The sequence below is a fragment of the Corvus hawaiiensis genome, chromosome 22 (assembly GCF_020740725.1).
Source record: "Corvus hawaiiensis isolate bCorHaw1 chromosome 22, bCorHaw1.pri.cur, whole genome shotgun sequence".
NCBI classification, from domain to species: domain Eukaryota; kingdom Metazoa; phylum Chordata; class Aves; order Passeriformes; family Corvidae; genus Corvus; species Corvus hawaiiensis.
The window spans coordinates 1,124,359-1,360,000 of NC_063234.1; the positions used below are offsets into that span (position 1 = coordinate 1,124,359).

Genomic DNA, 235,642 nt, shown 5'->3' on the forward strand with positions numbered 1-235,642 from the left:
CTGGGCTGCTGTGCTTGTGTGCAGCCACATCAGCGTGGGGGGAAACCAGGCTGGGCTCCTGCTCTGTTCAGATCAATGGTTCAGTCCCAGCTCTGACAAAAGCCCCTTCCACTTGTGCTGGTTAACACTGCAAATGGAGCCGGGCATGAATTCATTATCGTTCACACCTTGTCAGATCGAGGTGGAGAGAACAGTTACAGGTCAATTACCAGGTGTGTGTGCCTTAAAATAAGCAGGAAATGGCAGGGTTAGAACATTGCTGGGGCTGTACAGCCCAAAGCTGCAGTCAGCTGCTGTTGAACCGTGTGTTCCTCCCTGCACCGGCGAATCAATCCCGCCGTGTCAGATGCTGTGCTCACCTGTCCCATCAAACCCCTTACATAAAGCTTTCAAGTTAGATCGCAGAGAGTATTTGGGCCAGATCAGCGAGGTGCTTCCAGCTGCAGAGGATTCAGGCTCTGCCTAATGAGGCTGCAGCGTTGAAAGGAGTCACTTGCAAAGGAAGAAAAGAGCCCCGAGTGGGGAAGTGCTGGAACGTGGGGCTGGGGTTTGTAGATAAGAATTTTAAGCGTGTTAGAGAAAAGTGAATGATTGGTAACGCTGTGTGTGTTTGGAGTGAGGGGAATAAGTGAATAGGGAACAAGATTTGATTGCTGAAAATCAAGCCCTAAGCCTGCAGTGCTGGAGAGGGGGAGAGCTGTGTCTGCTCCTTAATCAGGGCTCAGCTCCCGCTGCACAGCTCCTCACCTTTCTGCGCTGTCCCCACGGAGTTGGACTCGAAAGGCTGTGCTTTATCACAGAGAGCAAATGTGGCACAGCCAGTGGCTTTATTACTGCAATAATTTGCAGGGATGGCACTCCTTGGAGCAGAGGAGGCATCAGCTTAGCAAACATGAGCTGGGAGGCTGCTCTGAGAATAGCAGCCAGGCTTAAAAGCAGAGCTGTGGTGAGTGATGAGCAGAGGGGAGAGGCAGGTGGTGCTTTTGGGAGCTGTTCCGGTAACAGGATTTATAATGGAGTGATGCAAAGGAGTGGAGTGGGAAAGATCTCCCATTACCCCAGCTCTGTTTCTGGGTGTGTAGAGGTGGCTCTGCTCTGCAGCCCAGCCTACTCTTAGCAAGGATTTCCTCTGTTGGTTTCCAGGTATCGCACGGGCCCCGTCTCAGTGGGTTTGCTCTGGGTAGGGAGGAACGTTGCCATCCCTCAGTGATCTTGAGAAACCAGATGATTCAACATTTGGCCTTCCTGGTGGCAGTGAGGACATCACTCCCAGCCTCCCTCTCAGCAGCTGAGGCTGGGGCAGAGCTCTGCAGCCTGCCAGGACACCGAGGGTGGCCGTGACACTGGGACAGGGCTCGGAGCCAGCCCTGCCTGCCCCCAGCAGCTCTGGGGCTGTGGCCTCACGCTCCCTTTCACAGCAGGATTGAAAGGGCTGTGCCAGGCACCAGCTCAGGCCCACCACTCCCTTGGAAAGCTTTTATTGCTGTTCATTTGTATTGCAGGGTGAAATGATTTCCCTGTAGATAGGAGCTGTGGGTGGGTGTGAGAACGCAGGAACCCGGCTCTCTGAGCAGCTGGGAACGCCGCCTCTCCCTGCAGCTGCCTCCTGGGTCACCAGGATGGTGCTGGAGCTTTGGTCTGGTCCTTTCTGCAGGGAGAGAGACCCATTTGTGCTCCCTCTGCCAGTCCCCAAGAGGGAACCAGGTACCATCAGATCTGGAGCATTTTGCATGCACTGTGTGCTCCATGGATAGACCCTCTCAGAGACTGGAAGTGCAGGGTGTGGAGAAGGGGAACAAGAGGAAGAAATAAAGCCAAACCAGCTGCAGGCCTCAGTTCTGCTCGGAAAACCTGGAGATTAAAAAAAAAAAAAAAAAAAAAAAAAAAAAAAAAGGAAGGAAAAACCCCACCAAAAAACCAAGGAAGAGAACTGAGGAATGGAGGAAGAAAAGGGATTGAATAAAGAACTCAGATGATAAAAATGAGAGATACAAAATAAACTGTAAGGAAGAAAATAATCACAAGGCCCAGATGACTTCCTTGTGCCATGCTTGAAGTGAGTGTGTGGTGAAATCTCAGGCCTAAAGCACGAGGCACAGACTCAGCTCTGTCTGGAAACACGTTTAATCATCCAGGTGCCAGTTACAGGCTTAAGTTACAGGAGAGAGGAGGAATACGGGCTAATTCTGCAAAATAAAACCCTTGGACCAAGGCCAGGCAAGCTGACACCTTGCTGACAGCGGGGTCTGCAGGAGCAGCCCGGGGCCAGCCCCGGTTCAGCGTTCCCGGCCGATGGGGGCTGTCAGTGGCCACGGGGGGCCTGGGGGGGCCTGTGACGGGCACAGGGCATAGAGTTCCCTTGGAAAATGAGCTGGGAAAGCACCTGGGCTGGAGCAGTCCCAGAGCAGGATGCACGGTCCCAGCAAAACCCAAAGGGCAGATTTCCAGGTCTGAGCCTGTCCTCAGCCTCTCAACAGGAGAGGTGAACGGCTTTAGCAGGGCAGGCAGGCTTCTCTGTTACTGGACAAACCTTGAAATGCTCTTGCCCAGCAGTTTGGGGTGAGGGATATTAAGAACAAACCTCTCCAGTGGAGAGAGGCCCCACAGAGGAGCCGGAGGTTTGAGCCCTGCTCAGCCCCGGACACGCTCGGAGAGCTCGGCTCTGTTGTGTCCTTTCCCTGCTCCTCACTAGCCTCACCTGTCCCCAGGGATGGGTGACACTTTCCAGGGCAGTGGGGAGGATTCCTCAGTCGGTTTTGTACAGTGCTTTGAAGGCAACGAGTGCTGAGGGGAAAAAAGAGATGGTGCTTGAAATGGAAATGTTCCCACTGCTGTCGCTCTGTTTTCTCCCCTTTAGAAAAGTCCATTCACAGATGCCATCAAAGGCAGCAGTGTTGCAACACCAGGCAAACAGCAGCTACAAGGGGGAGGTGGGAGCCAGGCACCTCCTCCTGGAGGAGTAATGTGCAGTGCGAAGGACAAAAACGCAAATCTGAAATCAATCCATCTCTCCCTTGAATGCTTTGGTCATTTATAACAGCTCAAAGAGAATTCGGTCACTTAGGACAAGAAAGAGGATTGTAAATCCATTTACTGCTTCCTGCACTGGAGGAGAAGGGGTGGATCTACAGTGGGAATGCAGCAAGTGCCCAGCTGAGGTGTTCCACGTCAGCAATGTCAGAGCAAACCTCTCAACAGTCAGAAAGCACCAGGCCAGACCTGTCCAACAGCCCCTGCTTTGGGCTACTCTTCCCTCCCCCGGATGTCAGATTCAACTGGTTTTACATCTGCTTCTATTATGAGCACTCAGTCGATAATTGATTATGAGCAATCAATTGATATTAACTGTAAGAAATGTAGAAATGAGGCAGCTCTGTGCGTGTGCCTGGGGCTGACAGTGAATCCCCTCTACCAAAGCCCAGGGGTTTAGAAGGCATTGAAAACAGCCCCTCCTTGAGCGGTGTGAGATCCCCACCAGACCTTGCACAAGGCACCTTGTCCTTGTCCATGTGCCTCTGCAGGGCACGGCCTGATGGAAAACTGCTGTCGGAGAGGAGATTGAAAAGCCTCGAGATTTTGTGCGTGTGGCCACAGAGCTGGATGTGAACGTGCCCCTGTGTTTGTGTGGGTGAACGTGCGTGAACTCAGTGTCCAGTGGCTGCTCAGACACGAGGCTGGGAGGCTTGAAAGTGAAAAGGTACCTAAACCACACCAAAACCTCACCCCAAATCCCCTGGTGCTTGGATCCCTTTTCCATTTCCCTGCTTCAAAGGGCTGCTGTCAGTTTGTGATGTTGGTACAACCCGGCAGCTGTTTGGGATTGAAAGCCAGTTAGTTATATTTAATTCGTTTACCAGGTTTTATCGGGCATGTAAATCCCAGAACGGGTTCCTGGGTCTGTCCCTAGGTGTAAGCAGGACACAGAGCTGAGCACCAAGGAGTGATGCAATTAATCCCACTCATGAGGAAAGACTCATTAGTCATTTGCAGCTTCAGCACCGGTGCCTTTCAAGGTGCACAAATCTCTCGTTAGACACGTTTCATGTTCTGCAGATGCCATTTTGTCCCCTCTCCACATGCACTGGAACATGCCCAAGTATACAAAAATGAGAGGAGCGATTGTTAGGGCTGAAATTTTTTTGTTCCCTTTCAATGGGATTTTTTTTCCCTTTGCACGGCGCACATCCTGGGCTTTGATAAATGAGTCTCACCAGACACTGTGGTAAGCCAACCTCTGCTAATATTCATTATGCAGAACCCACTAGGAAATGGTCTGAGTCAGGGAAATGGAAAACCTTTAAAAGATAAAAAGGTTTTAAATTTTTTTTTAATTTAATGAGGAAACTAATTTATAACATTTTACATTTCTGGGATGTTTTAAAATATTCAAAATGTTAAACCCAGAAATTTCAGGGTTGCCTGTGCCGTGTGTTAGAAACCTGAGAATGGTCACACAGGAAATAGAGCTTTCCCCCCAAATTCCTGGGGTATTTGGGAGGTGTGTAGGGACATGGTTTGGTGGTGCACTGGGCAGGGTTAATGGCTGGACTGGATGATCTCAGAGGGCTTTTCCACCTAAATCATTCTGTGACCCATGTGTTCAAAACTTCCTAGCAGAATAGAATGGCTGAGCCAATACAGAGACCAGACACGTTGAGATGACAGCAAATGGACTCGAAGGTCACTGAGGATGTTCAAGGATCTGCAAGAAGCCCCCGAGGTGGGGCTGGGTGTGAAGGGGTCCCACGGACTCCCTGATCTCATTTCCATCCCAGGACAATCACCAGGAACTTCTCCCTCTCCCAGAGCCCCCTCGGGACACCAGGAGTGTCTGTGCCATGGTCACCTGCCAGCTCAGCCTGTCCTGCTGGGAACTTGCTCCTCCAGCCTCGGGGAAGTTGCATCAGACCAAGGAATAGCACAGGGCTTTCCATGGGCTCTGCTGAGCCCGTGTCATCTGCTGCTCCCTCGGGTGTGTGTGAATATGCCCAGACTGATTTAAATCTCATTTCCATTACTTCTGCTTTCATTGCAACCCATGCAGCCACTTTTAGACAGAGCTGTCTGTGTCCAGGAGGAGTTCACACACATGCAGAGCATTGGCCTTCCAGTGGGATGAGCCTTCCAAAAAATTCTCTGGTAATATCTGTGGAAATGAGATTTTAAATTCCTGAGATTTCTACGGTAAACAAAACAAAGCAGAAAACCCCCCCGAGCAAACAGTTTTCAGCTAAAGGGCTGGTATTCAGATATGACAAAGGGAAAGAAAGAATTTAATCCTTTTTTGTGAGTGGAGTTAGGTCATCTGTAAAAGCCTCTCAGAATATTATCTCCCGAGCTAATCGCTGTATTGACATTTGCCTGTTTCATTAGAGCTGAGTTTTTACTGCATTGCTGAGGTTACAACCTGACTCATCTGTCATGGTCAAGGACTGGTTTGTAATTTCATGACTGGAGAATTAAAAAAAACCCAAAACCTCCCTTATTTTAACCAGCTGCGTTGAAATAGTGTTCACAAAATTCTCAGTATTGGTGTTTTTTGACTTCATAGTTCCTAGTTAGGTTTTTTCCTCATAGATTTTTGTTTCAATTAGTTGGCAAAGTGACAATTATTAAAAAAAGAGCCAGGTTAAAACAGATTTGTAAAGAGATAATTAAAAACAGTTAAATACACCATATACACTGGCATATGGATGTCAGATAAAATAGGTGCAAGGGTTGACAAAGGGAGAAAGAACCACCCAGTGGAATTTTGCCACTGTTTGGTTTTGTTCCCCTGAAATGAAGACGGTGGAATGGTAACAGGTGGAACGCGGTGTGATTTTTCCATGACAACAACAACAACAACATCACAGTAATGATTTAAAGTTCCTGACGTGTCTTTGCCTCGGTGGATCCGGGGGTGTGCCCAGCAGAACTGAGCTCTGTGACTGAGCGCCGAGAGGGACAAACCAGGGCAGAACCCCCTGGGAGGGTGTGGGAGATGGGGGAGCAGCAGGAGGGGCAGGAGCAGGATGGGGAGCCAGGAGCATTCCCAGCTGGCAGCAGCAGCGCTTCAGAGCCAGAACACTCAGCAGCAACTCTGCTGCTCAGATCTTCAGAAATATCCAGGGGTAAGGAAAAGGAATGTGAGGATTAGCATTCTGTGTGGATACCCCGTGTGGCACGCTGGAATTCAGGTGTCTGTGTGGATTTGGCCAATTAGGCTCTCCCTGTGTCAGCAGTTTGACGCCTCCCGGGAGCGCTGGGAGACAGAGGCACAAAACATTCGGAGATTCAGACTCTGCCTTGCCAGAGACCTGCCAGGATCTCACAGGGACAATCTGCATGTACATCAAATGTTTTACATGTAGAATATAGGACGTGCCCACTCATCCACCATCAACCTCTCTCCACTTGGATGTGAACCACGAAAATCTGCAGTGACCACACAGAGGAACAAAGGTCTCTCTCAGCAGCATTTGGGTGTTCCTTGACCTTCCTTGTGTTAACTAAACCCCGTGGCTTTAGCTGGGAGAAGATTACAGGACAAGCTCTGTGGCTTTGTTTATTATTGTCCACAGGGAGAGCTGCATCTTTGCCAAAAAAAAGACAACCCAAAAAAAGCAGCAGCTTCAAGTGCTATTCCTGCAGCAATCCCCTGGCTGAGAACCAGACTCATAATTGGATCACTTGCTCGTGGTATGAGGATGTGGGTTTGCCTGCTAGGGCTGGCTGGGAATAATTTTGGGGGGTACACAGATGTTTATTATACAACAGAATTCCAGAATCCCAGACTGGTTTGGGTTCAAAAGGACCTTAAAGCCCATCCAGTGCCACCCCTGCCATGGGCAGGGACACCTTCCACTGTCCCAGGCTGCTCCAGCCCCAGTGTCCAGCCTGGCCTTGGGCACTGCCAGGGATCCAGGGGCAGCCACAGCTGCTCTGGGCACCCTGTGCCAGGGCCTGCCCACCCTCACAGCCAGGAATTCCTTCCCAATATCCAATCCAAACCTCCTGTCTGTCAGTGGGAAGCCATTGCCCCTTGTCCTGTCACTCCATCCCTTGTAAATCCTCTCTTTCCACCTTTCCTGTAGCTCCTTCAGGTCCTGGAAGGCCACAATTAGGTCACCCCAGAGGTTCTCTTTTCCAGGGTGTACAATCCCAATTCTCCCAGCCTTTCCTTGTGCCCCATCCTTCTAATCAAGGTGGTGGCCTCCTCTGGACTAGGATACACACATACATGCATACATTTATGAGGCTATGCCTCCCAAGAGTGCTGGGGTTTGTTTAACAACAAAATCTGGAATCAAAATGTTGTTTCTAATCCTTGTGTGGGGACTCCATCACCAGGGCAGAGGAGAGGAAAGAGGAAGAGAAAGGGAGAGAGGCTGCTGTGGAGAACTTTCCCATCACGGAGAGAGTGACTGGAAAAAGCTGAAGGCAAACCTGCCATCGTGGCAATTCGTGGAGATTTTAATGCAGACATCCAGAGGCCAAGGAACATGAAATTGTAATTAGTGCAGAAAATAGGAGAGATGGAATCAGGCTCTATCAAGGACAGCTTAAGTGTAGCTCCGAAATGGCTGCGTCAGACACTGAACTGATGGGCGTTTTTAGACGCTTATCTAAATTAGTTATTAGAACACAATCAGCTCTGTGTCTCACCCTCTGGTGGAAATGTCCCCGAAGTTATGCTGGGGATAAATTTGTCCTGCATGTTCAGGGCAAAGAACTGAATTCCTCTGATGTGCAGACCTCAGATCTCCTTGTGTGTTCCTTTCTCCTCAGTGAGAGCAGTTCCCACTTCCCCCTGCTAAAGGCAATAACAGCCTCAAACTTATCTCTGCAGCACCGCTGGAATCGACCACGAAGACAGTTTACAGAGACAGCAAACAGTTGGGGTTACACGAGTGTAATTGAGGGCAAAATCTGCCCTGACATATCCGAGAGCCTTTTCAGAAAGAAGATATAATTCCACATGAAAATGCTCAGATCCCTGGGAAGAATGTGTGACTTCCTGTACAGACATGTGATTTATTTTGCTGGCCTGTGGAGGAGAGGTGAGGTTAATGTTAAATAACAAGTTTGCTCTGTTTTCAGCTCTGGTACCTTCACATTATCTTGTCTAAATTGTGATAGCTCAGAGATGAAGAAGCCTGAAAAATCTCCTGAGTGACCAAGTGTTTTATTAATTGCTACTCGGTAATTTGGAATTCTGCTGTTGTGTCAACTTCCTCACTGCACAGAGCAGCAAGAAGCAGCATCAGCTGCTTATCCAGCAAAGCACTTATGCATAATCTTAACATTCAGTGCAAGGCCAGTAACAGCAGCTTAATGTGACTAACACAGAGCGTGAACCTACGAGGGCTGATGGACTGGAGCCACGGCACAGCCAAAAGCTTCTGACAGAGCCATAAAATTTTGTACCTTGCCTCCCAGTGAAGACATTTCAAACACATTTACTCGTAAGGTCGATAACTGTTCACTTATTCATGAGAACAACCCGGAGCAAACGCCTGCAGCCGGACACGTCCTGGACAGAGGGACACGGCTCCCACGGAGCAGCACCACAGCAGGGCTGCTCCACCCTGGCACCGGCCTCGGGCATCGGGATCGCCCTCACTGGGGCTGCCCCATCCCTGAGAACGTCCCAGGCCAGCTTGGACGGGCTGGGAGCAGCCTGGGACAGTGGGAAGGTGTGGGACAGGATATTCTTTAAAGTCCCTCTGAGCCAAGCCATTCAGCGGCTCTGTGAATTTCAGTCTTAAACTGCACCAGGCAAGGCTCAGGTTGGACCTTTGGGAGGCATTTGTTGTCCGGTTGGACCTTTGGAAAGTATTTGTTGTCAGGTTTGGAAATTCGGGAAGAATGTTTTCACGTAAAGGGTGATCAGACACCAGCAGGGGCTGCCCAGGGAGGTTTGGACTCCTCATGCCTGGAGGTGTCCAAGGAAGGCCTGGACGCGGCACTCGGTGCTCTGGGCTGGGGACAAGGCGGGGATAGCTCGTAAGCTGGACTTGACCCCGGAGGGTCTTTTCCAACCTCAACGACGCTGTGACTCCATGTCCGATGCCGGGGCAGGCACGGGCTGGGCTGGGAGCAGCGGGGCACAAAGACACCCCAAAACAACCCCTGTGATGCTCGGGACACAGAATCGTGACACCCACCCGCAGAAAGACGGGGGGAAACGGAGGAAGGGGGGGCGGAGAGGACGGCGGGGCCGGGGCGAAGCCGAGGGGAGCGGGGCCGGGCCGCGTCCCGCCCCTGCCGCGCCGCCGCCTTTGTGCCGGCGCAGCCTCCGCCTCCCTGCGCGTTTAAATCCCCTCCATCCCGCGCTGCCATTGGCCGGCCCCGCCCGCCGCGTCACGTGGCGCGGCGCGGCGGCCAATGGCGCGCGGCGATACTGGCGGGGCCCGCGGCCGGCGGCGTTGCTGGGTGCCCGCGGTGCGTGCGTGCGCGAGGGCAGGGGCGGGCGGGGGCAGCGCGGGACCGGACCTGCTCCTCCTCCTCCTCCTCCTCCTCCTCCTCCTCCTCCTCCTCCTCCTCCATCCCCTCCTTGTTCCCCGGGAAGATGCCCCTGGGCTGCCGCTGCTGAGGCACCGCGCGGGGTCCCCGCCGCTCGCTCCCCCCTCGCCGCCGCCGCCGCCGCTTTGTCCCGGCAGCGCCCCGGAGCCGCCGCGGATGGTGTAGAGCCCGCCGAGGTGGGTGGGCGGCGGGCGCGCCGCGGGGCTGTTGTGGCGGGGAGAGGCCGCGGGTGCCCGCGGGGAGGGAGCGAACTCCGGCGGGGATGCGGGGGGATGCTCGGGGGAGTCCCTCGGCGGAGTTCTGCCGGCTGGGGCTGGGCTGTGTGCCCTCGGGCTCTGTGTGCGTCTGGGGGTTATTTATTTATTTCCTTCGGGTTTCTTTATTTATTTCTTGATTTTTTTTTTTATCGCTCGTGTGTCGTGTCTGCCTGATGCTCCATAGAAATAATGTGCTCGGGAAAAGGCTTAACTTGTTAACCGTCTAAATAAAGGGGATGTAGATATGATTTAAATGCGCACACACAGGAGATAGACTTGGCTGTTTAAAAGGCACACTTGTTTTCGTGTGTGTAGGTATGGAATCCTGAAATGAAGATTTTATGCAAATTGATTTAATCATAACATTTTCAGTAGCATAGAAAGGGGTGGGGTTTTTCTTCTTTCCTTTTTTTTTTTTGTTTGTTTTGTTTTGTTTTGTTCCCATTTCTCTTTCCAAAGCGTGAAAAGAAGATGCTCAGAATCAGAAAAGTAGTAGGAGGTAGACAACATTGGAGGCTTCATTGCTGAAACTGACTGCTCAAGAAATTGCTGGGAAGAAAACAATATGATTCATTGTTGAGGTGTCTCTGCCCTTAGATTTATTTTTACAGGCTGCTTGCAGTTATTTTGGTTTGCTGAGTTCTTATGCTGAGTTTTTCCTCGAAGCAGCAGCATTCTTGGAGATGAGGAGCTCAGGAGGTTTTTATGCAGTCAGCAGGCTGCTGTCTGATGGCTGTTTACTCCTGGCTTACATTGGCCAATTATTGAAATCAAAGGTGTTATTTTGCTTGTGCACCAGTGCAGCTGAATTGAGGAGCTTCAGCCACTACTGCATCCTGTTAAAATTCAGTAAAAATGCTTTCTCAGAACAGATCTGAAGTGGCAATTCAGATAGTGTGCCTCTTCTAAAATGTGGGGTTTAACCAGATAAAAATGAACACTGTGTCAAAAGAAGTAGTTCTTGGTTGTGAAAGGCACATGCTGAATTTTTGAATAATGTGCAATGTACAACATTTTTGTTCTTGTATTGCCAGGCAAACATTTTGGGGTTTTCTTTTTTGTTGTTTGGGTGTTTTTTTTTTTTTTTTTTTTTTTTTTTTTTGTGCCCAGCTCCCTTAGAATTGAGAAATCCATGGTGGTTAAGAGGCGTGGAAACGTTTCTATGATAATAAAAGCACTTCTGGTAAAGACGTCTCATCCTGGTTTTCCTGCTCGAGTCTGTCCCATAAATGATGGAGGGGGTTGTCTCCGTGCCCGGTGTGGCCGAGGAGCGATTTTGGGTGTTTGTGGCCGAGGTCTGGAGGGAAGAGCAGGAGGTGGATGCACACAATGCCCGGGCTGGGAGCTCATTGTTCTTCTCTGCGCTGGCTGCCTTCGGGACTCTGCTCTCGCTCTCACGGCGCCTTTTTCTGCGGAGCAGTGGCAGACAGAGACCCAGAAGCGTTTCCTGCCCTTCCCTCCTTCCCCAGGATGGCCTTTCGGTCCCTCGGAGAAAGAAAACAGTAAATTAGAAGCTGAAGGGCGCCCAAACATTGTGTGCGTGCTGTGCTGGCGCTGCCGGCTCCGCGGCGTGAATGGAGCGGGAGCACACGAGGTGAGGCTGGGAAGTGCACTCCACTGAACCCGCGCAACTTTCCTTCGCTTCCTCCTCCTCCTGCCCCCCGCACGGACACCCCACCCGCTGGAAATAAAAGCTGCTGCTCTTCACACTCGTGTGTCACCTTTGGGTTTGGTCCGGAGGCGTGTGCTCGAGGGAAAATGCTGCCAGGGGAGGACACGCCAGATAAAAGCCTCGGGATGACAAAAGCAAGAGGAAGTGCAGAGGTTGACTTCAGTGTATGCACGGTCTCCCTTCCTGGTGGCTGTTTCAGGCTTTTGTTTTTCCAGCAGCATCTGTAAAAAGGCCCAAACCAGCTGCAGAATTGTAGGGTATCTGGAGCTGGAGTGGACCCATAGGATCACTGAGTGCAGCCCCTTCCTCCTCGCAGGGCTGTGGTTGTGCTGAGGGTGTAAAAGAGCAACTGCTGCACAAGGGGTTGAGATTTTGGGTTATTAGGCTGTTGAGGTATGGTAAAATCTCAGCTGGCTCACTGGTGACATCAGCTAGATGGTGATGCTGAGGTATGCAGAAGGGAGTGAAAAATAACATGGTTGTTGAGGAAAAGTTGCCAGTGTGCTGGATCCTCTGCAAAACAGGAAACAGTGACTGTCACAGTTGAATCATGAGGTCTCCAAGTTTTGGTTTTGACTCTTTAGCTGACTTCAGTGTGTAAGTGGGGTGAATGACTTCATTTTCCTTACCTGAGTAAAATGTGGTGGCTGCCTCTGGGTTGAGGACACTTTTTGGGTATTATTTCTCCTACTCCCAGCTCTGGTGTGGCCAGAGACTGTGGGCTGTTGTCTGCATGAGTGCTGTGGTGTGAGTTCAGAGGGGTACAGTGAGATACTTGTGCTGCCTCTCTGTGCCATGTGAATTTGTACTGTGCAGGGACTGAGGTGGGTAACTCTCCACCTGAACAAAGCTCCTGATACTCCTGTGTGAAATAGGGAGCATTTCTTGGGCAGAAAAGGTGAGTGGGGCTAGGAGAGACAGACCTGCCTTCCCCAGTCATTACTGGTGGATTAGCAAATGGTGATTTGTCTGCATCCAAGGATTTGTTGTACCTTAGTGGGGGTTGTTTGCATGCTGGGTCCTTCCTGTGGAGTTGTGGGTGCAGATTCAGGGCTGCCACAGCAAAAGGTGAGTAAGCAACAACATTCATGGGTTTGAAGAGATGTGGTGTTTGTAATTTTTGAAGCTGTGAACTTACGGAGCTATGTCAGGGGAGGTTTAGGTTGGATCTCAGGGAAAGGTTCTTCTCCCAGAGGGTGCTGGGCACTGCCCAGGCTCCCCAGGGAATGGGCACGGCCCCGAGGCTGCCAGAGCTCCAGGAGCCTTTGGACAGCGCTGCCAGGGATGCCCAGGGTGGGATTATTGGGGTGTCTGGGCAGGGCCAGGAGCTGGACTCTGATCCTTGTGGGACCCTTCCAGCTCAGGAGATTCTGTGATACTCTAATTGTTAACACTGGTTGCAGCTTAGGTGAGAACAAGGGCATTTTGATGCTGTACTTTAATAACTGACTTTTTAAAGTAACACTCAATCTGTGTAAATTTATTCTCACAGCTCCAAAATGCATCTCTCTGTTGCAGCCACGCTGGGTGGTTGTTTTGCCCATAAAGAACTTATTTCACTTTTGGGAGAGGAAGGGGAAACAGGTGTGCCAGGAGGGGTAATGGCCCTGCAGAAGGTGTGTTGTCCTCTCAGCAGCGCTGCTCATACCCTGGGATTGCCTGAGGGGAGCTCTGACTTCATTAGGAGCTGTGCTGAAGGACCCTGTAAGCCTCAGTGCCATGTTACACTCTGTGCTCTTGGTGTGTGAACACAGTACTTGAATTGTGCTTAATTTCTAGATGGAAAAATAATGACAATTGGAAAACAATTAGTTATTATGTGATCCTGAAATGAGATGAGGGAGCAAGTACGTAAATTAAGAAGGGGTGGCTGGGGTTGGAATTAACCATTAAAAAACCCAAACAAACTCAAAACAACCAACTCTCTAAGTTTCTAATGAGCTGGTGTTTGGGTTTTTTAGGTGGTGTCCTGGCTAGACTAACTATTTTTAATGTTCAGCTATTTTTCACTCTGGTTTCGCTATATATTGCAGTTGTCTCAGTTGCAGGAAGTCTAAACAAATCATCCTGCTTGACTTAAAGGGATGCATACTCTCTGATTTTAGCTCAGAGCTTAAATTTAAATCAATAGGCTTAAAATATGGCATACTTTTAAGTGAAACCTATCTTGGAACCATAACAGAACAAACCCGCTATTGATTGGAGACCTGTTTATTTCATGTGTAAAGCTGCCTGAAATGAAGTTTGCAGGTTACTGATGTGGAGCTGGTTTGTTGGAACAGGGAGATGGGGAGGTGTGCGAGACTGGCACGGGCACTGTGGAGGGTGGCAGAAGGAGGTGAGTGTGATTAGCTGCAGTTTGGGAATGGCTTTTCCAGCAAGCTGCTGGGAAGAAAATTTGTGCCCTCCTTGGAGTGATAGGAGGTGTTGGGGAGCAGGATCCACAAGGCAGCATTGTGCTCTGGCTGTGGGTTTTGCCAGCAGCGTTTTACACAAGCTTTGCTAATGTTGGTGGCTGTGCCCAACTGCTCCTTTCAGAGAGGCTGATGGGGGAACAAAGGAGCAAACAAGATATGAATGCTGCACTGGCTCCTTCTGCCTTCAGAGCCCACAGGGGCAAGGGCTTGCTGGAAGGGACTGAAAAGCACAAACAGATCGAAGTATTAGCCTGGCTGTGCCTGCCTCAATAGGTGTTGTGTGCTTCGGCTTTGGGTTTGTTTTTTAATGCAAATGTTTTTTTAGTTCACTGAGCATCCAGAATTGTACACTGACCTAGGGAAAAGTGAAACCAGCGTGGATACAAACATCACTTTTCCCTCTGTGCCCAGCAGGGATAATGATCACCTTTTTTTTTTTTTTTTTTTTTTTTTTGTGGAATTCTAAGAAACGAGTGTTTGGAATGCACTGTTGGAGCTGCTGGTGTTTCTCTGGATTCGAGACAGAAAGGGTTCTATTTGCATTTGGCATCTTGCTTCTATTAAAAGCATGATTCTGAAAATGTAGATCACTTTAGGTATTGCATAAATTTGATAGATTAAAAAGTAAGTTGTGGTGATTGAGTTATTGAAAAACGGGCGATTCTATGAATATGTAGGTTGTCTTTTGTTCTTCCTACAGAACACAGATGAGAGGCCAGTTCACATTATAAGATTCAGGATAAGTGGAAGAAAATGAGTGCTCGTTAATTTTGAGGTCTTAGTTAATCTATGTATTTAATCTACTTGTCTGTAATAAAAAAAAGTTACCGTGGTATTATTAATCCCTGGTACTGTGAGTCAATTTTGGCCTGTTTCAAATATGTAACAGGATTTCTCTTTTGTGATGATGGGTGTCCGTGGTCTTTTCTGGTACAGGCAGTGAGGGCTGGAGTGTAAATTTATTTTCCTGATCAGCAGAACTAATGAAGGTCCTGTTTTAATGTTGCTGCCGAGGAGACAGGAGCTTGTAAGTCCTGAAGTTTTCTCCCTCCATCCCTGTTGCCAGTGAAATCCTCTTTTTTCCACTGTCCTTCATAACAGTTGAGTGGGCAATAACGTGGCTGTGCCTACGGGCTCCTGGCTGCCAAGCAAAACTCCAAATGCTGCTTTCTGTCTGGCCAGGCCTTACTGGGGATGTAATTAATTAGAGAGTTTTTTCCTATCCATCTGCTGGCTTGCACAAAACTTTCAGGAATGTTGGTTATTGCTGAGATGACTGTCGTGGCAGGCTGGTTGGAAATTCATTATGCACTACAAGTTACTGGCATGAAATAAGAGAATCAGGGAGTTGGGGAGGGGGAAAGGGGGAAGTGAGGTGAATTGGGGAAGTTTGTTTTCTCTGAGGAAAAGGGATAAAGAAAGAGAAAGGAAGTTGTGTCATCCAGTGCTAATAAATATTTCTGTCTGGGTGATGAGCAGTGTCTCCTTTATGTTGGTCCTTTTCATGTGGCCAACTGGTTTGGGGTGGAAGCAGACAAGTTATTGGGCACTGGGCCCATCGTCCTGCAGATTTTCCTTCTTTTTTTTGGAGGTCTTTGTAAGTATTGTCGGTGTCAGCTGCTCCGGGAGCGGCCATAACTGTTGGTAAAATACATAGGAGAAACATTCTTGTCATATGTTATACTGAAAATGAATAAAACCAGTAAGGAGCAGAATTTCTTACCAGTGGGAAGTCACTGTTAAAACTTTCAGAAAACCAAGCCTTTTGGTTTGATATCAATGTGTGTTTGTACCATTTTCCCCACAAATGTCAGCGTTAGACACACAGCAGGTGTTCACTGCTCTGACAGCACGTGGAAGGTGCCAGTTTCCCTTCCCTGCAGGACAGGTGAGCTCCAGCAGCCCTTTCGTGTCTGTCCTGTAGGAAATGGCTCTGGACACGACACTTGGAGTGCCTGTGACTCCTGGGATCTCAGCCCTGCATTCAGAGCTTGGCTCAGCAGACTTTAGCACTGCTTGTTCCGTAGCCACCCATGTATAGCATAAACTGACACATGGTCTCATTCTAACTAATATCTTTAAAATTTTAACAGAAAATGAACCAGAGGGGCCTTTTCTTTATTGCTGCTGAGATCACAGTGGTCTGGAGGGGGCTGGCAGGACTGCACCGTGTTTTAAACCTGAGCACCTACAGTAATTGTGTGGTTGCACTGCAGTGTAAAGCAGGGTGATCTAGACTTGAGTGTTTAGGTGTGGTGAAATAGAGCTTTAAGCCAGAATATGATGGTTTCTGTCAAAACTTACTATTTTGGCAACCAGTTTATTCCCTGGTTTAAAGAAAATGGCAAATTCAGTTAGTAATTAACTATGTGTTATAGGGTGTTAGGGGATCAGCAGCTTTGTGCTAAATATCAAAGCTATTAAATATATGCATTTAAGGATTATAAGTCTTCTTAAACAAGGGCATATATGGCAGTAGTCTGCTGATGCCAACATCCACAAGGGACTGGAATACATGGTGCTGATGCTAAAATTCCTCTTTATCTTTTCCTTGATTTAGGAGTCTTCGTTCATGCATGTTAACATGAAAAGTGTCATGAATATGAAAGACGAAAGTGCCCTAGATCATGGAACTCTAGTGCTTTAAGGGTTGTATTTCCCTGAGAAATACCCAGTAAAAAATGGTGGCGTCAGACAATTGGGACCTTCAGGTGGGCTTTGAATGAAGAAAGAACACTTGGCATACGGGGAGGTTCATCAGAGCAGTTGCTTCCTGCTTTGGGTGAATGAAACACACAATTTAACAGTGGTTGTGTCCTTTGGTACCTGGTGCTGCCGTGCCAGGGAGGTACGGCTTGGGTAAGAAGGAATGCAGTGTCTCCATTAAAGAGCTTCTGATGAGGTCGGTGCAGGAGACTTAAACACTTAATCCTCATTTCTACAAACTGGGAGTGAGATGCAGGAAATCTAATTTATGTCTCTAAGGTCATTCATTTTCATGAAACTTAATAGACCTGGCTCTGACTGCTCCTTAAACCACTGAATTATGTTACTCGCCTTCCAGTGTTAACCCTGAATATGAGAATCTTTACTCAATGATTCAACAAACCTATTTACCTATACACTTAGATTCCTGAGAGTCAAATGCCCAGCTAGTGACTCATCAGGAAATAACTGGTTTACCCCCTTGATTTGCCCCTTGTGTCTGTGGCTGGTCAGGGAAACCTTGCTCTCGGAAGAAAACTTAGGCAGAATCCAGGTTCTCTTCTGCTCTGCTGAAACAGTCCTGGCTGCTGTTTGAATGCTTCATCAGAGTTCTGAGATACTGGAGGGCAGCAGGTGAAAAGGCAGTGGTGCACATAGTCTGGTAATCTGAAGGTTATTTTTTAATTGTACTAATACCTAGGGAGGTTCTTGATTTATCAGTGACACGTTCCTGTATCTCACATGCCCTTTAGTAGGTCACTAGAAATGTAACATGTTTATTTTATACCTCTACGTAGATTTTTTCATAATTCTGCCCAATTTCCCCACTGTAGACTTTGAGATTCTCCCTGTTCTGCTTTTTGGTGATTCATGTGAGTGTTTGAGGATGTTTCTTTTTCCCTGAGTCTCAGTCCCTGTCTCAGCTCACCTTCCGGGGCTGGCTTTGTTAAACAGCCTGTAAACAGCATATCTGCTCATTCTTCTGGCTGGAAAAAGTCATTTGATTCTTATTTCCTGCTTGTCTTCATGCTGAATAGCCCCAGTCCTTCATTGTTGGGTTTTATTGTGTAACTGCTTCTCTTTGCATGGCTGCGATGTGTGAGCAGTGGAACTGCTGCGCTCGTGTTCTCCGGGCCCGTCACCGCTCTCTGCAGCCCTGCCTCAATTAACGCGCTCTTCCCTGCGCTAATTAGTCATCAAATAACTCCTTCCGCAGCTTTTGTCCCAAAGTACGAGTTTAGCAAGATGTGGAAAGTAATTACTTTTGTGTATGTTTAGTCAAGTCTTCGGAGTCCCCAGAAGTTACAGCCGCGCTTTTCCTTGCTGGGCCTGTTCTGATGCACAGGTTGGATATTCCTGGGGAGAAGCGAAGGCTGGGAGGGGTTCTTAGTGACTCTCTTGTTTATGCCATTGTTTGAAATTGAGCATGTTTCCTGTATTAAATCCCGGTGATAGTATAATTAGGTAATATGTTTAATTCCTGGAGATGATAAAGAGTCAGGGTACAAGCAGACAACAGGAGAGACTGGGACGATTACAGGTGGTTAATTCCTGACAAGAATTTAGATGTTGGTATCACAATATTTGGGTTGTGCTCCAGACACTCAAAAACCTCACAAAACTCATTTCATGACCTTGAGCTGAGTAACTCGTTGCAGTTGTGTTCTTCTGCTTACGAAACAAGGTGTGAGGGTACTTTGTTATCAGCGAGTTTTATAGTTGTTAGGCAATAAGAAAGTGCCAATTTTCTGTGTCTGTTTACTCTGCTAATCTAAAAGTGTATGTTTAACCTAGTTAAACAGGACGTTTCCTTTTCGCAGTGATCATGAAACAGGTAGTTAATGCTTTAAAAATATAAATATATATATATAAAATGGTATATTTCATCAAAACATCACTGAGCTCTCTTCCATGTCACTACAGATCACCACGTTCTCACTGTACCTTTTGGGTTTAAGACATAGTTCTTTTACTTAAAAGCCTAATTCTGATGGCAACTGCATGTTGTATCTTTGCATTTGCTATTTTGTGTCCTGATGTATCTATTTGGTATTACTTGTCCATAGCAAAGTCGTTTAGGATCTTGCCATAGCAGCAGCTGTAGAGAATATCTAATTCCTTGGTATTGAATGGAAATTATTCTTATTGTTTTTTAAATGCCTCTTCTGTTAGATGCCAAATTTGCGCTATATTAATTTTTTTTTTCCTTAAAAGTTTTAGAATAAATTTCTGGTTTGCTGTTTTCCGTGGCTTTCAGGAAATGTAAATTTCTGAAAAGATAAAAATCTTTTAGGCTGTAATTCTTGTCCTGAATGGAGTTGGCCTTTAAAATAAGCTTTGTAGGAATAACTGTAACTTCTTGCCCTTGGTTTATGTATTTGTGCTTTCAGTGGAGAAGAAAGATGAGGCAGGACAGCTCTGAGCATTCCTGATGCAGAGCCCTGCCCTTGGTGCCCCTCTGGATCCTGATGGGCTCTTGGCTCCTGCAGAGAGCATTTCCCAATCACTGCTGGAAACACTCTCTGAGGAACCTTCTCTCTGCCTCCTGAAAGCGAATGGAGCTGGGATTTCACTTTCAGGTGCACAGAGGTGAAGTTATGAATGCTGAATGAGCCTTCCAAGATGGGAAGAGGTGGAGTCACCTGTGAGGAAGCTGAGGAAAGCCCGAGGGGTATTTCCTATGTATGTGTTTGGTTTTAATAAAAATATGTTCTGTAGAATCCAGTTCAGTAGGAACATAATTTGCACCTCATTTAAATAAGGTTCTTTAAATCAGTCTGTGGTCCAGTGGGTGTATGAAGAATCAAATCTGTGTTCTCTCTTCCCTGGGGAGAGGAAGGGCGGGCTTCGGGGAGGAAAATTAGGCAAAAGAGATTAATACTTGCAGTGCAGGAAACACTGATCCCTCTGTGATCTTAAGTTTCTGTTTGAAGTCCAACCAGGTCTATTCTCTGTGTGCCTGGATGTGTTTTTGAGCTGCCTTTCTGTCTGGTCTGTGATTAGGGGAGAGGTGGTGGCTGTAGCGAGCTGGTGTCACAAGTAAAACCAAAATACTCCTTAGACTTTAAAATAAAACAGACATCACACAAACAATTATCAGGGAGCATGGCTGGGGGGAGGAGGGTTTCCTTCTGTTGTGGGTGTACTTAGGCATGTGCATGAGTTTGCCTGATTTCTTGAATGTGACTTATTTTTTTCCTCCAAGCTGGTTTTTTTTTTTTTTTGGTTTTTTTTTTGAGAGACAATAAAGACAAGGTTCACTGTGTTCATTTTCCACATTATGATGATACAGAAAGACACCAGACTTAAAAGGTACCTTAAAAGTACCTCCTGGCAGCAGCAAAGCCCTTGTCTCCAGTGCTCAGGCAAATGCCTCCATGACAAAAAATACTTTAAATTTTGAAAGGAGTGGATTTTTGTGTGGGCAGAACCTATTTGGGTAGCATCAGGCATCCCTCGGAGATTGCTGCCTGCTTAGTTCCTTGATGTTCGCAGTTCTCAGGTCATCAGTTCCTACTTGCAGAAATAGGACTTCAGGGGCCAGTCATCCATAGCACAGTTTGACTTCTGCAGCTGTGGAAAAATGTCTCGTGTTTCAAAAGACTGCAGATGTTAAGTGTTTGTCAGGGGGAGCTTGCCGAGCGTGGCACGTGCCTGATGTGCTTGCTCTGGTGACTTGATTAGCTATGAATTTGGACTGCAGATAAATTGGCTGTCAGGGAGGGCTGCAAGTGTTGTCTCTATAGCACTGTGCAATTTGTATGGTGGTTTTATTTAAGCCACTGGTATCAAAACAAACCTTGAGTGCTCTGGGGACCGAACACTGCCTGAATCGGGAGCTTTCACATTAGTGAGAAACTGCTTAGGGATGGAGGGTGCACTGGGAGCCCCACATTTGGGGGTGTAGCCCTGGGTAGTGAAATGCATCAAACCATTTAAGAGGAGGGAGCTGGTAAATGCTGTTAGAGTGCAACATTTAAAGGGGTTGCCTTCCACATGTGAAAGACCTTCCTCTGAGCAGCAGCACCCTCCCCATGCCTCCAGGAGCTGGAAATCTATCGGAATTGCATTTGTCTGCTACGATTAGTGGAGTGTATTCCTGAAAGGATAAAGCCTTTGTACAGTCTGGCTTTTTTTGATGATCCCGAGCTTGAGGAAACCTACATTTCTCTGGAGTGGTAACTCATTCAGCTGTGTCTAAAATTTGATTCTCTCTTGTAGGAGGCAAAAATATTTGCTATGCCTTTAGCTCTCAGTGAAGTGTCAGAGCTGAAACATGTTTAAAGGAATCTGTGTTAGATCACAAGGTTTAATTTTGCTTGCTTGTGCACTTTTTTTCCTCCAGCATGGGATTTCTTGTTATTTTCTTGGTGTGAGAAAGAGCTCTTACAGTGCCTTTCACCATGGCACAGTCTCATCCAAAAGAAAAATGGGGAAAAAAAAAATTGAAAACTTATGGGTTTGGGGAATGTGCTCCTCTCACAGCTCACCTACACATCACTTCATTCATGTGTGTCAGGAGAGTTCATCAGAGATATTTTTGCTCATCTGTGTTAAAGAGAATTCCTTTTGTGACTCTGAGTAAAAGCTCAGAGTTACACAGCTGGTGTTTGAGGTAAGAAAGTGATTCAGGTTTGGGACACAGGTAGGTGCCACTTGTGTGTTTGTGGTAGTTTGACTGTTAGCACCACATGGTGGAGTAAAATTTTGGACTTCATTATTCTCAGAGCAGTGAGGAGTTGGATACACCCGTAACCACTGAGCGTCCATCGAGTGGCCAGTGTTGGCCTGCCTCGACTGGTTGTTGCTTGCCACAGGTATGAGGCAGTGACTGTGGTCAAAGTAAGCAGAAAAAGCTTTCTGGAGGCTCTCAGGCAGCTTAAAATATTTCTGACTGGGTTTAGGAGAAGGGGAAAGAGCTGTGGAGATGGTTATTAGGGGAGCTTGGGAGTGCAAGTTGTATTTATTGGACACAAGCCAACTCTTAAACAGAACTGTAAAGACCTGTGCTCTGATCAGCTTTTGAATGTGGAAAGAGCTCCCCGGTCTGAATTACAGGGCTCTGGTTAAATGATTACATGAGGTATGTTTAAAAATAGCAAATGTCTTTTATGTCCAGTCAAATAAGGTTCTTGGCAGTCAAATGAAATCTGTGTTGACTTCCATCTGACAGCCAAGTGACTCAAATTCTATGTTTCCTAAAGGAAAATGGCTTTTTTTTTTTTTTTCAGTTTCCGATTAATTCCATTGTAGCCTGTAACAAGAAATGATCTTGTACTGGATTTTCTGTATAAAAGTAGGATCCATAACTCTGGAAGCAGGCTTTAGTTCAGCTATTTAGAACAGGGGGGTTTTAAATGCTGTGCTAAGGCAAGTTAGAATTTGCAAGGGCTCTTTTTGCAGTGGGAAATGGTCTGTTGAATGCTTCTCCAGTGTGTTCCTGTGCACTTCAGTTTGCCAGATTAACAGAGCTATTAATAATAGCCACTCCTGCTCCTTCAGCGTGAAAGAGTTGGTAAGCATGGAGCTCTATGTAGTTTGTATTTTTAATTAAACTTGTACTGGGATTATCTTGTATTACCAGCTACCTTCTAGAAGATTATGTTCATAAAAGGTTCATGAGTTGTTAAGTGGAAGAGATTAAAGTGATTGTTGGCGTGTTAGTAGAATTATTTGTTGCCTACACAGCATTTGTTCATAGCTTTAATTTGCCAGTAATGGCAGACAAGTAAAATGCAAGCATCTGACTTCTAAAATCTACACTAGCTGACAAAACCAGGCCGTATTTCAGAGTGATTGTCTTTTTTATTATTATTCTTTTAATGTGATGTTTGGTTGTTTAGAAATATTGAGTGGAAGAATATTGTTTTCAGTGTTTTCGGCGCTCTTACATTCTGGTGATGCTCTTAATGGTGTGACCAGAAATGTATTTTATTAAAAAATGGAAAACCACTTAAAGTGTGGAGGGGATAAAGGAGCACAAAGAACTGATGAGCAGATGCCGAAGAAGATGGTTTCTATTATAGTGGACTTGTAAATCCTTGCTGTGTTGGTCATTTAATCAATATAGGAGAGGTGTTGTAGGGATCCTGTGCTTAGGGAGATAATGGCTTTAAATGCAGTGCTTAGGATGATTTTATGCATCCAAATCTGTTTAGAATGAACTGTGAAATAGGTCGCAGCAGTAATGAAGAATACAGTGGGTGTCTCTGCTGTTATCAAAACCCATTAGCAAGTTGTGCTGTGCCTGAATGCCTCTCATTGTAGTGCTCTGGATTCATCCCGGCGCAGGGAGTGCCTGCCCTCATTCTGGGCAGGATGAACAGTGCCTGTGTGCTTTAGCAACAATGACGGTACAGTGTGAACAAACATCTGCTGGGCTTTAATAATGGATACCGGGCAGGTTGGGGAACTCCGGGCTGCAGTTGCGTGTGTTTTAGCCCCAGCAAGTTCAAACAAACAGGGCAAGCTTACACTGTGTGATTCTGCACAGATATTCTGTGGAAATGTGACTTCTTATTTTGAAAGATGATCTGTGGGTTGAATTTTTGTGTGCAGTGTGTTCATGGATAGAGTAAACCCAGTTTCCAGTGCCTTCAATGGTGCTGCAGGAACGTATTGCACTGTTCTGCTCTGGATGTGTTGCAAAAAAGACATTTTCCCCTCTCCTTTCTAACAAGAAGTTCCCCTGTAGTTTGGATCTGTGTGGCTGGGGACAGGAGCAGGCTGGGCTGCTGCCTCCTGGCAGGCTTGTGCCAGAGCTGCAATGCCAGCGCTGCTCCCAGCTCCACGTCACCCCTGGCTCTGTCACAGGCTGGTCCCCCGCTCTCCAGCGTGGAGATGCTCAAGATGATTAAGGATTCTGATGTTAATTGCTCTTCGGTTGCCAAAAACGTATTCTGTTAACAATATGTCCGGTTCCTGTTCCTGCAGCTCTGCCTGTGCCTGGGGTGAGGCTGCTCTGTGCTGGCACTGCAAAGGTGCCTGCCTTGTGCTCAGGGGTCGTGTCCAGGGTGTGGCTTGAACTGGAAAGCTCACACACCACTGACCATTCCCGGGCTGCTCTTTGGAGCTGGGAAAACACAGCTCCTGTCTGGAGCAACCTGCAAACCCAGATTTTCATGGCCAAGCTTGTGAGAAATGCATCACTGTGTTTTGAAACATAACCCCTTGGTTTCTTAATGCTCCTCCAGCTAGGCAGTATATTCAGGGTAGTATCTGGTATATAGGCCAGTCACCACATGGTGGCAATTTTCTCAGGAAAGGAACTCGTGTGGGTAGAAAGCCTGAACTTCCCTTGCTCAAACACGAAGAATGCAAGTGTGCTTTAAGTTAGGATGTGAACTACATTGATGGCTCTGTTCTCCATATGTGGTGAGTTTGAGAAGGTCTGTAGATCACAGGAGACTGTCAAGAAACTAACACTAGCTCTGTCCTTGAATTCAGTATTTCATGCATGTCTAGCTGGTAAAATGGTAATGCAATTTTTTCAATTATAAAGGCTTAGCAAGGCTTAGAGATGATTTTCTGAGATTCTAAAATATGTACTATTTAATACATAATGCAAAAGGAAAAGCTGGTTTCTTAATGTAAGAACACGAAAATGGAACCAGCTGCAACGTTATGCCACCCTGATGCAGCTTTGATGCTACACTTTTAGCAGGGGATTAAATATTGATACCTCTTTCTGCCCCCTCACCTCCCAGTACACTTAAAGCTTTTGCAGTTGTTTTTTAAGTGTTTATAGAAGAGCTGGTCAAATTTCTGTAGCTTTTCCCACTAGATTTTTGTGAAGTATTAAGAGTTTGTTTGTAGTTTAGGGGGAAGAATGTATGAGCAATTCTCTTCTATAAATACATGAATCTGTTGGTGAGCAAGAGAACTGCAGGCCTTTGTAAGCTCCACTGAAACACATTTGTATGGGTAAGAAGGAGCATGATGTCCCTTGGCTGCAGCAACATCAGACCCCAGATCAAGTAAACAGTATATGAAATTAAACTATAAAATGGAAAATAAATGTGTAATTATATCACAAATGAAAGACAGATGTGAGGAACCCAGGGATTACACGGGCTGGTATGAAAACCATGCAACAGTCTGATGTTTGTTTGAACCATATGTTAGCTCTCAAGTGTGAGTTACATCCCACTGAAACTGTTCAGGATGCTGGGGAAAAGTTCCTGTACTGCCAGGGATTAGGAAAGTGGGGAGGTTAAGAGGAGATTTATAAGGCTGTTGGAATATTCTGCTAGGAGTGGAAACACTAAGTTCAGCAGGGCAAGGAGCTGCCTGCCAGGGTTACGGGGCTGGCTCCCAGCAGCAGCCGGCTCAGGGACAGTTCTCACTGTGGTTCTGTTGGCCTCTGAGGCTGAGCAGCTCCATGTAGCCCTCGGACTTAGCTTAGTCCATCCCCAAACATCTCAACATCCATAAGGTAACTTGTATTTCTGGCACGGATTCACTAAAGGATCCTTCCCTGCTACCAGAGCAGCTGAAATTTCACCATAGTTAATAGAATCATTTTAGTGAGCTAAAGGTGGCATGCTGCAGCATTATAACTGGAGTTGGATCAGGATCACTGGAAGCGTTCCTAGGTCTTTCTGTAAAGTACTTGGTGTGCTAAATTCTTATGTCTTTATGTAGTCCTTATTGTGGTGGCAGTGAATTCAGTGGCAGATGTTGCAGAACTGGTCCATACTGACCCAAATATCAGTAAGCTCCATTTATTCTTTTTTTTTCAATTTCTGTGTATTGTATTGCCTTGCTTTTTCTACACTGGAAATGGAAATTGTGCCTGACTTCACCTGTGGGATCAGATCACTGACATGCCAGGGACGGAATGCAGTCGATATTCCCTGGTCCTAATAAAATGTGGCAGCTTTGCAGTGACAGCCCAGGATCAGCCAGGAGACTTTCACATTTACAGCACTGCCAGAAATAAGCCTTCTGACCTTGTTTTTCTAAAAACCATAAGCACTTGTGTGATGCTGTGGGTGATTCCTGTAAGACAGGTGGTTCCTCTCCACCTGGCTCCCAGACTCTTGGATGTTCCTGCTGGAATAGTGGGAAGCAGTCAGCGTGAACAGCCAGTGCAGAGAGTTTGGGTGTTCCCCACAGTCTGGCTGCTTCTTTGCATTAAGTCTCCTGTGTGTTGGGGTGTGTGAGGTAGATTTATCTGTACCTCGCCTGCTGAAAGCTCTGCTGGGATGGAAAAGGGTGGTGGTGTGAGAAACCACTGCTCCAGAGCTGCTGTGGGAGACAGGCAAGGCAATAAAGGCACAGCTCCACGGCAGAATGCCCTGTTCTGAAAAGCAGCGTGAGGAGAGAATAGTCATATTCTGTGACAGCAGAATCAATAGGGCCTCTGTGGAAACAAATGAGAGTTTTATCTCTCCAGGCTATTGTTGAGGGCAGACTGAGGCAAATGTCTAATGGGTTCATGCTTTTGAAATCATTCTGTAACTGTAAGGGAGAGGAACATGCTTTTAAAAATGGAGTGAGCAATTATGAAAAGGAGGTTACTCTGCACTCCTGGAAATGGTGTTTTGTCAGTGCTGGGTGCTGGGCGTTTGAACCAGCACTGGGGAGGCAGCAGGCAGGGCTACCCCAGAATGGGTTTGTGTGTTCACACTCGTGTGGGTTGATTTGTGTGCCTGTAAAACGTGGATGTCTGTCCTGAGGAAAGCTGAGCCTGTGTAGAGGGATGGAACACCTGGTTTCCCAGGGAATCCCTCTGCAATTATAACCTCAGAGAAATAGGGTTATTTGCCAGCATCCCTGTCATCCTTGAATGCTGGCATTTAGCTTCTGCCCCAGGATGCCTCTGAGGAGTCTGTGATTCTCAGGGTGCTGATCAGCACTGAACGTGCTGTTCTGCAGCTCAGCAATCAAGCCCATTACTGACGGCAGAGGTGTCCATAAATATTTGGGAACAGGAATGGTAACATGGATTACTCGGCAGGAACGCAGTGGTACATGGGAGCAGTGAGGAATGGGCTGTTCTGAGCTTTTCCTGCTGCAAAGCAGCTGAGAGGAACAAATGACTTGAGAATATAACATTCACATGCACAAAGTGTTACCATAAGCTGCACTTGGATACTGGAAAACTGTGATACTTCTGCCAGCTCATGAAGTTCTTGGGTTGTGGGGTTTTTGATACAAAACCTGGGAATGAGGGGATGCTCTGTGTTTGGTTTTGATAAAATAACTGGATAAGGTGGTGTTTTGGCCGGGCACACGGCTCACTTGAACTTCGGAAGGAAGAGTGAGAAATTCCAGCTGGAATTTCTTGTTTATACAACACATGTGTTGAAGCTCTTGCCTCCTCCTTACATGTATGTGTATATATATAGAGAGAGAGAGAGTTGTGGTACTGATTATGCAAACAGGGAGAGATGAGTACTCACTGGATTGCCAGGGCTGTTTGAGCTTCAGCAATTTATTCAAACTTAGTAATTTCATGTAAGGTGGGAGGTGTTTACTTTGGTCACTTGCCAAGTTTGAAACTTGCTTGTTATGTTTTTAAAACACTTGGAGCACCAAAAGCCTTTGTTACATCCTCACTTCAGTTACTGGAGTGGGAAAGAAAAATGCCTTTTTTTTTTCTTTCTTTTAAATGAAAGAATAGCCTGAGTTTCAGAAATACTAAGCTGAAGTGATTCTTTTCTCCCCCTTTTACCTTGTCAAATTAACATGATTGCATGTTTCACTTTTTATGCTAAGAAGTTTCTGATCTTCAAAGACAATTTTCAAAAAGACATGCTGGTTCAGCCAAGGAGACTAATATTTTAGAAGGAATATTACCAGTAATAAAAAGACAGAGTTATGATAGTTTGCATTAATTTTAATAACTTTTTGTGCAGCTCTTGAGTCAAGATGTGAGAAATGAAAGGGAGACAGTTCTTGCTTGGCCTGCAGTGCATTTGTTCCTGCAGTCTGGCATTATCTCGTGCAGACATGGAAAAAGGCTGCAGGGAGCTGGTGGGGCTCCAGAGGGGTCACTTCAGGTTCTGATCCCTGGGCAGCAGTGGCACCATCCTATATCCAGACTGCCCCTCCTTGTGATCTCTGCCCTTCAAATGGGACAACACAAAAATTCTCTTGGGTTTCAGGAGCATTTGGTTTAGTAGAGGGTAAAAAAACGATGTGGTGTGTGCTGCTTAAATTCTCAGTATTAGTAATTAGCTGTGCAAGTTGATCCCTTTACAACAGTGGGGTCAAAAATACCAGTTCGATATCCACACAATGCGTGTTTTCCAAAGAGATGTAAAATCAGAAACACTTTAAGTGTGGGGTGTAAGTAGAATATCTAATGAGTTCCTGTGAAATGTCAAATCTCATTTATCATGGTAACCATCAATAATGCACCAGATGTTTTGACTGCATTTAGTTTTGTATTAAATTAAACATAGGCAGGGGTGCATGAAGTTCATCATTAATGCTGCCAAGGCTGGTGCTGTGACAACCACTTTGTGTTCTGGGGGGGTGTTTGATGTTGCTGGTAACTGTGTGTGTGACTTGTGTGTTTGTAGGTGTCTGGCTTGTTGTAAAGAATTGCTCTGGAATTGGTTGTCTTCATTCAGCTGGGCTTATACTCAAGTTAAAACTGCTTTGAACGGATTTTTTTCTTCCATCCTGTCAATCAGGTCTTACATTATTAGTTTAGTGAGTAATTACATTCACTGTTTGCATTTTACTCGCTGAGATGGAGGCAAGGTTCTAAATGGTAATAATTAGATATAATACCTCTGTTGTAAGGTAAGCAGGAAACTTCAAATGCCTCGTATCTTGCAGTTAACAACACCTCTGTCTGGGATGCAGCCCCCTGGGATTTGTTAGTGTGGAGTACTCAGCCTCTGTAGGTGGTAAGTGATGCACTTGGCATTTCTGCTGCTCAGAGCTGGTACCAGCCCTGCCCTGGCTGCTGAGGGGAGCAGGACATCTGTACTGAGTCTGAGCAACGTGTGGGAGCAGCAGGGTAATTAAGATGGCAAACCTTGGAGATCTAACATTCCCTCCCTCTCTCCTTAGAAAATCAGCTACATCATTGAAACAAGACTTGAAAAGCGTGCTCTGAAGCCAGAATAAACACCCTGAAATTTTTATCATAATGTTGCTTTTAAAAGTCCTAAATGTCCTCTATTTAAAATGAAATTCTTTTGTATTAACCCGCTTTCATATGCTAGCTTTCACCAGACTGCAGAATTGCCTGATTTGACTTTCTAATGTAACTGTAATGAATCTTCTGGGAAATGGAGCGATTGAGTGCATACACTGTGCAACTCCATTGTGAAATATTCTGTTAGATCTGCTATATTCCTGATTTTATTTTTTTTTAAGGGGTGGGGTGTCCCTGTCAGGTATTAAAATCTAAACCAAATGTATTCTCTAGGGGACTTGGGGAGCTCAGGCACTACAGTGGGTAATATTGCCTTGATTAAATATGTTTGCAGCATCACACACATAAATACGCTGGGTGATGGTGGCACAGTTAGATTAAATTCAAAGGCGTGCATTTGGAGAGAAAAGAATAAAGATGAAATTTATTGGCAGATACCTGTGTAGCTCCTTTGAATAGCTACAGGACAGATTATTTTAAAAAATGTATCAAAGTGCACACAAAACTCTACATAGGGAGTGTATTTTTGTGTTAAAATGCCGCCTTACTCTGCAGCTGTACTTGCACAGTGTCTGCCTTGTGAACAAAACGCCCCTTTGAAGAATATTGCATATATGATATGTGAGAGGGAGGGGAGAATCCAAGTATCCAATGCTCAGCTTGGCACCCAACAGCCATTCCTTTCATACTTTGATTTCAGGGCTGAAATGCCCATTATTTGCACTCTTTGCAATCTACTCCTAGGGAAGTCCATACCCAAATTCTCTCATGTCTTGCCTGTCTTGATACCTTTTAAAGTGGTGTATGTAGTCTTGGTTTTTTTAGTTCCTGTATCTTTGGGCTTTCCGTTTCTTTTTGCTGTTTCTCCATAGATTTTCAAGTTTACAAAACACTGGGAGTACCACTCACCTTAGATCTGGTACTTGAAAAGGCCATAATTGAGAAAAGAATTGCCCGGCCCACTTGGGCTTGTTGGGTGTTTCAGAGGTGACATGGAAATCCAGAGCAGTGGTTGGAGGAATCACCAGATCTCCTGTGCATCTCCCTGTGGTGTCTTTGGGAATGGGGTCATGATACATCCTGAAGCAGAGGACAGGAAATGTTGGCAGTTGGAACTTAAGGCAGCAAAATAATTGAAGAAAATTATCTCTAAGTGCCAACTTCCAGCTTGGTGGGTGATACAGCTTCTCCTGGGAGGCCAGTGCTGCTTAAAGGGGGGTTTCCCCAACAGCATATTCACCTGATAAGGGCTGATCTGTTCATTCAGAGCAGTTCTGTACAGTGCCCTTTTCCTGAAAGTAATGAAAGTTGCTGTGAATGAAACTAGACACAGTTTATATATCTGTGGGGGGAAAAAAAAATCAGTATTTTCTTTGGGATCTGATGTTGAGTCCACTTAAATCTGTTTAACTTTAAAATGGAGGTAGTATACTGTAAGATGAAGACAGGTAAGTACAAAGGAGGTTCTCAAGCCTCGGAGGATGTTAACATTTCTCTGTTTTTCCTGTAGATAATCTCTTTCTTCTGTCGGTTGAGTTGGGCAATCGAAATAAAGGCTGGTGTTGCACAGAAAAGATGTTCCGTGGGCTTATCTCCGAATTGTGTCAGCGTTTTCTGCTCCTCCCTCTCTCTCCCCTGTCTGGTTTCCTTCCATATCAAATTTAATTCCTTAAATCCACTGTAGTAGGTGGACTCGCATGTCCCTGTGTGCAGAAGGAGTTATGGACACGCCAGCCTTTGCTCAGGGCCTTAGGGCAGCGCGGGGCACATCTGGAGCCAGGGGCTGTCCTGGGTGGCGAACGCGCCTCGCGTGTCGCTGGCGGTGAAATTTCCCTGCCAGCTGTTGCCATTTTGCATTCTGTTTTTGTAATCACCCTTTATAAAATGGCTTTATTGTTCGCTGATCAGGTGTATCCTGACATAAATAAAACATTGGCAGTAATTGGCTGTGACAGCTCCGCGGCGCTGCCGCCCCTCCCGGCTCCGGCAGCTGCGGGAGCCCCGGCCCCTCTCCCCGGGGTAATTGGCTTTGACGGCTACTGGTTGCTGCAATAATACTGATCCATGAGCCTGTGTGAGCTGCATAATGCCTCAAGGATTTTGTACCCATCAATATGTCCTCAGCTTGAATCATTTTTTTCATACTTTTTCTGTGGCAGTTTATTAAAAGAAACGCTTGCTGCATTTATGGTGTATTTGGTATCTACACAGCCTCAGCTGTCATGGCAGATGAAAACACCATCCTGCAATTCCAAACACTCCTGTGTGCCTGCTGCTGATACAAAGAAAATCCCCCTGCAATTGCCCAAAGACACTTGCAGTTCAAGTCTCTTATTTATGTAGGTACATTGATGTTTTAGAACGATCCGTGATAATAAAATGCGATAATCTGTTGGCAAGAGCGCAACTGCTTTTGTTTGCAAAACTTAATAAGCTGTGAGACAAACACAAAAATATGCAAAGGCAGAGCTGTACGTGCTAAGTGAGGCCTGACAGTTTCGGTTCTAACCACAGCTGAAGGCGTACTGACTTGTTTGCTACCTTAGGTAATAACTCGGATTTCTTTTGTGGTGTCTGGTGGGGAAAAAAAAAAAAAAAAAATCTTGTATTTGCTGGTATTGGATCACACTTGATCGTATTAGGACGTTCTGAGAAATGTAAATGGTGGCAAATCCAACTTGGTTGGATCCTAATCAACTGCAACACCAAAGTTATTGGGTTCTTAACCAGAATTGGCACATAGAGTTGAAATTCATTAAAAGTAGTTCTTAAAGTGGGATTGGTTTTTCTCAGTTACAATTACTGCTGGCTCATCACTGAAAGCAGAATTTCTGTGGGTGAAGCGTGGCCAGAGTAATTCACTATCTCAACAGGAATCGTGACTCTTTTGGGAAGGAAGTTTGTATAAATACCCCTGTAAACTTCACTCCCTGACAAGCTTAAAGCTCTCTGCTTAGGGAATAATTTCTAAAGGATTCTAGCAGTGGTTCAGGAGCCACTACAGACTAGACCAAGTGTGCAATGGATGAGAAGTACCTGCTCTTGAGGAAGATATTACTCCTTGCTTGAGCTCAGATGCTTTTGGCACCCACCAAGCCAGCTTGCTGTGTGGCAGAGGCTGGATGAGTGATGCATCCTTAGGAATGGCAGTGACTCAGGGAAGGGGCAGGGATTTCATTTGCTTGTGATTCAGTGCCAAACTCCACTAATTCACTAAAACTACCCTTTATTATTTTTTTTTTAAACTTAAGTGTGCTGATTCTGACATGGTTTATGGGTTTGTAGTTGTGCAATACCACAGTGCTGATGAGTCTTGCGGGGAAGCAGCAGATAACTCGTAGTGGGATAATCTGCATCTTTATTTTTAGAAACAAAACCCTTCCCAGAGAAACAAACCCTCTGCTTTAGTTATGTCATTGTGGGGATGTCTGGCAAAGTTTTAGCTCCTTGTGTCATGGACTCAGCTGTGTCTTGATACTGGAAATAAAAGTTACCTGTTTAATTATGTGCTACAGAGAGGAGGTTGATGATCCGTGCCTGGCTGCCTGTTTGCTTTTGGGTTCCAGCTTTCCGTGACAACAAAAAATGTTTCCTACTCAGCTCATACTTTGAGTTTGTTTCTATAATTGTTTGTCTTGAACCTTTAGGCAAAACCCTGAAGCAAAGTATTCCTCGCTGTGTGTTCGTCCTACTGGTGTTTTGGAGGAAAAGGTACTGAAATGTCGTTCTTTCCACTAGATGAGCTCACAGTGCAAAGAAAATTTCAGAATGGGGTTTACCTTACTTTTGGTAGATTATCTCCCCTGAAAATTACAGCAATCACTTGGGTACAAGCCTTTCAGAGGCAGAAAAAACAGTTTCAGGAGCTCGTTTCAGAAGTACCTAGAAACCAGAATGTGGCAGGGTAGTATTTGCATCCCTTTTCAGCTTGTGTACACTGTGAGCAGTCGTTCTGTCCCACTGGACACTGCAGATCATGTTCTGTTTTCCAGGTAAACCTGAATTTGAAAACATAAGGATATTTCAAACCATTCAGCCTTTTTTGTAGACTGGCATTTTTACCCACCCCATCCCAGGAACCAAACCCAGGGAGTATCAGTTTGGCAAATATACCCAGCAAAGTCTTAGGAATTAAAAATAGCAAAATGCAATTACAGGCTAATTGATGAATGTAATTAGATGTAGATTTGACCAAAACTAGGTTCTGCAACATTAGCAATTTAATTACAAAATGCCTTGTGATTGTAAAACTAGCAAAAAATATTTTGCTGGTAGCTGTAGCTGCTCTTTCACATCCTGTTTTTCACAAAATCAGTTTTAGGAGCCATTGTATGAACAAGTGAAATATTCGAATTTGCATCAGAGCCAATCTTGCTCTGGAAACTTAAGCACAATTCAAAATTGCTTGCAAAATTTAAACTTAAGGAAAGCAACATCAACTCTTACAGCTTGAGACTGTTGCGTGCAGATTGGATTTTAACCATCCTGTCATGTGCCAGCCAGGGAGTTCTCTTGGTTGGAGTCAGTTGGGAATGTGGAATCCAAGCACCTTGCCCAGGATGTGTCTCCTCGCTCATCCCCCTTCCCCTCTGGGCTTAGGTCTCCTCCTTTGCCCAGGGTAGCAGTGTGTGTTTGTTCAGGAGGTGACCCTGCCCAGGTAATTTTTTAAAAGCTGTTTTTAAGCTCATCTTTATTGGCTTAACTAAACCCCTTGGCTTGGAACTTGGATTTCAGCATTGAAGAGCTTTGTACGTGAGGAGAGGAGGATTGTGTGTGGTGGGTACAGAGCAGCTCCTGGGCTGTGCTGGCTCTGCCCTGTGCTGCTTTGGGTTTTTATTTCTTTTATTTATTACCAGTATTTTGGAAAGGCCTGGTGAAGCCCCTCTTGGCTCTAAGTGAAGGCTGGCACACCAGAGACTGCCAGAGGTGGGTTTTTGTGGAGCAGCCTGTGCTCTGCTGCCCTGGCACAGGGAGCCCTCCTGGCCTGATCCGTGCGTTTTGGTGCAGGCAAGACATGGGGATGGTGGTGGGAGCTGATCCAGTGGTGCCCAGGTGGGAGAGCACAAATGGGGAGATGCTGCTCTGGCCAGGTCTGGCATTAATATTGGAATAGCTGTCAGGAAAGGGCACAGCCCTGCTGAGCCAATGTGAAAGCTGCACAATCTCGTTAGCAGACACTGTGCCACCCCAAAGAGGATTACGCAGCAATAATAGTTCAGAGGGTATCTTCTCATTGCTCTCCAAAGGAGATTGATTTATTTGTCAGGTGTATGAATAACAAACCACAAAACTTGAGTTAACTTATGTTCTTAATGAGATGTACGCTTCGTGTAACACTTGAGATGTGCTCTTCTAAATAACCTCATAATGGTCTACAAGCTTGCCTTGCCTTAAGAAGATTAAGGAATTAATGTCAAATTACAGACATAACTGCAAATAGTATTTACTGTGTTCAGTGTGCAAGGGGGGTACACAGTTGGTAAACATTAAATGTATTTTTTAAATTCTTCTTTTCTTAGAGGAAGAATCTCAAGTGTTACGATAATTTAATGTTGTGAGTGTGTGAGGGGAAAAGATGCCTTGGCCAGTGAGACTGTCGTGTTTTGAGAGGGTTTGGCTGAGGATACAGGCAGAGCTGCTCAGCAGCTGAAGGTGTCAGTTCAGCTCTGCATCAGACGGTTCCTGTATATGTCAGCAGAGTCTGGGAGATCACAGTTCCACAGTCAGTGTTCGTGTGTGCGGGGGGTGAGTTTTGGGTGAGACAATGATAAAATGCCTAAGAAGATTGTCTGTGTTACATAATGCTAATGGAATTATGGTTGGATAAACACATTAATATAAGGGAGGGAGAAGATGCCCAGACTTTAACTGTGGGAGGCATAAATGTTGCTGCTGAAAGCCATGGCATAATTTCTGGAAATGGTATTAAATTCACTGTAGCTGGTTAAAAATAACACGTAATAAGTTTTCGTTTTCCAAGCTGTAAATGGCTTACCTTAATCTTTCTATTTTGGTCAAGTGAAAGGGAAATGAGGTCTGAAGAAATGCTCTTAAGCAAAAGATGTGAGAGCTACCAATATTGCTGATCTGTCAGTGGAATTGCAGGTAATATTTTTTAGGGGCACGGCAGTTTGGTCATTTTCAGAATCAGAGCAGGGCTGGGTTTACAGAAAGAATGGGTTCTGCTAAAACAGGGTGGGCCATTGATCCTTTTTGAGAAGAGTCTGTATTGAGGTTTGTAGCTATCAAAGGCTCTAGGTTTGCCCTTCAATAGATGCTATTTTTACCTACTGTTCTTAATTATTTATTGATGTTCAAAGGTAAATAAACATGTAAGAAGGGATGAGCTTAAAACTTCATGTTGCTTCTTGCACAGCCAAGTGTTAGAGAACTCTGTGTGTGCAGTGGGGCAGAGCTGTGAGCAGGAAGTCTGGGAGATACCTTGGCTGGATGTGGCTCTTAATTTTGGCCTTAAAAGCTATGATTCTCTTGCAGCAAGTATCTCTGAGGAAGACAATTTGTGAGGGAAGTGTGTTACATCCTTGTTGTAGATCAGTGTTTCCGTCTGCTGGTATTGCCAAAATTTTTTCTGACCTTTTCCAAATCTTTATTTTCCTGGCAATGACTTTGTGTTGAAGAGACAGATTATTTTCTTCTGCCTCTTTGGCTTTATGTTGATCTTATTTAAATATATAAAAATCACTTTAGCTCCTCATTTCCCTTATGATTTACTTTAAAGGAAAGGTTTGTTTGGAAGTAGCCCTGAGTTCTTACAGCCCTCAGAGTTCTGCCTGTGTCCAAAGGAAGGTCCTCAGGAGATCTCTCTGAATCCCTTTAGATGAAGGATGAATGTCCTCGTCAAGGCAGATTAGAAGGATAATCAGAGATTTTCTGAAACACAAGACAGGTTTGCAGTATGAGATGTGTGAGTGAAGCTCCAGAGCGTGACCTTGTGTGTTCCCCTGCCGTTTTGGGCTAGAACCTGTGGCCCTGGGCCTGAGAGTGAAGATGAGGGTGGTGGGATGAAGGAAAAGCCTTCCCCCTTATCTTGGGATTGCCTGCACAGCTCCCTGGCAAATGCTGGTGTTGTGTAACTTGTTCTGTGTCCTCAGTCATTGCATGTGGGTCTGCCTAATTTGGAGGATAAAGCCAAAAAGACATCATTAAATTCTGCAGTCTGGTTTTCCTGTGGTTCTTCTCCTCCTAAGGGTTTGGATTTGGAAGAAATGAATCCCTAATAATTGAATTGATTAATAGTTCCTGATTAGAGGCTCTCTGCACAGCTCCTTCTTGTGTCACTGTTATCTTTTGCATGTACCTGCTTTAAGCAAAAAGTTTACAATCAGTGAGTGAGAATTTAATGATACATTTGCAGATGGCAGTTACCCTCATTTGAGGTTGAAATGGGGTTTTTAGTCGTAGTTTGGTAACTAAATGGATTTTAATTAACTGAAATCCTATGCCTTAACATCTTTCACTTACAAATAATAATTAAAAACTCCAGTTCAAGGATGGCTCCTGCAATCCGTACTCGGGCTGATATTAAAAATCTGGGAAACAGCAGCTTCTTTATTCACTTCAGTGAAAGGTGCATGTGAAGTCTTGGAAAACAAAGCTTGGTCTTTATTCAGGATGAGATGGTTAATTCTCCTCCAGTCGAGAAACAGTGCCTTACTTTTAATAGTTTTGTACTTCAATCAGAGGTAGTGTCTAATTTTGTTATCAGCACATGGATAGGACTTGAGGGAGAACAGAGGTGAATGTATGCTGGGCGCAGATTTAGAAAATACATTTATTCCCTGGTGTGTGCAAAGCGCTGCTGAGTTTCCCCGTATATAAAGGTAAAATACTGCTGATTTCAGAGCTCTGCAGGGAGCAGGGGCCTGCGCTGGAGTGGAAGGGGACCCGGCTGTGATGTCAGGGATGAGGAGCTGGCTCTAGAGGGTGCTCTGAACCAAGGCAGCCGCGTCTCCTTCCCCTCTTTAACAGCCACTGATGACGTTTTGCTGAAGAAAAACAATAAAAATCGCTCTGCCTCCCTTCTGCCCTTCTCCCCAACCGCATGGGCTCTCGCTTTATTGGAAACCTGAATATTAGTTTGGCCTGGAGAATTTCTCTGGAAGATGCTGCTTAATTATTTAGCTCTGGGGGGATTCCTGCACTGAGCTCTAACATCCTTCCGTGTGTTTTCATGCTGATTTAAATAATCTGGATGTTTAAGTATCTTTGGAGGTCCTTATAGAGCATAAATAAAAGGATGAATGGTTCAAACTTGATGGCTTTTTCTCCCTTTCTTGGACAAGACGTAAATCACTGCATTTTTGCCTCAATATATTAATAGAGAAAGAAGCAGTGTCTTGACCTGCTGTGATTTTTAATATCCCTTTCCAGCAGCTAGTAATAACTGGTAGTAAAACACGTAATAATAGACAAGTTCCACAGTGAGATTTCACACAGGGGTTGTTTTCCTGTTGGCTGTAACTGTCTGTGTGACACTTCCATCTTTTCCTTTCATTTACCAGTCCTGTGACCCTTCCCCAAACGTCCTTGGGAGGGGATTTCTGTGGTCACTGTAAAGCCTCAAAGTGCTGATGGTTCTTAGGTGCTTGGGACTGGGCTGCAGCACAGGGTGACTCCCAGATCTCTTTAATTCAGGTACATTTTCAATAGATTTTTTTTTCTCTAAGCGTGGGAATAGTTTCCTTGATGCCAAAAAAAGTTTAAGGTCTCATCTAAAGCTCGAGTTTTTGGCCAGGGAATATTTGCATTTGCAAGTGTCATGTCTGGTCAGATCTCTTGTCTCTTTGCTGGTTTTTTTGGCAGGGCTGTTGCATTTCTTTTCTAGTTTAAAGGAAAGTCATGAGTGCCTGGAGTGCTTGGCCATTCTGGCACATGCAAAATTAGGGACTGTGATTGTTTGGGTTCCTCCTTTTTGTTCCACTGACGGTACTTTGACTTTTTCCTCTGGAAAAATGTAACTGTTTCTCCTTGAATATGCAATCAGGTAATAGAAATCTCATAATTTTTACCTCTGACTTGAGTGGTTATGAGGATAGTAATTGTTTCAGCCTGATGGAGATTAAAACTTGTCTCCCATGTCAGTTATTAAATGTGGAAATAGCTGCAGGGTATGGAATAAAATATTTGATTTACAGTGCAACTCTGTGAAAGGCTATAATGCAAGAACTGTATGGATTTGTTTGGTACAAAAGCTTCATTTGAGAGGAGAAGCAGCAGCCTGCTGGACCATTTCTGGTTGTGATTTTTGTTTTAGTGGGTGGAAGCCCAGTGTGGTGATTTGTGTGGTATAATGATGGTAATTCTGAGCTGGAAGATGAGTTGTCTGTAATTCTGAGCCTCTCTCAGTGCCACAGCTTCTTATCAGCAGAGTTAACTGGAGCTGAACTGTCTGTAATTCATGGAGTTTTCCTCCTTTTCTCGAGTTAAAGGTTAAAGTTATTACAAGCATGTGTGTGAGCTTTTGTTGGCATTGCAGAGTGCTCTGGATGCTTGCACATTATTGCTGTGGACATATTTTTCTACTTAACGTGGTGAGCAGTTGTTTAATTGGAAAAGCTGTTACTTGTCTTGATCCTGAGTATAGTAAAAATCAATGTCTTCTCTGCAGCCTGAACTGATAGGAATCAAACTCATTGAAGGATGAAAATGGTTTAATCAACAGAGCGATGTCCTAAAGGTTATTTAAAAAAAAAAAAAAAAAAGCAACCAACAAGCCCACAAACAAACAAACCAAACAGCCCAGCCCAGGTCTGGAACTAATGAGGAAAACATGGTGGTTCCTACCTTCAGCTGGACTAAGGAAGGGAAGGGAGGAAAGTTTCCATCAGCCATGGATGGAGGGATATTCTTGGGAGCCATTTGATTTCAAAGGCTTTTCTTTTAAACACCACTTGTCTGTATCTTCAGCCTTTGTATGAACTGACAAAAATGAGGTCTAATGATGGGTTTCTTTGTAGAGGAAGCCATGAAAGGGACTTTGTCTTTTCATTCCAAGAACTGAATCTAACGCAATTGTCAGCCTTGTTCTTGACCTCATTTGTCCAGTGAGCTCAGCTTGTTTCAGATACATTTCCAATACATTTTCCTGGCTGGTTACTGGTACCCCAAAGGGGAGATTTCCTTGAGAAAGGAGTAGCAAGAGGAGTGACAGCTGCGTGTTTACCTGAATGTGAAGTTACACAGGTGTGTGCTACAGCAGATAAGTGATTTCAGAGTTTCCCTTCTGAAACTTGGTGGCTGAAGGTAATAAAGAATGAAATGGATAACCTGGTGTGTGTTCTGTGACTGCTTAACGACGATTCTATGAAACTGGAACAAAGTGTAACCTGTAAATTATGTTTTCACCTCTTGATGTGCCACCCCAGCACGTTCAGATCCTAAAAAGCAAAGCAGCAGATCGCATTTCATGAGGAAGTTGCCTGCCAAGCTTTAATGCAAGTCTTAGGAATGGATTGTTAATGAGCTCATGATGTGACATGGATACTTCTTCCTGATAAAACATTAGCATGAAAATTGAGCAGTTCCTGTCATTCACCTCTCAAAACCCAGACAGAGTGCTCAGAAAGGGAGGGAGCAGCACTCAGAACCGGGAAGGTGCTCGTGCTTTGCTCTGGGAATCGCCCGTCGGGATCTGCCTGTGCCCCTCTCTGGGCTCCTGTGCCCCTCTCTGGGTTCCTGTGCCCCTCTCTGGGCTCCTGTGCCCCACTCTGGGCTCCTGTGCCCCTCTCTGGGCTCCACTCTGGGCTCCTGTGCCCCTCTCTGAGCCCCTCTCTGGGTTCCTGTGCCCCTCTCTGGGTTCCTGTGCCCCTCTCTGGGTTCCTGTGCCCCTCTCTGGGTTCCTGTGCCCCCCTCTGGGTTCCTGTGCCCCCCTCTGGGTTCCTGTGCCCCTCTCTGGGTTCCTGTGCCCCCCTCTGGGTTCCTGTGCCCCTCTCTGGGCTCCTGTGCCATTTGCACGCTGGTTTTGTTGTTCCTTGGTTCGTGGCTTGGTTAATGAGAGGATTGGCAGCTGCAGGGGGAGCCGGGCACATTAAGGAGCTTCCCGGGATGCTGCTGAGCTTTGTGCTTTATGCATTTCCCTCAGTGCTCTCGCTGGGGCTGTTGGCAGCACCCGAGGGCAGAACTGAAAACGCCCAATTTTCGATTGCGACCTCAAGGCTCTCCCCTTGGATCTGCAGCGTTTGGGTGGGTTTTCCACTCTCTTTGGAGGCTGGCACTAGATGGCAATGCTGCAGCTGGGCCCTGTCCCCTCACTGCAGGCTGGGCACGCTTTGGAGCCCTTTTTGTTCCAGGGGGTTTTGCTGGTTCTGTGTTGGCTGGAAAGCTGTTTGTTGCCACATGGGAAATGTGCCTCACATCCTCTGCACCTCCCGCGCTCCTTCTGTCCAGGAGTGTTTGTTTTCCTGTGAATTCCGTGTAGGACATGTGACGACTTCCTTAAATGAATGTTTGTTTTATGGCATTGACTCTCTCTGTCCGTGTGTTTCAGGGCTTGATTTGCAATCTGCAGGTGATTATTTCATCCCAGATGTAATGCCTGGGACACAGCTTAGGGTGGCAGGGAATGGGACTCTGGAATTTTACAGTTTTCTGCAAGGACTTCCAAGAAATTCCATAAATCCCTCTCACACATCCTTGCTGCTAGGATGCATTGGAATTATTTGGTTGCCTAATTCTGGTGGGGGTTATGTATTTGAAGTTTTTGCTGTTTTCTCTCCATATCACAAGAAGAGTCAGCTAAACAGAAGACCTGGGATGCCTTTTTTGTTGAATTCTTTAATAGGCCACTGAAGGAACAGTGTAAGGGACAAACTGATGTGTTGCAGGTTTAGCCTTCCTAAAAATACTGAGTTTGAAAGTTCCTGTAGTAGCTGCAGTACACATGAAACCAACACGAATGGAGTTAAGACTGTTGTGTGTTTTACTTGAGAATTTGAAGGAAGTTCAGAGTCAGAACACAGCCATGAGAATGGGAGTTTTAAGCCTTTAGTGTGATTTTGTTTTATGTTGAATACTGACAGGAGAACGTGCATTGTGTTGACAAGCAGCATGAAGCTGATTTATGTTAAAATATACAGCAGGATCTATTGCTTTTGAGAGAGTGTTTTCTAAGATGGTGTAAGCCCTGCTTAACTATTGCCACCTCCTCATCTCCAGCATGAGCAACATTGTGAAACCAATTTTGAGAAGCTTTTTTGGCTGTTAATTGGTTGATAGCAGCTATCAAAAATCTGCTGCTTCCTTTCAGTTGACTAAAAGTTCCTGTGTAGGTGGCTGCAGACGGAGTGCTGTGTGAAACACAGCTCTGCACCAGTAAATCCCCGTCTGCTGGAGAAAAAACAAATCAAAATGAGTCCAGCAAACTGCTAAAATAATAATGCTTCCTGTGGGAGTGAAGCTGTCTTGTTTGCTTATTCTTAGAAGCTGTGGAGGGAAAAGAGGAGAGATAAACTGAGAATCTTCACATTATTCAGTGTTTTAGGGGATTCTGGGGACGTGTGGTGGAGCAATACCTGAATTAGTTGCATCCACTGAGTATCTTGTCCTGTAATTTTGAGAAGTGAAGAGTTTCTTCCTCGTGTAACTGAACTGGAGTTGTGTGGTTTCAGACTGTTGATATTTTTTCAAGATTATAGTAGAAACTTCCTGTTTTTAGAGCTTATCTCCCTGTCTGGAGGGAGAGGTTATTATAGGTACGGTCACATCCTGTGGTTGTTGTCACTTGAAAAAAAAATCTATTGAATTTTCAGAGGCCTTTGAATGTGCGAGTGATTACTGCCCCAAAAACCGAGCTGCAGCCCCAGCTCCCATCTCCTCTGTGATCTCAATAAAAGGCTGTAAATCCATTGCAAATTTTACATCTCTGGTAGTTCAATTTCTGTGTTGAGAAAATCCCTTGGTAAAGGATCTGTCTGGCTCTGGGAGGAGGATTGCAGAGGAAGCACTTGGGAGTCATTTCCTTCAGCGTGAGTATGAGCATGCTTTATGTTATAATAGTTTAAACATTCCACAGGCTCTTGATGGAGGTATCAAGTTTTCCATTCCCAGAGTTACTTTTAGTTTAAACTGGAGGCAAGAGCAGGCAAACTCCCATTGTTTTACAGCTGCTTTGATAGAGCTGAAAAAGATGCATTTGCTTAGTTCTTCCTTCCCTCCTTTGGCTTTACCCCTCCCACACACACTTAACTAGTGAGGATTTTATTTTGTTTGCTTTTTTTATATTCATCTGAGAACAAAGAGCTTCTTGTTTGTTTTAATCCATTTGTTACATTCTCAAGTATGTAAATTTTTCCTTTTAAATGACTTTTCTTGACAAATATTTGGATTTTTTTTGTTCTGTGTAAAATAATACCTTCTAAAATGAGTTGTGTGCATTCCTTTGTGTTAAATTCAAGAAGCTGCTGAACAGGTTGGTGTCTTGCCGTAAGTACCACAAAATCTGGCAGACACACTGGATTTTGTTTCAATATTTGTGGCTTACAGTTTACCATTCTGTCATTTGGAGTTTCCCAGGGCAGGGATTTTGTACAAAAACATTTTTGAATTTAAGTGTTGGTCCCTACAGAGAAGAGAAAACAAACCAGAGGAGAAATACCAGGAAAAAAGTGATTTCTTTTCCCCGCTTCTCTCTTCCCCAAAAAAGCATCCTGTATTTCTGGCTGAATTTTGCCCTCTTTGAGGTGCAGCTATCTTAGATCATTGCCCTCGAATTGGGTTTTAACCCTGCTGTGTCCCTTTCTCTGCCCCAGGTTTGCTTCTCCTTGGCCTTTTGTAGAGCACAGCCCCTGGCTCTGGGCTCAGGGGTTTCTGTCCTGGCAGAGTTGGGTGTTCAGGAGGGGAGAACAGGGAGCAGGGCCGGGCTGGCACTGCTGGGAGCACTCATTTCACCCTATGGGCATTTGAGAGTGAGCTCTGACAGGGCTGGGCTCTTTCTTTTTGGGTTGTGGTTGGTTGGTTGGAGTTTTTCTGGTATTTTTGGTTGGTTTGTTTCCCCAATGCTTCCTAAGCCAGGCCTTCCTGTAAAGCCTGCTTTTCTCACGTGTTAGCATGTGAATTGTCTTCACAGCTCCCTGGAGGAGCAGCCACTGTTGCTTTTTCATTCCTACTGTGACAGAAGTGCAGCGTGCATCCAGGATGCTGTGCAGAAACAACCCAGGGGATTTCTCCCAAGCAGAATGGAGTTAAGCAGCGCCTTTGTATCCTTGGGGTCCCTGTCCCCGTTCTTCTGAGGGATGCTCTGCCTGTGGCAGTTTTGGGCTGTCACAGGTTCCAGGCTGAGGGGGAATCCAAGGCAGCTTTTACCTCCTAACAAGCAATTGTATTAACAAGCAGGAAAGGCCTCAGGTCCTGGGAATGATCTGGTTTTTCTTTCTTTGGGAGACTTTGGTTTGCGTTTCTGTGTGGCTCGAGGTGCGTGCCTGTGTGGTGGGCTGGGGTTTGGCTCCAGTGACCCTGCAGGGCTGCCCGGGCAGTTGGTGGCAGTTGCTGGTGACGGTTACAGAAGAGCATCGCCTGCAATTCTTGCGCCCAGGGCTCGTTAAGAACAGGCTGAAGTTCCTCAGACTGTTCTGTGCTTGGGAGGCTCCTCTGTCCCCGAGTGTTGATGTGGTGCTAGAGTTTAATAGTGACCTGAGAGGACTTAGAGCTTGGCCAGAGGTCACCTGGAATATCCTGAGCCCCACGTAAGTACAGGGAAGGAGTCACAGTTGTTGTAATTCGGTTTAACAGGGCAACCTTATCCTGACAAAACAAAACAAAATCTACCCCAGCAAAAAAAGCCAAACCTCTTAAGGTCCATGGTCTGTAAAGGGTACAGGTTCCTTTTGGGGGTTTGAGAGAGGCAAGGAAATGGCTCATGGCAATTTCAGCAGTTACACTGTAAATAAAACAACTCTTGGCACGCCGGTTTGTAAGAACTGCTGTGTATGTAAATGTGGCGCAGCAGAAGTGGCCGTGGCTGTTAAACTCTGTGCAGGGTTTACAGCCTCCTTAGGCTGGGATTGCAGCACCAAATGGCTTTTTGGTTGTGTTGGGGCAGTAACAACAGGGCAGTTGCCCTGAGTTTCCTCTCACAGACTGCCTTTCAGCAGTGTGGAGAAGCACCCTGGTGTAACTGTGGAGCTGAGCTGGAGCTGTGGCTGCTGAAGCTCAGAGCAGGTTTCCTGTGGGTGCTCACAGATCTGCAAGTGCAGACACGACTTTTCCTGCTGCGAGCGGATTTGAAGAAATTTGTGTCAAGAGCTGGGTATCAGTTCCTCTCGCCGTGTTTGTGCCAAGAAAACAGCGCATGATGTGCACAGGAACAGAGCCTCACCTCTCGCCTGACCAAAGGTTTTGTGTTCAGATAGAGCTGGGGTGCTTTGATGTCCGAGTGCAAACAGTCAGAACTGGGTTACAGACACTCAGCGCTGCTGCTGGGAGCAGTGGGAGGTGACCTTTCCTGCTGACAGCCCGGCCAGTGCTTCCTCTCCTCTGCTGAGAGATCTCCAGGTGGCTGCTGGCCCCGTGGAGTTCTCCAGCTCACTTTCAGTTTAAGCTGCCTCTGGTCAGGTTTTTGTTTTACTGGAGGTACCGCCGGGGTTTTGGCTGGGATTGCACACACTGACAGAGACAGGGAAACTTGTGACGAGCGCTGCAATTGCTGACACACAAGGAAAACAGTGTTGGGACAATATTAAGCTGTTAGTTTGTTCTCCATGAACCTACTCCCTTCCTCTTTCCCCTTGTGCAAGGCCAGATCCGAGGGGAGAGCTTGATTTCCATGGAGCTCTGAAGACAGTGTTAAGTCCCCTTTTAAAAATAGGTTCAGCTTAGCAGGGGGTTGGTGTGTTAGACTCACTGCTTGCCTAAGCTGGGAAGTTGTGTTGGATTGGCTTTTAGGAAACACTTGTCATGTTCACATCTCCACGTGTTCTTAAAAGGAGTTTAAGGCTTCTTTGTGTTCAATCCGTGCGAGCCGCCAGTGTTCTCCAACCTGCTTTAAAAGCCGACTTGGATGGGTGAACTCAGAGTCAGAGAGAGCTGCTTCCAAGTGTTTGTGGCACCTCTTGGTCGTGAGTGTCTCTTGAAAAAACAACTTAATGTACCCATTTAATCTGTATAATCTCATTAAGCCTGTTTACGGTTAGTTTGTGTTCCAAGTGTGTGGATACCTGGGAGAGCCGGAATTGCTCCTTTGGAGCGGTTTTTCCAGCAGGTGAAATGTTTATGTGTGCTCAATGGCTAATGCTGTCAGAAGTGGGGAATGCTGCTGATTGATAGGTCTTGTGTCTTGGAGGGATTACATCTTTATTTAATATTTCTCAGATTTGTGTGTCTGTGTTTAGTATTCTTCCAATAGGGTCGGACTCATGCGAAGTTATGAATTATTCGCGTTTGTTATGAGTCGTGTGTCTCGAAAGCAGCACATTTTCCAGCCCTTTGAAGATACGCTGTCTGTCACTTCTCAGTGCTCAATCTTTCATGAGCTGAAGTGCGTGGGTACAGGATACAAAGTGTTACAGGATTCAGGGGAAGCGCTGAAAGCCGAAAACTGCAAGTTAACAGGTGCTTCCCAGATTTTAGCTGCGAGAAGAGGTGTGCAGGGGTGGATGTGCACATGCCTTTGAGCAGTGTCAGGAATTACTGACAGCAAGTCAAAGCCGTATTTCTTCAGATTTCCAGCTTCTGTTGTTTATTGTCACGACCTTAATGTTTCTTCAGCTAGGTGTTCTATTTAATTATGATGTTTATAGTAAATATCAGCTCCCTTGGCTGTGTGCTCAGGCCTGTAGCATGCGGAGTGCTTTGCTTGTAACTGCATCCCTTGTCTCAGTTCATTATCTGTTAATGGTACTCGACATGACAGGCTTGTTTTGATAAATGGAGCCTGCCAAGAAAGCTGGGATGGATTTTGCAGGCGGAGGAGTCGAGCTTTATTTCATTGTGCAACACCAGAGGACTGATGCCCGCTGGACCAAACACCACAAAGAGCTCTCTGAGAGTGAGAGGTCTCTGGGCAGTGGTTCCAACCCTGTCCATTCAGGGAATCTCCACTCAAGGTCTCCTCTTTCCAGTGTATTTTCCTGACCCATGTGAACAAAGATTTTGCCTAGTCTTGATGGGCTTTGTGAATGTGTAACTCGCATTTCCCTCCCTTTTTCAGATATCCAGCTTTCAGAAGGGATACTAAAAGAAATGCTGTTGTAAGGTTTATAATGCTGTGACTAGTAAAGGTGTATTTCATGACCAGGAAAATATCTTTTATAGTCCATTTTCAAAAGACAAGATAAAAAGTCCCTATTGCAAAATGGAGCTTGAGGCTGTACTCTGTGCATGTTTTTCATTTTAGTCTCTGAAATGGGGGCAGATCTCCATATCTCCTAGGAAAGCCAATTAGTGAAAGTTGAGTTGTCTCTGATGTCAGTGATTGAGTGCTGTGGCTGTTCTGCTCATTCAAGGATCTCCAGTATGCTGTATACAAACAGATGGGACTTGAGATGATTTCTCTGCCATCTCCCACACTGCTGAATTCGGAAGTTGGTTTGTGTTGGATTTGCAAGACGGTGTCTGAGATTCAAGAATAGTCTCCAGTTCTGTTGCTGTGCTTAGGCTGCCAGATGCTGTGCTCTGCACTGTTTGAACAACTTTCATCCTGATGGGATACAAAAAAATCCATGCGTTTTAAAGTTGTTATTATTATCTGAGTGCGTTTTTCCAATATATACTGACTTTAGGGATTTGTGATCCAAGCTGGCTGGGTCACCTGCCCTAAAGGGATAAGGTGTTTTTGAACGAGAAGCATCAAACAGGGTGTTTTTCAAATGATGAAACCTGGCCTGAATTAACTTCCTGCTGGAAAGCTCTTTTGGAAGTCATTAGGAGTAAACGCTGATTTAAATACACTCTGGAGCAGTCAGTTCCCTTCTATGATCTGCCAGGTGTTGGGCCACATTTGATTAGAAAATTGAGGAGTGAGGATAAACACGATGTGGTTGCTTTGTGCTGACTTGAGGATTGAGTTTCAGCTCTGGCAGGTTTGGAGCTATCACACGGCTACTTGGTTACAAAGCTTGTTTTGCACCAGGTCTGGTGAAGACAGGCTCCAGTTCAGGAGGTGTTGTACGATGAATATTGCAGGAGTGCAGCTCGTGCCTACACCACCCTCAGTTTGTATTGATCACAGCAGTCCCGCGACGCGGCAAGGGCGTGTTGGAATTAATCAGCTGCTTTGCCTGGGTGGGTGGTTTTAGGAAGCTATTTCTAGAAAGTACAGAATAAATTTCAAACTTGTATCTTTGTCTCCTGAAGGACTCCTGGGCTCTAGTATGAAAGTGGTATAAATGTGTTTGGATAAATAGGGGGAAGATACACAACTACAAATAATTAGCAGCCTCTGGAAGGATGAAGTTGGCAGGCAGTACTTGAGGGTGTTGCTCTAATTAACCGGGTCTGTGAACCTTAATGATTATCATTTTTTCGAATTTTTTTTTTTTTAACTTGGCTTTGTAAAACCAGCTCTGAGGTGGTGTACTCCCATATTTATTTTATAGGTAAAATATTACTGTACGGCTAGGAAATGGATTTGCTTGGCAGGGATAAAGTGTGCGTTGCCCCGAGGTAATGGATTACATAGATGACTTGTTTTGCATGTTATTCTGCAAGGGAAATAGCAGAGCTTTGCTCTAAAATTAAGTCGGCACTAACAACTGAAAGGTCATGGTTGTGGTGTTGAGGAACAACACAAGCCATTGGGAGATGAGTTACAGGTTTGCGTGGAGATGCACAGTAAGATAAATATTCATTCTTTTAAAAAAAGCCAATTACATACAATTAAAAGGAACATGTTTGGCTGAGCAGATGAATTCCTGCCTCTAATGGGGGGAAGGAAGGCGTCGTAGGAAAGATTTTGAACAAAATGGCTCACTAATTGAATGCGCTGCAGCCAAATCCCTGTGCAAAGGGTCTCTGAACGTGGCCCTGGCCAGGCATCCCTTCCTCGCCCATGCCGGGGCTGAATGCCGCGCGTGGAGGGCTCCTCCGGCCCCCGATTTATCTGCATTTCCCCACCCCCTGTGTTATGCTCGGCGGCGAGGGGCCGTGCATTGATATTCGTGCTGCACCGCGGGCTGGGAGCGCCGGGCGCCCGGGGGATGCTTCGCCTCCGCGCTCCGCCGCTCGCAGATGCATTTTCTCGCTGACCACGCTCTTCAAGCGCTGCCATCAATCACGGGGCTCCCGGTTCCGGCGGGGCCGAGCGAGGAGGCGGAGCGGGGCCGCGGCGGGTGCCGGTGCCGAGCCGCCCCCGGTGCCGAGCCGCCCCCGCCGCAGGAGCGGCCCGGTGCCGGTGCGTGGGGCCGGGCGGGGCGGGGGGCGGCGGGCCCGGGACGCTCCGCTCCGGGCGCAGCTGCTCGGCGGCGGCGGAGGGGCCTCCTTTTGTTCACCGGCTGCGCCTCCCGGCCCCGCTTCCTCCGTGCCTGCCCTTCCCGGAGCCCTCCTCCTCCTGCCGCTGCTCCTCCCGCCGGGCTCCGCCGCCGGCAGCGCCGGGCCGCGGCTGTGCGGGGCCGGAGCGGGGCAGGGGCTCGGGGCTCGGGGCTCGCCCGCAGCCGGAGCCGCGGTGAGTGCCCCCCGTGCCCGCCGGGGGTCCGGAGCGGGGCCCGCAGCCGATGGACTGGGTGACTCGGTGCCTTACAAGTTGTATTCCCACGAGGAGAATTAAGGCTGCTCTTCAAGTTGACTAATTGTTACCTGGCCAACGATAACTGCCTGGATGGAGGAAAGGCTTGACTTAATTCTCTTTTCCGCTCTGGGTTACTCCAGTTTTTTTTTTGTTGGGTTTGTTTTTTTTGTTTTTTTTTTTTCAGAAAAAGTTGGATCGACTTGGTAGGTGAGGCGTGGGTAGGTTGTTACTGTCCTGGGAAGTTCAGAACGCTCTAAAGGCTGCACGGGGGGTTTTTTTTCCATAACAAATGCTTTACCTCCCTGTTCTAAATATAAACAGTTCGGGTAACCGGACTGCTGTGTTTAATTCTCTTTTTTAAAAGCAAATGAGATAAGGAGATAAGGATTGCATTTTCCTTATCCTGGAAGAAAGTACTTTCTCATTACGCTTGGTACAATGGAATGCCTTTGAAGTACTAATTGGGACAGTGTGTGGTGTAACTTTTTTAACGGTGTTTAATGGTGTTTTAAGATAGTGACAGGAGACCTGCTCGGCCACTTTGTTTCCTGAGGAAGAAACCAGCTCTGCTTTGTTTTGCAATTGGTTTTAAGCTGGTCTGAGTCCATGTGGCTTTGCCGTGCACGGGGCATTGTGTGGCTGGATGGCTCCTTACAGCCATATGGGGCTGCTTTAATTGTCGGGGAGTGGAAATGGCGGGTGACAAGGCCACTTAATTTCTTTCTTTGCTGTTTTAAACTTAACATTAATGTTGGGCCTGAAGTAGACGGAAGTGGAGAATAGAAACCTAGCGAAGTGTAGTTTCAGATGCTCCACAGATACGTTTCTTCTGGGAACTCAGTTTAAAGTCAGCTGGATTTCAGACCCTACAGACAGCACTGTTGCAATGTAAAGCCGTTAATCTGCAGGCAATTAGTTCCAGACGTGCAACCGACTCCACATTTTTCTCAGTTTTTGTTCTTACAGGCAGTCGCGTTTTTGAATCCTTGTGCCCAGTGACTATCACAAGACAGACGTCTGAGATGCCTGACAGCAAGTTGAGAATGGTGTAGGAGCAGCATTTAAAAGCTTTTATTTGTTTTTCCAACCATGTAATTTAGTAGTGTTTAAACTATTTTATAAAGATCTCTGGGACCAGTGAAAGGTGGTTTTGAGTCCCGAGCACTTGAGTGCTCATTGTGCTCTGGCAGGCTGGGTGCTTGGCAGGCACTTCTCGAAATGTTATTTGATCTGGCAGCAGGATAGAATTGACTTGGATTACACAATTTTTTTTCACCCCCCGGTTGCTGTTTGAAAGTGATGCATCAGCGAGTGTTGTTCGAGAGCGTATTTTAAGACCTAAACTGCGTGTATTGGCTTTAAACAGGATTCCAGAGAGAGGCAGTTCAGAATTTGTCTTGTTTTGTGGTTAGAATTTATGAATTGAGGCAACGGCTGACGTAATCTATCCGACCACTTCCTTTGTGTGTGTTTTAGAGTTGATAGTGCTTTGTTTTGCTTAAAATAGCCAGGACTGTTTCTTGAATACTTTTCTATCTCCTTTCTGCTGTGGCCTTCAGTGTAAAGCAGACAACTTGTTCCAGTTGTGTGTGATTATGTCCCTTTGAGGAAATGGTTCTTTCCTTTTGTCACTAAGGTTCAGTGAATTGCTTGTATGCTAAGTAGATGAGACTTAATTTTAATTAACATAATGATGTGTACAGCTGTTCTGTCAGAACGCATCGCCTGTCTTTGCAATTTTACTACAGGTTGTAGAGAATCCCTTGATGTGCCTCTCAAATCCTCTTTTGCTTATTTTTGTTTGTGTAAAGGTGACAAAGATGAGGCTTTTGTCTCCTGATGTGAGTGGTTAACAGCTCCCTGCCCGAGAGCCTGCGTTTGATTTTTGTGTGTGGGGAAGGAAATAAGCTGTTTATCACTGAACTAATCCTAAACCTCCTTGTCTTTGGGTGGAGGGGGGTTTATGCCACCTATTGTTTTGCTTCAGAACAGCCAGAAGTAACCTGTTGGTTTCTAATTTTTTAATTCTTTAACGGCTGTATAGCTTTATAGAGCCGGCTCTGAGTGTTAGGTCAGTGTGCATATGTTAACTGTTCCTTGTTCTGGGACTTCTTCAGGAGGTACTGAGAGGTCGTGCTGATAACGGTGTATGTTGGATTAGAAGGAGCACACTGTTTAGTTTGTAAAACAGTGCAGAGCAGCATTTTTGTAACTTGTTGATATCTGTGGCTGACAGGATATTTCACCTGAGATCCAGTAAAAAAAGCAGCTGCGAAGGCAGGGTGCAGAAATAGGTACAGGGCGTTGAGGTTGTCATGAAATGCTGTTTTGGCCAAGTGATTTTCAAATGAAGGCTGTGTCTTTGGAGCACTGGGCTGAGCTCTGACAGATGGGTGGGTTAGAAGGTGCTGGCTGGAGCTGTTGGAGTCCCCAGCTGTTGGCTGTGTCCCTCTGCTCGGTGGCCACTGCTACCCCAGAGCGTGCAAACCCTGCCTGGAACTGGGGTTTGAGCTGCTGCTGCTCCCAGCCAGGCACAGTCACTTAAACAAGTTCTGATTCTGCTGTACAGGGATGCACCAGGCAGGAAACAAAAGCAGTTCAGGAGCTGAGCTGAGAGTTGGCTCTCAGGGGTGTGACTTGTTGGGGACTTGGCTCCATCGCTGAGAGTCAGAGTTGGACAGGACCAGCAGCATTTTCTAGGCATTGGGGGCAGGAATTCCATGCAGCCTGCGGTGCTTGAGGCAGTGCTCTGTACCTTCAGCTGTCTGGAGGCTACAGAGTAGCTCTGACTGCTTTCCTGGGGGTGGCTCACTCGTGGGACTGGGTCAACAAGCTGCAGATCAGTTTTATTAGTTCTTGTGAGCTGTAATGTTTTGGCCAAGATAGCTATTCCTGCTTTAGAATAACTTTTATTTTCATTTGAACCTTGTGTATTTAAAGTGCCAGACTCAGTAAATGACACACGAGAGCACTGAGTAGTTCTAGTCTGTGTTTTAAAGGTAAACAGAATGAGAAGTGGTTTCTAAAGCACTGCAGTGTCCTGGAAGGCGCCCCGGTGCTCTGATGGGAGTCTCTAATACCGGCAGGCGATGGTGTGAGGGGAAGGTTTTCACCCTTGCGTGCAGGGTTGCTGTAGGAATAGGCTGACCTGGTGTGGGAGGGGAGGCTCCTGCAGTTTCTGATCCTGCTGCAGCCCTGAGCTGCGTGTGCTGTGCATGGGAACACTCAGTGCAGTGGGAAGGCCTTTACCTGGAGCAAGCACCAGCCACTAACGTGCAAATCTTTATTAATATGTATAAAACCATGTCAAGAAGGGGCATTTGGGGACGGAGGGCTGTGTCAGGGCAGCTGGAGTCGCAGCTGGCATGGTTCAGACTCGTGTCAACTGGACCTTGCTTAGCCTTGCTCCTTGTTTGGCTGATTCTCCAGTATTTCAGAACACAGGACAAATTTCTCTATTACTAAAGACTGGAAAAGCCTGTAATGACGTAACACTCCCAGTTAAATAATAAAGAGGACCCATAGAGAAAACACTCTCAGATAACTTAATGAGAAATACTGTCAGGCATCTTGAAATGAATCAGAGGGAAATTTGGTTTTTATACTTCAGCTTTCTTAGCAGAAGTGAAACTCTTTCCAGAAGAGTGGACAAAAATAGTAGTTATTCCAAAGTTTGCCTGGGGTAGTGCTTTGAGTTCTGACCTTTGGATACAAAGTGAGAACAAATAGTGTTGAAAAATGTAAATGATTAAAACAGGCTGGCCTTCCTTAGGAAACATTTGTGTCAAGTTTAGCCAAGAAAAGGGCTTGGTAATTGGATAAATGTTTTACTACTGGAAGAGACAGTATTTGATTGTGATGTGTAGATTTTTTCACTATGTTGTTTTGTGTAATTGGTGCATTTGGAATTCAGGCTTTTTCTAATGTTAGCAAAAGTAAAGAAGAAGTGGAGGCTGTAAATTCAGCATTAACGATGTAGCTGTGCTCTTCTCTTGGGAGGGAATGGCAAATTTTGAAAGGAAACTTGGTTTAATTAGTCTGTGAAAATGGATGGCACTTTCATTTTCATAAGATGACAATACAGTGTGAAATAAACCTGGAAAGTGTTGGTATTGGGGCCTAAAAGTTTGATACTTGCAGGTTTTTAATTCCTTATTTTTCCCTTTTTAAAAATGAACTGACTGCAAAAAGCTGTGATAGGTAAACCTTTTACTGAAAGCAACCAAATTTGGTATAGATAATTGCTGCTTCTGTAACACCAGTTTTGTACATGCAATATATTTTGTCTTAAGTGTTGATTTGAATTTTCTTGAGACTAGCAAGAAAAAATGCCTTTATTTTGGCAGTGTTTCCTTTGTGAATTTGCTTATTTGTGGAGATCAAAATTACTTGTTTTTTGAAATAAAACTGAAATTTTGTTAAGAGGCAGTCAGTGTTCCAGCAGCGTCTGCAGTCTGATAACTATTCTATTTAGATGCTTAAAGTTTAAACTGCTTTGTAGTTTGAACGTTCTGGTCAGGTTTTGTGTGCTGATGTTGTTTGGGAAGATCAAGGCCTGATTTTGGGCATTGCTGGGAACTGGAGAAAATGCAGAGTTTTGCCATTGCATTTGATACTTTAATCCATAGATCTGGCACAGTTTAGTCTCCATACAGGTTCATCTAGTTAGTAAAATAAAGGCAATAAAACGTTCTAACACTGCAAAATGAAGTGGCTTTAGGTTCTTTGTGGAGGAGGTTTCAGCATCCTAATCTGATCAGTGCACAGACCCAACATTTACCTGTGCCAGGACCAAGGTGTTACATCCTGTGACTGTGGGAAGTTCACTGTGTTTCTGTTCTTGCTCAGAGCAGGTGTTTTAACCCAAGCACAAATTGAACCTGGGAACTCAGTTGTTTGTGGTCTCTGCTGTTGTGAGATTTCCTGGATTTGCTCAGTGCTGATGAGCACAAGCAGCCCCAGTGAGCAGTGAAATCACGAGACAGTGTGGAAATGACTGAGCCATAATATGAGTCAATACAATTCAAGCACTTAAGGTTGGGGACTTTTTTTTCAGAGTTTGACATGGTAACAGATCCCTACAGAATTTATTCTTCCAAGCAGTCAAAACACACTGTATTTTGCTCCATTTCCTATTGAAATCTAACAAAGAAGCCAAAAATCAGGTTTCCATTTCCTGGTAATAAAGCTATTCCTTTGAGATTAGAGCTGGGAATGGATTTTTTTATATATGTATGGCAGTTCCTGCTTAATAATTGAATGCTCTTTGGTGTCTTGTGTGCTGATGTGTGAGAGTATGTGAGGCAGACTCATCTTCCCTGTGTGTTTAATATCAGACTGCTGTAACTGGCTTAAAGTTGGAACCCCAGTCCAGGCTTGTAGTTAAAACAGATATTAAAGAGTTAAGAGCAGCCCAAGGTTATGAGATTGTTGGGAAAGCAATTGCCCTTTCCCAGTGCAATAAAGTAATTATGACTGGTGTATGAAAATGGGGTGCAGTCTGTTTGAACATTCTGGCTGCCTGTCTTTACCAGAAATTGCATTGTCCCCTTTTGTGTTGATCTCATCATTTGCATATTCAGAGCATGTTCGATATTTGCCACTTGCAGCTGGAAATGCTAAGCAGCATTTAAAACCCAAATTATGCCATCTGTTTGTGTGGGGTTTCGGTGAGGTTTTTCAGATCTTGGCAGTGTTTCACCTTGGGTCTGCTCTCTCCACGCTGGAACGTATCACTGAGGGAATGAAGGTGTGTTCTGGGTCAGACTGGAGGGATTCTTTCATGAAGGGATGGAGGAGCTGCAGCTGAGCAGGGCTCTCACAACTTCATCTCTGGTGGGGTGTTCCTGTGCTGCCCTTGCCTAAGCAAAGGTGCTGTTTGCAACAACCAGTCATGATGTTCTGGTTTTGACTCAAGTACCATGAGATCAAATGCTCCCGGGAAGTTTTTAACATTAAAAAAACTGAGTTTTAGTCCTTGTGCAAAAATGAGAGCTGTGATTTGAATTATTGTCGTTTGTGACTACAGTAGTGTGAAAGATAAGTAGAGCTGTGACTTTAAGTCAAACTGGGCCTGATCTACCTTGGGATTGGTAGTTGCACTGGGATTTAGCAGCATGGCCTGGTCACAGGCACCATGGGGTGATAGCGAGGGACCTCGTGTGTCATGTCAGGTTTGTCCGCTGGTACCTGGGAGCCAGAGGCTGTAGTTTGCTCTAGGAAGATGTACAACCTCCATGGAACTGGTAAAAGCAGTTCTCGTGGGTTTTTAAAAGCAAGGAGTCAGCAATGTAAATGGGAATGCAGCTAAACATGTACATGCTGAACTTTAGGGTTCGGCTTTTTTTAACAAACACTGCAGTATAAAGTTCTATTTTGGCACAAAGCTTGATTGAATCCGTGCTTTTGGCTGGGTTCTTCTCTTCTGAGGACTTTCTGTGGCATCTGAGATGCCAAAGGTAAATATAACTCTTGTTCTGTTCACTCGTGGGGGAGCTCACAGTGGTTTAGGGTTTCAGGAGCATGACAGAGTTCCTGACAGGGAAATCTTTTCTCAGTGCACATCTCAGCTCTGTGTGAGTGTAGAGAGTTGTTGGGGATGTATTATAAGCACTGTGTGTTTGTTAATAAAATTCTGAGGGCTTTATCCACTCTGTGGAACCCACTCTGGGATGTGCAGTGTGGAGTTGCTGTGGCTCTCACAGCAGAGCTCTTCCATGGAAGTTTAAAGTGTTCTAACTGTTCTGCTTGGGCAGATAAACAAGTGCTTTAGTCCAAGAGATGATGAATAATAAAAACTTCCTCATGGTTATCTTTAGGAGAGAGTTGAAACTTTTCCTGCCTCTTTCAGCCTAAATGGTGCTCGTGACAACTTCAATTTATTTTTGTTTTGAAGCATAATGTGTGAGGAAGGTAGTGGTTATGTTAGGGGTTTTTTTTTGCCTAGATTTATATTGGGATTTTTTTCTTAGAACTCTTGCTGTGGTTTTTGCTTTGTTTGGGGTTTTTGCTTTGCTTTGATGTGTTGTTTTCTGGAGGTTTTGGTTTGGTGGGGATTTTTTTGTCCCCTCTCCAAAAAGGCTGTTCGTTTGTGGGAAGTTTTTTTTTTTTAAACTCCGAGCAGCATGTGTGGAGTTATCCCTGTCTGGGAAGCAATGGACAAAGAAATAATACACACAGCACTAGTGGGAAATAATGAAAAGTTTCTCACTTGGCTGTTGGGCTGAGAGCTTGAGAAATACCCTTCTAAGAGTTTCTTTTTTCTTGGTCTTATCAATACCATTAGATACTAAAGTGCTCTATGTAACTTTTTATTTCATATTTTGAATAAAAAATAGTACATAACTTTGAAAACAGTTTTTAAATGTCACTTCCAGCAAAGTTCATTCTGATTCAAAGGCCAGATCAGCATATGTGAGAAGCAGTCAGCAAGTAATAAATCTCAGCATAGCTGTGTGTGTTATCTCAGGGGAGAGGCTGGAGGACTGGAGGAGAAAACAGCCTAATCCCTCAAGTGCTGGGTAGATTTAATTAGGTCCCAGTTGCTTGGACAACTGGCACCTAGTGAATTTTCTTGTGTAGTATTTTGAAAGTAGCTCTTAAGTCAGCTCCTGATTAGGTTAGTGTTTCAGGAAAACACTGTGTGACAGGACATCCTTCTCACTCCTGCTTGTTCAGCTGCTGAATGCTCACGTGCGGTAAATGATGGAAACTTCACAGTCAAGAGTCTTCAAAGCTGAGCTTTCACAAGGAAAACTTCAGTGCATCAGATCCCTAATAAATCATGTAATTTGTTTTGCTGTCTTTGGTTGCTGAGGGATCACAGGTTTTCATTTGAAAGAACAAGGAGATACGGTAACCCCAGTTTGTTATTGTGGGAATAAAGAAGGTCTTAAAAGACTTTCCTTGGTCAGAGTGGATCAAACACTGCTCTGAACAGTTTATGGTGCTCTGCCTAGTCTGGTGTCTCGTCCACTATAGACTGCAAGTTGCTTTATTAAATATTTAATGTTGTTTCAGAGCTGTTATTGGTGTCTAGCCTTAAAGCTTCACCTTGAAAGTAGAGTCAGGAGGTTCATATTGCTTCATTTCAGGAAAACAACCTCCATTTGGAAGTGTGATCTTCATTTGCATGTCATGGAGTACTAGCATGTCATTATGAAAGCTGGGGAAGGTTTTTTTTTTCATTTCGTGCATACAAGGCCACAAACCCAAACTGCTGCCCACAGTACCTCTGCCGTGTCCTGGTTTCTGCTGGTGGCAAGTGATGAGCTGTGGTGGTACCACAGTGTGAACGAGGCCACCACATTTCATGTGTAGCTTAGTGGTTATCTGCATTGGTTATTCTGTGCTTAATGGCTTAAGGTCTTACTCTGCAGCCTTGTTCTCTGCAGCTTACAAGATCAGACCTAAATACAGGGATCCAGCTCATGCTGCCACAGCAGATCCTGCTTGAGTCACACACGAGTTCAGAGCCTCTGCTGAGAGCCCTGTGAGTAGAAATTATATTAATGTCTGAAGCATGACCAAAGCCAGAAGTTATTTTGTGCAGTGTTAAAGTATTTCCTCTTGATGTAGATTAGAAGCAGATTAATCACTTGGAGCATTTCTTAATATTTTTTTCCTCTTCTCATGGAAGATGCAGCCAGTGGTGAAGTCCCTTGTTCAATTGGGCTCATTAGCAGTGGGCAGCTGGGCACTGATGGGGTCATTCCTGTAGCAGAAAGATTGCTGTTTGAACATAATATTATAGGGTTGGAGCACCCCATGTGTGAGAGCTGAGACTGGTCCTTTTTTAAAAAAAATAGTGCTTGAAATCTACTCAGGAACTCAACTGGTTGTTGCCCAGGAGCAGCAGCAGCAGCATGGGGGACATTTCAGTTGTCTGTTTTTTAAAGGAACCTCTCTGACTTCCAGAAGAGTGAACCAGACTTAAGGGAAAAAGCCTGTGGAAGCTTTTGTGCAGTGAGAAGTCATTGGATGGCCTTGAGCCACTGAGAAATGTGGCATCTGTGGAGTTTGGGAAGTGGGCAGTGTGGGGGCTCTTTGGGAAGTTCACTTCGGGCAGGGGGATGTGTGAGGGACACCGAGATGCAGTTCTGGGGTGAAAATATGTTGGAAGTCGAAGGCTGACATTGACAGCTTTGGTTTCTCTCACTTAAGGTCATGCAAGAGCTCATATGATCCCTTGAAACACAGACCCTCTTTGCAAATACCTTTTAACACGTGTTTGGAGCTCTTCAGCAAGAACCCAGAGGGATAACGAGCTGCTGCGTGGGACTGCTGTAGGCAAACTTATTTTTAAGCAGTACATCTCACAACTCTGTGCTTATTCTTTCTTGCACAGGATTGTGTCTGTTTGCTTTTCAAATCATTTTCCTGCTGCCTCGTGGCAGAACCTGCTCGTGCAGGCGGAGATTAAAGATCAAAGGTCACGCTTGCACTAGCGAGGTTTTACTACTTTAAATACTGAGTATTTATTAGTGTTTTCTGCGAGTGCAATAAAGGAAGTGAGGTGTAATTGAATCCATCTCAGTTGTTGAGCATTCTGAGCTGATGAGGAATAGGCTGCAGCCAGGCTCTAATGTGAGACAGGGCTCAGGCCTGCATTTCACACATGAATAAGCACACTTAATCTCCTGATTACAACAGCGCTGCTGTGCCGGGCAGGAGGTTGGAGGGAAGGAAACTCTGACGTCTGCTCTGTCATTAACCGAAATAAGCTGCTCCTCAGAGAAAATGAGACCAATGTCTGAAATTAAAGGCAGTTTCTCCAGACAGAAATATCATCTGTCTTCATGCTTATGCATAAAGTGTTTTAAAACAGTGGACAAGAAAAAGTGTCCTCTTAAATATCTCTTGCTCATCCTGATAACCTTGCACCATCCTCCACCCTTTGACTGAAAGAGCAGGATTTCTTTGTTTCCACTGTTACGGAATTTTATGGAGCACTTAAATGGCACAGCTTTAGTTAGTCTTACAGATAGTCTCTAAATCTCAGGATGCTGCTTTCTTTAGAGAGAAATTGCTTTAATTATAGGCACGTTTCCCTGGGAATGTCTGGTCAGGCAGCTCATGGTGGGAGCCCCCCCTGCAGTTACTCCTCCCTTTTGAGAAGCTCAGATGCACAACTGTGTCTGGAGTTAAATAAAACAGCTCATGTGGCTGAAGACCAGAGGTTTTGCCTTTCCTGCTCAAAGGGGTTTTCCAAAAATAACCTGATCTACTTCTCTTTTGGGTGATTTAAATAACTATAGTTTGAAGCTTTCTGGAGGATGAAAGGCTTGCGAGGGGACAGCTGAGTGTTCAGCCATTTAAAAATGAAACATCCAGTGGAGAAGAGCACAGCTAAATACATACAGGGAGGGACAGTTTGGTAGATATTTGTAGATGTGTTCCAGAGATGGAAGCACCAAAATAAAATTTAGAATGGAAACTGGAATTAGTTGAGAGTTTGAGATTAGTTACAGGTGCCTGCAAAGCAGCAATGGGCTTGTTCTATAAACATGCACAAATGAACGTGTTCAGTATTGTGCAGGATTCATTTTTGTCTTAAAATAAGTGACCTAGAGACAGGCACAGGGATGTGGTGTACTGGTAACTTTGATAGTCAGGCATCCCATAAAACCAGGGCTGTTGTAAGAGGGACACGTGGTTCTGTTCCATGCGAGGATTCTTTCCTGTTACCATTAGCTCGGCTGTTACTGTGTGCCAGGAATTTCTCTTTATGCTTTGATTTCTTTGTTGGTATTTCCCAGGTCTGAATTTACAGCACTTTGGAATGGTTTTATTTCACCTATTTTTGTAAAAATACTACAGACTTCTCTTTTTTTGCCACAGGCTTGCCAGTTAAGAAATCCATATGCATGCTTTCAGGGTTTATCCTTTTTGCTTCCCAAAGTCTGTCTATCTGTTCAAAATAAACTGCTGTGTATAACAACAAGTTTTTGTTCAACTTTTAAAAAAAATTTTTATTTTCTGTTTTAAATGTTGTTAAGCAGCCTCATAATGCAGATGTTTTTGTGGCTCCAAATTACTTCAGGTTCCCCAGATAATTGTTCTTGTTTTAACAGCAGCTTCTGCAGGTCCTGTGGGCCTGTTCTCCCCTAACAGGGGAGTTATCCTACATTATAGGAGGGAGTTATCCTACATTATATGGTCATTTTTTAAAGTTCTGTTTTTTAATGGTGTGGTGGGATGACTGCTTTACATTACTCAGCCCTATATTGTGGTAATCATTTACATTAAGCCTGAATGACTTCAGAGAAGGGTAAATACATGGCTTCATATTTATTGTCTGTTTGCTCCCATGTGTTATGACTACAGAGGCCATTAAAGCAGCTTTTGGAATGACAAGAGGAGCTCTGAGCATCCCCTTAATGGCACGGATGGGTGCAGTGGGCTGGGATCTGAAGGGCTGTACTCCACTCCTGGCTCTGCAGCTTGGTTGCTCTCTGCTTCTGAGGTCACCCCACCAAACCACCCAGCCCTGAAGCTGCTTGGGGAGTGTGATGGGATTTGGGAGAGGCTGCCCTCAGTGTTCTGTGTATCACAGCGAGGTAAATGAGGGCTGAACAGTTCAGGTGGTGACCAGAGCAGCAGCCCTGTCACAGCGAGTGTGCAGGCAGCCCCTACTCTTTCCTTCCTTCCTCGCCAAACTGTAATAAAATAGGAAGCGTAGCTAATTTATCTGCTAATTTTGGTGGTGCAGAAACTTTCTGAGACTGTATTGATTTTATGTTGCTGCTCTTGAACTAGTGTGGGGAGAAAATGTGGCTTATTTGGAATGACATGACTTTTGTGGGAGCCTGTGTGTAAAACTGTCTAAAAGCAGGTGTTCTCACATCACTGTTGTGAACGTGGTGCATAAATTGCCCATCCATTTCTGGAGGAGGTAGGACCTGATATGTTCACTCCAAATCTTATCCCCAGTCCTTCAGTCTGCTCTGTGGTCAAAGCTGACTCTTGTATAGCCCTTACTGAACTTCTGACATCTCACAAATAGAAAGTTGTTCTCCTTGTCCTCCCTCTGCCCATTAGAATAACACAAAGGGAGATGTTACTTTGCTGTCTTGGGTCCTTACCATGCCAATCCTTAAAGATCCTCATGATTGCCTGATTTCCCTGGCAATTTCCTCTTGAAAATGTGACTCCGAGCCAAATAACCTGTCACTTTCCTCTTGATAAATGCAGGGATGTTTTGGCCTTGTGAAATCTTGCTTTGCAGCTCTTCCCCCGTTCCTTTGAGTTGTGTGGCATCGAGGTTGTGTTGAAGAGAGGGATTTATGATCTTAGCTGAGCTGTCAGCCTGCATGGCTCGTGTGCCCGGATTTCGGAGCGATGCCACAGCATCCCTGGCCAGGCTGCGTCGGCGTGGGTGGAATGTGCAGGGGCACTGCCCGGCTGGGAGCTGCAATCTGGCTCAGAAATGTGAGATCTGCTGTTTGCTTTGCTCAGGTCAAGTTGGGTAAATAGCAGGGGGGAAGAAAAGGTCACTGTCTGTCATGGGAAACACCTTGAATTGTCTGCCTGGACTTGTGACCTCCCAGCTCGGAGGGGCTGATGGAGCCAGGGCCTGTCTGGGGCTTCCTCTTCCCCCTGCCCTGGATCCACTGGGGGTGATTGGCACAGAGCAGTTCAAAAGGAACAAACACACTTTAATTTCGTGTACTTAGAGGGCTTACAAGGGCTGTGGGCTGTAAAAATGTAACTCACAGTGACCACTGCCAGCCACAGTGTTCCAGGGCTGTGTTTGTGTTGTAAACTCGAAACGCCAGGGAAGGAGATAAAGAAGACAACTGATAAGAGGCACATAAATCACTGGAGAGATTCCTAAGAGCTTTTTAAAACTTCCAGCAAATCTTCTTCCAGGAGGGTCTCACACTTGTCCCCTGAGCATTCAAAGAATAGGCAGTGGGACCCCTTCAGCACCCACTGGGTACCAGCAGGACTGGCACAGAACAGAGGAGGAAAATTAGCATTTTTGCTGACTGGGGCATTAATGTTGTGAGGAACAAGTTCTCTGTGTGTCTGTGTACTACTGGCAGGGAGAGATCTGTGTTCTGGCTCTGTGTGTGGTGGTTGGTTGGGAAATTCTGTTGGTAAACCCAGCAGGATCTGGATTTTCAAAGTTGAGGTGAGTGTCTTTAGTAAAATCTCACCCCAACAGTGAAATACTGTCCAAGAGTAATGGGGTAAAACACTTGCTGTATCCTTTTTTCCCTTTTCTTTTCGTATTTCGCCCCTCCTCTGCTGATCTCTCACTGACTTTGCCCTCAGTCTGCAGCTGCTGGGTGTGTGTTGCCATGAGCACAGTGCCTGGCAGTTTGAGATGATGAATGGACCCTGGGAGTGGGGAATATTCTGAGGGATGTCCTGCATGAGCTCTTAAAATACTTGGTCCCTCTGAATATCTGCAGCTCTTATTTTCCATGGCAAACAGGCAATAGGGAAAGAATGTGGGAGAAAGTTGATAACAGATGTTCCCAGTCTTTTCTGAAAGCTGAAGGTTAAAGGTGTGTGGCTCCCCTGCAGTTAATGAGCTTTATCGTGGACCTGGGATCGCAGCGAGTGTGGGCTGTGTGGAAACTCCCCTGCTTGGAGCAGGCGTGTGAGGGTTTGAGCACAGCTTTTGGATTCCTGGAGTTCAGCTCTTCATTCTCTCTGTGGCAGCTGAGATTTCCTTTCCTTCATGTTTGACTTACTGGTGTTATTTTTCACAAATGAAGCTTTTCTTAAAGCAGCTCTTAAAACCTTATAAATATACGGAGAAACCTTTATGGGCTGTTTTCTCTTTTCCTTTTTTTCTGAGTTTTAATCCCTTGCACTTAAACTGAGTTAAAATTCTTCCTTGACATCAAAATCAGGAAAGCTCCATGTCAGGAACTCTAGCAGTGGCAGCACATAGTTCCTTTAATCTGGCATTTGCTGAAAACAGTGCCTTTTTATCTGCCAATATGAGACTAAAAGCTTACAGAAGAATGGTCCTGTTGTGTTTATTAAGACTGGTAACACATGACCAAACAAATCTTGTTAAAAGATTTATCTGTCTAGCTTAAATAAGAGAAAGGAGCTCTTCTCCATATTTTTAGTTGCCCTGCGTTCTTAGATGCCTTCCTGTTACAGTCTCGTAGCATTTCTGGTGGACTTGCTTTCACATTATCTTTAAAACCTGACTCTTTAATTCTGGTTAAGAGGTTTAAGTACTTAATGTGCAGAGAGGTGCTGTATGTGCCTTTTGCTCTGACAGGGGTTTCCAGGTGTACAGCTGAAATAACTGTGTGGAACAGGTAACTTGGAGTAGCAATATCCTCCTCTCCAGGCTGGGATTGGAGTGTGAGAAGGGTTTTGTGGCTGTAAAAAAGGTTGAAACTTTAATTTAAACTAGGTTTAAAATGCTGGGGGGAAAAAAACCACCCTGAACCAGGTCAATATGGGGTAACAATCAATTGAAAATAATGATTATGAACTTCTGCACTTCAGATTATTAGATGAAGTTAAAGGTTAAATCATGCCTGCTGGATTTCTCCAAAATCCTGGTGGGAGATTCTCGTTTCCTCAGTTTCTTCATCACTGGAGACCTGAGCATTTTAACAGGAACACCAGCAGTTGGATACGATGGGAAGTTGTCAGTATCTGCGTTTTCTGCTATAAAGCAGAGAACAGGAGACTTTAGTGAGTAACTCTGCAAACACGTTTTTGGTTCGTGTTTGATCTCTAAACAATTTAAGATAAAAAAGACTTTGCAAGTCTGATAGCAGAGTGGGTGGAGATAAAGAAAGTTATCCTAGAGTGGACATAATAAACTTACTTGGAGAAATGGCCATATCCTGAGGCTCTAGTTAAAAAATAACAACAGAAATGTCTTAGAGTGTGATTGCAGTGAAGTTATCATTTTTCCTGGGTTTTTCAACTTGCATTGAGCAAATAATGGATGGGGGCTATTCTGCCACTCCTTTGTATGCCACACTCGACCATTACAAAGTGATTGTTCCCCTTTCAGCTTAAATGACTTCTTCCCGAGATGAATTCCCTGTGGAAGGAGCAGTAAACCAGTATCAGAGGCAGTTAATGCCCTTCAGCCTGTGGTGCTGTGACCTGAATGTCTTTGCTGTAGCAGAATGACAGAAGCAGCTGCTTTGGTGGGGTTTGGTACAGAGAGAATGAGCAACTGCCAGTGAAAAATGACTGGAAAACCCAAGGCACAGAGCTTGCCAAAACCCACCCCAGAGTTTCAGTGCATTTGCCTCTGCTGCCCTAATCCCGAGTTGAACATCTGTGGGATTGCTGCACATGTGACGTGCTAGCCCGGTTTACTTCAGGGAGCAGAAAAAAAGGCTCACAGTGCTTCTGTAGTTTCTGGGATGGTGGTTTTTTGGGTTCCATGCTCATTCATAATTACACAGAGAGTGGCACAAGTGCTGAGCCCACTCAGCAGCTGTAACTGGTGAGTGGTATTGAGTCAGCAGATGAGTTTTCACAGTGCTCACATCTTGGTAAAGAGTGATCAGGCAACACGTTGAGTTTGCAGCATCTTCCTGTTCCAGGGTGGTTGGTGGGTGAAGAAAGAATGTGTGAGATGTGTTCTTTTCCTGTTACAGCTACTCTGAAGGTTATGGAGCTGCTGTATTCTTAGACAGAAGTAGTCAGTGCTTCATGGTGATGTTGGTTTAATCCTGAAAATCTTTGAAACTGAGTATTTGGAGTGAAATAGTCTTGGAAATGTGATATATTTATGTAAGAAAGCAATGGCTATGAAAATTACTTTTTATGGGATCCCCTGAAATGGGAGCTGGGAGGAAAGTGGCTGTTTGAGTGGAAATTTCACAGATGAACAGACTGAGCAAAGTGTGGTACACACAGATTCTTGCACAGCCCTCCAGTAAATGAAATAATCTGAACATGGTCGTTTGTTTATTCACTGCTATTCCTCTATGCAGAACTGTGTTGTGCAAAGAAAAGAAACCCAGGGAAAAAAATCTGCACAATAATTGGACTTGTAATAAAAACACTGAAGTACTTTGAATCTCATCTGAGGGAACAGCAAGGACGTAACCCTGCAGCTCTGTGGGCAGTTCTGGTGGGTGCTGCAGGGCTGCTCCCTGGTTGCTCATGGGCAGAACTGGGGTCCAGCAGTGTTGCCACCACAGTGTCACCCCTGGTGTTTGGAGGCTTCTCCTGGCAGGATGGAAATGGCAAAGCAGGGCCAGGGGAGGTGATGTGGGGTGGGACTTTTGTAGAGTGCTTTACCCACCAGGCACCTGGAGGTCACTGGGTTTGATGTGGTGTCGACCTCAGGATGGACTCCAGTGGTGTAAAATGGTTCACTTGAGCTTGACTTTCAAATTAAAGTTGAGCAAGGAGCAGCCTGCACTGGAATTGTGGCTTTCTCAGAATTGTTTGCACAGCTCTGGCTCCTCTAGACCCAGATAATACTGAGGTGGAGCTCAAAATGTTTCAGATGTAGGTAAAATAAATATGGATGCATTATCTGTCAGTCACTAATCAACGTTTTTGTTTGTCGTTAAGACAGGAACTTTAAAATCGTTTTTCCTTTATGTTTAGAGGTGTGGGGTGGTTGGCACCTTCTTAGCTTTTCACCCTGAGGCTTCAAGGAAAAGCCCTGTAGCTGGCCAGGTTTCAAACCTGCTCTTTCCCCAATAATGAAATATTGTGGTGACTGATGGGGTTTTTTTAAAATTGGAAACGATTTAAAGAAAAAAAAAAGTGGACATTTTGCACTTGCCACAAAGGAAGGTGCTTGTGCTGCAGTTGGCTGTGCCAGAAGAGGGGTGTGATCGTTTCACTGATCTTTGTATGAACAGCAATAGAAAAAACCCTGAGCTTTGCTGCTGGGGAATTCCCTCACCTCTGGAAATTTAAGACCTTTCTTATTGAATCCCTGGAGGCTCTTGCTATCACCATTCCCTGCAACTTCCCTGGCAGCTGACAGGTTCATTGTGGTGTTCTCCACTGGAGTCTCATCGGATCCCCCTGTGAGTTATCAGAGCGATGGCAGCTGCTCTGAGGAGCAAAGAAAACAGCATCATTTCCTACCTGGCTGATGGGTTCATTCAGGAAATGCCTGAGAGGTCCCAGGCACAGCCTCAATTGCAGCAGCAAAAGCAATTTGTCTCTTTTGCTGTTCCCTCTGCTGCGAGGAGCAGTCGACAGGGACAGGAATATTGAGGTCTGAGATTTGTGTAGGACTGAAGGAATTTCCAATGCATGGGATCAGTGACTCCTCAGCTGACTTCTCAAAAATCAAACCAGCCTTTTTCCTTCTCTGATGTGGTTTCAAAAACTTAATGCATGAACAATCAATGTTCTCGGGTCCCTGCCTTTCAGACTGTACATTCTACACCGTGGGCTAATTTCATGTTGCACCACGTAGCAGCTTCCTGGAAATGCAGGAACTGGATGTGGGCAAATTCAGCTTTATTGGTGAATTAGGGAAAAAAGGGATCATTTACCTTCGTGAGTTGAGTGCCTAGTTTTTGAAATATCCTTCTTTCATGAAAGGTCCTGTTTTTATCTATGGAAAGGCAGAGTTCATTAGTGCAGTTGTAACTACTGTGGTTTGGTTTGAATTAATTAATTCCTGTAATCTGTGGATTACAGGTTAGCTCTATTTTTGGAAAAGCAGGGTAGAGGCAGGACTTGCTGACAGATTGCCCTGGAAGTGGCAGATGGCATCCCTTACCCTGTACCAGCTTTGTAGGGCATCGGCTGTGAGTGGTGGTGAGATGTAAAACAATACAGCCATTTGCTGAACTCGGTCATTTGCTTCCAGATAAAAGCTGGAGGCTGCTCCTTCTTTGCACTTGTCCCTTCCTAAATGTTTTGTGGGTTTTGTTTTTTTGCATTTGTAGGCTCCCTCTTAGCTCCAGGTATAAACTGGTAGCTGTTCTCCATGAGCACTCCCCATCCGAGAAGTTATTAAGTGTCTGCAGTGAACAGAGGAATTTTTTAAGGAGTTGAGGGATCTTTTTTGAGGATGGAGGTAGCTTCAAACATTTACAGACACTGAGGTTACCATTTCTATGAAGTCTCCAAAAGGCTGCTTTGTATTTTACTGTTTGTGCTTTCCATGCTGAATTGCTTTAGGAGGTGGGGTTTTATTTGGTTTTAATTTTTATCTTCAGGAATTGAAAGAATTTTGAATACTAACATGGCTTTTTTCCCTCTTTCTCTCCCCTCACCTCTTCAAGAACCTTTTTAAAACGCTGGGGTTGTTGGAGTGGTTGAATTTTTCCTGGCTTTGAGTGAGAAATTCAGAAGACTGAAGCCCAGGCTCACTGTCTACCTTTCACGGAGGCCCAGCCGTGAGAGGACAGAAGAAGGCACGTGGCGAATCATGACAGCAGACAAGGAGAAAGACAAAGACAAAGAGAAGGACAGGGACAGGGACCGGGACAAAGAGCGGGACAAGAGGGACAAGGCGAGGGAGAGCGAGAACTCCCGGCCCCGGCGCAGCTGCACCTTGGAGGGAGGTGCCAAGAACTACGCGGAGAGCGACCACAGCGAGGACGAGGACAATGACAACAACAGTGCCACCACGGAGGAGTCCACCAAGAAGAGCAAAAAGAAACCCCCCAAGAAGAAGTCCCGCTACGAGAGAACCGACAACGGCGAGATAACGTCCTTCATCACCGAGGATGATGTCGTGTACAGGCCTGGAGGTAACAAAGCCTTGTTTTGTGTTGCCTCTGACAGTCCTCGTGCCCCAGAGCTGCCAGGCAGGGGCTGCAGCCAGCACAGTGTGCTCCCTGGTGATTGGGATTACCCCTGTCCTGGGGGAGGCTGCAGCTTTGCCCTTGCAGACAGATGTGGGTGCGCATGGGAAGCTTCTGGCTGTATCTTGTGGTATCTGATTTGTGGGAATGAACTTAGCTCCCCTTTGGAGAAGAGCCACCCTTTTTGCTTTCTACTGCGTTAATGATCTGTGTATGGTATGGAGTCTCTGTCCCTGGGAGTTTGGAAACCAAATTAGATAATGCGTTAAATGCTTCTCTCCCACTTAGGAAGCAGACCCGCTCGGAGCTAGAGCTCTGACTCGGGGGATGTGGAGACAACTTCCAACCTTCCTGGCAAGCTTTTCTGGGAATCTGTGATTGCTTTGTAGGGCTCTGCTCCTGTGCTCTGTGAAATATAAACCAGCTGACTGAGGATCTCATACCTGCTATTCCACTGGTTTCACCCCTCGTTAATGGCTGTGGCTGTGCCCAGCTGTTGGGCAGAACAGTGTTGGCATCAGGGATGTTTGGGGACAGCACCAGGAGCTTGCAGTGTGCTCTGGATGTCTTGGATGTGCCTCTTATTTACTGCCAAGTTCATGTGAAGTTTCAAGGTCTAACCCATGGCTGCTGCCAGGGAATGTTTTCCTCTAACTGCACTTGAAATGAGATTACTCAGCTCCCATTTTTGAGTATAAACTTCCCTGTCCATCTGCACAGCACTGTAAACGTGCTGCTTGCAGTTTGTTCCCCATAGCTGTGGTTATGTTTGGCTGCACTGTTGGCAGCCCTGCCTTTAGAGTCCTGGTAGCTTTATACTCCTGTAGTACAGAGCTGGAGTGACACTGCTGGGGCAAAACAGAGACGGATTCAACCTGAAAACAGGGGAGCCAGTGAGGTCAGATCCTGTCTGATTTCCCATGAGGTGCTGCACAGCTCAGCTGCAGGAATCTCCCGAGGTCAGATGTAAATGCTTCAAGTGCTGTGTCCAGTTTTAGTGGCTGTGAGTGCTCCAAAGTGCTTGTGGTGTGTGTGGGGGCACGACCAGCTGCACATCCAGGTGGGAGGTGCTGCATTCCATCCTCCTCCTTCCATGGGAGAGTTGAGCAGTCTGTTTTTCACTTAGCTCTACCAAGATTAGTCAGAACAGCTTCTCTCTTGAAATGCTTCAGCTTCAGTTTAGACTCATTTCATCAATCGTTGCAAAGGAGCTGTTTTTGCTGTGGTGTCAGGGCTTGTGGCTGAGTAATATTTGTTTTTGAGCAGTGGCAACTGGGAGCCTGCGGAAGCGTCAGCTTTGGTGGCAATCTTATTTTCAGTGTCAGAGGATGAAAAATAATTCAGAATCTGTTGAGAACAGCTGTTGTGTGGGCCCAGGAGTACAATGTGATACACTGGCTTTATTGCAAAAAGAGTTTGCTTAAAATGAAGATGGGAAATCAGTTTGTGGTCTCAATTTTATCCTGCAGTGGGATGGAGCAGTGGCTGATCTGGGTCCAGTGAAAGAGCAAGGAAAGCCATAGTACTCGTGATAATTGGGCTATTTTATAACTGTTCTGCAATTTAAACCCCTGCTTATTAAATTTTACAATTTTTTAATAGTAATCAGCAGAAGAGACGTACCCTGGCATTGAAACTTTTCTGTTCTGTTGGCTCTTTGTGCTGTTGTAAAACTTGTCTTGGAAACTGCTGAGAGTGATGAGAACAAACATTAGCTCAGCTCTGGAGGGACCTGAGAACGGCTGAAACCTTAACTGAATATTCCCATTTTTAAATTTGATTTTAAAGGTAATTTCTTATCAGGAGCAAGATCTTGAATACACATTCCTGTGCTGGAGGTATTCGAAACCAATGTTAGCATCCACTACAGAAGGAGCTCTTACAGCTCCTTACATACAGGGAGGTGTATTTGTAGCTAAGGGTGCAAATTACATAAATTTTAAGAGGGATTAGAGAGTTTAAATTAATGAGACACAGCAAGGATTAGAAAGATGAAAATTAAAGGTGTGTGCAGAAGGGATAGCTGACTTCATCTTATGTCTTCCAGGCTTTAAGGAAGGAAATCCTTTCCAATAATTTGATTCTTTCTCTTAAATGCTCTCATCTGATGTGGATTAAAGTTCAAGGTCTGCATTTCCCTTCTGCGAGCTCCTTGGTTAAAATCTCATTCTGTGTTTACCCCATTGCTGCAGAGTACTTAATCCAGCACTTAATTCTGCTTTTTTTCCTGTGCTGAGCTCAGCAGCTGTATTGCAGTAATAGCAAATAAACTGTAAATAAACAGATAATCAAGATCATTGAAATTTTTCAAGTGAAAGGTTGCACTATATTGTTACCACGTAAATACTGCTCTTACTAATTTGCATAGATCTAATGAATGCGTGCACAGCTTTAAATAATGTATTAAAAAGAATTGAGTGGGGCTTAGACAACACTATGCAATTAATCTTCTCTACTTTGCTGGAAATCACACAGGCCTATCCTAAAAGCTTGCTGGCCCAGTTCCCCATCTGTCCTCGCAGTTTCCACAACCTCCCTCCCATTTCTTTCCAAATCTAATCTGTGGGGTTTTCCTTCTTTTTTTCTCTCTCGCAGTTCTCACCTTGTTGTTGTAGCAACAGTAATTTTTGTGCACAGTGTGTGTTCAAATTTGCTTTAGGCTTCCTTAGCACAGGGTGATGATAATGTAAGAGGGTTAAGACTGAGAGTTATTTTTTTTTCTCCTCTTGGATTTCAGTTAGATTATTTAATGCTGATTTTCCTTCCATTTCCCTTCTATGCCACTGGGTTTTGCCAAAATCCACCTCAGGAAGGGCTATTACTGTATTGAAGCCACAGAACTTGGTGCTGAGGATATTGGTGCTGCTGTGGTGTCATTGTGCTGGCACCTTGAGTGCTGGGCTGGAAAACCTTTACTGGGTGAAAGTCTGAGTTGGTTTGGAGCCTGGGGAGAACAGGTGACTGTCACCTGGAGATGGGGACAATATTGTTTGCCTTGCCTACGTAGAAACATTTAAAAGGATCTGCAGGAATTAAAAGGATTTATGAGGATCTGTTTCTGCAGTGACATCAGTAGCTATATAAACAGCACATCAGCAGGAGGTAACACAAGGTGAAATGCTGTAATGCACTGCTCTGCCTGCATGGGAATCAACCAGCAAAATCCTGTGCAACAGCTTACAGCAGGAGAGTTCCTTTGTTCTGTGGGGTTCAGGGTGTCAGATATGGAGAGTGCAGTTTGTCACAGGACAGAGCAAAGGGAGATCTTACAGTTTGCACTTGGATGTGCTCTGGTTTAGAGGATGTGCTCATTTTTCAAATGAGCACTTGATAAGCTGGGGAGCAGCTCCAGGTGTGCAGGGCTGAGATGTGGGACCTGCAGGGGCTGGGGAGCAGTTCTGGTGTGCAGGGCTGAGATGTGGGACCTGCAGGGGCTGGGGAGCAGCTCCAGGTGTGCAGGGCTGAGATGTGGGACCTGCAGGGGCTGGGGAGCAGCTCCAGGTGTGCAGGGCTGAGATGTGGGACCTGCAGGGGCTGGGGAGCAGTTCTGGTGTGCAGGGCTGAGATGTGAGACCTGCAGGGGCTGGGGAGCAGTTCTGGTGTGCAGGGCTGAGATGTGGGACCTGCAGGGGCTGGGGAGCAGTTCTGGTGTGCAGGGCTGAGATGTGGGACCTGCAGGGGCTGGGGAGCAGCTCCAGGTGTGCAAGGCTGAGATGTGGGACCTGCAGGGGCTGGGGAGCAGCTCCAGGTGTGCAGGGCTGAGATGTGGGACCTGCAGGGGCTGGGGAGCAGCTCCAGGTGTGCAAGGCTGAGATGTGGGACCTGCAGGGGCTGGGGAGCAGCTCCAGGTGTGCAAGGCTGAGATGTGGGACCTGCAGGGGCTGGGGAGCAGCTCCAGGTGTGCAGGGCTGAGATGTGGGACCTGCAGGGGCTGGGGAGCAGTTCTGGTGTGCAGGGCTGAGATGTGGGACCTGCAGGGGCTGGGGAGCAGCTCCAGGTGTGCAGGGCTGAGATGTGGGACCTGCAGGGGCTGGGGAGCAGCTCCAGGTGTGCAGGGCTGAGATGTGGGACCTGCAGGGGCTGGGGAGCAGCTCCAGGTGTGCAGGGCTGAGATGTGGGACCTGCAGGGGCTGGGGAGCAGCTCCAGGTGTGCAGGGCTGAGATGTGGGACCTGCAGGGGCTGGGTCACTGCTCTGTCACAGTGGGGAAACAGCAGAAGATGCTGGCTCATGTTGAGTGTGAGTCTGCAGGTCTTAAAATCCACTGTCAGGCTACTTAGCAAGCAAGGACTTACAAAGTCTAAGCTTTAGTTTTGGTTGGTGTAATTAATTGTTAATGTTCCCTTTATTGAAACTGCTGCTGTCTTGTATTGTTGTGAGCGAGGAAATTGCTGAAATGGTTGTTTTCATCCAGAAGCCTTCAGGAACTCTGTGAAAACAAGAACCAAACCTAAGTGCTTCCTCCCTATTTATTGGTTATCTTTGGATCTGGGTTGGACACTGGTGAAACTGAAGTGCACAAACCGAAATTCTCTGACAGGGCTTGGCTTGTGTTTGACACTGCCCCATGTGTTTGTTGTTCTTCTGGATGCTTCTATTCGTTCTGACAGCTTTATCAGCTGAGAAAAGTGGCCATGCCAGAATTCAATATAAAAATACACATAATACAAACAGGAATTTTTTCTATAAGCTTTGAAGTTCTGGCAAGTGTATTGGAAGGAGAGAAGTTGATTATTTTCTGGGAAGTTTTAATTTTAATTCTCTGCTTGGGCAGAAGGAAGAAATGCAAGGAAATGATTCTTTCAGCTGTACATTGTAATTTTAGGAGGTCTTTGGCCAGACTGTTGTGTTCTGTGCATGTTGTGTGGGTTGACCGAGTTTGCGATGGAGATGTGTGTTTTTGCATGTGTGGTCTTCTCTTCCCTCAGAAGCTCCATAGTTGATATGAGCATGTGTTCTCGAACGGTGCAATCTGTATTTTCCTCTTCTTTTGAAAGTCTGTTACCATTGTGATAGTAGATTGTTGAAATAATTCAGTGACAGACTTTCAGCTGCTGTAAATAGGAATAACCTTAGGAGCTATGCTGCTTAATGTGGTTGTGAAAGTTCCCTTATTTTTCACACTTCCACCACTGTTTTCAACTGTTCTGCATATGTGAGTAGTGGTGAGGAAAACTTAGCAATCTTTTTTTAGAAAATATTATCTTCAAAACTTTTGTTTCAATGGAAACAAATGCATTCTTTGTCCATTCCTCCTTTAGTAATTAAAAGAAGGAAAAACATTAGAGAAAAGGGCTGGATTAGTAGGTGGGTCTTAAAACATGTCAGGAGGGTTAACAAGATGCATGAAAACATCACAGGAGGGTTTACTTCGAAGCTGATTGAAGTGTGCAGAGAACAGAGTGCAGGAACAGCCTGTTCCAGTCTGCAGCTGAGGCCTTTGCTGGTTCTGTTCTGTACTGGGGACATCCCAGGGCCTGTAATTAGTGATTGAGATGGGGAGAGGAGTGGCCTTTAACGAGCAGGTGAATAAAATTGAGCGTGGAAAATAATTCAGGCTACCCAAGAGCCCAGATCAGCTCCTGCTGCACAGAGGTAACTTTTGTCCCTGCTGTCAGTACAAACAGTGAGCAGGAGCCAGACTGGATAAAAAAAGACATTTACTGAGTTCACATTTCCTTTTAGCAGGGGAGGGACTGCTGAGTCCAGGGCAGCTGCTGGGGCCTGACAGATGGAGCCTTAAGTGCAGATCAAGGTTGAGCTGGCAAATGGATTCCCCTGGCTTTGTTTGGCTCTGTGGATAAATCACAAGAGAGCAGCTCTGAGGGGCTGGGTGTGCCCAGGGCTGTGTGTCTGGCTCTGGGGACGTGGCTGCACCATTAGTTTTCCATGCTAACCTCATCATTAGGCTTTAAAATGGAGAAAAAACGTGCCACACCAGTGCTGAAACAAAGTAAATGCACTGCTGCTGTAAGCTCAGCTTCACCTGCTGCACTGATTTGTTCTCTGGGAAGGGCTTCTCAGGGCCATTTACAAATTGAAGCAATAGGAAGATATTCTTCCTTTCAGAAAATACATATTGACTTTGAAACACGAAGATAGTTTTTCAGTGGCTGTTTGCAGGCAGGCAGGTCTCAGGTTGGCAGGCACCAGGGAGACACACAGGAGCTCCCTCAGGAGTGCCAGGGTTGGCATCTCCACAGGCTCTGCACTACTGGAAGCACAGCGTTCTGTGGAAATCCTCCTCACTCAAGGGACACATTTGATTTTCCTCTTCTGGACATGTCTCTGTTCAGGGCTGCACCACCAGCTGGGCTGCTCTCTGTCTGATCAGGAGGATGAAGTAATGGGTCAGTTAGTAGGGAAATAGGAATGGCTGAAATGTTTTTCTACTTGAGGGCTGCACAAATAAAGCCCATCTATATTTTGGTGAGGCACTGTGGTGTGTTACACTTTAATTCTCAGAAGGACAGCAAAGGGAGAGGAGTTAAGCAGAGTTTTCCAAGCTGTCTTGAGGCTGTGTAAATCAAGTGAGGTCAGATAGCGCTGTGGTGCATTTTTGGTGCTGTTTCTTTTGTGTCTCCCACCTTTAGAAATGAGTGTCCATGAAGAGCTTTTGGTGGTCGCATGGGGGTTTGTGAAATATCAGTGAGAAGCACTGGGGGCAAATGGGGCACCTCCAGCAAAAGTTTTCTGTGGCCTTAAAAGGCCAGAAAAAGATTGTTAGAAGTGGCATGTGTGCAGCAAAGCTTATCTGGTGCTAAAGGAGGAGTTTTAGACTACCTGGTTATTTAATTAATTCCTTTTATCATCCTGGATTCTTATTCCCACCCCTCCTCCCCTTTCATGTGTTTAATTGAAAAAACAATTCCAAGCCAGGAGGAGCCCCTGGCACGAGGTAGTGGCTGAGCATCCATGGTGTCCTTGCTTGCAGTGTGGCATTTTTGGTGACGCAACTTTCTGTAAAAAGGTGTTTGCTTTGTATCGGATCTGTTAACGAAGGATGTGTGAATGCTCCTTACAAGGAGAACTGTGCAGTGTTGTGGACATGCTTGAAAAGTGCAGGAAAATAATTGGTGTGGGAAATGATGTAGCTGGGGGCCTGAGCTGCAGAACAGTTGCTTTTATGAAATTGGGAACTGCAGAGTACAATTAGCTGTCATTAATTTTGTTGAATAGAAATATGTTCCATTTATTGTACAATCAGGAGCCAGGCTTGAATGAGTTTAAATAGATGAAATCTAAATTATACTGACAGTCCATTAAACAGCAGCAAAACCCCTTAAAGAAAATGGATTCACTATGATACCGGTTTATAATAAAATCATTTGCCAAATAAGAACTATAGTCCAGGCACTGGGAATACTCCTGTGAGCTTCAAATGAACACAGTAAATTGGTTGAACCATTTATTGCAGAGCAGGGCTCGAGCTCGTCGTTCCCTGACAAGGAGCCAGCAGTGTTGCTTGAAATCTGCTCAGCAGGAAGTGACACTAAAAGATCAGACTGGCAATTTGTTTGTTGTCAGCCATATGGGGGAAGAGAGGCAAGTGCACAGCTCCCTACCTGTCAGTGGGAATATTGTTCGAGTCCAAAGCACGTGTTTGGCGTTCCCAGGGCCCTCCTCGCTGCGTTTCTGTGTTTGTCACTGAGCCGTGGTGCCAAATGTATTGCTGCTGTTGGAGGTTTGTCTCCATTACTGACCTTTGTTTTCAAGGGTTTGGCAATTTTCCTGTGCTTGGAATGCAGGCGAGTTCGGGTTTCAGCGTTTAGAGCTCTCTGAATGCTGCAGACATTGATTCTGCTCCTTTGAAAGGTGCTGCTTGCTCGCTCGTTAATGATCTGTAGCTGCTGGTACCCTGCTCCTGATCACACTGAGCTGTTCGGGGGGCAGTGAGGGGTGCTGGCATTTAACTTGGAGCACCTGAGACACTGGGAGGCTCCTAGGCTTCCCACTGCCTTTGGCTCAGGCAGAGCAGTTTCTGGAGAAGGATCCAGGATTGCCTGCTCAGGCTTCCTCAGGGGCTGGCACAGGGCACTGGGACCACTGAGCCTTTTAATTTTAGGCACTGGGATGGAGGAATGTAAATATTCCTTAATTCTGGAGTGTAAATATCCTTCAATTGCCGGTCCCACAGTTTGAATTCAGGGTTCGTACACGTCTGTACACACATGCAAAGAGCGAGCCTGTGGCTGGTGAAATCTGATGGGGAGGGATTGTAGATAATTCCTTGACAAAGGCTTTCAAGGAATATCTTCCCTGTGGAAGTGTGGCGCTGTGCAGAGAGCCTGCGGCTTTGTTTCTTGGATGATGCAAGACTCATTAGGTTGACTCATTAGGTAAAACATAAAAGGATTCTAATTGTGAAGAGGGTTCTACAGAAACTGCAGCATTTAAGCTGCTAAAGGTTCAGAAAATGGAGGTGGTTGGGGTGTTTTTCCAAAAGATTTTTTTTTATGTCCATGCATTGAAGCTCTAATTTTAAAAGCAGCTTTTAGTGTGGGAATATTAATGTAACCCTTCAGAACTAGGGCACATCTGGTGAATATCACAAGCCCAAAGGCAGAATGACTCTGTACCATGTGTTGGGGAAATGCTTCATCTCCAGTGGGACGCTGTACACGGAATAGGGAAGTGAGCAATGCGCTCATGGCTGGAGACAGGCAGGGAATCCAGCGTGCAGGGAGCTCAACATTTCCTTACTCTGTTTTGCAAAGGTTATGGAAAGCCCCTTTTATTTTCATTTTTATTTTTTGTTCGTGAATTTTCTTTTCTGTCGGAGCATTTGCTGGTTTGTCACTGCTAAACTCTGTGGTTGAACACATCAGATGTTGGACTTGGCCGAGGTGGTCCTTGGAAGCTGACCCAGGGATGTTACCTGTGGAGAAAGCCAGAGGGGGAGTTGTTGCCTGCCCATTTCCCTTGTGCTTGCTGGCTTCATCCTTGCTCCTGTTTCCTGGTAAATGAGGAACATGTGAGGATGGCTGGCCTTCAGTAAAACAAATTGAATTACACTTGACTGAAGTTGTGTAAGCCTGTGCAGAAGCTCTGTGCAGCCAGAGAGAGCTGAAATTGTTCCAGAAGTGTGTGGTCAGTGGAAAAAAGGGTGCAGTGGCAAATTCCAGTGTGTTGAGGATGAGGAAGGGGCTGTTCTGCAGTTTTCAGTGGCATAAATCTTATCCATGCAGGTTTGTTACATATTAGAAAAATGATAATGCAGTTTTCCTTTTCTTGGGCTCCCATGGAAGCTGTTTGGATTTCTGGTAAATGGAAGGAATTGCTCTTTATGGTGAGTTTTGAGTGGCTGATGTGAGTGCATCCATAAATATTCTCCTTTTCTGGGCGCCATCTTTCCGGCTGCTATCATCCATAACATTGCTGTGCACCTGGATAAACTTGTTTTCTTATCTGTGTGGCCTCTCTTGCTTTGGGGACTCGTAACTGGATGTCATCATTGTTTTAGGGCTTGGCAGGCAGCCAGCAGTGCCTCCCTTAAATGCAATCCAGAGCCAGTCAGCTCCGTTTGCTTTATCCATAGGAGATGCCACATCCTCTCACTCTGTGTGCCAGCCATTTCACAGGGATGCTCGGCTGTTTGTTCTGCCTGCTGCCTGATAAACTCTGGAAAATGAGGCTTGCACAAGCGAGATACCGAGGAAAAAAAAAAAAAAAGATCTTGCAAGTTGTGGTGTTTTCTGTCTCTGAAATCTCGCAGCTTCTCACACACATTCCCCAGTGAATCTGAAAGAGTTCCTGCAGCTGAGTGCTGGATGATTCAGCTGGGACCCTGAGCAGCTGATGGAGTGAGTGCAGGCCTGTCTAAGTGGAATGATTAGCCAGGGAAATCTGGGATAACCAGGGGTGCAGGAATACTTGGATGTGCTGAAATTGCTGGAGCTTCCAAATGAACTGGATTGAATCAAACTGTGCTTTGAAATGTGTCTTACAAAACTCTGAGATTTTAGAGGGTTTTTGGTAGAAATACAAAAAAGGTCATGGAAAGTCCCTCCTAGGACAGTGGTGTTTTTGTGTCTCTCCTGTGTTTTCAACAGCAGCTCCTTATCTGTGTGTGAGAGGGGACACAAGGACTGTCCTTTAAATATTTGCTTGGCTTTGGGGCTGGCATCTTTCTGTTTAGCAAGCTGTGTGTGAGTTTGCCGAGTTCCAAGGTCAGGATCATTAATCAGGCACTTCTCTCCCATCCTTGCAGTGTTTTCATTCCGAGGGCACCGCTTTTGTTGTAGTTATTGCCAAGACTGTTTTGAATACAACAGACCTTATGTTACAGCAGCCTTGGAGAGCCCAGTTGTCAAAAGCAAACAAAAATAATTACTGGTTTCTGTCTTGTCAAATGTAATTCGAGAAAGCCCAGGCCTTCCCTGAGGTAAATCTAATTTAAGTTTGCTGTGTTTCATCTATGATGGGTTGCCTTGGTTTTCTTCACAATTAGAAGAGAAAGTATGTTAGTGCTCGGTTCTTAATGGCAAGCTGACCACGAAAAATCTGATTACTTTCCTCTCTTATTTTGGTCTGGTTCATAGGCTGTGACCTGGTCATTGTCATTAACTCAATCCAGGGTGGTCTTTAAATTGCTTTCTTTTTGTTTTTCTAGCAAAATGTCTATTCAAATCAAAGTTAATTTTTATGCAGTTAATTCCCTTATTTATCATCATAAACAGTTCCTATTTTTAGATCACACTCAGAATAAATTACACGCTATGCAAATGAAATGGTGGTTCTTTCAAAGTTTAAGCTGTATTTGAATTTATCCTGTTTTTATGTTCTTTCTTGGAGGCACAGAAGTTAATGCCCGTTATTTTAAAATCTTGTGTTTTAAAGATTGCGTTTATATCGAAAGTCGCCGGCCGAACACGCCCTATTTCATCTGCAGCATTCAAGACTTCAAACTGGTAAGGAACATTTTCACATCTCCTCCTTTCCCCTGCCCCAGTCTCTAGAGGGGGTGATATTTCTTAGCCTGGAACCTTTCCTGTAGCTCCTTGTGGGTGAATCTTCACCCTCTGAAACAGGAGCTGGTTTTTATTAAACCACAGCTCTGTCTTTGGTGCAGCCTCAGTTCACTGGGGGAGTTCAAATTGTGATCCCTGTCATTTTTAGCTGAACAGAAACATGAACTTTGAGTTGAGTGTTTTCGGGAAATTGTGGCTCAGGAAGTTAAATTTTTCCTGGGGAGTTAAATTTGGCTGTGCCTCTGGCCTTCTCCAGCACAGCTCTGGGATGAGGGCTGGCTTGTGGCAGCCTCTTCATCTCAGCTGACACCAGACCAAGATGACCAGTTGAATCAGGAGAAATAGCAAATAATGTTTAAGAACCCCTTAGCACTTTGTTCTTTAACAATGAAAAGTCAGGGACCTGTGTGCGAGCAGATCCGAGCTGTGCTTTGCACCTTCCTGTCTGCCTCTGCACTCTCAGCAGGGCTCCCTCTGTTCCTCCCACCTGCTGGAGCAGGAGCTGCTCCTGGGCAGGGCTCAGGGGCTGCTTTGGGACCTGGCAGGGCTCTGTGAGCAGGAGATGTGGCAACTCCTGGCAGTTTGTTACTGCTGCTGGTCCTGCTGTTTGTTATTGCTTTATCGAAGTCCTGAGTGCATAATAAACTCCCCTTATCAATGTATTGTCTACAGACACAGATCAGCACAGGCTGCTGCTGTCAGAGCAAACCTTCCTTCCCAGCTTTTCCAGGTATTCTGTGAGCTACAGGAGAACACAGCGATTTTCCTCAGTGTTCATGTCCCTGGTGGTGCTTGGCACTTGTGGGCTGCTTCTCTCTTTCCTTCTCTTCTTCCTCCCCCCTTTTTTTTAGGGGGTCATTGGATTTGTAGTTGGCAGGTTCTGGCAATGGGTTAAGCCCCAGCTGGGCCACTCCTGCCCATGAGCAGGTGCTTTTGGGTCCCACTGGAGTTACAGTGGGATGGTTCTGGGCAGTAAGTTCCTGCTGAGTTGCATGAATTGCTCGGGAGATGAACAAAAGCTGAAGCCTCTTGTCAGCTTGGACTGGACCACACGTTTAAGCTCTTTGCAAGATGTGGGAAGTGTATTGCAGCTTTAGTACCTTTAGATGTTTTTGGAGTGGTTTTTCTTCACTCATGTTTTCAACAGCAAAGGACTTAGCACGAGGGCTGCTGGCAATTTTGCATCATTTTTGACATGGAAACAGTGTTTCTGTTCTATGTTTACTTTCGCCTGCTCAGAGTTCTCGAATTTCTCTGTTAATTTCATTTTTCTTACTGACTTAAGGCATAAAAGGAACTTGTACAAACGACAAAACCAAAAACCTCTTGATGCTGATTATACCAGCAAAAATTAATCCCCAGTGTATGCATGGCTGTTGATTTTCCTGTTGGGGGAAAGGGAGGATGAGCAGTGGAAAGGACACTTGATTTCACTTCTAGTGCGAGATACCAACAGGAAAACAGCCTTGTTTTGCCTTCAGCTAAATATATCAAGTGAAGCAGGGAAGTTAAAGTCAACAGCTTTGAAATGTCGCCTACTAATTAAATACATTTTCATGTTGGCTGTCACAAAATAAAAGTTTTTGGCTGAGTGTGTGTGCCTTACCTTATGCTTCCCCTGGTTCTAGGTGCAGTCTGGGTACAGGAGTTGATGGGGGTGTTTTACTGATAAAAACTAGAACATAACTTATATTTTTAAAAAATGAGAGGGAGTTAAACATGACACAGCCAATGCTGTGATCCACACGTGCATCATCCTGCAGGGTGAGAGGTGCTGAGGGTCATTCTGGGGTGGGACTAAAGTCCCACTCAGTTTCATTCTTACAGTAAACTGGGGTTTATCTTGCTTTTTGCAATAAGATCTGAAAGCACAATTGGATGATTTTACATTTATTGCTGAGCTAGAAACTGGTTCTAAGAAGTCTGGCAGTTTGTCTGGTTTAGCATTCCAGATCACTCACAGCCTGATGAAGGCCCACTGCTGCAGAAGCAGGTGTTAAATACCATTTCAGAGCAGCTTTGTGCTTCGGTGTCTCAACATTGAGACTTGGAGAAAGCAGCAATTGTTTTCCTCTGCCTGCTTTCTGTAGCTCAGCAGTTCTGGCAGGTGAAGTGCTGTACTGTGATGAATTAGTTTATCCTTCCATCACAACTTTCTCTTGACATTAAGATGAATCAGTCCTATTAAAAATCATATGAGAGGAGCAGCTCTTTTCCTTTCCTGAAGACCAACTGCACTTCGCCCACGGCCATCAGGTCCTCGTGAGGAAGCTTTGCTCGCTGCTGATTTCTCTGTGAAATGTCTCTGTTGCCATCCTGCACTTTGCTGCTGTGTGGCCTCACGTGAGGCAGAGATTGGTCCTTCCCTCTGGGCTGTGATTGTTGCTGGGATGAGCTGAGCAGGGCAGGTGGAGCAGCAGATGTGGCTCCCAAGCACCAAGGGCAGCTGGAGGAGCTCTCTGAGTGCATTTCCTCAGTCAGAAAACCAAATGGTGCCTTTAGGGAGGCCATGTGAAGAGCTGTTCAATGATTTGATCAATCCAGGTTAACTGTGTTGGAAACTGCCTGGATAACGTTTTATCTTCTTGTCTTTATCATTTTTGTGGTCCCAGATCCCTTCAAGCTTTCAGGGATTCATGGCAGTACCTTTGTGGAATTGAGAAGTGAAATATGATTGATATTTTAGGGAAGCTGTCAGCAAGAGGGGCACTTTAATTGTTGTGTCCTTTCTGCTCTGCTGTTGCTCCAGAACTCCTGGACGTGGCTTTCACTGCAGGATCAATGACATCCCTTAAAATCACTTCCAACAAGGTGCTGATGGTCTCAGGTGTTTTTGGGGAGGGAGCGAAAGAACAGCAGCACTCAGGGTGTGACAGGAGAACTGCTCTGCCATGTGGGTTGAGAAATGCACTGGCTGTTCCTGGAGCTGGAAAACCACTTGGAAAAAGCTGGTTTTCAGACCTGTGTGAGCCTCCCAGAACACTGCTGCTGTCCCCATACCTGCAGAGTAACCCGTCTGTGCTGAAGGGGAGCAGCAGCAATCGGTGGGAAAGGGCTGAGAGATGGTGATGGAGACTGATTCCTGTGCATCCTGTCGTGCTCAGAGAAGGATAATTTTTTTCCCCCAGCTGCCTACAGAGACAAGTTGCTTAAATAAAAATGACACGGCGGGAGAGCAGACGTGTTCTCCAAAGGGAGAAGGATGTGTGGTGCTGGAAGGGAACATCACTTTTCTCTGCAGTGGAATGTTGAGCTGCCTGCCCTGTGCAGCGTGGGCTCGTTCAGCCCCTGGCTTTGTTCCACCTGAGTTTGCTCCCACCAGAAAAGCAGGATGTCCTTGCTGGACCTGGATCACTGTGGGGACCTGTTCCTCCCCAGTGCTTCAGGTGCTCCCTCAGGGCAGCTCTGTTGGGAAGGGAGGAATCAAAGATGTAAAAACACAGAATAATGTTCCAGTAGCTCTCGTGCTGTTTTGTCGGTGTTGGTGGTTTGGGTTTTGTTTGGAATTTTGCAGAACTTTGAGGAGTTCTTTGGGAATCCACTAGTTTGTTTTTGCCCTCAAATACTGAAATGTTTGTGAATGTTGGCTGTTAAAAGTGCAGCTTCTTTTCCTTCTCCTCATGGAAGATGATGGGGTGGCAGGTCAGGTGAGAAGGTGTGATATCCATAAATGCTTTTCTTTGTTTGCTTCACTTCACCAGTTTGAATTACTGAACTTAAAACATTTTAAAAGTGAAGTTGCTGTTGTTTCTCAGAAGAGTATGAGATAGTTGTCTGTATGTACAAAAAAAAGGTACTAGATGATTTTTTCCCTACTGATTGGGTTATTTTGTGCTGTCTGTGTCCCTGAACATTTTATTAATCTCTTTTTGGTGCTAATTCATTTTCTCTGGATTAATGCTATCCTCTTTCAGGATTCAAGACCAGATTATTCTTAAGGACTTTGATTAGGAACAAACTGTGGTGAAGCAATGATTAAATCTGAGTTTGCTTTATTGCCTTACATGTTTTTATTGGTTATCAGCTCCTTTTCCTTCATTGCTGATACTCAATATTTACTCTCCCTCCCGTGTCGGGGCAGCTGAGCCAGTGCTTGGGTTCAAGTAATCTGGAAATCTGGATTATGCAAGGTCATGATTGGCTTTAAAGAAACTTTTCTAACCTTGTTTTTCCCTTGGGGAGCACTTCCTTCCCCAGTTTAAGCCTGTGCTGTCCAGCTTGCAATGTCAGTTCCTTTAAAAACGTTGTTTTTAAAAAAAGGCAACAGCAAAATACAATTGGGAGGCTGGAAGGTGGATGGAGCCTGTAAAGGGCAGAGTAATGTGGCTTTAATACTTTCTTGGCATTGACTGCTGAACAGCTTTAAGAAGGAGGAAAATGGTGTTTCACAGAACGGCAAAAGTGGGATCATTAACGTGGGATTCAGGGTTTGCTTACTGTGGGTTTTTTTGTTCCAGAACAATCTTACAGCTTGGGGTTTAAATTACACAGTCAAGTCAATAAAATGGAAGCAGTTAATGCTTCGGTGCATTAAAAAAACATAAGTTTCTCTGATTATTTTTTTTCTGTGAGAAAACGTTCAGGTTGTTTACATCAGGAGTTGTCTCCTGGATGTCAATCTGCTGCTTTTCCCTTCATTCTGCAATAGCACCAGTGCATTTTTAACAACGCAGTTGTTCCCACAGCAGCCTGCTGCTGTCAGAAATACACATTTCCTATTCATCAGGAAGTTAGGGAAGCATACTTCTCGTTCATTTTAATTTGGCACGAGTCAAACATTTTAAAAATCTCCAGGCTTGACGAAGTATTCCTTAAATACTCTTTGGTGCTACAAATACCTTGATCAAAGCACAGCCAGCAGAGCAGGGATGACTGAGCCATGTTTGGGTTGGCAGAGGAGGGGAAGGGAACTGGGAATTGTCTGCAGCCCTGCAGTTCTGAACCTCCACAGCTCTGAAACGAGGAGCTGGGAATCAAATGTTGCTTCACCCTTCACCCCCCTCAGTGTTAATTTTTCCAGAATTGATCCTATCTTCACTCATTTCATGTCCTTCAGCAGCGAGCCTGGCTGCAGTTGCTTATCCTGTTATTGTGGGCTCTGAGCTGCAGCCTGAGCTCTGCTAAGAATTAATCAAACCTGGCCAAAATCACTTTGATCTCCTGAGTTCCTGGCACAAGAATGGTATCTGGAATTTCTGGAGGAAATAGCAAAGGATCTGCCCAGCCAGTCCTGTTTATCATTCACACACCAGCACTTTCTGCTGCTTCGTTCCACCCACTGCCCCCAGAAAGGAAACAACTCCTTTTTAAAAAAATCCTCTTTTAATTGAAGAGGGCTGTGTTTTGAAAGTGGAAATTCTCACTGAATTTCTTTTCAGATCAGGCCATTTGAAGAAACAGATTTGTATTTTCTTCTGACTGAGGGTATGGCTTCATAGCTAAAGGGTTTTTTAATTAAATAGTAGTATTTAATGGTTTTCTTTTGTAGTTTAAGCCTTACACTGATTGTAATAAAAAGAATTATAAACAGTGAAATTTCCTTTTATCTCTTTGTTTATGGTTAAAAAGTCCTAAAATTCCATCCATTCTCTTTATCTTAATTAAAATGTTGATTGTGATTACTTCTGGCCGATGAAAACACACGATTAAAACTTAGCTGAGTGACTTGTGTGAGAAAATCCAACAAATGTGCAGAAATTCAGTTCCTGTGTGCACCCAGTGGGTTAAGGGACATTTTATAACCCCACACCTCCCAGTCAGATAAATTAAACCTGCTTTAGGGAGATCTGTGACGTGATGTGAGGGGAAATCCAACAGGAATACCCTTGTGAATCCATCAGAATCTCAGCAAAGCTCTCTCTGCAGAGAGCTCAGACAGGGGAACTTCGTCCCAAGCTCTTGGGGTGTCCCTGGTGAAGCTGCCTCCTTGGGAGTGGTTGTGAGCAAAAAAACCCTGCAGTGTTGGTGACAAGATTGTTTTATCCCAATAAAAGCGTGTTCCTCACCTTAAATAGCCAGCTGTTGGCTTAAATGTATGATGCAACAGTAGTAATTACATTTCAGATAGGAATATATTAATTATGTAGTGCATCTAAACCCCTGCGTATCCAGCTTTGATTAAGGCTCAATTTAAATATCAAAAGTAGTGCAGAGCTGTCTGTGGGAAAGGGTTTATCTGCACGCAGAGATCAGAAGTGGAAGAAGTTGACTGAAGATTGGTGTTTGGGAGAAAGGCACAGAGCACGAGGTGGGACTCACCTGAGTCCTGAGCTCATCCCAGGGAAGATGGTGCTGGTTTGAAAATGTGATCCTGGAACATCACACCTGAGTTCTGGTAAATCTGCTGAAACCCAGGCAGCTCCAGCTCAGCTCCTGACTGACGGGGAAAGAAGACACTTGGCAGAAGGAGAGCAACAGTGGAACTCTCACCCAAGAAGGTGATCTGCATTTTCTCTGGGACAGCAAGTGGAGGTGAAGGGAGAAGGGGAACAAAGAAGAAAGCAGAGCCACGGGGTGAGCAGTGACAGCCAGAGGAAACCCAGCTGCTGAAGGCAGGCTCTGTGTGAGCGTGAGACCGGCTCATGGACACAAACACAAAGAGCCTGCAAACCTGCCCTCTGATACTGGCATTGGGACCTTCCCTGTACCAATCTCCGGCTTGGATAAATAAGTCCAAATTGCCTTTTTAAGGTTTTCCTGTGCTCCAGAAGGACCCAGAACCCAACCAGCAGATGGATTTCAGCAGCATGTTTGTGCTTTCTCATAGCCTGACTTAATTTGATGTCACATTTAAAATGCTAATGGCCACACTCTGAATCGGAGCATCAGAGGGAAACTTTAAACCAGAAAAACGCTGAATTTGCCATACAAAAGAAAACATTATTAATTGTGATGCAGTTGCCCTTTGTGCCTGTGTGTTTACTTGATTGAAGCATCTTGACTGTGGAGCTTTCTCCTTGAAGCCTGATTTGAATGGAGTGTACAGCTGGATTGCCCCAGGGCCTTGTAACAATTTATAGTCTGGATGGAAAGGCAGAAGTGCATAAAAAGACAGTTGTGAAATGCTGCTAGTGTCCTGTAATAGAAAATCTGTGTATGATGACCTTGGCTGCGTGGGCCTCTGGGATCGCTTTACTCTGATCCAGAGGAGTAGAAAATGGAAAGTATTGCATCTCACCTGGAATAAAGGAGGAAAAAATCAAAAGAAATTTGTTTTTCTAAACTGTGCAGTTCATGCTTCCTCTCCTTTGCATTCCTCCTGCATATGGCCTTGCATTTTAGCAAACATGTTAAATTTACATCTGTTATTCTCTGCACTGTTACAGGAGCTGGGGTTTTTGCATGCAAATATCTGGGTGAGGTTTCTGTAGCCACAAGCATTTATGTATTTAAAAGCCTCATTCTGTTTGCAGATGAATTGATGTTCTGTTCCTGAACTGCAGCTGAATTAATTTGTGGCAGATTTTTCCTGGCCAGTTCCGAGGCAGCGTGACCTTTCCTTTTTGGTGTGGAAAAAATGCTGATTAATATAGATTTTTTTTTCCCCTGCTTCTCCAGATTCATCTCTCTTTCTACAGCCAAGAAAAGGCAAAAAGATTTTCTTCTTCCTCCAAATCATCGCTAACCCTTTTCAAGGCCAGGTTGGACAGAGTCTGGAGCAGCCTGGAGTAGTGGAAGGTTCCTTCCCATGGCAGGGGTGGAACTGGATGGGCTTTAAGGTCCTTCCAACCCAAGCCAGGCTGATTCCATGGTTGTGGAAGTGCTGGCTTGTGGCTGCTCAGTTCTGCCTCAGCACAGCTCAGTTTGCCATTAAGGGACAGAGCAGCCTTGCTAATAAGAGCCAGATGAATGAGACGTTTGAAGGAGCACTGAATTATTTAAAATAAAAAATTTAGCCTGCAAATGAGATTGGCTTTTATGTCTAATGTGCAGCAGATTGAAGGGCTGCTGTGATTACAGTGGGGCACGTGTGGGGTGGGAGATTAGTATGAAAATGTGGGTGCAGGGCTTTGAAGGAAGTGGCAGCAATGATGGAGAATCAGAGGTGACAGTTTAAGGATTGCATGGCAGGAGCTGCACAGTGATTAAATCCACTGATGCTGTCACTGAGCCGTAAGGCTGCAGATAACATTCTCTCCCTGTGCTGAAAACAAGAATCAATACAAACTCCTTGACAGGGGCTAAATTATTAAATAGAGCCTTCCTTACAATGTTTCATTATCTGGGATTTACCTCAGCTGGTGATTTGTCAGCAGCGAGGGAGATTTGCTGGGCATTTTGTATTAAAATAATTCCAGATGCATATGAATCCATTTTGATAATTCCCCTCCTTTTTACAATGCTTCTCTGTGTATATTTTTTTTTTGGTTGCTATTACCCAGATGCCACTTTGAATTCTCACACAGATACTAAGCTGTGCTGCTCGCTGAGGTTTGGGCTTGTCACATCTGTGTAAAAATAAATTCTTTCTGTATGGCAGACTGTTCTCTAAGTGCTGCTTTCAGGCTGTTAATAGCAGGGGATTTGCAGTGTCTCTCAGGTGAGGGCTCAGAATTGAGGGAAGAGGCATGAGGCTGCTCTGTTGGATTTATGGGTACTGGAGTTTCACTGGACTCGGCTGAAATATAGAGCAACATTCTTTTTATTTTGTTGTACATCTCCTGAAGGAAGGCAGGAGCAGGAGCCATCCATTCTGAGGCAGCCAAACCAGCATATTTTGCATTCCCACAGTGCTCAGGGCTGTGTGGAGATGCTGTATTCAGACCTGGCTGAGATCTGTCATTTCATCAGTGCCATTATTTTTAACGATTAACGAATGTTTAACATTTTTGTGGGATTTTGAGTTTGTTTTTCTGAGTAGCCTTGATCGTGTAGTGCACCAATGCAACTGAATTAATTTCTACAGAGGTGCAGTGTTACGTCACCATTACATCACGGTCTTGTGGAGAGGGTGAGAGTGTTCATATTGGGAGGTTTGAAGCAGATGGCAGCATTGTTCAGAGTGAGGATTAAACAGCTGGAAGTTAAGGCTATGTGTATGTTGTGTGTGTTTTTTAGGGCCTGAATCCAGCTCTGCCTCCATTTCTTCCATATGGCCTGGATCTTTGCAATTGGAATCCAGGCCTTACAACTTAGGGGCTACGTAAAAAAAATCCCAAACAAACAAAACACCAGAACAAAGGAACCCCCCTACAGAATAGTCCACCGGGGGTTTATTTGGATTTTTGTTTTCTTTTTAATGTGATTGCCCTGTTTGTTTTTGCCCCACTTGGCATTCAGCAGTTGGGATGTTTGTGGCTGGCTTGTTGGCACAGGAGCACTGGAGGCTGCTGGGGTTTATTCTCCCCCAGGAAAGGCTCCTGGGCTCTTTGCCTGGGCTGCAGGGCTGTGGAGCATCCCCTGCTGCCCCGAGTGCACCCTGCATGGAGAGGGCACAGCAGCAGCCCTGATCCGAGCTGACGCTGCCTGTCAGCCCCTGTCACATCAGCAGCTGCTGCCATTCAGAGCAGAGCTGCTTCCTCTGCCCAGCCAGCTCTGGGTAAAGCAGCAAAGAGCATTTGAGGAGTCGCAGGGGGACGGGAACGGGGCTGGGTGGGAAATCCCACGCTCCTTTGGCAGAATTGCTGGTTTTGTGGTGTTTTTCCTAATTTTATGAGGAAGAGGGCAGGAAGCACAATTGGTACAAATTTGATCCCCAGAACAGCCAGCCCCACTGTGAGTGTGAGTCAGGTACTGGGCAAACGGGGGAAAACAGGAATACACTGGGAGCTGTGGAGTGGGATCTGGACTGCTTCCCCCATGCTGTGTTACCTGCAGAGACCGTGGCTGATAAGGGCTAGATAAGAACATCTTCAGTGGCAATGGATTGAATGTAGATTCAGGAGCCATAGGATTCGTTAACACCCCCTGTATATTTGACTTGCCCATACTTATAATTTTGTTAAGCCGCTTGTCCTTGGCACCATGGTGTTCACCACCTTTGGCTTTTTATTTTACCTTTCTCCTGCCTTGTTTCCTCCTCCTTACCCCAAGTAAACCTGTTTCCTACACCTGTGCTGAGATAATTGAGTGCTAAATAAATCATTATGTGCCAGCTGGAAAATATGGAGAAAAAAAATGTTATCTCTAGCTTTTAGGGAAAAAAAGTATCAAATTGTACATTAGCTGCGTTTTATGTAGCAAGAGAAAATGGAGTTAGAATAAATTTAGCCATGTCCTCTGGTGTTGAATAGTGAGAGCATCTGTCATGTTTAATAATGCTTCTGACCTTTAGGATTATTGAAGTCGAAATTTTCTCTCTGGTCATTTGGGGGTACTTGAGCACTGTCAGATTTCTTGTGTCTGCTCGGCCTCCAAAGACACATTGTTATGCTTCGTGAGCTGCTGAAGATAATTCATTAAAGAAATTTGTTTTCCTGCTTTCGGAAGGGTTTCCTTGAGGAATGTGAAATGTCACTGTGGCCACTGAATTCCAGTGTGTGTCCCATCCCCTCAGTGATGTGCTTGGAATTGCTCTTTAAGGTGGAGGAGATGCTTTTAATGCTTTTGTGGCAGTGAAGTGCTCAGTGAAGGCTTTGGGGCTGTGGGACGCCCTAAACATCCCAGTGCCAGCTGGCCCTGGCCTTGCAGCATGAGCTGTGCAGAGCAGGGCTGTCCTGGCAGGTGAGGGATTCACTGTGGGTGGATCTGAGGTTTGTGACCACGCTGTGCCAGGAGGGCTTGATTTGTGTAGGGATTAAAAAGTGCTGGGAAAGGTGTGTGTTCCAGCAGGCTGAGAGGGACAGAGGAGCTGGCACGGGGAAGGGAGGATGGTGGGGATGCTCTCGGAATACCTGTTGTGTGCCTGAGTGGCAGGAAAGGCGGAATCCCCTTTTTTGAATACCTGTTGTGTGCCTGAGTGGCAGGAAAGGCAGAATCCCCTTTTCTGAATACCTGTTGTGTGCCTGAGTGGCAGGAAAGGCAGAATCCCCTTTTCTGAATACCTGTTGTGTGCCTGAGTGGCAGGAAAGGCAGAACCCCCTTTTTTGAATACCTGTTGTGTGCCTGAGTGGCAGGAAAGGCAGAACCCCCTTTTTTGAATACCTGTCTATGCCCGAGTGGCAAGAAAGGCAGAATCCCCTTTTTTGAATACCTGTCTATGCCCGAGTGGCAAGAAAGGCAGAATCCCCTTTTTTGAATATGTGTTCTGTGCCCGAGTGGCAAGAAAGGCAGAATCCCCTTTTTTGAATACCTGTCTATGCCCGAGTGGCAAGAAAGGCAGAACCCCCTTTTTTGAATACCTGTCTATGCCCGAGTGGCAGGAAAGGCAGAACCCCCTTTTTTGAATACCTGTCTATGCCCGAGTGGCAAGAAAGGCAGAATCCCCTTTTTTGAATATGTGTTCTGTGCCCGAGTGGCAGGAAAGGCAGAACCCCCTTTTTTGAATACCTGTCTATGCCCGAGTGGCAGGAAAGGCAGAACCCCCTTTTTTGAATACCTGTCTATGCCCGAGTGGCAGGAAAGGCAGAACCCCCTTTTTTGAATACCTGTCTATGCCCGAGTGGCAGGAAAGGCAGAATCCCCTTTTTTGAATACCTGTCTATGCCCGAGTGGCAAGAAAGGCAGAATCCCCTCTTTTGAATATGTGTTCTGTGCCCGAGTGGCAGGAAAGGCAGAACCCCCTTTTTTGAATACCTGTCTATGCCCGAGTGGCAGGAAAGGCAGAACCCCCTTTTTTGAATACCTGTCTATGCCCGAGCGGCAGGAAAGGCAGAACCCCCTTTTATTCAGCGGGGACTGATGGAGCCACTTAGGAAAACGCTTCAAGTCAGCTCCACCTTGTGCCTGTCTGACAGAGCTTCAGAGGCTTTCTCAGTGGGTTTGGTTTCCCCTGGCTGGGGCTGCTCCCTGCAGGACCTGGCATCACCCCCGGGGACGGAGCCGTGCCGGTCCCTGCCCGGCTCTCAAAGCCAGGGATGTGATGGATGTGCATTTTTGACACTGTAGTCACTGAACACTAATCCATGGAGAATTTGAACTTGTAATTTTGATTAAAGTGATTGATTTTAAAGCAGCCTCAGTTCGTTTTGGGCCATTAGAGGGTATTTAAAAGGAAAAGAAGTCTTTAATTAAATTAGTAGTGCGTAAGCATCCTGCTCTGCTTTCTAAGCAGAACTTCTGGGGGTTTTTAAATCAAATTCCCTTCAGTTGTTTGTTGGCACATTTTAAGGTTAAAAGTGATGCAAAATTATTAAAACCAACAAACTTGTGCTAAGCAACTTCAAACTTCAAATAAAGTTTTTCCTTTGGGAAAATATCCAAGTTATGTTGTTGTGTAAAGCAATTCTTGTCCATCCACCTGCGTGTGATATTAATATATCTCATGGAAGGCACACTGTGTAAACAACAAAGTGCTTCCCTTTTATTTGTAAAACATCATTTTTAAGACTACAAACACATCTGAAACATTTAGTTTACAGAGAGAATCAAATAAGTAAGATAAAAGAATATATATATTTCACTGCTGTGGAATAGAAAGACATAATTTATGCTCTGTGTCTCCCGTCGTTGTGATTAGTGACCTGAGGCTGTTGAACTTCCTCTTTATGGATTGGGAAAATGCTGTGACAGTTTTCAAGGGAATTGCTCTCTTTTGAGTTTAAAGAGATGAAAATGGGTCTGCTAACAAGGACCAGCTTCAGTGTGTGCTTTCATATTCCTCGTGGTTTAAAAAAAAGAAGGCAAAAAAGAAAAGGCAATTGGGTGCTTTGATATGTGTGAACCCCAGGACCCTGTGAAGCACAAGCTGCAGAATGTGGAATATCAGACAGGGCTGCAGAGGATGGCAGGGAATCTGCAGGAAGGTATTCCCTGGGATGCTTTCTGCAGTGTCTGTGGCTGAAAAGCTTGAGGAAGGTGTTTTCCAGAAGGGGAGCTGCCATGTGGTGTCAGTTTTCCTGTTCTGATGTGTTGTAGTGCTTCGCATGTTGGCATTCCAGAGCAGTTCACAGACCCAGGAATTCCCACTCCCTGTGCTGGGCTCTTGATCCCAGCCTGCACTGGGGATTAGAGCTGCCCTCCCTCAGCTGGGGCAGATCTGTGAGGAAATACCTGGAAATTGCATCCTGATTTCAGGTGTGGCTTCATGGCTTTGCTGTGCCCTCAGAACATGAACTGTTGGAGTTTTGAGCTGGTTTGGGCCTTTAAGCTGAAAACTTCACACTCTCAAGTGCAAAGTTCCATTAACTGTGGTGAAATATAATCATAAATCTCTGATCTGGAGACTGGAGGTGATTAAACCAAGGGGCTGTTTGTTACCAAAGACATTGGGCCAGGAAATCAAACAGCTGGGAGCACATCTGGAGCATGGCTGCTTTTGAAACAGGCACGGTAAATATTGAAATTCGAGCTAATACTGCGTAATATTACAGATTAATTTATTATGTGCTCATTGGGAAGCACTTGTAGGACAAGTGCTGCAGTTTACACCAGTTCAAGTGCCGGGAAATGGCTTTGGATTTGTCAGCGTTGCCTGTGCCAGTGCGTGAATATTTGATTTCACTTTTCCAAGGTACTGAGCACTCAGTGAGCTCCAGGCCTTTTTGGGTCAGGTTCCCAGGGAGATGGCACAGCCAGAAGTGCAGACAAGTGCACAGGCAGCTGAAATATGGGCTTCAATATTGATCTAAACAGGCTTCTCCCTTCAACTCCTGTGTCACAGAGAGGCAGAGCTCCTCATTTTATTGCATAATCTGTAACACTTCCATTTTCCCGAAGGCAGACTCCTGCTCAGCAGTTTGAAGAACCAAGTTCATGGAAATGTTAAAAACAATTTCCTGAGAAGATTGTCTTTGGTGAAAGGAAGCTGATCTAAATCATGAGCTCTCTCTAAACCGGTCAAACCAAGTTTTGTGCAAATTCCCTGAATAACCTTTAGTAATTTTTCTTTTTTGTAAGGTTCCCTGCCAGTTTCTGCATTTATGGTGATGGTAGCACACAGAATCCTCCTTTTTTCGGTGAGTCTGTACAGGACTGGCTGTGATGATTTGCTTGGGGTAAAGCCTTGTGCCCAGGACAAGGGGAGAGGCACCAACCCTCATTCCCATTGCAGGAGGATTTCTGAGTCAGAGCCTTTGGATCTGGCACTGATGGGTTCCATCCAGTGCCTCCAGTAATAGAGGAAATGAATTTGAGTTCTGCATGAGGTTTATGGAACTGCTGGTTGCTCTCAAAGCTTTCTGCTGCTGGACCTGGGAGTGAATTAACACCTTGACTTCTTTAATAGATGTTATTAGTGGCTTCATTTGTTAAAGTTGTAATGCTGTGGTGATTATATGGCCCAAGACAAATGATTAACTTTGGAATTGTGTGTTAGCTTGGCTGGCTGTGTTCACTGTAATTCAAACCAGAGTGTCCATGGTGTGCGCTAGAGGTTTAAAAACCACATTTCTTGATTTCAGAACTGCTTTTCTTGTGGACCATCTCAGCTGTCTGTATGTTCACACTTTCAGCACCTGAGAAAAGGGTTTTTTTGTTTGTATCTCTCTCCCAACTTTTCCTTTGAGATTTTTTTTCTCTTCTAGCAGGTAAATGCATCCCTTTTATTCTCAGTGTAGTTATTTCTGATTTTAGTGTTTTCAATATCTGGCTATTTCCAGATGAATGGAGACCATCTTTCCAATCTTTGCCTTTAGATTAGATTGCAGCCTGTGGAGCTGCTTTGGGGTATGTTTATTTAGTACTGATTTACATATAAATACAAAGAAAAAATCTAAAGCCCGGTGTTGCTAATTTCGCTATTGATATCAGGGCAGACAGCACCAATCTGTATTAGAAATTCCCTGTGTGGTGAGATACAGTCGTGTCTTCTGCAAATTGACGTTTTTTAAACATTGCTGCTTTGTTTTCTTGATGAGCTGCTCTGGGTGTTGCACATTAATTACTGGCAGGGTTTTTTGCTGAGGCTGTGTCATGGCCCTGTTTGTCAGGCAGTGCCTCAGCCCCCTCGTGTGAAGCCTGTGTGAAAAGCTGATTTTGCTCTGGTGTGAAGCATCAGCTCGGTCAATAACACACGTTGGGGCAATTTCTGAAAGGATGTAAACATTTCACTAACTGACCATTTTGTAAGAAAATTACATCCTCTGGGGAGCTGCACAAGGAAACATTCACTTTCCAGGCATTTATTTTCTAAACACACTTTGTGTCCTCATAGGAACAGCATTTGCTTTTGTGGTGAAACAGCCACGTCACAGGGGCTGGCTGGTCAGTGCATTTTCTTTCCTTTTCTTTTTATAGTTTCAAACCCCAGCCGGTTGGCAAAGGTGCTTTAATTTTTCCTGTTATAAAATTCCCCTGCCCATGAGGCGATATTTTAACAGGTGGAGACTGTTCAAACTCCGGGCTGGGTTTGCAGAGCAAACTGTCTCCTGATTGTTTTATCCTTCAGCTCTTGGTGTGTCTTTGTTCAAAGGTAAACCCCTCAGTGAGATGGTAAAGAAAATCTGGCCTCTTGATATTTAAAAGGTGAGAAATCTATTTAAACTGTGTATGATGGCTTTGAATAGCCCCACTGCTGAGTGCTGCTTGTTTTAATAGAAGTGATAAATACTATGGCTGGTGCTGCTCTGCAATTAGATCTGAGCTATGTGCTATAAATGACATTTAATGGCAAATGTCAGGCGGGGCCCGAATGGTATCTTCATTTCAGTGTTGCACTTCTTCGGCATAATGCTAAAAAAACCTTAATGGAATTTAATTACCAGAGTATCTATTCAATGATTAGTTAAATGCATTTGTGATACCATTAGTTGGTGGTGGCTGCTGGCTCCTGGTGCCTGTGCTGAGCCCGGGCGGTGTGAGCACAGCAGGAGGTGCTCAGGAGGGTCCCTGTCAGTTTTGGGTCAGCAGCTCCCTCCCAGTCTGCTTCTGTGGAAGGGCAAAATCTGCAATCAGAGCGGGGCTGGGAGAGGCAGCAAACGTGAGCAGGGATGCTCTGATCAAAAATAGTGCTTATTGCCTTCTCTCACAGTGATTTTAATTACAGCCCATTAATGACACCTCCCCCTGCGTGTGTGTGTGTGTCTCGTTTTGGGATATTTGTGCAATACCAGCAGAGATGTGGCACCTCCACGGCCTCACCTGGGGTTTGTGCCCAGCTGGGTGCAGTGTAATACCCTCAAGAGGTGCTGATGGAGGGGCAGCAGCTTTGTGTGCTGGCAGGACCTTCAACACGAGCAACATTCCCTGGAATACCATGGAGATGTGGGTGGGAAAACAAGCCCAGGGAAGGTGGATGGGCCCAGCTGGGTGTGCCCAGCTGCCGTGGGCATCCCTGCTCTGCCCCATTTTACCTGCCCAGGGAAGGTGGATGGGCCCAGCTGGGTGTGCCCAGCTGCCATGAGCATCCCTGCTCTGCCCCATTTTACCTGCCCAGGGAAGGTGGATGTGCCCAGCTGCCATGAGCATCCCTGCTCTGCCCCATTTTACCTGCCCAGGGAAGGTGGATGTGCCCAGCTGCCATGAGCATCCCTGCTCTGCCCCATTTTACCTGCCCAGGGAAGGTGGATGTGCCCAGCTGCCATGAGCATCCCTGCTCTGCCCCATTTTACCTGCCCAGGGTTCTCAGAGGCAGAGCCCGGAGCTGGTCGGGATCCTGGGCTGCCACAGCTGCTGGTGCTCCCGGGAAGGGACGGGCACTGGGGAACCTTCTGTGCCACAGGGTCCTGGAGGGGGAGCAGAGGGGGGACACGCCGGCCCTGAGCCCTGGCAGCTGTAATTGTAATTAAACAGCCTTGTCCTGGTGCTGTACACGGGTCTGCCCTGGTGACTTTGTACCTCACCCACACCGAGAACCACAGCTGGGATTCAGGGAACATAAAAGGGAAACGGAGCAGAAAGAGACCACAAAGGGATTAAATGAGGTAGTAAGCAATGACCCATAACCTTCATGGAAGATCTTATCATAGTTTTATTTTAAGCCAGTCAGTTTTTAAGCATAACTGCTTTTTTTTTTTAACAAGATGAAATTGTCTTTTGTCATTTAGGACCGCACTGAAATTTTAAGGGTATTTTGTACTTAAGTGTATGTCACTTAAATGAAAACAGGTGACTTGCTGGTTCTCAGCACAGTGAGCAGCTTTGTTTCTGGTAAAGCTGGAAAGTTGATGGAATAAATACTACAGTTTATTTTAAATACAGACATCTCTTATGGTCATTACCTGAAATGAATAATGTTCTTTTTCTCCTTTAAAACCCTGGATGAGGCTGTGTTCAAGGTGAGACGTATCGGTGACACTAAATAAAATTAAGGGCTGTTAGGTGACACTTGTTCCATCTTAGTCAGTTTTTGTCAAAACATGCTGGATTTGTTGAACTTTGCCTTAGAAGTGCAATGAAATTCAGTGCTGACTCCTGGTGAGGGGGATTTCACTGCTGAATTCACTGAGGCTCAGGCAGCCTTTTAGTGCTGTTTATTGCCGGGTCTCTCCCCGTTCTCAGCTGCCATAATTATTCTTTGTCTGTCTCATGTGCAGTCCCTGCCTCGTGGGCTCGCCCTGGTCCCAGCAGAACGTCCCGTGCTCGCGGAGCGCCAGCGAAGCGAGCTGTGCTGGAGCAGCTCTGCTGAGCTGACTGAGGGCTGTGTTGTTGAGGCAGTCTGGCAGCTCCAATGCCAAACCACCCACACTGGGAGACAGCATATGGCAGCTCCTCGGCATTAACATGCGGATAAGTCGGGTACCACCTTCGTGTTTTTGAGAAGGCTCGAGCCTTGATAGCTGGGATTTGGGGCTGGGGCTGCCTGGCCACCTCTTCACATGCACAAACAACTTTGCAGATGATGTGCCGTGATGTAAAACTGATTTTGGCCACGTTTTGCAGTTTGTAAAGGTGTAGGCAGGCAGATGGCTGTTTTATGCTTTGGTGTGGGTATCAGTGTGTGCCCGTGGGCTGAGGTTTGCAGGTGTGTTCATGGGCTCCAGTGCCTTCCCCTGTCCATCTGTAAGAAACAAGGCCACAAATGACCTGTTTGTGATGTTTGATGCTTCAAATTTTGTAGAAACTACAGTAGAGATCTCGAGCAAACACTGTTCTGAACGGAGAGTGCCTCCGAGCAGAAGGACTGTGCATCCCGTGGGGTCTGGGGCCAGGTGTGTCCCTGCAGGTGTGCAGTGTCTGTGCACCTGTGAGAGGCAGAAATTCAGGGCAAGGTGAGTGTGAGGAGTGTTTGACATCTCAGAGTTACTCCTATGCGAGGCTGAATTAATTTCCAGCATGCTGAGGTGACTTGATGAATTCCAAAAGGAGTTATATTTGTGAATAAAAAGGACACAAGAAAAATTCTTGCTGTAAACAGTCAGAAAATGTCAGGCGCAAGCCATTGTGAAAAAATCCGATATTGTTTTGTCAATAAATTATGCTCTCCCCTGCATAGATCACAGAAATGGGCCTTTACCCTGGAAACAGCAATATTTGATACCCCAGGCAGCTTATTCCCTGCTCAGCTCACACTTGAGTGAATCCACTGATCGATTATCCGCGGCTTTCCCAAGGCTTCTCATTTCCTGCCTCCCATTACTGCGCTCAATCAGCCCTGCTTTGTGCCCTGCCTTGTGTGCCCAGATAAGCCATCAAGGCATGTTTCTATTAGAAAAGCTCTTGTAGATGGAGCAGTCATTAGATAACAGTAACAGGTTTAAAGGTTGCAGGCTTTGTGTTGGCTCAGGGTAAGAGGACAGCCCTGCCCGGGCTGCTCTGGGCAGGGGCACAGAGGATTAATCTGCATGTGGCCACATTATTGCTTTTATTTCACATTTGTATTTCTTGCTGAACACTGACAATGCTTCTCTGTTTGCAAGGAGTAATTATGTGTTGCTATGCAGGCGTCTGAATTAAATAATCAAGCTGCAAAAATAACATTCATTTGTAGTAATAACCTCTGCATTTCCAGGCTGGGTTTGCTTGGCTTGCAAACAGCTGATCAGTTTTCTTAATTAATTAGCAAACAGCCTACAAAAAGATACCCTGAGAACGTGAAATTACACGTGCTGTTGTGGAGAGGGAAGAGAAATAATCCTTGCTGTATCTCTTTAGCTCCTGATTTCCAGATTGGTTCATTTGTGTCCCCACTCTGCTTTTTTCTTGTCCCCACAACACTGATATGAGTGGTCTTTATTTTTCCTTTTCTCTCCTTTGACTATTAGTAAATGTCAGAATTGACTGAGTGTGAAAAACAGTTCTACAGCAGGAGTGAGATTTCATGGTGGAAAACCCGTTGGAAAGGGAAGATGTTCTTTTCCTTGTGCCTGTTTTGCTGTTTGTTTCTCTGGAATTGCTGCTATTCCCTGACTCCAGCGTGCCCATCTGTCATCTCCAGCATTTGGCACATTGTTTCCAGAGCTAGTTGTGATTTAACATGGACCTAAATAGGGCAAGTAGTGAAGTACAGTGATTAAATCCCTCTGGGAGAATCTGCAGGACATCTGTGGTCGTTTGCACAGTTTGGTTCATCACAGTGCTGGAGAGAGAACATGGAATTTCTGAAGATCTGGTTTGGGGTGTGCAGTAACTGTTCTGAAGCGTGTTCTAGGGAAAACAGGCACCTTGGAACTGTCACAAATGCTGTGGAAATCAGGACATCCCTGCTTTTAGAGAGAAGGTGTAACATTATTTTTTTCCCCTGTAAGGCAGAGGCTCATTTGAAATAGAGGTTGACCAGATGCTTGTGAACTGAGATGCTTTGATCCATTTACAGATTCCATCTAATTCTTGTTCAACGTCCAAAACTGATTCATGCTGTTTAAAAGGAACAAAACCCAAAATGTCAGCAAGAACAAAACCCCCAAATGAGCACTTTGTGAGTGCTGCAGCAAAAGACAATATTTTCATTAAAGGGGAGAATGTGGTTTTGTAGCACAGGGAATCATTTTGAGCTGACAGAAGGACACTTGAAATTTAAAGCTCTTGCCATGGCTGCAATTTCTGCAAGCCTGGATTTGGCATGTGACTGACTGCAGCTTTTCAGATGTAAAGGTGTAAAAAAGGAAAAAAAAGTCACACTTTAGGAAGTAGGGGACACTTCTTTTGTGTGCACATGGTTTGAAAATAAATAGTCTGCCACAGAAGTTGGCGCCTTGACACCTCTGAGTATAGTCTGCTTTAGAAATGACATACGTATTTAGAAAGTTGGCTGACAAAATAGCATGTCTAGGAATTTCTGTGCCATGAGGGATGTAAATGTGAAAAGGGAGACTCTGACAGACGTTTTGTATTTTTAGCAAGATTGAAGCTTCAGGTTAAACCCCACAAAATCATCCATGTTGGAGAGTGGGTACAGAAAGGAGTTGTCAGGCTGAAGCTTTGAAATGAATTGGACAAAAATGACCAATGGTGGTAAAAAGAGGTATTTGGGAGGGAGATCAGCTCACAACTCCCAAAGAAAACCCCAGAGAAACCCAGAACCCACAACCCAACTAACCCAACCCCAAATACATCGTCACAGACTTTTCTGTAAAGGTTCCTTGCACATCTCAATGATATTTTTGTTGCTGCTTTGCCCTGTGTATGGAGGCACGGAGCCATTCCATAGGCAGCATTCCATGATTCAAATGGGGAGCTGTCAGCAGCGTGCAGCACGAGTCTGATAATTGTTCAAGATATTTACACTGGCCCCTTTACCTTCTCATTTCTAAAGCACTTAAAATGCTTCTCTAATAGAATTTAGGCTTGAGGAGTGGAAAGCCTGGGAAGTGGATGCAGACCATGGCTTCTCCTCTGTGCTCAGCCACACATTTGGGTTGGTTGTGTTTTAGTTTTATCACCTGTTTGCTTCTAATTCTAACGTTGTGTTTTTTCTCCATAGCTTTAAAGGACACATTATTTTTGTTTTCTGAGGTGTAGTGAAAGAAGAGCCACTTCTGGGTGTTAGGATTCCCCTGTAATTTCCTTTGCTTTGCAGTCTTGCCCTGTGAGTGCCATCAGTCCCACCCTGATGGCACCCTTGGCAATTCATCACTTTCCTGGAAACTCCTTCGATCCAGCCCCGCCTCCTGAAATCCAATCTTCCCCCGTGCCTCCGGATTGTGAATCTGATTTCAGGGGAGGAGTTGTTGTTGTTCTCTTTTATGTGCAGAGTGGCTGGAACAAAGCACAGTGAGGCAACAGCCGATGTGTGCTGAGAAGTTCCCATTCCCAGTGGGAATCACTGTCTCCCCATCAAAGTCAAACGCTTGAACTGGCAGAGAGCTCCAGCCTGCATGGAGAGGTTGTGCTTTCCTGAAGTGTGGGATTTCTCAGTGATGAGCTGATAAAATCCTGCACAACACAGTAAATACTTTGCCTGCCTGCATTGTGTTCACTGTGAATATTCCTGATAAGCTCTTGTGTAATCCCTGCTATTCCAGTTTTTAGTGCTTATTGGGTGTTCGCAGTGGGGCTTCCAGGAGTTGTGGCAATCAGCAGAAACTTTTCTTTGCTTTGACTGAAGGACCAAAAAGGGTGTTTTGGGAGGTGGGAGAGTGGTGGTCCCTTATGGCAGCAGGGGAGAAACCTCACTTTGAGCCACTGATTTCTTCCCTCCAGTGTCAGAATGCTTTGTAAGTGCTGCCCTTGGCCTTGTCCCCGCTGCTGAGAGCCTGTGCTGTTCTGTGACAGAAATGAGAGGGAAGTGGGCTGGTGGCATCACCACATCCCCTCAGCCTTGGCCTAAAGCTGCGGCTCCCAGCTCTGTGTGATGCCAGGGCAGTGAAACACTGGCAGTGCTGATCCCTCCCTTTCTGTGGGATCACCTCAGTGGATGCAGATGTCAAGGATCGCCTGCACACAGAATTTGGGCACTCCCAGAGCTCCTCCTGCAAACCTGTCCCCTCCTGGCAGCGTCTCTGTGAGGTTACACAGGAGGCTGCAGCCATTCCTTCACATCGCCTGCCTTTCTCCTCCTCTTTTTCCGAGGTGCCGCAAGTCCCTCTCTTTTCTCGGATCTCCCCTTGTCTGTGGGTGCTTGTTCATGCTTGGGATGATTTGGTTTGTAGGGAACCCTTTGGCAGCACCTTCCCCGGCAGAGCACAGTGTGGATTTCCAGTCCTTCTCCCCCTGGTGTCATTTGCTATTCCAAACCACCACCACCAAATTCCACGCTGTATTTTGTAGTCCTCCCTCGTGGTTCCATGCACAGATGTGCCTGTGCTTCCTTTGCAGTGCTCCTTGGAGTTGTATTTTTTGAAAGATACCTGATTCCAGAGGCACAAACCCTGAAAATCAGAGCATTGATGCTTGTTGTAAACTGTCCTTATGTATGTGAATGGTTTTCGTGCCGGAGTGAAGCTTTCTGAGCATCCCCCCAGGGTTTGTGTAACAAAAGAGTGGGGTTTTTGTCCTCTCAGCTGAGAAATACAAAGAGAATTTGCAGAGAAATGCTGGGTTGATGTTTCCCATCATTGCTGCAAGCTCCACTAATAGAATTTATGAACTCTTAGCGAGAGGGTAACAGATTATTTACTTGGACTTTTTTGTCTTCAGAATTCAGAGAGACTGTTCATAAAAGCTGTGATGCACAGAGCATTATTTCAGGAGAACAGACAAGTCTGCAACCCCAATTTTTGAACAGCAGGCAGCAGAAATCAGAGCCGCCTCTCATTCGTTGTCCTTTTGATTTTTTTCATGCATTAGACAAGCTTGTTGGCTTTGATTGCAAATGTGTTATTTAAAAAGCCACCACAGCAGGCTCGGGTTCCTCCTGCACAGCCCAGGGATGCTCAGTGAGCGGGTTTGGGGATTGGGGATGTGGAAGTGGTGGCTCAGTCCCAGCTTTCCTGGCACAATGCTGCCACTGGCAGTGGTTTGCTGGTATTACACGGGCTCTGCTCAGGAAACGCTTTTTACTGGGAAGCTTTGGATGTTGTTTATTCAGCAGAAAAGCTGCAACACGCAGGCTGGTGCAGGGGAGAGACAATAGAACCTCCCAGCCCAGTAACCTGCGATTTAACTCGGAACTGGAAATGTTTTAGGAGCAGTCTTCGAAGGGTCTAGAGGATTGCAGTCCAGAGGAAAACAAGCCTGCGGTTGCCTCATGCCAAAAGAATGTTACTTTCCCTTCAGGCCTTTGTTTCTTCAAGTGTTTTGGAGCAGCAGGAAGAATTGCAGACCAAGGGGTTCAGAGACAAACTGAGCAGAGTCTGTAGTGACTTGATCTAAAAATTCTCTGTTTAAGTGGTGTTTATGCTCCAGTTTCCTTCTAAGAAGGAACAAATTGGCGGCTGGAGCCTCGATGAAAAAAGAGCATTTGGGGAAGACAGTTTTGTGTAAATTTTGCTGTGAGGTTGATGAGCAGTCAGAGCCTGTAATTATTGTGATTGAAGTGCAGTATCCTATTCTTTTGTGTAATAAAGAAGGTCTATGATTATGTCTGGATCCATCTGTCCTTGGGGGAAGAAAATCTATTATCTCTTGGTTTCTGCTGTTAAGAATGGCTGCACTGAATGGTGTTACTGTGGGTATTCTTTCTTGCATGTTTGGCTATAAATACTTCTTATTTGTGGAAATTAGCAGTGTAAGACCATGCTGCATGAGGCCAAAAGTTGCAGTCCTTTTCTGATCCCTGCCTCTTTCCTTGGGTTAGTTAATGGGAGTCAGTGGATTGGGGTTTGCTGGTCACATGCACACAGAGATACAACTGCACGGTGAGCAGGAGGTTCTCCTTGCCTTTGTCTGGGCTGAAAATCAATCTGTCACCAGAAATGCCTTCCTCCCTTAGAGTCTGACCTCAGGGGTTTTTCCCAGCGAGGACTGAGTGGGCTCTGGTCTGGTTTCCCTGTCAGTAATGCTCCAGGGTTGTTTTTCAGAGCAAGAGGGACCATCTGCTGATGAACGTGAAGTGGTACTACCGCCAGTCCGAGGTGCCCGACTCCGTGTACCAGCACCTGGTGCAGGACAGGCACAACGAGAACGGTGAGTGGGCTCTGCAGAGCCAGCCCTGCTCTGCTTCTGCCCTCAATCCGAGGTTTAACAAAGCCACAACAATTCTGCACAGGGCTATGGAACCAGGACGTGGTGAGAACAATGTATTAGAAAAGGGCTGATGGTTTCTTACCTGCCTGGTGTCACTGGTGTGTGTCCTGTCCCTGTAATCAGGGGCATTGCAGGTGTGGTGGAAGTGCTGGGCTGTATTGTTACTAATAATTTATAATAATAACGACAATATTAATAATAGTGTATTAATAATAATAATTATAATTCCCTCTTTGAGAGAGGAGAGAAAAGCAAAATAAGCCTGGGTCCTTGGTGGTCCTCTTGGACACTGTACTGATAACTAACTGAGCACCAGATTATCTGCAGAAATTGTGGATCTCTTCTGTTTTTTGTGGTTCTGCCACAGTGCCATGAGAACTGTGTCTTTTACAGCCATGCTCTCTTACACACATGAATATTCACTGTGATTAATATTGCAGTGAGGGATGGAGCTGAAGCACTTGGAGCTGAGTTTCTCCTTTTCTCTTTGCAAAAACAAGTGTAATCTTGGGTTTAATAGAAGCAGAAGAAACTTTAGTATCATATACCAGTGCCATTTATCTCTTGCCTCCAGGGAAGACATAACATTTGCTTCTGTTCTTACCAGGAAATTTCCTTGAGGCAACTGTTAAAAATTCTGAAGATACTCCAAGGTGAACCATGATGATAAAAGTTGATGATTGAAATATGGAATGCAGCAACTTTCTGGTGCCTGACAGAACAAAGTTGAGCACACGTTCCCCTTTTTAAGGATATTTTACGTGTGTGCTTTTAGCAAAAGCTCCACAAATCTAACATTTCTCTTACTAATTTATTTGAAACTTCCAACAATGAGATTACAGGCACAGTGTCAAAAAGTATTTTTGATAGCATGGCTGTTTTTTTATGCAGTCTCATGTGAGTGGAAGAGTATCTTTGTGTCTTCCTCAAAGGTATTAGAAAGAAGTCATGGAAAAAGTTGTCTTCCAGTTCTTTGTTAACACTCAGAATTTTTTGTGTTTGAACGTGAATATCAATATTTACCAGAGCACTGCGCAGTTCCTACTGTCAGGATTTTGTTGAAGGTCTGACATTAAATATGCACAACAACCAAAACCTTATCCTGGAAACCAGAACAAATTAATTTCCTTGGTTCCTTTCAGCTGGGAGTGAGTGCTCCTGGTGGTCCAGATGTGTCACCCAGTGCCCCTGAGAACTCTTTCCCTTCAGAAGCTCTGGGAGAATTGATGTGTAAGAATGGATATGATGTTCCTGCACATTAATTCTTACATCCCCTACTTTCCTGGCCACGTGAACAGCGTGTTTGTCACCTCAGAATGGGTATCTGAGGAACTCCTCGAGCTGTGACCTGCCAGGGATGCTGCACAGGGGCAGTGGTGGCCCAGCTGGTGTGTCAGGGGTTGTTTGTGTTTGCTCCCTGCAGACTCGGGGCGGGAGCTGGTGATCACAGACCCGGTGATCAAGAACCGAGAGCTCTTCATCTCTGACTACGTGGACACCTACCACGCTGCTGCCCTCAGGTCAGTCATGGGCTGGGGACAGCCTGCCTGGGACAGAGGTTCCTGGGGCTGGGGATCATTAACACCCAGCTCAGCTTTGTCCTCCTCTCCTGCAGTGAGTGACTGTGCTCTCTGCTCTGCTTCAACAGGGAGCTGCAATTCTGCAGCCTCCGTTCAGTGGTGCTCAGCAGATGCTGGTTCCCATCGCTGCCAGTTCAGGTCTTTGCTGGTTGCTGCAGAAGCACTGCCCTTCCCTCAGTGCCTGATTTCCCCCCTGACAGTGGCATCTCCTGCAGCACTGACTCTCGGGGTGTTGCCCTGGGTAAACTGCATTAAAGGCTTTTTCTGAGTGCTTTCCATGGTCACAGCTTGGCCCAGAGGAAATCTGCCTGCCAGGAGGGAATCTGCCTCCCAGGTGTGTGCCCTGCACTCTGCCCTTCCCCGGGGCTGCTTCTCTTCCTCTCTCCGGGCTTTTGGCTGAACTGCCCAACCTTGACAGGGCTGAGGGAGACACCCTCACTTCAAATGTTTTCAGATCCCAACAGCAAGGCATTATTTTTCAGCTGATTTTCAGCATGCCAAACATGCATGGATATTGTCAAAATGCAAATTGAATAATCTCCCTGATAATAGTGCTCAGATGGTGCTTCACCAGAGCCATCTGGAGACATTTTTTTGTTCAGAGTCACTTTGCTGAAGCCACTTACTTCAAGACAAACTGGCTTCTCCTCTGGTGCGGGGAGAAGTCTTTGATTTACATATGAGACTTTTTTAATAAGCTCAGAGCATTCCAGTGGTGTGCTAGGAGCCCATGGAATTCCACAGTGCCTCTGCTGAGTCGCCTTCCAATTTTAAATCAGCGTTCCTGCAGCCCAGCTCACAGGAGCTGGGCTGTCCTGATGGAACCAGGCTGGAAATGTGCTCAGACACAGAGAAACTCAACTGTGTGTCTGGAATTTTCCCTGGGAGTGTTTTAGCTTCCCTTTTACATCCTTTCAGCTCTTTTTCCCTTTAAAGAAAGACAGAAATGGGAAGATAAAAATGGAATATACGTGTGTGCCAAACAAACTTGAAAAATACCCTCTGAGTGTACAAGATGAGCATAAGGATAATTGCACATGGTGTTCTTGCAGAGAACATGGAGGAGGCAGAATGTGTCGTGATGCATGAAAGGTTAACACGAAATTCTAATTTATTATAATATGAGATTATTTCTCTGCCCTCTGCAAACAAATGGCTCTGGACACACAATGAATTGATGACAAACTGGGTAATAAAACCAGTGATTGTAACTACCAATCTTCTGCTCTAACCAGTGGAAAAATTTAACTAGAGGGTAGTTGTAGATCTCTGTGGAAGTGTGTAATAAAAGTTATGTGCTTTTTCCCTCTCTGGTAAATCTTCCTGGTGAAATGCAGAACTCCTGGTCTGAAATGCTGTGAACGGGATGTGCTGCTGCCATCGATAGAGATAATGCAGCTTATCTGGAAAATACTTACTAGCTGGCAGGTGAATTATTGAAAGGAAGCTAAAACCCTTTCCCCAGAATACTTTAAAATGTGAATTTAATGTGAAATATCAAAACAAATCCCCCTGCTCATTTTGTGTCTTTCTAAATGACTAAACTTGGAAACCAGCATCAGCCTCCAGTGAGAAAATCACTGTTAGTGAGTGATTTTCACAGACCTGCTGCTGGTCCTTTGCAACCTGCCAGGCCCTGGGCAGTGTCCAGGGCTGCTTTTGGTCTGCCAGGAGGGGCATGGGCTGGGCACTGGGCAGGCCCAGGGGCAGCTCTGCAGCCTCCACTCCCAGGAGCAATTTTGCCTCAAAACAGCCCTGACTTTATTCATCCCTCATCCTCCTGGGGCATTCCTGTGCCCTGCAGCAGCTGTTTATTCAGAGCTCCAGGTCCAGGGCAGAGCTCTGAGAGGCTGCTGGCTGCTGAAGCCTTTCTGAAGTGTTCTACCCTGAAAAGATGAGGAAGGGGAACGAGCTGAGCGTTTTGGCCTCCCCAGTGCTCTTGTTCAGGGATGCCTTTGCTGAGGGATGCCAGCTCTGCATCTCTGTGCCCACGCTGCTCAGCAGGATCACTGCAGGAAAACAATGATTCCTCTGGGTGTGCTGGTGGCTACAGCACTTTTTATTCCTTTTTAACCAGAACTGGCAAACCTTTACCATGTTCAATAAGCCCCTTAGCAGCCCATTTATAACGGTGAGCACTGTTCAGGAGATACCAGTGAGGAGAGATGAGATCTGTGTTAGAGCCTGACAGTCTGAGGAAAAGAAGTATCTTGTGTTTGTGTTCATTGCACTGACTCAGGTTTAGATAAAAAGGCCCAGGCCTGTCTGCCTGGCCCATTTCTCTGCCTGCTTCTGATGTGATTTACCCCGGGGCAGCAAACTGGGCTGTGTGACTGGCAGAGCACGAGCAGCTGTGCAACATCAGCAGCCCAACAAACCATCCAGGAAATAGGAAGCAACTTCTTATAGTCGGTCTTAATGCTCATCTTAAGGATAATGACTTCATCAGCAAGCTGTATCAAAAAAATTATTAGCAATCTGGGCTAGAACAAGCTAATAAATCCTCAAGAATCCATTTTTCCTCTTCTTTTTTTAATAAGTCTTTGTATGTTTTACTCTCTCAGGAATGAAAATAGAAGGAAGAAACTTCTGCTTGCTTGGAATTTGGATTGCAGACTTGCTAAAAGCACCACAGCTCTGCTTTTTATTTGGAGTTTTTGTTAAACTGAAGTTTTATTCAGCCTCTTAAATAGAAAGAAAGCTGACTTCAACAATGTGGACAGTAGAATTTTGGAAAATGTAACTGTAACAGAACTGTAGAAACTTTGCAAATTAGACATTGTCAGGATTGCATTTCTAGCTATTGTTTGTTGGGCTGATTAAATTTGGGCTCCTCGGGACTGTGCTGGCTGGAGGAGAATTAATGAATGTTTGTGGAGCACCATCTGAGCTGCTGTAACTGCATTTCCTTCCCTTCCCACCGTGGGAAGAACCCACGTGGATTTTTCTTACAACAGCCTTGTATTTATGATGTTTTGGACATTTATGAGAGCAAGGATGCCTGTGGCTTCTACCCAGATTGCAGTGGCACTTAATTAAAGTAGCTGTTATTCAAGCTAGAATTCTAATGCTGTTTTCTCCTCTTTCTTTCTTTCAGAGGGAAGTGCAACATCTCCCATTTCTCTGACATATTTGCTGCTAGAGAGTTCAAGGCACGAGTGGATTCATTTTTCTACATCCTGGGCTATAATCCAGAGACAAGGTATGTGAAAATGGCTTTTAAACTCCACTGCTGACCTGAGCTGGTGTTCACTCAAAAGTTGGACTTGATGATCTTGGAGGTCTTTTTCAACCTTAATTCTATGAAAATTACTCAAGGGAAGAAAGGTCAAAATCCAGCTGGTAGGAAGGTGGGGTGGAAGGGATGCAAGGGAGAAGCTGCACCTTTCTGAGCGTGTGTTTATACAAGAGAAAAATCAGAGTACGAAACAAAATTGTGCAGTGAGTCCTGACATCCGGATGCATCTCTGGTAAATAATGTGCTGCTTCTAAACAGCTTCTTGGAAATGTGGAAGCTTTTTACATGTTGCAGATTTTATCAGGAATTCTTGGCTGTCTTGTTGGTTGAATGTACACCCCTGAAAATACTTCTAAAAATCATTTGCATCTTCTAGTCAGCAAAGTTGCAATTTAGACACTTCTAAGAAATTACATTGAAAGTTTTGTAAGTGTGGAAATTCCTGCTTTCGTATGAAAATAGTCATTCCAGAGTCCCATAGCAGGAATTCCTGGTTTATGCTTTGCTGGCCTAGAACAAATGAGAGGTACAGAAAGAACTTTTTTGGGAATCAGTTCGTATTTGAGGAAGGTGTGTCCAGCACGCTCTTCAATCTGCCTGGGGTTTGTTCAGCCAGCCTTGGACAGCTGTGTTTGGAAAGCACAGCTCAGGCCAGGCTGTAGCTTTGTTATTTTCTGGGTCCAAACACAACACTTTCTCCATGTATGGGATTTTCTGAACACAGAAAATGCCTCACAAGTGCCAGCCTTGAGGAGTTTGTGGTTCAGGGGGGATATTCCCATGAGCACTCCAGTGAAAGGTGAATAAATTGGCCCAGGGCTGTGCCCACTGGAAGGTGATTGTTCCTTTCAGTGCAGAACACAATCAGCTGTGGACCTTGATTTCCAGAGATATTGTGGAGAAAAGTCTCATTTGAAGCGGGGATTAGATAAGCATATAAATAATAAATATTTGAATTGTTACATGGTAGATTTACTGTTTCTAATGCAGATCTGAATCTTTGTGCTTCAGGGCATTGCCAGCCACTAACTGCTTGCAGTTAGGAAGGAACTCCCTGTGTGGGTATTTATTATGTAATTGCCTATTTATGAGGCTTCCTGTACCTTATTCTGAAGTGTCTTAATCTGTCTTTGTGGCTGAGAGGGAACTGGACTGGTGAAACTCCCTCACTCGGGCATTTCCCCTTCACTGTGAGTCTCTGGGAGCCAATCTTGCTGTGCTGAGCCCTGGGAATATCCCGAAGTTGAACATATAACAATATGTTAGAATGCTTTTGGAACATTACTGGTGTATTTTCTTTTGAGCAGTCCACCAAGGCAAGGCATTTATGAGGTTTTTATGGTGCCCCTCTCTGATACTCAGCACCCTCCGTGACCCCTGTGTTTGTCACTGTACTTCAATGCATTTTGGGTTTGAGTGTTTGTATTGGTGGCTAATGGATGATTTCTCCTGTGAAATGCCATTTTTGTTGCTGTCAGTGGGGTTTTAAACCCACTTTCTGTGTAGAAGTAGCTGTTAATTCTTCCAGCTATTAGAGAATGACTGAGCCTGAAGAGATCGATGAAATGACAGAGCAGAGCACTCACTGATCAGCTAATTACTCAGACTGGCCAGCTCTCAAAAGTAGGTTTTCCTTCATTTGGTTGCAGCCAGGCTTTTTTCCTAATTCCAGCTCTTCAAGCCTGTATTTTGTCTTGGAATGGGGAAGGTTCAGAGAGAGGAGCTAAGTGAAGGCTGACACTGACACCTCTGAGTATACATAGATTAAAAAGCTGCTGAATTTTTGCTTGGAACTAAGAAATAACCAGGTACTATTCTAAAGAGTTTCATGGCCATGGATCAAAATCCTTCCTCCCAAACATTGTTTAGTGTTGTAGAAAAAAATAATGCCAAACATTCAAGGCTTGGATGAATTTCGGAGTGGAGGTTTTGGGAAGCGTTTGTGTTTTAGTTGCACAACATTTGCTTTTCCTTTATTTTTAATCTTCTGGAGTGTTCTTGCTGGGGGATGTTGTGAGCTATGTGATTTTTGGGGTGTCCTGTATCTTAGGGAATGGCTTTAGATCGTTTCAGCAGAGCCACAGGAGCTGAAACACTCAGTTTACTGAACAATTAAATTATTACGGTAGTTCATTGAAGGAGCCAGGCTCTTGGTGAAGGTTCCCAAGCAGGGGGTGGGAGGTAACAGAGAATAATCAACAAGGAAATTGTGTATCCACCTATGCTACAATGAAAATTTCTCACTGGAGTATTGTAGGACAAGATCAAGGTTTGTTTTGTGGCCTGATCTGCTTTGCTTACTCTGTCTTCCAGACTTGAAAATTTGGGAAACTTTTTCTCCTTCTTTAGCCTCATGGTAGATTGAGGCATCTCAGAAAAAAGAGGGAAATAGAGGGAAATCCTCTGGAAAATGCAGAGGGATGTATCCTAATTAAAGCCTTGCGTGCTGCAGGGGAAGGGATGTTACCTTCATGTAAATGGTACCTAAGAGCATGTTTGAGAATTAAGTAATAAAAATAGGGAGGTCAGGGATGAAGGCTGGTGCGGGAAGCTCAGGCAGTGAGTCAGGCCTGGCTCCTCGGGGGTTCACGCTGTGTTCACACGTGCTGGTTGTGAGAATTAATATTCCCTAAATGCTCTGTACGCTGCAGCACTGACAGGAGAACGCGAGTGTTCCGTGACTAAGCTTCGTGCTCCGCTTTCCAGCACATGAACTGTGCGTTCAAACGTGGAGCTTCAGCACCTGAAGCCCTCAGAGCCTTGGAATGAAGGCGATTTTCAGCAGCGGGAGTAGCAAGGCTTTGGGGCTGGTGCTTGGATCGCACCTGGAGCAGCGCAGGGGCCGGGCTGGGCTCGCCGCGTTGGCCGTGTGGGATCCCCCAGCCAAGGCCCCTCATCCCTCATCCCTCCCTGCCTCCATCCCCTCCCGCGGCCGGGGAGGGCTCGGCTGCTCCCGGCTGCATTTGCGGAGCCCGGGCCGCGGCTGATTGCTGTTATTTACAGAGCAGGGATTGCCTGGGGAGCCCGGCTGCATCTCCGGAATCCCGGCTGGGGTTGATGGCGTGGGGAGCCCGGCTGTACTGGCGGATGCCCGGTCGGGGTTGATCGCTGTATTTATTCGCGGATCCCTGGCTGTATTTATTCGCGGATCCCTGGCTGTATTTATTCGCGGATCCCTGGCTGTATTTATTCGCGGATCCCCGCTGTATTTACTCGCGGAGCGGGGCTGGCGCGGGCAGCCCGCGGAGCCGTTCCGGAGGCAGGGCTGAGGGAGGCAGGGCTGAGGGAGGGAGGGAGGGAGGGTCACAGCACATGCTCAGTGCCGCCGGTCCGAGGGCGAAGTTTCTGCGTTCTGCGTGCGGGCTTAGGTCACAGCACAAGCTCAGTGCAGGCTCGGCGAGGTCTCCCAGCCCGCATGTGCCTCCATTTTGAGTTGGTAGAGTGGAAAAGGCAGAGTTTGAGCTGGTAATAGAGGGCTCAGCAATCCATCCCAACCCACAAGCGCCTGTCATAGTCATGGATGATCCATTCAGCCCCTGCAGGTAGGCTACATCACTCCGGCCTCCCCGAAACCATGGTGATTTTTGCTGTTGTTCGTCACTTCTGCAATGTTTATGAGATCATTTCATTGCTGTTGCATGTTCCTCAGAGCCTTGCCAGCACGGCAGCAGCTGCTCCCGGAGCAGGAGGGCACTGCCAGGGGCTCTGCCTGCCGAGGGGGGCACGGGGAGAAACGCTGCAGCGGGGTGGGTTTGGGGGGGTTTTTGGGATTTCAGTGGAGCTGTGTGCATGCAGGTCTGGGCAGCTGCAGAGCCTCCCTGCCGGCGCTGCAGGAGTGCAATCAGGGGACGTTTGGGCCTGTTTGGGTGATGCGAGAGGAGGGTCGTGCATCTGCAGCCATTGGTTGCTCCGAGGATGGGTCGTTCTCCCGGTGATGGAGGGCACTGATCCCGCTGACACTTGCCCAGGTGTGAAGGAGAAGAAGCTGCTGTGGCTGTGTTTGCTGTCAGCCACACGCAGATAACGCTGGTGCATCTGAACCGCAGCAGTGCTGCCTTGTGCAGGAGAGCAGCTCAGGGAGAGCTGTGCAGGCAGCACCTCAGAGGCTCGCCAGGCTGGCAAACACGGGGTTGGGCTGGTGGAGTAAAGTGCAGGGCTTGGGCTCTGAGGTCCTTGTGGGACAGCCAGCGGTGTCACTGCTAAGTATAAATGGGTCCGAGAGGACTCGGGTGTGCTGGTGGAGCAAACACGGTTGTGCAGCCTGTTCTCATTCACAGGGCTCTGTCCTTGTGCAGAGCGGGGCTGTCCTGCCCTGGTCCTGCAGAGCTCACCCCTCACCCTGGGCTCTGGGGCTGGGGAGATGCTTCAGTCAGGGGAACTTGTTTGGGAGTTCCTGCAGTGTTTGGGTTGAAAGGGGACAGGACTGTGTGTGCTGCTCCCAGTGACATCTCTGGAACTCTGTAGCAGGAGGTTGGCCCTTAGCCCTGCACACATTGTCACTCACCTGGCAGGGGCTGTGTCACTGGGGAGAGACAGCGACTTCTCACATGGGCACAGAGTGACAGGACAAGGGGGAGCAGCTTTAGACTAACAGAGCACAGAATGAGATGAGAAATTAAGAAATCCTTTATTGTGAGGGTGGTGAGGCCCTGGTACAGGGTGCCCAGAGCACCCTGTGGCTGCCCCATCCCTGGCAGTGTCCAAGGCCAGGTTGGACGGGGCTTGGAGCAACCTGGGATAGTAGAAGGTGTCCCTGCCCATGGCAGGGGGTGGAACAAGATGGTCTTTAAGGTCCCTTTGAACCCAACCTAGCCTGTGATTCTTGTCAGAAGCTGAGGAATGAGTGATGAATAAACCTGCAGAATTCTGCCTGTGTCAGTGCCATGTCCATGTCTGTATCCTACCCCAAGTGTCATTCCCTTACCCATTTCCTTTTATACCTCCAGAGCATAAAAAAAATCAAAACCACCTATTTCATGTGAATCACTGGTCACTTTTGCCATTGGCTGAAGCAAGTCCTGCTAATGATGACAGAGCTCAGTTCCCTTGAGCTTCAGTCTGGCTGGATCACCTCTTAGTTTAGAGAGGAGTCTCCGTGGGCCTGAGCTTTGGACACATTCTTATTCCTAATAAAGGAGCTACTTGAATATGTGCAGGAATCCATCAGTGCTCTGCAGGAATACAGGGATATGGCAGCTTAACTCGTGTCTTTAACATTGATTTTAAATGTTCACTTCTAGGCTGAAGAGAAGGGGTTGGGCAGCCAGTTTATAACCAAGCAGCTCCTCAGGTTTCTGTGCTCCTCAGGTGCACAGGGCTGTATACTTGGGTTTGAAAAAAAAAAGCAACAACACAAATAGAAACCCAGCCTCCCTGCTCCCCCCAGCCAGAGAAAACCCCTAAAACCCACAGCCCTCCCCCAGAAAAAGCAACCCAAGGAAAGCCTGGCTGGCAGTCGGATGAGGCTGTGAGGTGTCTTGGTGCTGGCAGTGCTCTGAACTGCCCCATCCTCCTTGGTCAGCCTGGAGCTGTGCTCCTGCAGTTGTTCCTAACGGAGAGTTTTGTCCTGGCTGGGTGCCCAGCAGATTCTCCCAGTTCAGGCAGTGCTGGTAGGTGGTCTGGTGAGTTAATGCCACTCCAAACAGCTGTTAGAAATTGCAGATATATCATGGGAAGTGCTTGAATATTGTCCTTCGGATGAAGAGCAGTCTCTTCCCTTTGTTCTGCCTTCATTTCAGCTTTTTTTTCCAGGCATAAATCAGTAAGATTACCTCTTTCCCCTTCCTTCCAATTCTTTAGGATGTAATTTGTTTTAATTAGAGCTTGTTTCCAGGTGTATGGTGGAACTAGGGATACCTTCCAGCTCCTTTCATGCTTCCCATTCTTCATGCTTATCACCTCTAACACGAGCTGTTGCTTCTCCTCGTGTTTGCTATTCAGGAAGCTGGAGACTTGTGTTGTCAAGCAAGTTCAGAGCCCCAGAGGTTGATTATTGTCTCTGATCTGATGAAGCTTTATGGAAGAGTTCCCTGCTGTGCTGCTGCCCAGTTCCACTGTCCTGCACAGGAACTGGGGCTGTGCTGGAGCAGTGGTGCTGCTGTGGTGTTCAGTCTGGTTTGGCAGTGAATATTTGCTCTGGGAAGTGCAAAGGCACTGCCTGGCCATTTTAGAAACTGTACAGGACAAACACTTAAACAGCATTATTCCATGCTGGATTCATTTGCACATTTACTCACCAGTGTAAATGCTGCTTGTAAACAACACTCCAGTTCTGTTAAAATCGTGTGTAACCAGATAAAAACCTTTGCATTTTGCAATGGTTCCCAGCAATTCATTTTTCTGAACTTATGATCAAAATGCTGGTGTCTTCCTTAGCTGGAGGTAAACAAGTGTTAGAGAGGTGCTCCATGGCACCTGCCAGCAAAATGTTCCCCACACAGGTAATTCCTGCGTGGAGAGAGCACTTCCTTCCTTTGCAGTAACCTGGCTGAATGATTGTCACCTCCATCCCACCTTCTGGGACACACTGAGAACTCTCTATAGGTTGTTTTATTCCTCCTCTATAAACACGATGAAAAAGTAACGTTATCTTGAAAAAGCTTTTCCTGTCTGACTCGAACTTGTGCAAGCACTTCCTTCTGCAGACAGCAGCAGGGCAGCCTCCACGTCCTTCCCGTGGTGCCCCTGCAGTCAGGAGCAGGCTGGAGCTTGCTCTGGAGGTACAGGAGTTGGTACATGTTTATTCATTCCTGCTTTGGAGTGAGCAAGTGCTGAGAACCTTCCCTCACAAGTTCGTTTGCCTGAAATACAGGTTGGATTTTTCGCCCGGAACACAAAATTACTTCAGCTTTTTTTAAAAATCATAACACACTGTTAAAATGGGTTTTAAATGAAGCTTATAGTTACGAGGGGAAAGAATATTTTCTGAGCATTAGATACTATTTCTATAAAATTAATTTAAAAATCTTGCTTAAAGAATGAAGGTTTAAGACACAGGTGAAGTCAGGGAACTTGTTCCTCTGAGGTATTTAACTCAGGTTTGTGGTAGTTGTGCGATTTTTTTTTGGTTAAAGGTTGAGTAGCCTGAACGTGCTTGTCCCTTTTACATTTTGAAGTGTGCAGTGTATGAACATGACATGCACAAGATAATTTTGGGTTAAAATTAAGGATGCACTTGGCTCAATATCCTGCCTTCCAACAGTGACCATAAGCAGATGCTCTTGGCTGCAGTGCCAGTCACTTTCAGGCCCTGATAAACTGGTTTTTAATCTGCTGAAGTTGGAGTGATTTTGTTCTCTCCTGTTTTGTCCCTCTAGAAATGGAACAAAATGATCCTTGCCAGATGTTTTTAGAACTGCCTCTGAAGAGCAGGGGTCTTTCATCTTGGATATTGGACTATTTGAATTAAAGGACTTTTTTAAAAAACCCTTTTCTTGAGACTTTCTTGGGAGTTTCTGTTAATTTTACAGAAGTCACAAGTATCTAAGAATTGCTTTACTGTGTGACACTCTCAGTGGATGTAGCTGATTATCTGGCCATTAATAATGGCTGGTAATCAGTGTAAAGTGTATGACTGCAGTTTATTCTACAATGCATGTGTCTAACATGGGCTTGGTTTTATTTAGTAAAGCCGTTGATGTTGATACCAGGCTTCATAAATAACCCCAAATCTTGTAAGATTCCTTGTTCAGTGCTACAGCTTGTTATTGCTTATTAAAAACAAACCTACAACCCAAACCCCTCCATATCCTGGCTTTAAGATGTCTTTCCTCTTTTAATCTTTGGTTGTATAGAAATAATGACCTTCTCCAGCTGTTTTTGGGCACTTCCTTAGCCAATGGCCTGTCCTCACACAGGCATGGCTGAAAGCCCAGGGGCCCCTGTCCTGGTGCCATCTCTGGTGCCAGTTCCACAGCCCTGACCCTGCTCCAGCTGCATTCCAGGCTGCTGGGAGCTGGTCAGGCTGAGGGCACTTCAGTGTGATGGTTGAAACTTCCTCTGCACGTGAAGTTTGTGTCACTGATGTGCCCATGCCACACCAGGCCATGGGTTTTAGCAAGTTGGCTTTGAAAACCCTTTCTGGAGAGCTCTGAAGAGAATCAGAAACACAGTTTGAGAGGAGGTTTGTGGCTGAGTGAACTGGTTGGTTTGAAAACCTTCTTCTGTTGAAGCATCCGTCTCATTTAATTAGGGATCACCTCAATCTGCAGAATCAGGGATGATGATGCCCGGGGTGGTTACGTGGGTAGCACAGAATGTTGTCCTGTGTGTGATGTTTGGGTTCTGGTTTTGTTTTTGGGGTTTTGTTGTGGGCTGGTTTTTTAAACTTAATGGTAGCACTGTGTTATTTCCATGGGTTTTGAGCTGTTGCTGGCTGGCAGAAGCTGTCTGAGAGCCAGTGGGAGCGCAGCATGTGGGGAGAGCATTGAGGGCACGGTGACCACAGCAGGACAAATAAACCCTGGCTGCTGCTGGGTGCAAGGAGCTGCACAAGAGCAGAGCTGGTTCCATGGTGCTGCAGCAGTGCCACCTCCCTCAGCCCCGTGCCAGCCCGTGTGAAAAATGTGCTGCTACTGCAGAGCAAGTCTCTTGCTGAACTCCGGCAGTAAAAAGGGAAACATGAAAGGAGCAATTGCATCATTTCTGAGATCCCACCTTGTCAGGTGATCCCTGACCCCGAAGGGCCACTGGGGCATCCAGCCCGTGTGCTCCCATCAGAAGCCTGCCAGCCTCCCGGCAAAGACCTTCCCTGGACGTGCTGGGCAAGAACGGGCTGGGATTCACAGCAAGGACAGGGCAGGGCTGTGCAGAAATCCCCAAATGCCTTTTGCCATTGCCTCCAGCCTCAGGAGAGTTCTGCTGCGAATTCCCAACCTTGGATCCTGCCTGGCTCTGGGCATTGTGTACCAGCGAGTCCTGAGCCCAGGTTATCCCCAGAGCCGTTCTGCTGTGCTGTGGGGCAGCTCTGGTTGCCACGTTCCAGTCCTTCCTGCACTGTGTCTGTGGACAAAGCTGCCAGCTGTGCCAGCCTTGGTGTAACCTGGTGAGTGGTGTGAACATGAGGGCAGGTGACAAACAGAGGGCGAAGCTCGTTTCTGTACTGGAAGTCATGGAGGAGCTGCTGTGCCAGCCTTCCTCCCTCTCTCCTTCTTCCTAGAGCTGGGAAATGAGAGCTCTGCACCAGCCTGTGCTGCCTCAGCCCCTGCTCGTCCTCACCTCTGAACTGTTTTGTCTCAGTGGTGCTGCCTTTGGCCTTGAACCTCCAACCTCCCTTGTTGCTTCAGAGCGGAGAGGACAAAGCTGCATTGAGCTGAACATCCTCTCTCCTCTCCTGGAGCTGTGTGGAACAAGGCTCTGTGGATCAGAGCGTGCTGCTTTGCCCTGCTCTGCCACAGAAGCCTCCTGCCTTTTTGATATTCCGGCGCTGGCTCCCAGCTCCTTTCTGACCAGCCCCTGTTTACTTTGCAGAACACAACGTTGCCATGGCAACAGGTTACTTTTCAAAGGGAACATCTTGTCATTATATTTAATCCACTGCAGCTGAGGAGGACTGAAATATTAAGTTGTTGTTGCTATGGATACTGCTTTGTTACAGCAGTTTCTTTTGTGTCACATTTCATATACAGTGTTGGCTCCTTTTTTCCCTTTCCCATCGAATAAACACAGGATGCCATTCCATTCTTATTGTAATTGCTCTCACCAATATGATTTAGCTTCAAATCTGCAGTGCATTTTATTTTCCATAGCAAGAATTTTTTTTTCCATTTGAAACCCATTCCTGGGGATGTGGAAACAGTAAAATTATGGAGCAGATCGTGTGCCCTTGAGGAGCCAGGGGCTTTGTGCCCTTTTAAAATCCCAGTGGGATGTTGAGCAGCCTGCCAGAGCTTCCTGCACGGCAGCTCAACTCAGCCCTCACCTTCTGGGCAGGGAGCACCTTGAGGTGTGAATATGCTCAGGAAATGGTGATGGGGTGATGGAAAGGCACAGAAATATTTCTGCCCATGCTTAATGAGGAATGGTTGGAGAGCCCCACTGAGTTCCCACAGAAAGTGTTGGGAGCAGAAGTCCCATCCCAAACTTTGCTTTTAACTTTGCAATTACAGGGTGCTCCTTAAATGGCTTATTTATCATATTCAGTGTGGTGCAGCTGAAGAAATTGGGGGATATTTGGTTCTTCCCATCTGAGCTGAAACCAGCCCAGTGTTCAGTGTGGGTGCAGACCCTGCTGGTGCAGCCTCCGCTGGTGCAGGGCTGGGTGCAGCTGCAGACGCTGCACAGGAATGTTGTGAGCTTCACTTACACTGATGAGTAGGGATGTGCATGGCCTTAAAATGAATTCTGGGAGGAAAGGAAGAGCATCAGCATTTTCTGTTGTCAGGTTTCCCTTTGCTCCTCACAGGGAAGAATTCTGACACCTTGTAGCTGAAAAAATGTAACCTGGTATTTAATGTATGACTTTGTAAATAGAAAATTGATTTCCTAGTTCAGTCATTTCCTTGCATAACCTGAAAACAAGAAAACAGTGTCAGGTTGTCTTGCAAAAATATGCATTGGGGGAAAACATTTTGATGTGTTCTCATTGTTTTCTGGAGGCTTTTGGCTCATATTTGGAGTGGATTTGTTTCCTAGGAGAGTAGCACTGTCCCAGCCCTTGCCAAGGGGTACCTTCCACAGACCAGGTTACTCGACACACCTGAGTATCCCCTCTTGTTTTCTTAATAGTGTGTTTTTTTTGCTTCTGTGCCATTTGCATTGGAAATGCAGTGACAAAAAAGAATATGACCCTGAATTTCATTAATTGCAGTTCTTTCTCATTGCTGTTTTTTCTTTGTATCTTAGGAGGCTAAACAGTACCCAAGGTGAAATCAGAGTTGGACCCAGCCACCAGGTAAGGAGTTTTGTTCGCATTCCAATATCCAGAGATGCTTTTGCCTCTTGGTCTGTTCGGATGACAGTTGCTTGAAGTTGCATGTGTTCAGATACAGTGGGGTTTTTTAGAATCATCTTTAGATAACTCACTTTAGAGAGTTCTCACTTACTGAGATTTTTCTGTGTCAGATGTTGATATGTCAATGATTTTTAGTAGCAGAAGTGCTATTGGGTTAATTCTTGAATAAGATTGGAGGAATATGAGTAACTGCTGGAAGTTAAAAAAGTGCTTTAAGTCATTTGGATTGTTAAAATAGAAATTGAGAAAGCTGCTGAATACACTGGGAAGCAGAATAAGGTTAAGACTCTAGATGTTCCTGGTATGTTAATTCTAATTTGAGAGAAATCCTTCATAAGCATTGGAAATAATCTGTTCTTACAGGGTATTAACATACAGCTTGCTCTGGTTCATAGGGCCAGATCTGTCACTGGGAACTGAGGCCTCTCCTTTTCCTGAGGAATTGGCTTTGTAGTGTCCAAGTGCTGGATTTTTGCATCCAAGTGATGAATATTCATTCAGACCCTCTTCAAAATCTTGTTTAAGAACTAGTGAAAGTAAATATTTATGGAACCCGATGTCACATTCTTAAGGATGTTTTGCCTTCAGAGGAAAAAAGTCCTTGGCAATTAAACCTGTAGTGTTCTTTTCAGTAGTCATAACAAGAGTGCTGTAAATGATACCTTCAAAACAACTTTCATCTCAAATTGTCATCTAATATTTTGGCAGGCATTAGTCACCCTGCTCTAAGGTATAATTACCACATGCATTTATGGATGGGGAGAAAAAGGAGGAAGAAGGTCCATTGATTTAGAATACTGTTAATTCTTGCTTGCTTCATGCTTTAGATTTCCATTGTTCTCTCACTCTACCTTGTTTCTGACAAATGTCATCACCGAGAGGATTTTCCCAGCCTGTTCATTAGTGTGAGGTGTTGTGTTTGGGCACAGGAGGGCTTGGTTGTAGCTGTGCAGGAGTCAGACTGAGGCTGGTGTTTGCTGCTCCCTGCTCTGTCTGACCCACCCTGGGGAAGGTGTGAGAGGGGTCTCTGCCTGCGGGGCTGTGCTGGTCAGGGGACAGATGTGGGCACTCCTCACCCCCCTCAGTGAGCACAAGGTGAAAGCAGCAGAATGCAGAGGTCCCAGCAGTGGTTTCTGACGACTCAGGTCAGCTGTGCACGGTACAGGTGGCAGAGGCTGCTGGCTGGGGTTTTCCTCAGTGCGCAGATCCGCCGCGCTTCTGCCTGTGGCACCACAGCACGAGGGACACGAGTGGGCACAGACCCTCTGCAGGACTGCAGAATTCTCAGAATTCACCTTGCAGGGGGAGAACACTGGGTCTCTGCTGAACGTTCTCCTGGGACAACTTCTGGCTACAAATAACAACCAGGGAGGTTTGGAGTCCCCACCCCTGGACGTGGCACTCAGTGCTCTGGGCTGGGGACAGGGTGGGGATGAGTCACAGCTTGGACTTGAGCATCTTGGAGATCTTCTCCAGCCTCAGTGATTCTGCGATGAAGAGGAAGCTGCTCATGGGAGTAGTTGCAGTAATTAAGCATTTTCCAAAGGTACAGGAGGCTGAACATGGCCTTGTGCAGCCCCCTGGTTGCTGGAGTGCCTTGCTCTCACAGAAATCCCAGTGCTGGCTTATCCCTTTCCAGAAGAGAAGTTTAATGACATATCCATTTTCCCAGGCAAGAAGTAAAATAAAGTACAGATTAAAGAGCAGAACATGAAAGACATCTGAACCTGTGACTTGTAATTACTGGTTATGTATAAATGTTGCCTCTCAAATACGTTTAGCGTTGTAAGTATAGGAGGTAATTATAGGGCTTAAAAGCTGTTTCTGAAGAGGCTCTCAGCTATCTCATCTCAGAGCAGTAGATGACTAAAGATGCTAATTGGGTCTCTGGATAGTGTAATACTTATTTAGAGGCAGGGTTCATTTCGCTGAGCTATCTCCCCTTTCAGGAAATGTCTTTGTTTCTCTTTACAGTTCTAATGATTTACTGAGCATTTAATTTTAAACTTGGTGTCAAATGTGTAGGGTTTCTTGCTGATTTAAAATAGCACACGTATGGTAACTACCTTCTTGCCTTCCTTCATATGAGAGTGTCCTGTGAGGGTTTCAGCCTGGCAGGCAGCAGTTAGATCAGCACCCTTGTGACAAATGCTGTGTCTGAGGGGGAATTGTCCATCAGCTCTGGACTTCCAAACCATGCGGGCTGTGCAGTATGAAATGCTTTCCTTTCAAGCTCTGCTGTTTCTGTGTACAGAAAGGCTTCACAGGCATTGGGCTGAGGTGGTGTTAGCCCTGAATAATTGTCAGGAAAATCGCTGTCCTTCTGAAGAAGGAGTGCTGGATAAAGGGAATGGGTTGGGGCTTGATGCCTCAGTGTCCTCAGAGTTCTGAAACTTGTAACAAATCCCTTCACCACCTGTTGCCTGAACATCTTCCATCTACCAGATCATACTATTCCAGAGAATTTATGAACCTGTGTATCCTCCTGACATTAAGAACAACTGCCATGTCTGTATGAACTCTTTTCCAGGCCAAGCTCCCTGACCTGCAGCCGTTCCCTTCCCCGGACGGGGACACGGTGACACAGCACGAGGAACTCGTGTGGATGCCAGGAGTCAACGACTGTGACTTGCTGATGTACCTCAGGGCAGCCAGGTGAGTTCAGCCACCATCCTGCTGTGCCTGTGGCCTGCTGGGGTGGGAATGTGCAGGGTTGTGGGTGCCAGTGGCATCAGCTGAGATGTTCAGTTTGAGACAAGAACGCTCAGATTTGGGCCAGCACAGCATCTTCCCATCAGCTGTGGCTCTGGAGTTAAAATGCAAAGCCAGCAGAGTGTGCTGGCATGGAGTGCTGTGGGATGGGTGACAAAGGAGGAACTGCTCCAGGTGGAGCAGCTGGTTCAGCAGAGGATCCCTTCAGGGAATCCCATTGGGAGCTCCAGTTTGCATTTCAGTTCCTCCCTGATTTGCCTGGTGGGTTCAGCAAACTGAAGTTGGTGGGCTTCACAGTAATTCAGAGTTTCAGTAAATTACTTGTAGCTTGCAAGAATTCAGAGGCTGGGGAATCTGCAATTTCAGTCAGTTTTCTGACATAATAAAACCAAGACGACAGCACAGAGTTTGCTGTCTCTGCTGAGACTCTCTTCTCCTGTCTGCAGGTTTCATCTTCTGTAATCCTGATCAGGCTCTGCTCCTATGGCAGTGCAGACTTTTAACTGATGAAAGCAAATTAGATTGGATTTTAATGCTGGATTTGTTCCATGTGCTGAGGGGACTCAGCTCTGCAGTTTTGTGCTGCTTTGCTGTCCTTGTTCCATAGTGTTGCAAGGCCCTAAAATTCATGATTTAAGGTGTAAATGCAGTATTTGAGTGTTGCACGATGTGTGCATCCAGCAGCAGCTGAGGAATTGACCCCTTTCCCCTCCCCTGCAGGAGCATGGCAGCCTTTGCGGGGATGTGTGACGGGGGATCCACCGAGGATGGATGTGTGGCTGCCTCCCGGGACGACACCACCCTCAATGCCCTCAACACAGTAAGTGATCCCCGTGGGCAAGAGCAGCCTTCCTGCCATCCCTGGGCCACCTAAAGCAGGGAGTGCCTCAGATGTTTAGCATGTAAGCCAGATTTTGGGGTCACATTTTTTGGTAGTACCTTCCTTTCAAATCCCAACTGATTTTCCTAACTCTGAGCTGCAGAAGTTCAGTGATGACCTCGTGGGTGGTGCCTTGAAGGTGACCCCAGTGAGTGTTTTTGGGAAGCTGCTCAGTTCAGAGCCACCAGCTGGAATTGTGATTTGCTCAGCTTCCCCTGGCCTGGCTCTTGGGCCTTCCATTCAGCCCAGCTAGTCTGGAGTTCTAACTGGAGTTAAAATGCCTGCATTCTTCACAGGGAAAATGTTCCTTGTGTTCCTTTCCCTTGGGATGGAGGCCACCTGACGCTGGTGCTGCACCACTCTGCAGTTGGCTGATTTGTTCCCTGACATCCTTCTCAGAGACTCAAATTTCTGTTAAGGTCAATAATGACTAAAGAGGTTTTGGAATTGGAATTTCTCTCCCCTTATCTATAATAAAAGCCTAATGCAGAAAATTCATTTAACTTCACTGCTTCTCTATCTACTTTAATTACTCCCTTTAATCGCTTGGCAGCCTGAGGAATCTGCAGTTGCACTTGTAGAGTTCTTGCTTCTGAAATTAGATTAGTCCCAAAATACTTGGGTTTGTTCTTCTGATTCTTTTCTCTTTGTGTTTCTAGTGCATGTCTATTTTAGAAAATGCTTTCCTTGTCCACTTTGAATTTTTCTAGATAAGAGTTTCCTTATAAATAATAGTTCTGTCAGGGATATTTTAAGAAACTTTGACTTATTTCTGGAAACCTGCTTGTTTAACTTTAAACAGTTTAGATAGGTCACTTGTTGTCCTGACAAAATGGTACCTTTTTTATCTTTCAGTTCACCACCTATTTAAAACAGATCAGATTTATCTGATAAATGATTTGTGAGCCTCTTAACCTGCACTAAGTTGTGTCTTTGTTTAGAAATTATCATATGCAACCCAGAAGATTAATGTAAAAGAAAATGGTGTGGTATGATTTCTTATTATGGAAATCCAATAAACTTTGGAGGAGCACTTCACATAAATCAGTCTTGACAAGCTCCTTTGCTGCTGTTTTATTTATGTAATAACAGGTGCTGTAAGCCCCCAGAACGATTTATTGTTAATTATGCCAGATAGAAATGAAGATCATGGAGGCACAATGCAACATACAGACATCACATACATGTATTTATTTATATCTCAGCTCAATGAAAGGATTATTCACTCAGCATTCCAGGTGAATTCCAGCTCCTGTTCCTTTGTTTGGCTGTTGGGGTTTGCTGCCACATTTGTCACTGTAACCCTTAGGAAGGAAATAAGGTTTTCATTTGGAGTTTGCTGCCCTCCTGATGGGTGCTGGTGTCAGACTGGGAGGGCTGGAGGAGGGCATAGCAGCTCCTGCAAGTCTTTCACCACAATAATGGTGAAAAAATTATCCCAGAAAGCTCATCCTGCTCTGTGGGGGGAAGGTGATGCCAGATCTGACAATCCAGGGAAGGATGGAACAAGGTGAATATTCAACACGAACCTTGTAGCTGCTGCTGGCAGTGCTGAGGAGGGAGAGCTGGGGGAAATCCTGGAGTAGTTCCTTCCCTTCCCTCCTTCCCTCCTCTTTGCCCTCCAGACTCTGATTTAGCATCAGATGTGGTTTAAGATCCTTTCTGTGTCCATACCAATGCAAAGCCAGAAACTCATGACCTTTTTTATCCTTTTGACCTGTGCCTGCTGGTCAGAGGTTCTGCAGTGCTGTTCCCAGAGATCCCAGGTCAAGCAGGAGTTAATTTCCTCCTTTGTGCTCAGATTTGACGGAGTTGCAGAGGAATCATTCATTCCCAGTGGTCAGCCTTGCCTGGTGTTCTGCGAAACAGCAAACCCTGGAACAGACACTGAGGCTGGCAGGGTGCAAACTCAGTGTGGAACACGAATCTCTGAGGTTTTGGTCATGGTTTTGCTGGGGAAATCAGAGCCAGCCACTCTATTTATCCTCATAAGGTGAAAAAATAGCACCACTTAAACTGGTGTAGTACTACATGGAGGAGAGACCAAACAATGATATGCTAATATTGTGTAAATCTCTCTTTACTAATAGTGTTGTTGTGCCTTCTGATAACTCTGCTGCATGGGAACGTGTCGTTATGAGTGACAAACATGACAGTGTAATCTCAGTGCAAGGAAATTCAGTTCTAACTAAGATGTCACCCAGACAAATTACTCCCTGTTTTAACTTGCCCTTAGACCAGATTTTCTTGTTCATTAACTACAGACAAGGTTGAAAGCATAAAAAAATTATTTAAATATATGTTAGCATTTCTTCTTATTACTAGTTTTGCTTCTGGATGAGTGTTAATGAGCAGCTGCTCTGCTGGTTCACACGAGGTAGGGCAGCACTGCAGGCCAGGCTCCCTGCCCGGGCCTGTCAGGGGCTGGAGCCACCTCTGTGCAGGAGACAATTCTGCCACTTGGGATTTCCACTCATCCTCATCCTCGCTCTCAGGGGAGAAACTTCAGCACTTTATTTGTAAGATGAGTCAGGAAGTCTTTTTTACAGAAACTATTGAAACAGGCAGATAAAAAAGGGCCAAAACCGACTGCCGTGATTGCTTCTAAAATTTTTGGGGAATATGGAAAATACTCCTGTTTCTTGAAAGGTTTTTTTTAAAGTGCTGTTGTAAGTTTTGCAGGTAATTGGCAAGTTCTGGTCCTGGCTGTGTGTGGAGCACTGGCCATGCCTGCATTACCCCACAGCTGTTCTGCAGCTGCATTTTGGGCTGTTTGGCAGCTCCCTGGCAGTGCCAGTGCAAAGTGGCTGCATCACAAATATCAGGCTTCTTAATCTTCATCAGCAGCATCGCTATATAGGTGCTTAAAATAGATTAGAACTGGGGGGGGAAGAGATGGAAGTTGGAGGTTTTTTTATTTGATTTTGTCTGATACCCAAGTAATACCCTAAAGGGCACTTGGGGCTCTTGTCTTGCTGGGTTTTAGAAATGGTTGATAAAAATTAAAAGGAGCATTTTCCATTTTCATAGCAGGGCAAGGATGTCCGTAGCTATAAAGAATATCCACAGCCCACTGAAATTTGTCAGCTCTGCTACTGAAAGAAGTGGCCTGAATTACATTTTGTATTAAATTGGGTGTTGGGTTGGAGTTATTACACCCAAAGATGGAGCTGCTCAGGCCACATGGCAGCAATCCCCCATCCTGCTTCTCATTTTCCTTGTCTTTGTCCTTCTCCCTCATCTTGGGATGTGATTTGTCCAGGACAAGTCATCATCCCATGGAAGAGCCAGCTCTGGAACCTGGAGAACTCTGGAATTCCAGTGATGTCCTACCGGTGCTGGACATGCTGCAGCCCCATAAAAGTGGGTTTGGCTGAATGATCCCTTCTGCTTTAAGGTCCAACCCAAACCAGGCTGGGATTCGGTGATTTTGAAGCGGTTCAGTAAAACTCTCATGAGATGGCAGCAATTTTGCCTTGGAGAAAAAGGCTCTGGGATCTCACTGTTCTTAATGGATTGCAATTATTTTATCCTGAGTCCTGGATGCAACCTCACTGAGCTGGGCTTTTCAAGGGAGGTCATAATGGCTGTAATTGCCAACGGAAGCCTTGCTGGAGCAGGAGCTGCCAGATGCAATGCCACTCTGCTCTAAAAAGGTCACAGGAAAGGGACATTTAAATTAAGTTATAAATTACAATTGAAGAACAATATTTTGATGAGCAAGCCCAGAGATGTCAGAGCTGCAAGATGTAATTCATGGGTTCATTACAGACTGGAGGTGCCTGACAGCTGAGCCATGCCAAAAGAGAATTTATTTGCAGCATCACCCAGACAGAAATGGCATCTCTGCTCAGGGGCTGGAGTAGGAACTGGGAACCTTGTGGGAATGGGCAGACTTGATCGTAAAATCCCTTCCCTGGGACCTGGCTTTCTTTAATAGCAATATAAAGGAGGCTTTTGGACATGTGCACATTCAGACTTTTTCTTTAGTCCTGTCCAGTGATGCAGAAGTTGCTGTATTTTCTGTTTTAAGGTGCATTTGTGGTGGTTCCCTTTGTTGCAGTTGTTCATAGATAAAATGTCACGGTGGTGCCAAATTTGGATGGCAGAGTTAATGCTAAAAATGGAGATTCTGTGGCTGACTGGACAATGATCCAGTGTTGTAGAAATACCTGGAGAAGTTAAAGCAGAAGTTAATGAAACCAGAGGCAGTCATCATTAGCTGTTATTTATATATTTGAATCTTGCCAATAAAGCGCTCAGATATATTAAATGACTGAAAGTGAAAAGCAGAGAATGAGCCAGACTGGAACATGTAAATTTAACTCCAGCACTCAGAGAAAATATTTTTCCTTTCTGCTGCATTATCCTACTCCTGGCATTTATGAAACATATTTTTCCCCTCCCACCTGCTAAAAGTAACGTTTTTCAGGAGACTCTAAGCCTGTAGCATGTTCTCACATGGCTCTTCTCTGTTCCATGGCTCTTCTGTCACGTCTGTGCTGATGGGGTTTGGGATTGGTATTAATGTAATTGCTTGGTCAAAAGTTAATGCTCGTATTTTCTGTTGCTGATGTGAGACACCCTTGCTGGCCTGTAAACTTTTATTTTTCTGGAGTAGTTGCCTGTCAGACCAGGCTGTTCTTTCTGGGTTTGTCTGGGGTTTTTTTTGTGGGTGTTTTTTTGGTTTTTTTTGTTTTTTGTTTTTTTTTTTCAGATTGAGCTGCTTGGGCAGTGGAGCTGCCAGGGAAAAACACGTGTTGTCCTTGAGGCAAAATAAAGATGCCCTCCAAGTTACAATGAGGCTTTGGCATTCCTCATGTTTTGGGAGGGAGCAGAGGGGGAGGGAAACAGAAGCACCATTCTCCTCAGCACTGTCACATTTCCTAAGTGAAAAATCTTATAGGTAGTGGCACGCACAGAAAAGAACCATTTGCAAGGTGAGCTGGCAAAACAAACAGTGCTTTTTTCTTTGAGATGGATTTGTTCCCAGTGCTGGAGTGCAAACAAGGAGGAGAATTAATGTGTACCCAGCAGAAAAGGCAACATCTTATTTTCATGCCTGTAAGTAGGCACTGCATACCACAGGAGCCTTAGAACTAATTTTTTTGTTGTAGGTTTTATTTCAGGCAGTTTTGGTGTTTGAGCAGAGCAGTCAGGGCTGGCACTGCAGGCTGGGCTCTGAGCAGGGCTCAGGTGAGGGGGGCTGAGGTCCCTGTTCCCCTTCAGGCCAGGTTTACACCCATGCCCTGGTGTCCCCAGGGAATTCCAGGGCTGGAAGCAGGAGCTGTGCCCAGGGGATGCTCCCGTGCCAGGCAGGGACAGGCAGGGCTGCTGGTGGCTCTGCTGTGCTGGCACCTCCCAGAGCCAGGGCTGGAAGGGGGACCAGGGAAATGAATTTTTGGAATTTGGAGCATTGTTGGTTTTGGTTACCCTGCGTTGCTGCAGGGAATTAATGACTGCACCCAGTGCTTGTAACCTCCCCAGAGGTGCCAAATAAAAGCTGGAAATTAACAGAAAACCACTCTTAGTTTTCTTTCTTTTCCACTCTCTATTCTTCAAGCACTCGTCTCACTGCAGAAACGTCTCACTGCAGAAACAAATACCCTGTTTGTATTGTTGTTTTAGTTTGTTGGTGAGGAAAAAAAAGAGTTCAGGCTGCCAGTTAAGGAACATTTGTGTTTGTTCTAAAAACACACTGCAAGTAACAGCAGAGCTCTGTGCCCAGGAGTGACCTTTTCTTTTTAGAAGTACTTTTTTTTTTCCTTTAAAATTCCCCTAAGTATTCAAAACTAATGAATGCCCCAGTAACTTGGTGGAGGGGGAAGAGCACCTTCAGCAGTTCAGATCTGTTCCTGCTGACGACAGGAGATTTCAGCCAATTTGTGTGAAGTATAACCCCATAATGTATTAATTTTTATTTTATCATGGCTGACATCACATTGAGCCCCGTGAGTAGAAGGGAGCAGTGTGACTTTGGCTTCAACATTACCTGGGACAGGTTGAGGAAGGAAGGCGAATGCCTGCTTGGTTTAATGCTGCTTCTTCTACTGATAAAACCTCAGTTACCCTTCAGGTTGGTTAAATTTCACTTCATACATCAACAGTAAAAATAATTAGGCAGAGAACATCTCATGTGGCTCCTTGTAGTGGTTTTTTTCCCTCCAATATCAGATCACTGCTAATTCCTTTGAATGATCTATTTGTCTTCTTTATTTTTCAGCTACATGAAAGTAACTACGATGCTGGAAAAGCCCTGCAGCGCTTGGTGAAGAAACCTGTGCCAAAGCTGATTGAGAAGTGTTGGACTGAAGATGAAGTGGTAGGAAATGATTTATCTCCTCCAGCCTTTAGAGTTCACGTTGCTTCTCTTGCTTTTTTATGGTTTGTTTTTTTCCTAAAGAGGTTATCTTTATGAGCAAGAAGAGGGCGGGTGTGTAAATAAAAATGCACATACATGGGTATATAAATGAAAATACATGGGTATGTAAATGAAAAAATCTGTTCCAGTGCAAGACAGAATTGCTCATGGAAAAGTGACAGGAGAAAAGTTTCATTGATCTTTTTTTTTTTTTGCCTTGAGTGGGTCAATTTTTCAGCTGGTTAATTGGTGAAGTGTTTAAAGAAGTAAACAAAAATAAAAATGTGATCTTGTTAAGCTACTAATAAAGCTGGCATTGGTGTTAGAAAATAGAACTGATTAATGGAGGAAACTTTCACTGTCTCTTAGTGGTTTTAATTATTTAAGCAATGGCTGGAGAGATTTTTTGAGCTGGAGGTTCTCTGCAAGGCTTTCAGGGAGTTCTTGCAGTGACTGATGTGTGCTCTGCTCTCTCCTCATTTAAACCTTCCCTGCAGGAGCTCGAGGAGGGCTGGGCCAGCCTAGAGCCCCTCTTCGGGGCTGGTCCCAGGCCCAACAAAGAACCTTTGTGGCTGCCTGGAGCCAGGGAGGGAGGGAGGAGGGAGGATCCTGTGCTGGCCTGGCAGCGATGCCAGGGCGGGAGCACAGAGCCTGGGACACGCTCTCCTGATAAGTTCTGCACTTACTTATCTTGTCACAAAAGGGAGGTTTGTGTTGGGAACTGACTGCTGGAACAAATCCTTGGAGTGCTCTGCCCTGTGTTTGGTAAGTTTGGGTTGAGATTGCTTCAGCCTGTGCTCTCTGCATACATCCAGGGCTAAATTGTGCCAGCATGCCTCTTTTTTTCCCTGTGTAGCTTTTTTACCCTCTCTTCATTTTTTTCCATCAGCTGCCCTGAGCTGTGAGTGCTGGAGCTGCTGCACTCGGGGGTTTTGATGATCAACCCACGTTAAATGAGAGAGAGTCGAGCCTTACCAATGGCAAAACCAAAGTTTATTGAAAAGTGAAGCATTACTGCAAAAGTGCAGCCTGTGAGCACAGAGTAATGATCACTGACTCTATAAATCATTGTCAGCCCCAGCTCATTTTATCATATTTGTTCTTGGTCTGCTCCATCCAAGTTTCCAGAAACATTTGGCAGCCCTCCAGCCTGGGCAGAGCCAAAGATCAAACTGTGCTCTTATTTATAGACAGCAAAGCTCCACCTGCACAGCCTCAGAGCCTGTTGGTCCCTGCAGCTTGCAGACAGCTTCAGCCTAAAGCAGCTGTGCTGCATTTTGGAGACTTGAAAGGGAAGTTTCCTTATTGCTGGCTCTGTGAAATTCAGGAGAACTCTGCGTGATCCACAGGGTGCTAAAGCTGCCACAGGAATTCTGCAATGAAGTATTTGTCAGAAAATTTTGACGTGTCAAACCCTAAGTCTGGCCAAAACAATTAAATTGTGGTGACAGCCTTAACTCTGTGTGTCCCCTTCATCTCAGGGTGGCAAGTGATGGAGCCTCCAGTGATGTGGTGGGCTGAGAATCCCAGAGAGACAGTTCTGAGGGAAATGAAGACCCAGGTCCAATCCCTGGCCTTATTTGGGCTAGACTTGTAATTAATCTCTTCTTGCAGCCCAGCAAATGTTTACTTAAGTTTTGCAATTGGATAAATAAGCAGATCCCACACCAGATACAGAGCTTTGGTCAGTTAACCTGAATAATAATAATAATAATAATAATAGTAGTAGGAGTAGTAGTACCATGTTTTAAACTTCTTTTGTGGACTCTCAGCTGCCCAAAGACAAAGCCTTTGTTTTTCATTAGAACAGCTCTGCTGCCTCTGACCAAACTGTGAGGTAGGAGCTGCTTGGCAGCATCAGACCTGATTAAAACAAAGGATGGGAGTTGTGTTATTTTTACTGCTGCTGATGTGGTTGCAGATGTTTGGATGGAATTAAATAGAGAGTAAAATTGGCCACTGATTGAATTACATGAGGGCTGTGTAAATATGAAGACAGAGGTTTGTTGTCTCCCTCGTGTCTCTGAACCTGTGGCTATTTTTAAACCTTTTTTTATCCCAGTATGTAAATTCAGCGGCACAGAGTGAGAGCCAGTCTTGCACACTGCCTGTGAGAGTGGCTGAAGAACCTCCTGCGCTGGTGTGTGCACGGGCAGCTCTGAGCAGCTGTTTCCTGTTTGTAAAGGCTCCTTCCCCACCTGACAACATCAATTTCCAGCAGAGATTTGATGGGCAGGGCTTGGCTTCTCTTGTAATGCTCATGAATTCACTTCTGTGGGCAAGCTGGAGCAATTGTCACATTTAATGCCTGATTGAGGCCCATTCTGAGCACACACCAACCTCCAGCAGCATCACCTGGTGCTGAGGGGCTGCAGCTTCCATGGAAAGCAGGGTGGAGGAGAGGGATTATTTGGGGAGAAGCCAGGAGCAAAGTTGTCTTGTTTTGATACAACTGGTGCCTCTTACAGGTTTAAATCTCCACTCAAACCCAGCACAGGATGTCAGAGCAGTGAGAGCGCTCTGCACCTTGTGGTCACCTCAAAAAATGTCCCTTTGCCAGGTGTGGCATTTCGGATGCAGGCAGGCAGAGACCCCCCCAGGGATGGAATGGTGCTGCTCTGTTCTTTTCCACCTGGAAATGCTTCAGAACTGCCGTGGGAGTGGCGTTTGGAACCGTGAGCTGAATTTGACAGTGCCTCTGTTTCCTCTGGGGCTTGCCCTCATGGTAGAGTTGGGTCCTTCCCGCAGATCCCACATCTGGAACCAGGAACATGAACTTCTTCAGCTGAGGTTAACCTGAACATCCACATTCCCTGCTGTGGTTTCTGTGGGAACATCTCCCAAGACAAATTGTCCTTACAAAATTTCCACATCTTGGGACAAAATCTTCTCTGCAAAATTGCTTTTATACTTCAGTGATGTTCAGTACAATTCTGACCCTGCGCTTGCTCCAGCTCCAAAAATGAGCTCCCATTTCAGATCAATAACCTATCAAAGAGCTGTAATTTATGCAGGGTACAGTGGGCATCGTTAGTTCTGGTAACCTAATGGAAAGGTTTTCTGTCTGGGGTGCTTCACGTACTGGAAATGTGGAAGGAGAGCAGCTGGTTCTGACTGTTCCTCACCCAACAGCCCTGATTCTGCCTCACCTTTTTATCTCTTCATTCAGAATGTGCTTTTTTCTCTCTCTTTATCCAAAGTTCTAGCGAAATCAATAGGGCTTACAGGAGAGAGAAATGCGCATCAGAACTAAAGGAACCTGCAGTTTATTAGGTTTTTTAATTAAACATGATGAACACATTTTAAATACCACAAAGGCCTGGGGCTGAGCTGCATCTAATCGAAACAGATTAAGTCACCCATCCACACTTGGGTAGTTATTAATTCTGTTTACTTATGCATGCTTGCTACAGGCAGAGTTTGGTGCTGCTCTGCTGCAGTTTATTGCACAGGGATGCTCTCCTGCATGGAACTGTGCTCCTGATTAGCATTCAGATGTTGATTATGAACAACACTGTTGAGGCTTAATTGAAGCACCTTTGGAGCTCGGGGCTGTGTCTTCCAAAGTTAAAGAAGATCTGGGTGAAGCAGTACTTAAACATTCTTTATTGGGCAATTCCTCCCTTTTCCTCTACACTTTGTTCCATCCATGTTAAATTCTCTAAAGGAAGTTGCCAAGTGTTCCTTAGGAAGGTTTTTTCACCGTGTGCATCTCTGTGCAGAACTGTCAATGCCACCCCGTGACATCCCTGATAACTGCCTTTTATCTTGAAATATTCTGCCTTTTAAATATTTTACATTGCTCTTGATGTCAAGTAGTTGAGGTAAACAACCTCCATTCAAACAACCTCCTCAATTTATGTGCAGGGGTAGTTAATCCTTGCTGGTGCTAAATCTTAATTGGCCATGTACATCAATTTACAAGTTCATAAATTTTAAAATATCCACACCTGGCTTCAGCTTAAACTCATTTATCATAAAATACAGGTGGAGATTCTTCTGCCAGAAATGATAAGATACAGCAAACTACTTTCCTAATATGTTTGTAAGTGTTTGTAATCCAGTGTGGCAGGTCAAGGAATTACTTATGCAAAACCCACAGACTTATTTGCTTGGCTTCTTTGCCTGGAATCATCCTCAAATGTCTCCCATCCGCCCTTTTTGGAGTGTGTGCTCATGAAAACATTGCTCTCATGGCTCCCTCCTGTGAAGCCAAGGCTCTTCAGATATGCTGGGAGACAGAGCTGCTGCTTACTGGGGCAAAAATACCATGAATTTTATTTACTGATTATGTGGCAGCTATAGAAAATCAAATTCAGAGCCAGATTGAAACAGAGCCTCTGGAATAGTCGAGTGGAAAAAAATCATCAAGGGATACTGGAAAAGCTGAGCAGCTTTGCAGGAGTGGGCTTGGAAGGTTAAGACACCAGTTACTGCTTAGTTTTATTGTTTTACCCACAAAAAATAAACATTGCAGCTTCCCAGTGGAGTGACAGTCCCACTAAATGAACTTTTTCTGGAATTTAGCAATCCAGCCACATTTGCAAGTCCGTTAATCAGTAACAGTTGAAACTTAGCTGAGCACTAGAGATAAAAAAACTCCAAACTCAAATTGCCGTGGCCTTGTAGGACCTGTGTTTTAAGAATAAGTAAGATTTTCGTTTAAGCACGTGTGGGAAGGTCTTGTTTGTGTCTTATTCTAAGAACTCAGAGTGGAAAAGAGCCATCAGCCCTCACAGTCAAAAGTGACCAATGAAGGATGAAATTATTCTGCTTGGGGGAAAAAGTTGTTATTTAAAAGTTGCATAAAATTATAGTTACTGAGCAGCTGGCAGGTTTACAAAATGCTAAGGTGCAGTACAGCTAGAAAAGACAGGGTGTATTACAGCTCAAAAAGGGGAATTTAGTTTAAACACAGGTTCCTAGATGAAAGATAACAATCTTTTGTTTGTGATTAACTTGCATCAGTCTTTGATCCAAGCCCTCGTTGAAAGGGATCAATACTGCACATACAGCACCGAGTTTATTGTCAAGTCCTTTTGGAAATAAGGCAGTGAATTAAAAATCAATTATACGTGCAGAAAAGTTTGTGTAGGGCAATCAATTCTGTCCTTTTAGTTTGCCAAAAGATTCCATTGTTTAACCAGCTGTGAAAAGGAATGAATTTTAAAAGCCTCCAGCAAATGAGGGAGCCCAAAGGGGCGGGGGGAGAGATTAAAAAAAAATTATTTCAGCATTTCATGTTCAGCAAAGGCTCTTCAGGGATAAATCTATAAATCCCGTCAGTGACCTTGGCTTCAGAATGGGTGATTTCACTGCTTTCCCTGATGCCGATCTCTGCCCAGCTGCCAGAGCAGTTGCTGTTGCCTTTACAATATCATTTTGGGGTTTGTTGAATTGCCATATGCCTCTTGATTCGCTGTCTCTCTGCCTTCCATGTGGAATATTTTAACTATTAAGCACTTACCGTGTTGCTGATCCCAAAAAATAACACACCAGCTCTGCCCTGGCCGGGAGCCACGGCTCCGGAGCTGTTTCTGTGTGGGACGGAAGCGAAACTCCAGCTGCAGCTCCAGCACACACCAAACCATCCCTCCGTAGGTGCTGGTGTGTTTTCCAGAGCCAGGTCTGCAATCCAGCAGCACATCCCCTCAGCTCCCTGTTGCCAAGGGGAAGGGATCTGCTGCTTGGAAGATTAATAAATACGCCAGTGGTTGATTGTCGGAACCGTGTTTTTCATCTCATTTTCAAGGGCATCTTAAAAATGGAGCTCACTTGCACTTCCTGGCGCTCTCCATCATCTCTGTGTGTTCATTCAAACATGGGAACGGGCGCTGGGGGATGTCAGGGATTGCATTTGTCCTCCCAGAGGGCAGAGTGGTGGTTTTATAAATGGAGAGGGCCAAAGGAGCTGTCCCTCGATGTTCCTTAGCAGCAGGAGTCAGTTCAGTGTCCGTGGGTCTCTGCCAGCGCCGTGGACAGAGCAGGAGCTGTGCAGCTGGAACAGAGCCGGGGCCCTGTGCTGGGGACAGAACAACCCCAGGTTCCTGCCTGGACCCTCTGGGTGATGTCCTGTCACTGGCACAGCTCCTGCCCACAACGCCCTGACCTTTTATCCAGATTTTATCTGCTCAGGGATCCGGAATCTGGGTTAAATATAACCTCCTGCTGTATCCTGTTCTTCTCCAAAAGGAAACTGAGTCATGACATTCTAAAGAGCAGCTGGGAGTACAGGGATCATCAAAAGTCAGGATTTTCTGAGCTTAATGCTTTTGTCATAGCAAGAGAACAGAGGGAGGGATTGTAATTCACCTCTGGTGGTTGTGGTGAAACCTCTTTGCCCTGTGTCTGAATTTTGGGGGTGGGAGGTTACATCTTGGTTTAATTGTAAAACTGATTTATTTACTCCCCATTTCTTTGTACATAACTTAATTTCCAAATTCTAAATTGAATTTGTTAAGATAATCTACACTCATTAATGCTGTGGTCGGCTTTTAAAAGGCTGCTGGTGTCCATGAGATACATTTCACAGTTTGCTGCCCATTCTGAATCAAATACAGTAAATTACCTGAGAGGGATTTCTGCCTGATGCTCGTTGGTGTGCATTACCCCAACTTCTAGGATTGTATGAGTTTCTTCATGCTTTTGGAAATGGTTTTATAATTTAAATAGAAGAAATGCTGGATACCTACCCGTTTTCAGGTATTTTTTGTTGGTGGTGTTTTGGAAGTGCTATAAATAGTGTGATTTAAAGTTCACTTTTTCTAATAGTTAATGAGGGGTGACTGGTTTGTTGGCTTTTATTAATGGCACCATCCAAAGCTCTTGGGTTGATTTAAGGCTACTTCAGTGCTGTCATTTCGGTAGTTTGCTTGAGTTTATCTGTCTTGCAGGTGTTAAGAAATTTAATATATGTACAGGATCCTCACCTCCTCAACACCTAAAAGTGCAATTGGAATATAGTAACAAATAATTAAGTGCTTTGATATTTTTCTGTGTTACGGGTATGATAGAAATCTGCAGCTGCCTTCCAAGTGATTTTGGCTTAGTCCAAGTTGATACAGGTAGAAGTGTTTCTTTTTCAAATGCTTATGTTGGAATTACACGTTATTAAACTCACTGAGCCTGGGAATGGATTACTTGACGTGGCAAATGTCTGTTTTATTTTGGAGGAGTTGTTTGCTGTCTGAATGGCAAGTTGCTGTTCCTAACAAGATTGCTTTACAAACACAAAAACTCCAACCCCTAAAACAAAGCAAGTGCAGACAGATGACAGCGTTGTCTGCAACTTGACAAGATGATATTTGATTTTTCAGTTTTTTTTTTCCCTGGTAGTTTGGGTCTCTGTCTGAGTCTTGACTTTGATTTTTTGTTTGAACACAGAGGCTGACAGCCCCAAACCCCCAAACTTTCTGAATGTCACTGCATTCTCTGTGTTCTGCCCAACAGCTTAGCTGAGAACTATTTAGTCTGGCCCAGTGGCCATTGCAGCAGCAAATGACAAAATGCTCTTCAAATGAGTGTAGTGACATAATTCCTATTGAAGAAATGTTGATTACTGTCACAATGTGGATGCTCTGTGTGCTTTAGTGCTCAGGGCTTATCTTTCTTGCACAACATAAGCAGTATGAATGCCAAAATACACCTCATTTGCAAGTGCTGTTTGCATGACAAATTCTATTTTTCTAATCTTCCCTATCAACAGAACCAATTTTTTTTTTAAATCTTTCCGATGACATAAAAATGCATTTTAATGAAGCAAATTATCAAGCTTTGTCTCTTCTGTGTACGAGCAGGGTGGCCACATTCAATTAGGCTGAAAAATGATCATTTGTTCTATTACAGGCTGTAACAGAGCGCATGGAAAACCGTGATCCATCACCAGTTGCTCAGCTTTATGTTACTTAAATCACTTGCCATCCTGTCAGGGGCTCAGAATCCTCCATGGGAGCCATTATTTAATTTAAGTTTGTAAAGGTGTCACTTGTTTGATAATAGGCTGCTTCTGTAGTAGATGAATAGGGACTAAATATTCATCATTTTCTGCATCCATCCCGGATCCCTAATGAGTTACAAGGACAGCAGTGCCAGTAGAGCTAATGATTATAGTGCCATGAAAGGAATTTGACAGCAATAAGGACTTGATCCGGAGGGAAGCTCCACACCTTGCAGTGGGAAAAGGTTCTCCCCCAGAGGGTGGTGGGCACTGCCCAGGCTCCCCAGGGAATGGGCAAGGCCCGAGGCTGCCAGAGCTCCAGGAGGCACGGGGTGGGATTGCTGGGGTGTTCTGGGCAGGGATCAGAGTTGGATCAGTGCTCCTGAGGGTCCCTTCCAGCTCGGGACATTCCAGGATTCTGTGAATTCCGCTGGAGCTGGAAAGGCTTCCTGGCCGAGCCTGGCCCCATGCTGCTCGCAGAGCCAGCGTGAGGGGTTTTGTATGAGCTGCAAGGAGACTCAGATGTGGCTGTGGGAGAAAGCTGGGGTCTGTTCCTTGGCCACTGAGGAGCTCCACTCTGAGCCCTTCACAGACGGCCCCGGTTGGCCCCGCTGAGCCCCGAGCAGCTCCTGGGAGCCCAGAGTGCCGTGGGTGCCGTGCCCAGCCCTCCCTGCCCGTGGGGAGCTTCCCTCTCCTTTCCCCGTGTTCAGAGCTGTGTCACGGTGCTGATCTCTGCCCAGGAGGCTGCACTTAAAAACTGCTGCTCGCTGCTCCTGCTCAGCGTTGGTTTTGTACTTTGTGCCTCGTGGTCTTGACTGTTTTGTGGTGAGGGCTCGCAGAGCTTTTGGCTTTGTGGTTGTGCTTCAGCTTTTACGGCCTCTTGACACCTCCCCTGCTACCCCTGTGCTTGTTCCACCGTGGGTTTCCCTATCCTTTTGTTCTTCCCTCCTCCCCCCAGCCCTCTCACAGCATCCCTCAGATTTATATGGCTTTTAGGCTGCGTGGGGAGATTGATCAGCCAGGCTTTATGCATTTAGAGGAGCTGATAAATGACATGGCAGCACATTCCCCTCCACTGCTCTGGAATAACTTCAGCGCTCAAATCAAACATCCCATTTGCCACAAATTGGGGAAGGCAAAGAGGGCACCTCTGGTTTATTAGGGTGTATATTTCATTTATCTGTTATGGGAGGTATTGTCCAGTTCTACGTGTCTGGGGAGGTAATCCCAGTCTCAACACCACTTCCCCCTTGCCTCCCTTCCCCAATATCCACCTTCAAGGTTTCCTTTCCAGTGTTCACCTTTGTTGCAGCTGCATTTCTGGTCCTTCATTTTCAAATCTTTAATCATTTCCTCTCTTATTTGTGGTCCCTTTTCCACAACTGGCCCCATTCTCTCCCTCACTGAGGATGCGTCCCTCAGCCTGGAATTTGATTTTGCCATCACCAGTATTTTTTCTTTGCACACTCAGGTGTCTCTTCACTCCACTGCAGCCAGTGGCAGACTTACTCTGAGAGGAATTTAGGGAGTTTCCAGAGGTTGCCTGGTGTCATTTTGGCGAGGGTCAAAAACTGGAATTTGTATCTGAGTGCCTGAATTCCATCCTGGGCATCGCTGCAGTCACAGCCCCTCTGTTAATGATTTACCTGGGAAGGCACCTACAGAAATACCTGCCTCTCTAGAGGGATAATTTGCATTTTGTCTCATTATTCTTGGATTTGTTCATTGCTCCAAAGTCTGGGGGCTCTTGAAGTGCTTTTATTTGTTTCCTTCTGCCATTTGCATTAAAATCCGTGTTTGAGCAGAAACTGCCTCCAGAGTAATTGACAATAATGGTTGAAATCCCAAGGGAACAGCATTTCTGCAGTAAGGAACTTCCCCTGGAAACGCTGTGTTTGAGCCTTGAAGGATCACACAGGATATTTCCGGTGGTCTGAGTGGTGCTTTTTTGTGCTTGGTGTTTCAAATGGACCAAAAGGACCAAAAATGTCCCAGTTAGAGTCAACTCCAGCCTTGCATAACAGTGGATGTGCATTTGCTGCACTTTGTATGGTCTGTGTAACAGAAAGAGGATTTTCTGCTGGAAGAGATGGAGAAAAAGGCAATGTTCTGATGTTTAAGGAGAAAGCCTGAGTGGGAGTGTATTTCTGGGATTCAGAGTATGTGAGGAAAGAAAAAGGTCAGTATTCCCAGCTGATGGATGAGAACCATTGCTCAGGAGGAGAGGGGGCCTGGGAGGACAGTGCTGTGCTCTCTTTCTCACTGCTTGGATGTATCTTTATCCCTGCTTTTGGATCCTGTACCGTGACTGGTTCCATCATGTTCAAAAAACCCAACAATTGGAACTGTGAATTATCGCTTTAGAAAATGCACTTGTACCAAGTCTGGGTGAACAGAAGTTTAAGAAATGAAAGCAAATAGCTTTTTTCTTCTTCTATTTAGCTTGAAGTTTGCAGGTTGAGTGCTGAATTTCTTCTACTTACCTGTTTTAAAGGGAGGTACTTTGAGATGCCATGGGGGAAAGGAAGCATGTCCTTGAAAAGGAACATATCCAGCTCTTGCTTTTTAGTTGCTCTTTCGTTTTGATGTACAAGAAGGCTTTTTGTATATTAGCATTTTAACAGCAGTTTAAAATAACAATCAGAAATTAATCTCTTTGTGTACAGAAAAGGCAATCTGAAGTATAATCAAAAGCTTTCTGTTGTCTCTTGTCAGCAGCACATTGTTTTGCTTTTCTGGGTCACGAATGTGCCAGACCTTTGTTCTGTTTAACTCTTAGAAGGCACCTTTAAAAAATCCTTTATGTAAAAACACACTCAAATCACTTTAGCTTTGTTTTCAACACTGAAAAACTGTTGATTGCAGGAGACAGAGAACGTTTGATAGACTGAAAGCTCTTTTTTAAAGTCAGTGAGGGCAGTCTCTAGTTTGGGGGGGCTTAAGGTTGGTGCCCACCCGAGGGGTGAGCCTGGGACTCGCTGTATGAAAGCTGCTTCACTTGCCACAGCTTCGTGAAGATGAGGGCAGGGCAGCTGCCCGGGGAGAGCAGCTGGATGCTGCCAGACCTGGATCCGCCTGTCCCACCTGCACAGGTGGATCTGTCTGTCAGCACAAGCTCTGTCCTGGGCATTTCAATATGAGCCTGGGTTGGCCAACTGGATTTCTTGCTGGTGGAAGTGATTTTGATGAATGGAATGAGGAGCTGCCTGTCCGGGCTGCTGTTGGAGGACAGTCCCGAGGGAGGCCCAGCACTTGTTGCTCCCTTTGGAAGGTCCTCCTGCCACTCGCCCCTCTGTGCGGTGCCGTTGGTTTGGAAAAGGGAATGCCTCCTCTTCCCGCTCTTCTGTTAGTGGAAAAGAGGAAATTGCAAACGGAGCAGGTCTCAAGCAAGAGGGTTCATCTCTGCCTGCCTCTTCAGCCCCTGCTGAAATGTGGGACCATCGGCAGTGACATCACTGATAATGCCTGGAATAACCCAGGAATTGTTCTTCCAGGAGTCGAGGCTATTTATCCACCACCCCTTCCAGAGCTGCCGAAAAGGAAAGTCAGGTTTCCTTTTTTCCTGCTGTTGCTTTAATGCCCAGGCAGGGTTTGATCCGAGCATCAGCTGCTGCCGTGGCACTGCGGGCTGGGCTCGGGTCGGGTTTCTGACTTTATCTCGTTTAGGGGATCACATTTCTGCTGCCATACGCTGGGTGATCGCTGCCGGGTGATCGCTGCTGGGTGATCGCTGCCTCCCGGTAACAGCCGGCAGTGGAATGGAGCAGGGAGCGCGTGTTCCTCACAAAAGCCTTTGGAGTTGGATTGTGCAGTCGCGCCCGGAGCAGGGGCGGGGAGGCACCGGGACCAGGCTGTCGGTGCAGCCCTCGGACATTTGTCAGCAGCTCCCATCCCTCCATCCCTCCGTCCCTGCATCCATCCCTGCATCCCTGCTGCACAAGGTTGCCTGGCAACCCGGGCCGAAGCCGGCGGGGCCGCTGCCTCTCGGAGCAGGTCGGGGATGATTTATCGCGGGGCCGGACAGGGACCCGGGGGCAGCGCCGGGGCTTTTAACGGGAGCCGCCTGGAATGGAGGGCTTGGGAGCATTTTATCCGGGATGCACAGCCCGGAGCCGATAATCAGGGTGCAATTAGAGCAAACAGAAAGCTCCTCGTTTAGACATAATTGATTTTTTTTTTCCTTTTCCTGTTTTGTTTTCTCTTTCCCATCGAGACTCCCTCACAGACACAGGTACAGTGCAGAACGGGAATTGAAGCTTTGCCTGGTGCTTTGGGTGAACCTGAAATCTCTCTCTTTATAAAAATAGCTCTGGTAAAATCCTGATGGGAAAATACAGCTGGGGTCAGCACAAAAGGTTAGCAACACCCTGACAGCTCCAGGCCTGGGGTGAAGGAATAGCTGAATTCTCCTGCAGCTCTGGAAACGTCTGAGAGCTGTTGTGTCACCTTCAATATCATGTTGCCTTTCATGCAGACTCTTGCATTGATCCCTGGCGTTAAACAGAGGAGGGAGAGAGGAGTTTTGTAAACTGGCATTTGGGTAGTAGTTCGTGCTGTGGTCACATGGAGAACTCTCACCCCCTTGAAACATCATCTTCAATAAAGTAAACGGGGGGAAACTGGGGCAGCCTTTAGGTTGAGGACCTCAGTTCAGCTCCTTCTGCTGGCTGGAGTCCTTTTCCCAGCCTAGTTGTGAAGAGGGATGGGCAATCCGTGCAAAGCATGTTGACAAGAGCATTTGTGTGTGTCTGAGAAGGCAAAGAGGAGAAAAAGGATGATGAATCCACTCTGACCTCCTGAATGGCAATATAAATACTTTATTGAAAATTCTAAATAAATGTGTTTGTAACCAGTAATCCTGCTCTGCATGCAATCTCATTTAGCCAACTGGGTATGCAAATGTGCTATTAATGTGTTTGCATCCAGTATAAATACACAAATCTAATCTGTTTATATATGTCATTTACACACAGCTGTGCTCACGCTCACTTAATACCAATATTTCCAGCCAGCGAGAGGTACCATGGGAGCTCCATTGTTCCCAACAAAAGCAGCTCCATGGAAGGGGGGTCATTATCATTGCAGGATCTTTTGGCATTCCCTCGAGGGAGGCTGTTAATGACTCTGGCTGTTGTGGGTACTCAGAGCACAGGCTGGGAGGTGCCTCTGCCGCCAAGCTTTGGGTTGAATCCCCCACACTTCGAGGCAGGCTCTCGTTTTTCAGTATAATTTTTCAGGAAGACAAAGCGATCCAGTTGGGAGGGGGGAGAGCAAATTGTTGGGCACCTTGGAGGCTTTCAGCTGATCTATTCCTTGTCAGTTTGTTTATAGAGGACACTTGATCTCAGGGGCAGATGGCCTGGGGAGTGTAAGGTTTTTGTCATGTGTGGGTGACCAGGGGTGCAGTCTGGAGAGGGGCTGTGAATTTCCAGTGGGAACATTCATGCCTTGCCATACAGAGTGGTATCTAATGAATACCGTCAAAATATTTTGGTTTTCCGTGTCTTTGAGTGAGAGAACTTGGTGAAAACATAATTTTATTTTCAAAATACCACAAAAGTTAAAGGATAATTTTGTCTTGACACAATAGAATTATTTCATTTTAAAAAAACGGAGCAAATAAACAGAGCAGTGTCTCTGATCTATCTGGTGTAGTGGAAGGTGCCCCTGCTCATGGCAGGGGGTTGTTTCTGCATGATCTTTAAGGGCCCTTCCAACCCAAACCGTTCTGTGATTCTGTTAAAAGAAAGCTAAATTTGGGGTTAGGATGTGTTTTGCACTATTTTTCACAATCTGCAGTTGAGAGGAGGTGGAAGCAGCCCCGTTCTCCCAGCAGCAGGGCCTGAGTGAAGATCTAACACAGGTCTGTGTAAGAGCCACCTGATATCTTTAGGTTGGGTCTTCATAATGAAACTCTCAGGATACCTCTGTTTCCTCTGTTTGCTGTTAACTATGAAAACCCCATTAATTTTCCTACCATATTCATTATAACACTTAAAAAGGCATATTAAATATGGAAGGTGGTGACAACTTCCATTGACATCTGCCTAGAAAACCTTGGGCCTTTCCAGACATGCACTAAACCTATTGCTTTCAAAATAGCAAAATCTTCCATTTTATTTGCTTAGAAGTAAGGAAAAGGTTGAGAGAAGAACTTGCTGTTCTTGGATGTAAGCTAAAGAGGGCGATTATTTTTAATTTTTTTTTTTTTAGAAAGATTGAGAAATAAAATCCTTATTTCCTGGATTGAGAAAGATCAGAAAAGGCCCTGTGTGTTTGTAAATGTTTTGCATTACACAATGTTCTTCACTCATTTCCCAGGTGGAAGTCATAGGAGGGGAATGAAACAGCACATGGAATTTCGTAGAGAAAATCCATTTGGTCTAAACTCGACTGAAGCACCACCTCAGAAGAGACACGTTAGTAGCAGTGATGAATTTGCAGGTTCATCAGAGTTGTGCTGCCTTTCTGCAGGTTTCAGTTGGAAATCCTAGCATTGATTAAACAGGTTGTCTTTGCAGTGGATGTTACGGGTCCATGCTTTCAGCACCAGCTTTATTTGGGGTTTTGGAGGTCGAGGAGCACACTAGGAGCTCAGTTCCCAGTGACAGCCAGAGTGCAGGATTTGCAGCAGCCAGTTCCTCCTGCCAGGCTGTAATCTCGGGATAATGGAAACCCTGACGCACGAGCTCAGCCCCAGCTCTGCACTGGCACTGCCAGCCCCGTGACAAATGTGCCAGCTGAGCTCTGTCAGGCACAGCATAATGGCTTTGTGTATCTTGTCAGGAGATTTGTTCCTCGGGATAAAATACGGGACCTGCAAGTAACACACAGGCAAACATTAACACGCTTGTTCCTTGTTCTCCCTGGGTTATTTATAGCTCCCTGTTTACACGCAGGATGCTGCAGCATCTAATGCATTTCATCAAATTATCAAATGGTATTAGGAGGCCTCGTGTTGGGGCTGGTCAATAGCCATGGAAACCACTCCATAAAACAGAACTGCGTCTGTCAGCACCGACCGCCCCACAAGCCATGGGATTTCCTAAAGCTGCTTCACAGCACTCGTTATCCACAGCGCTTTTTTAATTGTGGCACAGTTTGTCTTCAGTGAGCAGCACAGACAATAATGCTGACAGAATCCTGTCATAAGCAATCTTTTAAAGTTCAACAGAAGTGGTAAAATTGAAATGTTTGTCCTAAAAATCCAAATGATGTACTTGTAAAAATGAAACCATTGTGCTCCAAAGCCACTTCCACTTCTCATCCAAACTTATCCATAGGTCTGAGCCTCGTTGCTCCCCCAACCCTGTGTTGTGAGGCTATTTTAGCTTGGCAGCTGTCGCTCCCAGATGCCTCCTGTGAGCAGTGCAGCATCTCCTGCAGCATTAACACACGGACGTGGAATTCGGTGCATGTCATTTGTGCAGAGGAGAGCAAATTCAATCAGTGTCAGGCAGTCTGTTTTGTGAGACACTGGAGAGCAACAGGTCACCTCTGATTTGGTGTGCAACTATTTAGTTCTTTTATATTTAAAACCATTTTGAGGTCTGTGTTGGGCTTGACTTGGAGAAAAGGAGTAGCTGTTCTTGGTGCAGTGAGAATGGGACATGATGAATTAATGGAAGACTAGACTAGGAAGGAAAATCTGAAAATGTTTTTAAAAATTAATTGTTAAGCTTTAGGATTTCTGTCTGAGTGTCTGAAATTATTTTTGTGTGCTTTGTTATTTGTATATTAAGAAGGGTCCCTCTCCTGCCTTTCCAAGAGGCACAAAGCTCCTTTATAGTTGGATACCTCACAGTGCCTCAATGGCCCAGGGATAATGCTGCACTACATCAGTAAAGGTGACAGCAGAACTGCCCAGAAGGATTGACTTCTTCATTCCTACTTGGAAATTTGGAACAGCATTCCAAGGTTCCTCCAATTCTGTTATTTAGATGGGCTCTATGCTAGGCTTGCATTCCCAGTAGTGATTTTTGACATCCCAGGGGGTCAAAGGAAAACAGTTTGTCACAGGCTTTATTAATAGAGTTGAATCACAACACAAACCAAATATAAGATAGTTTGGTTAAAAGGAATCTTAAAAAATAAACTAAATGGTCCCCTAAGAATTCAAGTGCATCTTGGGCAAAATAAGGAATAGGCAGTTGGGTGTTCTCATTTTATGCCAGACTGTGTTCTCTCTCCTGTTTCCCTGAGCTGTTCCATCATTGATTGGAATGTTCCAGCTCTGGTTTCTCCTTATTCCCTACAGCTTTTTCTGTCACCTTCTCCTGTGTGTGCTGTGAAGTGGTGCTGCAGGGGCACCGTCCCTCTGTTCCAGCCCAGGAGGCAGCGATGGCAGAGCCAGGGACTGAGAGCACCCCACAGTTCCCTTTGGAGTGCCTGCCTTTAGGTGTTTCTCCATTCAGCTGGTTTCCATCCTTTGTGAATTCCTGCAGACAGGGATTGCACTGCTCTTTGGGATGTGGGGAGAGGTGTTGGGGTGTGTTTGTCACTGCTGCTGCCACCTTCCTTTGCCCAGAGCACCAGCCAGAGGGTTGTGGTGCCAGGGCAGTGGTCCACCCACCCCAGCATAATGAGAATTCCTCGGGAAAATTCACATGGTAAAAATGAGTATATGAGTGCTTTAGGGACCAGCTTTTCTCTGTGGGCACTCAATGTCCTGCTCTGTAGGTACCTGCGTGACTTCTGCCTGTGTCTGCAGGCTGGTACCTTGCTATCAGTAAAATTTTCTGTGTTTGGGAGCTCCGGCACCCCTTAAACGCTTCAATTCCGGGTGCTGCGTTGGCTGCTTTGAAGGAGCAGGTGGGTATGAGTAAATCACACACTGGAAGGGAGTGTAATCTCCAAGCCTTTACAACTGGTGGTTAATTCTCGTCTCCGTGCCCCTGGGCACGTTCTTGGCAAATTCTGCAGTCTTGTAGGTTTTGAGGGTCAGGGTTAGGTGAGGATAGATCCCTGTGGGAGCAAACCTGCAGAATCCTGAGCAGGAGGTTCTGGAGAGCCTCTTCCCTCGCATCCAGGGTTGTGGTGGGGGTTGCTGAGGTGCTGAGAGCGCTGTTTGAGCAGTGAATTAACCTTTCTGGGATTCCTGATGCCCTTCACAACATGGAAGCCTCTGATCACTGCCTACCTCCTTCAAGCAGGTGTTTGCAAAAAGATGTGATCCAAATTACATGAAGCCAGTTTGAGGCTCGTTTCTCTTTAGGGAATTATAAAATCTCATCTCCCTCCCTTCCCTGGAATAGTAGGGCCCATGTACTCAACATCCATTATCTTTTTTTGCAGGCAGAATTTGTTATTTACTCGTTGTTTATACCTGTGCTCAGTGTTTACAGGAATAGAAAAGGCCTTCTATTTTTTTGCTTGTTTCTTTATAGGGAATTATGAATTCTCATTTCCCTCCTTTCCCTAGAATACTAGGGCCCACATACTCAACATCCCTTACCGGTTTTGCAGGCAGAATTTGTTATTTGCTTGTTGTTTATACCCGTGTACGGTGTTTATAGGAAAGGAAAAAAGCCTTTTTATTTTGGTGTTCATAGGAAAGGATGAAGTCCTTCTCTAGAAAGATTGTCCCTTCCAGAGAAAGGCACTTTGTTTAGTCTTAAATCTCCTGGTACCGGTTCATGCTGGGGGTCGTGAGGGGGTCGTGGCCGTGCCCCCCGGCTGGTGCCCCCCGGCCGTGGCTGTAGCGAGGGAAGGTGCTGGGGAGAGGACGAGCAGGAGCAGAGGAGGAGGGAGCGCTGCTGGCGGCCGGGGGCCGCTCGGGGCTGGCGAGCCGCTGAGAGGCAGCGCCGGGGGCCGGGGCCGGGCGGCGGCTGCTGCCGGGGCTGCCGGGGGCGGTGTCGGGGCCGAGCCCGGCGGGCGGAGGAGGCGGCGGCGGGGCCGGGGCCGGGGCCGGGCCCGGGCCCGCGGCTGAGGGGGGCCGGCGATCCAGGCCGCCTTTTGCGGCGCGCCCCGCGGAGCCGCCCGCCCAGCCCCGCCGCCATCACACGCTGGGCGCCGCCGCCTCCGCCCGGCCCTGCGCGGCTGCTCCGCGGGCTCGGCTCCGGCTCGGCCCCGCTCCCGCTGCCTGCCCGGCCCCGGCCCGCTGCGAGCCCCGCCGGAGGAACGCGGGGGCTGCGAACCTTTAACCCCTGCGGCACCTGCTCGGCGCCCCGAGCCCGGCGCTGCGCATTTCCCTGCGCTGCCCGGCCGCCGAGCCGGCCCGGAGCGGCTCCGGCAGCGCCGATTGTGGCACCGACTTTGGTGAAGCTCCGAACGCTGGAAGTTGGACGTGGAAGGGGGATGCGGTTGGGATTTTTCGGTGTCTTTGCTAAGCCTTTCTCCCGTTCGCAGCCGTGTAGGTGCGTTCGCTTCCCCGACAGACCTTGGGCTCCGAGCGCCGCTCGGCTCCTCTGCCGATTCACAGCAGCCGTTTGGGGGATTTTTAAATCTTTTTAAAATAATTTTTTCTTGCTGCTGTTGACACGCTGTTTTTGTTATCTTTTATCACAGAAGCGGTTTATTAAGGGGTTGAGGCAGTACGGCAAGAACTTCTTCAGAATCCGAAAGGAGTTGCTTCCCAATAAGGAGACCGTAAGTACATTTGGACTTTATGTAATTCGCTTTTTCTCTCGCTGCTTCGCTGTTTGATCTTGCGAAACTCTTTCCTTTTTACCCCGAATTCTCCTCAGATAAACGGAAGAGAAATCCACAGCCAGCCAAGGCAGCTGCTGATTTTTAGTGCAGATTTTAGGTCGTGGGGTATGCAAGATGTTACATAAAATAATCGTCATGGCTGGACGGAGCCACTGAGCCTGGGTGAAGTGTATTTATGGAGACCAAATCTAATTTTAAATTCTGACATTATGACGGGATAATACATTCTGTGTCACCCGGTCGGACTCGAGTGGCATCGGGTAATTAAAGAAAACCTAAACCAAAACAACACCCGGTGGGACCGGGCAGCCCGAGGTCTGCGCTGCGCCTGCGACCCGCACGGTTCCGGGCTGTGTTTAACTCTTCCCGTTCCCTGGAACTCGTGTGCGGGGATGGATCCGTGCTTCTGCGAACTTCTCAGGGTTATGTAACCCTATCACTGCACCCAAAATCCCGGCAGGGCTCCGGGGACACGGGCAGGGACTGGTGGGGTGCTCCTGCAGAGGAGACGGTCTGGGAAGTCTTGGGAACCCAGTCGCTTTTCCATTTGTCCTAAAAGAGCTTCGGTTTCTGTTGTGGAGGTGTCCTTTACCTGCGGGGAGGGTTTGGGAAAGTGGTTTCGGTTTTGTTCTGGATTTAGAAGGGAGGTAGCTTCTTGGAAATGGAGTTGGACTATTTTCTAGCAGTATGTTAGCAATCTGGAAAACGCTGATTTAAAGCATCACTGATTGTTTAGACTTCTGTATGTGGTGTGGACCGGGGAAGAGTATTGCTGTAAAAATATTTTAAAACCTCTCAGTTTCTGTAGGATGTTTCCATTCTCCTCTAGGAGGTTCTTGTGAGACAGTGCTGTGATAGCACAAATCTTTGGGTGGTAAATAGTAACACTGTGTGAGTTAAAAAGGAAGGGGAGGATGAGGCAATTACAAGTTCACTCATTTTGGTGAGAAAGAAAACTTAAATTGCAGACCAGGTGTTGGTGGACTTGAGCATTCTGTTGGATTTTGAGGCATGGAGGCCCAGTGCTGGAAAGGTGGCAGCTGGGAAGGAAAGCTGGAATAGTATGGATCTTATCAGCATCTGACAAACCCAGCACATACCATGCCTTTCCTCTTTTCTTCAGAATATCTCCCAGAATGGATTTAGAACAAATCAGTGTTTGCTTTTAGAAATGAATTCTGCTGATGGTAAAGTTACTGAGGGGCAAAAGTCCTCTTCCGAGTTTGAATTACAGCAACTGTGGATTATATTGTGTTTTTACAAATTTAAATTTATACTTTAAATATGAAATGTGGGGGGTTTTTTGTGATGGAGAAAAACATTTTGCAGGGGAAGGAAAAGGAAAACAGAAAAATGGAGAGTTGGGGGCAGGTGCCTGCCCCTGTTTGTGCTACTTAACTTCTTACATTGGAGCTTGGAGAGCAGGCTTAGGGTTTTTGTAAAAGTTTTGCAAGTGGTGTTAAACCTCACACAAGCTCTCATTTTTCAAGTGTTATATTTTTGTTTCATTAGGTCTAATTTTTTACTACAGAGAAGACTAAATATTAAGTCTGAGCTGTGGGAAGTATCATGTTGATGGGTTTGGGCTCAGGGATTTTTTTAGCCCCTGTGGTAACTGATCTACAAATAACCTTTGACCTACAACAGGTTGTTTATAATCTCTGCTTCCTATTTTTGCCCACAGGCCTCACTTCTGCTTTCTGTAATTCCCAGTCTTTTTCAGCCAAAATGTACAGCAGTTTTGCTATAGGAAGACATTGCAGAATAAAGGCTGCAGTAAATATTTGGCTGTCCAGTTTTGCTTGTGTACCTTAAAGTGGAATAGTGAATAATGCAAATGACAAGGCTGTGGGATTAATTTGTCTGCATTTTTTCATCACCAGAATAATTTCAGATACTTTGCCTGCCATTTTTCTGTTGCAGTGTGAAGTAATCCTGTAGCAATTCCAGAAATACCAGAAAAAGGCTTTATTCTCCTGTTTAGCCTCCTTATTAACATGAGATGAAACTCTGAAAAGTTACTATATTGATGCAAAAGCACTAAAGCAACTTCCAGGTACTTAAAGATGGGTCACGGGCACTCTTGGAGTGTCTTGCCCTGGTGGCTCAGTATGTCTGATTTATTAAGAGTTTTCCTTCCTGGTCACTGAAGGCTGTGGGGAGGGGAGCCAGGGGGTTTTGCCTGTGCAAACCCCACTAAAAGTTAGATCTCCTCATTATCATGATTTTGATAAAATGTGTCCTTTCCTAGACCCTTCACTGGGGGAAAATGCTCCACTAATACCACCCTAAACCCCTTGGCTGGAATATAGAAACAGTGGAAGGAAAGGAATGCAACAGAAGCACAGAATTCTTGTAGAGACCAGGCCTATTTTATGTTAGCTCAAGCTGAGGCTGCTGTGCACAAAGTCAGGATATAGAGGTGAACATGACATTGTATTTCTTTTCTACTTTGGGAAGGTGTAAAGTGGCTTTGGTGAGAGATGAGAATTAGGCCATCCTGTACTGAGCTTTCACAAGTGTGTTAAGGAATGCCCTATTTGAGTTGTGCCTTGGCTTTTTTTTTTCCTCCATAGTTAAGGTGCAATATCTTCTAAGAAAACCCTGTATTTGTCAGTGTGTGTTTTACCTAGTTTAACATAGTTTTCCAGCGTTTTTTAAATTATTTCTTCTAAATGAATAATCCTCAAGAAAAAAGCTTTGTGAAGGAGAATGTCTGTTCCATATCAAAGGTGTGTTTGTTTGGGTCTTCACTCCGCTGGTTTATGTCACATTTCCAGTTTATTTCCATGTTTATGTCCAGGAGGGGTTCTCAGTGTAAATAACTGCAATGGATCAAGAAAGGTGGTGCTTTAATGTTGGATCAGTGTTAACCTTCTCACACTCTGGAGAAAAAGTGCCTCCATGTAGAGGAGCCGTGAGATTTTTAAATGAAACTTGTGAAACTTCCTTGGGTTTGCACTGAACTGTCTGAAATACACCTTCTCTATTTCCATGTATCCTCCTTCCTTTATCTTCCCCTGAGTAGCTTCCCCGTAGTTGCAGCTGTGGTTGCCTGACCCAGGTGATGAACGGTGCTGCTCTCCTCTGGTTCCTGCTTAGCAGCACTTCTGATTCCTCTTCATGGGAAGAAGGAAATTTTGGAGGCTTTTCTGTGACATGAACAGTTTTCAATAATTACTTTCATTTAAATTCCCATCTTGTGAGATTGGAAGGTGCACAGCTGGCAACAGTTTTCTTAACTATCTGCTTTGGCTTTAAATGTGGTTTTATTCCCCTCCTACCCACCCATTTTGGGATAATTTGCTAAAACTTTGTGATAATACAGGATTTTCCGAGTATTTAACATTCTCCTCTGAATTCTTTAGATGATTACACTGAGCTACTTGAATTTGAGAGTTTTAGAAGCACCAGCATTGTGATAGGCCTGAGATAAAGGTACTTAAATGCCTCCAAGGTTGGGGATTGCCTTTCTGTGTTCATGGAAACAGCTTAACTCTGTGTTGGCTACGCGGGAGGTAAACAGAAACATGGGATGGACGGGAGCTTGTGCAGAGCAGAGACTCCACCAGAGCAGGAGCAGGAAGGTGCCAAGTCCTGGTGTCACCTTGCTGGGATCCAGAGCTGGGTCCTGCTCCTCAGCCTGTCCTCGTGCTGCTCTCTCAGAAACGCCTCTGGAAGCCTCAGGGTGCACTTTCAGTTTGTTTGAACTGTTCAAGGCCACAGTCCCAGCAGAAACAAATTGTTTCCCTGTGGCTGAGGTTCCTGCAGCCTGCTTTGGGGCAGGAGTGGTGTCTGACCAGTGGAACTCCCACCTCGTGCCCCCAGAAACGGGGGATGTGTGTGACTGTTGCTTTGGCGGCCCTTCCTAGGTTCAAAAGTGATATCCTGTTATCCTGCCAGACTGTCATGGCCTTTGCTGCAGCTGAGTTGAGATTCTGGAGCCACCTTGTCTTTCTTGGGGATGGGCCTGAGCACCGTGGGTCCTTCTGTACCTTCTGAGAGCTGGGGTGGCAGCGCTGTGGATGTTCTGAGGCTCTCCAAAGGCTGCTGTGTTCTCCAAGGACAGTTCATGGTGCAGTGCTGTGGGCATGGTCGCTGTGCCCGTCTCTCTTCCTGGCAGGCTCAGCTCCTCCCTGGGCCCTGCTTGGCTTAGCGGGAAGCCCAGGAGGAGGACAGTGGATCTTTGTGCAGGCACGCAGACTCTGGGCTAATTCTGGTTTGAATTTCCCTGTTGGGCACGTAGGTATCTGTGGTGTGGGTGATTCTTGGTTTGGCTGCTGAGCGAGAGATGACAGAGTGCAATCGAAAGATCTTGCCTCTGGGTGGATGCTCCTTTATGTAGCTCTAAAGCACAGTGTAAACAGGAGTTATGGATATTGGCTGTTTCCTGAGATTGAAATACCTGCAACGTGCTGTATTTATGCACATAAGAACTAAATATGCATCATTTCTTTAGGAAAAATGGTCTCTCTTCTGATAGTAAAATCTTTCTCCTCAAATTAAATGCTGCTGGGACTTAGCTCAGAGACTAAATAAGCTGTGCTCTGTTAATGTTAGGAGACAAAACGAGTGCAGTGTGAGCTTTCAGCATAAACTTCTGTTTAATTTTAGATTGGGGTTTAGATAAACAATTTTATTCTTGCCTCATTAATGCTTAATCTTGTGTTACATAATACACAATATTGGCTTCCTGAGTAGCTCTTAAATATAGTGCAAATGTGTAGTAGCTGAAAGGTCAGTGCAGTTGCCATATGTGCGGGCTGGCAAGGTGTCTGTCCCCTCTGAGGACAGACGGAGCCCTCCTCATGTCACTCCTCATGGCAGCCAGCAGCCTCAGGAATATTTGTGCAAGACTCTCCCGAGCATCTGAGAGGTACAGCTTCTCCCTCGACACAATTGTTCAAATAGCAGTGTGCCTTTGATCAAAAGAGGAGGATAATTAGATGAATATCTCTTGGTCTGTTGGTATAAAGTGATTACTTAGCCCTACATTGGCTTTTTAATATTTGCATTTAGTGGTGAGCCTTGTTTGTAGCAGGAGCTGCGTTGTGGCTGTGGCGTGGGCTTTATCCCTGCTCTGCTTTCCCCGAGGAAATCTGGTTTATTTGAGGCCATATTCTCCTAATGATGGAATATTAATACAGTGCAGTCAAGGCTTATTATTTCCTGCCTTGTCTTTGCTGAGGGAGCATTCAGAGAGGGACAAGCGATGGAAGCCTTTTCTGTTTGAAAGCTGAACCTTTTTCTGTAATAACTTGTTCTAGCCTGGTTGCAGTCAGAGCTGAAATTTTCCATTAGAGTTTGAAGCGACTGCCAACATAAACAGCCACTGCTTCTTTTCATTTCATCCTGCTCGCTGCTGCTGCTGCTTCCAGAGCGTGGCCATTGCAGGCAGAGGGGTTTGCTCTTGTTCAGACAGGGGCTTGTGGGCTTCACATTTCTCAAATGATTTCAAATGATAGGCTGAGACTTTTTTCTTTAGTCACAGCAAATATCCTACTGGGCTTCAGTCCGGTTAGAAAAAGGGGCAGAGGCAGCAGTTGCTTTTCCTGTGTAAGTGAAACCACTGAATCATTTGCATAACAAACTCTTCTGGAGGGAACGTGCTGCTGGTTTGGTTTTTTTTTTCCTGTTTTTGTGAGGTGGCTGGCTCAGCTGGTGGAGGAAGAGCATTGCATTAATGTCTGACTCCAAGGTGAGGCAGTGTGCTGCGGCAGCTCCCAGCCGGGCGCTTGGTGCTGCTCACCAGGAGCAGGATAAGGAAAGCCAAGGAATGTAATGAAATGCTGAGCTCATAGGAGCTGAGCTCAGATGGAGATACTCCTGAGTTTAAGTGGCTCTGAGCTGAAAGCTGTTTGCAGAGGGATGTTCAGTGTATGTGTTCACTGTGATCTGGTTTGTTTTCAAAAGTTTAACTGTTAAACCTATTGCAAATGTCATAACTTTATTGGATAATAAACCAGGAGGTTTGGAAAGGTCTTTAAAGAGACATAAAGGTTTAACTCACACACGCCGTGGTGTCTTTCTTCATCTCTAAAACTGATTCCAGGTGTTGAGGTGAGTACAGCTCCTGGCAGACTTGGGCCACAGCTCCATGGTTTACCCACGTGTGTTCCTTTTGTTTCAGTTCCCCGAGTGTATCCTTTGAATTCCCATGTCCTGGAGGTGCATCTTGCCTGGCTCTGAGCAGCCCTTTCACCTGGCCTGTGCTTCGTGTGTGTGCTCATTGATTAATGATTCATTAATGACTGGCTCCAGCTCCCAAAGACCAAAATACCCTTTCTCAAACCTGCCGGTCTCAATTCCAGCTGAAGCAAGTAAAACCAGAGAAAGAAAGTACCTAATGTGCTTTGTTTTTATTTGTTTCAAATCTCTTAAGCATTCTCTTAAGAGAATAAGAGGATTAATTTTCAATTGTATCGTTTTACTTTTGTATTCCAAAGGTAATTTACAGCGTCATCAGCTCAACAAATGAGCTGCTTATTTGACTTTCTTCCTAAGAAACCCCCATCGATGAAGAGCATAAAAGGAGAAGGTGTGTTCACTGTGCCAGCTGGACTCTAGAATTGAGTTTAGCATGGGCAATAAATCAGCTCTGCACTCGAGTGGCTTTTTTTTATTATTTTACATTACAAGATTGGATCTCATTGTTTATTTTTCTCTGAAGGTTTAGAGGTAGGTAGGAGTAAAATATTGTTGCAAGTAAAAGAGGGCCATTAGGCAATTGCATTGAGTTCTGTCAGGGAGCCAGGAAGGACAATTCCTGCTTTGTAGGGAAAAGTCTGTAGTCAAAGATACAAGCCAAGATTATTTGGGTAATTGATACAATATTGTCTGAGTCTTCTTCAGCAACTGAGAGAACACAATGCTGCTCCTCAGAGTTCTGTTCCATTGCATTTTCCTTACTTTCTGTTTATAGTTCACTATCCTAAGGAATTTGGGTTTGTTTATTTTCCTGTTGTGAATTCTCTTTTGCATCTGTGCTGAAGGGTATATGTGACTCTGGTTTAAATGCTTTTGTTCATCAACAGCTGTATATTTATTCTGTATTTTCTTTTCCCTGTGAGAAAAACCAGCAGCTTTTCTTCTTCCCAGGCAGTTGTCAGATTGTATCAAATACTCAGACATCAACCCTGAGGTCCTATGAATTGCAGGTACATAAAATAGGTGTCTGGTGAAGGATTTGTGCAGTTTATTTTCATGGTTGAGTGTCCCAGCCTGGCAAGACTCTTTTCCACAGCTGCCATGCATCAAACCCTTCCTGTTGTTTGTTCCCCATCCAGTCGGTGACTGAAGGTGTGCTTTAAAACTTGAAAATGGCTTTTAGAAAGGCAAAAATAAGGCATGTAAGCAGCAGTGCTGTTGGTGGGACATCCTGTCCTAGAACAGTGCTAATGTTATAAAATGTGGGTAACTCCTTGAAGAAATGAATCTGTATAATCCTGCCTGGGGACTTACTTTTGAAATGGCTTAATAGAGAAATGCTCTCCAGGTAATCCTCTGTGTGCTACTCACTGTGTGTATTTACAGCGTGTGACACAGAGATTACAGTTTCAAAAGCTATTGCAGCAGTTTGCTTTGAATTTTGGAGTTCAAGGAGTAAATAAATACAAACAGCTTGGACTCCTTGTGAGTCGTGTTCCAGGGGAGTCAGAGGAGTTCTGCAAAGCAGAGTTTGGTTCCTTAGCACACACAGGCAGGAATTGCCCCTGGCTTGTGTGGGGTTCACAGGGCAGCCACTTGGGGCAAAGGATTGTGCACTGGGAAAAAAATTCTCTGTTGGCAGAGAATAAAATGAACTTTGAGTGTGTCTTGCCTGCCACAGAGCATGGAATGAACTTTATTCTTACACGGAGATCACCAGGCTCAGTCATCACCTCCAACCCCAGATGGCCCTGTAAGGACAGCACCCAGTGCCTTCCCCTGGCACCAAACCAGGCCCAAACACATCAGTCACTCCTAAATACCCTGTAATGTGCTGCTGGAACTGCACTGGGGGAAAAGACAATAACAACTCCAGGAGACAGATGCACTCATTTTGTCAGTTTTGTTTCCAACCAGCTGTAAAAAAGAAGCAGTGCTTGATTACTGGGGGTTTTTTGCTGCTTGTTTTTTTTTTCATGCCAAGGAAGACTCCCAGGAATTACAGAGATGGTGGAATGAAGTGAGAGTGGGGAGTTAGAATAGAGGCTGTGCCATAGGGGAGGTAAAGCAGTTTGTGGATAGAACTGGCTCTGCAAGCACAAGAAACGTTTAACATCACACGTTGAAATCTGCTGCATTTGCTTTTGCTTTGTTTTTCCTTTCCATTCTGTATGTGAAGGAAAAATGCTTAGGAGTGTGATAGAATTCAGATTGTCAGCACATAAAAGTGCTGGTGATAACTTCTAGGTGAGGATGATGTTCCTTTAGATGAACGTGAACCTCTCCTGTTCCCTCCCAGCAGCTGGGAAGGGAGGATTCCTGTTCTGCAGGGGCTGGGGTGGCTGTAAGTCTCAGCCTGCACACCTGCACGATGGTGGATTTATGGATATGTGGGATATGGAGGGGTTCCTTTCCCTGCGAAAAGGTGCATTAATGTCTCCTGGTGTGTGGAAAGCAAAACTATGAAGCTGTGAAATGCTCAGGCTCTGGGTTTCCCACTCCTGCTCATGAGAAGAAAGGATCTGGCAAGGCTGGGATCCCCCATATGTGGTGGTTTTGCCTTTTCCTTGGAGTCAGGAGGGACTGCATCCTGCTGCTGCAGCACCACAGTCCTGCAGGAAAGAGATCCAGCCCTCCTTCGCTTCTGCTTTAGCTGGTTAAGAGGGTACAGGTGATGTCAGAGCAAACACTGAGTGAGGTTCCACAGAAAACCTTATGCTTTTTGCATCTCTTTTTTTAAATCCTAGACTGTTGACAGGCGTTTCCTTCTGATTCAGCTCTTTCAAGGTTAAATTTGTCGTTTTCCCTTCTCATTGCAAACTCCGTGAGCTTAGGAGCTGGGGAGGTGGAAGGGAAGGAGCTGCTTTCAGAGTAATTGCTGTGTTTAGGAACTTGGAGTCTTAAGAAACAAGACACAGTGTTACAAGAATGATGACAAAATCCCAGCTGCTGACGGTCCTGGTGGTTGGGAAATCCTTCCTGACTCTGGTCGTCAGGGATGAGGAACATTGGCAGGGAATATTGTTTGTTTTAACGCTACCAAACTCCTGTACAGCAGGAAGAGATCTGGCATGAAAAAGGTGCTGATAAGTGCTTTTATTGCCATGGTGAAATAGTTTGTTCTTGGGTGGAACAGTTGAGCTGATCCTCCCCCTCCCCCAGACACTTTCTGGGCTCCCTTTTCCCTTGCAGTGCCCCTGACACAAACGGGAGTTATTTTGTAGGATGCCTCCAGACCCTTCAAAGAGAGGAGAGCACATTCCAGGTTATAAACCAGCTCTCTCCTCCTGCAATCTGAGAAGTCCTCCCTGTTGTTTAACCCGGAGCCTGCTTTGTGCCTCTTGTGTAAAGCACCAGGACATCCCTCAGGAACTCTTGATTTATTTTGCTAACTCTGCCCTTCTCTGTGGTTCACAAACCTCTAATGGGCTGTGAAGCTCCAGCATTTCTGAGTTGAACAGTAGAAGTTTTAAGAACCTCCTCTACTACATGAAAGACTTAACACTTTCCACATGCTGGGTTTTTGGATCACGAAAAGCTGATCTCCTACAAATAAGAGTTTGTAAAGCTGAGGCATCCTGGGCCGGGCTGGTTAATGCTGTTGTGAAACTGGGGGCAAGGAAAAAAATGCAGTGAAAACTCCGGGCTTTGGGCCAGCAAGGAAGATCTGATACAGTGAATGTGTTTCTGTTGCCCTTTGTTACTGTTGAGTTTGATTAGCTTTGTTTCTGGTAAGTTTAATTACAGTTCTTTTTTATTTTTATGGCTAAGGAGGGGATCCTTGCCAAAGCTCGAGCCTTTCATTACCTCAATTGCAATGAGAAGGAACTGGAGAAATAAATCATGCCACCTCCCCAACAAACAAGCCAAAGTAAAACCAAAAGAAACCCCAGTAAGCTATAAACCCAGCCCTTTCCTCTCTCCTTGCCCTGTTCCTGCAGTTTTCTACTTTCCATCTGTTATTTTCCCTTCCCTGAAGTTTCTTTTAGGCTTTTGGGGTTGAGGGTGAATTTACTTTGTGCCGTAAGTTGTTGTTTTGCCTGGGCAGGGTTCTTCACCTTTGGTTGTTGTGCGTCACTGGAGCTTGTCTGGCTCCTCTGCAGTTTTCTGTCACACACACAACACTTCCTACATGGATTCCTTCAGTGCATTGCAGGAACACAGCTGGGATGGAAAATGGCTTAAACTGGGGGAACAGAATGGACAGAAATGGGAGGCGTTTGGTTTGGACCCTGATTTTGTTCTGCAAAACCTTGTCCGTTGAGATGTGATTAAAACTATTTGCCATAAACCTTGCACATCTGGGCTCTAAAAGAGCATATGGAAAAATGCATTTCTCCTGATCCCACTGCCAAACTGTAGAACAACTCTGGGTTGTTTAACTGGACCTTCACCTTGCTGTGGAGAAGTGACAGGGACAAAGGCCTCCCTCCCTCAGTGCTGTGCTGAAGTTGTATTGATTTAACAATTCCAGCTCATGTTCTTACTCTGTGCTATTTGATGGGATAAATTTTTTTTCTTGTTGTTGTTGCCTGGCTTTATAAAAACATTGCTTTTTTGTGAGCATGAGAGCTTCTGAAAAGAAATTGTCTACTCACTGTGGGCATAAAACTCCCCTTCCTATCTGCCACTTATTTATTCTATATTAAGGTTCATAGTGGTTTTGTTTCAGACAAATCTGTGTGCCTTAAACTTGAAAGACTTTAAAAATGGTGGAAGTGATTTTCAGCTAAAGGATGAAGAGGAGAGAAGTCTTGATGGATTTGAGTAACCAGAGAGTTATAACCCAGCACTGCCCAGGAGATATTTGGAAATCCTGCATTTACTTTGAGAAGGTTTTATTTAACAGGAATGTAGCTGCTGTAGAGAAACATGGATATTGTGAGCTGCTGGTTGTGAATGATCCCACTTGCCCCTCTCTCCTGACTGTTCTTCCACGGAGCACATTAATAGGGCTGCTGAAGCAGACCCACGGGGCTGTTCCGTGTGTCAGTGAAAATCCCCCTCCCATGTCCCACCTCCTCCAGGCAGTCCTTTACAGCCCTCATCCTCTGTTTGCACAGTCCTGAGTCACAGCTCTGCCGTGCTGGCATTTACAGACTGCAACTGCACACATTTTCATTGCTTCAGCAATTAAGTAATACATAACAAATCCTGTGAATCAGCTCTCAATCGCTGGGTTTAGGTCTTTATGTCTGAGCCAAACCGGCATTAAGGGTTTGGATTTCTTTGAGCTGCCGAAGTTCTGCTTTGACCTTTTCAAGGGAACTTACATAGCAAAGATATGGGAAATGTTCAAAACTTGAGTTTGGCATTATGTTTGACTGCTTTAGTTGTCATCTCTGAGCTGAAATTGTGGATGGAATCCTGCAGGCTGTAGATAAACAGCATTTCTGGTGCACTGCTCAGTCTGGGTTTGTCATTCCATAAAGGTCGTGTCAAAATGAGGGGAAAACCCCAAAACAAATCAACAACAACAAAAAAAACCCCAACCCAAACCCAGACTAGCAGGGACATAGTATTTTAGGAATTAGAAGTTCTGATTTTTCAGATATTTTTGCTTCAGTCTCTCTGCAGCAATACGTCCTCTCCTTCAGTGGTGAGAAGAGCCCAGTGTGTAACCTACTTCCCAAACACTCTGTTCAATCAGTCTCCAGCTGTAGTTGGAGTGTAGTTGTAAAGTTGCTCTGCTGGCAGCAGGACAGCTCCTGAGGAGGGGCATTTTCTGGAATGGGGATAATTCTGCAGATGGAGCAGGGAAGCACAGCTCGTGGAAATCAGTGGATGGACATTGATGGATCTGCTTTGCCTGACCCTCAATGATGCCTGCAGGGTGTGAATGGGTGTCCCCAGCTAGGACAGGGCTGGGGGCACCTGGACAGGCAGCTCCCTGAGGTCATTCCCCCCGACTTCCCAAGGTCACCTTGATCTGCAGGAGAGAGTGGGGATTTCCACTTCATGTCATGAGCAGAGTTTGGAAAGGGCAGCAGGGAAGTGAGGAATTAAGTCAGTGAGCTGCTGCCAACGCTTTGTTGCCTCTGTGCTGTTTTGCCCTGTCTCCATCATAATTAATGTTGACGTGGCTCGCTCCAAGGCTGCTGGGCTCCTGGCAGCTCTGCTTGCCTGCTCCCCAGGGATCTCTTGGCCATGGGATATTTGCCCTTGGAGATGCAGGGAAAAAAAGTTGCAGGTACCTGCAGCTTTGAACAGAGCCGACGTGCACCCAGTAATGAGTTCCTGTGACGGGTTCAGAGCCCTTCTGCAGGAGGAGCTGTGTGGGGCTGTGCTCACCTCGCAGCCCCACACCTGCTCGGGGCCCTGCTGCCTCTCTGGGCTCATGGGCTGCAGATTTTTCTAAGCCTGGTGAGGAACCAAACCACAGCAAAACCCGGCCAGTGAACCACAGCCAGAGAGCTTTGTTGGTGTGTTTGACAGCTGGAGTGGTTTCAATTATGAGCCCACTTTGCAGTAGCGGGTGTGTGATGGATTAGGGAAACACGAGTAACACAAACCTGTCCTGCTGCTTTGGGCCCTCCTGGAGGGGAAGCTTGTGCAGGTCAGGGGAGCTCAGCAAGGACCCCAGGGTTTGAAGTATAAAATGTACCAAAATAAATACAGCCACTCTTAAGAGCTTAGCTGTTTTAATTCAGTTATGTGTGGTACTCACTTATGGAGCTTTTCCCACTTCTAATGTGTTTTTGAAAACTTGAATTTTCGTGGGTGCTGTGGGAACTTCTGCCTGTTTGCGCTCTGGTTATTGGGTGTTTCCCTTCTCAGGGTAACTGCTGTGATTGACTGTAAGGAAATCATTTGTGTTAGTTGCAGTTTTGTTGGGGTTTTTTGTTTGGCTTCGTTTGTTTTTTATTTGCAAGGGCTGTTTCTTTGCTGCTTCTCTCTCATCTCCTACTCTTTTTAAAATATTTTAGTATTTGTCTGGCTTCAGGTTTAGATCACAGCATCCCCATTTCACTGAAGTTTGAGGGTTTGCAGTGTTGCCCTCCTGTATCCCCGAGGCAGCCTCATTAGGATTTACACAAACTTCACGAGGGTTGCTCGCCCAAAGATGCCGTGTTTTGTCCTGTTTGCTCGGTAGCAGTTGCTGACAGCAGTGTATAGACATGGGGAATCCTGGTTTATCCTAACATCCTGTGGGAATGGGCTGAATTCCAGACTGATTGCACGTTTGAGGCCTGAGCAACAGAAATTATTAGAGAAATTACTTATTTCCCTTACAAACAACACCTGCAAGGATGGACCAAAAATAGATTCAGTACACTAGCTAGCAGTGTTCCTGTGATGAGTTTAATGAGGGGGAAAAGCAGGAGAGTTAGAATTAGTTATGGAATGGTACATGAGATACTCAGAACATCCCCTGTGCTTACATGTGGGCAGATCCAGCATAGTAAAGTGGGTTTTTTTAAGGAGAAAATAGCTTTTGTGGTGTGTCTTTCACATGCCACAGGGTTTCTTTTCCAGAGCTGTGTAATGTCTCAGATGCCTGTGATTGCAGGATCTGTGCCTTGGTTGTGTCAGCTGCTTGGGTCGTTGGATGTGTTTGTAATTAGTCAGGAACTGGCACCTTGAGTTTGTGGCTTTTCCTAAAGCTGTGAAATGCGAGGTTTGTGGAGGGTAGAACCAGCTTTGGAGAAGATCAGGATGGATGAGGAAAGGCAGAGACAGGAGCTGGGGTTTCCAGGGAGGTTTGTCACGGTGTCACCGTGGCCTTTTGAGGCTGACTGTTTCTCCAGGATTGATGTGATGGGGCAGCAACAGAGAAACCCTTCACAGAAGTTACAAGTGTTCATGTCTGCAGGAAGTGTTCCTCGTGCCCTGCCTGTGGTTGTTTGCTGAGCTTGGCCCCGAGCCCAAGCACCATGTCAAACACTGCTCTTGTTTCACAAGCGGAAATCTTCCACAGTCAGAAGGGAAAATCAGAATGTGTCCCCCCAAATACACTTCTGGCACTCCAGTTTCCATACATACACATGGCAGCCAAACCAGCACTCTGAACATCCATTTCAGGCCTTTTTCCAGCACTGAGTTGTGCCTCTGGGTCTCTGCATCTTTCTGAAGAATGTATTTAGAGTGTGATACTTTGCTGTAATCCATGAAATCCAGATCTAACTGAAACTTTCTAATAGATGGAAGCTCTTGTGCTTAGTCTAGGACCACAGACGGTTGGTTTGCTTGCAGAGGAAGTAAACCTGTTTCAGAAAAACAAAGTTTAAAGAGAAAAATGCAGTGGGGAATTTTGGCTATCGGGGATGAAGCAAAGAGCAGAATGTTTTCTGTGTGTAGTTTTGTTTGCAGACAGTGCACAGGTTGGAGATTATTATTCCAACACTTCCAGAAACTCTGTGGCTGCAGCTTATCAGCTAATAACAGTTTGTCCTTCCAAGAGCCGCACAAGTAGAAATATCAACCAGGCAGCTTCGCTTTCTCCTGGAGGAGGAGGCCAGCAAGTACTGATGTAACATCTCCTTTGCTGTTGATTTGAAGTTCCCTGTTCTAAGGGCTTCCCTCCTGATTTCTGACACCTTGGTGCTGTGATGAATTGAAGCTCTAATTAAACTGATCCCTCCCTGCCTGCGGGGTGGCACTGCCACGCTGGGCCGAGAGACGAGGGCAGGGGATCGGTGGTGTCACCTCCTGCCTGTGGAACACCAGGGCAGTCGCCGTCCCTGTTCCCAAAGCTGCTGGCACTGTCTGGCTGGCACAGGAGAGACTTCCTGAGCTCACACTGGTGCAGCTGGGTGAGGTTCGTGTGAGGAACGGGGCTGTGCCATGGAGGGGAGGGCGAGCAGGGGCCTGGGCTGAGCTGCAGTTTGAGTCAGAGCCCCAAGTCATGCCCCAAATTACTGCTGCCTTTTTCCCTTACCCCTGATTGTAGGGATCAAACTCACGTTCTGAGGGAGCAGCTCGGATTAATGTTTGCTGGAGACACCAGGGCGGAACAGAACGGGAAAGAATTGGTAATTCCTTTCACTTCTGAGCTCACTGTATAGGTATTATAGAGAGCTACAATGAATTGCTCTTTCTAATGCTGCTTTACAACTCTTAGCTTTGTCTTCTAGTTAAATTTTGCTTGCTAAGGATTTTTTGTGACAGAAAGAATTTGAGACGGGAGGGAAGCAACAATAACTGAGGGATAAGCAGCTTACGTGGCAGTTCTTTGTGGTTTGGGGGTGGGGGGTTGCTTGATGTCCTGCTTCAATATTCCTCTTCATATATTGCTCTGATAAACAGGAAAACACTGAAATACCCCTCAACCTTCCACTTAATCTAGAAAATCTACTGGTTTAGGGAGCTGTTCTTGGAGAGCAGTAAAAGGAAAACAGCTGTTCAGGGACCAGATCTGAGAGGAACAGAGTCTGTTTAAAATCAGGGCTCAATGACAAGGACTCTGCTGAGAGGTTTTATTTGCTTTGTCCATAACTCAGGGCAGGAGCCCATCCTCCCTCACCCTCTGTGGCGTGGGTGAGTTTTCAGTGATAAGCTGGTGGTTTGTCTGAGTTCACTTGATATTTGCCAGCTGTAAAGTGGACAGGATTCTTCCTCCATCTGGCCTATTCAGATGCTGGTCATCCTGTGCTAGTGATTTTTATTAAGAGGTCACATTCTGTCTGTCTTCAGCATGGAATCGGGGTTGATAGCTTTCATCGTGAAATAACCAGGTGTGAGGACTTCTTAAATTGTTGTTTCCAGGGGATTACATCTTCCCATTGCTGTGAGCAGAGAGGATGATTTTACAGTGTTTGTCTCCTGCATAATTTTCCATATTTTCTGATTGCTGCTGTTTTTTTAATAAACTCTTAAACCCCAGCAGCTCCCCCGCGGGTCACGAGCTCGGAAGGAGGAAGCTGTGTCAGGGAGGGGAGTGTGAATGTTTGACAAGCCAGGCTTTGTGTGATTCAGCACAGATGCGTTTGGAAAACCTAAAACATCTGGTCCATGGGAGTGTGGAATGCAGGTCAGTGGTCAGACACATCAGGAGTTCAAACAGTGCTGCTGCTGGCCAAGCTGCATTGCTGGTGGTTGTCACAGGACGGAGTGGACCTTCAATTCTGATTTCTGTATTTAAACAAAAGCAATTACAGAATGTCACATTTGAGAAACAAGTGGCTAGTTCTTCCTCACCTCTCAGCTCTCCTTTCCCTATTGAAAATGGAAAATCAGATCAAAATTTCAGAATCTGTATTTGTTTATTTGAGTGGGTTTGTTTCCTTGGTGCTGTGGTATGTTGTCTTCTCAGTGCCCAGTACCTGGTAATGTAAAACCTGCTAATACATTATGTTCTAACTTAACCTGGGGGGAGGCCAGGAGGCAGCTTCATACAAGGAAGCAAACAGAAGCACCAGCTCTAATTAACAGGAGGACAGTCCTTGGTGGCCCATAAAATGCTGTAGGATTTACGTTCGGCTGTTACAGAGAGGCAGCAGCAGCCTGGGGATTGGAACATTTTTCCAGCCCATCCAAAGTGCCCCAGAGGTGTTGAGTGATGAGGGTGTTTGGCCTGCTTTGCCCACGCTGGGACCAGTTGGTGACATAAACTGGGGCTTGGAAGACAACTGGAGACTGTTCAGTGTGAGAGGCCCCAGGGGCTGCTCAGGTGAGCGGGGCCAGGAATGTGCTTTGCACAGTGAGAGCACTTCCCCATTGGAAATCCTCTTTTTTGCATCAGCAAGATGTCATCCACCTTATCTGGGGGAATTTCCAGCTGGACAGGAGGGGAATTCCCTGAGCTTTGGAATGCTGGTGTAGCTCTGGGGGGTGTAAATGTGGGGGTTATTGTATCACCCCTCCCCAGTATTGCAGTGGGAGAAACCCACCGTGATTCTGAGCTCCAGGTCAGTGTTTTCCAGCAGCCCTCCAGTGTCCGTCACCCCAGTGAGCCCAGGGCAGGGCTGCAGTGATGAGAGTATTGATCCCAAGTGACAGTTCCCTGGGCATGGTTTGGTTGAAATACCAACTGGAATTACTGCTGAGAAGTTGTCACCTAGCAGAAAAAAAACCAGCTAACAGTTACAGCTCAGGAAAGGTTTAGGTAAATACAGTGTGATTCTATTTGTAAAACTGGCATGATGAAATAATGAAAATATTTTTGAAGTGGTAAAACTTCCTTAATAATTACAAGCCTAATTTCAATTGTTAGGAAACAAATGAGCATCTGTACACCTTCCTGAGATGCAGGGGGATTAAGTTCCCTGCTGAATAGCAGAATTAAATTTTTAATACTTTGTTTAAACAGAAATTATGAAAGTAGACAGTGCTCTGTCCTTGTGTTTGGAGTGTCCCTTTTTCATGCACATACACAAATCGGCCTTTCACTTAAATTAATTAAAGCTGACATGCAAACCACAACAACAGGCAGTCTGGGTGGCAGATGAAATGACCAAAATCTGTCGATATTTTTTTATTGGCTCGAGTAGCTGATTGTACTCGATCTGGTTCTCAGCCCCTGTGTAAAATCCATGGAGCAGAGGAGCTGCTGTGGCTGGAGGGGCCGTTCCCATTTCCTGGCAGCCATTACGTGCTGCCAGCACAAAACCAGTTCTTTCTTAACAGTCCTTTCTGAGGCTCAAAAATGGATTTTCCTCCCAGCCAGTGTCATTCAATTATCACCTCAGGAAATGCACAGATATAACTGATGATCCCTTTCAAACATCCTGCGGTTTTCCACTCCTCCCATCCTTCATTTCCCTGCCTGCTCCAGTCATTAGATGTAACATTGCCCATGTATATTTTATAGGGTGACCCTGACGGCTGTCGCTTTGAGGATGTGCAGAGATAATAAGATTGTGCATGTAATGAAGGGCAGATAAATAGAAAAATGTTTACAGGATGGAGTGTGGTAGTTGGAAGTGCTTTATGGCTTCATGGCTCGCTTCTCCCTGACACACCCCCACAGGAACCACGGGTACCTTGGCTTTAGAGAGTGAAAATGGGATGTGTTTTAGGCTCTGGGAAAGGTGTCCTCGGGATGTAGCCAGCAGCAGGGAAACAGGGTTTTGTTCCACAACCTGAACTCCAGCAATAGGCAATCAAGAAACTTAATTATTGAGCTGGTGCAAAAAGAAAATGCAGTTAAAGGGATAATTGGCACCTCCATTGAGAAAATCCTGTTCTGGGTATTGTGCTGCTAAATTCTCATTGTCACAGTATTGATGGAGAGGTGGAAGTGGAGTGGGAAAGACACGATCCAGTGCAGACAATGCCCTGAAAGCTTTCCTCAATAACTGGCATTAATTTGTCTGGGTATTTATCCCACTCTCCTTTTGTCCTGGTGTGTGAGTTCAGATACTGAGAGCTTGCCCTTAACAGGAGGCTGGCAGGGAGAGATGCTGCCTGGGCTGGCTGTGAACCCCAGGACTTCGACGTGGGCTGTAAAACAGAACAGAACTGCTGCCTCAAGGAAACAGCACCTTGGGCATTTCAGCTCTGTTCCTCAGAACCACGCTGTGCCTCATTTGCCTGGCCCTGTGTGTGTGCTCAAGGGTGAGAGCATCCCAGCAGTGCTGCAGCTGGGCAGAGGCTGAGAGGTGTGTGCAGGGTAAAGTTAAATTATTGGAGGTAAAAGTGGTCGAGCAAAACAGGATTTCTAACCCCAGAAATGCTGATAATGCAAGTTGCAAAGGGAAAGCTGAGTAGAAAATAAATACTCAACAAATGTATATAAGGGATTGAGGTCCTTAACTCCCCTGTTTTGGTAACCCCAGCGTTGCTGCAGCCCCAGAGATGCCTCTGGGATGTACCTGGTGACCCTGGCAGTGCTGCCAGGCCTGGGGAGCCACCACTGCCACTGCTGAAGCCAGGCTCTAATAATTAATAATGGATGCAGCCAACAGTGTGTGAGTTCCTGTGGGGATTGGGAACTCTGTTGATTAACAAAGAGGAGTCTCTGGAGGAAGAAGCCTTAATTACAAAAGCTTTCTTTTCGTTCTGGCCCCAAGTACAGCTGCAGAGAGGGGCGGCATCTTTTAACTAGAGCTGAGCCTTAAAACAATGCCCCAGTGCACTGTGCATTTGTTTTGCAGAACTGTTAAAGCTGGTGCTTAAATCCCTAAAAATGGGGGAAAAAAAGAATTGTTTGCATAGAGCCGATAGCGAGGGTAAATTCCATAAAATGTTAATTATCTTATTTCCTGCCAGTTTGTGCAACCTTAATTACAAACACTGGAAAAGATGAACAAATGAACTACATGAAAGTGGTGAGTTAGATGTGGCACGGAGAGATATTACTGGTGTTTTTTCAGGATAATTCAGATTTCTCTGTGGCTTGCTAAAGCCATGCAGTCAGGAGGAGGGATTGAAACAGGAATACCCAGCTGTAAGAAAGAGCAGCTTGTGTTGAGGGCAAAAGGAAAGTGAATGTTGAACACTCAGCCAGTCCTGTGCTTAATAAGGATGGATAAGCCTGTCCAGTAGGCCTGGGTTGGAATTATGAAGGAATTTCAGAGGCTGTCAGTGTTGGAGCTGCTCACAGAACTGGAGGTTAATCGGCACAATTGTCCTTCCCACTCAGGATTGATCTCAGCCAATTTATAAATCTTCTGTCTCTTTGTTTCCCCACACCATAAAACTTCAAAAGGATGTGCCGAGACTTAATTTGTAAAACTTCATTGACTTTGTCATCAAATGGAAGATGCTGTACAGTGGTCGAGTGTTGCTGTGTTACTGCAGATAAAGTTTGTTTTGAAGGAGAGATTATTTACATCCAGCTCATGTATTCCTTTCCTTTTTTTCCCTTGACTTTGCAGTCCCTGCACTGACTCTCTTCTCTAATAGTGATATTACTCACTCATTATGTGGAAGAATTAGTAGGAGTTGAGAAGGGCAAATCTATTCTCCTGGGGCAATTACAGCAGTGACCTGTGTGTTTAGGTAACGTGCACAATGAAATTACTGTAGTCTCTTCACTGCTTGAGGAACTCGGGAGTGAAATCTTCAGGTTCCAAGCTTATTTTAGCACTGCCCAGTTCTCTCAGGACCTGTGGCAGCTCTTCAGACAAAATCTTACATTTGCAGGAGAGAGAAGCTCCCTCTTTCCCTGGTGTTGGAGGGGCTAAGCAGGGTACCAGTACTCATTTAGCAAAAACAATTAGAAAGCATAAAGCTGTATCTGATTGGAGGTTTTTTCCACAACAAAATGAAATGCAGAAGATGCAGATGGAGCCTCGGCTGGGTTCCCAGGAAATTCTGTGACTGTTCCTGTGTTGGGAGTAAATTGACAGCATAAAACCCAAGGAGTCAGCCTGGGTTTGTTACACACCTGCCTCCTCTTTGGATTCCCACTTGCCCAGCCTGTTTGCCAGGAGTTTCAAATAAAAAAATGAAAACAGGGAGCTTAACCTTGCTGCATGCAGAGCAAGGAAACAGTGGGGGGCAGCCAATCTCCCAAAACCAGAGGTGGAGTTCATAGCAGGGGCCATGGAGACGGCTGTGCTGCCATCCAGGAGATAACAAGTGGCCAGGGGAGCTGCAAGGTAAAATGCCTTTTACTTTTAAAATCTGCCAGAGAGCTGAGACCTGCAGGGGATTCCTTAGAGAGCATCCACGATTTTTAATGGGTTTTTTGTAGTGTTAAGTAAAATATTGCTTGATTTTTAAAAGCCTCTCTTAAAATCTCAGTAATGTGTTGGAATATGCAGGATTCCTGTGCACCCAAGGTGGACATTAATCAGTGCTACTGAACAAGCTGCTGAGACTTACTGCTTAATTAGAGCATGTGCAAACCTATTTGTCATGGTTGGCAGAGACACCGAGCCCGAGCTTCGCTCTGTAAAAGTGGCCAAGTTCAACTCCTGGAGCTGCACACAGCTGCTCCTCTCGGCCCTGCTGCGTGCTTTCAGTCCTTCAGCTTGTTTGGACCAAGGCAGGAGTTCCACGTTTTCTCTCCCTGAGTGTGGATTCGTAAGAAGAACCAGAACCACAGAATCATTAAGGCTGGAAAAGCCCTCCAAGATCATTGAGTGCAAGCTTTAACCTAGCCACAGTCACCCCTGACCCGTGTCCCCAAGTGCCACATGCACCTGTTTTGGGAACACCTGCAGGGATGGTGGTTCCACCCCTGCTCTGGGCAGCCCCTTCTGTTTGCAGCTTTGGGGTGTGAGATGTGTGATGGGAGGGATGGATATTTTCAGTTTTGTCTCCTTGGAGTGCATGGCAATATCCTGGGTTATTCTGTAAAGCTTTAGGAGCCAGACTGACCCACTGGTCAGTACTGGTGGTGTGTTCCACACACTCCCATGATCCAAACCCGTGTTCCTGACCCTGCTCTGGAGCAGATGCTGTGAACCCAGCCTGTGCCAGGGGATCCAGTGGAGGAGGGAAGCACCGGAGACTGTTTTTACTGCAGGACTTTACAGCAGCATTAGCTAAATTGAGTTGACTTAATAAAATCTTGAAGCGTTCCAGAAAGATTGTGAATTCATTAAGGCCACAGCTGGACAATCTGTTCCCCTCTGCACTGCCATGGCTGGTTACAGGCATTGAGGAGTGCTGTCATTTACCTTTTCTCTTTCATTACTGTAAAGCTATTCCCCTCCCCCATGGTTTTTTTTTTTTTCTCTGGCAGAGCTCGGCTCTGGGGAAATTAAACAGCAATTATTGTGTTTGCTCACTGTGTTATACCCTAACAGATACTTGAAGGGAAGTTGATGTGTGTGTGTGATTGGCTTCCACAGGAGCTGTGCTGCTGCAGGGCTGTCAGAACCTTCCCGTCCAGGGATGCACACCCAGCCTTAATCCTTTGTTTACCCAAGGCAAGACTAAACACAAACACGGGGCACAGCTTGGGCTGTGGATTTTACATTTGAAAACTACTGATAAGAAGGAGGAAACAGGGCATGCTGAGGGCATGGGGGTGGAGGGGCTGCTCTGGTGGGGGTGATGTGGCTGAGGGAAGGGTTGAGCTGGAAGAGCACACAGGGGAGAGTGGTGGGTGAAAATAGTGGGAGAGGTGCCCCATGGCAAGGACAGTCCCCTGCTCGTGCAGCAGGGCTGGCTTGGGCAGGGTGAGGGCTGGGAGCACTCCAGGTGTCAGCTCGGAATTGCAGAGAAACCTCCCCGCTGTGGGCTCCTGCAAGAGGGATCTGAGCCACATCTTCCTCTGCAAAAATAATCCCCAGAGCTGAGCTAAAAGGAGATGAAGTGTGACTTTTTTATATTCACCTACAACATGGGGTGAAATGGCCTTGGCAGGAGGAGGCAGGAGACTTGAGTCGTGAGCTCGGAATGTATTTCAGAACTGGTGAAAGCTGAGCTGGTGTTTTTAGTGAGGAACATAATCCCCTCTGCCTTGTGAAACTTGGGAATGTAGGTGTTCTCAAAGAAATGTGGCGTTAAAAGCCGGAATAATTTTGCTTTATATGTGTTTGGGACAGTTACTCAGATGTTGACATGGAAACATGGAGTTGCGTGTGCAGGAAAAAAAGAGGCGGTGGTGTATCAAGTGCTATGAACAGGAAGGGAGCCATGAATCTGGAAGGGAAGGGAATCTTCTCCCCACGCCGGTGGAAAAGAAAAAGCTGGTTCTTGGTGGAGTTGGTCTGGGGGCACTCACAGCATCTTCCATGGATGCAGCACAGTACAGTCACCCTAGAGTAGAGGGCTCACCCTTCCTAATTAAGGAATAAATTACATCTCGTTAGCGGGGTGTCACTCCCCTATAAGCTGAGCCAGTCCAGTGGTGACACGAGGGATGGCTCGGGCTGCTTTAACTTGTGCTTTAGCATATGTTGTAGCAATACCCAGCCTGCACAGGATGCTCAGAGGAGAAGGACAGTGTGTGTGTTCGCAGGCTGGCAGGGCAGGGCTGGCCCCGGATGATGACCTGGTACCCACAAAAGGAGCTTTGGAGCAGCTGCCCCAGCCCTCCCCAGCCTGGCGCTGCAGGCAGCCGCAGCTCAGGAATGTGGGATGTGCTGACTGCGAGACCTTGTGGTGAGGTGAGGTGAGATCACCGGGAACAAAATGATCATTACAGGCCATTCATGTCAGAGCTTCATGCTTCTCTGTTTGCTTGCAAGCAAAACCAGCAGCTAATTTGCAAGGCAGCCTTTTGTCCCAGGGCCTTTGATCAATGCTGGCCTGTGTTAATGTTTCAGGAGGCTATTGATTTCTGCAGCAGCTTTTGTTCCTGGATTTATGTGCCCTGGCTTTCAGCAGCACGCACTGTGCATGTTTGATTAAAGCTCATTTGACTTCCTTGCAGTGAGGCTGGAAGCTGTTTTTGCTCCCTGTTTGGAGAACCAAAGCTTGCCTGACTTAGTCCTTTGTGCTGCAGCTTGTGCCACCCATGCAGCCACCAGGATGGTGGGGCTGATCCTGCCGGGCCAAACCCATCCAGCAGTTAATCCCTCGGGCAGACAGTGGCATCCTGGAGAGCCAGGTGGCTGCTGAGATCTCGCATGGAATTCTTTCAGTGGGATACCCGTGTGTAACGTGTCGTTCTGTGTGTGCTCCCCCCGACTTCTCTCTTTCTCCCAGAGTCCTTGGCTGAGTGCTGTACTTGTGCAGTCTGACCATGAATTGGAAGTACAGAATATAGTAGTATAGAATATTTAGTCCTTTAATCTGTCCAGATTCCATAGCTGGGCTGAAACTGGTTGTTGAATAAATAGACTTTGACTTCATCTTTATCTGTGTGCAATTGTGACTGCACTTCTGAGTGAGTCTCGGCGGAAAAAAGCCTTATGGTCATGAGGTTGGCATTTGCTATAAATATACACCACTTCTTTTTTAAAGTTTGGTTTATGATACACTGCATGTAGAAGTTGTTAAACTTCCCTTGGGACCTGATGGCTTTGCAGTGTGTAAGTGGAGCTCTAATAGGTTCCCATTCCCTATTTTATGATGGGAGGAGAACAGATTGGTTTGTACTCTGCTGTTGCTGTGTGTCAGAGGACACATTAATTCACTGACATAAAGACATGGGATTTACTGGCTTGCTCCTTGGTGCTGACACCTCAGATTTGATACAAATGAATTTATAGGTAAAAAATGACTGGTTTCATTTGCAAGAGACTTTCTGCCTGTGCAGAGCAAAAGCCTCCCTGCAGAGCCCAGCCTGGCTCCTGGCACAGGCATATCCCCAGGTGGACAAACAGTTGGGCTGGGTGGACTTTGAGCCCACTTAATGGGCTCAGGGAAATGGTATTTCTAAAGCAAACACGTGCAGGGAACAGGCAGGAGCAGAGCAGGGTGCCGGGCTCAGAACTCCCTGTTCTGCCCAGTCTGCCGTGGCTTGGCTGCTCATCACCAGCCAGTTTCAGATTCTCTTCAGGAAACACATTTTAGATATTTTTAGTAGGGCTTTTGTCCTTCCGAATCAAGAATTGTAGGTAATGTTTTGCCCACTTGCTCCTCCTCACCAACCATCACTCTGAATAGATGTTATTTTAATGTATAATACACAGACATAGTTCAGGTCCACGGTGGGGATCAGTAGCATCATCCCAGTCTGTGGCAGCACAGATTAAAAATGGTCTGTTCTGCCTGTTGCCAGAAATCACCCTTGCGGTTGTGGTTGTGTTCTTTCTTCTGGGGTTTCTATTTTTAAATTAGGCACTGGTAAAATTCTTAAGTGTCTTAAATGTCAGCAGTTAATGTCTAGAACAACATCCTCCCTTTGTCTTTGGAGTGTTTCAGTGGAGCAGGTATTGGTTGTGGCTGTAATTGCTTGTTTGGGGCCCTGGGGAGGGTTTGGATTCAGGCAGGGTCGTAATTGGAGTTAACTCCTGCTCTGCCTGGAGCAGGGGCTGAAGGATTTCCCCACGGAGGCAGCAGGCTGAGGTTATTTGATCACATAAAACACAGTTCAAAGAAACTCTTTTTGTGGGCAATTCAGGTATGTTTGTTCTGATGTTGATTTTTTTCAAGGGGCTGGTTAGAACTTCTCCATTTTTCTCTTGCAACTTGAAAGCAACAACACCTTTTACCTTAGAGGCAGACAAGTCGCCAGGAAATGATGGGGTTTCAAAGTAAGAGAAGAGATTAAAACCACATGCTGTTCTTTGGTTCAGCATCGCATCCGCAGGTTTGAATGGCAGCTGCTCCACTTCTTGAATGTAAGCCAGATTCATTATGCTGTGAAATGATCACTCATTTCTCTAGGTGTGCTCTTTTAACTGCTTAATTAATTTAGATGTGGGTATATATATTCAAATTAAAACACGATTTAGTATGGTAGGGTTGTGTTACAGTTATAGACTTGTTGTTGAACATGTTTTTACTCAAACTTTCAGCTCCTTACACAGGAATATTGAAAAATACCTGTCTGTGGAATGTAGGTTGACAAAATGGCAGAGTCTGTTTGGGTTGAGCCTTGTTCTCTCCGTGAACAGCAGGAGTTGTGGCAGGTTTGGGGTGGTTGTTCCCAGAGCTCAGCAGAGCTGAGGAGCAGAGGTGTCACAGGATGCTGACAGTGACACAAGGGCACCCTCTTCCGAAGCACTGGCACCAGCAGCATCCAGGTGGAGGCTGGCTACTGGTGCTTCCCAACCTCTTTCCTTTCCTAGGGGAGGAGTGAAAAAGCTTTTATTTACTTCTTTCCCTCCTCTGCAAAAGCGAGCAAAACATAACGAGGGATTTTTGTGTGTCTTACCTAAATCATTCTTTTTTCTGGCTGAAATACGTCACGATTCTTCCTAGAAAGATCCAAGTGTGCATACAGAGAGACAGGGGAAGGCAGAAAGCTGACGAGTCAGATTTGCATGTCCCTCTAACATGCTCCTTCTGTGTTTGCAGGGAGAACTGATCACCTTCTATTACTACTGGAAGAAAACCCCCGAGGCCGCGAGCTCGCGCGCGCACCGGCGGCACCGGCGGCAGGCCGTGTTCCGCAGGATCAAAACCCGCACCGCCTCCACCCCGGTCAACACTCCCTCCAGGCCCCCCTCCAGTGAATTCTGTGAGTGCAGGCTGAAAGCAGAGCATTTATCTTGGTTCAGATGCAGGGAGCAGCAGTGATGGAATGGTGCTGCACCTCCGAGGGGACAGCAAGGAAATGGAGTTCAGGCAGCTGCCCTCTCCTGGTCCTGCACCGTCTGCTGGAACGTGGAAGGTGGCTTTGATCACCTTTGTGCGGTCCTTAAACGTAAAAGCATCCTGTAAGGATGGAAATACAGCCCTGGGATTGGATTTCCCTACTCTTTTCTTGGTGTTGTGTTATATTTTCTCCAGGCTTGTTACAGTAATGGGAAATAAAAAACACGGAAAGAAGGAAGTCCTCCATCCCTTTGGAAGGAAGTCCCTTCCATCCTTCTGGGTGACCCCTACCTTCTGCTGGACCTCAGACTGTGCTGCAGCCTTAGGGACTCTTGGAAGAGCACTGGCTTTGCCTGGAGCAGAAGTGTCTAAACCAAGAGCAATTCCCCAAACCAGTGCCTTGCTGCATTGCACAGGGTCCATATGGAGATAGAAACCTTTGTCCATATGAGAAAGGTTTGTTACTTTGTGTGAGGTTTAAGGCTTTTAAGTCTTTCTAAACCCACGTGCCTCATAAAGAAAAGGGGCTGTGGAAGGCAGAGATTGGCAGATGTAAAAATGAACGTGGGCAGGTGGAGGATGTGGTGAGCAGGCAGGACACACAGTTCTGGCCAGGGGAGAAGGGAGGGCGTAGGAAAGGCCTTGGAGCTTTTCCCTGCTGAACTGGTAGGATTTAGTGCTCATCTCTGTGTGCACAAGGAGCGAGGATCTGGACTCCACAGCTCAACCCAAGATACTCAGCTTGTGAGAGCTTGTGGCTGGGAGGACCCATCCTTATGGATCCGACTGCAGGATGAGAATAAAAACCCATTTAGCAAAAGAAAGCAAGTGCTAGCCTGGGGTCGGTTCTGCAGTCAGGGTTTGAACACCTACAAGTATTAATGTAGGAATTATGGCAGTGGTAGCTATTAAATGTAACCCTGTGTTAATTTGAAGGGTAACGAGTTGCTGACAAAGGCTGATGGCAAGTACTGTGGAATCTGTAAGCTTTAATCATAAACTATAACCTGCATGTACAAAACATCCTCGTGGAGCCTTTAGAAAAACAGTATTCCTGCATCAAGGACTTCTCTTCTAATTAAAGATTCGAACAGAAGAAGCCAGAGGGCTTCCTGCTTGTGACAAATTATAGCCCTGTTACGTTGTGAATTTATAGTGGTGGGACTAGAAAAATGCTGTGCCTCTCAGAGGGGAAGTATTTACTCCTGAGGTGTTTAGAAGATAAGATACAGTTTTTGTGATGGCTGCGTATTTTCAGTGGTTTAGATGCTGCTTTTTGAGCTCACAGATGTGTAATCAGATGTGTAATTTGCCACAAAGGAAGGGGACCCTTTGCATATCCTCTTCTTCTTCAAAACATGACATTTTTGCAATGTGTGTTTGCCATGGGTAAAACTTGGAGCCCTGCAGTAAGGATTGGGAAGCTGGTGTTATCCTGCAGTGCCTCTCATCCAAAAGAATCACAGCGTGTTTTTCAAACAGGCCCATTGTATGTGAGCATTGATTCCTCCACCCACAAACACCTCTGCTGCTGGGTAACAAAATAAAAACCAAAAACTACAGGACCTGTTCATGGAATCTTGCAGAGTAGGTTTTGAATATAGAATATTTGGTTTTAAATTTGATCAGGTTCTAGAGATAAACCTCTTTTCTCTTGAAGATTGTGGGTTGGGAACACAGCCTGTTGAACTCACCGTGGATAGTATTTGAGTGGCAGCTTACCTGGAAAATGTACCATGTGCTGAATCAGACATTCCAGGAGTTGTATCCCATGGCACATTCCTGGAATCCTCCTTTAACCTGCAGAGTGATGAGGTCTGGTCTTGCTCAGTTTGAAAAATCAGAAATAATGGCCATGCGAGGCAGGGTGGGTGTAGGGAGTCACAATCTATTTGACTTAATGGTTGTTTTAGCCAAGTAGGAGGAAATAGGAAATTCTGCTGAGTGTTTATTTTCCATTTTCCTCTTTCTCTGTTGTCCTTCCCACCCTCAGTGGACCTGAGCTCGGCCAGCGAAGATGACTTTGACAGCGAGGACAGCGAGCAGGAGCTGAAGGGCTACGCCTGCCGCCACTGCTTCACCACCAGTATGTCCCAGTCCCTGCTGGCTTCTCCCCTCTGCTGCTGCCTGGGGGGCTGAGTTCAGCCAGCAGGAGCAGCTCCTGTGCTGGTACAGCTGTTCACAGCAGTGTGGGGGTGAATCAGCTAAAATATGCAGCGTTCCTAACAGAGTTAATCAGGCTTTGCCATTGCAAATTAATACTGCAGCGACAAAGGAGAGCCCTGAGGTAGACATTTATACAGGAATAAATCTGCATAATCCATAATCTATGTAATCAATTTGTGACATAATGGATCGGCGTTGGGCTGCGACTGTCACACACAAAACTTCCTTATGCTGCACCAAACCTGCTGTGCATCAGCCCTGTTCCTGTGGCTGTTCCTGAAGGTTCTCTGATGTTTGGGCATGTGCACAGATGGAAATGGGAGCCCCAGAATGGGGAAGGAAGTAAGAGGTTCAGAGCTCAGTTCTCTTGCAGAAACCACAGCTTTGGAGAACAACAGCTGCCTGTTAGCTCCCCAGTAGAGCAGATAAGGCTTCTTTCTGTGCCTCAAAACTGTAGTTTCTTAAGCAAACAACCACAGTTTGCAAATTGAACATTGAGGATGTGCACTGGAACAGGACAAAGTTTTCCAGAAACATCTCCAACTTTGTTACCCGTAGAAAAGCAGCTGCTTTTGTAGCTGTACCTTTTTTAATAATTCAGTGTGTTTGTGCTGGGGTACTCTGTGAGTTGCTGAGCTGTTGCTTTCCCTGCCCCAAGCCTCCAAGGACTGGCACCACGGCGGCCGAGAGAACATTTTGCTGTGCACGGATTGTCGGATTCACTTCAAGAAATACGGGGAGCTGCCGCCCATCGAGAAGCCCGTGGACCCCCCACCCTTTATGTTCAAGCCCGTGAAAGAGGAAGACGATGGACTCAGTGGGAAGCATAGCATGAGGACACGGCGGAGTCGAGGCTCGGTGGGTTTAACCGTCTTTAATGCAGAGGGGGAAAGGAGCCAGACCCCTAAAGTGGCTGGTTTGCCATGGGCTGTGCCTGCTCCTGCTGCATTTGTGTGTGCCAGGGTGAGCTTTGCTGAGGCTTTCTCTGGAGAAAGGAGATGGAATGTCTCTGTAAACTGTGTTACTTCTCTGTAGTGACTGGCAGCGGACTATCAGCATAAGGGGGCACTGACAGTGCGTGACACATCCTGTGCTGGTGCGTGCCCTCCTTGCAGCTGCGTCCTGTCAGAGTTAACGCCCTTGGGAAGAGTTCTAAAAAATTAGATGCTGTTCATGTGGTCTCCTCATGTTACTGGAGTTAAAGCCTCTTCCCTACAGAGAGCTCTGTTTTGCCTTTGTGGTCGGTGTGCTCTGTCTCACTGCATTCTTGCTCGGGTGAGGCACCGGGAGCCTTCCTGGGAGCGCAGCACTTGTGAGGGCTCTGACAGCAGCTCTGGGTGATTTATCTTTGAGTTGGGTTTAGCTGATAGAACACAGCAGATAGATTTCTTTCCTTGCCCTTCCCGCTCTTATCTTTCTGATCATGATGATGTGACCATTGATTCTGAATATCTCGTGAGGCTCCACTCCTGGGGAGTGTTGGGTCCATTGCTTTTTTTGGTACCCAGTCGTCAAAAAAACTGCCAAAATGGCAGGGAAACAGCATTAATTTTTGAAATGCACTTTACTGATCCCTTATTGCATAGGAGGAGCACAGTGGAGCTGGGGGTTTAGACCCTGGCCTTGGCTGCTTGAATGCCAACAGCTGGACTGTTTCTGATGGAACATGGGGGTCCTCCTGCCTCATGCACTCTTGTGTGTGTGCTGTGTATTGGAACATCTTCCTAATGCCATTTCTAACAGACACTGCTAATTAATGTTTTTGAGTAGACGGATTACGGGTTTGCCTCCTTTCACATTTGAGTCCAGTTGAGCTTTGAAGGAAGAAGTGCAACAACGTGAAATGCTCCAGGTTTTTGCTGTCAGGCTCTTCCAGGGGTGCGTTATCTGTGCCCCTGCCAAGGCAGAGCACTCGGGGAGGCTGGGCAGTGCTGACCCGGCTGTGCTTTCCCCGCAGATGTCGACCCTACGCAGTGGCAGGAAGAAGCAGGCAGCCAGCCCCGATGGCCGCGCCTCCCCCATCGCCGAGGACGTTCGCTCCAGCGGCCGCAACTCGCCCAGCGCCGCCAGCACCTCCAGCAACGACAGCAAGGCCGAGTCCGTGAAGAAATCCACCAAGGTAACGCCTTCCCACCGGGCTCTCCTGGTCGGGGCTGCACACCCGAGGCCTCTCGGGCAGGTCAGGAAATGCAGATCACAGGAGGCCGGGGAATCTCTCCGTGACCTGGAGAGTCCTTTGTGTGTGGATAAGGCAGGAGTGGAGTGGTGGTGCAGCCGAGTGCTGCTTTGTGCCTGGCCAGGGAGGGGTGTGAGTGATCAAACCTCTCACGCAGCCCCACATAACCTTACTGCTCTCACGAGAAAGTAATCCCTCCATTTCGGATGCAAATGCAAGCGTTAAGCTCAGGGGAGTAGTGCAGATCAGAAATGCTGTGTTTGAGACAAGTAGACAGTTTTGGGGATTTTTTTTAAAGTAGTACTTAATCTTTGTTTACAAAGGAGTATGAACATTTAGTAATTGAGTCTACTTCTGCTACTGTTTTTCTGGAGGTGTATTTGCTTGATTGTTCAGAGCAAGCTGACAGTTGAGTCTGTTTAAATGAATTAAATGCCTTTCCAAGAGAGCTCTAAAGAAGCAAAGCCACATGAAGCAGGAAGGCTTACCATTAAGCAGTGTGAATTGAAAAGTTGCAAGTTAAAAATAAATATTTTTTTTAAAAATGTCAAAACTGGAGTATGGAGCAAGTTTTCACATTATAGAACTGAAAACTTGGCAGAATTTGAAGTTAGGTAATTATGTGACGCACTGAGCTGTTCCAGGCCATGGGAGAAGGTAGTAATCTCAGAATAGCTATTCCCTGTTAGCCCAGTATCTGAGGGGATCTAAAAATATTCCTCTCAAAATATCAAGAGTAGAGCAAGACTTTAATGTAGCAGAAAGAGTCTTATCCTGTCTCCTGCAGAAATTCTTGCTCCGTCCTGCACCAGTTAATAACTGGTGTTGGTCTCTGTTAGAAGGGTTACCTGACCCAGTTGATCTGCTGTGAGTTCCTGATGGGGTTTGGTCCTGCACAGCTCTGTTTAAAATATCCCTTGAGATGAGGAATGCTTTATTCACTCTTTCTTTTTCCTACTAGTTTGATGTGTATTTGATTGCTTTTAAATACTATGTCAACTCCAGAGTTCTCCTGCTCCTTAATTTGTGTTAAATACAGTGGCACTGGCATACACTCAATTTTCTTTTGCATTTACACTACTGGCAACTGTTGTGTTCTGTGTCCTTTGTGGCAGAAGATAAAAGAAGAGGTGTCTTCTCCTCTCAAGAACTCCAAGAGGCAGCGGGAAAAGGCAGCATCCGACACGGAAGAACCTGACAGGTCCAATGCCAAAAAATCCAAAACTCAAGTGAGTCCCACGGAGGAGTATTTCCTCTTAGGAGAATGGCTTGAGATGGGGAGGGGGTAACAAACCAAAAACACGAAATCAATATAAGCCACAGCAAATTGTAACTTAATCTGTGGCTGGAAAGCGACCAATGTTATAATGTGTTCCTTCTGCTGAAAACAGTGGAGTGATACACGGGGTAAGTCCAGAAGTTGGTTTTCTTCCTTTTGCTATCAATACCAACCGTATAGGAGTACACTTGGATTATTTTCCACCTCCTTCCTCCACGTTTTTTTTAAATTTAAATTTGGGTTTTTGTCTTCTGTGACAAGTTAGAAGACCACCACTGGAATTGTCGCAGGACAAATCTTTTCCATTGCTGGTGACCCTCATAGTGAAGAAGTGTTTTGCTGTGTTCAGCAGGACTCTGTATTTCAGTTTGTTCCTGTTGCCCCTGGGCACGTTGGAAAGGATCCTGGCTCTGCTGTCTGTGCACCTCCCTTGGATATTTGTGTTCCTGTGCTTGTAGAGGCCCTGTGGGGTTCAAAGAGTGCCTGCAGCTGCGTCTGCACAGCACGTGTGATTGATCCCATCCGTGGCACACTGGGAATGTCTTGCAGCGCTTTTCCTGGGCGCAGTGGTCACTGTTGCTTCTCCCCACAGGAAATCAGCAGGCCGAACTCCCCCTCGGAGGGAGAGGGCGAAGGCGAGAGCTCCGACAGCCGCAGCGTCAACGACGAGGGGAGCAGTGACCCCAAGGACATCGACCAGGACAACCGGAGCACGTCCCCCAGCATCCCCAGCCCCCAGGACAATGAGAGCGACTCGGATTCCTCGGCTCAGCAGCAAGTGCTGCAGGCGCAGCCCCAGGTGCTGCAGGCCCCGAGCGGCTCTGCCCAGGCCGCCGCTCCCACGCCGCCGGTGCCGGCCCCGCTGCCGGCGCTGCCGCCCGCGTCCAGCGCTGCCCCAGCCCCCGCACAGGTGTCACCGCCAGCGCCCCAGCCCTCGGGCCAGCCCCAGCCCCCCGCCCCCGCCGCCCCTCACTCGCACATCCAGCAGGCCCCTGCTCTGCACCCGCAGAGGCTCCCGTCACCCCACCCACCCCTGCAGCCCCTGAGCGTGTCCCAGAGCCAGCCGCCGCCGGCCCCGGCGCAGCCCCACGCGCAGCCCCCGCTGCACGGCCAGGCCCAGCCTGCCCCTCACAGCCTGCAGGCGCAGCCCCTGCTGCCCCATCCCGGCCCTGCCCAGCCCTTCTCCCTGCCCGCTCAGTCAGCTCAGTCTCAGGTGCCCCTCCAGACACAAGCCCCGTCTCACTCGCACTCGGCTCTGCAGGTGACGCAGCCCGTCCTGCCCACCACGACCTCGCTGCAGCAGGCGCAGCCTCCGCGGGAGCAGCCGCTGCCCCCCGCCCCCATGGCCATGCCTCACATCAAACCTCCCCCTACCACCCCCATCCCGCAGCTCCCCACTGCTCCGGCCCACAAGCACCCTCCCCATCTCTCTGGCCCGTCTCCATTCTCCATGAACTCCAACTTGCCTCCACCGCCCGCTCTGAAGCCTCTAAGCTCCCTCTCGACTCACCATCCTCCATCTGCACACCCTCCTCCCCTGCAGCTGATGCCTCAAAGCCAACCACTGCAGTCCTCGCAAGCCCAGCCTCCTGTTCTGACCCAGAGCCAGAGCCTTCCCCCTCCTGCTAGCCACCCCCCTTCTGGACTCCATCAGGTATCCTCCCAGCCCCCCTTCTCTCAGCACCCCTTTGTGCCCGGGGGCCCCCCTTCCATCACGCCTCCTTCGTGCCCCTCCACTTCCACGCCGCCCACCGTGCCTGGCATCCCTCTTCAGACTCCCATCTCCACATCAGCAGCTTCTAGTGGGACAGTGCCCGTGGTGACAGCCTGCACGCTGCCACCCATCCAGATCAAGGAGGAGGTCCCAGATGAAGCTGAGGAGCCGGAGAGCCCTCCACCTCCACCCCGGAGTCCATCCCCAGAGCCCACGGTGGTGGATGTCCCGAGTCACGCCAGTCAGTCAGCCAGGTATGGAGCTTTCATCGGTGCTCTGCTTTCCCTGTTTTTATACTCCACTATCTGTGGACCAGTATGGTACAATTAACGTTCTCCTGGCTTTCAGGGAAGCTGGTAGTGTTTGGTCTAAGGGTAGAGTGGTATTTTTTATTTTGGACATACAGCTCCCAAATCCCCAGACTCTTGCATCTTTCCCAGGGCTGAGTTCTTTCTCTCGTGTTCCTTTCAGGTTCTACAAGCACCTGGACCGTGGCTACAATTCGTGCTCCAGGGCAGACCTGTACTTCATGCCTCTGGCAGGATCCAAACTGGCCAAGAAGAGAGAAGAGGCCATCGAAAAGGCCAAAAGGGAAGCAGAGCAGAAAGCCAGGGAAGAGAGGGAAAGAGAAAAAGAAAAGGAGAAGGAAAGAGAGAGGGAGCGTGAGCGTGAGAGAGAAGCAGAAAGAGCTGCGGTAAGTTCGGTTCTGGTTCAGAGCTGGGTAAGGGAATTGATGGCTGGATCTGACCTGGATGGTGACTGCAGGATGCAGATCCCCAGGAGCACTTCAATCCTGTCCAGTCAGGGGTCTCTGAGCATGGAGCTGTGTGTGTGTTCTGAGCACCTCCCAACCATCCTGGGGCTGTCTTCTCTTAAAAGGAAATGCAGAGTTTCTGCCCCTGGTCTGGTTGTGTGGGAAGCCAGAGCAGCTGGGGAGAACTAGGCCAAGTGTTGACATTTAACTTGCAGTAGGAGAACACTGTGCAGATACAATGAATGCCCTTGTGTCCCTTGCACTACGGTGCAGGCCCACGAGTGCTGTCTCCTGAAGAGGGGCTGAGACAGAGGGGAGGTGTGTGTGTGTCTGAGGTGCTCTAAGCCGAGTGTGCTGAACGGAGATCTCTCCCTGTTGTGTGCAGCAGAAGGTGTCCAGCTCCTCCCACGAGGGCCGTCTCGGCGAGTCCCAGCTCAGCGGGCCAGCCCACATGAGGCCTTCCTTCGAGCCCCCTCCGACCACCATCGCGGCGGTGCCCCCCTACATCGGGCCGGACACGCCGGCGCTACGGACGCTGAGCGAGTACGCGCGGCCCCACGTCATGTCCCCGACCAACCGCAACCACCCCTTCTTCGTGCCCCTCAACCCCACGGATCCGCTGCTGGCCTACCACATGCCCGGCCTCTACAACGTGGATCCCGCCATCCGCGAGCGGGAGCTGCGCGAGCGCGAGATCCGCGAGCGCGAGATCCGCGAGCGGGAGCTGAGGGAGAGGATGAAGCCCGGCTTTGAGGTGAAGCCCCCGGAGCTGGACGCGCTGCACCCGGCCACCAACCCCATGGAGCATTTCGCCAGGCACGGGGCACTGACTATCCCACCCACGGCGGGGCCTCACCCCTTCGCCTCCTTCCACCCGGGGCTGAACCCCCTGGAGAGAGAGAGACTGGCGCTGGCGGGGCCGCAGCTGCGGCCGGAGATGAGCTACCCGGACAGGCTGGCGGCCGAGCGCATCCACGCCGAGCGCATGGCCTCGCTCACCAACGACCCCCTGGCGCGGCTGCAGATGTTCAACGTCACCCCCCACCACCACCAACACTCACACATACACTCGCATCTACACCTACACCAGCAGGACCCCCTACACCAAGGTGAGCCCCGGCAGGTGGGCACTTCCCTAGGGAGCATCCCCCTGTTTAGTCTGCCCGGAACAGGCCCACTCTGACCGTGGAACTCAGATTGCTAAAGCCCTGTTTTCATGTCCATGTTGTGGTTGTGTGGTAACTGAAATGCAGGTGCTTTTTGTGGGTGTGATGCAGGATGGTAACACCACAGTGGTCTTCGTTCAGACTCTCACTGTGAAAGGTTTGCTGGTTTGTTGTGGGTTGGTTTTTTTCAGTGCTGCTGTCCTAGGGCAGCACCTTACAGTGGTAATAATTCATAGTCTCAGAAATGAGTCTGTGCCTGCTCATTTCTAAAGCAAGATACATGGTTACTCCTCTAGAGGTCTGGAGTCCTGGAGATGAGGCACTTAGCAGAAATTTTCAGATTTTCTGGTGACAGGCAGGAGAGAACATGGCAAGCCAGGCACCAGGTGCTGCACCTGCCAAGTAAGGGGGGGGAAAAAAGTCAGAGTGTCTGGCTACTAATGCAGTTTGTGCAAGCTAATGTAGCATACTTTGCCCTGGAGCAGTGTGCATTAAATGTGCTGGGATGCCTTCTCTCTTGGAGTTGGAGGGAATGTGAGTGCTGTTGCAGAAGCCAGATTGCAACAGCAAGGAAATCAGCAGGGTGCTGTGAGATTCTTAAGGGCTGGGGGGTTGCAGGTAGGAGATGGTAGTGCTGGGTATCAGCATTCCTGAAGCTCTTGGCTGTGGACAGGGGCTGAGGCTCACTGCAGAAGTCACAGGTGGGCTCAGTTGGAGGCAGGTTTGCAAACCTTCCCTGACAGCAGAGGAAATGTGACACAGGCCGGGTCTGTCCAAGGATTCTGTTGCCAGGTAAGTCAGCCACTGAGCACCTCTGTGCAGGTAAGTCTAGGTGCTTCCCTGGTACTCGTTCTGGACAAAAACATGGCTTGTACATTGTCCCAGTCCAGAGAGAGGCTGGTGCAGACACAGCCAGCTCAGTTCACTGCCAAGTCTCTGTGTGTATTTGAGAAGTAATTTGGCTTTGTGCTTTGCCAGGTTCAAATACAGTGAGGGGCTCTTGGGTGTCTCCAAGTGGCTCCTCTGGTGCTCAAGGCTGTTAAAACCTGTGTGTCTCTGGGGAAGAATAGAGGCTAGAATGACCCCACATTTCTGCTGTGCAGCAGCTGAGGAAGTTGTTTGGCTTTGTATTCCTTTCCCTGGCGCTTACTCTGCAGTCTGAGGCAGCTGATGGATGCTTTCTCTCCTTCTCTCTCAGGCTCAGCAGGACCTGTTCATCCACTGGTGGATCCTTTAGCAGCTGGACCCCACTTGGCACGTTTTCCCTACCCACCCGGGACCATCCCCAACCCATTGCTAGGGCAGCCACCTCACGAGCATGAAATGCTCCGACATCCAGTCTTTGGTGAGAGCATTTTATGGTCCTTTGCAGGGGTTGGCTTTGATCTGAAATGTCATCTTTTCCTGTGGGGTTTAGCATTTCTTGGTGGGGGGAGCTGAGCTGTGACTTCAGGTGGTTGTGGTGGTTTGTTGGGACAAACAAGAGTGTGAACGTGGTCCCTGTCTCCCAGGTACTCCCTACCCTCGGGATCTGCCTGGTGCCATTCCACCTCCCATGTCAGCAGCCCACCAGCTGCAGGCCATGCACGCCCAGTCTGCAGAGCTGCAAAGACTGGCAATGGAGCAGCAGTGGTTGCACGGGCACCCTCACATGCACGGTGGGCACCTACCCAGTCAGGAAGATTATTACAGGTGAGAGTGCAATGAGGGCTTTTGGGGACCTGGGAATTCCATCGTATTTCTCCACATTCCTTCTTTTTTCCTCCAAATTTTCACCTTTCTTGCTGTGTGCTGAGCCCTGATGCAGTTACAGGTGAAGCTGTGCTGAGACCTGATTTGGGCAGGTGGGAAGCGAGGTCCAAATTCCTGGCACAAGATGAGAGTGGTTGAGTCTCCTCTTGCAGAATCCCCTCTGATTGGGGTTTTTATTGGGATACTTGCTGCAACTGCTGCTTCCACATCTCTGCCTCTTCCATGAGAACAGTGGAGGAGGGTGGGCAGAGCTTTATGGAGGAGAACGGGAGGAGTTCAGTGACCGTGCTCACATATGGGGGTACCCTGTGCTGGGACAGTGCCTGGGGCTGGTGCTTAGAGCTCACAACCTGCAGCCCCTGTTCCTGCAGAGGCGAGCAGGAGGGCAGAGCTGTTTCCCAAGTGTCTGACACCTCTTTTGTTGTGTTAAAATGAGTTTTCTTTCTCTTGCAGTCGACTGAAAAAAGAAGGCGACAAACAGTTGTAATAAATTATTTATTTGTAACGCTGGCTATGGAAACCCCAGTCCTTGGGAAGGAGTGGAACATTTTTACATACAAGAAGAGCTACAAAAGGAAAAGAATATCTTATAAAGATTTCTTTATATATTTAAAACAGAAGCAACCACCCAACAAGTAGAGACTTATCAGCATAGTGTTCATTTGTAGAGAAGATTTCTCAAGACTGGTGTGGGTCTCCCTGCATGAAAACGTATTCAGAAGCCTATTGGAAATACAGGACTGTGTGGAATATTCAGAGAACTTCCTGCAATCTTGGTTTTTTTTTTTTTTCCTTTTCTTATCTTACTAGTTTGTTTTCAGTAGGTGCTAGAATCAGGTTCACAACACAAGTCACTGTGCGTGAAGGGACACTCAATGCATCTATAGGTAATTAAAAAAAAAAAACAAGGATTGCAAGTAGGTGACATAACAAGCTCTGAATCCAAGTGCTATAATAATAAAAAATCTACTTTTATTTTAATACATTGTAGGAAATCTTCATAATTTTAAAGAGAGCTCAGTTCTGCAGCATGGCTTTTTAAGTCTGTAAATAACTTTTTTTGGGTAGAGGGGAGAAACAAAACAAAACAAACTCCAGAAACGTTTATCTTGATTTTCAGTAACATCACAAATTGTGAATTCCTACCTGGTATTGACAGAATACAGAGTTGATTTTTTAATAAAAAATATATATATAATTATCCCTTTAATTAAAGGGAATGATGGGTATCAATAATTTCAAATGGGTAAAAGCTTGAAATTTGGTTTGATATCAACAATAAGCATTAAAGGGATTTGCAGGGATAATGTTGCAAATGACTGTTTCTGTTCTTGGTTTTTTGGTTGGTTTGGTTGTTCAGGGGTTTTTGTTTGTGTTCCATCTCTCTGTTCTGCAGCTGATTTTGTTGAGTTGGGTTTCTCAGCAGCACAGATGTCCCTTGGACCCCGCTGACCCTTTTGATGCCGCCTTCAACGGTTCATTTTCAGTGTGGCCATAAAACGCTTCTTTCCTGTGACCTTTTGAAACTTAATCCAGCTACACTGGGCTTAGACTTTGGGCAGAAAGTTCAGAGAAATAATCTCTTCTACAAATCTCTTTTTAAAGATGTTCCATGGCTCAGACTAGTGCAGCCAGAGCTTTGTATGCATGTGCATACTTTTGGAGGACGTGCTTTTCCTGGCCTGCTGTTTGATAAGTTCTTAAGAAAGGTGTACTTGGCAACTCAGTGTTCTTAAAGTTGTGTTGCAAAAACCAGTCTGTTTTTCTCTTTGACTGTTTAAGTTTGGGTTTTATAAGCAAAAACTGTTTAACTGCCACCAGTGTTCTGTACCTCAGGAACTGACTGCTCTGGGATGAACGGGATCCAGGGACAGTAACATTTACTGTCTCCCAGCACCACGGTCCCTGCAGGGTAACTCCCTGGATGGGGAGAGGAGAGGAATACGCAGTGAGCCAGTGAGCATTAATGGAGACAGCTCTGCTTACTAGGAAGGTTTTTTTACATTTTTTCCCCCAGTTTTGCCACGGTTTTTCTTTGCTGGAGCAGAGGGTGACGCGACCAATGGACATCTGAATCTGCTGGTCATTTATTTCTGCTGGTGCACAACTCCCCCCATCCTCTCTCTCCACTCACGAGTGCTCTCTGCTGTTGTAGCCTGTTCAGTGTGATGGTTGTGTCCTAGGACTGTACTGAGCCACGTCTGATAAAGTTGTAGTTAATCAGCTACAGGCACAGTGCTCGTCCACCTCCTGCTGCTCAGCCCAGAGCTGCTGTCAGACAATTCACCAGTTAAAAATGTGTGTTCCAGGCCCACTAAGGCAAGAGTAGAGGGGAGAGCAGGGGATTTTTAAGCTGATCTTCCCTTGTTGCTGCCCTCCATTGTAGATTTCTCAGTGCTAAAGCCCTGCTGTGGTGTTGAATCAGTCCAGCTGCTTTGTTTAACTCTGGGTGAAGGTGTTGGGAGGGACAGGTTGGGTTTCTGAGGTGGGGAACCATGAGGTCAGTCCAGAATTGAGGGAGGTGAAGCCCTTGTCTGTGGCTGTGGGCAGTGATGGGGTGAAAGGTTTCCTTATGGGAGGAACAGGGTTTGTTTTTGCTCCCAGCTGAGCAGCCAGGAGGATGGGCCTGCTCAGCAGAGTGCCTCAGTTTGCTTTAAAGGTCTCATTAGGCACATTTCAGTTCAATCTCTCCCCTCCTTTTTTTTTTTTACCATGTGGAATTGGGGAGTTTGGAGAAGTTCAGCCACTTTGGCAGTTTCTTCTGATCCTTCTCTTGCTGTTTTTTAGCCATAGTTCTTCAGAAAAAGTAAAAGCTAATTCCCTCCAGTGGTCCTCTCTGTATTCCTTATTTTTCAGCTGAAGTTGCAGTCTGTTCTAAAGCTGTTCATTCAGATATATATTTTTTTTTTCCCAGAAGAGCATTCTAATAATTTATGGGAGGTTTTTTTGTTCACATCATTCAGCAAATAAGCAGTGAAATTCTTCCATTTTAGCCCAATGATTAACTACAACTTTACCTGCAGTGGCTCTTGAAGCCATCTCGGTGTTCGATGCCCCGTTAAAAAACAACCCAGACCTTCTGATTTTCTTTCAAGAAATCTCTCTTAATTTTTCCTCTGTTCCGAAAGTTAATTTTTGAATTTTGCTTTAGTGTTTTTGAAACGTCTCTCTTGTTCTATGTCGTCATGGTTGAGCTTGTTTCACTGCACCGTTAAAGCAGAGTGTACATTCTGACTGCTACATTTATATATATCTTGAAGCTTAATGTATATATGAGTAGTTTGCCATGGGATAACACAGTGTAAACAGAGTAGAAACCCAGAAATCGTGACTTCTGTGTTCTCTCCATTTGAGTATTTTGTAATTTTTTTGAAATATTTGTGGACATAAATAAAACCAAGCTACACTACAGCAGCCAGGTTTTGCCTGCAAGTGGAATGTGTCTCTTGATTGTTGTTAGTGGGAGAGGAGTTACTTTTATCTGGGATAGTGTGGGATGCTGGCATGGCCACCTTGTCTGGTTCAAACATGTCTTTTCTTGGCTTTATTTTTTCCCTCTCTGAGATAATTTTGGTTTTAATACACAAACACCAGCATCATGTCCAGTTCCAGTTCTGCATCCTTGAGGCACATTGCTGCTCTACTGCCTCATTTTCAGTATAACACACTGTGTATACCCCAGCAGCTGCATTTTTGGGAATTGTTTTTCCTAAGAGATGTTGTTTGTGCCAGTAGAATCATGTTGAACACAACTGATCCAGACCTGGCAAGAGGCGCCTTCCAAAGGGATAATTGCAGAGAGGGAGATGCACAGTAACTCATTGTCTGTTCATTGTCTTCTGGAAAGCTAAAATTTGCCTTTGAATTCCATCAAGTTGTGTTTGTGTCCACTGTGGCGGCTCCACCAGGGATTGCAGCATGACTGGTGAGTGCTCAGGACTTTGAGCTGGTGATAATCAGCATCTCCAGAACTCGGGGAGGTGTTGGGAGGGCACAGAGAGCAGAATAAATGTTTCTCAGAAGGGAGGTGGGAAGGTTCGTTCTTGGGTCTGGTTCTGCTTGGGTTTTGCTGTGTGATTTTTCAGAAATAGGTGCTTTGGCTCCAGTTCAGGGTAATTGGTGCTCTCGGCACAGTGAGAGGAGGGTCCTGGTGTTGGAGTGTGCTTGGGGCAGGCCGATAAGGAGGCTTCATGACAAATGGCATGAGAGGCTGCTCTATTTATACCCCGTGGCATTTTATGAGGGGAAGGTCAGCTCTTGTCTACTGGAAATAGCTTCTGAAAGTGCTTTTTTTGAGCCTGGCTTGAACGTGTGCTATTTATTTTGACATTTCTTTTTTAATTCCTTGTACTTAATGTAGAACTTGAGTGGGCTCAAGCTGCCCTGTCCTGCTTAACAGGTTCTAAGTTTCCAGACTTAAAATGATGCATTCCGCAGGGACGGGGCTGCAGAGGATTTTTACTACTGGATGAATTGAACAATGCAGTTCTTCCACTATGGCTCTGTGTTAATGGGGTCGTGCCACGGCAGGGTGGGAGCTGGAAGCCATCGGTTGTGTGGCTTTGTCGCCTGCACACTGCCCGAGTTCCTGTGAGGCCGTGTCGGCTCCGGCAGCACGGATGGGATTTGATCCTTCCCAGGCCGTGGATCCCCTTCAGAATGCCATGGAATGGGTTGGGTTGGAAGGGACCTTAGAGACCATCTCATTCCAGTCCCCACCATGGGCAGGGAACCTGCTTTTCCCACCTGGATTGGTTCAGGGATTTAACGAGGAGACGAGGGAAAGTCAGGTGGTGTGAGGGGTTGCAGTGCCAGGTGAGGAGGAGAGGCCACTCAGGTGGTGTTCGTTGGGAGATTTTGGCACTTTTGAAGCCCTAAAGCTGCTTGGGGGAGCTGGGAGTGCTCTGAGGCCCCTGAGGGGAGGGCAGGGTGGGGCGGGGCGGGGCCTAGCACCTGAGGGATTCCAGAAGGTTCTGGAAGAGCCGAGTGAAGGCTTCAGGTGGAGACTTTTTCCTGCTGTGCCCGGAGAAGGTGAGAGGAGGGCGGTGGAGGGGTTTGGGGGTGGCTGAAGAGAACCTTGGGGTTCCTTGTCCCTCAGTGCTCCTCAGTCCCACCTCCCCGGTGGTGCCCCTGTGTCCCCAGGTCAGCCCAGGCCCTCACCCAGGGGCTTTCTGTCCTCTGGCTGTGTGGCTGCACGGGTGCTCATCCCTGTGTCCCAGGCATGATCCTGCATGAAAATCCTGGGTTGTGTTCCTGTGAGCCTGAAAAAGCCCTGCTGGGTTTGTGTTGGGTCCATCCTGAGGGTGGGATCTGAAGGAGGGAAGAGCCTTTGAGGGGGCCCTGCATGTCCAAGTCAGCCTTTGCAATCTGCTGTGCTGCTCGTGTGCTTCTTTAATTCAACCTGATTTTTCTCGTGGTGTTGACTTTGCAAAACCAAACTGGAGCAAAACATAACAGCAACATAATGCAAACTACAGATCCCACGTGGACAATTTAGCCAGGTTATTTTTTTGTTCTTGGCAAATGCTGATCTCTGTAGAAGTGGTAACTTGGCCCTTGCAAATTCAGCTGCTTTTTCCCTCTTTCTCCCTAGACAAATACCCAGTGAAGGAATCTGGCAAAACAATAATCTGCATGAACTCTCAGGTGTTTTTACAAAACTGAATTCTAGAATGGTCACCTGTGACGCCTGAATGTTGATGCAGTGCAGGTTTCTGATACAATATGAGCATGTCTTCCTTGGGCCTCACAAATGAGAGAAATGAGTCTTCACAATAAATATTGATCATATCCATTTTCTGGTCAGATGAGTAATGGGAAAGGCTAGGGAAAAGACACCATAAGACAGCACTTAATGAGTGGAGGACACTTGGCAGGTAGGAGTCACATCCAGGACAGGGTTTGATTGTTGTTTTCTGCATCTCAGGTTTTTAAAGTCAGAGTATGTAAATTTTTGGACATTAACTCAAGCCCGGCTTCATGGTAAGCACAAATAACTTTCCTGTTAATTAATATTAATGCAGTAGTGTGCTTTCCCAAGCACCAGAGCACCCTTGGGTAGCTCAGGAGTTGTCAAAGACATGGAAAGATTGAAGTGATTGGTCCTGTTGCCCGTTCTGTTACTCTGGGTGACTTTGTTGTGTCTTTCCAGTTTCTGAATCCTGTTGCAATTCCATTTCACCATTTGTTAGCTCTTTAAATACTTGTCCAGTGTCCTTACCCGTGGCAATGTTGCCCAGAAGGGACATCCTCCACAGAGGTGCTGCTTGTGAGTGCTCCTGTGTCTCGCTGTGGCTGTGAGGTTCAGTTCCCTGCACCAGGGAACGTGTGTTAGGGAGAGAAATCACGGGATAAATTGATGGGCTGGCCTTGGAAAACAGCTCGGTGTGATGTCAGGGGAGTTGTATTTCACTTTGCCTGGGGTCTTGGTTCTGCTTATAACAGTCTATTAGTCAAATCTGGAGGATGGAAATTTCTCTGGCCTTGCAGCTTGTTGGGATGAACCCTAATTACAAAGTCAGGGCACTTGTGAGGAATCTGCTGTTCTTGCCCTGGTAACGTGGCTGAATTTGAGCTTTCAAAATGCCCTGGGGGGTTTTTCCTTCCTCTAAGTTGGATTGTTTTAGTGTCATCCAGCTGTCACTTTTATCCTTCTCTCTAGTTCATTCCTTCACAGCTTAATGCTTTTTATAGAGTGGCAAATAAAATGGACATCAGTAGCAGTGTTTTGAGAAGTGCAAGAGGATGCTCAGTAGCAAAGGAGTAAAGGAACACACCACCCAATTTCCCTGCAAAGCTCCAGCCCCTGATAATCCTGAGGGTTTGCCACAGAGGGAGTGTCCGTGACAATTAATGGAAGCTGAGGTTTAACAGAGGGAGTGTGATGGTCAAAGTGTCCATTTTGAAATACATTCATTCCCTGGGTGCTGCTAATTTTCGCCATGAGAGGGCTCACACAGTCCTCAATTTCACACTGACCATGCTGTGATTTTGTCCACGGTCAGTACTGAAGCAAAGAACTGAGCTTTTCGTTCCCCAGGTGTTTCACAGGCTCAGAATGTAACGAAGTGAGCAAGGGCTGGAGGCAGAGCCCGCGCTGTCTGTGCTGGTGTCTCAGTGTTTCACGGCAGCGCTGAGTGCAGTGCAGGGCCGGGGTGTGAGGGATGGAGCCCTGCACAGCTGGGATGGAGCCTCCGGAGCTGTTTGGTGCACACAGAACACGGCACTCCGCACTGGAGAAACAGCTGCTTTCCAGCCCAGCTCCTCGCAGGTTCTCCCTGATGTGATGTCTCTGCTTCCACATTCCTTTGCTGTGCATTGTGTGATTCCAGACTACAGCATTCAGGAGGATTGTAGAAACAAATTCTCCCTTTTCCTTTTTTGTTATTTAAAGCAAAGCTCCTTGGCTTCGCTGGTTTCTTCTGGAGACAGTACCTGGGGCCAGAAACCGTCGGCAGGTGTTGTGACAGAAATGCCTTCATCTAAATGTAAATGTTGCTGCCCTGCCTCAGGCTGCCTTTAAGAGGCTTTTTCTGTGGGAAGCAGCTACTGAAGTAATGGTCCCAATCAATTTATTCATGTCAATAAAAGGTCTTTTATATGCTTATTTGAAATGTATTGTTCTGGGCTGATAGGACCACGTTTGTTTTTTAAGCGGGTGTGTCAGATGGAGTGAGAAATAGGGAGCGTGAAGGAGAAGAAATCGTGTAGGCCTGGTTCCAGCTGGGGGGAGTCACAGCCTGGGGTCTGGAGCGAAAAGGGTGGAAAGAACGAAGGTGCCTCAGTAGGGGGACACAAGGAAATAGCAGAGAACTCCCAGTGCTCCTCCCAGAGCCTGGGACAGACTTAGATTGGGTTGGGGTTGAGTAAAGGGGTTCAACACAACATAGAGGGAGAGATTTTCTGAGTCACCCGAGTGCAGAAACATCTGCTTGTACACCTTGGACAGAGCTTGACATTCTCTAACCCCACCCCTCCTGTCTGCTTAAAAGGGAAAGCGGGTAAGAGCAGCCACACCAAACTGCAAAATACAACTTTTTTTACATCTTTTGTACTCCACATTGAAGTGTGAATTCTGTCTGAGCATCTCCTGGCAGCACCACCCATGAGCGGGGCTTTATATGTCTGTATATAATTTCCTTTTGACTTGGGCTTCAGTTTGGGGTAAGCTGAGTGTGTGTTCTAACAGCCAGAGGCTAATGGGCACAGGCAGGTGTTGATGGCAATTTTCACTGCTCTGCCCATGGAGCTCGGTTGTGTAATCCTGCCTGCAACTCCAGGCTTTTATTTCTCTCCAGTAGCAGTTTGGCATTGGTGACAAATTACTTAATGGCCCATTGAAGGATAAATCTGTCCCCCGATGGGCGATGCCTCTGCCAATCTGTCCAGGTGCAGTTTGGTTCTGCCACCAGTCCCGGGGCTGCTGGTGCTCTACCTTGTCTTCCCCGTGTACTGAACAGAGGTAAAGGTTCTTACTGGCTCTAAATTACAGCTTTGTTCTTTCAAAAGAGCTTTGAACAGATGGATTTCCACTATTTGTGTTTGTGCAATAGAGATGGAAGAGAACTTAGTAAAGGGTTTTGAGAGTCTTGAATCCTAATGGCTCCAGGATTTGTAACTGCAGTGCCATAATTTCAGTGTGATTTGAACCTGGGCTGCTGGGGCTATTTACGCCTTCTGTTCTGTCCTGTAGTTCCGTGCTGTGGAGCCTTGGAGGAGGCAGTGAGAGAATGCTGGAGTCCCTCCAGTGCTGTTCTCCACTGCTCCTGACCTGTGCCAGGTGGGAGCACGAGCCCCACCAAGGAGGAGACGCTGCCGGGGTCAGCTGGATTTACCTGGAGTGATGGAGAGCAACGCTCACAGCATCCTGAAGGTGAGAGCTCGGTGAGACAAGAGCTTGTTTGCACAGGCTGTGGCACGGCCACAGTCCTGTTCTCTGGGACACCCCAGAGGAGGAGCTGAGCCTGGGCTGCGACATTTGGAAAGCGACATTTGGCCTCGTCCTTCTTCCATTATTGCTTGTTCTGTCCAAGCCTTTGTAATGGATCAGGTCTCTTACAAAGACGTCTCCTATCGGCTGAGGAATGTTAAACAGGCATCTCAGCTCTGTCCTCAGAGCCCTGGGTGTGGGATTCCTCCTTTTTAATCAGCAGTCTAACGCACTGCCCGGTGGATTTTCACCCGTGCCAGACCCAGCTCTGGGTACTGTAGAACAGACACTCTGTGTCTGGCTGAGCCTCCAGGGCTTGTCTGGCTGATTTTTATTTACAAGAGTGCAAATAAGTAAACATGAACTGTTGGCTGATGGCCCTGGCGTGCATTCCTGTGCCCAGCGGGACTGCAGGGACTTGGCAAAGCCGCCTTTAGGATGCCTCTGGCTACTGGAGTGCCGGCCCTGGGCAGGGAAACTCCCTCATCCCCCCTGGGGGTGAGGGGCGGGAGGGGAAGGACAGTGGCATGACAGGAGCCATCGTCCCCAGGAGGACCAGGGGATGTGAGTAGGCTTGAGCTAAACAATTGTCCCGACTGCAGCTCTTGGTGTGATGGGAGAGTGGGGCACTGACCGGGGCACTGACCGGGGCACTGACCCGGGCACGGACCCGCTCCCTCTCACCCCAGGGGTGGCCGGGGCTGTCCCTGTGCCCCGGGAGCGCCCGGGTGCCGCTGCAGGATTTGCCACAGGATGGCAGCAGATTCTCGGGAAAAAGGAATCCAACCCTCGCGCATCCCTGCTTGAGGAGCTCGCGGAAAGCAGAGACTTCCCCAAGCAGGGAAGCCGAGGCGTCCTCATAGGGGGAGAGCCCGGTGGGATCCGGGGCACCTGCTCCCACCCAGCACTGCAGGGCTGTGGCTTTCCTTGGGTTTCTTTCGGTTTGCAAATATAAATTCCTGTGCCAAAACTTTCCAGCTGCTGCTTCCCCCTCTTTCCCCCTCCTGGGTGGGCACCTTTTGGCTTTATCCGGCCGCGCAGAGTGGCACCAACTCTGTTTTACTTTCCTTGTTCCACGTTAGGGGCTGGGAGACCCCGACCTTTGGAGGGAGCTGCTCCGTGCGTGTGTGCACTTTTCTGTCCCGGGGGAATGCGGGCCGGGAATTCCTGTCCGGGCTGCTGGCAGCTGTGTGGCCGTGTGTGACTGCACCGCTCCTGCTGCCGCCGTGCCCCTCCCTCCGAGCGCTGCCTGGGATGCCTTCTATGGACACGGGGATATAAACACAAGGCAGCTGTGCTGGGAGTATTTGTTTCTTTTAGATGGCCTCCACTCCTGAACTTGAAAAATACACAAGCCATGCAATAATATTTAGTATAACCACCCAGCTCTCAGCAGCCCTCTTCTTCCACACAGCGGCTGGGAGGTGGCACAAGGAGTTTTCTTCTGGATTGCTTGGCTTCCTCGGTTGGGCTGTGCCAGGCTCTGAGAGGGAGCCTTTGGGGGGTGCCAGATTGGCTGTCAGGGCTTGTCCTGGAGATGTCATTTATCAGGCAGATGTGCCGAGGTGATCAATGGCCTTGTCAGACAGTGTTGGGCAGCCAGGGCTGGGCTCTGCTGCACTGGCAGAGCACGGGGTGCACAGAATGGGAGAGTTCAGAGAGAGGTGTGGGGGCTTCCTGCTGCTCCAGACCTGCTCTAGCAGGAGCTGCGCTGCCCCAAACGTGTCGTGGTTATCACACTGTGGGGATGTGACCTGGTCACTAACACCATGAACCTCCCTGCTGAGATGTTTCAGTCCAAATCACAGCCTGGATCTTGGCACAACAAAGATCATTGCAAATCAGAACCTCCTCTGTGCTCAGCAGTGAGGGCAGGTTCAGGTGGCAGCTCAGCCTGACAGTGGCAGCCAAGTTCCCTGGCCGTGTCAGGAGCTGCTGTGTGCATTGGTAAAGTCTGTGGTGATCAAATGAATCCCAGCCAAGCTGAAATCAATCAGGAGGAGCCCAAATCAAACCACCTGAAATGCTTCACAAATGGATGTGGAATGGGGCAGCATTGCTAAGGGAGCCTCCTTTGGATTTCATGTCCTCGCAGCCAGGTGTTAAACCTCTCCCTGGCGGCCCTGCCAAGAATGCAGGACAGTTCCAGCCATGCCCTTTGATATTTAGCATCTCCTGTGCTACAGGCCGTGTTTGTAAAGTGAGAAAGAGCAAGACCGTTGGCCTTCTGCCCAGCATGTGCATGGCAGGCAGCTTTTATTCTCAGTGCAGCCTTTGGTGAGGAGATAAAGGGCAGCCCCCAGGTGCCAGGGGGAGCAGAGCTCCTCACCCAGCACCGGGCCTGTGCCTTCCTGCTCTTAACCTGCCAGGGCTCTCCTGCCAAAAGGGGTTTGGCTCCAATCACTCCTGTGTTTTTTCCTGGGAAGAACTGCTCTGTGGGCTCACTTGAGTCCATCCTGCACCTCAGCTGCTCAGCTCCTCATCTTTTGCTGGTGGGGAACAACTCACTTGTGTCTCTCTGGATGCTTGAGGAGGAATGAAGGGATTTATAACCTTCTCCCCTACTCCCCATCCACCTCTACTGTTTTCCTCCCCCCTCACCACTGCCTTCCCAGAACTGGAAGGTCAGAAGTTTAAATCCTATTTTGAGCAACTCCTGAGTTGCTACCAGCTTCTATACGTAGCTTCTTCTGGTTAAATTTTATTTATTGCCCTGGAAATGAGCCTATTTTAATACCTTCTTCATGTATCCATATGTAAAACATCTATAGAATGGCCTCCTTTAAGTTGCCCTGCCTGTATTGACATGTAGGGATGGCCAAGCTATTCTTGTCTTTTTTAATAGCTGAGAAACGGCTGCTGTTAATTCTGTGTGATGACTGAGTTCACTGGCTGAAGTGCAGCTCTCTGCTCACGTGTCTGAGCTCTCCTGTACTGTAAATACTTTTTTCAGTATGAAAGTCCTTTCTGCCGTTTCTGATGTCCCTGGTCCAATGGCAATATTGATTTCTTACATGCAGTGAACAAGATTTACTGCTTATCTTCTGGAGACATTTCCTTGGACTGCGCTCTATTGTTCTTGCTTCCAGAACTGCCCTTTCATTTAACTTTTCGTGCAAGGCCCCCAACCACTATTTAGCTCCCCCTTCTCCAATCACAGCTTCACCTCATCTCCACTCTTGTTCAAAGATGCAAAAGAGAGAACCAACCATGAATTCCCCCTGAAATGGAAACCCAAAAGTCTGCAATTTCAGCTGGGTAAACTTCTTCCCAGTTTCAAAGGCAGAGAGATGACTTTGAGATCAACAGGGTTCAACCCTGAGCCAGTAATCAGTGCTTGGAAACAGACCAGAGGGAGGGAAGAGGAACAGTTCCCCTTAGGTCTCTTCCTTTGTGTTGCTTTTTCCATGTCAGTACAGAGGCTTGGCCAGTCTGTTGTTATCCTGTGCTTTCAGTGCAGAGCAGTAATGATTCTTCTGATACCTGGACTTGTGGGTAGAATACATCTGTGCGAGTGCTGTGGTCTTTGGGCCGTCTGCATGGACATGGAATGTTTCCTGTGGATTGCAGAGCACATCCATGCTCTGTCTGGATCCGAGCGCACGCAACCTCTGGAGAGACGCCCGGTCTAATTAGCACTGACTGGGGAAGCAGCTCACTTGTCAGGGTGAGGATGCATAAATAAAATATTAGCAAGAGCAGGTGGGTGAGCCCAGAGACACAAACAGGGCTGTGCAAAAGGGTTTTTAGAAAGAAACGCTGTGGGGAGCCCACAGTAAAGGCAAGGCTGTCAAAAATGCACACAATAATCCATTTGCTGCCTGCCCCGGTGGAATGCCCGGGATTATGCAGTCCTGGACTTCTGGGAAATCAATCCCATGCACATGACTGTGCTTCTCTTTTCCCAATAGCAAGGAAGGATTTCAGCACACGTTGGGAAAAGACGTGAGAAGCTTCCCTAACTGGCCTGTGTTCCAGCATTCGTTCCATTCATTAAATGAGCCCTTTAAAGACACTGGTGGAGGTTGTTGATGGTTCAATGCACAGCATGTTTTTATGAGGAGGTTTATCTGCCACTGCTGGCTCAGCCTTTCTCAGTGCTTCAGTTCCTCTTCTGCAGACCTGAGAGTGGTATGAAGTTTGCATTAAGGGCTGTTAAATGCTCTGAGATCTTCAGTGGAAAAGATTCTGAGGGGGCTCAACAAGATTTTGGGAAGCCACGGTGAAAACAGTTTGCCCTTGTGTCCTAAATAAAAAACGTGTTGGATTTCAGTCTGGTTACAAACAGCTTAGGCAAGAATGAAGCAATGTTGAGAGGCTTTGACCTAAAAAACCAAACCCTCTCAGTACTTAAAAAGGGGGTTTTGACCCATTCTTTCTTTTCTCCAGATGTGGAAAACATTAAGGGATGTTTTTGCTTCTGAGAGCTGTGCCTGCTCTGAGAGCAGCATTAGCACTGGTGCAGGAACCCCAGCTCCTTTCCTAGAGCTGTTCATTCTGTGCTGAGGGGTTTGTTCTGGCTGGGATCAGGCTGCCCCATGCTCTCAGGACTGTCAGGAAAGGCAGTGGTAAAACATTTGCATAAAAGATGTGAAATGCATAAGTTTTGTCTGGATTTTCAGTGTGTAGGTTCCAAAAATACAGCTCTAAGGTAAAAATGCTCAGTGTCCCTCAATGCCAGAGATTTGGAGGTGATGGATCCCTGTATTGGCTGCTTGCATGGAGCACCGAGGAGGGGAACTGCTACCGGGGTAGAACAAGGTCAGACAAGTCCTTCTAGGGCAAAAGAGCGCTTAAAAAATCATTTTGGTGCTTAACAGGGAGGCAGTGAAGCGACTAAAAAGCGGGTGTGATATGTTGAGATAATCTAATATAAGAAAGGACCCTGGAGGCAGAAGAAGCCATGGTTAAAACCATCAGCAGCCACTGGAAAGGCTTATCAGGAGCAGCAGGAAGTTGGAATAATCAATCCTGGAAGGAGCACAGTTCTTTGCTGCAGCAGGTAGAGCTATGAAATATTTCACATCTTGGTAATATGACCTGGATTATCCAGAGTCCAGCAGCTGGATAAGACTTAAACCAAACCAGAAACCAAAAAAACCAAAACCAAAATAATAAAAAAGGCCAAAAAAAGAAAAAAGCAACCCCTGACTCTCATTAAGGGTCATGTGCCGCTTTTCGCAAGAGGTCTCTGAATCCAAATTCTGGAAAGAAAAATACTTTCTAGAGCTCTGCTGGCTAACTGAACAGTTTTCATGTGTCCCGTTAAAATCCAGCCACTGGTGACTCCTGAACTCGGAATCTAAAGCAGAGCATATCAAAACGGGCCTCTGTGATTTGCACCTGGAATTCCCTTAGGACTCCTGAAGATTTGTGGCTTAGGTGTGCAAAGCAAAGATTTGGGTTAACCTTGCCCTCCTCCCACTGCCTCCCAGTTTGGTGCCAGGTTTTCTCTCGAGGTGCTGAGGGCACTGGGTTGTGCTGGAAATGTTTTCAGCCAGCTCAGGCAAGTGAGGACAGCCCTTGCTCCTTTGCACGGGGAGTCTCAGCCTTGTATGCATGTGATAATATAAATATTTATGTGGGCACGGACCAACAGTTAAATACGTGTGAGCATCTGTGTTCACAAACATAAATACAGGGAAGAGAGATCAGAAAACTTCCTGAGTGAAAGAGCAGGAGACAGACGAGGGAGGGAGGATCTGACTGTGTAGTGCAGAGGTGAAGGAAGCTTTTCCAGGCCTGCTCGAGGAAACATAAGACAAACCATCAGCTTTGGAGCACTGAAAGGCAGGGAGAGCTGGCACACAGCAGCTTTGAGCCAGGGCTCTGATGGTGGCATGACGGAAATGGGACAGAAGTTCAGTGTTACCTCTGGCTGAGCGCAGGATAATGAGGGCACAGACAGCCACGGCTGGGCTCATTAGCCATTCTGCTGCCCAATTAGGCTAGGAGCTAATTGCTCATTAATGAGACCGTACCTGCTGAGGCAGCTGGGCTTCCCTGGAACTCGCGGCTGGAGCCACAGCAGATGCTGGGGAGAACAGAAGCGAGACTGGAAGCCAAGGAAATGGAAAAGCTCGTCCGCCGCTGAGGAAGGGTTTTGCTGCTCTGCCGCCACTCCGTGGGGACAGCAGTTTGATTCCTGGCACCGCTGCTGCCTCCGAGGCGCTGTCAATTAGCCCCGAGCTCCTTGAGGGCTTCCTCTGCCTGGCATCCTCCAGCCCGACGCTAACGACGTGCACAGGAGGGGCCGGGGGCTCCAAGGCGGGCGGTGATTCTGACCTGTGCTTCTCTCCTGGACATCCTCTGCAGAGCAGCCAAGGCCCTGGCCAGGGGGAGGAAGCTGTGGTGATTGAAACAGCAGCCACAGGCAAGGGGCAGCAGCAGGATGCTGGAGACAGCAAATTGCAATAGTTGGGCGAGTCCAGCTCTGCAGGATGCGGGCCATGTCAGCAGCCCCAGGAACACCTTCTGGAAAACGGAAGCTGGAAGCAGAAATGTGCTTGAGGCCACGCCTCAGCTGTCTTCTGACACAAACTCGGTTTTATTAATGGTGAAAACACAGGGACTATGTTGAGAATGAACTTCTGTGTATGTCCAAAGATATCCACAGCACAGGTAAGGCTGTCAGGCATTGTGTGCACACTTGTGTCCCCTCAGCAAAACTTGTGTTCCCCACTTGCCCCAAGAGAGCAGCGATGGGAGTGAAGCTAAACGTCCTGGTTTAGTCTGGAGACTCCGTGTCTCAAAGGGAAGCAGAGACCACTGGCTCGGGCTTCACGCTCCTGTGGCTTTTGGAGCAGGCCCACACGGTTTTCCTGTGAAGAGGTGGCTGCAGGAGGAGGGGAGGCGCGGGGAAGGAATGCATTTCTCATTATGTGCCGCAGCCTCTCCGCTCTGGCAGCCTGAGAAGAGAAATTCTCTCTCCCTCCCCAGGCCCTCTACCCCCTGCAGCTCGCTGATTATTTTTGGCTGAGGTGGAAAGCACAACCCTAGCATTTTTCCCAACAGGGAGTGACCCAGGCAGGAGGGGAGAGAAGCCTGGGCTGTTCCCTTTGTGCTCTTTCAATCAATAGCCACACTTTTGCTTGTCTGGAGCTCCTTTCCTCTGAGCACACCAAAGAGCTTTAAGAGCTGTTCTGTCCCCCCAGGTCACCCTGACCTCAGCTTAGAAGGAGGGGGGAGACTGAGGCACAGCTCCCCGAAGTCACACAGGGGCTGGGACTTCCCATCTCTTTTGTGTGGGCTTTTTTCCTCAGGCTCTCCTCATGCTGCTGAGGGCCCTTGTTCCCTGCTCTGCCTCCGTCATGCTGGGGCTCCCTCCTGGCTGCACGGTGCTGTTGGTAACTCCTGTTGCTACAGCTTTTGAATAGGAAGGTTCCTCTGGGTTGTGCCTTCAGTGGCCTCTTAAAATACTCCTTGAGATGCTGGCTCTGCCGGGCAAAGGGTTTGGCTTTTGAGGAATAGCTGTGTGTTTACGTGGGAGTCAATCTGACTACAGAACACGCCCAGGAGTTGCATTTGGAAAGCTGAATGGAGAAGAAAATTGTGCGGAAGGGGTGTCAAGGGCACCCCAGTGAGCCTGTGAGGGGTGTCCACTCCCACTCACAGCACCTGTGTGCAGGGGGAAAGCCCAGCTGGGTTTCCCAGGTTCTGCCCTCTGCTCTCCCCCACTGCCATAAGGCAAGCTCCCGGTGCTGGAGCAGCCTGCCTTGTTTTCCCAGCTAATGGAAAGCACATGAGGAGCACAGTCAGGCACGGCCACAGCTGTTGGGAGTGATTCATCTGGGACACAAACAGGAATCGAACGCTGGCTGATCCCTGGGCAGAGCCTGTCCCTGCTCCAGGCCATTCCAGGGGGTGACTGAAACTCCGAGCCCCCTCCAGCCCCAGCACTGACTCACTTCCTCCAGCCTTGGCAGAAGGGCTGTGCAGGAGAGCCAACGATGCTTTGGGGCATTAAACCTTCCAGAACTCTTCTTCCCTCTCCCCTGCCCCTTCTGAATGTGGCTTGTTCTGCTGTGAGGGCAGAGACCATCCCTGTTTTATCTGTGGGGCCAGGAGGGGAGGTTGCACCAAGGTCTCCAGCCAGAAGTAAATCGTGTGTTTTAACACACTCAAGCCAGCAACAACAGAACTGCAGTGGAAAGGCAGGAATGCATGTGCTGGCTGGGGATACTGAGGGTGTGCAGCTAAAGGGGCAGGGGAGATGGCAGCTTTCGGGTTTTGGGGTTCGTTTACTGTTTGTTTGCATCTCTCGCTGGCCCCTGTTGATTTTCTGTAGCCTTCCAGGACCAGTGCACAGCCTGTGGATGGTAAAGGCTGTCTGTGATGGCCTCGGTTGGGTTTTGCTTGTCCTTACTGCTGTCTAACAGATTTAGTGCCTGTTCCAAAGTCTGATGTGCTTTGAAGCAGCAAAGTCTAGAACAGCAAGGCTGGAGCGTCTCGGGGCATTGAGAGTCCTGGCTTTGTATGAAGGGCAACCTGATTTTTCCCATCCTGACACACTGGATCCCAAATCCCAGGGTTTGGCTTGCGCTTGGTGCAAGCTGCCTGTCCCCCGGCCTTGCAGATCTGCTCGCTGGTCTGTGACCCAGCCAGCGTCTGTTGCTCTGCATTGTCCCTCTCCGTGTGCCAGCAGGCTGGGAATTACTGGAGCAGAAGAGACAGGCTGAGGTGCCACAGCTCTGGCAACAGCAGCAGAGCGAGTGAGAAAGGAGCTTAGGAGTGGGAGCACTGTCCTCCCTGACCTCTCTGAAGGCTTGGCAGTAAAACAGATTTGGAAAGACCCCTGGCTCCAGCCACTTTTGAAAGCAGGAGGGCTCTGTTTTAGGAAGGCTGGCTGGGTGTGCAGAAAGCTGAGCGGGGCTGGGGAGGGATGGTGGCACCTGCTCCCCCCTGAGCCGCTCCTGGCTGCCCTGGCTGTGCTCCAGGGCCATGTGTCACCCGCAGGAATCTGAACTGCGGCAGGGGAAGCCTGGAAGGCGCCACCGTGGCCCCAAAGTGGGGACAAGCTCTGAAATTGGACCCTCTGCCCCCTTGCTCCCGCAGGCTGTCCCGGCTGCCTCAGCAGACAGAGCTGGCAGTGTCCCAGGAGGAACTGCTGGGATGGTCACTGAGGTATCCTCCCCACACCCACCCCCCTTGTAGCTGCCGCCCGTCCTCCTCCTCCTCTTCTTCCATCGCCCTCTTGCCCTGGCAGTGCCCTTGGAATGGGGCCTGGCAGGTGGGACGTTGTCACCAGGGCTGGCACAGTATGGCCCGGCTGAAAAGCACTCGCGTCTTCCCTCCTTCCTTAAAACCCTCACATTCCTTCTGTGGCCTCGGGGCTGCCTGGATACGGCACTCAGCTGTCACGGGAAAATAGCAGAGAGTCCCAATTACAAATCTGCCAGGCTGGAGCAGAGGGTGGCTGGGCAGCTCCATCTGCATCCTCTCTCTGGGACTGAGAGGGGAGGGAGGGTGGCAGAAATGCTGCACAAATGCTGCGACACTCAGAAGAGTCCGGGCATCCAACCCAAGACAAAAATAATCACCCAGCTCCAGGGGGCACGGGGAGTGTGCTGGAGAGGGCAGAATGAGGTGTTCACTGCCTGCCCAGCCTGGCACAGCCGAGCTGGGCAGGGCAGACAGGCTTGATCCCAACACATCTCCAGGGGTCTGTCCATTGATCCCTCCTGAGCTCCCCCCGGACTTCTACAGCGATGGGGGAAGCTAAAGAGGTTTCACTGGCTGTAGCATCTCCAGGGGAGACTTAGTAAGACCCTGCACCATCTCCATGGCAAAGCACTGGCTGTGTACAAAGGCAGAGACATCCCTGCTGCCTGACTCCTCAGGGAACGGGCACCTCCCAGCAGAGGAGCTCTTTGCCTTCCCTGGTGCCTGGAGCTGTGTGGACAATAACGGTGCTGCTCGGAAAGCACGTGAAAGAAGGGGTGTCCAGGTGCCTTAATGAATGACAAGGCTCCTTTTAGAGTTCTCCATCCCTGAGAGATAAGACCTTTCTCTGTCCTGCAGGATTTTGGAGTGGCAAGGGATCAGGTGCTCTGGTATTCCATCCAGGTCAGGAGTTGAATGTGGACAGGGGATAAAGGCAGCTGAGAACAGAGTGAGGACAGATAACCCTGAGGGCTGGGCTTTGTTGGGCAGGGGGCAAAGAGGAGAGGGTTTGTGTGCTGGTCTGTGCTATGTTGGTGCAGTGGACCTTTACACCCCCAAGCTCACATTTACTTGCTGTGTGTGCTGAGGACAGCAGTGGGATGGATCCTTTGGCGCTCACCCAGATGATGCCGTTTTCCTGACGCTGGCAGTTCATTTAAAGCCCGTGCGAGAATAGCACATGTGACTCTCACAAGGCACCGAAGGGTCTGGAGCAAAACCCGACTGTGTGGCACAGACTGCTCAGGCCTCTCGGGGCTAATGCAGAGTGGCAGCTCTGCTGCCTGGCTTCCCGCTCGTGCCCAGCCCCTGTCCCCACAGCCTCCCCCTGTCCCCACGGCCTCCCCCTGCTCTTCCCGGGAGTTACCCGAGGCCAGCGCTGCCACCGCTCCTGCTCCTCTTCCGCTGGGTTTAACCCAAGGTCAGGCAGCATCATGGCATTTGTAGCCTGGTGAGTTCTTGGGAGATTTAATTTTCAAAGCGTTCCCGACATCCCCCGGGACAGACCTTGGCTGAGGTCCAAGGCCTGGGACTGCCAAAAGGAGCTGTGCTGGGCCAGCCCGGCAGTAACAGCTCACTTGCTCTGTGCAGAAGGAGAGGAGGAACAGCAAAGCAGAGGGGAGAAGGGGAGGGAGCCCTCCCGGCCCCAGGCAGGCTCAGTGCTGCCTGCAGCACAGCCTCACCTCCAGCTGACACTAACAAAGGGCGTGAGGATGAGAAGTGCACAGTCCTGTCCTGCAAAAGTCCTGCCCAGCACAGAGAGGGGTGTTAATGTGGATAGGAGGAAAGAGTTTCTGGGGATTTTTCTCCTGGAAAACAAGAGACAAGGGCCTGCTCTTGGTGATGAGGGGACCAAGAGTCTCAACAGCGTGGCTGTGGCCGGATAACCTGTGAAGAAGCACTGGATAAACTTGTGTCCCTGGTCAGCTGCTGGGCTTTGCCAGAGACCTCAGTCCTGACCCGTAACATCTTCTGCTGCTCCAGCCCCAGGCTCTGACAAACATCATGTGCTTCCAGCCTGATTTGCTGGGCTGCTCTGAGGATGGACTTGGTCTATTTGGCTTTACTTTCTTCTATTTCCAGTCCTAAAAGCAAGGCAGGGATTAGGGAAGGAGAAGGTGGTTATTTTAGATGTTGCTGGTCACAAGCCAGTGAGCTGGGAAGGCAGAGGATGTGTGGGGTGTGTGTGGGGAAGCTGGGGTTTGCTAAGTCTAAAATCCTCTCCTATTTCTGTAGGCATGAATGCAAACCCCAAACCAGAGGTGGCTTTGGTTTTGACCTTGTAAAATGAAAACATGAGGACTGAGCTGCTGCCAAAGCCAATCCCAGCCGCCTATGCTCCAGTCTAGCTCTGGTGCCTGGTCCTGCCACCTCTCCTGGCTCTCCTGGCAGGCAGAGGCAGCAGGAAGCAGGAGGCCTGGTCCTTCCCAGATGGGCTTTAACACATTCCTGCAGCAGCTGGGGCTTGGGGGGGTCTCAGCTGCTCCCAAACCTCCGCTCTGTAATCACAGCTTCCTCTGTCACTTTATTGTGCAAACCTTCCCTGGAACAGGCTCTGGAACCATGTTTTGGGCTCTCCAGTGCAGTTAAAAGCAGGAGCTTCCCCAGGCAGGGAGCAGAGCTGCTGGATTTGTTGGAAGGCAGAGCAGCCAGATGGTGGCAAGGAAGGGGAGGGGAGGAGAAGGGGAATTTGTGAGGGAGCAGCTCCATATTCCAGTTTCCATTTGGGGCCCTGGTGCCATGAGGGTGCCCTGACAGAGCTGTCTGTGACAAGCTGCAAAGGCTGGGAGCTGGGGAAGAAAGGGAGCAGGGGTGTGGGAAATGAGGGCAGGCAGAGAGACGTGGCCATGGCAGCATGTACTGCAATGAAAATTGATACACGCACTTGTACCTTCCAAATAAAACCTGGGGCTAATAGGTAGCAGTGTGGGTTTAAGGAGAGGTTTCCCCGTGCTGTTGGGTGGACACATCAGAGTTCAAGGCATGGATTTGACTGTTCTCAAAGCTTACATCTTCTGGCAAGATTTTCACCAGAATTGGCCCCGTCTGTGGTTTTATCAGTGCTACACCAGGAAAATGTTTACTGGCTTTGAAGCCACCTGTCCCTAAACTGAGTTTAGGGAGCAAATTCTTATGGATGGGAGACATGAATGTGACCCTGTGTCTACTTCAGAAATGTATTTTGGTGTTTTGCTCTAGAAATTGTATTGTAGGGTCTGTGAATGGGGTGTGTAAGATCAGGACCCATTTTTTCTGTCTCTGGCTTTAGCCCTTGGTGTTTGTCTTTGAGGAGGATGGAATTTCCTACTGAGCATGTAAACAGTGCATTTGAGCTAAAGTCAAGCCCTGCATATAGTGATGGAAATTAATCTGTTTGGGATGTTTGCTGTCTACACACAATTCCCCTTTTTAAAAGGGGCTGCAAGTCTGGGGAGGTCTTAGCTCCACAGGATGGGAAAGATCAGCTCTAAATAAATCTGTGACACAGCTACTGTGTATAGCCAGAACGGCTCTGAGTTTCCTGTAGGCTGCAGCAAGTGGTGGTTTAAAACAAAATCAGGGGAAAGGGGAACAGTCTTCCAAAATATGGAACACCTCATAAAGCTGGGGAGGTAGGAAACAAGCTGAGCAATCCCAGCCATGGTTCAAACTCTCAGGAAGCAAGCTGTACAGTACATAAAGCCCAGGGAATCAGCTCAGGATGCCAACTAATGAGCTTTTTAATTAGCTGCAATTGCAGGCAAGGTTTAAAACCCAAAGAAGTAAGTAAATTAAAGATTTAAAAGACTGAGAAGAATCGATGAGGGGTCAGCACTTAAAATATTAAAATGCCAAAGCAGTTGACTTTACAGGAAGTTTGCAGTGCTGCAGCAGAGCTGCCCTTTAAGGAAGCAGCAGGCTCCAGGGTTCTGGTCCCAAGCCCTGTGGCTGGAACCTGCCATCTGCAGAGATCCATAAATCACCCTGCACCGGCAGCCTGCACTCCAGCAGGCTCTCCCTGTGTGCTGGCCCTGGCCTGGAACCTGCAGAGCGTTTTCTGCAGCTCCTCTGGGCTGCTTCCAGGTGTTTCCCCCCAGCCACATCCTCGGAGGCCACGGGGACCATGGCCAGGAATTCTGCAGTCAGCTTGGCAGCCCGCCCTGCTCCGTGTGCAGCGGGGATGTTCTGTGCAGATTGCAGCACTGGCTTTTCTGACAGTGTCAAACCAGGAGGTGTTTGTTGGTGTCCAGGGGAAATGGGACACTGCTGGCTCCAAACCGCCACCTTTGCCCCTTTGTCTGTGTAACCTCCGTGTCAGAAGCAATTCCAAACCACCAGGATGTCCCTCTGCACCTTTGCAAGCAGGCAGAGCAAAAGCAGAAGCTGCTGTTCATTAATGCTGATGCTGCTGGCTGCCCTCAGGGATGGAGAATGCTGAACAGCCTCAGTGCCCCCAGTACCAGGTGCTTTGAGAGCCAGGCAAGCCCAGGCTGCCCCTGGCTCCAAGTACCACTGTCACATAGGCAATAATCATCTCACCGCGTTTGGCAGAGGAGGAAGTGAAGGTGGCTGTAATCACGATGCTTTATGAAGGCCTTTTGTGTGGAGATCTCAAACAGCTTTGTAAGTATCAGCTGATAAAGTCTTAGTTTGTGCTTCCAGGAGGATAAATCTGCCTGTCCTGGGGGAAGCCTGAGGCATGAAGAGGTCAGGTGAGACCGGCAGAGAGGAAGGCAGTGGCACAGCAGGGCTGCAGTCCAGGAGCTCTGGCGTGCTCTGCCCACACGGCAGCTCTGGGGTGCTCCTGTCCTACACTGAGTCCGCTGCTTCAGAGGCTGAACAAGGCAGGTGCTGTGTAGAATGGAGAAACATTTGCTCCATTTCTCTCAGCTGTAGTTTCATTTGCCAGTGTCCTCCTTTATTGCATGCTCTGCATTTCCATCCTTGAGACTGCCCTGAGTAGAAGCTGGACCAACGTTCTCCTCTGGGTCAAACAATGCTATTGGACTTGATAAACCCACGGGGACTCAGGTGGAATTGGAACCCACACTTTGGAAAACTCCTTCTTCTTTTCCTCTTTGTTTCTTTTTCTTTTAGGCAAGACAGTAACACACAAATTCAAAGCTGTTCCAGTTTGGATGTGCAACCCACATTGTGCACAGGGGCCAGATGGGTTTGTTCAAATGAAGGTTTGCTAAGACTTGTGTAAAACAGGGGAGGAGAGGAACCAGAGAGGTGGGAGGCAAAGAAGAATCCAGCCCCCAGTGGCCTTGAAAACAATCTGCCAGTGAGTGCTGTCTCCATGCTGATGGATTTGCTGTCACCTCTCCCTGGCATGAGGTGACAGATTTCTCCGTGGGATGAAGCCAGAACCAATAGCCATCCATCACTGCGGGGACAGGCAGGAGCAGCAGGAGGCAGAGGGGAAGGAAGCAAACCCTGGCAAAACATCTCTACCCTCCTTCCTTGTCAATGCTGGCTCATGGGGGAATGGGACTTCTACGTACACATACTGAGGATGGAACGCTGGGAGTGCATGGAATATTGCTGCAAGGATGGAGGATTTGAGTCTGGGAGCTGCAGTGGAGGCACACGGACCTACAGGGAAAGCTGCTTCCAGAGGGGAGAGTGCTCTGCTGGGGTGACTTCTCTTGGGGATTCTATCACCACATTGTATCACGTTGCATTATGTTAGCCAGCCCTGGGGAAAGGCTGCTGGTGTTTTCAGCCTGGCTGCCAAAGTGACAGCTCCCAGCAGATGGAAGGGAAGGACTGGCCACTGCTGGGTCCCAGCTGGGTCCCAGCTCTCCTTGCCAAGGCTCTGCCTCCTCCTGTGCACGAGCAGCAGAGCCAGGGCTCAGGGCCTCCCTCCCTTGAACACCTCCTGTCCGGGAGACTTCTCAGTGTGAGTGAGGTTAAGCACCAGCAGAGGTGGGTCAGGGCACAGACGGGATGGGAGAATCTCAGCTGGAATTGAGGAGATGCTTCTGTGTGGCTTTAGGATAACATAGTTCTAGAGGGACCTTCCTGTGGTGATGCAGTGTGAGAAATCCTGATTATCTTAAGGTGAGTCCTGGGCAGTTTGAGGCAGGTGTGCAGCTCTGTGTGTGACGGGAGGGATGGCAAACGCTGCAGGTCCTTTCCTGCCTTGTGGGACTTCTCCCTGATGACATAACAGTAACTTCCAGGTTTCCTTAGTCCTGCCTGTGCTTTTCCCACTCCTTTGTCATGTGTAATAAACAGCAATGAGGTTTGGAGTGTGGAGTTTGCTTGTGGAGACAAGCCAGACACTTCTCTATATGGCTGATAAATGAGAGAATAGGCCAGAAATGTGGAAATATTCCTATATGCTGAACAATCCCCTAAAGCCAAAAGGAGTCAAGCACTTCATTCATTTCAATGTTCTTCTAAATACTGCTAAGTATGTTTCTCAGTCCTTTGTAATCTAAAGAACTGGGTAAATCTGGCCCAAAATCTCTATGTGGAGTATTTATTTCTAAACTACCTCTTACAAAGAGCTAAAAGGGGAAAAAAGCCCCACAGCTGTTTGCTGGAAAGCAAAGAGCACAGGAGCGTTCCTTTAAACTGAATTAGCATGCACAGACCCTGGGCTGCTGCTGCAGCTTTGCTGCTCCCAGGCCTCAGACTCTGCATCTGGTTTTTCATTTCCAATAGGCTGATGTGCTCTGACACTGCACCCCTCTGGGAAGCTGCTGACAGGCACTGTCAATATTTCCTTCCCAAAAAAACCCCCAACAAATGCAGCCCTCTGAAGCGTTGCTTTTCGGAATCAAATTATGGAGCATGCGGCCTCCACCTGGAAAGAAGGTTCCCCATTCAACCCCTGCATTTCCTGCATCCCTGGAGTCCATTATTTTGTTGTCATTTCCTTCTGCTCTTCGGAAAAAAGAAAAGGAATGTGAACATTCCCTGTCATTTTTGGCAGCTGCTGGGCTGGCTTATACCGATGTCTACGGCAGGCTGTTGTGCTGTCAACTGGAAGTGCTCCAATATTCAGGAGTCAGGCACCCAAAACCTGGAGGTTGGCATGAAAGTCAGGAAAATTAAACACAGACATTTGGAGGACTGTTTCCTTCTACTTTGTTTATGTTGTTCTGCTGTTTCGCTCCTTCACTTTGACATTCTAACAGTTCTGCTTTCAAATTTTTCTATAAACTCAAAGGCCAGGAATTCTCCTTGAGAGTGAGAAAGATGCAGGTCTCAGACAGAAGCACTTGACTCCAGCAGTGCAGGCTTTGAGAAACCCACTAAATGTCCCAAGACTGGTTATAAATCACAAGTGCTGGCAGCAGCTGAGGTGTGTTTTCCCTCAGGGAAGGTGGAATTCACACCGTTTTTTCCCATCTGGACAACTCTGTCCATTGAAAGAAAATGAGAAAGGCTACAAAGGACACGTCCTGACTCCCACCCATGACTGGTGGCATTGCTCTGGCCAGCACTGTCCAGTGGCTGATTCCCTGACGGAATTCACTGAGTTCCCATGACCCCAGGCAGGTGAACCAACCCCAAACACAGCCCTTAGTAGCTTCACTTATTTTGGTTGAGTGTGCAAGGGTTGAATTCACGACTTTGAAAAGGGCCAGGGTGAATTTCTTGAGCTTAGGTGGTTCATACAGAATTTTAAGCAGTTCCTTGTTCAGCAGGAGCTGTTGCCCTTGGGGCAGCCTCGCTGGATGGGCAGTGCTGGATTATCCAACTCTGGGGCTGCTTTGCCCTCGAGCAGCGTCTGAGTGAGCTGCCCCAAATCAGCCCTAGGAGGCTTTATAGGCTGGCGTTTGGGGGGATTGCAAAGGCCAGCCCCACTCCCTGGCCCTGCCCTGCCCTGCAGCAGCTCTGTGCTGGCTGCTGCAGCGTGGGGTCTGTGATCCCCCTGCACTCTCAGTGAAACCATCTGGCCCTGCTGATTTACTGCCCACGAGCTCCTCTGCTCGCTCTATAACTTCCTCCTGGGGGACCTGGCTATCTGCACAGGCCACGTTCTGATTTCCCCTGAACAGGGCTTCCAGAATAGAAATCTCTGCATTGTCCTCAAAGGAAGAGACAAGAAACACAATTAAGTTTCCTACAACTTCCTTTTAAAGGGACTGAGGGCTCATAATCCTTCCTTCTCACATCCTTCTTGCTGCTTTTTTAGGTGTCCTTTTGGCTTAAGAGAGTCTTTATTGTAAGTACATTTCTTCTCATGTTTCCTTACTAGCTACTCCAATTTCCTGTTTGAAACTCTAATGACACGGGTTCTACTTTAAATGGCCACATATTAAGGGACAATTATCTTTGTCAAGGCTGCTGAGAGAATTTTGTTCTTACTCTCTGAACTGTCCTGATTTCATTCTACCTCCCTTGAATGCCAGATCCAGAACCTCCTGCTGCAGTGTCCAGAGTCACTCAACAATTAATGGGATGGTTTTGAATTCCAGAGCACCCCCTGTTTCTTCATTCCCTTTCCTTTTAGATCCTTACTCATCAGGATCGAAAAGGACCTAAAGGAAAAAAAAGATCAGTCCTGTGGTTACTGCGTCTTCAAGTTATGCCCCTTGAAACAATTCTGCAACATCCCTGTGTTTTCTCCTACAATTTTTATTTCTATTAACTGGGATAAGTGAATACCCGGTGCCTGCACCAAACACAGGAACAACTAAGAACACAAAACCCTGCAGATTTCTCTTTGAGAAGAGCAACCAAGCACTGCCACGCCAGCTCCAGCAGGAATTTCTGATGGAGCCAGGTCTGGATGCACCTGGAATGTCTGCATTGCCCAGCGGAGACCTCCCACCTCCCTCTGAATGAGCTAATCCTGACCTGTTAGAGAGGGAACTCCACCCAAGGTAATTACCTAATTACCTGGGACTAGGGTTAATTAACCTGGCCGGATGGCCACACATGACTCTGCTGCTTCTGGGCTCTCTGTGAACCCTGGGATGAGTGGATGGATGAGCTCCTGCGGGGCTGGCTGTGATATTTCTATTCAAATGTGCTCTGCCATCCCCCTTCATGTACCAGGACCTCATGAATGTTGAATTAATTAACTTTCACTGTGATTTCATGGCTGTTTAATGATCTCTTTGTTATGGGTGGAGAACTGAGGCACAGAGCAATTAGGGACTCTGTCAAGGTCACCCAGGAATTCTTTGGGAGAGCTGGAGATGGAAGGCAGCATTGCCTATCAGTGACTTCTCTTTGAAAGAGTTGTGGGCAAGTGCCTCAGCTGGGGAGCTGCATCCCAAGGATGAGTTGCTGCACCTTGTTTGGGGTCTGTGGGATGATCACCTCTGCAGAGCTGTGGGTTCATCCAGAGGCTTTTGGATAAACCCTCGCTGTGGCACCGCAGCTCTGTTCAAATGCAGGAGTGAGATTAAAGGTGAAGTTTCAGCCCAGAGCTCATCCCCAGGCAGGACAGAAAATAGAACCCAGTGAGGTCTCTGGGTTTTTCCCCAGCCTGGAGATGCTCTGTTGGCCAGAATGTCATTTCTGATTTTATTTGTGCTGTTCTCTCGTCCTTTCTCATTAACCCTTTGTCCCGTGCGGCTCCTCAGCCTGCACAGAGCTCTGCCCTGCAGCCACCGTGGCTGCTGGGGGAATTGTTCTGCCTCTCTGAACTGGAATCCCCAATATGTGGATCCTGCTCTTCTCTCCAGGCTCTCCTCTAGTCTTCCCTGCTTCTCGTTGTTTACATTTTAACTGTTTGGTGGCTCTCCTCTCTCACGACATCCAAGTCTCTGCCATCTCTGCCCTCGCTAACATCAAGTATTCCTCTTTCCCACTGTCCCGCCCTGCTCTGAAGATGGAGGTGGACCAGAGCCAGGAGCTGTGCTTGGCCAACAGTGTGTTTCGACAAGTTGAGGTTTATCTGCCAGCCTCCCCCTCACAGAGCGTGCCAAGGTGAACCTTTGGGAGCTGCTCCTTGAAGTGGTGCCTCCCCACTGCTCCCCAGCTCTCCCTTCCCGAGGCTGCTGCACAGCACTGGCTCCTGCCAGGCTGGGTGGTCTTGTCAGGGCTTTGGTAATGCCCTTTTCTGCCTCTCAGTAGGTTTGGGGAGCAGCTTCGCCTTATCTTCAAAGCGCTTTGTAGATGTGAACCGGTTCAGGTGCCAGCCCTCCTGGGCACATGGCACTGCAGCTGTGTAAAGGAAAGGAGAATGAGCTACAGAGTTACCCCAGAGTTGTTATTTGGGGTGAAACATGCCCTTTTGGAGGGTGTTTCCAACACCCCCAGCGCAGGGTGCTTGAGCAGCTCTGCCCAGGCCGACTCCTTCCCAAGGTGTCCATGAGAGGCACTGCAGGGCAAGGAATGGGCACTGAGCTGGTGCCAGAGCTGCTCCAGGGGACAAACAGCAATCCCAGCCATTCTGCCTGGCTTTGGCTCTGCAACCCTTCCAACCCAGCCCCGTGCCCCTTCCTCCTGCCAGGCCTTCCACGACAGTTGAAATTCCCTTTCCCTGGCTCTTCCCAGTGGAAGCCCCACTCTGGAGCAGCACTAAATCTCTTTGTGCAGCCTGGCCAACTCCACTTTGTCAGGAGGAGGGAGTCAAGCCTGGGTTATCACCTGCTTGTGGTCTCATCTATCACCTTGAACTGTGTTGCAGGATGAAATTACTCATCCAAGCCTAATGTTAAATTTAATCAAGTCTGGAGCAAAGAGGATTAATGGGCTGTGCAGCACAGGCACACGTCTGGCACGGTGGCTGTGACCCAGGCAAAGTTTGAGAAGCTCTCTGGCAATGATGAAGCCAATCACCAGGTGGGGAAGGCTGCAGGACTCCTGCATCCCCCTGCAGAAGTGCACTGGCTATGGGACCACTCCTCCTGCTGCATGGATGACACAGGTGGAGTCACCTGTGCTGTGTAAGATTTTCTCCAGAGGGGAGGAGTGTCTCTGCCAGCTGGGGAGTCTGGGTCCTCGTCTCTGCTCTGCTCAGTGCAATAGTCTGGAACAGGCCCTGGGGCTTCAGTGTGGCTTCATCTCTCGTGCCAAAGAACTGGGAAAGGGATCATCCCAGGGTGCCCTTCAGCCTTAGAACCTGTGAGCGTTCCTGGTCTGCAGGCGTGGGGAGCTGGCAGCCTTTCTGTGCCTGCTGTGTACCTCGGGGGTGTAAGCACCACAGATATTTAGCATCCCTAGAGTGGTCTGTGTACAAAGCACTTGACAGAAGCCAGGCCCCGGTGCCCAGGCCCGCATTAGCCCTGTTGGTGCCATGGGGACACTGAGGCACAGGGTGACTGTGGCTGCCAGGTGCTCTGGCTGTGCCCCCCCCACCTCCCTCCCCCTCAAACCCTCAGATCACACTGCCTTATCACCTGATAATGGTTGTCAAAATCAACAGCCTCATAAAGCTTTTCATCATCTCAGCAGATGCTGTGAGGAACCCATTTATGAACTTCATGGGGGAAAAAACAAAAACAAAATGAAAACTCAACCTTCCCCTAACCTGCCACATAAAACCTCCCCAATAAATAAAGTTAACGGGTTTGAGGGGGTGGGTGGTTCATCCCCAAAGCAAACAGGGTATTTCTCTGCCTCTCTCGGGTTTGCTAAAAAAAGCAAATAAACCCCAGAGGAAGCACGTCATGGTGCAAACCAGAACCAGATGGTGCGGGCGAGAGCGTGGGAGGGGACAGGGGGTTTCTCTGAACAGAGTTTGCCTGTGAAGGAGGAAAATACAGAGAAAGGCAGTCAGCAGAGAGAACTCTTGTTTGGGTGACAGTTGGGGTTGCCCCAGCCCTGGCTGAGAGTCCTCCCTGGGGAGCATTGCGGGAAAGGGGAAAGTCTGTGATTGAAAGTGAGATTGTTGGGGCTGAGAGTGGAAAATAGAGCAGGGCAGGACTCCCCAGAATCAGCAGCAGCCTGCAAAACATCTCCCCGAGCTCCTTTCCTTTTCTGTTCCGCTGCCCCACGCGACTGGGCTCCGTCAGGTGCTTCCTTCTCTCCCACTCGCTGCCTCTTCTCTGAGATTCCCAGAATTCCTTCATCACTTTGGTTTTCCCAAAAGGCATCAGGGACAGAAATTGCTAATAATACTTTGGGAACTGTCTTCGAGCGTTCCATTCTTCAATTATTAACCCTCCTTCTGCCTCAGGCAGGAGGGATGAGCATTGCCATTGCAGATGGGGCACAAAGGAGTGAATTGCACAAAGGTTTGTGTCACCAGGGCCGGCAGCAGCCAGGTCCTGCCAGCTGGGCAACGCGTGCCACAAGCTGGGTGGGTTCGTGTGAGGCAGGAGGTGCACACAGGGCAGGGTGAGGGGAAAATGAGGAATAATGTGTGGGAGAATAATTGGGACAACTGAGTGAGCATAAGCAGGAAGGCTCCTGAATAAGACCCAGCTGGGCTGATTGATAGGAGCTGAAGAGGAACCGGTGTCTGAATGATGTGTGCAGGGGAGAGCCCCGTGTGACAGGGGATAACGAGCTGTGAAGAGGAGCTTTATGGGGTGCAGTGGGTGGAAATACTCGAGGGAGAAAGGATGGTGAGGTGGCAGAGTGGGATCTGCCAGAGCAGGGAGTGTGACTGGAGCTGTGCTCGGGCAAAAAGCAGAGTCACGGCTTGAGGATGAAGATGGGGATGAAGCTGGGGCACGCGTGTACAGTGGGGAGGAAGGTTTCGTTGAGGGGAGGGCGTGAGAGCAGGACTGGAAGGGTTGGTGCTGGAGGAGCCCTGTTGCTGGAGGGTTTGGCTGGTGCAGAGTGCTGGCAGCAGGGAGAGCCGCCCTGTCCCGTGGGCAGCAGGGCTGTGGCTTCAGGGAGGGGGGATTGCCCCGTGGGCACAGCAGAGTTCTGCATTTCCCACCCACGGAGCGTTTCAGGAAGGGAGCTGGCTGGCAGGAGGGAGGCTCGGGCAGATCTGCTTCACCAACCAGAATGACAAGGGAAGGGGAGAGGAAAAAACCCCAACGCACAAATCAAAATCTGCCTGTTTTTCCACCAGCAGAGATGTGGGTGTCAGCATTCCCCCCCAGACAGGGACTCCCAGATCATTAGTGTGTCTGTGGAGCAGAGCTGCTGGCCCCAGGCATGCAGGGATATTTTCAACAAATTAAAATGCGGATTTTTTTTCCCCAGTAAGTACTTGTGTTAGCTTCTGCTTCCCTTCCCAGCACACAGAGGCAGCTCCATCCCCTGAGCGTTCAGTGACTGCTGCTGCACTCCGCTTGTGCACTGGGGAGTGGCAGGAGCTCAGGAGAGAGTGGGGCACAGGAGATGAGCACCAGCAGCACTGCCAGGATCTAAGAGCAGCATTACTTTGCTTCTCCTCTGGCTGCTTCTTGTTTCTCCTCCCTGTGCCTGTATTACCCATCTCTGAACTGGGGCCATTGACATGAGCTGCTTGTGGGGTTGATACTGAGGCAGAGTGTGGCTCCCAGCCTGTAATCCCTCAGAAATACAGATCCCGAGGGAAAATCCATCTCCAAATCCAGACTGAATGGCTTAGGCTAATTGCTGGCCACTATTAGCAAAAAGCACTGACAGGACGTGGTGTTCACAACTTGTTCCATAGGCATTACCTCGAATGAACTCTCATTTATTTAATGGATAAGTTGGATTTTCCTCTGTTTGAGTGTTTGGTATTGTTGGGAAGTATTTCTTGATACCCTGGCTAAATATTCCTCGGGCTAAGTCTCCCCACATTTGCTCTGTCCCTGGTGGTGTGGGGAGAGCTGGCTGCCGGGTTGGGCCCCGTGTCCTGTCAGGGAGAAGGGTTTTTGTGTGGGTTCAGCTGGGACACAGCTGTGGGCTGGCACTGAGTGCTCTGAAATGAGGCTGGAATTAGGAGCCCATCAGCCCTCCCATCCCGCCCTCCTGGCACGGGGTGGGGCAGGCCAGAGGAGGGGAGCTGTAGAAGGCACTTCTGATGAAATCCCTCTCCCTTCCCTGCGTGGAAGCAATGCCATCCAAACAGAGATGCAGATGGTCTCACCCCTGGAGCCAAGGCCTGTGTCAAGAGCCTCAGAAATGTGAGACCTCACCACCAGTGAAGTTCAAACAGCCCTGAATCTCTGCTGTCAACGCTGAGGAGACTCCCCCACCCTCCTGTTCCTTTTGTTGTACTCGCGGATGCCTTTCTTGTTTCCTTTCTTTTTATTTTGTTTTGGTATGTTTTGTTTTCTGTCTTTAGGCTTCCTTAGGGGCAGAGAAAGACTGATGGGGAAACAGTCAGTCCTACTTGGATGGCTTTGCTGAAGGATGGAGATCCTCTTTCCAGATCCCATCTGGAGGGGGTTTTAGGTACATCCCTGTATTCCTCTGCCCCTCCCACTGCTCCATCTCTGCTGTGTCCTCAGCATGAGCTCTCTGGTGCCACGATGTCATCCTGGGAGGAATTCTGGAGCTTCAGCCCTTGGAGAGCCCCAGTTTCACCAGTCAGGCTGTGCAGAGGATGGGCAGAAGTCTCAACTGAACATAGCTGAGGAGCCCTCTCACTTTTCTCAGCTTCTCTGCTGTAATAAATGGCAGGGATCAAAATAAATTAGTAGATGTCAGCAAGAATCCAGAGCATTTGGACATGCAACAATTCCCTGAGTATTCAGAAAGAAAGAAAGGGAATTAATCAGATCAGAAAGCAACTATGAATCTAAGGGAAATAGAACTACGATAAAATTCCTGAGCATAAAATTCTGATAAAATTCTGGAGCAGCATGGAGTTTAATCATTCGGGATTTTGAAAAGCTTGTGTATGTTTTGAGACATTTTTATTCTTCCAGGCAGGTATTTTGAGATAAAAAGTAATAAGCTAATTAAAATGTACCCAAGCGTGGCTGTGAGTAATAAGATGAGAGTATGGACATAAAAAAATCCAAACAAACATACTTTAAATTCCTTCATCTAGCTCAGGGTGTGCAGTCATGTCCCAGCTCTGTGACTGCTGGTGATGTCAGTGGGAACACGGGATCTGGTGAACGCTTGGACATTCCATTCATCCATAGGTCAGACAGGACTGAGTCACTCTGCAAAGGCCAGTTTTGCTCATTTGGGGGACCTGGGTGAAGCAGTGCTGTCCTTCTCCAGCTGGAGCTTTCAGGCAGCATTCAGTGCAGCTGGAACAGGGAGATGAACACAGGGCTGGTCTGGGTCTTTGCTGGAGCTTTGAGTTCTCTTCCTGCAGCTCCAGATCCTGGAAAAGGATGGGAATGCATGGGAGCCAAAGGCTGGGCAGCACCACTCGCAGCAGCAGCATTAAGGGAGTTAATGGGCTCTTTCACACTCAGGCCAAATGTCCAAGCCAGAGAGAGAGAACTTTGTGCAGCAGCCCTGCAGGGAGGCGTGTGAGGTGTTCACACTCGGCTCCGCTGCTGCTGCTGCAGGGTGGGGGCACCCCGAGCCACCGAAGTGTTGTTTCCATTTCCTGCCGCAGTGCTGAGAACAGCCGTGGTGTTACTGCCTCCTCCCTCGCCCTTTCCAACGCCCTCTGCCCAGCCAGGGCTGCTTTTGGCACAGGCTGTGCCCCGAGGAGGCTCTGAGAGACCGAGCAGGGGTGCCCCCTTCGCCCCTTCCCACACACGGGCAGGCAGCGCTTGGTAAGCTCTGCTTGCTCTTGGAAAGAAGTGCCTGGTGCTCGAAGAGGTTCCAGTGAACACCCAGCGAGTGGGAGCTGATTTCCGTAGCACAGAGAAGCCCCAGGAACAGAGAGCTCTCCTCTCACTGGCACAGCGAGGGCTGGGCTCGGTCCTGCTGCAGGTTTGCTCAGTGTAGGTTGGTGCCTGGCCTGCTCCAAGGCTGCTGAACGTGCTTTAAGCCACCAATGCCTGAACTCAGACTGAACCTGTTAGAAAAAAGGTATTTTTCCAGTGTGGAGTGGCATGGGGACAAGTGAGAGACAGCAGAGAGCTGATGTCATTCCTGTGCTCTCCAGTGCAGAGGGGACTGCACCCAGCAGTGCTGGGAATTTCTGTCCCTTGGAAAACTCTGCTCCACCTCAACATCTGGTTTTCCCAATGTCTCTGCAGTGCTAGGGGTTTATCCCAAGTGCTTTTCCAGGCCAGCTGGCTGACTTGCACCTGCAGGTCAAGTGCTTTGCCCCATGCAGCAAGCAAGCACTTGGATCCCTGTCCCAGCACAGGAGATCAGGTGGAGGCACCTCTGCTGCCAGGGGTGAGACCCAAGGCTCAGGCTCTGGAGGTGTTTCCAGGATCCCAGACACTGCAGGGACTGTGGGGAAAGGCTCAGCTCTTTGCTAAATCTGACCTGATCTGGGGCTGAAAGCAGGAAGGTTTATTCTGTGAATGCACTGAAGGTGCGATCAGCCTGTTGTATCATTCCATTCCACCTGCCACGGATATTTAATGCATAAACCTCATTTTGTGGGCAGGTAGGCTTGGATGAAGCCTAAGGAATTCCAGCTATTGCCGTTCCTCCTGCTGCAGCCCTTCCAGCATCCAGCAAGGGGAGCTGAGAACCTGCTCCCTTCCCTCTCCCATCACAGCTGCACGGGCTGGCCCCAGGTAGAGGCAGCTGCTCTGCTCAGCTCCCCGAGGCTGATCCTGCTGCCTGTGCCGGGCTGGGATGGTGATGGAGAGCTCTGCTGGGAGCCCGCACGCCCTGGCTGATGTGCTAAACAGCTGGGGCGGGGCCCTGGTTCACAGCCACGCTTCAGGCTCTTGGTTCATATGAATTTGGGACCCTGTGGAAGGTTCTGTGGGAACAATTCTTCTCCTCAAGCCGTTTTTCCATACCCACTCTAGGCTCAGGTTTTGTGCTCCTCTCCCAAGGTTTGTATCGAGAGCAGGATCTCTGTCAGGGAAGGGAAGTGGCAGTCCCCCAAGTTTTGGGCTCTCTGCAAGGTCTCAAAGCCATCTGAGTTGCCTCAGTGGTGCTGAGAAGGGAGGCAGATGCTGATAAGTTCTTATCTGAAAGTTTATAATCACTGGTTTCACAGTGGAGAAATACAGTTTCGTTCTTTTCTGCTTCCCTGTCAGGGAAAGGAAAGAGATGCTGTCGATGTGAGATGTGCACATTAAGTGATTCCTGAACTAAGAGCAATCTTGAGAACATAAGTAATAAATAGGTCCTTTTTGGAAAATAACACAGAAAACCCTTATGAGCAGCACCACAGCTTCCATCTTCCCTTGCTCTGGATGCCCTTTGGACGGGGAAGTTCAAGCACCACTTTTAACTTCCTATGTTTGGTGTTCCTGGCGTTCAGCTTGGCCAGGCTGTTTGCCTCTGATCTTTCCCATCCATTTTAATAACTTCCCCTTGGGATCGGCCTTTGATATGATATATTCATGCCCACAGAATCCCCATGCAGGCAATGAGGCCAGTCTTCGAGATCTTTGCAGAAATTAATATGTGAATGACTCGAGCTGTGCTGCACGCGCCGGGCCCTCCCTGGCAGTGCCAGGATGGCAGCGCTCCCATTTCCCTGCTTCCTCCGGTGGGTGAGGAGGCACCAGGAATGGGATGAGCAGGGAAGTTACACAGCTCAGTCACAAAGCTCCAGTGGCAGGCAGAGAAGGAGCCCCGGGCCCCCAGCTCCCCCTGGCCTGCCCGGGCAGCAGTTCTGATTTCCCCGGGGCTCCCGGGCTGGCGGATGCTGCCCATCATTCCCCTTTCCACCACACACACCGAGCTCCAGGGCAGCCTGGAAAGAATGCCATTCATTCATGCCAAACCCCGAGGGCAATGCCCCGAACTGGGGGGATTTGCTCCTCCTCTTCCTTTCCCTGCCTTCATGCTTTGATTTAAAATAATTTTTTTTTTTTAAAAAAAGAGGCTTTTCTGTCTTCCAAATGCAGAGGCACAGTGGAGGTTGGTCTCTGCGAGCCTTTGCTGGCCAGATCCTGTGGCTGTGGTGCTGGGAGTGCACATGTGCAGGGAGCAGTGGGCAGAGAGGGGACAGAGCTGCTGCCATAAGGCTTTTTCTTCCCACTTCTTGCCAACATAATCAAAATAACTCACTTACACCTAATAAAATAAAATGCAGAATCCAAAAGGCTTCCTTCCCTCCAGCGGTTTGTCTGGATCCCATTCCTTGAAGCTGAGCTGAGAATGCAAGAGGGGGCTTTATTTTGGTTTTGTTGTTAACTTCTCCAGAATGAAAAATACCAACAGTGGGGCAGAAGGTGCAGCTCATTTCTGACACAGATGGAAGTCGAGTGTTCCTAAAGCTGCTCCTTCATTGGGGCCAAAGTTAATCTCAGTGGTTTTCCTTTTCTGGCTTCTTTTCTCTCTCTCCCCCCCCTTTCTTTCTGTTTAATTTAGTCCCTGCTTACCGAGGGCAGGTGGGGTTTATCCCCTCTTTCTCTGCTCTAAATACACGTGTGTGCTTTTCCAGTTAGTCCTGATGTGCCTTTCCCTTTGCTCCATTTTCCCAGCTGTAAATCTCCAGAGTGAATGTGGAAGCATCAGTCCTTTAGAATGTGCCAGGAATGGCCAGAGATGAGGGATCCAAAGGTGCTCAGAAATAAAAGAAGCATAAAGGTAAGGAATTCTCCGTGATGTGGTGGCAATCCTGTGTATTCATTAACTCTTTTGCATCTCCTGCATATGTAAATTTTGACTGTTCCTGTGGTCAATTAAAATGTAAAATTAATGACTTTTATGTTGGTGATACAAAGCTGGGCTCTTGGAGGCTCCGGATTGCAAAATGATCAACCGAGAGTGGGCATTTGTCTAAAAGAGTTCACAGAAACATCTTGATTTTTGACGTCATTTTAAGGGGAAAAGCAGTGAAACAAACAGCCCTGGGCTTCTCCATTTTAGGCCTCTCCTTGGACCAGGATCACCTTGTCACGGGGAATCAGGGAATCAGGGCATTCCAGGGACAGATGCAGCCCTGATGTGAACACAGCTGTGCCCACCCCGGAGCCCCCTGCCCACCGTGGCACTCGTGGGGTGGGGTGTGAGAGTGGGGCCGCAGAGGGGACAGCGTGTGGCCCTGCAAGCACCCAAACCCCTGGGCCAGGGCCCCCAGACAGCACCCTGGGCACAGGCAGGACTCGGGGAGGGCAAAAATCGGGGTGGAGGGTGCACTGAAGCTTCTTCAAGCCTTGCAGTAAATCTTCACCGTCACTGGCCCAAGAGGAGGAATTGAGAGGCAGGAATGTGACCGAGACTCAGCAGGTCCCTGCCGCAGCCTGTGGACACTGCTCCCAGTGCTGGGTCTTCAGCTACAGAACCTCCCTCTGTGGTTCATATTCATGGGCAGTTGGGGTTTTACTGCCATGCATGTTTAATAGCACCTAACAAATGACCGAATCCCACAGCTCGCACCGCGGCGATGAAAACGTGCACTCACCCAATGGCTCTTACCTCTGCTTCGGATTTGGCTGATGGCAGACAGGGGTTCTGTCCTTCAAACACATCAATGGGCTCTCCTGAAGCCATTGGGGGCTGTGCTTATGCTCTTTAAGGCACAGGTTGTCCACTTTTATTACTGGTTAAATCATGTCTTAGAAGATGTTGTTTCTGATTTGATCAGGTCTTACAGATTAAAAAAATACATATATATAGAAAAACCCGCTAAGGCTGATAGACAAAGGTAAGGAACAAAGGGCAATGATGCTGTACAGTAGGAAGGTAAAGGAACAAGCTCCATGTGCCTGCCCTGTAACCCTCAATTATTCAAAGAGGCAGCTGCAAAGTAAGTGGGAAAATTAAGAGCACTGATCACTCACAAAACCCAGCTCTTTTTAGATCATTGTGGTATGAAACATCCTTGAGTGAAACTGAGTTCTCATTGAAACCTGTAATTTTCAAGTAGTCACTGAGTTTTGAGTGTTGTCATGTTACCACCAGCAGTAACCAGCCTTTGGGGAGGAGGCAGCAGAGAGGTTCTATTAATAGGCAATCAAAAATATTTTCATCAATGGCGTGGTTAAAAGCTCAGTCAGCCCTCCTGAATCCCCATCTGCATCAGCAGAGTGTAGCAAAGAAGGGGAAAAGTCTGATGATAAAAAATGTGAGAGTCATAATGCAGTAATTTGCACGTTGGCATGGAAAAACATCAATGCTCAATTCTGCGTATTGAACTACTATGTGTAAGTTACTATTAAAAACATAATTGCTCAGCTCAGGTGCTGGTGGCAAGAGATTTCCTGTGCGAAATCTGCCTCCAGCACAACTCAGTTCTCCTCACTGGTATTTGACCAAGGACAAATTAAGCTGTTTATGTCTGGGAAGGAGTTTGGTGGAATCAGCCTATACCAAAGGAATATTGAAAAAGCAGGGCAAGGATATTCTCCCTCACAGCAAAACCTTTTGGTGCAGGATTCAGATTTGCACCAGTCAGATACCCAGGCAGCAGCACTGATTCTTTCTGCAGGCACCATCTCCACGTAGCATTGAACCACCAGCTCGATGTTGGGTATTGGAACACGCAGTAATTGTCACCTGAGGCTGTTGCAGCAGCCACAGATCCATGGAGATGCACACAGCTCCTCAGCCAGCACCAACACCAGACAAAACCCGTCCTCTTTCTCATTAGTTCACAGCCAGACTGTTAAACTTCTTGATCAGTTTTGTAGGAATAATACTATTGAGATATCAGCAAATCAGCCTGAAATATCAGGGAGGGATGGATTCCCTTGATGCCTTTCCCAACAGCGTGTTACCATCAGGGAGGGGCGATGCTGGCTTGGGATAAAAGGGAGAAGGGAGCGAGGGGAATGCGGCCCCTGGGGAAGCTCTCGCTCCCAAAATCTATTTCCAATCGACTTGTTTGCAGTGTGTGTCTCGAGCAGCACTGGGGAAGTTCAAATTTGGAGAAGTTTTGCTCCAGCCACGCCAGAGTTTTGCTGTTACTGAGGAGAACCAGACAGCTCCGGGCTGGGCTGGGCTGGGCTGGGCCGGGCCGGGCTGGGCCGGGCCGGGAAGGCTCCGCGCTGTCCCCGCGCTGTCCCCGCACTGTCCCCATCACCCGCCTTTGATCCTCCCCAAAAGGCCGGGGTGCTGCCCCGGGATAAATAACCCCAGGATAAAATGCCGATTTTGTCAGCCAGTACCTGAGCAGACCCCGAATGATCCGGCTCTGTGGAGGATTGAGGTGTTCCTGGTGTTGGTCCTACTCCGTTAAGCTCGGTGTTAATTCCTTTGGAGGTGAAATGAGATCTCACCAAATATTTTCTTTGGGTTTGGCTCTCTTTTCGTTAATGTTGCTTTATGTAAAACTGATGTAAGCAAGAAAAGAATTAGACTTTTTATTTAATTATTTTATGAATTTTTTACGTTATTATGGAATTATGCAGCAAACATAACTGCGACTGGGATATCTCAAAAGAATGTCTTAAACTTTGTTTTAATGCAATCTTTTATTTCTGCATTCTTTTCAGGGGGAGCAGGAGATAATGTCTGGAAGGGCTGGAATGTCCTTCTTAATGTTAGTTCTCTGTGTCAAGCAGGATAAAACTCCGACTAATCCTGCCATAAATTTAGGCATTCCCAATCCTTCAGTATTCCCACTTTTCTTTAGGCATTAGGCATGTTATCAGTCCTGTGCCAAAAAAAAAAAAAAAAAGAAAATAAAAAAAAAATTTGGGACTGTAAGCAGCTATAAAAAATGAAAAATAAGCACGAGCTGCCTGGGATTGCTCAAGTTCAGATGGTTTTTAAAGCTCTCCCCTAACCTGGCCCGGCAGTCCCTCAGCAGAGGGAAATGTGTATTGGGGAGAGACTCTGGGAGATGTTAGGAAAGCCATTCCTCTCCAAAATAATCTGGGACAAGGAAGCAGAAACTGTGATCAGAATCTCCTACAGGGCAAGAGTTTGAGAAATGAGAGGTTGGGGAAATGAGAGGTTGGGGCTCTGCTCAGTGAGACAGGACCAGCAGGGACCAACTGAGAACAGCCCCTGAGTGTGTGTCTGACACCAGTGGTGTAAGAAAAAGGCAAATATTTCTACTCTGGCCTTACTTGGTAGAATTCCTTGGGTCATCCACGGAGCAGGGTGGTAAGCAGCTGTAGAATTATGGAATAAGGTGTACCTGGAACCCACAACTCCGTTTTACAGGAAGGAGCCCCTACCAGAGGGGGCTTCCAGTTTCCTGGAGAGCCTTCCTTTGAGAGCTTCCTTGGGACTGAAACCCCAGGGCTGTGTTTGTAGCACCTGTTGGAGGCTGTGTGTGAGATGGAAAAAGTTTTTAATGTGCAGCAAACCCAGAAATGTTCCCTCCGTGTGTGCATGAGATACTGTGATTAAAAGTGCTCCCAGAGAGAGAGAAAAATAAAAACAACAGCCCAGAAACTCCCTAACAGAAGATATTTATGTCCTGAGCTGGAAAACGAGCCAAGTTCCCCAAAGGAACAGCAGCACCAGAATTTAGCTGCTGGAACTCAAAGACACATTGTTCTGATTGAATAATTAATGTGGCGTTAATTGAGGATTTTACTGGAGTGAAACAGGATAAAAGAACCCTGGCAGTGTGGACACTGAATCCCTTCTGCTCCCCTGGGAGCCTCCCTTCCCTTTCCCCCCACAATGGGTGTGGGGGTGACGCTTCTGCCGTTCTGTTCCCAACACAAGGAGGCCGGGAAGGAGGGCATGGAAGCCCCTGGGGATGGGACGGGGACAGCGGAGCTTTCCTGCTTCCCTCTCCTGGGCTGCTCTGACAGGGATTTTCCATGTGTGCTCCGACCTGGGAATCACTGAGCTGCACAAATGCCTCCAAAAGGCAGCAGAACAGGCACGGGGAGAAGCTGGCTCTGTGTTATCTCCCACAAAGTAAATCACGACAGGGGTTTATGGCTTGTAACTCAGTGCTTCAGGAACTGAGTCACACACAATGGATCCAGAACAAAATGGCTTTTAAGCCCTTGGAGTGTGTGCTATGTGAATAAATATTCCCCAGGTTCGTTGGGGGAAAATGACCACATTTGGTGCCAGGGGTGTTGGTTACCAGAGAATGGGATGATCAGAGAGCCTCTCACGTTAGGGCACGGCTGCTGGGTTTAGATCCTTTGAAGAAAGTGGCCTTCATCAATCCTTTGCCCACTTTCCAACCCACTCACCACTCTCTCGCCTCTCAGGTGGAGCTTTTTATTTAAGTTTTCCCTTTATTATTCCAAGGAGTGAAATCTCCTGCCTGGAGCACGAGGAACTTGCAAAGCAAAGCTGTTCTGCATTGCTGATGCTAGCTGGGATCATAAAGAAGTGAGGTTTGCAACACTTCTTTCTCACTTGGGATTCAGTTTTTTGCAAATGGAATGCTGGAACGTTGGGTCCTTTCCTCTCCAAGTGAGTGGGGTGACATACAAGATTCCTAAGCTTGCAGTAGGTGCTTTTTTGCCACCTCTAAGTCCACACAACTACATCTTTAGCCCTGAAAAACCTCATGGGGTGTCATCTCCGGTGTCTTTAGAACACTTTGTCTCCAGAGCTCTCTCAAGTCTCCACACTCACAGACCCCTTAAACCTGGACGGACTCACCCCCATCCCAGAATATCCACTTCAGAAAACGAATTGATCCAGGCACATCCAGGAGCCCGCTGTGCTCCCACCTTGTGCTCCTCGTGGCTGGGCAGGAGCTGGGGAGTGGGGAGGTGCTCCTGCTGTCCCCGTGGCTGCGGTTCGGGGTCTGGCAGGACACAGGGCACATTCCGAGCATGGAAAGGGACTCTGGCTGATGCCACACAGCCAGTTAATGCACCATCTAAAAACTACTTTTATACCCTGAAGAGATTAGTGCCTGTCATTTGGGCTTTTACTTTAGAGTCTAATAGCTGGAGATTTAATCCCTTATTCAGAGAAGTAATTATTGCTCACATAAATAGGTCTGGTGGAGTCAGTGAGCTGAGCTCCCCGAGGGGAGGGACAGTCACTTTTACCAGTCCAAGTCTCCGCAGTGTTGTGCAATGTCTGTAGTACTTGGTGCCTATAGGAATGGTGGAATATATCCCACTTTTCCCGTGGAAATGTGTGGAAACATTCAGGTTTGGGTGCTGAGTAGGGACCTGGCTATTCCAGGGCTCCAGCTACATGGGATTTATCCATCTGCAGCAGCCCCTGGCCAGTGCTGGCTGGATGGCAGGACATGGATCTTCCTGGAATTTATATTGTGCACTGCTCTGGGGCTGGGAGCTGAGTGCCCAGATCCCACGGGGAGCTGCCACCAGAGCACCTGACAGGGTTTGACGAGGGAGGCTGGAGCTGGAGTTTTTCCCACTGAATAGAAACATGCAATAGCATCATTTTTAACTGCTAAATACATTCGGTGTGGTTTCTGTGGCCTGAAACAAGGCAGCTTTGCAGGAATTTCTAATGGGTTGTTTCTCTCCTGCCTACACCAGCTGGAGCTGGGTCTGAGGGCTGTTCTTGGCCATTGTTGCTGAAGAAGAGAAGTTAAGAAAAAAGAATAAAAATCCCCAAACCCCCTGGACCTGAGGGATGTCATTTCTGTGCAATCCCACTGCAGCCAGAAGGCCCTGCCCAGATCAGAACCTCAGCACCCTGAGCTCTTCCTCTGCTCTGACCCCGAAATGCTTGGGATTGGCTTTTCATTTCTGGGTTTGGTTTTGTTTGTGACCACTTAAGATAATGACTGGTGTGATTCTGCTCACAGCTTCTGTAGGAATGGAGCTGTGCCAGTGCTGGTAATTTTGGGAGATCATTTGGCAGTGTGTGCCCAACCCCTGGACGGTTTGCCTTTCAGAAACACAGAAATGAGGAGAAAAGATTTGGTCCGGTGATACAGTCCCAAACTGTTCATTGTATGACCTCAGGCAGCTCATTTAATTTGTCTGTGCCACAGTTTATCTCTCAGAGAAAATAGGGGGAAGCTACAAACACCTATTTATCTCTTGCAATAGGCTGGGAAATCTAATAAACGCCAGCAGTAAGCTTTTGATCCTGTAAAATAACAGAGAATGGCAGAAGACAGCATTATTTACAAATTCGTGTTTCCCTTTCCAGGTAATTGGCACTGTTATGGAGCTATTTGGGATTAAGCTGGTGCTCAATAGTTTACTGGAGCAGAGTTAAACAGAGTCTGGATCCTGGCACGTGGGAGGTTGTAATGGGACTCCAGTGTGGAGCTTCTCTTTATTTCTTTAGGCAGTTTAAGTCTTGTTGGGCACAAAGCCCAGCCAGGTCACCTCACAGAGGATCAGTTACCTGCAGAGAACCCGGCTCTCCACAGCCCCACCCATCTCCTCTGCTTTAGGACCACAGGAACAGCCCTGGCCTTGGCCTTTGTGCATCCTCTGCCTCTCTGCAGGTGATTCCGTGGTTTGGGCTCAGTCAGAGCAGAGAAGGACATCGATTGTCCTGTGGTTTGATATGAAAACTGGTCCATAGACAAAATAAATCACAGCCCCAGCTGGAGCTGGAGCTGTGGAAGAAAGCAGCACTGGGAAATGAGCCTTGGTTAGGGAGATTTACTGAAATGAATCATTTAGCCACTCCAATTTATATTATCTGTGGGTGCTTACTGGTGTCTGTACCTCGGTGTTTATTAGGAAGGTGGATCTCTAATGGTCACAGAGTACCCACAACGAGCTTTAGGGAAGAAATGAATGTAAATGACAAGGAAAGGATTTAATTCCCTATTGACAAAGTGAAAATAAATCGAAAAAAAAAAAAAAAAGAACACAGACAAACATTCAAGGAGCAGAATCCTGTCAGCTGGACTGGAGGCACACACAGGGACACACCTGGCTCCCAAGGTTTTCCCAAGACTGCTCTGCCATTCCCATAGAACATCAAATGGATGACAAGAGCAGATTCCAGAGTCAGGCTCCTTCTCGAGGTCCCCCAGCCCTTACGGGGGACCAGGGACACAGGCACGCCCAGGAGAAACGGGAAGAATTGTGCTGTATGGAGGGGGAGGATTTAATTCAGACTTTGAAACACCTAAAAGGGGATTAATACTTAAAAAATTAATAATATTAAAATCTCCTGCCCGCAGGAAAATCCTTTGGCTCCGTGCAGGAGAGAGGAGCCTGGGAACTGAGAGCAAACTGTAACCCAGTGAATTAGGCTTAACTATAGCAAAAACAGCACTTGTGTAAATGAGGCCCCCGAGGGCCCATAACGGAGCAGTAAAATGTTACAGGAGGGAAGTCAGTCAGGGCCATAAACCTGGGGAGGCAGGAGTGGGGAGCCAGGAGCTGAGGCATAAACGAGGCGAGATTAAAGCATGACAGATGAGGGCTGAGAAGGATGCAGGAATCCTCCCCAGCCTGAGCATTCTGATTGCTGTGGCCTTGGGACAGGTTTGTTCCTCTGCCACTGCCAGGGACCAGAACATCACTGAGACACCCACTGAGGGCCCGAGAGGACAGGAGAGGAATGAGCAATGGATGGTAAATAAATAAGGAAATATAATCAAATCAACATTGAGTGTATTTGATTTAGGAGGGCACCAATGAATAGGGAAGGGGAGGAAAGGGGCAGGGTGAGAGTTGCTGTTGGGTAGGACTGTGGCTTGAGTGAGATATAGTGCAAGCCCTAAATTATCATCATCATTATTTTTTGGCTGGGCTGTGCTGTGACATCAATACCAATTTACACTCCGGGTGAGTAGCACTTACTACCTTCTTGTCTTCATAAATTGTGCATTGTCCTTATTTATTTGCTTCCCTGTCCCTTCCTCTCTTCCTGCATTGCCTCTCTCCTTCTTTGTAAGCGTGATGGGGATGGAGCATCCTTGCTCTGCCCTTGATGAGTCTGACATTTAACCCCAGCTCCAGTCCCTTGTGAGCCAGGATGGGAGTGCTCAGCTTGTTCTCCTTCCTGTGAGGGGATGGGGTGTACAGGATGTGGGCATTGCTCGACAGACCTGTTAGCAGCAGAATTATTCTCTATTTTCCAGCCTGGAAGCTGAGCTTTGTGAGTGCTCCTCATCTTTGTGTGGAGGAGGGTGGGACAGCAACAAGGGACAGAGAATGCCCTGGTGTTCACTGGGGGTTTATGCTACACCAGTGGATTTTACACTGCAAGAGCTGCCTTCTGCACGTTCTACTGTCCTGGCTTTGTGACTGACTCAGTAATTAAATGAATGAGGCAAAGTCCATTTGGAAGTGGAGGTGTGCCAACTTTCTCTTCCAGTTTCATTTGAAACTCTGATAGAAATTAAACTGGAAAAAGCCTGGTTCAAAATGTGAATTCTTTTTCAGTCGCTTAAAATCACACCTTAAATTGATGTGGTATCCCTCAACATATGGGGTAACTCTTAATCTGCCCAGAAACTGAATTTGGCTGTCAGAGGGGCAGATGGTGAAGCTGAAACTGAGGGTTCTCAGAATTACCTGTTTGGGATGTGGCAGTGGGGAGCTCCTGGCTGTGGCAGGATAAAGCTGGTACCAGCTGGGTTATTTTTGGAGCACGGTGTCCACGTTCATCACCCAAAGCTGTTCTGCTGCAACAAAACCCAGGGAACAGGGGGGGTAACAGCCCCCCGTTTCCTTGGGAGGGGGTTTATCTCTGTGGAAGCACCACTGTTGCATATAAGGGTGCAGAAAATACAAAACTCAGAGTGGAAAACTCAAGAGAGGGAGTGGATTTGGGAGGCCAAATTCATCTAGGAGTGCCGGAGTCTCTGCGTGTTGTTTCCTTTGGCACACAGGTCTGGGCAGTGCCACTGGCAGGGGAAGGACAGAGACTTCTCCTTTGCTAAAGAATTACACATTTCATCCCCCAAAACCTGTCTGCTGTTTGCAGCATTAACTCCAGCTCACAATCATATTCTGCACCTGCTGGAATGTCTGTTACTGCATACAAGAAATACAAGGTTTCCTCCTTATTCCTCTATGATCACTTCACGCTCTGATGCTTCGCAGCCGACAGAACACAAAGTTGGGAATTTGCTTTATTTTGAGAAGCTGTTTTGCTGAAAAAAAAAGCCAGTTTCAGGTAACATCCAAAGAACCTTGGTGCTGGTGCCTGCCTAGAGGAAACAGGCAGCAGAGGGATACACTGGGAACAGAAAACACCCTCTGACCTTCTTTAGGGGTAGTAGATTTAATAATCCCTAATGGAATTACTGGTGAGGAATCTACATGCTCATCTCTTTCCTGTAAAGGCTTTCCCCCCTCTCATTTCTAAGCTGCTTCCCTGTGCAGTGAATCCTTGTGCAGCCCCCCTTCCCAGGAAAGCAGCCCTGGGGGAGCCCCTCTGTAGGGCCGTGCCCCAGCACAATCCCTAACGGCACCGTGGGTTGGAATACGCTTAACCCCGTACAGGAGCACTGGGAAGGAGATGCATGCAAGGAACTTTTTTTTTTCCTGCTTCTCTGTGCAGGGGCAGGGAGGAGGCAGCAGCTCTGGAGCTCCTCTCACACCCCGGGTGTGCCGTGGGAATCCAGGCCAGGCTAGAACAGAGCCTTGCCCCAGGCTCTGTGCCTGGGGGAGCAGCTGCCAGAGTCCTCCTCCAGCTTCCCCACCGGCCCCACAGCAGCAGAGATTTGCAACTGCAGCTTTTCCTACAGTTGTAATAATGCAAATTAATTGTCAGGATGCAGCACAAAAAAAGCTGAATCGCCTGCCAAAGCAATAGAGCAGTTCCTTCATTTCCATTTTCTGCTGCACAAAGGTGGAGGAGGAATTGAAATCCCGGGGAGCTCTCGCACCTCTCGGGCTGCAGCCGAGTGAAATATTCCTTCAGCTCCACTGCTGCTCTGGGTTTGTTTGATCAAGAAGCAGGAGATGTGGCCCTCCCCAGTGCCCCGTGCAGAATAACAGGCCTTTCTTAAACACTGCTTTAGTAAATATTCTGGGTAAATACTGGGGAAAAACTGCTCTGCGAGGTTTTCCTGCAGGGAATTTTCTGGGGTTTGTTTGGTGGCAAAGGAACCTTCCCATAGACAATGACATTTCAGTTCTTATTGATGCCATGATCTTGGACAAATAGGAAAGAGTAACTTGGTGCTTTGGTGGACAGTAGGTACCAAAAGACATCAAAATGGCAGCATTAACTTTGAAGTTTGGATTTTCCAAAAACGAATGTTCAGCAGATGAAATCTGTCATCAGTTCACTGTGCTAAAGGACTGCACCCCAAGTGGGACCACTCTTTCCCAAGGTTGCTCCACTTGCTGAAAGGAGAGACACGGCCAGAGGACACCCAGGGTTGAGCCCAGTGTCACTGCAAAGCTTCTGGGGGGGGAGCTGGGAGGGATGGACCTGACTGAGAGCTGAGCAATTCATCCTTCCAGGGACAAACAGGGGAGAAATTGAATCATGGAACATCTGCTCAGTGCCAAGGCCTGTCTCTGTGGAAGGTCTTGCCAGGCGTGGAGAATCATCTAGGAGGGATGGGACTCTGATAGTGATTTCATCCTTTTCCCATAGCACCAGTCCCTGGAGCGTGGCACTTGATAATTCAGAAGACTTTTCCTAACAGCTATGACTGTTTGTCCAGGGGCCGAAATAGAAATGTGAAAAGCTCAGGGTGGAAACCCTTAGTTGCTAAAGTAGTTAGAAAATCAGTAATATTGATAAGCAAAATGCTGATAATGGTGCACTGCCCTCTTTGAGCCACCGTGCACCCTGCTCCAGCCCGGGACGGTGTCCCCGAGGGTGGGCTCGGTCCCCGCGGGACTCTGCCCGGTTCCCGTGTCCCCGCACCCGCGGTGATGCCCGGCTCGGGCCCGGCCGGGTCTCGGCAGGGCTGTGTTTTTCCAGGCTGCGGCCCCTCCGCCGCCCGGGGCCGCCCGGGGAGCGCGGGGGCGGCGGAGCGGAGCGGGCGGGCCGCGCCCGCAGCCCCGGGGGAGGCAGCGCCGGGGCCGCCGCGTTAATTGAGCCGTGGCGGCGGCTCTGCGGCGTCCCGGCTCCGACCGCGGCGGCGGCGGCAGCGCCCCGGGGGGACCGAGCGGCGCCAGCCCGGGCCGGCCCCCGGCGGAGCCCCCGGGGCTGCGCCAGCCCGCCCGCTCCGCATCCCGCCGGGATGGCTCCGGGATGGCTCCGGGATGCTGCCCCGGCTCCGGGATGCTGCCCCGGCTCCGGGATGCTGCCCAGGCGGGGGGGGGGTGTGGGGGGGGAAACGGGGGGAGCCCCCCAGTGCTGCTCGTGCCGGAGATACCGGCGGGAGGCAGGAAAACTCTCCCCTAATTCCCATTCCCATTGTGAAAGTAATTCTGCACGATGAAGCGTTCCCAGAGATGGCGCTAGGATTAGGGGAAAACCTCTCTCCCTCGCTGTTTTGATTTCAGAGAGGAGATAATCGGATTACTCACAAAGTCCCTCTGATGCAGAGCCGTACACGGGAAGTACAATACGGTATTGTTTTGTCTCCCCGTGGATTCCCACACCCTACCGAAGACGCACCTGGAAATGTTCTGCGTCTGTAGCACGGATTTTTTGGTTATTTTCCCCCTCTTTTTTGGCGTGTAGTCACCACAGAGATTAAAAGAGAACCTTTACGCCAGGGGGTGGCAGGGCTGCAGGAAGGGCTTCGTGAAAGTGTTTAGAAATGGGGGGAACAGTTCCCCTTCCAGAAACACTGGAGTCAAGTATCAAATGTAAGGAGTGGGATGGAGGGATTGGGAGGGCATGGAATTGTCGACAAATCCTGCCCGTGCCACAATTCCAACTTACTCTGCAGAAACCATGGCCCTGGCAGGTGCTGATGGCAGCAAAACAAATGTGGAATAGGTTGTGATAAAGGGAGTTCTCCTGGGAAGTGGAAAAAGCAGCGATAAATATCTTGAAACTGTTGGATCACAGGAAGAGTGAAGATGTGTGTTTGTTGGAGCACTTGGGGACTGTCCTCCAATGCATCAAATGTTTCATCTGGGGGCCTGATGAAAGCCTAAGATTTCAGTTAAATTTGGGGGTTTTTTTCCTTTTCAGTATTTTTCTCTCCAAAGAGAGACATTTACCATCCCAAGGAGTTACAATAAATTTTGTGTGATTTTGGGTCCCTGTGTCCTGAGGAGACAATTAACCTTTGTTCTAAATGCAGTGAAGGAGAGCCCTGATTTCGGTTCCCCTCTCAGCTGATTTGGGTTTGAACTTGGTGGCTCCATTTCATCCTCATTCCTGGATCTTTCTGCTGCCAGGCACCTTCCTGATCAATCTTTTTTTTCAGTATCTGCTTCCAGTCGTGATCTCCATCCTGGACATGAGGTGTTTGTAAATCCCCTTGGAACGGGGGAGCGTTCCTTGTGACACCTCAGCATTCCTTGTGCCCTGAGCATTCATGTGGTTCCGCTTCAGGGGTCTGGGAGGGAGAGCCCTGGGCTTTGGCTGTGACCAGAGAGTGACTGGAGTTGCAGTGGAGTGTCCGGACAGAACGAGGGAATGTGGATCCAGCACTGGGAATGGCGCTGCATGGAGAGGCTCCCTCAGCTTCCTCTTTCAAGGCAGAGAAGGCAAAGCTGCACCTCCTGCTTCGTTCTCTGGAGAGCTCCTGGCCTGCACAGCCCTCGGCAAGTTCATCTGCAGCTGCAGATGTGCTCTGTCGCCCGAGCCTGTCGGTGCTTCCCTGGAAGGAAAGCAGCTGTTGGTGCAGATGTTCCCAGGGCACACTGGAAGGGACATTGAATGGAGGGGACCGTGAGGCTGACACATGGCAAGGATTTTGGGGTGGTTTCTGTGCACACTGCTGTGCCTCACAAGGCAATCAGCATCGTGGAAGAGCATTTCAGGGCTGTGTGTCAGAGGAACAAGAAGGGTGTTTTGATGGCCAGGACTCAAACTTCTTAATCTTCCACTGGAGCTACAACCATCTTGTGTAGGGCCTGACACCGTGCCAGGACTTTCCTCCTCCCCTTTCCAGGATGGTCTGAATTCCAGCCTCTTTTTATCCTCACGCTGAGATCCACACATGCAATTTGCTTCCAAACAGCTCCGTGACAGGAGCTGGCAGGGTGCTGGAGCTGTCATTCCCTGACTCTGGCTGTTGTCAAAGAACGGGGTTTTCACCAAAAACGTCACTGGCAAATGGCACAGGACCTGCCTGTCGCCAGCAGTGGCTGCACAAAAGCCACAGCCCAGCTCAGGTGGGGACACCGGGAGGGAGGAAAGCAGGAGGGAGCTGCTGTAATTAAAGATGGAAAAGCCATCTTTGCTGCCGTTCCCGTGCAGCATAAAATAAAGAGTGAGGCTGAGGGGTTGGCTCCTGGCGATCCGGCTGTGGCAGCATGAAAAATGAGGAGGAGTGCGATAAGAAACTAATAATTTATGTTCCAAGCACAGACTCACACCAGTGTGGAGGGAAATTCATGCCAATAACTCCTACTAACTCAGAAAGGCACGCAATCTTTTATTGCACAAATTATTAACGACCAGAAAATAAATGACTCTGTAATCAGATTGGTGCTGCCGGCGCTTTTCACTTCTCCTTTTATTTGTGTAAATTCTGCAGCCAGTCCCCCCCTGAAGCTGAGGCAATGGGAGCTTGCACTGGCCCAGTGCCCTGCCTGACAACAGAACAGATTAAACAAGGATGAAACAGGAACGTCCTGGTATCTTGCTGCCTGTCAGAGATGGGTTTGCTCCACAAACATTTGTGGCCCCTTCAGCAGCAGCAGCTCTGTAGGTACACAGGGCTCCCTGCTCTGGGTCTCCAGTGCACAATGACTGGAACAGCCAAGCAGCAGCACAAGTAACAGCTCCCAGTGCCTCCTCCTGGCCCTGGCCCTTTTCAGGCTCCTTTCTTCACATCCTTCCTTTGTCCTTGGGCTGCTGCTGTTGCATTCCATGCACTCCTGCTCTGGTTTTTCAGTAGTTGTGCTCAATATTCAGAAGTGCTGAGCACCTTCAGCAGTTACCTGAGTCTGCTGGAATTGGGGATCCTCAGGCCAAGGGGAATTTGGCCCTTGTACTTGCATGGGGAAGGGAGCACGAGGAGTTGCTTTATTGAGACAGAGTCCACATGGAAACGAAGCACAGAACACTTTCCTACCACCACACTGCATCCTGTGATCTCTTTTGAGTTCAAATCTTTATTAGGATGATGAAGAAAAGAGCCATTGATGAAGAATGAAACATCCTGAAGAGAAAAGCCCTGTTTGGCAGCCCCAGCCTGTGATCTGAACAACGAGGCTGCTTGGCCCTGCATCCCTGGGAGATCCCTGGCTCCAATTCCCACAGGTTTGCTCTGGTCCAGGGGCCCTGTGCAACTCCAGGGGACCTGGCTAAGGCTCATTTCAGCCCCGTGTTTAAGGTTTGCAGGGTGATGTTTCCTCAATAAACAGGAACATGAAGGCAAGGGAGTTCTCTGGATGGGATCAGAAGCTGCTGCCTTTACTCCAGGTAATTTTCGGCTGGCAGAGGAGACTTTTGAGAGGCTGAGACTTTTCTTCTCTCAGGTGGGGACACTCCCCTGCCCTGTTTTGATTATGTGAACCATATGATAAGGAAGAGAAGTGTTCCTATTGTTAATTCAGCCCATTCGTTATCAGTGGCACCATCTCCCTGATGGCTTCATCTGCACGGGGAGGAGGGGGAGAGCTGCTCTCCCTCGCTCCGTTTTTATGGTGAGGGGGTGTTGGTGAGGCTGCAATAATGAATAATGTGCAGATTGTTCCCGGGCCTGTGAGTGTTTTATTAAGGCAGGTTTTCTTAGACTGAATGCCCAATCACCACAGAACCATGAAACTCAAATTGCCTCACAGCTCTCTCATGAACATACTTTTAATCTCATTGACCTGTCGTTATACTACAACACATAAATTCAGATTTGGAGATCTTATGTCCAATCATAAATTGGGCTGGCAGACTTCCAATCAACAGAATAAAACTGTCTCCTGTGGGGGGGGTTTTTTATTCATCAGTGGTGTTCCAGGAGATGGGCTGGGGCTACAGTCAGCTTTTCTTAATAAACTATTCCTTAAAAAAATGGAAGGAAATAAGAAACCCATCATGAAATTCACAGAGAAGAAAAAAAAATAAGGTGATGTTTAAATAACATTAACATTAGACATAAACCCAGAGTGTGGAAAGCTGGGAGTTAAGGGATGTTAACTCCTGCTAACATCACGGAGAAAGGGGAGGAAAGGAGCAGGGGTTGTGCAGTGCCATGCAGGCAGACAGCTTTGGCCATAACTCTGTGGTTTTGGGGCAGGCACGTTTGTTACAGCGTCAGAGAATTCCTTCCTCTTTCCTTGCGTCTGTTTGTTCTTTTACTTAAGTGAATAACCCAGAGGAAATCTGATTTCTCCCTCCCTCTTGTTCTGCTGTGTTTTATTTGCATTCAGCAGTGAACAAG

General features: G+C 47.2%; 1 protein-coding gene and 2 long non-coding RNA genes across 9 annotated transcripts; 2 read left to right on the forward strand and 1 right to left on the reverse strand.

Annotated features, from left to right (window-relative positions):
• Positions 1 to 9,530: 9,530 nt before the first annotated feature.
• RERE (arginine-glutamic acid dipeptide repeats) lies at positions 9,531 to 186,914 on the forward strand. Of its 7 annotated transcripts, none has more exons than XM_048326414.1 (22): positions 9,531 to 9,683; positions 66,562 to 67,032; positions 77,925 to 77,995; positions 101,869 to 101,974; positions 103,458 to 103,554; positions 106,712 to 106,816; positions 117,695 to 117,743; positions 120,334 to 120,458; positions 121,236 to 121,335; positions 127,619 to 127,717; positions 146,199 to 146,279; positions 172,236 to 172,398; positions 174,469 to 174,561; positions 175,300 to 175,499; positions 176,599 to 176,760; positions 177,936 to 178,046; positions 178,689 to 180,064; positions 180,282 to 180,504; positions 180,950 to 181,673; positions 182,929 to 183,075; positions 183,242 to 183,422; positions 183,936 to 186,914. In XM_048326414.1, the coding sequence occupies exons 2-22, from the start codon at positions 66,708 to 66,710 to the stop codon at positions 183,967 to 183,969; spliced, it is 4,572 nt and encodes a 1,523-aa protein (XP_048182371.1). In that variant the 5' UTR covers positions 9,531 to 9,683; positions 66,562 to 66,707; the 3' UTR covers positions 183,970 to 186,914. The 7 variants fall into 7 exon arrangements, with proteins under 7 accessions (XP_048182371.1, XP_048182366.1, XP_048182370.1 ...); XM_048326409.1 differs by having other exon boundaries at positions 9,532 to 9,683; positions 177,933 to 178,046; XM_048326413.1 differs by having other exon boundaries at positions 9,532 to 9,683; positions 177,933 to 178,046; positions 180,953 to 181,673.
• On the reverse strand, positions 182,088 to 192,714 carry LOC125337107. Its single transcript, XR_007207962.1, has 3 exons — positions 192,702 to 192,714; positions 187,962 to 187,970; positions 182,088 to 182,164 (listed from the first exon to the last, which is right to left on the reverse strand). It is a non-coding gene; the product is annotated as an uncharacterized LOC125337107 (long non-coding RNA).
• On the forward strand, positions 188,429 to 219,978 carry LOC125337106. Its single transcript, XR_007207960.1, has 3 exons — positions 188,429 to 188,513; positions 192,175 to 192,354; positions 219,879 to 219,978. It is a non-coding gene; the product is annotated as an uncharacterized LOC125337106 (long non-coding RNA).
• Positions 219,979 to 235,642: the final 15,664 nt, after the last annotated feature.

Coding starts and splice junctions, on each gene's coding strand:
- RERE (XM_048326409.1), top strand. CDS start 66,708: ATGACAGCAGACAAGGAGAAAGACAAAGACAAAGAGAAGGACAGGGAC. Junction 175,500..176,598: donor CACGGCGGAGTCGAGGCTCG/GTGGGTTTAACC, acceptor CTTTCCCCGCAG/ATGTCGACCCTACGCAGTGG. Junction 183,076..183,241: donor GCTCCGACATCCAGTCTTTG/GTGAGAGCATTT, acceptor CCTGTCTCCCAG/GTACTCCCTACCCTCGGGAT.